The following is a 278241-nucleotide window of genomic DNA, read 5'->3' as shown; positions in this document are numbered from 1 at the left end:
ATATGGATAATTCTTTTGCAAAGTCTTCAGTGTGTGTGTGTGTGTGTGTATGTGTGGTGCAGGTGTGTTTGCTTGTTTGCACATGTAGGGGCACAAGTGTACACAAATGTGGAGGCCGGAGAATAACCTTCAGTGTCTTCCTTGATTGCTTTCCCTTCATAAACTGAAACAGAGACTCACTGAACCCAGGGCTCGTAGTCCTGGTCTAGCGAGCAACTAGCTCCAGGAGTCCCCATCTCTGCCTCCTGCATGCTGGGATTACAGGGAAAGCTTTTATGCCCCCTGACTTTTTTTTGTGAGATTGAAGATTTGAACTCTGGTCTTCACACTTGTGTGATCGCTTTGCCCTCTGAGTATAGAAGGCCTTTCTTTTTTCAGCTTGCCGCTACTACAGAGGACCAGAGTTCAGGTCCCAGCACCCATGTCTGGGAGCTATCAATCCGTTATTATAGCTCAAAGGAATCTGATGCCCTCTCTGGTCTCCATCGGTGTGTGCACACACTTACACACATATATGCATAAATAAATCTTTTTTAAAAGATTATATTCTCAGGCTGGAGAGATGGCTCAGAAGTGAAGAGCAGTGACTGCTCTTCTGGAGTATCTGAGTTCAATTCCCAGCAACCACATGGTGGCTCACAACCATCTGTAATGGGATCCGATGCCCTCTTCTGGTGTCTGAAGACAGTGATCACATACTCATATACATAAAATGAATAATTTTTTAAAAGATTTACTTATTTTATATGAGCACACTGTTGCTGTCTTCAGACACACCAGAAGAGGGTGCAAGATCCCATTACAGATGGTTGTGAGCCTCCATATGGTTGCTGGGAATTGAACTCAAGACCTCTGGAAGAGCAGGCAGTGTTCTTAACTGCTGAGCCATCTCTCCAGCCCAATAATTCCTTTTTTAATAATAATAATAAAAAAAGATTATATTCTCATCCACTCTAGAGCCACCCTATGATTTTACTTACGGAAAAGAGAAGCAGGGACAGAGGAAGGGGTGTCCCCTAAAAAAAAAAAATTAACAAAATTCCAAAAAGCTGCTAAAATCCTACATACGGTCACCACAAAGACACTTAACCACTGTTCTTTAAGAAGCCCACAGCCATGGGATGGAGAGTTGTCTCAGGTTAAGAGGACCTAGGGTCGATTCCCAGTACCCACATGGTGGTAGCTCTCGAGCACCTTTAACTCCAGTCCCAGAGAAGCTGATGCCCTTCTTACCTCTGTAGGCACCCAGCATATACATGGTGAACATACATCCATGCGAACCAAACACACACATAAAAATAAATACAAATCTTTTAAAACTTAAGAAGCCCACACCCACACTCTCGTGCAGTTTCTTATTTACTTTGGTGAGTTCCTTTTTTGTTTTTATGGTTGTTGTTTAGGGACAGTGTCTCACTATCCATAGCTGGCATAGAACTCTATATAGAGGGGGTGGCCTCTGAACTCACAGAGATCTGCCTGCCTCCTCCTCCTAAAGGCCACGACTAAGGGTGTGAGGCACCACATCCAGTTCCTTTCTTTAAATAATGTCCCGAGTATCCATGGTCAGCCTCAAGAATAGTCTCGATTTCCTGATCCCCCTGCCTCCACTTTCCTGATACTAGGATTACAGACGCTACTTCTATGCTCTGTTTGTGAAGTGCTGGTGATGGAACCCGTGGCTTCACCCAGGCTGGGCAAGTGAGCTACAGCCCCCAGTCCACTTTCTATTTTGATAAACTCTGCTTCTCATTGGCTCATCTTGAGACACTTTTCTGCATTGAAGCCAGAGACTTTTACCTGAATCAAGGTCCCTAAAGGATGTAAAGAAATGTGGGGCTGGAGAGATGGTTCTGTGCCTGCTGAGCACTGGCTGCTCTTCTATAGGTTCCAGGTTTGATTCCCAGCACCCATAAGGTAAAGAGCAGCCATCTGAAATTCCAGTTCTGGAGAAACTGATGCCCTCTTCTGGTCTCTGCAGGCACTGCATGCCAAGGTGCACAGCATGCAGACAAAACACTCATACTTAAAATATATATATATATATATATATATATATATATATATATATATATATACACATACATATAGGCCAGGTGGGTGGTGGTGCATGCCTTTAATCTTAGCACTTGGCAAACCGAGGCAGGTGAATCTCTGTGAGTTCAAGGCCAGCCTGGTCTATAAAGCAAGTTCCAGAACAGCCAGGGCTACACGGAGGAGCCCTGTTTTGAAAAAGCACACAACACATTCTTTTTTTTTTTTTTTTTTAACGGAAGTAAAATTTAAATCATTTCCTCAGGCTGCTACAAATAACAGAATGGAACCCTGTCCCTGTTGCTGCTGACAGGATTGCACAGACACTGTATCAGTGGGCATAGCCTAGTAGTTCATCAGATTGTTCAAGTCAGGCACATCCCTGCTCCTCCAGAGTGTAAATTCAGCCTGTATTTATGTGTGTATGTGTGTTGTATGAGTATGTGTGTGTGTGTTTCACAGGTATATATGTCTGTGTACCTGTGTGTGCCTGCTGTCTTTGAAGGTCAGAAGGAGGGTATCATATCTCCTGGAGCATGGCAGTGTGTATAAGCCACCATGTAGGTACTCAGAACTGAAGCCAGAGCCCTGGAAGAGCAGCAAGTGCTATTAACCTTGGAGCTATCTCTCCAGCCCTGGAAGCTGCTTTATGGGTGTTTTGCTTTGTTTTTAGTTATTGTTATTCCTTTTTTGGTTTGGTTTGTTGTTGTTTTTTCAAGATAGAATTTCTCTGTGTAGCCCTGGTGTCCTAGAACTAACTCACTCTCTCTCTCTCTCTCTCTCTCTCTCTCTCTCTCTCTCTCTCTCCCAGGCTGACCTCAAACTCACAGAGATCTGTCTGCTGAGGGTGGTGTGCCACCACCGCCTCAACCTCTGGAGTACTGGAGTGCTGGGATTCCAGGCAGGAGTCGCCATACCTGTGGAGCCTATGGACCTCGCTCTTGTGGAGATAGCTTGGGATCTAGGCTTGACATAGGCTAGAAGGGCTGTTGCATTAGCTAAAGGCGTTCCATCCCTAGTAGGACAGCTATGTCGCCAATTGCTTTGAATTTTAAACTTGGAGACATGGCTTTGGGAACGGGCATCCTCCATACCTTGGTTGCTTCCTCTCTTCTGAATTGACTTTCATTGTTACATCCATCTTTGGATAAGGCTCAAAGCCTGGCTGTCTCTCAGACAGACAGGGACACCAGGCTTTCCATTTGGAACGTGAGCTGCAGTTTCCGTCCTTTTCACAAGATGTCACCAAAAAGCCTTCATTGGAATGGAGGTTGACAGAGCCACAGGCCCTGTGAGGCACTGAAGACCTAGGTTAGGGAGTGTCCTGAAGCCTGGGTCTGAGCAGCCACCTTTCACCTCACTTCCATAGCTCCAAGACTAGCAAGGGTCTTTTCTGTTCCTCAGCTCCAAAATGAGGTTGGGAAGTGGGTCTGTGGGTGAGTTAGACTTCCTTTTCCAAATTCAAGCTAGTGTGTGTGTGTGTGTGTGTGTGTGTGTGTGTGCATGTGGTTTGCATATGTGTATGTGCGGGCATATGTGTGTGTGTGTGTGAGTATATGTATGTGCATATGTGTGTGTTTGTATGTGTCTGTGTGTATGGTGTACATATGTGTATATGTAAACATGTGTGTGTGTTTGTATGTGTGTGGTGTGTATATGTATACATGTGTGTATATGTGGATGTGTGTGCATGTGCGTATACATATAAGTTAGAAGTTGATATAAAGCATCTTCTTTGATCACTCTCCACTTTATTCATTGAGGCAGGCTCTTTCAATTGAACCCGGAGTTCACTGATTCGACTGGTCTGGCTAGCCAGGTTGTCCTGGATTCCTCTGTCTCTGCCTCCTGAGCACTGGGATTACAGGTAACCACCATGCCCACCAGCTTGTTCACTTGGATCCTGGGGATATGAACTCCTGGTCCCACACTTGCACAGTGAGCACTTTATCCACTGAGCCACTCCCTGGCCCATGAGTTCAAGGGCCTTGAGAGTAGAGTGAGAGGGGAAGCTGACCTTGCTGCTCTTCTTGTCTGAGATAGGAGTGACTTGTGTGGAAAGCTTCTGCTGCGCCCTAAAGATGGTGCCTACTGCCTTAGCCCTCTTGGGGGAAGAAGTCCTTATTTGGTGAGGAGGTTGCACTTGCCGGTAGCCTGATCTCTTGTCATGAGTGTGAACCTATGGTGGAGCAAAATGTAGTATGGGCTGATGGGCAGTCCACTGGAGGCTACTTAAGCTGCACTCACGGGAGGCACGGGGGCACACCCCTTGATCTTGTAACTGAAAGGCAATTCCTGAGTAAAACTGTCTCTGGAAGGAACTGGTGTGCTAGTCTTTCTTCCCTGCTGGTCATGGTGGTCGGCGTGGCACAGACTTGTTTCATTTTCCTGGCTCAGTGGCTGAGAGCACATAGTGCTTTTCCAAGGGACCCACGTTTGACTCCCAGCACCCATGTCAGGAAGTTAACAGCTTCAGGAAATCTGACCCCAGGCCTCTGTGCACACCTATTCTCATGTGCATATAACCACACACAGACACTCACTGTCTTAGGGTTTGATTGCTGTGAAGAGACACCATGACCAAGGCAACTCTTATAAAGGCAAACATTTAGCTTCAGAGGTTTAGTCTGTCGTCATCATGGTGAAAAGTATGACATTGTGCAGGCAGACATGGTACTGGAGGAGGAGCTGAGGGTTCTCCATCTTGATCCAAAGACAGATAGAAGAGACTATCATCCTCACTGGGTGGGGTCTGAACACTAGGAGACCTCAAAGCCCACCTTCACGGTGACGGTGATGCACTTCCTTCAACAAGGCCACACCTCCTGATGGTGCCACTTCCCATGGGTCACCACACCCTTATACATACATAGTTTAAAAATCCCTTACAGAGCCGGGCACTGGTGGTGCACACCTTTAATCCCAGCACTTGGGAGGCAGAAGCAGGCAGATTTCTGAGTTCGAAGCCAGCCTGGTCTACAGAGTGAGTTCCAGGACAGCCAAGGCTACACAGAGAAACCCTGTCTCAAAAAAAACAAAACAAAATGAAACAAAATCCCTCACAGATGTGCCCCGTTTATGTTTTTGGTTTGATCTGGTTTGGTTTGGTTTTTTCAGAAAGAGCTTATCTGTGTACTGCTGGCTGTCCTGGAACTCACAGAGATTCACCTCCCTGTGTCCTCCAAGGGGCTACCATTGCTGGGCTGTTCTGGGGGTTTTTAAGTTAATTTCAGATGTAGTCAAGTTGATAATCAAGTGTAGCCATCACACAATCCCTTCAAGTTGCCCTCTGACCTCCACACAGGTGTCATAATAGGTGTGATAAATAATAAATCAGTAATTAAAAAATAATTTGTAATCATCTCACTAAGGGACTAGAGTGCATGGCTGTTGGTTATATCTTCAGAAGAGCTGTTCTCTGTCTTGTAGCGTCTATACACACACACACACACACACACACACACACACACACACACACTGTACACATGCATACAGACAACTGTGAAGGTCTAGGTAGCTGGCACCTGGGTAGCCTGCCATTATAAGGAAATGTTCTCATATGTTTCTGCTGTTACTAGGAAACTTTTTAATGCCAAGATTGATTACATATGCTGTTATGTTCTGTGCCCTTGGAAACCAATCATGATAGACATAACTAGAATTGTTTTGTGTAGTTACCCACAATAAGCTTGGACTGGAACCAACCACCCAACAGCACTTCCTGCACCTATGTATAAGCTTTTATGATATTTGCTTTTATAAGCTGACCCTGGAATGGACCCCAATATAAGAGAGACACCAATATAAAAAAACTACTTGGAATAAGGCTTCCATTTTGAGTAGTGGTCCAGTAAAGTTTAAGTTCCCAAGCCTTCCTTGGGAAATGACATCCTACTTGGCAGAAAGAGACGTGTACGTGGGTAACTGACATTCTGGTTGGCAAGTTAGGACATAAATATTAGACAAGGCAAGTCCCCTGCCACAGTCGAATACCCCAAACAATGGGAGCAGGATAAGTGTACAACAAAGACATGTTGCTAAGGAAACGCCTATCCCTAAATCCCGATTGGTGGAATAACTTGGTATAGATGTTTGTGGATGTTGGGCTTAAAAACCCTATAGGATCTTAACCAGTTCATGTGGTTTGTGAGGTGATTCTTGGACCTCAACAAACAAACCAACAAACAAACAAACAATAGAGGGAACAAAGAAAGGAAAGAAAAGCCAGTTTCATTCCGTTTGAGTTTGGGCCAGAGAGTCTTAGCAAGTGGCTAGGAGGATGTAATGTAGTCTGTCTGGATCAGCAGTACTGCATACGGTCAGCAGAGCAGGCAGCTAAGGCCACGGCTGAAATACATTTCCTCATCTTTATTTAGTTATGCTGCAAGCCTGGAAGAGGGTCATTAGTGATTTTTATTTTTAGAGTTTTCAGAAGAATAATGCAGTCAGTTCAAGCACACATTTACTGGACTGGCAAGATGGGTCACTGGGTAAAGGCACTTCCCCCAAAGCCTGACGAGTCTGAGCCCCAGGACCCTCATGATAGTAGAAGAGAATGCAAGCCTGCAAGTTGTCCTCTGACCTCTGCACTCATGCTGTGACACTGGCCCAATCACACATGAAGCAGTGAATGTAAAAACTTCAACTAAAGAAACGAAAATAAAAAACAAAAAACTTTTTTTTTGAGACAGGGTCTCACTACGTAGCTCTGGCTGTCCTGGAACTCACAGAGATTCTCCTGATCAGACTCCCAAGTGCTGGGATTAAAGCTGTGTGCCACCACACCTAGCTCAAAAGTGGAATTTATAAAGTGAAAAAAATTTTAGCGTGGTCATGGTAAATGGTTGGCTTTTGTGTTATGTGATCCAGGCTGACCTAGACTTCTCCATCCTCCTGCCTCAGCCTCCGCAGTGTGGGATGATGGGCTGGGTCACTACACCCAGACAGATAAAATATTGTAATAGTAAATAATGGAGAGAGGGGGGCAGAGGACAGACAGACAGAAGGGCAGGTGGTATTGGGCCAACATGGAGCTTAGGGAGGAGTATGGCCTCAGAGGAAGAGGGAAATGAGAGTTTGTCTCAGACATTCAGATGATAGTATTTGGGGCTGAGGACATGGCTCTGTGAGTGAAGTGTCTGCTGTATAAGCATTGGGACCTGGTTTGGATCCCCAGACCCCGTATGGTGGCACACATCCATAACCTTAGAGCTGGGTAGCAGAGGCTGAAGAACCCCTGGACTTGATGGTCAGCCTGCCTAGCTGAATCAATGAGCTCCAGGTTTAGGGAGAAACTATCTCTAAGAATAAGTCATGACGGCACCTGCCTGCCTTTAATCTTGGCACTCAGGAGGCAGAGGCGGGATCAGGTGGGTCTCTGTGAATCTGAGGCACACCTGGTCTGCATAGCAAGTTCCAGGCTAGCTGGAGCTGTATTAGTATCTGAAAAAGAAACTAATGTAAGGGTGACAGAGGTGAACTAACATTGACCTCTGGCCTCTGCACATACATACACGGATGAGCATATGCATCACCGCACATGTATATGCAGATGCAAACACACGCTCACGCAAAGGAACACAGAGATCAACGGAGCAAGTGGAATTTCCATCCCCAAACAATTAGAGAAGGTGGTAATTTGATGGGACAGAAAACAACCCAGCCATCAATAGTTTTTATTCTCATGACCATCAGCCAGGAGATAGAGTGGGAGAGAAAACACCATTTATACAGCCAGTAAAGAACACTTAATGATAAACCTAGTGAGGCCCACAGAAGACCTCTGTGACATGGAACTGAGACACATATCATCCACTCCACAGACTAAGATCAAAAGGCAGGATGTGGCAACATACGCCTATCCTCACAGCACTGGGAAGGCTAAGGCAGGAAAATTATGAGTTTGAGGCTAGCCTGGGATACTTAGTGTCTGGAGTAGAGAAGAAGCAGATCCAGATCGATGGAAAGTGTATTTGGATGGTCAGACATCCTGACAGTGTCTATTGTTTTTCCTAAATTAGTTTACATAGCGAAGCTGATCCTGGTCAGCAATATCAACAGCAAGCTTGCTTCCGGATGTAAGGAAATCAGTGCTTAAATTCAGATTAAAAGCACACGTGGGCCAGGAGCTGCGTCAGCTGGTTAGGTACTTGCTGAATGGAGATGGGGACCTGAGTTTGCATTCCCAGAATCCATGTTTTGTTTGTTTGTTTGTTTTTTTAACACCAAGTTTGATGGTTCTCCTGAATAATTCTAGCATTGGAGAGACAGAGACAGAAGATTGCTGGAGATCACTGGTGAGCCAGCCTTGACAAATCTGTAAGCTCTGGGTTCAGTGAAAGACCCTGTCTCAAAAAGTAACACAGCAAAGTGATAGCGGAGATCACCAAATGAAGACCTGTAGCCTTCATGCACATATGTGCACACATTCATGAACATGTATAATATATAACACACGCCCACCACACACACACACACACATGCATACCACACACTTGTCTGTGTGCGCACACACACACAAACACACACGTTCACACCACACATATCACAAACAAGCATACCACACACTCACCTGCGCACACACACAAACACACTACACACTTGCCCACACACGCACCATACACACTACACCACACACACACACATGCACACACATGTATACCACACACTTGTCTGTGTGCACACACACACAAACACACATTCACACCACACACACATCACAAACAAGCACACCACACACTCACCTGCACACACAAGCATACTACACACTTGCCCACACATGTTAAAGACAGCCAAATAGAACAGAAAAAGTTCAGAAGGCCCTGAATGCACATAGAGTCGGTAGGTGGCGAAGACTGAGCTGTAAAATGATTGCTGTCAGGTACCTGGCTGGTCTGGTGACGTAACTTGGTAGGGTGCTTGCCTAGCATGTAAGAAAGTCTGAGTTCAACTCACATATACATTTAAGTTGAAAGGGGAAGAGTTGGGGTGGGCAGTGGTGGCGCACGCCTTTAATCCCAGCACTTGGGAGGCAGAGGCAGGCTGATTTCTGAGTTCGAGGCCAGCCTGGTCTACAGAGTGAGTTCCAGGACAGCCAGGGCCACAAAGAGAAACCCTGTCTCGAAAAACCAAAAAAAAAAAAAAAGAAAAGAAAAATGACACAGTGAGACCCATTATTATAATTAATATATGCTAATAAAACCATAAAAACATACATGTAAAGGGTTTAAAGATGAAACTGGGCCATGGAGACTAGTGACCTCCGACCTCCATAGACACGTGAAGTGTGTATAACTTCCTGATGGCTCATATGGCTGACTGTGTGTAGTGTTACCTACTAAGTGGCAGCCCCTAAATCATACCTGATGAGCTGGAAGTATCTGCACACACCCATTTGGCACATCTGACTGATCAGTTTATTGATTTGTCCACACCATCAAAACAGAGTTGGACCAGGGGGTGGTGGCTTTAGCCTTTAATCCCAGCACTTGGGAGGAAGAGACAGGAGGTTCCTTGCGTTGTGCTTCCCCCATGGTCATACATGCTCCAGCCCTAAGCCTGGTCCATGGCTATTTTAAGATAACATATCTTTATACAGAAGTATTATCTCTGTGTTGGCCGCCTTCACAGCAAATGCCAGCGGACTAAGCTGCAGTTCTTGATTCTCAGCCTGTTAGAGGCTTCAACAAAACTCAGGTGAGAAAGTCCCTGTCTTTTTCTCATGGCTTGATAATTTCCCCTCTCTCTATTCTGCCTCACAAGGAATTGACTTCCTCCTCTCAGTTGGTTAACAGTTTCAGCAATAAATCCTAGGATGCAGTTTCTGAAATGGACATGAATCCTAGGTGTACATCATACAACCCCTGCAAAGGTGGATGGACCTCTGGTTCAGGTTGTCCCCTACTTGGTGGCCTCTCTGGCCTCCAACTCAAAGACCCAGTGTTGGAATCTGGTCCTCCAAATCTGTCAGAATCTCTTTATTTAGAGTTCCCAGCTTTTTGGCTGGCTCTTCTAGAATCGACTAGTCCCTTGGGGAAAATGGCTTAAACATTAGGCTGTGTGGGATTTATTCTTTAACCCACCCCACCCCCTCTGTTCATTACTCCCATCAGATTTTACTGCTAAATCTCCACAGGACAGAACTGATCTCTCCCTCCCTCCTCCTTTTTTCCCTTCCTTTCTCAGTACCGAGCCTTCAGGATCGCTCTCCTCCCCAGTACTGTGATTACAAAATTGGCAACAGGCTTGGTTTTATTTATTTACCTTTTAATATGAGTTCTGGTGACCAAACTCAGCAAGAACTTCACCTACTGAGCTGTATCACTGGTCCCCTCTCCCCTTTCTTTTTCTTTTTCTTTTTTTTTTTTCTTTTTAGATTTTCCAAGACATATCCCTATGCTACCAGGCCCAGATAAAGTAAAAATTACAACAAGAACAACAACAACTTCTTCTTCTTCTTCTTCTTCTTCTTCTTCTTCTTCTTCTTCTTCTTCTTCTTCTTCTTCTTCTTCTTCTTCTTCTTCTTCTTCTTCTTCTTCTTCTTTTCCGAGACAGGGTTTCTCTTTGTAGCCCTGGCTGTCCTGGAACTTACTCTGTAGACCAGGCTGGCCCCAAACTCAGAAATCCACCTGGGATTAAAGGCATGCACCACCACTGCCTGGCAACAACTTTTATTATTATTATTATTATTATTATTATTATTATTATTATTATTATTATTATTGGTGCTAAGGAGAGAATCCAGGGAATTGGCAAGGACTTCAGCTCTGATTACATCACTCCCACCCCATCTGAATTTTTGAAGCAGGGTCTGACTATGTAGCCTTGGCTATCCTGGAACTCACTATGTAGACCAGGCTGGCCTCACACTTGTAGAGATCCACTTGCCTCTGCCCCAATGCTGTAATTAAAGGCTGTGGTGGGGAACTCACAAGAGAAGACTGCTCAGACATGGTTTAAGCCAATAGAAAAATCTTTGTTTGTTTGTTTGTTTGGTTTTTTGAGACAGGGTTTCTCTGTAGAAAAATCTTTATTAGCTGGCCAGCGACTATACCAGGTGATTGGATCCTGGTGTGCACCGAGCCTTTTCTCCAGGTGAGTTTTTAAGCACTAAAACCATGTTGTGAGTTGACGTACGGTTAAAAGAACAGTTGACCAGAAGCAGAATTGATGTTGAGAATTTCCCAGAACTATGTGGACTGTGCTGGATTAGACCCTTGTTTTAGTTTTGGCAGATAGTGCTGTTTATGTGCTAAGTTTTGCAGCCTAGAGAGTACTTCCAACATGGAGTCAGTATGCTAAGGGCTAGGGCCCTGTTACAAGGCCAATGACAGCTATGCCCGACCCTTTCTACCTTACTTCTTCAACACTTTGCACACAAGCGGGCGTGCACACACACACGCACACACACACACACGAGATGTACAACTGTTGTTTTAAAATGGCACACACTATTCTTTTGCTTTCATTTTTCAGCTTCTGTCCTTTCCCAAATCTTGATATTTAAAAAGTTTTTATTTACTTAGTTTGTGTGTGTGTGTGTGTGTGTGTGTGTGTGTGTGTGTGTTTGGAGGTCAGAAGACAACTGGTGGGAACTGGTTTTCCTTCCGACTTACGGATCCTGGACATCAAACTAATGTAATCAAGTTTTACAATAAGCCACTTTACGGTCGGAGCCATCTCATTGGCCTCTATGAATCTCAAGAAGACCCCGAGTTTCTGATCCTCCTGCCTCAGCTTCCTTAGGGCTGGGAAGAAAGGTGTGCACCTCCAAGCCCAGCATTCCACGCATTTACTAGCTTTACTATGCTGGAATTCTCTGAGCGGTGTTCATCTGCCCAGCCCAGCATCGGCGGCCAGAATTCGGCCGCAAGTGCCCACGCCACCGGGAGTTGCCCTAGCAACTGCCTGCGCTCTCAGCTCATAGAGATGACGCCAGTATCCTGCGCCAGGACTGCGCCCGCCCATGCGGCGGCCATTGGCTGGCTGGAAGATGGACGCAGACACGGTCCAATGGATAGCGCCGATCTTCTGAGGGCGGGACGGCGCGGAACCTGCGGAGCTGGTGGTGGAGGCGCGTGTCAGAGGTGTGCGAGAGTGGGAGCTTCAGGTGCGTGCTCACCCAGCGCTGGCGGGGAAGTGGGTAGCAGCCGCCTGGGGGGACGGCGTCCTGGGCCCAGCTGTAGGTCTCTGCCCAGCCCTCCCGTGGATCTCCAGAGATCCATTCAGCCACCCACCTACCCATTCACCCAGCCAGCCGGACACCCACCCATCCATTCATCCACACCCCTCATCCACCCACACACCCATACACTCAACAGTCCTTCCGTGTATCCCATTCTTACAAGTTAGTTGTGTGGTAGTACATAGCTTTGGTCTCAGTATCCTGGAGGCTGAGGCTGAAAAATAGCTGCTAGCTCAGATCCAGCCATGTCTTCCAAATAAGACTCTTCTTTTAAAAAGATTCTTTGAGTTCCTTTTATGTATTGGTGTCACACAAGGCTCTGGAACGAAACTGAGGACAGAATAGGAATCCCAGATCTAGGGAGTCCAGTTTTAGACTGGAGAAGATCTCTTATTAGTGGTCTTAGGTACTACAGAGGCAACATTAGGGAGTGTGTTTCCTTTGAGTTGTTGAGGCATAGTCTTTCTGGTTTCTGCTGCTGCAGTGTGTAGCCCAGGCCTATTCTCTGGTCTCTGCTTCCCATTTCACCATAGGAGAGGCAAGATTACAAAGTCATAGACTGCATCCAGCTTTCTATGTAAATCTCTGGAATCAAACTCATATTGTCAAGATTTTACAGCAAGTGCTTTTACCCACTGAGAACCCCTAGCCGTTTCTCTTCTTATTTTGTTGCTGCATGAAACAGTATCTCTGGTTTTCATTTCCTAAAGGATTAGTGAAGTTGGGCATCTTTTCATGTTCTTCAGTGTCTGCTCAGGCTCAGTGGCAAGTACCTCTTTACCTGCTGAGCCATATTGCTGCCTCCCCTCCCCCACCAATTCTTTTGTCTGTTTTTTGTTTTGTTTTTCGAGAGAAGTTTTCTCTGTATAACAAGCTTTGGCTGTCCTAGACTCCCTTTGTAGACCAGGCTGGCTTTGAACTCACAGAGGTCCGTCTTCCCACCTCTGCTTCTTGAGCTCTAGGATTAAAGGTGTACACCACCACACCTGGCACCCAAATTCTTTTATCATGTTATTGCCAGAGTTCTCTGGTGGTGGGGATGCATACCTTTAATCCCTGGCACTGTTCGCTGCGCGAAGCTTTTAAATTTTGTTTTATCATTTTCATTAATTTTTAAAAATTGCTAATTCAGTGTGTTTGTGTATATGTGTAAAACTGAGTGTATGCGTGTATAATGGCATGTGTGTGTAGGATCTCATGGAGGTCAGAAGAGGCATCAGATCTCCTGGAACTGGAGTTCTAGTGGGTAAGAGCACTTGCCACACAAGCTTGATGACTTGAGTTCGATTCCTGGGACTTACATAAACAGCTGGATGCAGTGGAGTGAATCTGTAATCTTGCCTCTCCTCTGGTGAGATTCAAGGTGGAACTAGGAGAGTTCTAGGCAGCTGTAAGCCACCATGTGGATCCTGGGAACAACCCAGGTCCTCTGCAAGAGTAGAAAGTGTTCCAAACCTCTGAGCCATCTCTCCAGCACCTTTATATTCTATTTCTAATTGTGTTTATGTGTGTCTGGAGGTGTTGGATCTGGGCTAGGAGTTGCAGTCAATTTTGAGCTGCCTGATATGGGTGTTGGGAACTGAACTTGGGTCTTCTGCAAAAGCTTGTAACCACTGAGCCTCTCTCCAGCCCAAGGACAGAAGTTTTTAGTTATGAGGTAGTCCAGTTTATTTTTCCTTAGACTATCTAGTTATTGGTATTTTATCTGAGAGACCATAGTGTTCTCTAGGGCCATGAGGGTTCATCCCTGGAAATTCTAACAATCTTAGGCTGGCTTGTTGAATCCAGTTTTGCATGCCTGTTAATCCCAACTCTCAGGAGGCAGAAGCAGGTGGATATGTGAGTTCAAAGTCAGCCTGGTCTATGTTGTGAGACCCTGTCTTAAAAAACTGAAGTGTGTTAGGCTTGGCTCTTTTACATGTGGGGCTTGGTCCACCCTGCGCTGGTTCTGAGGTTCATACTCACTTCCCTTCATGGCTCTTCAGCTGTCCCCCAGCTGTTAGTGGATAGATTGCTCTTTGAATCGTCATGGCACCCTTGTTGAAAGTCACCTGACCGCAAACAAACGCAGATGCTCGCTAGAACAAGCATTCATTGCTTCAGTCTTGAATTGCTGTCTCTTAGAACCTTGTAACATAGAACCATCTTTTTCTTCTTTTTTGCAAATAGACTTCCTGATTAACTTTTTAATGCTAACTTCCAGGGTGAGCGCAGGCCTCGCTTCTCTCCTAAGCGGTGTGTAAATATTTGCTGAACTTTCCTTACTTCTCTAACGAGGTAATTGGCTGGCGTCACCACCCCTATTTTCAGTGTCCCTGTGTCAACATTCTCTCCTTCTTTTAAGATTTCTTATTACATTGCTAATTGAAATTTGTAGCCTCTGGCTTCAAATATTCTTTTTTTTTTTTTTTTTTTTTTTTTTTTTAATGGAGGAGGCTTAATTAAAAAAATAGAGAGAGCTTGGAGTTTTCTGATTCTAGAATAGTATAATATAATTTCTGTGTGCGGCCGTCACCAGTGACTGTCCAAATGGGACAGGGATGCCCGGCCACCTGGGCTACAGGGCTGCAGGTTCACCGCATCACACACGAGGGTTATATGACTGCAGATGTATTCTCTGGGGTGTTCACGACTTCTAAATCTCCCCCATCCTTCCCACTATGCTGATCTTCCTCCTTTTCCTTTCTTTCCTTTTCTTTTTTTGTACTAGGGATTGAATCTGTGACCTTTCTTTCTACCATTAGGTAGAAAGATCTCCAGCCTTATAATCATTTTCTGCTTTGTTTTGTTTGTTTTTAAATTCTCACTTTTGAGTTCCAGGCTGGTCTTGAACATCTTATGCTCTTCCTGCTTCTGCCTCCTAAGTGCTGGGATTACAGATGTGTGCCATCTTGTGCAGAGAGACAGTAGTTTAGGATGTGCTGTGTAGTTTAGGATGGCCTGGAGCTAGTGACAATCCTGCTTCAGCCTCTCAGTGGCACTTAGTGTGACTTAGCCTAGATTTGGAGATGATGGAACTGCCCCCTAATATGTACTAAATAAGGAATATGCAGATTTCTACTTTTGGAACCTGATGACAGTCAGTAAAGATGTCATTGTGGTTAATCTTTTTTTTTTTTTTTTTTTTTTTTTTTTTGAGATAGGGTCTCTCTACAATATTTGCTGTCCTCGAACTCCCTATGTAGACCAGGCTAGCCCCGAACATCCAGAGATCCGCCTGTCTCAGCCTCCCAAGTGCTGGGGTTAGAAGAGTGTGCCACTGTGTCTGGCTATCACTCTCTTTCTTCCCGTGCAGTGTTGCTCCTCAGTTAGAAGTACAGCCTCAGGTACGGTGGCCCAGGCCTGTCGGCCCTAGTGGAAGCTGTAGGCTCACAAGTTCAAGTCCCACTTGGGCTGAAGAGTAAGCTCAAGAGGCCAGCCTGAGTCATTTAGTAAAACCTTGTTTTAAAATCAAGGAAAAAGAAAAATTTAGATATCCATATTAAAGGGGACCTCTTGGAAGACAGTGGCCATTGCTGGATCCACAGCAGCATATGCTTTGATCTTCTTTTAATGTTATAAGTTTGGTGTGTGTGTGTGTTCATGCATGTGTGCACGTGTGTGCAGGAACATGTGAGTGCATGTGTGCAGAGGACCATCAGGAATCTATCACTCTCCATTTTATTTTATTTTATTTCTTTTTTGGTTTTTCGAGACAGGGTTTCTCTGTGTAGTCCTGGCTGTCCTGATACTCACTCTGTAGACCAGGGTGGCCTCGAACTCAGAAATCCGCCTGCCTCTGCCTCCCAAGTGCTGGGATTAAAGGCGTGTGCCACCACTGCCCGGCTCCTTCTTATTTTTTGAGACATAGTCTTTCACTAATCCTAGAGCTCAACAGTTCTGCTAGGCTGCCTGGCCAGTGAGCTCAAGAGATGCCTCTGTCTCCACACTCCCTTTCCCGGCTTTGCAGGTGGGCATCACCAGCTGATTTTTCTTCCCCCATGGATTCTGGGGCTCAAGTCCTCCTGGTTGTACAGGAAGCATTTTATCAGCAGCCATTGTCTGGTTAGCTTACTTTCTTTAAAGCTCCGTTGTGTTATAATGAGAGAGCGCTGTCTCCACTCTGACAACACAGCCATTTGTGGGACAGGGCCTCTTCCTCCCTGCCGGTGATCAGCCTGCACCGTCTCTTCCAGGATGGCAAAACATAAGAGAAAAGGTCTGGAAGGGACAGGAAAGGAGAGTAAAAAGCAGAAGACAACACCGGCAGAGGAGACGCCGAGGGCATCTGAAGCTAGGCCAGGCCAGGAGGCGGCCGGCCCCATGGTAAGTGGCTTTCGAGGAGCGTCACACATGGCTTGCTTGGTGCTACCTGAAGTGTTATGAGACAGGAACGTGGCTGCTGCGTGGCTGCCCGTGTTTCTTGTGGACTGTAATGGGCCAGCCTGGCCAGGGAAGAGTCTGGGGTCTGGAGCTGTATTCTCTGAAAGCTTTTCTCTTTGATGTGTGCCTGGGGTGTGGCCCAGGAACCTATGTCTAAAAAACTCAAGTCTAGAGGCCAGGCCATGGCTCAGTAGTAGAGCATTGCCTGGTACATGGGAGGCCTGCCTTTTGACCCAGCACCAGTAAACAAACAAAGCCCTTCATGCTTTATGGAAAAAAAAATTAATCATGTTTATTTACTCATGTATGTATGTATCCTTGTACCTTATGCTACTGGTCTGGTGGTCAATACATGTCTAGAGGGAGTCAGATTTCTCCTTCCACACTGTGGGTTCCAGGGATCAAACTCAGGTTATCAGGCTTGGTAGCACTCACCTTTATCCATGAGCCATCTTACTGGCCCAAATGATAGATTTTAGTACTCACTGAGAGAGGATATGAACGATGCTAACTATTGTTTGGATTTGTTTTTCACCCTATTTAACATGTATCTGCCATGTATATGCAGTATTCAGATACATTTAAATGTAAAATTTTTTTTTTTTACATTTATTTATGTATGCATCGTGTGCCTTCATGGTGTGTGTTAAAGTCAGAGGACAACTCACAGAATTCAGTTCTTTCCTTCCACTGATGTGGGATTGAACTCAAGCCATCAGGCTTAACAGCAAGCTCCTTTACATGCTGGACCGTATCATTGGCCACAGATGCATTTACATTTTAACATTTAAAATCTTTTTGTTACCTTCGAAGTTCTAGGTATTAAACTCTTTCATTGATAGTCAGTCACCTTTAATATCAGCTGCTTACAGCCCTCTAGACACCATCAGATACTAAGATTCCAGATTTATTAGTTAATAAATAAACCCTGCTCAGACGCACACATGATCCCATGGCTGGGCCTTGTGGGACCTTTTGCTCTCTCATTATGTAGCTCAGACAGGCCTCAAGTTTGCAAACCCACTGCATCCTCCTGAGTGCTGGGATTATAGGTGTGGGATATTACACCTGGCCAGGCGTTTTCTATTCCACCGTGTGGGGGGATGGAACCCAGGGCCTTTTCTGTGCTTAGCAACGGATCAACTGCATAGCCCCATCTCAGCCTCCCAGCCCTCCTCAGGTTGTCCACACACTTGCAGGGAACATGGTGTTCGAGAGGAACCACCTGTGCATTGTTCCCACCCCCACCCCCCCCAAACCAGGCATATGTTAGTCAAGTCTTTCTTATGCTACATCTTAGTCTGGTTGGGAGCCTGGAGTTTGCAGGGGAGCTACAGGCTATGTTTGCTTTTCTGGCTATAGGTGTCTGGAGGCAGGAGCTCTGGGCTGTCCCCTGAGGCCTGGGTGCACTGCCTTCCTCCATGCCAGGGACGTTCTGGTGGCCTGGGCAGGGCACTGAGCACCTGAGGTCGGCAGCCACATTCCTGCTGAGTGGAAGCAAGAGAAAAGGCTAGGTGCAGTCCCTGGCTGGCAGGCAGCCTTTCTCTGTGGCCACTGTGACTTAGGACTGTAGCTTGGGGACTCAGGTCCTTAGGTCCCCTTCTTGTATTTCTGAAAGCCAGTCCTGCATACAGAATGAGGCCTTTCTCTGCTTAAGAATGCTGATCTCTGTGGACAAAAACATTTCTTCCTTTGGCTCTCATGGGAAATTGTAAGAAGGATTTGTCAGGCATATTTTCTTTTAGAGGAAAAATAGGGAGAGCCAAGCCTAATCATTCAAGAAGGATGAGCAGTAAGGCCTGCAGTCGGCAATCCCAGCACCTGGGAACTCGTGGAAAAGTACTATGCTAGTCCAATCCTGGCTCCCTGTGGCTCTAAATGAACTTTGGGACTGTGCAGCAGGGAAGAGGCCTTTGTCCCTACTTGGGCCACTCCATTGTCCTCCCAGAAGTGTCAGTGTGGGGAACTCCCAGGGCCTGCACAGCCATTTCCCACAGCTCAGTGCTCTGCCTGCGCCAGGACCGCCCAAGTGTCCCCAAGTGCTGGGAACTTCATTGCCCCTTGGGGAGTGGTTTCCATGGAACCCAAGTTCCACTTGGGGCTCTGAGATCTGTGGAGCTGCTGCCTGCTTAGACCATGGCCCTCTGGGTCCTGGTGCTGAGGCCTGGAGTGTGTGGGTGCTTTGCCCGAGTCCCTACTTGCATGGTGCCCTAAATCCAAGGCCCTGGAGGAGTGGGTGGTTTGTGATATCCCTGCATAGGGAGAGAGTTAAAACACTCCACCAGACTAGTTCCAGTTTCATGGCTGCTGGTCTGAGAAGGCCCTGGCCCTGCTGCCTCCCTCGTCCTGGAGTTCACAGTAATTCCTTACTCTTAGTGATGCTCTGGACCACAGGCATCTTTGTCTGCTGAAGGAAGCCCTTCCTGGAGCTGAGGCCCCAACCTCTGCCTTAGTCCTTCCAGACTTTTTAAAGCAGAAGATGTGGATGAAGCTATAGGAAGTGCTTGTGCTGATAGGACAAGGAAAGGACTGATAGAACTCAGGCTGGGCTTCCCTGGCACCTGTTTGAGGTGGGGCAAGCCGGAAGGTGGCTGTGTTTCTGACGATACCTCCTTGTCTCTCTGCAATCACACTGTGAATGCTGGTGAAGGCTGGTGGCTAGAGGTCAGATGTGGACAGCAGACTGTCCCACACCAGGACTGGTCAGGCTGGATGAAGAGACAGTCACCCTGTCCCACACCAGGACTGGTCAGGCTGGATGAAGAGACAGTCACCCTGTCCCACACCAGGACTGGTCAGGCTGGATGAAGAGACAGTCACCCTGTCCCACACCAGGACTGGTCAGGCTGCATGTTTTGTTGTTCGTTTTGCTCTTTTGAGAACTTGCTGTGGTTAGGGCTAAGATGATGGTGCAGTACTCGCTTTGCAGTCGTGAGTGGAGCCAGCTGGAGGGGTCTCAGCTGAGCTGTTTCTTCTGCTAATAAAGACTTAAACGTCAGGGAAAACCTTAGACATAGCAGGGCAGCCGCAGGCAACAGACTCTATCACACGTGATGAAAGTGGAACACCCCACAAAGATTATGTGAACAGTCAACCCGTGACATCTAGGTCCCCAGGGGCACCTTTCTCATCCATGGTGGGTCTTCCCTGATGGGGCTCAGGCTGCATGGAAGCCATCAGAGCTGCTGGCTTGGTCGCTAGACTGTGCCTTAGAAAGTCACATACATCATCTGGGCATTCAGCCTGTGGTTTCTTGGGAAGCCATCCAGAAGGACTTGGGAACTTTATGTCCTGGAGTCTGCCCAAATTCCTCCCAGACATGCTAAGACAGTGACTGTCCGGCCTAGGTTTTGTCTTTACTCCTTGGGGGTAAGTAGTGCTGGTCTTTCTAACAGTGCCTGGGAACCATATCACTTGTCTAAGGATAGACAGTGGTCAGAAGCTGAGTACTGCCACTAACCTTTGGACTAACGGTTAGAGTCTTATTCATCGATCTCCACACCAGGCTGTGTGGGCTCCTCTGGGCCTTGCTGTGGAAAGTCTTGTTTCTCTGCTCTGCTCCCTGGCTTCACTGTCCTCTGTATTTGTTTTGTCCTCAGTGGCTACAGGTGTCTGCTCTGCGTGGTCCCCACACATCTGTTTAATTGGGTACTGGGTTTGGACCTTTGGCCCATTTCTAGATTAGGTCTTGGGGACGTGCTGTGGGCATCACCGTGAGTCTCACTGCATGTCATCTCTCCAGGAGATTCCAGCACTAGGGTTGTTGTGTCATGTTGTGGTGGTGTGTCTGGGAACCTGTGACAGAGTATCTGCACCGTGTACCTAGCAGGAGGACTGGGGAGGGGCATGATCTCTTTGAGTGGCAGCCCTTGCTATAAGTGTTTTAACTTATAGCCCCTCCTGTAGGCATGCTCTTGTCTTACTGGCTGACTGTTTATTTTGTTGTTTCAATCTCTTGTGTTAGCTTCCCTGTTGCTGGGATTATGGGCATGAGCCACCGGGGCTGGCTGTGTATGAGGTTGTTGGTGCTCACTTGAGAAGCACAGCTCTATTTGAAGGACTCCATCTGGCTTGGGTTATAGAATGCTTGCTTAGTGTGCATAAAGCTCTGGGTTTCATCCCTATCATGGCACAAACCAAACGTGGTGTAACCCTGTAATCCCGACAGATCCCAGTAGGTGGAGGCAGGACTATCAGAGGCCCAAGGCAATCCTTAGCTACGAAGCAAGTTGGAAGCCACCCTGTGTTACCTGAGAATCTGTCTCCACGGGTGAGCCCCCTAAGAAGTATCCAGACCCTAAGTAATCATCCCTAAACACATACATATATGAGTGACACTAAATGGACCCAGCGGAATGTACTTATATATACATACATGTGTATCTCTGTGAGCATGTGTGACAGTAATAAAGGTCATGAAGTTGAGAGGGAGGGGGATACAAGGTGAGGAGCTGGGGCCAGGAATGTGTGGGGTGAGAGTGATGTAAGTATAGTACTCATGTATGAAATTCTGGAAAAATAATGACAAATACTAAAAGTAAAAGCAAATAAAAATAACCTATAAGCAGTCACACACACAGTACAAAAAATCAGAAAATTCCAAAGAAGGAAAAAAAAAATCAAAACTCTACTCGAGAAATTCAAAGCAAAAGCAACAAAGAAGTGTGTGCATTTCTCATTGAGATTTACGTAGTATTTTATGAACATCCGTCTTTCCAGTCACTGTCCATTCATAAATTATCTTTGGCTAAATGTCTGCTCAGCTTTTACTTTTTTATTTATTTATTTTTTTTAAAATAATGGAATCCATTTTTAATTTTATTTTGTATAGTATTAGGGGTTGAACCTAGGGTATTGTGTATGCTCATGATGCACTCTGTGGTGAACCTGGCCCCCAGCTCCTCACTGGGGCATTCTATGCTCTCCCACCTACCTGCTCTACCCACTATGGCTGCATCTGTCCAGTGCCTGTGCCCTCCAGCCTGCACCCAGCTGTGCTGAGTGCTAGTGCCGGCAGCGCGTCCTGCCTTATAGCATCCCTGGATCCTTAACTGTGGACAGCCCAGTGTGGCTCAGTAGCAGGAACAGTCTTGCTACATCTCTCCCAGCTCGACAGGACTGACCACTGGCCTGTGGTGGGAAGGAATGAGAGCTGTGTGTCACTGCAGAGGCCTCACTGGGAGATGTGGGGTCTGAGTGGGGCTTCAAGCAGTGTCACAGGAGCTTCTGTGTCTGCATGGATGGCACTGAACACCAAGAGGGTGCTGCACTCCTGAGATCAGACACACCTCCTTAGCCCACAGGAGACAAGCTGCCATCCAGGGCCTGTGGATCACCAGCCTCTTCTGTCTCTAGGGAGGCTACTGCTGACCGATCTGGTGGCAGCTCCTGGGTTAAGTGAATACAAACCAAGTTAAAGGAATCCTGCCTGGAAACCCCAGCGGAGCTTAGCACAGTGTTTGAATTCTGGTGGATGCCAAGGACAGGCGTGTGCGGCATGTCATAGATTAATGATGTCTGGGGCCTGCAAGGAAACCAGTGTCTGTGTAGCCTGTCTGCCATTGCCTTCACACCGTGGAGCTGGCCCAACCCAGGATAACTTGGGTCATTGCCCATGGGCAGTAGTGACGGTTGAAAACTGTGTAACTCCTGTGTTGGGACACGCCATGCCTCCCTGGCAGTGACACTGCCAGGTGGGGTGAAAGGGCAGGGAGGATGGTGCCACCAGAGGCTCACCTGCCTTTCTCTAAAAGAGATTTTTTTTTTTTTTCAAATTCTGGTAGATTCTTAGGAAGTTGCAAAACTTCACAGAAGGTGGCCCCAAGCCCCCTTCACCCGGTTTCCTACTGTGACAGATAGTGCCCTGTGTCGGGGCCCACAGTGATGAAACCTGAGGGACTGGGAAGCCTGCAGAGCTTGCTCAGGTACAGGGACATGTGCTGTGTTTGTGTGAGTGTGCTCCTGTGCAGTCTGAGTGCACATGCTGACCCCCATAGCCACTAGACAAGATACAGCTGACCCCTCAGCCCTCACCCATGTACAGAGCCAAGGGCTTCTGTGGTCCTTGCTTTCGTCACTAAAACTGACGTAAGTGTTTGTGATTGTGGGTTTTTGTTTCTGTGGGTTAGTGCCAGGGTGCAGTTGCTGGGTGGTACACGCAAGTGCATTTAGTTCTTAATATAGTATATTCTCACCAGTGGCTGTGTGATTTCCCCATGACCCATGAACAAATCCGATGGATTTGTGCCTGCAACATCTCCCTTTTTTCTCTTTCTGCTATTTGGATCATGGAGGTTTTGTCTGTTTGTTTGTTTTTTTAAAGATGGGGACTTGCTGGCCTAGAATTCAGAATTCTTCCTACCCTGCCTCCCGAGTGTTGGGGTCAAAGGCATGCACCTCCAGACATGGTTTATATGGTACTGGCAAGGGACCTCAGGACCCTGAGCATGCTAGGCAGCCATCTTACCAACCAGGCCACATCCCCATTCCTGTGTTAAAGTTTAATGTACCTTGTCTCAGAAACCTATGTGTCATCTTTATCTCTTTCTCCTGGAGCTTTTTGGGATGGCCACCGGGCTACCCCACTAGTCCCACTTGGAGCAAGTAGGTAGGTACTTCACTGGCCTCTGCCCAAGCTCAGGCACCAGCCTGGGGTCAGGTCTGTGGAGGAACTGGTGACCGGCTGGCTGTTCTCACTGCCATGGAAGCCTGCCTTCTCACTCCGCTCCAAAGAAAACAGGACCCACTCCCCATCCCCGAGGCAAGGTGGTTGTGTTCCTGATGTATCCGCTGCTCGAGTGCGTCTGCCTTGGTCAGCCGGGGTGATGTTTCTGTGCTGGGCTTCCTCATGCCTGATAAAGAATAACTCAGCCAAGGTAATTGGAAAATGTTTGTTGTTTTTCCTGAGTTGCACACGATCGATATTAAACAAAACAAAAAAAAAAAGAGCAAGTAGAGAAATAATGCTGAGGAATGGCCAGGGCCGCCTCTGCCTCCCTGAGGCGCTGTGGTGCCTTCACATACTGTGTGTGGGGAGCGCGAGCCACACACCAGCCTGGGCACTGTGCGTGTGCATATATCAGTATTCCTGTTTTCCAGTTACAGGGGAATCTATCCCATTTCCCTCCTCCCTTTCTTCCTTCTCTCTATTTTATTATTATTATTATTTTTTTTTTTTTGAGATAGGATCTCACTGGCTGGGTTGGAACTTGGTATGTAGATCAGGCTGACCTCGAACTCACAGAGGTCCACCTGACCCTGCCTCTTGAGTGCTAGGATCACAGAGGCATGTGCATTACCAGACCCAGATTTATTTTCTCTTTTAGCTGTCTGTGTGTGCATGCTCGTGTATGTGAGCGCTCGTGTGTGTGCACATAGGTGTGTGTGCACGTCGAGTATGGAGGTTGATACTGGGTATCTGTGTGTGAGCACTCGTGTGTGTGCACATAGGTGTGTGTGCACGTCGAGTATGGAGGTTGATACTGGGTGTCTTCCTCGATCATACTTCATCTTATTTTTGAGACAGGATCGCTCACTGAACCCAGGGCTTGCTGACTGGCTGGACTTGCTGGCCAGCAAATCCTAGCTCTCCTTCTCCACATACCCAGTGCTAGGCCTGTAGGCCCATGCACAGCCATGCTTTTTTTTTTTTTTTTTTTTTAACTTGATTGCTTGGGATCCAAACACAGCTACCCATTCTTGTAGCACAGGTGCTTTACCAGCTAAGACATCTTCCCAGGCCCCTTCCTCACAGTTTTATTCTTTAGCCCAGGCTGGCCTGTCTCCATTTCCTGAGTGAAGGGACTGCAGATGTCCAGTGTCAGTCTTGTCTTTGGAGTGTGTATTACAAGATGCAGGTGTGCCCTGGCTACAGCCCAGCCCACTGCTCTCTTGTGGGGCATCCAGCAGTCTATTACTTTAAAAACAAATGTGGATCACAGAATTCTAGCTTCTTTCTGGCCTGGGGATATTCAAGACTTAAAGTGGACGTGGGATTCCAGAGCTAATAGCAGCTTTCGGTACATCGCCCAGGTTTGTCCCATCTTCACTAAGTGGAAAGGCCAATTGAGACATTTTGTGTGGGCCAGGGAAATCCATAGAGCCCCACAGCAGAAAGACACATTCCATGTCAGGAAGGGAACCATCTTGTAAGCCAGCAGACGAGAGAAGAGGAGGTAAGGTTGGTGAATCACATAGAAATCCTGGGAGTTAAGTACAATTATGGAATCAGAAATGAACAGAGTGAGATCAAAGGCAAAACACGGCCAGAGAGAGCATGAGAATGTGGCGTGCAGGTGGGCGGAATTGACTTGACCTGTGAGAGGGGAGTGAGGAGGAGAGGGGAGCCGCAGGTAGAGGGGAAAGGTGGAGTAAGGGAGCGACTTGTCCAACAGGGCAGGGCCCAAGACGCAATGGCTTCATAATAAATGCACAAGTGAGGTTTGAGGGATTTGTGAAAGACTGTCAGATATCCAGACTGAATGGAGTGCGCTCACATGGCACACACTGAAGGGTTAGCAATGTCACAAGGATGACGTTGGATTGCAGAGGTGGCTTAGTTGGTCCAATGTTTGCCACATAAACCATGAGGGACGGAGCCCCAGCCTCCAGGGTCGGTGCACACAGCTGGGAACATGAGGGAGATGAGAAGGTTCAGAAGGTAGAGGCCCTTGTCCTGCCAGCCTGGCAACCCAGTTTGATCTCAGATCTCACATAAAGATGGAAGGAGGAAACTGGTTCAGCAGAATTGTCCTGTGACCATCACACACTCTATATGGCTTGTGCACCCCTCCCCCGCCATACAGAAAATAAAATAAGAAAGTTTATCCTAGAAGTTCCAGGCAGGGGAATTTGGCCAGCAAGGAATATGAAAGAGAGAGAGAGGCTCATCCCAGGTGTTCTGTGGCTCCTGGGCCCAGTCACTGTCCTGCTCTGGGGCTGGACCCCTGCCCCCTAGAAGAAAAGTATGTGTGTTGGGTCCAGCTTTTGAATGTAGGAGGTGCTGATGGGAAAAGGCTGCACTCTGCTTTCAGGGCAGGTGAGGAGATGCTCTCATCTTGTGGGATCAAATAGAGGGAAAGTGTTGAAGGTAAGGTTATGGCTCTAATTAGGCAGTCTGTGCAGTGGGGAACGAGGACCAACCCCGTGATGAGCATGGTTCCTAGAAGTTTTGGGTCTCTAGGAGCTAGGACTGATAAAGTGGGTTTTCCATGTCCTGAAGCCAGACAAAAAGAGATGAAAAACAAAATCATTGTGTCTTTTCCCCTCAAGAAGTCCACAGATCATTCTGTGGAAAGAGAATGATGTCAGAGGCCTTGGCATGGGGCAGAACTTGCTCCTTCACTGGGCAGTGCTGGTGAAGTAACTGTTGAAAAAGCCTGTCCTGCCTGGGGTGATTCTTCAAGAGGGCCTGCTGCAGTTCGCTATGAAGGAAATAGATCTAGGCATCTCTCTCTCTCTCTCTCTCTCTCTCTCTCTCTCTCTCTCTCTCTGTGTGTGTGTATCTTTTTTGAGACAGATTTTCTTGTTCACTACTATGTATACCTGTCTGGCCATCTGGTCCTCAAGCTTCTCAAGTTCTCTTGCCTCTGCTTCCCATCTCACTGTAGGCATGCGGGCATTGCCAGTGTGTGCTGTTATGGCTAGCTTCTTATGTATGTTCTAGAGATCCAGACTCAGGTCCTTCTACCTCCTCGGCAAGTACTTTACCTGCTGACCCTGTTTTCATTTTGTTTGTGTGACAGTCTCACATAGCCAAGGCTGACCTAGAACTCCTGATCCTTGTCCTATCTTTTCCTAGAACCCCCGCTGAATGTCTGTTTGTGTTGGGTAGGTCAGGGGTCTCTGGGAGCTCCGTCCCGTGGACTGTCCAGGTTCTCCTCATCCAGTTTCTTCAGTGCTGAAGCATGGTACCTGGGGCCTGGTGATGCTTAGACACTCCACCAACTGAGCCCAGTTCCAGCGCAATGACATTCTTAAATTTTTTCAAAACAAAGCTTCTCCACCCCTTTTAAAAATAAAACGAGCCCATTGAAAAATACTAAAAACATGGAAAAGTTTGGCAAGAAAAATGTTTGTATGTTTTATCATTTTTGTCATTTTTTTCTTAGGCGTGGCTAGCCTCAGGCTTCACACTGAGGATTGTCACAGTGACATTGTCTGTGACCAGAGCACAGCTGATCACACTTTTAGAACTGGAATCTATGTCTCTATCCCTATCCCTGTGTGGATATATGTATGTATGTATGTACGTATGTATATATGTATGTATATACATATGTATGTATGCATGCATGTATGTATGTACTTACGTACATATATGTATGTATATACATATGTATGCATGCATGCATTATGTATGATTGATTGATCGATCAATTTATATCTATCTGGAGAGTTGTATACTGCCATGTGGTGCTGGTACTTGAACCTGTGCCCTCTTGGCTGCTGAGCTGTCTCTCTCTCCAACCCTTGAACTCTGTTGTTTTTTAGGCTGAGGGTGGGAATTAGTTTCTTCTCTCAACTTGTTCACAAAATACCTGACAAGAGCAACTTAAGGGAGGAAGGGCTTATTTGAATCCAAGGGAACAGTCCATCACAGTGGGGGAGACTGTGTGATGGCTGGTCACATTAGATACACAGCAAGCAGAGATTAGTGCCAGTGCCAAGTTAGAATTTTCCGTTTTATTCAGTCCAGAACCCCCATCCATGGGAATGTGCTGCCCCCGTTCAGTTTGTGTCTGCCTTTCTCAAGTTTCTCTAGAAACTCTCCTCAGAGTTGTAGTTAGAGGCTCAACTTCTAGATGATTCTGTATGCCATCAAGTTGACAATCAAGATAAGATTAACTGCCAAAACAAGTGATTGAGGTGACATCTAGACACCTGAGCCAGCAGCCTGTCCTGAAATGTCATGTTTGCAGACGCACAGGTGCAACACATCCTGGTTCTGAGGCAGCCTGGGTGGCCTGGGCCAGTGGCTTCAGCTTTCATTCAGGGAAACTGTCTACAGTTGGGTGGCATCCTGGCCCAGGTTTCCGATCCAGCCTGTACTTTGGAGGCTTGCTGTACGTCTTGGCTTTGAGTGGGTGTGTCATGGTGTTACTGTTTTAAAGGTCTGTTGGACACTTGCTGGGTTTTGTTTCTGCTTTCCTGTGGAATCCACACCCTATCCTTGCAGTTCACTTTGCAAGGTGCCCAGACCCCCTTTGTGATGAGCCCATGCTCTCCCAGGTCTTGTCTCCATGCTGGGATGGGCGTCTTGTGTCATAGCTGTGCAGCACTTTTCCGCCATAGATTGTACATACTGTAGAGTAGAAAGTGTCCTGGGGCTGGCCCGCTGGGTGGGTTCATCTTCTTGATGGCTCCGAAGCTTCCCAGGTCAGGGTGGAAGCCAGGGGAGCTGAGCCCAGGTCTGTGGGGGAAGCCCTGCCACTCACAGGAGGCGCTGGGCACCACCCTTCTTCTCACAGGGTACTCCAGGAAGCTCTCCTGTTTGGAGACTCAAATACCAGGATGAGGGGCGCAGGCTTGCATGTTTGTACAGTCATTTCAGAATTATTCTTGTAACGGCATGGAAAGATTTCCCAGGGTGGAGCGGCCACAGCTGGGAAAACAGTTGTGGCTTTGAAGACATTTTCCCAGGAACTGAGCGCGCATCTCCCGCTGTTCAGAGCACGGACCGACTGCGCCTGGCTTTGCTTGCTTAGCTCTGGGAATGGCTAACAGCAAGCTCCATGGGTGCCGTGCAGGAGCTCTTGGCAGCTTGATGAGGGCTGCTTTTCATGCCCAGTTGCCACCTGAGTGTGGCATCAGGATGACAGAGAATGTCTGACAGGGTAGTGGGGAAGCGGTGGGCATCGGGACCCCTGTAAGCCACTTGAGGCTGCTGGCCTCTCCACGGTGGGTGGGCTTTCTTTAGCTCTTCTCTGGTGACGGTTTTATACTAGTGACTTGTTTCCTTGCTGTGATGAAATAACCCACAAAGGCAACTTAAGGGAAGAAGGGCTTATTTTGGATCATGGTGGGGAAGGCGTGGCGGCAGGAACGTGGGCAGCTAGTTACAGTGCATCCATGGCCAGGAAGCAGAGTGGTGAATGTGTTCTCTACTTTGCTTTTTTTTTGTTGTTTTTTGAGACAGGATTTCTCTGTGTAGCTCTGGCTGTCCTGGAACTTGCTCTGTAGACCAGGCTGACCTTGAACTCACAGAGATCCTCCTGCCTCTGCCTCCTGAGTGCTGGGATTAAAGGCGTGTCATCACTTTATGCTTTTTATTCTATCCAGGATGTGCCATTTACAATTAGTGTAAATCTCCCACCTCAACCCTTCCAGAAGCTCCCTCAGAGACATGCTCAGAAGTTCATCTCTTAGGCGATGCTGGGTCCCAGCAAGCCAACAATGGTAGCAATCGTCCTTGCTAAGGATTGTCAAGACTTTTCCTAAATGTCTCACCCTCATTCCATGGGCCCTGTGCAAGAGTGCTGCCAGTGCTCAGGATAGCCGGGCACCTTGTAGTTAGTAGGCCCTGTGGTCTTGTAATAGGTTCAGGCCATCCTGCTGACTGCTGGACTTTACGGAGGAACACAGGAGGTGGCATCTTGAGTCCAGTTATGGGTGATGCTGAGGTTTCTGAGCCTGGCAACTTCACTGCCCCTGTTCTCACGGTGTGTGACTGCCAGCCTTGCTTCACAGGCTATGCCACAACCTGCTCCTTCTACCTTATGGCTCTGCCATCCCCCTCTAAGGGTTGCTGTTCTGGTCCATGGGAGCCCACCCATCCTCTCTACTGAGGATGAGCCTCTGTGTTCCCATGCCTCATCTCAGAAGAGAAGTCATCAGGGCCCAACTTAGGTGTCAGGCAGGTCCTGTGAGGTGGTGTGCATGGAGCACAGAATGCACAGCGTGTGCTGTCGGGAAGTGGGCAGAGTCCTGCTGCTGCTCTACAGATAGGAATGGGGGAGGGGTCCTTCAGTGCGGGCAATGCCCACCAGATGTCCAGGGCCAGGAGCTAGGTGGGCAGATATGGAGGCTTGTTCCAAAAGATTGCCTTTTGCATGGAGGTTTTCAGTTAGCTTTAACTGTTCTGCTCAGGTACTGGAGTGGCTTCTTTTTGCACTCCTAGCTGCTGGAAGGTTGTGTGGTGGTGGCAGCAGTCAGCACCATGGGTGGCGCCGTCTGTAGTTACAGCTCTGATACAGGCTTCAGTGTCAAGACCTTTAGCCTTGCAGTGACAGAGGATACAAGGCTCTTGGGTTGGAGGTATTGAACTCTCTGCGACTCTTTGAGCCACCAGGGCCTGAGGCTTCTCATGCTCAGCTCTGCCCGGCCTTCACTTCGTTGTCTTCACCCCTGCTCCAGTGGTTTCTGCCTGACCACTCTCTGGAGCACTCCAGGCTCCTGACATCACTACCATTGGCCTCTCTTTGTGTCACCAGCCCAGAGAAGGGCAATCAGCAGCAACTTTTATGCAAATAGAAGCCTGTTTCCATACCAATCCCAGGCTTTCACTGAGCCACCTGGCAGGCACTCCCCTTCTCCCTGGGTAGGAAAGGCTACCAGGTCATGGAGAGTTCACTGAAAACTGGCCCAGGCTGCTGGCTGGTGGGTGGTGGTGGCTCTTCAGCAGAAAATGGCTGTAGTGTGGGTATTCTAGCTGGTTCTGTGACTGACATTCCTTCCTTCAAGGCCATCAGGATACTAGGGAAGGGACAACTGTTGTCAAGTATCTTTTTAAAGAAAAAATTAAGGAGATGGCTCGTTCTGGATGGTACTGGCTGGGGGAACATAAGGACCTAGGTTTGGTCCATAGCATCCAATAAAAAGCTAGGCATGGTGGTATATGCCTGGACCCTAGGGCTGGGGAGTCTAGACAGGAGAATCCCTGGTGTTCACTGGCTGGCTCGTTATGCTGAATTGGTGAGCTCCAGGCCCAGAGAGGGACCCTGACTCAATACAATAAGGTGGAGAGAAGTTGAGGTTAAAATGCTGAACCATGTTACTCCTGACCTAGGAGAGGCAGGTTCCTCTGCCCTGCCCCCACTCCTGTGCTGAACCGTAGGTATGCATTTGCTACTATTAAATTAAATTAAATTAGGTCCTATGTGAAAGAGTCTCGGGAAGTCAAGCTTGACCAACTCTAAAGTTCAGCCTGCACCTGTCCACACTGTGAACTTGGAACCAGAAGTGCAACTGAAGGGTGGCCTATGAAGACAGCCATCTTGGTTCGGATGCTCCAAGAGCAGCTCTTCATTTTTTTTTTTAACTTTATTTAATATTGTTAGTGTGTGTACATGTATGTGCACGCCCATGCATGTGTACATGCCACAGCACCTGTGACCTGAGGACAACTTTGTTGAGTCAGTTGTCTCCTTTGACTTCACATGGGTCCTAGAGATTGAACTCAGGGTGTTGGGCTTGTGGGGCAAGCGCCTTACCTGTCAGCCCATCTGGGAGGCTCCAAAATGTATTTTGTTGGGGGTTGGCATGTTGTTCTGCCACCATGGCACTGATGCTGCTGAGAGCTGTGGTTCACATGCTGGATTATGACTATTTGTGTGTGTGTGTGTGGGGGGGGGGGCCTGTGTGTGTGCCTGTGTCTTGTGTGTATGTTTGTGTATGTGTTCATGTGTTGTGTGTATGTGCACCCCTGTGGGGGGGTGTGGGGGTATATGTGTTTATGTTGTGAATATGCCAGTGTGTGTGTGTGTGTGTCTTTACTAGCTGCAGCTTTCCTTTTATCACACCTGATAGAAATCCACCAAGAGACAAAGCTCCATCTTGTTTGGGGTGGCCCTTCCTGCCCTTCTTGTACCGGAAGTTAGGCTTGGGTTTAGCCGTCCCAAGTAATCAGTGCACAGATGATCATCATGTGGCAGTGGACTGCCGACTGCACTGTTTTGGAGCACGGGTGACAGTGCACACGCGTGCCTGTGTGGCCAGGCCCAAAGCCGGCATTAGCTGTCACTCTGCTGGTGCTGTCTACCTTTTTTGTTTTAAAGATTTTTTTTTTTTATGTATATGAGTACACTATAGCTGTCTTCAGACATACCAGAAGAGGGCATTAGATCTCATTATGAATGATTGTGAGCCACCATGTGGTTGTTGGGAATTGAACTCAGGACCAATAAGTAAGTAAGTGCTCTTAAGGGCTGAGCTACCTCTCCAGCTTCTCTAGCTTGTTTTTTAAGACAGGGTCTCTCAGTGGCTCTCCCTGTTTTTGTTTGCCAGTACTATGTTTTCAGGTGTGCACTGTCATGTCCAGTCTCTCTCCTTTTTAAACATGGGTGCTTGCACAGCAAGCACTCGGCGCAACTGAGCACCTCCCCTGCCCTCTGCGTCCTTTGCTGTGGAAAGATGTCTCATCTACCTCTTGGAGGAGGAGGGCCCAAGTCAGCCACGTGGGGTGTGTGTATCCCTCCTGGCCCAAGGCCAGTTGCGTCCAGCTGCGTCCTGCCATGCCAGGCTTCTGCCCGCTGACGTCTTGTATTGGCCTCACGAGGCGGCTGTGCATCCCAGCTGCCCCTTGGGCCCTTGTGCGGCTACTTCAGTCTGGGTTCCCTCCAGTGCACGTCGCCAGCATGTCTGAAAGGGAACGTGGATTTGCAGTGAGGGACAAAGGCTGGCGATGTTTCACGCATATAAATTGAGTTTTTCTTTCCGAGCATATTTTGTCAGGAATCTAATATGTGGTATTTTCTGTCCTTCCTCAAGACAAACAGCCATGGCCACAGAACTAACAGCCGTGGACAGAACTGTCACTTTGTTCAGATGTGAGACTGCTATGTGGAACTTTTTCTTTATTGTTTTATTTAATAGAACCAGGGCTGCCCCACTTTCCTGGACGGCTGCTCTTCTTTACCTGGTAGGATTCTTCCTCTGGTGGAGTTCGGAGTGGCAGAAGCAGCCATGATAACCTAGGGTAGAAAATTTACTGTTGATTTTCTTTTTCAGTTTGCACATTGTGTTCCTTGGCTTGTCCTCACTGTGACAGAGTACCCGAGAGAAAGAATTTAAAAGCCAGAAAGGTTTTGTTTTGTCTCAAGGTTTCAGTTTTTTAGTCCATGGTCAGCTGGAATTATGTAGCAATTTCCTGCAAGCTGATGCATTTCGTGCTGAAGGGTTTCTGTGTGCCAGAGGGGGACCTTGGGTGTCTTCCTCAATCTCTCTCTACCTATTATTAAAATTTTATTTTTAATTTTTAGTTGTGTGTGTTTGCATGTGTGTGCATGTGAGTGCACTGTCTGTGGAGTCCAGAAGAGGGTGTCTGATCCCTTGGAGCTGGAGTTACAGGTGGTTGGTTGTGAGCCACACACTGTGGATTCTGGGAACCAAACTTAGGGCCTCAGCAACAGCAGTAAGTATAAGTACATTCGTCTGCTGAGCCATCTTGCTAGCCCCTCTACGTATGTTAGTTAGTTAGTTAGTTAGTTAGTTAGTTAGAGAAGGTTCTCTCCCTTGAATCTGCAGCTCATAGATTTGGCTAGACTGGTTGGCCAGCAAGCTTCAGGGATCTTCCTGTCCTCAATTCCCCAGTGCTAGGATGACATGAACATGCCACCAGGCCTGGCTTTTTATATGGGTGTCAGGCATCCAACCTCAGGTACTAATGCTCTCATGGTAAGCACCTTAACTGAGCCATCTTACCAGACTCGTTTATCATAATGGTTATTTATTTGTAAGGTAAGATTTCCTTACTGAACCTGCAGGTCACTGATTCAGCAAAACTGGCTGGCCACTGAGCCAAAGAAATCCTCCAGCCCTAGGCTCACAGGTACTGGGTGCTGGCATCTCAGCTCAGGCTTCATGCTTCCCTGGCAATGACTTTACTCCCTGGGCATCTCCCCTGCCCAGAGTGGAGGGGAAACAGGGTGCATGTTTGGTATTGGGGCGCTAAGCTGCTGGGAGCTTGGCAGGAGGCTTCAGTTTTGTGCGACTGCGATGACAGTATTCTTTTAGGGGTGGCAGCAGAATGACACCAGGGGAGCTGAAGAAAACCCTGTGGACCCACACTCTTGAAGGCTGTGCAGCTTGAGAGACCCCGAGGCTGGCTTGGCTTAGTTAGGTACCTCAGAGCCAAGCATGGCCTCTCCTTCCCTCCTCGTCTCCACAAGCTTCCTTGTTTGCTCTCTCCTCAAGGTGCTGACTCTTCCCTGAAACTCCTGTCAGATAAGAGAGCTTTCGTCGTTGCTCCTGTGAAGTTTCCAGGCCTGTCTGATCTCACTCGAATCATGTGTCTTTTTGTCCGTTCTTCAGACTTCGCAGGTGGATGTATGGAAGGAGGTCTACGCTTTGAAATCCCTTTAGTTTTACTGAAGAAGTAATGCCCTGGCGTGGGGGCAGAGACAGTGGTGTGCAGTGGGGCCTCAGCATCCATGTGAACATAGCAGCCAGTTAGTGCTGGAGCAGAAGTGACACAGGGAGACCAACACCCCTTGCCCCTCACTTCCAAATGCATGGGGAGAAATACCCGGTGTGATCCCAGCCCAGCCAAGGCCAGAGCTGCCATTAGACCAGGGCCATCCGTCCTACCATTGTCTCCAGCAGTGCGTGTAAGCAGCGCAGAGGCTTCGCTTGTATGTGAACTGCACATGGGTGGACGTCTATTAAGCTTTTTTTTTTTTTAAACTTTGGCTCTGCTTTCTAAATCTCAGTCTTGCTGTTGTATGCAGCCCTAGGTCGCTCATTCTCACTGGCCATTCTATTCCTTTAAGCAGTAGACTCTGGTGATGGTCAGCTGTGTGCATGCGATTACTGTGTGTGTGCCCTGCTGCGTGAGCACACAGGTTTCTGTCAAGATTGTTTCCTCCTGTGACCTGTGTCAGCTAGACAAGCCAGGACGTAGTAGTGAGCTAACGCTCCAGTGTATTAAGTCACTGCAGATATCTGGGGCATTGGCTTCCCACTTGCTCAGTGGCCATGAAAGGGTCCTGGTCCTCAAGGGCATTAGGCTAAGGCCACAGGCCTTGCTGGTCTTGGCCGGATTGCCTCCTCCTTGGCACCTTTAGCCTTTCTAAAAGGAAATGCAAAATGAGAGCAGAAAGGGTCAGGGGACTAACCAGAAACCAGCCCTAGAAAGGAGGCTCTGTCCCTTTGGTTACATTCTGTTGAAAACTCCAGGTGACCAGCCCACACAGGGGTGGGGTGGGGAGGCGGAATCTCGAGGGTGTGACTGTCAGGATGGGGCTGGCAGGAGCTGTTGTGGGAGGATCTCACACCCCCTGTACTGTTCCCAAAACTGGGGTTGTGTGAGTTCACGTTGCTACAGCAGCAGAGTGCAGAATGTGCCGTTGCCTTGACAACGCTGAGGTTGGCCGGGCTCTTTAACCGTCTTGTGTGTGCGAATAACACTCCATCATGGGCCCTGCATGTCTGTCTGTATGTTTGTGTGTGTGTGCCTGAGTGCATGTGTGTGTGCATGCCAAACAGATGTCTCTGTGTACCCATGTGTGTCTGCCTGCAGATGTGCGTGGCATGTGTGTGCATGTGCATACACACATGTTCTTAGAGGGCTGGAGGAATCTGGGCTCTACTGACATCTGTACTTGGGTTGGAGCCCTTGCCCCACCCCCACTGCTTCCAGCTTGCTTTAGGAAATCAACCTGGAGTTCCAGGCCCACCTTGGTTCTGTGTCTTTTAGTAGTTGGGCGGGGGGTGGGGGGGTGGGGGGGGTGGGGAGGGTGGGGGTGGGGCTGCCTTGTTAGAGGCTGCCATGTTTGAACCAAGGTACTTTCTCCTGGAGAAGTGTTTCCATGACACAATGTCTTGGACTGGTGATTGTGGATTCAGCCAGTTTTAGCCACTGCTTGGGCATAAGAGGGAGGCAGCCTCTGTTCCCCTCTCCATTTCTGAAGGGTGCTATTTCCAAGTTAGTGAGGAATACTGGGTTTCTAAGGCCTGAACATCCTGTGTGCACAGCATCTGTTGCTCTCCCTTGTCATCACTTCCCCAGGCTAGCCTGTCATACCGTGGGGACCATGGTCATAACTTCTGTTCTAGTTGATGCTGGGAGGAGCTGCTGGAGCCTGGAAGACAAGTAGCCCGTGCATGCTTTGAGTGGGTGCCCCTGAAGTGGCTACATGCAGGCTCTGGGCTGGGATTGTCCTAACACATGTCACCACCATGCTACTATGATGCTGAGGCTGCATGGGGAAGACGGCGCCCATGTGGGAAGTCAGAAAAAGGCCCAGGCTGCAGGGGAGGCGGACCTGGGCTTAGCTTCCACTTCATTGTGCCTTCTCCCTTGAGACACATTCGTTCTCAGTGGAGCCAGCTCCCCGGGCATATGGCTGGGACCGCTCCAGGAGCCACAGCTGATTTCTTGTGATAAGTTTCAGGTTGATCCCACCCCAGGGTAGGACACTGGCAGGTTTGGGGGCCTTTTTTTGTTCCATGTTCCTGTGACTTTCAAATGGGCCCCCACCCACTGCACAATGGCAGCAGGCAGATTAGCCCAGCAGATGACGTCTTCCTGATACCACCAGGTCAGACGTGTGAGAAAACTGAGCTGCAGTGTGTGCATGAGCACCCCTCCTCCATCCAACCACCCCCACGCTGTGTGTGTGTGTGTGCCCCCCCCCCCCCCATCTTAGATAGCCCTAGAAGCTAGAAGTGGCTTGTGATGTAATTCTAGGCTTTTGCTATGCCAACCAACTTGCCTTGGCTGGTTAGCATCTCAGCTAGGGTGGGGAGACGTCTCTCTAGCTCTGAAGACCTTTTGCTGCCCCCCTCCAGTAGCCCTGAACTTCTGGCCAGGACTCATTCCGAGAGGACACGCCAATGCACTGTAGCCTGAAGTGCTCTCCTCTAAGCCTTCAGTCTGTGCCTGTGAGCAAGATAAGATGCCTTAGAAATGTCTTCCCAGAGTGAGGGAGACGTGGGGTGGATGGAGTTTCCAGATGACCTCCTGTCCTCATCATTTTTGTCTCTGCTTTTCCAGTGCTGGGGTTACAAATGTGGACCACCACACCTGGCTTTTTAAGTGAGGTTCTGAGTTTAAACTCAGGATCTTGTACTTGCAAAACAAACACTTTATCTACAAAGCGGGCTCCTTAGGTCCCACCCAAGTCCTTGGGTTTTTTGTTTTTTGGGGGGTTTGTTTGTTTGTTTTTGAGATAGGTCTTACAGTGTAGCCCAGGTTGACCTCAAACTTGCAGTCCTCCTGCCTCAGCCTCCCATGCACCACCACTTTTGGCCTGCTTGGTGCAGAAGGATGAAGCCAGAGAGCTCCAGTGTTTGCCCTTCTCTGGTCTGAGAAGAGAAGAAACTAGCCTTCCCACATGAGGCAGCACCCCAGGGTGACACATTCTATTTCCTCTTGTGTTTGGCCATTCCCAGGGGTGTGGATCGCTGCTCCTATTGGTTGATTGATGCATCTTCCACACATAACCCAAGCCCCCATGGCCTGGCCTTCAGAGTTATTGTCCCCGTGTAAGCTGCAGCCTTGCCGAGTAAGTCATGTGACTGCTGTTTCTTCTCTGTACCTTGTTGGTGCCGCAGTTGTTAGACAGTGGTAGCTGGGCTGTCACCTCAGGCCCTGGGCTGCTGGGCTGGCTGAGCCACTGTGCTCCCTGTAGAGCCTGTCCTCCAGGACAGAGCACTGGCCTTCTCTGTGTGAGTGAAGGCTGAGGATGGCTGCCCACCCGCCTTCCACTTCAGTTCTACTGACGCTCTTTCCCCTGTTTTTAATTGAAAAGCCTATGAAAAGGCACCCCAGATAATTAGTTTCCCACTGTGAAAGAGAAAATAAAGCTGGAATTACCAGGCAGTAAGTGAGAAGAGAAAACTTTAATTAGGAGCTTCCCAGTAACTGCTGGAGGGTGGCTTCGAGGATTCCAGATGGCTTAAGCCTGCCCTTGTTCAGAACACACTTTGTGGCTGCTGATGGCGAGTAGGAGCGGTGTCTCCCTCCCTGGGGAAGGGACAGCAGAGCCAGGGAGAGGGTGGGATGGCTCTTCAGAGAAGGACACATCCGTAAAAGGGAGTACAGCCAAGAGCTTCTCACTGTCCAGTTCCCACCTTTCTGCCCCTCCCCCCTTCCTCACCAGTCCTGCGGAAGGAAGGTTCAGTGAAGAATGCTTGGCTTTTCACATGAATGTGGAGACTCGGGCTTAGGCTGAGCTGTCTCCCAGCCCCAGAGTGCTCTCTGCCTCGGAATATCTCAGTGGGTGCTGAGGAAGTGGGAAGTAGTCCCGTTAGGCAGACTCGGGACATTAGGCATTGGTACACAACCTTAATTGTCCCCCAATAATAGCCTTTGCAGACTTCCTTTTTTCTGAGACAGAGTCTCACGTGGCCCAGGCTGCATTTGGATGCCTGACCTTGCAGCCCCCCACCTGGTGAGTCTTTCCCTGGTTGTTGTCTATCCCGCCTGGGTCTCCATGCCCACCCAACCCCCCTTTTGGCTGGGGGGTCTTATATTGCATTCTGTACCCCTTTCACTTGAACTTGGAATTGTCACTCAGTCCTCATCTCTTGTATCATAGAGATTTGTCACGGTGTGCGCTGGCTCCCTGTCACCACTTCTGGGTTTTTCCTGATGTTCGCTCCTGATTAGATCAGGTGTGTATATCCCTGCCACTCTGGGTGATGCCAGTGTAACCATGTGGGAGCTCCCTGTTCTAACACGCTGGGCTTTGCAGGAGCCTTACCCCTTCACCAAGGGCCCAAGGTTCATAACTGGGGTTGGTGGCCACATGAGTGAGCCTTAGGGGAGGGCTACTGAGGGACTGGTCGGTCGTACTTCAGATCCCCGCTTCTGCTGTAGACTAGACCCCTGCCTCCTCCTCCCGGTGCCCAAGCTCCAGCTCATTCTCGGCTTCTAATTGCATTGTATTTATTATGTAAGTTATATTTATCCAGTCATTACTGGAATGGAGTTGCTCTTTAATAGTCTATAACTGTTTGTAACTGTTGCTTCCTCTTAATTATCCTGATGCTCAGGCCATCCCAGTTTGGCCCATGGGAGGCCCTTAGGCCATCTCCTCTGTCCTGGATGTGATCCTATCCTCTCTGAGCCGTACTCACTGAGAACCACATGTTCCAGCCACTCCTACCCTGCACCTGCCGGGTCTGAGGGGCCAGGCTGCTGTGTCTGCCCTCCTTTGGTCCTAGACTCTGAACAAGTGGAGCCCAGTGTGGTCGGTTGGACACAACACAGCCTAGTGGTTTCAGCGTTCATCCCAGCAGAAGACAGTCTCCTGGGGTTTGCTTGGAGTCCCTACCCTTCTAATAGGGCTAAAGGCATATATATGTTAGTGCGGTTTTAATGCTTAACCGTGTGTGTGTGTGTGTGTGTGTGTGTGTGTGTGTGTGTGTGTGCGCGCGCGTGCGCGCGCATATGTGTGTGTGAGCACGTGTGTGCATGTGTGTGTGTGTGTGTGTGTGTGTGTGTGTGTGTGTGTGTACAGGCAGATCCCTGGGATTACTGCTCAGTGAGAGAGCCTGCCTCAAACAGTAGGATTTTTATCATCAGGTGCAATAGGGGAAGACATCCTACATTAACCTTTGGCCTCCACACATGCACACACAGACAAGTACAACTCCCATTCCCTGTGCCCCAGCCCCTGCACGCGCACGCGCACACACACACACACACACATATTTTAAAAAGCACTAATGAATCAGAGATAGTCGGGACTGAATTTCACACATGCTTGTGGAGGAGTGAAGGGGAGGCTGGAGGCTGCTCCCCGTGTGCTCGTGATACCTGCTCAGGACAGCAGCAGAACTATATGAGATACTGCATAGCCTTTTGGGGGGAAAAGAACCCAAAAGATGAGTGTGCTGTCAAGCTTGCTGATTATCCTTTATGTGTTTTAAAATATTTGCCTCTTCCGGGCAGGCAGGTGGCTGACCTCCTCTGTCCCACCAAAACAAGGAGAGATAATGAATTGTCCCTTAGGTCTTGCTCCCCAGGGCCGGAAGGGCGGATGGGCTGAGTGCAGGGAGAGCTCATTATTAAGCTCTGAGTAGGTGATGGAATGGTTTCCAGTTCTAAGCAGGTTTTCCATGCCCACGGTAGCTGCCTCTCCTCTTCTTAGGGTCTGAACTACATTTTTACGCGGGAATGAGCCAGGTTACCAGGAAACAGCAGTGCAATTAAAACGCCTTGATTTTATCTTGTGGTGTTCCTGCCAAGAATAATTGTGTTAGCCTCAGCTCGGCTCCTGGACACACTCTCAAGGGAGGGGTCAGATGGGCTGTACAGGGCTTGCAGAGCCAGCCACCTCTGCCCTGCTCTGTCTCCCTAAGTCCAGCCTTCTTTCTTGCCTTACCCTTCTGGCCACCTTGCCCTGGGACTTGGGGATATACATCTGTCATCTACCCCACCCACCCCCAGAGCAGTTTTCCTTACATTTTGAGGCAAAGAGGAGGTAGGAGTTGTGTTCCAACCCTGTTTGGCTCCAGCCTGCCATTGCTTGGCTTCTAGAAGACTCCGGTCAAGGAGCCTTAGATAGAGGGTGACATTGTGTTGAGGGGCTACAGTTGTATGCGAGTCTGTTCTGCATGATCTTAGGACTACAGTAGTCCCAATGAACCACTTGGCTGCTGTTCAGAGGACCCACGGATGGCTTGCCACAAGGAAGGAGTGCTGTCTCTTGAGAAGTTCTGGGACTTGGGCAGCTGCAATTGTAAATATAAGCCCTGGGGTTGTAGCCATAAAGAGGGAAGGGTGGCCCCGGCTGCCCTCTGTGTATCCTGGCTCCCCATGGTCTTCCCTGTCCAGGCTGCAGAGCTGCCAAGTGGGTTGGAAGCTGAGGTTCTGTTCCTGGCCCCATCCTTTACTGACCATGGTTTTGTGTGTTCACAGACTCTAAGCATCTATTTTTTTCTCTCTATAAAATGGAGAGGGGGGATGTCCTCAGCGGCCTATTGTCCTCTTTCTGATGTCTTGGCTACCTCCCTAGCCAAAGCTGAAAGTCTTGGCATATTTTGGGTATCTGCGCATCACACTGGCTTGAAGGCAGCCAGCTATGTCTCGCACTTAGGCACAGTGGAAGAGTTGAGAGGCTCAGCCCTGCCCTTTTCTGTGACTTGAATGAAGGGTCTTTTCTTGTCAATCACTGAGGTCAAAAGAGCAATTTAAATCAGACGTTTACAACGATGTCACCCTGTCAGGGTTTGCAGCCACACATCTCAGCTTCCACTGTAAGCCCTGCTTTGTGCCTGTCTTTAGTAGCGCCTTGAGAGCTGGCCACATCACCTGGAGCTTAGGTTGCTGACAAGTGTCTGTCTTAGGGTTTACCCCTCTTGATTGTGCAAAGGTGCTGCACGAGCCATTCATACCTTTGTTGGGTTGGCTGGAGTGAAGCCAAGAGCTTCTCCCTGAGTTATAGGCCTCACAAGACAGGGCCACACACCAGGCTTTTACCTGCCCACCACCCATGCTGGCTCTTCACCTGTTGGTTTTTAATACCATCCTTGAGGAGGTGTCCCGGGTCCTGCCCAGGTAGAAAACCAGCCCTGCCTGGGACTCAGGTAACAGTAGGGGACACTCAGGGTCACTGACGACAGGAGTGCATTCCAGGCCGCTGGCCATGCCACCCCACACAAGCTGTGCCTGACAAAACACTGAGGCAGAGGGAGTCTGCGTCCTGTGTAGTTTGGCTGACTCTTTGGCTCTGCCAAGTCCGCTAAACCATCTGTTCTCTTTCCAGATATTGTTCTTAAATATCTGGAAAGATACTTAAATATCTTTAATATTTAACTTAATAACTTAAATATCACGGGATTTTTTTTTATCTTATCTGTAAATATAACTTATCATCAGAATAAAAAGGCAGGGTCATAGGTTTGAATGGAAAATAGCACATTCTTTAGAGACAGCGTGGGTCATTTTTGCCACCTACATGTTACCTTGTGTATTACCTTAGGGTCCTCAGCCAGGGGCCTCTTGACATGGGCAGCTGCCTGGGCAGGTGTTCAGGGATAGAATCTGAGCATGAAGCAGTTTGCCCTGTGATACAGGACCAGAGGCCCTCCCTCCCGGTCTCAGGTCCTTTGACTCGCAGCCCTGGGCATGTTGCCCAGTCCAGAGTCTTCTAGGGACAGATAGCTGTCCTGTGCAGACCCCTAAATGAGGCTAAGTGTGCCGTTAACATAAGTAACAAAGAAGATATGTCTGGTGCCCAGGTGAAACACAGGATGTGGCCCTCTCCATCCCAGAAGTGCCAGGCATAGCCAGCTATACGGACTGGCTGTTGGCACAGAGGAGAGTACTCAGGATGGCACTCAGGTGTGTGAGGGTGTGGGCATGGTGTTCTTTTGTAAGGATGCAGCTGACTGTGCTAGTGTGGCTTTCTCATTGCCCCCCTCCCCCCCACCCATGCACCCACCACCTCAGCAATCAATGACTGCCCTTTATTCACATTCACTGAATGAACACCCCAGCCTTAGTTCTTCTTTCTTTTTACATTTTAATGAGATCCATTTACACCTCATGGTGTAAATGGTATTATTTTCTGTGGAGGCAAGTCCTTCTGCCACACATCCCCTGGCCTGCACAGCAGCACCCAGAGTCTCTCTCCAGCTTCACAAAGGGCAAACACCCTTGTAAACAAGCTTTGTGAGAGGAGCATCCCAGAGCAGGAAGGCATCTTATCAAAGGGCCTTTTTCAGCTTAGACACGCTGTTCACTCAGGAGTTAGGAGTGGCATCTGGGGTGACCTCAAAGCCTTCTGGAAGACAGGAAGAAGGCTCTGGCATCCTTAGGTTTGGCTGCACTGGACAGTGTATACATGGTCAGTTACACATCACAAGCAAAGGGAAAGTAGCCAGTTTGGGTCTGGTACATATATTCTGTCTCTAGAGTCCTCCATGTAGCAGGCATGTAGCAGAAATGTAACATGGTACTCCCATAGCATGGCCTGTCCTTTTTGTCTGTCACTCATCAATAACAGACTTGTCTTCTGGGAACATAAGGTGTGGAAAGAAAACCAAGCAGGCCTGTGGAGTGCTCTTTGAGGTCAGAGGTCAATGTCACGTGGCCCGCTGCCTTGAGACCTTGAATCTGTATGGCTGGTCTCATCATCCATGAGCTGGTCAGTCAGGAAAGATCCCAGCAGCCTCAGAGATGACCCAGCAATGTGACCTTTTCCCCAAGCCACTGGGATTTGAGAGTTTGACGTGGCTGAGCTCACCCACCACCTGTGCTAGGTGTGTGCAGGTCCTGAGCTCCAGCCTGCTCCCCATCCTTCTCCCTCTGGGAGGTACCTTTCACACAGCACTGCTGAACTTGACATCTGACTGCTCCGTGCTGTCTGGAATGACTGCCTTGAGCGTGGCATGGCAGAAGCGGTTCAGAGCCGGGAGGCTCGTCTTCTGCTCCACATACAGCCTGAGCTTATCCCTGAAGGTCTCTCCCAGGAAGCTATAGATGAGGGGATTTAGGCAGCTGTTGGAGAAGGCTGCAAGGTTGACTATGTGGCCTGTCAAGGGGTAGGCATGACGGAAAGACTGCTTGCAGGGAGTGTCCCCCGGCTGCGTCCACTGCAGTAGGTGGACGCTGATGAAGACGTTCTCCGGCAGCCAGCAGATAAAGAAGACGAGGACTACTGCGAAGATCATCCGCAGGGCTTTCTGCCTGCGTGGGCGTAGGCCACGGTGCCTGTGGGCCCGGACGAGGGCCCGCACGATGAGGGAGTAGCAGAGACCAATGATGGCGAAGGGCACGATGAAGCCCAGCGTGACCTCCAGCCACTGCACCTCCCTGACATCGGCAAAGCAGAAGCAGGCCTCCTCGGTGTGCCGCAGGTGCACGGCTGTGAAGGGCACCAGCGTGGCGGACACTGAGGCCATCCAGATGAGGCCACAGCTGAGCCGTGCGTGGTGCTTGGTGCGGAAGAGGCCGCAGCGCATGGCCTTGGCCAGCGCCAGGTACCTGTCGAAGCTCATCCAGGTGAGGAAGAAGACACTGCTGTACATGTTGATCTGCAGGAAGAGGGACATGAAGGTGCAGAGCACCGCAATGTCATAGTACTGCTCGTCCAAGTTGAATACCTCGATCAGGGAGTCAGCCACCAGGATGAGGTCGGCCGCCGCCAGGTTGATGAAGTACAGGTCTGGGATCGTCATCTTCTCCCGGAAGCTGAGGTTCACCACCAGGATGAGGATGTTGCCCACGAAGCCAATGGGAAAGAGGAAGATGGTGTAGAGGCAGGAGAGGAAGAGGGCAATCACGTACTGCTGATGCTCAGAGAGGTCCCCAGTGAGGTTCCCCGGGGCGTCTTCCTGCACTGCCAGCGACAAGTTGAGGGCCAGAGGGGTGCTGTTGGAAGGGGCTGGCCACACGGGACCTAGGTAGATCTCCACTCCAACATTTTGGGCTGGAGTAGTGGCATCCATGGCTTCCCTCGGCAGCTTTCAGGACTTGCTGAAAGGGTCACAGGAGTCTGTTTTACGTGACAGCGCCATCTTCACAGAGAAAGGTGATTCCCTTGAAAGTGAGCCAGGCATTTGTGAGGCAGGAAGAATCGTCCTGGAAGTCTGTTGGTCTCAGAAAACCAGAAGGGCAGACAGGGTGTCTGATGTCTGGGCTGGTGCTGGGCAGGCACGCCTGCTGTCTGCTCACCTTCTGGGCACCTGTAGAGGAAGCCCGGGCAAGACTAAGCATCTAGACTCCTGAGCATCCTGCAGGAGCCAGGTGCAGTGCGTGAGTGGTAACAGGGTCTGCCTGAACTCTGGCTTTTGCCATCTTGGAGAGGTTGTGCCCTGAGCTGGAGCAGAAGCAATGGACATGGAGTGTTCCTTTCTGTCCCCTAAGGGCACCCACAGTTGGTGACAGTCTGTGAGTCATGGGAGATGCAGTGGGACCAGTCAGATCGCTGGCTCATGAAATACCGTGAGTGTGTGGTGTGGGAATATGAGGAAAACTACTGTTTGTCGAGACAGGAAGTCTCATTAACTTCAGCAGCTGTTGGAAAGAGACGTGACATGGGAAGGGAAAAACCCAGCCTTTCTCAAAGGTAGTCCAAGAAGACCACGGGATGGGAGCTGCCTTTTTTCTTTCGGTAAAGTGGTAAGAGAAATTTTGTTCTTTGACTAGTGGCGGTACTGAGTGTGGGTACCAGAAGGAAACAACTGGCCCCCAGTCTAAAGTGAAAACAAGTAAAGAATAAGCATTGTTATTTGAGGAGTGGATGTAGCTCAGTGGTAAAGCATTTACCTGGCACACAAGAGAGCTGTGGGTTCCACCTTCAATATCTTTCCTTTGCGTGTGCATGTACACACACACACACACACACACACACACACACACGCATACACATGCATATACACAGCTGTATCATTTTTTGACTGAGACAAGTTTTCGCTGTGCAGCTCTGGCTCTCCTGGAACTCACTCTGTAGACCAGGCTGGCTTCCAACTCACAGAGATACCCCTGCCTCTGCCTCCTGAGTACTGGGATTAAAGGCATGTGCCACCACCACCCACCTCACACAGCTGGTTTTGAGGCTGGGTTTCTCTCATAGTCCAGGCTGACTCAAATTCACTAAACAGTAGGAATGACCTCCCAGCTACTCCAGAGGTTGGTGCAGAAGGATCCCTGGAGCACAGGAGTTTTAGACTATCCTGGGCAACAGCCTGAGACCCCAATCTCAAGGAATAAAGAAGAAAGGAAAGAAGGAAGGAAAACATTTTGTCCTTTTCACAAGTTACTGTGAAATACAACATTTTAGGCGCTGCAGCCTGGAAGCTGAGTTTCATTTGTCCCTGGGGATGATTCCTAGCCTACATGACTCTGCCTTGGGGGTTCTCTGGGGTAACCCAGGTTCTCAGCAACACTGTCAGTGTCTAGAGAGCCTGGGGTGTCACTGTGCAGAGGATGGATGCTGGCATCTGATGGGTGGAAGCCAGGAATGCTACTCAGTGTCCATATTGCCTCGGGCAGCGCAGCTACTGTCCCAGTGCCTGGGCGCTGATAACAAAGTGCTCCTGAAATACACTCCTGAAAACACACCTCTGTTGCTTTTCTTGTGGTGATTGCATTTAGTTTTGAGGTGAAGCAAGAGCAAACCAAAGGTTTAAATTGGTCTTTCTCTCCCAAAATACGGCTTCATTAAAATAAGGGGAAGAAGAAAGCAGGCAGCTCACAGCCATGGCCACATCCTGCCTTGGATGTGTGCGTGTGGATGGCCAACCCATCTTTCACGGTAGTGCCCATCCGAGCCACAGAAGTGTCAGTCTTCTTAGTCCGACTACAGTGTGGAGGGTTTCCCTTCATTTCTTCTGAGTTCCAACCAGATACCTGGGCCTGGTATGTACTTTAATCCCATCACAAAGGAATCAGAGGCAAGTGGAGCTCTAAGTTCGAGGCCAGCCCAGTCTACATAGTGAGCTTCAGAACAGTCAGGGCCGAAACAAACAAACAAAACCTGAAAACTTAAAAGTACTCACCCAGAATGTGTGGATGCTGAGGCTTGGCCACAGTTCCAGCAGCTCAAGGGGAGCAGAGCCCTCGGACAGCTTTCTCCCTAGACCTGACCCACTGCTCTGGAGGGCGCATGGCAGAAGCGATGCCCTGGCTCCTATCCTGGGTCCAAACTGCTTCTCTGTTAATCTGATGGATCAGAGTTAGTGTCCTTCTGGTTTTCTGTTGTGTGTCCAAATCTGGAGAAACAAGGCTAGGTTTTTGTGAGGCTTACGAGGCCCCTGTCCCTGAAACAGTTCTAAGCCACCAGGGCTCCCTTGGCAGATAGAGTGGCAGCACTGTGGTGTTACAGGGCGTAGCCGGGACCCAAATGTGACCGAGCTCTAGATGGACACGCTGTTGCCTGCGCTTGGGCAGACCCCTTGCCTTGCTCACACCTAGCATGCTGTCCTGGAGGCTAAGGGTGCATGGCTGCTCCACCATGCCCACCCCACCCCACCCCACCCCACCCCACCCCACCCCAGCAAGAAGTTGCCAGCCAGATGGAAACCTGGAACCTGGGGCATAAGTGTGAATCTTACCTGTGCCATGGAGTCACTGAAACATCTTCTGGAGGTACACCTGGAGCTTGCTCACAGGGATTGACGCTGGACTTGTAGCACCTGGGGGGGGGGGGGTTGGTGCCCAGCAGGGGTCCAGCAGGAGAGGAAGAGAAGAGACCTGAAGCTTGTGGATGCCTGTGGCTGTCCCTGTTACTTTGCCGAGGCTGTCCCGCAGCGTCTGGCCCCCTTGGCACAGCGCCTCCTTTATAGACTTCCCAAGCCTACTCACTGGGCTCTGGCCAGCCTCCTTTTAAGGCCAGCATTAACCATTTTTTTGCTGGTAGTTTTTTTCCACCCACATGTAGACAGTGAAAATGGCCCTGCTGGACATGTATTTTATGGAAGTTTCCAGTGAGACTGCTGATTTTCATCCACTGAATTGTTTTTTGAAGTGTGGAAGGATTATAATAATATTGTTTACCTTTTAGGTGAGACTCCTTCCTCATTTGTTGAAGCCTTGTTGCCCTTGCTTATTTTAGCTGGTGCTGTCATTAAAACTGAACACTGAGTTTCCTCAATCAGCATAGTAGGGCAGCAGTCACACAGCGAATGTAAGCTACAGTTTCCCCAGTGATGCTTGCAGTGGGAAATACAGTCCACAAGTAGCAGGCATTTTGATCAAAAAGTAGGAATCCAGGTGGGTTTTCTGCTCTTAATAGTAGCTGGGGCTAACGTCCCTCTGCCCAGGGGTCAACTGGGTACCTTGTTCTCTCTGTTTCCAGTTCTAGGCCTTGTATAGCCAGGGCTGGGGAGACCCCGGCGCTGTGGGCCGAGTGGTCTTGTGACTTACTGCTGTCCCCAAGCATTGTACCTTCTGGTTGTTGGAGTTTCGTCCACAATGCTGGGGTTGCCTTATAAATGTTGCCCCATGGGTGGAGACAGGCATGGGGAACGGAGACAGGCCACGTGATCAGACCTCCTGCAGCCCTAACCTGAGCTATCCAGTCAAGTGATTATGTATTCATAATAATTTAGAGTTAATTGGTCTCATTTGCACTGTCTTCTTTGTATCTGAGTGTGTGCGCGTGTTCACCCATGTATGTATGTATGTATGTATGTATGTATGTATGTATGTGTGAATGTGGAGGCTAGAGAATCTCTGTTAGTTATTCCTCAGGCTCTGTCGACCTTGGGTTTTTTTTTAAGGCAGGGTCTCTCATTGGCCTAGGACTCACCAATACAGCTAGGCTGGCTGGCAAGAGACCCCCAGGGTTCCACCTCTTCCCCGTCACCGCAGCCCCCTGTGTTTTTATCTTAATATCGTTTCGATTGCTGACAATCTGTGATGTTGAATACATTGAGCGGGCATTTGTGTTCTGAGCATGAATATTGCATGCTTCTGCTGGCTGAGGACTGCAGAAACCACCACATGCTGTTCTCTGAAAAGGGAACAGCAGCTGGAAGAAGCAGGTACTGGGTTGGAGAGATGGCTCGGCAGTTAAGATTTGTTGCTCTTGAAGAGGACACAGGTCCAATTCCCAGCACCCATATAGTGGCCCACCATCATCTGTAACTCCAGTCCTAGGAGATTCCACTCCCTCTCAGACTCTGGGAGCCAGGCACACGGGTGGTATAGTTAGACATGCTGGTAAAACAGTTGTACACATAAAATATCCATATAAAAAGTGAAGCAGGTACCTGCATGTAGACAGCTGCAGGGGTCTCTAGAAAACCCTGATCTGCCACCTGTGCCATGGCTGTGGGTGTAGCCTCCTGCTGCACACACTCTAGAAAACCCTGATCTGCCACCCTGTGCCGTGTGTGGCCTCCTGCTACACACACACACACACACACACACACACACACACACACACACACACGCTTGGTCTCTATAGGATACTGGCTTGGAATTCTGAGATACGTATTTGGAAATGTATACATCTTTAAGCAGAGTTCCATTGAAAATCTCATTTTTAATGGAAAATACTAAGTCAGGGCCTCTTGAGCTGCAGAAGCCCTGCTTACGGAGTTGGCTTTTCTCATTTGAGCAGCATTGGAAAGAACCCATTGGTCCTTCAGTGTCTTTTGTCCAGCTTACCAAGTCAGGATGACGTTAACATTAAAACAACGCCTGTAACACCATAGTGAAAGAAACAAATCATGAGAAGACACAGCTTCCTTTTGAACTAAATAAATAAAACAGAAACTCAAGCCTTGAAATAGCCAAGGCGTGCCACTTAAAAATAGCCGCTCCCTTAGAAATTCCTCACTCTCGCAAACCCATGCTCAGGTTCCACGGTGCTGGAGCACTGAGAGGGCCTTTGGTGTCTTCTGGGTTCCTGGGGAGTCCCCTGGGGTGCTCTGATGTCATGCACAGGTGCAGGATTGGCAGCTGAAATTCTGGGGAGCATCTTACTCTGAGCCCAGCCTTCCCTTTAGCATACCAGGCAGTCACATCTTGTGTCTAGTCTACCACTCTGCTAAGAGGCACAGCAGGACTGAGGCAGAGGGGATGCCTGCCTTCTGACCTCCATAGGTTCTAGTATGGATAAGGGTTGAGAAAGACCTTGAAGACTCTGTCAATACAGTGAGTGCTAAGTGCCTCGTTTGGTAGGGTTTCCTCTGTACTCTCCCATAATAGAGTCTTAGGAGCCCTCTTCAGAGCTAGCCTGCCTCTGGGCTTGGCTTCTTGACGGAGGACAGAACCTGAGGGATACAGCATGAACATTTGCAGGTGAAGGCAGGCTAGTGGCTGAGTCTGGGCCAGGGTTCTTGTCCTTGTACCAGCCTGCTCATGTCCTTTCCAGTCTGCTTCCCCTCTTGTGGGTTTGATGTCTGTGTGGGTTTGGCAATGTTTTGTGCCTGTGTCTACAGTTGTTTATAATGGTGGTGTGTCTGAGGAACCTACACTGGCCAGTGTATCATGGCAGGAAGGGCACGGGCTACAGAGTTCACACCCCACATAGGACTCAAGGCTAAAGAGACTTGAGAGGAAGTTCAGTGTGACAGGCCCACACTAGTTCCTTATACAGACAGTGTTGGGTGTCATAGGGGAACAGATACAGTAATGTAAAGCCATCATAAACACTCGCGCGTGCGCGCGCGCGCACACACACACACACACACACACCACCTAAATTTCTCTCTTGGTCTTCCTGCCCTCTTCCACAATACAGACCAATCTCAACACCTCATGGGTCTACGGTTACCTCTTGCCTGACAGTCAGAGCCCTCAGGGGACATGACCCCAGAGTCTGAGCATGGCCGGTGTGCAGCGTCACTTCCCACTTACGGGTGGTCATCTGGAGCATGGGTATGACATGAGACAGCCCTGCAAAGGCCTTTGACAGGCTATCCAGCCTTCTGGCATTGTAATTGTTTACAAATGTGTTGGGTACATTTATAGCCATTCTGGGACACATGTGGCCCATGTATGCAGATTGGACACACAGATGTTAGCCTTTCTGCTTTCTTGGGAGTCAGGCAGGTGGCTTCCTTTTATCAGTGAGGCCACCCTACCTCTTAGACAGCAACCTGTTAGGAACCCAGAGTGGCAGCCATTTATTTGAGTCGATCGTCAGTACATTGGCTCTCTGTTCCTCCTTGGATCCCACCTGGGGAGATGGTCGGACAATCAGAAGCATTTGTAGGATTGCTCGTGTGATTGGCTTTGGCCCTGGAGTGACAAGCCATGTGTGCTGGGAAAACACAGCACAAAGCTTGGAGAGATTTGCCCATATGTTCCATTCTACAACATTTATGCATTTTGTGTATATGTATATATGTTTGTGTGTTTGTGTGCATGTGTGTATAGAGGCCAGAGGCCTATGCCCAGGGTCTCCCTCAGCCACTGGCCAGCTTATTTTTTTTGAGGTAGGATTCCTCAGTGAACCAAGAGTTTGCTGATTCAGCTAGACTGACCAGTCAGTGAGTTCCAGGGATCCTCCTGCCTCCATTCCCCCCACTGGGGCTATAGGCGTGTGATACTGCACACAGCTCCCCTCACTGGGGCTATAGGCATGTGATACTGCACACAGCTCCCCACACTGGGGCTATAGGCATGTGATGCTGCACACAGTTCCCCACACTGGGGCTATAGGCTTATGGCGCTGCACACAGCTCCCCACACTGGGGCTATAGGCGTGTGATACTGCACACAGCTCCCCACACTGGGGCTATAGGCGTGTGATATTGCACACAGCTCCCCACACTGGGGCTATAGGCGTGTGGTGCTGCACACAGCTCCCCACACTGGGGCTATAGGTGTGTGGTGCTACACACAGCTCCCCTCACTGGGGCTATAGGCGTGTGATACTGCACACAGCTCCCCACACTGGGGCTATAGGCATGTGATACTGCACACAGCTCCCCGCACTGGGGCTATAGGCCTGTGGTGCTGCACACAGCTCCCCTCACTGGGGCTATAGGCGTGTGGTGCCGCACACAGCTCCCCACACTGGGGCTATAGGCGTGTGGTGCTGCACACAGCTCCTTATGTGAATGCTGGGGACCTGAACTCAGGTTCTCGTGCATCTTTACCAGCATCTCCCCAGACCCAATTCGTGCGTTTTTCTCTAGTTTTCCAGAGTGCATCTGAGTGCTGTGGTCCTGGTCCTGTGAGGTTCAGGAGGCTTTTTACAGACAGACATCCCAAAGGTATACTACAGGTGCCGTCCTGGTCTTCCTGGGTCTGTTTCCAGAAAAAGCCAGTTCAGTAGCCCTATCTTTCAGTGTGGGAAGGAATTTACAGCTCCAGGAGAGTGTCGTATCCCTGCCCTGCAGCTGCTACCTGCCCCCTCCCCCTCTAGGCCTCAGCTCACACAGCCAGTGCCCAGAGGGAACAGTTTCAGTAGCTTCAGTGTTGACAGCTGGGCCTCGTTCACGGTTGCTGGGAGCATTCTGGTTGCTTCCTTTGATTCCTGGAGAGTGTTGGCAACCAAAAGTGAGTGTGTCCAGCTCAGAGTGCATATGGGAAAGGAGGAGTCCCCCAGTACTATTCAGAGAGGCTGCTGATACGGGCAAGTGGTGATGGAGTGGGGCTCTGGAAGGAGTGGCAGAGATGGGTCCTTACTCACAGGTCACAAGCCTCTTCTTAGGCAGGAAAGCCTTGGGATCCACAGGGCTCTCCCCTGCCCTTGGTGATCAGTTCCAAGTTTCCTTTTCAACATTGAGATTTCCTGCGCCCTTGCCCTGGGTCAGAGCACTCAGAACTGCGTTGGGAGGTGTCCCCTTTGCTCTCTTTTGTTCTACATCTTCCCCTTGGTTCCTTAGGTAGAAAGATCCTTTCTTGCTTATAGGAATTATCAGGAAGTTATGACGTAATGGGTACAGAGTCAGGTCAAGAGACAGAGAAACAGAATCCTGTGGGTATAATTTTGACTCAGCATCTTTCCCACAGGGCCCTGGTGCAGCCTGTAGCCTTTTGCTGCTCCAGCACCAAAGCCCCTCCCCTAATCACTGGAGCCCCTCCCCTAATCAGATTTCAGTGGTTTTAATTGTTTGCCCTCTTCAACTCCATTTTTGTTTTGTTTTTTTTTTAAGATTTATTTATTTTCTGTATATGAGTACATTGTTGCTATATTCAGCCACACCAGAAGAGGGCAGCAGATCTCATTACAGGTGGTTGTGAGCCACCGTGTGGTTGCTGGGAATTGACCTCTGGAACAGCAGTCAGTGCTCTTAACCGCTGAGCCATCTCACGAGCCCATTTTTGTTGTTCTCATTGTTGTCATTTGTTTTGTATTAAGACAGGCTCTTCATCTGTAGCCCAGGCTGGCCTAGGACTCTCGATCCTTTTGACTGAGCCTATTAAGTTCTGGGATCACAGACATGTGCCACCACACCCAGCTTATTGCCTTTGTAAAGCACAGAAGTCCAGGTCTGAAGAGGGAGCAGTCAGTAAAGTACTTGCAAGGAAAACCTGAGTTTAATCCCCAGAACCCATGCACAAAAACCGAGGTGTAGCGCAGAGAGGGCTTAGCAGGCAAAAATTTTTGCCACCAATCCTGATGACCTGCACTAAATCCCTGAACCCTTGTGGTAGAAAGAGAGAACCAGTTTCTGCAAGTTGTCCTCAGACCTTCACATGTATATTGTGTGTGCATGTGTAAAATAAATGTGTAAGTAAGTAGCTATGAATATGGGTGTTTTTGCTTGCATGCATAGCTGTATATGACATGTGTGCAGTGCCTTAAGAGACCAGAAGAGGGCATTGGCTCCCCTAAGACTGGCCTCATGACCCTAGACAGGGTTTCTCTGTATGGTCTTGGTTCCCCTGGTACTTGCTCCATAGACTAGACTGGCCTCTGCCTCCTGAGTGCTGGGATCAGAAGCATGTGCTACCACTGCCCAGCTCCCCTGGAACTTTTTAAAGTCTGGTGTAGTGGCTTACAATCTAGCCCAGTGCTGAGGAGGCACAGACAGTGGATCCCTTGGGCTCACTGGCCAACCAGCCTAGCTTAATAGTTAAATTCCAGGGGCAAAAAGGACAGTGGGCTGGAGAGATGGCTCAGAGTTTAAGAGCTGCTCTTTCAGGGAACTTGGGTTCAATTCACAGCCAATTCATGGCCACGCACAACTATCTGCGATTCTGGAGAGCCAGTGCCCTCTTCTGGCCTCCTCAGGCACCGCATACATGTGATGCACAGCCACACATGCAGGCAAAACATCCATATATGGACAACAAATATAAACAAACCTAAAATAATAGTGGGCACTTCCTAAGAAATGACACTGAGATTGTCTTCTGGTCTACAAAGTACACCCCGAAAAACCAGGATGCTACCATTTGAGAGGCACCAATGCACTTTTTTTGTGGTCGTGTTTTTAAATATGCTCCGTGCCTGGAACGCTGAGAAGCTCTGTGAGGTGAGAGCAGCAGCTTGTCCCGTTTGCCACTCCTGCGTGGGACCCACTGCTCCCAGTAGCTCAAGCACATGGTCTTTTGCCACCTCTTTTCTGATGAGTCATGTGCTGTGGGCATTCATTGTGGCGGGTATTTATAAATTAACTTAGTGGCCTTCACGTCGGCCATGAGTGTAAACCTGAGGGGACTGTCTGTGAACCACTAACAATGGAGCCATGTGTAGGAGATGACCCACTGTGCAGAATCTGGTCCTGACAAGATGATGCCCTTAGCAGCTTCCTGCCTGAGACATCCTCTGGTCCAAAGCACAGTAAGGAGCTCTATCTGAGCAGGGCAGGTTGTGGGCAGTAGAGGGGACAGAGACTGGATTTCTGGAAGGGTGGGTGAGTCAGGATTGTTGGGATATGGTACTTGGAGAAGAGGCTACCACACGGAGAGAGCACCCCAGAACGTGCATGGTTCGTTGAATAAGTGTAGTGAGGGTCTACAAGGCTGGCCCAAGGCAGCTGATGGCTGGGTGGGATCATGGGAGGAGCTGATGGGATTATGGCAGGGCTGGGCTGGAGGTGAGAGATCCCCTGTTGATAGAGAAAGCCTGAAAGGGGCCAGGGAGGGCCATGTGATCATTTCTACGGGGCCTCCCCTCTTAAAGATCCCTAACACTACCCCTCTGGTGATCAGGCTTCCAACATGGGGCATAAGTGGAGCTCTCAGCAGCTACTGGACACCATTGTCACTAGGTAGAGGCCAGCTGTTTCTGTGACCTTCCACTTATGGCTGATAGTCTCAACATGCCAGGGACTATGACAGATTTTTAAAAGATTTATCTGTATTCTTGTAAACTGTGTGTCTGAGAGAGGGCAGTGGTATATGCATGTGAGTGCAGGTATCTGTGGGAGAAAGCTTCAAATCACCTGGAATTGAAGTTGCAGGTGGTTGTTAGCCACCGAATGTAGGTGCTAGTTACTTGACACAGGGCCTCTGCAAGAACACCACGTACTATGGTTGTCCCAAGTAGAAGGAAGGTTGACTCTGATGAGTCTGAGGTGTGCTCAGATGCTTACGGTGTCACCACTACACACCACTGCTGAGCCATCTCTCTAGCCGGGGTGATGGCAGATTTTTAAAAGACAAACCTGAAGGAGGTTTCTGGCAGAATTCCATTGCCCAAATTCTCTGGCAGTTGAAAGCTAGCTGGCCACAACTGCACAGCACCAGAATGTAACAGAGCTGAAGAGTGAGTGAGCAGCCAGGTGTGGCGATGTGGGCCTGGAGCCCCAGCATCAGGACGAGGCAGGAAGGCCAAGCGTCCAGACCATCCAAGGCTGCAGTAAGAGCCGTGTTTATTTCCACAATGCCTTCCTTTTCTGTGTCATCAGACTGGACTGCTGCATGGAGGGTGGCAACCATTGTAGTCAGGACACCCTCCAGCAGACCCATGGTCTTTGGCCAGCCTCTGTACCCATGTCACTGTGTCCCTCAAGGTGTGACTGATGGTGTGGGAAAAGAAGCTGTCTTGTCTTACATAGGTTGAGATGAATACAGGCAAGCTAACCGTCCAAAACATATGAACCCTGCTCAAGCTCCCTGGGAAGGCAGTCTTTCCTGAACACTAGCAAGGGGTGTGGCCTGTGCCAGCAGGCAGGCCCTGTCTAGCCCCCTACTCTGTTCAAGGACATGCTGCTGTCCAGCCTCCGCCTGCATCTCTGTGTGAAGCGCTCAAGGAGGCCAAACAACCTGAGCCTGCATGGTGTGTGGAGGAAGAGGATGGCCACCACGTTGATACAGCTCTCTCCAGACAGGGCAAGCTCTGCAAGGTTCATGAGTAGCTCATCTCTGGGGGAGCCCACATCCTTCCACAGCTTCAGCTGGGCCCGATGCAGGAGGACCGCATTGAAGAAGAGTCTACAGGCAAGCATGTTGAGAGCCACGGCCAGTACCACCCAGCGTCCAGAGGCTGTGTCCATTTGAGCAGGAGCCACTCGCCAGACTGGCTGTGTAGCATACAGGAGGAAGAGAACCATCTGGAAGCTCAGGGCAAGTGCAAAGCCCAGGCTGAACTTGACAATCTCGTATTCAGGCCATGCAGTCAGCGGATCTGTCTGGCATAAGGTGGTTGTGTACAACTCCCCAAATGTGCCTAGCAGGGACACCACAATGAGGGAGCTACAGACAGCACAGCCTCCGATGGCAGCTAGGCTTGCCACAGGCCTGGCCAAGAGCTGACAGCAGGGAGATCCCGGCAGAAAGGATAGAAGAAGCATGGCTCCCTGCAGATACTGGGCCATGAAGTAACAGGCATTGGAGAAGAATGAGAGTGTTCCGCAGCCCAGGTTTGTCGTGGGCAGGTAGTCGGGTCGGCCAGCAGCATTGAGGGACAGTAGAGTCACCAAGATGCTAGTGGCTGTGAGGCCCGCAAGGAGCCTGTCCAGCATCCCCAGCCTAGCACGGTCCCGGATGAACACGCTGAGATTGAAGAGCCCTGTCACTAGGCTCAGTGGGACACACAGCACCACATACACATGCGTGCACCTGGAGATGATGTTCTGTGCTGCGATGACGTCCTCCACAGCCGGGGACACATGGCTCGGGTAGCGGACCCAGGACATGTTGTGACGGTCCATCTTCAGGAGAACTCTCAGACCTGCAACAGAAACAGAAGCTGTGTGGCCACGTGGCTGGCCCAGGGAGAGGCTCCTGTGCTATATAAGGGACAGGGTTTCTCAAGGATGCCTAGGGCCAGCCTCTGTGTGAATGGAGGAAGGATGTCTGGGCATAGTCTTGGTATCAAGAGTAAGGGTTCAGGTTCTGACGTCTCCAACAGGCCTGGGCCTAAAATGGTTCAGGATGAGGTGAAAGAAGGCCCAGGCACCGTCACGACCCATAAGAACCCCACTGCTGCTCAGCAGCTGACGGTGGCCTTTGAGCATGATTCTTGGCAGTGGCCTGTCTCCCATGAAGGGCTCAGCTGGCAGTTTTCCAGGAACAGGGTTGTAGGGTCCCTAGCACTGAGTCACCAGAACTTGCTGCCATTGCTGGGGACAGGCAGGCCTTTGCATTTGGAATTCTGGGATATTGTAGAAGATTCTGGCCAGTTTTGACCTCTATAGGGACCTTGTTCTAGAAACCGGGGTGGCGTATTTTGGAAGCTGAGATGTTGTGGGAGCTCCCTGGGGTGGCCAAACCTCCCGCCCTATTGGCCAGAAATGACATAGTAGCAGTAAATTCCTGGGAAGGGCTTTAAATAAAAATACTGACAGCCCCAGTGCTCTGCCAGGCCATCTTTGGTAAATGAAATAATCTTGTTTCCATACAAATGGCCCCTTCCTCCCTTTAAAATTTAACTAAATAGTAGTGGAGACCAGGAAATAGTGTTGCTGTTTATTCAAAGGAAATTGAGGGCGATAGAAGTGGAGCCATAATTTTAATGGGGTTCCTGAAGGCTGACCTAGCTCCAAAGCCAGCCTTCTGTTTGCTCCGAAGAGAGTCCACATGTCTGCATGAGGGGTGGGGGTGGGGGTAAGGGCGGGGGTGCGGGGTGCATATGTTGGCCTGGGCTGGCTGGTACATACAATGGGACTACTGTGTGGCATGTACCCGCTCTGTGCTCAGACTGAGGTTCTATGTGGTGGTTTGAATGAGGTGTCCCCCATGGGGTCAGGCATCTGAATACTGGCTTCCTAGTTGGTGCTGCTGTTTGTAGATATTTAGCAGTTGTGGCACTGCTGGTGGAAGTGTGCCACTGAGGGCTCACTTTGAGGGTATAGAGCCTCCCTCACTGCCTCTCCGTTTCATGCTTGTGGTTCAAGGTGCCTGCTGCTCGACGCCATGCCTCCCCACTCTGATTGTATAAAGAATCTGTTTCTCTATAGTAACAAAAACCAAAGGCCACAACGGCTGTCACATGTAGAAAACATGGAGGGAGAGCCTGCTTCACTTGCAGACAGGTTCCTGACTGGGTAGAGAGATGAGACAGGAGAGGGGGGATGGGCAGGGAAGAGCTCCATGGCAGAGGAGGGTGGATAAGGGTAAGGGTCTTCTCCCAGCATGACTTGGTAGCAGGCAAGCACAGAGCTGGGAATGCTCCATGCTGTATCCATGTGTGGGTGTGCATGCATGTGCCTGAGAAGGCAGAGGGGGTGGGGGTGTTGAGTCCCTGGAACTGGGCTTATTCAGGCCCTCTGCAAAAGCAACAAGCAGTCCTAACCATTTCCTTAGTTTTAAAATCAAATTCTTTGCTTTTATAATTTTTTATCATTTAATTTTGAATTATTGTTACTTTTATCTTATGTGTGTTTTACCTGCCTGGGTGCCTGTATACTGTATGAGTGGTTGGTGCCCATTGATGTCAGAAGAGGGTGTCAGATCCCCAGGGACTTAAGTTACAAACGGTTTTGAGCCACCAAGTGGGTGCTGGGAATTGAACCAAGGTCCTCTAGAAGAGTGGCCAGTGCTCTTAAACCACTGAATCATCTCTCCAGCCCCTATAAAAAATTTTTAAAACTAAGTTTTAGCATTTTACAATGCATACTATTCTAGATTCAGAAGTCTAGGCTAGCTCCTATCTGTTCACAGGCCTCTTGAGTTCTAGTCATCAGTTCATGCACTGTACCTTGCTATCCTGTTCACCCTGTCAATCTTCAGACCCAGAGGACAGTCCTCTCTGGGTGTCCCAAGTAGCAGAAAGGTTGACTCTGTTGAGTTTGAAGTGTGCTCAGATGTTTGCGGTGCCACTGCTACCGCCACCAGCCAGCCAGCCCTTGCTTCTCCCCATGGGCCTGTAGGCTCCTCATCCTATCTGTCTCTTTCAGTCTGAAAAGACACACTGCTGGCTGTGATGGCTTCCAGCTGTCAGTGCTTAAGGAGCCAGCAGCGTGGAAATGAAGAGTCATGGCCGGCCCGGGAGGAAGCAATTTCAAGTGTATCTTGTCAGGTGGAATGGGAAGTCATCTTGTGATCTCTGACCACCGTCAGGAAGCAGAGCTGCTGAGCAGACATCTGATATGTCTCTGCAGCCACTGCGTGCCTCGTGTGTGCACTGTCTGCAGCCACTGCGTGTCTCGTGTGTGCACTGTCTGCAGCCACTGCGTGCCTCGTGTGTGCACTGTCTGCAGCCACTGCGTGCCTCGTGTGTGCACTGTCTGCAGCCACTGCGTGCCTCGTGTGTGCACTGTCTGCAGCCACTGCGTGCCTCGTGTGTGCACTGTCTGCAGCCACTGCGTGTCTCGTGTGTGCACTGTCTGCAGCCACTGCGTGTCTCGTGTGTGCACTGTCTGCAGCCACTGTGTGCCTCGTGTGTGCACTGTCTGCAGCCACTGCGTGTCTCGTGTGTGCACTGTCTGCAGCCACTGCGTGCCTCGTGTGTGCACTGTCTGCAGCCACTGTGTGTCTCGTGTGTGCACTGTCTGCAGCCACTGTGTGCCTCGTGTGTGCGCTGTCTGCAGCCACTGCGTGTCTCGTGTGTGCACTGTCTGCAGCCACTGCGTGTCTCGTGTATGTGCTGTGCTGCTGAGGATTGTCTGTGGACATTGATCACCAAGCGCTCTCTGACTCGTGGCTATAAGCTCTGCCTCTGGTGGACTAGGATAGTGCTTGAGCTTGTTCCTCTCCACAGACTGTGTGCTTTTGTCCACAGGGAAGAAGGCTGCAGGCTACCAGCCAGGGTGGAGGGGCCTTGCTCAGGTCCCAAGTGTTCTAGCCAGGGCATCTCCTAGCACCATCTGGGCCCACACAGGGCCTTCATCACCTCAGTTCTCAGATCTCAGTATTCTGACTGTGTCCTGGTCCTGGTGACCCTTCCCAGTTGGTAATGTGAGAAGCAAAAGTTGGCTCCTGAGAGGCGGACACTGGTGCTGCCCAGCCATGCTTAGGGGCTCTGCTCCCTGTACCCAGCCTGCCTAAGTCGACGGTTTCACAAAAGTGCCATCCTGTGCTTTTGTCCCATAAGAGTAGGTAGAGACCCATGTAGACTAGATGAGGTTGTCTCCCTCGTGACCCCTGGAGCTCTCCAGTCCTGTCCTACAGAGGCCAGCTAGGGAAGGAGCAGCCAAGAGCTTTCTGTGACATCATGTCTACTACCATCTGCTGTCCTGTCTCTGTCGAGGTTTGGAGGCCCAGCCACTCTTGGGAACCCAGGGTCACGTGCTTTCAGTCCCAGCAAGCACCTCGGGGCCACCTGGCCCCTCTACCAACATCTTCTACCTGACAAAACCACTGAAGCCCTCTACTGCCAAACCTTCCACAATCTGCTCTTCTCCCGGCACCCTGTGTCCTGGGTTTCTCTGTAGCCTGGACACTTCCTCGACTCCCCTTCCTCCACGGTTCACCCCAAGCAGGATGGAGAGAGGGGAGGGAGGCAGCGGGCTGCATAGGGAAGCCAGCCTGAGCTTGGCTCCCAGTGTTCTCCCACTGGGTAATGCTATGCCCTGGCCCTCTGGAGTGTGCCTGCCTGACAGTGCACTTGCATTGCAGTTCCTGTGCACAGTAGAACGGCCCGAGTCCGTTTGCCTGGGTCAGCCTGGGAGTTAGTACCACTGAGACCTGAGCCTAGAGAACTGGCTGAGAACTCAAAGCTCTTCCCCAAGTCCATTTTAAAGAATCTGTATCTGTAGAAAGGACACATATTCTTCTTGACAGGCACTCCCTTGACTCTGTTCACAGCCCTGACCCGGCTCCCTCACTGACCGACCGCCTTTGACACCCAGCCCCGGCAACCGTTTATCTGCTTATCTGCTGCACCTTTACATGTCCACATTAGCACCTGGTAGGTCTCTGTGCAGAACCCTCAGGTCTTGCTTTCTTGTGCCCAGGAGGTGCGTCCTTGTTCCTCCTTCCCCACTAGTGCTTTCTTCTTGTCACTAAGAAGAGCACAGAGTCAGACAGCGGCTCCTACACAGCTACTCTCTGCTTTCAGTGCAAAACACTTTCTTTTGGGGGGGGGGTCACATATCTGAGAGTGGCATGGCTAGCTCCAGGGTCACATGAGGTCACCAGTTTTCTAGGGTGGCTGGAGCATCCTTTTCTATCATAACCCAACCCAGCTTCTTAAAAAACCTAGAACACCACAGAAGAGAGACAGACACTCCATGGACGCATTGCAGGCTGAGAACCTGGGGCCTCCTGACCCTACAGAAGGGCCGCCAGGGTCGGCTCCATGTCCCTGGGGAGCTCCCCAGGCTAGCGGCTGAGAATGTTGTGTTCCTACAGAGGCTCTTGGCCACCACTCTGTAAATAGCCCTTCAGAATGGTTCCTGGAAGTGAGCCCCTCACCCAGCACTGCTTAGGTGGGGAGAGGAGGGTGAGCATAGCCCAGGGCATTTTTTAAAGGCCACAGGAGAGCCAAGCCTTCCCACACGGGCACAACACTCCTAGAGAGCCTCTTGAGCCACACTTATTTTACAGCTCTTTCCAGCAAGGGCTCAAAGATTGTTTTAAAACAATGCAGAAATGACTGCATGAAATGCAGAGATAAATGTGTGAGATGCTATTGTGTGGTCCACAGGTGGCATGAGTGGCCTTACATGTATGTGGTACAGCAGGCACAGTGGCCTCTGCATACTAGGAGGATTTCCTGGCTCCCCACCACCTCCACAGCTGCCTCAGTCTCAGACTGAGTCTTGAGGGACCACAGGTTTGCTGTGATGCTCCATGGCCTGCCAGCCCAGGACATGGGAAGCCTGCAGACATGGCATATGAGATATCAGAAGTGGACAGTGGATTGAGGAACTGAGTTCAGAGCTGATACACAGAAAACCAGAGTTGCCCTGAGAGATGGTTCCTGTGTCTGACCTGCTGTACTCCACCCTGCAGGCCTCATACTGCTCCATCCTCCCAGCTGTCTGCTCCTTTTGGCAGGACTCGGCCGTTCTAGTGCCTCTGGCCTCGCCTCTGTAAATGTTTCCATTCCAATCTCCTGTCCTGTAGACTGGGACAGACCCACTGTGAGTCATCCTGTCTTTTTCACATACATGACCTGATGTCCTGCTCCAGCCCCTGCCGACCCTGCACAGAGGTATAACCTTGGAGGGGAGCTTGAACTGATATTACGGTAGTATGCAGGGCCAACAAGGGGCCGCCAACCTCTGACCCCCAGCCCAAGGACTGTCACAGTGGGCAGCAGGGGCCTGCCTGACTGTCCTTGTTTGTCCTTTTGGTCCCAAGGCTGTCTGTTTCTATGTTTTTTAGGAACTGAGAAAAATTACTTTCATTAAGATAAGGATAAAAGCAGTCTCTTGTTTGTGTTTCGCAAAATTTCCAGATAAGATACATGTGCCTTTTGTCTCATGTAGATGTGTGTTCATGTGTATACACAACAGGCACATGAACACGCAAACATGTATGCACATGTATGTATAACCAGGCAAACACCAACACACAAGTGTGCATGTGCACATACATAGGTATACACAGAATCAAAACATGCACATACCAGGCACACCCTGCCATGCAGATGTGTGCACACCAGACACATGGACAGGCAGACATACATTCACATGTATGTATACATAGGCGCACACGTAGACACATCTTTACAAACAGGTACACCTATGGGCACACATGACGTAAACTGTATACCCATGTACATGTACAGACACTGGTCTCTAGGAACTTCAGCATGCCTCCGGTCCCCATGTGCTGTGGGCCAGGCTGGCACTCTAGTCCGGTGACCAGTGGCCTAGCCTGGTCTCACACAGGCTTCCTGCTTCCTGCTTCCTGCAGAGTGGCTGCTCTATGTTAGGCCCGTGGGTAAGAAGCAGAAGTAGACCAAGGCACTAGGCCTCCTGGCCTCCCCCTCGGCCTTCTTTCCTGGAAACTTAGCACACTTCCTTCCTTGGCAGCATGTTAAGTGGGGGGACTCTGTGATGTTTAAGGCCTGAGTGTTCCCAGCGTTATTCATGAGCACTGAAGATGAGAGTGGAGGGATGAACCCACAGAGGGTGGGACCCAGACCACATTTGCCACCCTTCTGGCTTATGCATGGCTGTGTGTGGCACCTTTCCCACAAGGCTGGGCTTGGGGCGTGCTGAGGAACAAGCTCACCCTGAGGTCAGGGCTGGCGGTACTGACCCTGAGCACTGGAGCTGACCGTTCCTGTCACCAGGTGCCATATGCCACCTGAGGCCCTCAGCTGTCCTGAGATCCAGTAGCAGGGCTGGACTGAGTGACCCAAGAGTCCCTCTAAAGCAGGGCTCACATGAGACAGACCAGCGGAAGTGCTGAGCCACCTGGGGGGAAGGCGGAGCTGAAGTCTCCAGGAGAGGAGTTTTGCCATTTTTTGCCTTTCCATAGTCTTGACTCTTTCTGTAGTCTTGATTCACTCACTGTGGTTCTATGAGGATGTGCACAGCCTTCACATAGTTTGTGTGTGTGTGTGTGTGTGTGTGTGTGTGTGTGTGTGTGTGTGTGTGTGATGATCTTTTTCTGCTCTCAATCTGCAATATCTGGTACCCCAGCCGCGGTAGCAACAGGGGATAGCAAAGCAGTCTGGCCGCGGTGGCAAAGGCTTTTGGCAGTAAATCCTGATGGGTTCTCTCTACAGACTGCCCTCCCCGTCACCTCCCTGCTGGTCCTTCCTCCAGCTACAGAGCTTCCTGGCCCTTTTGGCTGCTGCTTGATGGCATCCTGCCTGAGCTGGGTATGGGCAGGAGGAAGGACTCTGGCCAGCCAGAGCCAAACAGGTGGGCTCCAGAAGGGGGGATGGGAGAGCAGTGGAGTGCTTGACCAAAGCAACTTCCCGGAAGGGCCAAAGGTTTCGAATCTTGACTTCCTGTCTCAGCTTCCTGTCTCATCCCTCTTTCAGAAAAAGATGTCTGTCTCCAGTGGCCCAGTGAGCCATCAACACTACAGCGGTGTTCACGTGTGTCTGCTGGGAGGTTATGAGGCCTGTTTCCCCTTCAGGGTTCTGGTTCGGGCCTTCTAAGCGCCACTGGGATCTTCAGGAGGTCTTAGCAAGAGAGCTGAATGAATGCGCTTGGCAAGGCCTCCAAGGCTCGCCTCGCTGTGGCCACAGGGACTCATGTCGAGAGCCTCACATCTGAGCATAAAGTGTTGAGCCCGATTGCCTCAGTTTCCAAAGGCTTTCTCCATCCCCTGCCCACTAACACCGTCCAGGCCCCCGCCTCACCCTGCTGAATCAAGCCAAGAGTTCTCTGTTTCCAGGTCTCATGCCCCATCCAAACACATTCCAGATGTGCCCAGTACAGAGCATTCTCTGTGTGCTGCCACACCAGCCTCTCTTCGTCCCCTCTCCCATCCCCAGAGCTGAAATCCGCCTATATCAGTTAATCTGACAGCCATGCCGACATTAGCTGTACTGTATGACCACTCCTGGACCCTTCAAGAAGAGGCTGCATCACCATACCAAAGGCTAGATTTTTTTTTTTTTTTTTAATGTAATGGAATTGACCTGTACCATAAAGAAATTGGTTTGCACAAACTTCCCACAGCTTTAAATAGCCCCTGGGTACATTCCCTGGTCAGTCACAAGCAGGAGGACAAGCTAGGTGAGCAGGGCCGCTACCTCCCCAGGACATAAAAACAGTGCTCACCTGTGCCAGGCCCTGGGGTCCACACAAAGCTCTGTCAGCACTGGGGGGCTGCCTTGAGGCTGGGGCATGCTCTCTGTTCATCCAGTCTTTCCTCCATTGCTCCACACTTTCCAGAGACAGGCTGGCACAGACGCCCACAGTTTCTAAGGAAAAACAGGATTTGGCCTGGAGTCGTCCAAACCACACACTGTGTTTAAGCGGCTATGGTTGGACCATGTGACCTAGAAGAATTCAAACGGGCCTATGTCTGAGGTGGAAGAGTGACGTGTGTGAGTCTGAGGGTTTCCAGAGCTTTCTTGCAGAAGTGTGCTGGCCACTCGCAGAAGGTCCCTCCCAGAAGGCAAAGACATTTGTAACCTAAAATAGGAGCTGAAGCCCCACCCAGCAGGAAAAAGTCCTCCCAAGGAGTGCAAACCAGTGCCTGGAACCTTGCCACATGGATGAGGGTCTCTGACACAGGGTGACTTAGGACTGGTGACTCCAGTCTGGATACAGGTGATAGCTGGCACCCCTTACTACCCTGCACACCAATGGCTGGAGCTGCATCTTGGGGTTTCATGAAATGGGGCTGTGTCTGGACATGGTGCCAGGAGGCACATCTGCTTATGTCGTCTCCACCAGGCCTTGCCCAGGACGCCATGACGCTGCTGAGAGTCCTGAGTAGGGCACAAGCTCTGAAGAGAGAGCCCCAGGCAGGTGAAGGTAAATGGTCTTGAAAACACTTTAAAATCTCAAAATGCAGTGGGCTTTACCTGCACTCCCATCCCCACGTATGCCTGCTTTTGCAGTGTTGCAGGCTGTTCACGTGGCATCAGCCCTAAGCTGCCCTGTGGTACTGGTTTCTGGCGGTTTCTTCAGCCTCCTGGGTGCTGTAGGAAAGCCATCCCAGTGGTGTGCCTGGGGCCTCTGGGTAGTTCCTGTGTGGCCCACTGCTGTCTGACTTGAGGGGTAGGGGTGGGGTGGGGCTATAAAGCCATGAACTGGGGACCTGGACTCCTGGGTGCATTTTCAGCCCTGATGCTAGTTGCTTCCCCAGAGAGGAAGAATCTAATGGAGAATCTGAGGAGGCGCTCATGGCTCAGGCCTTATCCCAGTGGCTCCCTCCTCTAGGACAGTCGCTGCCCCTCCCTTTCCTCCTCCTCACCTGGCATGCGATGAATGCAGCTGTCAACTCACATCTCTATGCCAGCTTCCTGTGTGTCCCCTTCCTAGCTGTGAGTTCAGCATGGTAGCATTCAGCTCTTGGACTCTAAGGCCAGTGGGGCCTCAGAGGGCCACTCTTCTGCTTTGTCTTGGGGCCACCTCTGGTACTTCCGTATTTGACTACAATTCTCAGTGTGGCCACTGGTTGTGACCTTCCTAATGGCCTTTGACAGTTCTGCAAAACCCTATTGTATCACTCATGAGAATAGTCCCTGAGTAACCTCTGGCCCATCTCAGTACCCCTTTCGTGTCAGGTCTCCATGACAGGATGTGGCCTGTGGGCTCACCAGCCAGCCTCCTCTGCCTCATTTGGGCTCTGTCCCACAGTGTGAGGAGTGCCTGGGCCTTCTCTTGGGGACTGTACAGGCAGGCACAGATGCAGGATGGGGACCCTGGGGCTGACAACCCTCTCCGTTTCAAATTCCGTTTGTCTGCTGGTAAGGGAAATACAGACTTCTCTGAGGCCCGCCACTGTGCCCTCTGTGTGTCATACACCCTATCCCCTGGTGAAAGGACAACCCCATGTTATCAGTCTTCTTCTGGAGTGATCTTCTGCTTGTCACAGAGAAGTGCCTAGCAGCAGCTCTGGGCCCAAAAGGAGAAGCCCCTGGGGACAGGCATGGGAGGCTGTGCATTTCAGCTTGAGCTGAAATGAGGTAGTGGCCAGCCTGCCCCAGCCTCAACAGCTCAGGCACTAGAACCCCAAGGGGCCTGCAGAGCTGGCTGCAGTCAGTGCACAGGTGTATACCCCAAGCCTCTATACCTTGGTGTGGCCCTCCATGTCCTCAGGTACTGATGCTTCTGACCCATGCTCATCCTTAGGCTGAGCGCAGTGTGTGGGACAGCCCTGGCTCGCGTGTGTGCCTAGACAGAACTGCTGTGGTTCCTCTCTCTGCATTCACTGTTGTGTGGTCTTTGGAGTTAGATACTCCATCTCCAGGCCTTAGTGTCCTTCTGGGAAATGAGCAGTGATAGCCCCCGAGCTCAGGTTGGCTTGTGGGTGAACTGGTAGCCCCAGAAATATGACAAAGGAGTCAGTGCTGGGTAAACTCTGGTTCTCATGGATGTTGCAGGGCCCCAGCCATGAACCACCTCCCAGGCAGACTTCCATTCTAATTCAGGGACCACTTCTTGATGTCACAGGCCTTCTTCAGTTTATGACCCCTGCCTAAACTTGTGATTGCCTGGACGTGTGCCGTCAGCCCCAAAGTGCTGGTCTGAACCTTTGCTCTGACCTGGTAATAGAATTCAGGGAGCTGTCTCTGGATTGCGTGCACATGCTGCTGCAAGCATTCAGAAGGATGTGGCTCCTGGATTGCGTGCACATGCTGCCGTGGGAATTCAGAATTGAGGAAGATATGGCCCAGGGCTGCTTGTTCATGCTGCTGCAAGCATTCGGCTCCTGGACTGCATGCACATGCTGCTGTGGGAATTTAGAATTCAGAATGTGCTGCCATGGGATTACAGCAAGATGTGGCCTCAGACTGTGTGCTCGTGCTGCTGTGCTCAGGACCTGCACAGTCTATAGTCCTGCCCCACCAGGAGCCCCCAACACCAAGAGCAGAGTCTGTGGTGGGTGGGAAGAAGGGGAGGCACACAAGTTTTGCATAGGGAGGGAAGGGACAGAGGGTAGGCGTGGCTTCCTTCCCCCTCTGCCCCCTACCATAGTGCGGTTCTCCACCAGCTGGGAGGCTTTGGCTGACTCCATCATGGCCTTCCCTTCCCTGTTTGTCATTTCTCCATCTGAGCCTATGATGTACCCATCATAGGTAGCTGCCTTCCTCCCTGTCCCCTCTTAAGGATGCACCTTGTTTTGTTTAGTTGGTTGGGTTTTTGTTTGAGACAGGGTCTCAGTAGTAGCCCTGCCTAACCTGGAACTTACCAGGTAGACCAGGCTGGCCTCAAACTCAGAGTGAGTTTGTCTCTGCTTCCTTAGTGCTAGAATCAAGGTGTTGTGCCACCACACCTAGCAAGGATACACTTGATGTCACCTGTGCTGTGATCACCTGGCCACAGGCCACAGATGGTCTGGGCAGTAAGGTGTCCCTAGGCTTCTCTGTCTACACAGCTGCACTGGGAGCTGGGGGGAGGGAAGGCTCACAGGATGGCCCTCCTTTCCACAAAGATCCATAGCTGGCCATTCACACAGCCAGGTGGGGGGAGCGACCAGAAGAGCTCACCCATGCATCTGTCCAGCAGACACCATTCAGTACGAAGACCACGCAAGTTCTGACACAGCAATATAGGTGGCCCTCAAGACACCACAGTGGGAGAAGCTGGACACAAAATGCCACGCATCTCATGATTCCACTTGAAAAGAGACAAAGCCCAGGGACAGAAAGCAGACAGGGCTTCTCGGTGTTGTTTCATAGTGCATCAGCATTGAAGACTTCTCTGACCCTCTCACCTCCAGCACAGCTTTACGTTTTAAGCCCGGCTTATTTGTGGGGTGTGTTTATAATTCCTCTGTTTTAAGCATATAGTTTGGTTAGGTGGGACACATGTAGAAGGCTAGGCTCAGGTAGCTCACCAACCCTTCTGAGCCCCGAGCCTGCTGCAGTGGGTATACAGAGACGGGCAGGGATACCATGTGTCCGAGCTGCTTTGTGGCCATCTCCAGAACACAGCCGGCACTTTTCCCTGAAAGTCTGCAGAGTGATGGTGGCCAACACATGTCTCTTAGGAAGACATTGTGTTGTGTCCCCAATACAACACCAACTGATCGCCTGGCTAACTGTAAGTGACAGCTGCAGGCCCTTCCTTGAGGGTGGCATCTGGTTCTCTAGAACTTTCAACTCCCAATCCTCCTGCCTCTACTTGGGTTAGAGGTGTGCATCACCACACCTGGTTTATGCCCTCCAGGGTTAGGATCCCTGGCTTAATGCACGACCGGCAGGCCCTCTGCCAACCGAGCCGTATCCCAGCAACTGTTTTTGTTTATTTGATTTTGAATTTTTTGTTTTGCTTTTGTTTTTTGGAAGAGGGTTTCTGTGTAGCCCTGGCTGCACTGGAACTCACTCTGTAGACCAGGCTGTAGATCAAACTCACATATCCACCTGCCTCTGCCTCCCGAGTGCTGAGATTAAAGGCGTGCACCACAGCCACTCAATTTGAATTTTATTTATTTGAGACCAGGGTTTCCCAACCTGGCCTCTCACAAATTAGTCCAGGCTGGTTGGTCAGTGCACCCAGGATCTAACTCTCCATAACCCCATCATTCGCAGACGAGCACTCTCTACCACACCTGGTACTTTATTTCTGCAACCTGGGCTCAGATCCTTGTGTTCACCAGGCAAGTGCTTTACCAACAGCCATTTGTTTTGTTTAGCTTGGAGCCGTGGGCCAGGCACTCAGACCCAAGGGAAGGCAGGCCCATCTTACCATTCCACCTGTGCTAACTAATTTTATGTCAGTTTGACACATGCTAAGTCAGAAGGGGACACCAGTTGGGAAAATGCCTCCATAAAACTGGGCTGTAAGCAAGCCTATATAGCGCTTCCTTAATTAGTGATTGGCTGGGGAGGGCTCAGACCACTGTGGGTGGTTTTATATAAAGCAGGCTGAGCAAGCCCATAAGCAGCACCCTCCATGGCCTCTGCATGAGCTCCAGGTTCCTGCTCCATTTGAGTTCTTGTCCTGACTTCCTTCAGTGGTGAACACGGAGCGCTGTGGAAGTGTAAGGCAAACAAACCTTTTCCTTCCCAACTTGCTTTTGGTTATGGTGTTTCATCACAGCTGTGGTAACCCTAACCAGCACACCACCCTTTGCCACCACCTCCCTTTTAGTGAAAGGACACGGGGCACTATACCATGCTTTCGCTCTCCCCCTCCCTGCCCAGCCGAGGGCCGAGAGACTCTGACACTTGGCCGCACCAGCCATGTAGAGTCAGCTACAAGGAATCTCAGGGTGAAGCCGTGATGTGAGCCAAAGCATGCCGAGTCCTTGGCAAGCACGGTCCTGAGTTGTGTCTGTGCAGTGTTGTGTCTGCCGTGGGGCTGTGGGGCTGTGTGCCTGTGTGCCTGCATTGTGTGAGTGTGCGTGGTTGCAGCCCAGCCTCTCCAGTCTGTGTGGACATCAGCTGCTGCTGTGTCTTAGCATCTAACAGGAGGCAACTTAGGGGAAGAAGGCTTGACTTGGGACTCCTGGCTTGAGAGGGTCCAGTCCATTATGGCAGGGAAGGCAGAGGCGTGCACAGGAGGCTGCCAGTCATTGTTTCTATGGTCAGGAATCGGAGAGAGGTAAACATTGTGGTTTTCTTAGTGAGCATTGTTATTTTCTTAGTTTGCTTTCTTCTTTTTATGATCTGGGATGCTAGCCTGTGGACTGGAGTTGCCCACATTCAGGGAGGGTCCCTCTTCAGTTAACCCAATCTAGAACATTTTTGACTAATGTGTGAAGTTTGTCTCATAGGTGATTCTGAGTCCTACCAAATTGATACAAATCGTCACGTTGGGCTTGGTATTACCAAGGCAGAGTTTCCAGTAGCCACAGAGAGCCTGGATCCTGTAATTGTCTACAGGACTTTCAGACCTGAACCTGTAGGTGTGGCTGACCAAGAATGTGTCGGGAGTCCATGAGACCTGAGAAGAACCCCGTTCTCCTAGCTGCCTTCAACTCAGACACAGGACTTGGGAATACACAGCTAGACAATCTAGACTCACTGAGTAGAGCCAGGACCCTCTGGCTTTCCTGAAGGACTCTAAGGACACCTGACAAGTACCAGGTTCACAAGACAGACTCTTCCCAAGAAGCCATTGGAGTGGGCTGGGGAGATGGGTCAGTGGTTAAGAGCACTAACTGCTCTTCCAGAGGTCCTGAGTTTAATTCCCAGCAACCACATGGTGGCTCACAACCATCTGTAATGGGATCTGACGCCCTCTTCTGTTGTGTCTGAGGACAGCGACAGTGCCCTCACATACATGAAATAAATAAATCTTTTTTAAAAAAGGGGAGGGGTAGGGGGGCGGTGGTGGCACATACCTTTAATCCCAGAACTTCGGAGGCAGAGGCAGGCAGATTTCTGAGTTTGAGGCCAGCCTGGTCTATAGAGTGAGTTCCAGGACAGCCAGGGCTACACAGAGAAACCCTGTCATGAAAAAACAAAACAAAACAAAACAAAAAAAAAGGTATAGGTGGCTCATAGTAGTTGTTAGGGAAATGCATAGTATACAGGCTGTGCAGGCATAGTGGTACTAGCCTTTACAAAAATGAAGAGGAAGAAGAAGGAGGAGGAGGAAGAGGGGAGGAGGAGAAGGAAGAAAAGGAGGAGGAAGGGGAAGAGGAGGAAGAAGAAGAAGAAGCAGCTGCCACCATTGGAGCCTGGAGAGGGGAGCCTATGTCCTCGGTCTCATAAGCCCCCTGCAGTGGGAGTGCTATATGACAGGGCCTTGCCCATGTACCCCACATCCACTGCAGCGTCTGGCACAGCAGGTGTAGCTTCTGTGGCTTGAGAGCCCCACATGGTATTTAGCAGTCCATCAGTGGGCCTGCACACAGACCAGCCCTGCCTTATCACTGGAGCATGTGGGGTCTTTGCCCCTGCTGGCTAGGGCGCCAAAGGGCTGATTGTGACTTGAGAGCAAGAAGGCTGAAGGGGAGCAGCCCTGGCTGTAAGTGTCCTCTACAGCAGAGGGAAGGAATGGCCAGTGACAGGGCCTTCATCCCTCTGAGAGCCATGCTGTCTCCCAGACCTGTCATCCCTCGGCTTAACCATGACGTGGCAAAGACAGACTAGGATAAGTTGTGTAGGAGCCCAGCTTCATTCTCAGAAGCGCTAGAGATCAGAGCATTTCTCCATGTAAATCTATTGTGTAATGGAGATGGTGGACATCAGTGGGATTGCACAGGACGCTTAGCTGGGGCCCACGTTATCTATTGTGGGAGGGCCTTGGGCTTGGCAAGCTAATAGTGATTGCCTGACTTGCCCTCTCCTGGCTCCTGGCCACCTGTCCCTGGCCTGTGCTGGCTGTTGGGGGTTTAAAGTCACCGACGGCAAGTCCATTAATGGCCACTGGGTGGAGCTCTGAAACACAAACCCAGGGAAGTCCTAAGACAGGCTCTTCTGTTCATAGCTTGAAAGCAACAGCACTTCTCACTTTACAGCGTTCTGTATGTGTCTCCCAGGTTCATGTCATTCATGATGGAGAAGGCATGGGACTGGCCGTCCTTGTCCTCTCCTCAGGAGACACTGAGGGCCAGTAGATACATGACTCAGTTGACAGATCTCCAGGTTCCTGGCTGATGAATTCTGATAGGTGCATGCAGCCATATATCCAGTGGCCCATTGAGAGACCGTTTCCATCATTCTAGAAAGTTCCTCAGGGCCCCAGAGATAGTGTCTCCTTTCCTGGCCTAGGGAGGCAGGCTGGCGGGTGTCCAGGTGACTGTTCATGCACACACACGATATATATTATGTACATGGAGGAAGACCTGGAAATAGGAGAGTGGGGAAGCAGGGGGTGGGTGATCAGGACACATAGTGAGTGTGACTTTTCAGCACTGATAGGTTTTGTGTCCTTCCCTTTTTCGCCTGACACATCAGCCAGGAACACTCTGGCTCCCTCCTGTGGGGCAGCTAGGGGAGCTGAGAGACAGGAGCCTGGCTCATCCAGCCCTCCTCTAAAAAGAAGCCCAGAGACATAGCTATGATTTGTCTCAGATTAGGGTTGGAAAGAAGCCCCGGGAGCCCAGAAGAAAAGAGTGACTAAGTCTGGGGGTGTGGTTGGCACTGCCTTTGCTCTTTAGGCCTGAAGTGCATGTGATGGCTTAGGGTAACCTCTGCTTGAGTTCCTACCTTAGAAAGCGTCCTGTGGACCGCTGGTCCTGTCCATGCTGCCAACTGTTGGGCATGCTAGGCATCACCAGAGGCTATCTGCCCTGGCCTTGTGGCAGCAGGAGTATCTCAGCTTGCCGAGGTTTTTGGTGTATCTTTCAGGGACCCTGCCAGTTGTATCTCTAACAGTGTAGGAAGGCCAGGAAACCCAACTGTGGGAGCAGTCCAGTCCTTGCACTACTACGGTGTGCCAAATAAAGACAGGACCGTGGAGATCTTCCTGAGTGGCTGTGCCTCAAGATAAGTTGGATCCATGGGGATTTGGACTCTCCTGACCTCAGCTCTTGGTTTTGCCGAAGCTGACTGCACCATAAGAATACAGGAAAAGCACACCCTCGATTGCACGTTCATTCACACATGCATTCAGCAAAACCAGGCAAGCTCACAGCATACTCCAGACTGCGAGCTCCTTACTGATTGCACCGGGACTGTTTCATGAGCATCACGCCCAGGTTCTTACTGGTTCACTTATCACCTGGCACTGTGTGCAAAGTGGAGGCAGCTGCTGCTGGGACAGACCCTCCCACATGTACCAGGAGCCTCCTGGGAACTGCTAGGTTGTGAGGAGACTCTCAGCCTGTCCCTAAAGATAGCTGACATCTTGGGGGAAAGTAGAATGGTACACAGGTGTCGCCTTTCCCTTGCTAACCTATGACTAGCTGAGTGACGGCTCCAAGTTCCCGTTGTCACCCATAAGGCCTGCAGCCACAGGGCACATGACGTCTGAGCAGCTCTTGCTTTACCAGCTTCATGTAATTCTGTAGACAAACTATAGAATAAACAAAAAAAAAAAAATGCTGAGATTTATAGTATGAGTGGAAACAATCTTTTAAAGAAAGATTTTTGTTGTTTTTTGTGTGTGTAGTTACCCATGGAGGCCAGAAGAGGGTGTTCGAGTCCCTGGAACTGGAGATGTAGATTACTGTGAGCTGCCTTGTGGGTACAGGGAGTTGAACTCAAAGTCCTCAGGAAGAACAGCTAGTGTTGTTGGTGGGGGGGCGGGGGGGGGGGGACAAGGTTTCTGTGTAGTTGTGGCTGTCTTGGAACTCACTCTGTAGACCAGGCTGGCCTCAAACCCATAGAGATCCATCTGCCCTCTGCCCTCTGCCCTCTGCCCTCTGCCCTCTGCCCTCAAGTGCTGGGATTATAGGTGTGCTCCTCCATACTTGGTTTAGAGCCAGTGTTCTTAATCCCTTGGCCACTTCCACAGCCCTAAAGACCTTGTCTTGAGACAAGGTCTCCTGCAGCTGGGCTCAGATTCAAACTCCTCGACAAAGATGCTCCTGCCCTCCCCCCTCCCAGATGATGAATTTGTAAGCATGCACCACCACACCAGGGTCATGTGGGTGCTGTACCAAGCCTGGGGCTTTGTGTATGCCACGTAAACACTCTGCCACTGAGCTGCATAGACAGCCAAGAAACAACCAGTTTTAAGGGACTTTGCTTGTTGGCTCCTGATACAAACCACACACATAGTTTAGGAACTAAGACATTGGACCTGACTGTTGATTAGTCGTAGGTGCTGATACAAAGCCTTGGTTTCTACCCCCCTCCCCCACCATTTAAAAAAAACATCAAGTGAAACAGGGTGATGCGTGTTAAATAATTTAATAGTCTTCAGAAGTGTGAATCTCATCAGTAGTTTCTTTTTCACATTCACAGAATTTCGGCAAATGGATCCAGCCACTGGGGTGGATCCCATAGCAAAGGAGTGAGAATACCCACATCTTCCCACCGGCTTAAAACCAAGAACCAGACACAGTCTAAGGTCATAAGTTTGCTCTGGTCTGACCTTCGCTGAATGCTTTCTGTGACAAAACAGGTGTCTGTTGGTTCCTGGGTATACCTGCCCCAGTGAGCAGTGGGCCTGGTTTCCTATGTCATGTCATGTGACATTGCGAAGGAAACCCAAGAAAAAGGTCACTTTCTGAAATCCTGAATAATGACATGCGGCAAGCTTTCTTACGAGTTAATGAAAATAAGAGCATTCATTGTAAATTAAAACCATCAAGAAGTGTCGACAGCCAAATTAACAAGCCTTAGGGAAATGTGTGTCTTGCCTGGAGTCTTACACTCACACAAGAAAGTATCACTGAGTGGCACGCGCGCGCGTGCACACGCACACGCACACGCACAACCACTGCAGTAACCTCTTTGTGTGGTTTAGGTCCTTTCCTACTTTGGGAGGTTGTAAGGTGCAGGGCAGGATTGGGAAGCTGACACTGGGGACACGTGATGAACTTAGCACAGGATCAGAGACAGCGCTGTCCCAGTACCAGTGACTGCTGAGCGTGGGTGGATGTGATGGGAAACTGGGGCAGGAGGGAGGCAGGTGGTGGGAATGGGGCCCTGGTGGGAGAGTGCATCGGTCTAGGGGTGTCTACAGCCAAGGAAGGGGTCAACTCTGCAGATGGCCACTGCTCTGGCCATGTGTGGCTCCACCAGAAAGACCCAGGTAGTCATCTGGGTCTCCACTGAATTGTCCCTGCAGGACAAGTGGCTTTACAGTTGACGCCAGTCACATGGTCCTCGTCCTGGCTTCCAGTCCCTCAAGGGTCCTCTAGACCTTGGTCAGTTTGTACCTAAGGCCACTGAGAAACTGCAATAAAGGAACATGATTTGGGCCTCTCCCCCCTTGCTTGGGGGTGACTGGGGTGGATGATTCCAGGGCATAGAACCCCTCCTGGACCTGGGGTCCGCCCTCCCGTGGACCTCTGCCTAGAGCAAAGGTGTAAAATGGTCGTTAGGACAATGACTGTTAAACCGGGACCCTGCCACCTGAAGCCTGTCTCCTCTGTGACCCACAGAGCTCAGGTTGCCTCTGGCTTGACGTGACCTTAGTTCCTGGGCTTGCTCTCACCTGTAGGAGAATTACAGTTGGCCTGCAGGCCAGGCTGAACTAGAACCTTCATGGTGAGGGTTCTTGTTTCCTCAGCAAGCATTAAGGTGTTCAGTGTGGCCATCAGGGTGGGAAGCCTGGCGCCGTTAGAGTCTCAGAGCTCTGCACCTGGGGGAATGGTAGGGCAAGTCAGGCTGAAGATGCATGAAGAGCATGCCCAGTAGGTCACAGCAAGGGCTGAGGACCTCATGTTTCTCCCTAATTCTCCTTAAGGCAAATTAACTGGAGCAGTCACCATCCTAGGAGATGTAGTTTGCATAGAATAAATAAAACTGAAGTTACTGATTCAGAGCAGCGGGCAGCCAGGGTCAGCCATGGGGCTGCAGGAAGGCCGCTGAGTATGATCACACACCCGCCTTCTCCAGAGACAGGGAGGTGAGATGGTCACATGAAGATCTTTAGAACTGGGGAGCAGGGACCTGTGGGCTTGCCATGTAACCCAGAGTATTTGGTGGTGGGAATTCTTTTCTTGCCCATGATAGAGTAGATAATTACCAAACACAAGGATGGTAAGTGGCCCAGAGGCACGTGGGTGAGGCCTGGACCCAGACGCCTGTGGGAGGTGAGCCTCATTGTGTATCACCCCACAGCCGTGTGAAACTGTCCAAGCAGGGCCCTTTCCTCAATGCCAGTCCCTTGTCATCTTGGAGCGCCTGGTCTCATACCATCCTGCCTTTCCCTTCCGTGCCTGGCTAACACTTTACCACATCCAGATCTCTGGAAGACTTTTGGCACTAAGAGAACACATATTTTTTTCTTCCATTTATGTATATGCATATGTTGAAGCACTGGAAAGACAGGCCTATACTAAGATCCTCTCTCAGTAGAGGAGAGATGCCAGATACGTGTGGCTAGGGAGAGGGCCAGTGCTCCATAGCTGTCCTTGTCAGACACACTGTTCTGTCCTCAAGGTGTAACACTGGTATCAGTGACAGCCACACTCCCCTCAGGTGCCTTCTTCTTAATACCAGGTCTCTTTCTAACACTTCTATTTAAAAAAATAATAATAGGAGAATCAAGTGTCATGTCAATACGAAGTATAAATACTGGCTTTAGATTTCATTGCTTCATTTAGAAAGCCCAAATACCAGGGAGGCTGAAGGTCAGCCTGCTTTTGAGGACACTGACCTTGAAGATGTCCCTGGGAGAAAGGCACACACCTTGAGGAGGAAGGTGGGAAGGTTAGTTAGAAGCAGCCTGTTCGCACAAGGCACCTCTGTTTTCCACAGTGCAGCTTAAGACCAAGATTGGCCTTTTAGGGGAAAACACAGCAAATGTCAAGAGAAATGCCCGGCTGCGCTACTCTGGCTTCGGCGTGTCTCCTGGGTTGGGAGCGCCATGTGCTTGGGGGACAAAGTGCTGTGCGTCCAGTTGAGTTTTAGTGTTCCTCATGGTCAGGCCCTCTCCTAGGACATCAGCCCTGGGAGGGTTAGCTACGCCTGTGCCATCACCTGCTGTATCCCCGCGGGGTCGGGGGAGCAGTGGTGGCGGCCACAGTGTACCTTCTTCACCAGCCGCCGGAGCTTGCTGGGGAAGGCTTTGTTGATGTAACGGTAGAGCAGTGGCGTCACGGAGCTGCTTGAGAAGGCCAAGAATCTGGCCAGGTCCTTAGCCACCTGTAGGATGCCCAGATAATGCCCCTCCACGGTCCTCCCTCGTGACGTCAGCACTGTGTGCCCCAGGCTCAGGTAGTAAGGTGTCCAGAGGCCAAACTGTGTGCACACGGTGGCTACCAGCAGCCTATGCACTGAGGGGTCCAGCCTGCTGGTGTCCTGGTCCAGGGGCGTTTCTTCCTTCCCTATTCTCAAGATGAGTGCCAGGGCATACAACACAGCCAGACCTGGCACCACGTAGCCGATGAGGACAAGGATGGCATCAGCTGCCTCCGTGTTCTGCATCCGCGCACACTCGGCAATTCTAGAAGACACGTGACTGCAGATGTAGAAGAGCAAGGAGGAAAAGCTGGTGAGCACCGCCCCGCCCCAGACGAAGCCGCACACGTGCCGGGTGTTGTACACACTGGCCATGTAGGTGCGTGGCAGGGCACGCTCAATGTAGTAGTCAAGGCTCAGAAGTGCAGTGGAGTACATGGTCACCAGGGAGGCCACGTTGAACAGAATAAGCAGTGTCACATGGGCCTCACTGCTGAGGCTCCACAGGGCCCACCTGGAGTGGGCAGGGCCCAGCAGGTACGCAGGCGCCAGTGCCGTGAGCACCAGCCCTGCCACGGCCATGTTCACAAAGTACACATCGGGCATGGTCATGGTGTTCTTGCTGGCCAGGTTGGCCAGCACCAGAAGAGCATTGTAGCCTAATCCCACAGGGACACCTGCCCCCAGGTAGAGCAGCGAGAGGACCCACAACCCCAGGCGCAGGTTCCGGCACAGCGGCTCCTCACCCCACGCTGTGCTGTTGAGTGGACCACAGCTCCACATGGCAGCTCACCCCAGCTTCGCAGCTCTGTTGAGAGAAGAGATGGAGTTAGACACCATTCTCCTGTGCACATGTGTACCTGCCTCTGCCAGCATATGTGTATCTGCAAACAGGAGGCTCCAGGCCAGGCTGCTGAAGCCATTCATAGCCATGGTGAGACCGCTGGACTGTTTATGAAGGAAGCCAGAATCCCAGGTGAGCCACCAGAGAGGCTTTTGCAGAAACTGTTAGACGTATGTTGCGTGTGCCTTCCTGTGCCACGACTGCACCAGCTGTGCCCGTGGTCCATCACCATGAGCAGGGCTACTCTGCCTTTTGGCACTGGTTAGGGGACTCTAGGGACAGAACCCACAGAACCTCAAACCACTTAGCAGTGCCAGGCTGCTCCCTTGCCCCCTCGTTCTTGTGTAGAAGACATAGTTATAGCCTGTCATCTGGTAGGACGTGGACACACGCCTGCCTGGTACCAAGGGGGACATGAAAGTGAGTGTGTGTGTGTGTGTGTGTGTGTGTGTGTGTGTGTGTGTGACACAGGAACAGGTATGCCAGAACAAGCACATGTATAAACAAATGTGAGGTGCGGGTGTTGTGCACCTGGGCCCCCAAGAGCGGGGCCTTTAGAGCTCCTGCCTGGAGGTGTGAGGGGGCACAGGCACCTCTGAGGGTGACACAGACCTGGGGGCTGAGCATGGGCGCTACATTGTGCCCACATCATTTCCCCCAGATGGGCTGGCCTTTGTAGTTACTCTTAAAGCTTGCTAGGTTCCTGGGCACCCAGATCCAGCAATGCTGGGAGATGTGGGAGGCCTGGGTGAGCCCTGGCATTCCTTTCCTCCCCCAGGGTCACTGACCCACAGGGCAGCACAGAGCCTGTGTTGCAGTCTGTCCAGTCAGTCTTGATGTAAGTGAATGTGAGTTTGGCAAGTAGATCTACAGAGAATTCCTCTTCACCTGTTCTTCAGGGACACCCAGTTCTTTAGTGGGGATCTTTACATTCAAACCATACTTTGGCCCAACCAGACCTCCAGCTCACAAAATCAAAACAGAAACTGCATCCCGAGCAGACCCACTGGAAGCGAACATTCCTGTTTCCCGAAGTGCAGGAACAAAGCGAGGAAGCCAGGCTGCTGGTGTTGGCCCTGGTCCTGCTGCCTTGGCCCCACTGGGACTAGGGCCTCTACTCTACCACTTGCTGACTACAGGAGTGAACTGCCTGTTCCCAGCAGTGCGGGTCACAGCAGTGAGTGGAGCGTCCTTCTGCCACCACAGACGCACAGGCCGGCAGCAAGGTCTGGGTGGGAAGACGAGTCCTGCTCTACAGTCTGTTCCAGGGGAGGTCATCATTCTGGGGCATCATGTGTCTCTGGACATCAGCCTGTCTTCCTCCCCAGGTCAGGCACACAGGGTTCCTCTCAGCAGGTGATGCTGGAACTCATTCAGATGCAGCACATGGGAGGCCACTGCGTAAAGACCCTGTAGTCCTCACCCGTGCTCCCAGCAGCTAGGACAGTGGATGAACAAAAGCAAGGCCATGGAGTGGGCCCCTGCCTAGTAGTAAGTGGCCCTGACCTCCACCAGACATGGGTTTCACTTGGTGCCCCCACCTGCTTCATGGGGACTAGAAACTGGCCCCTGGAGGGTCAGAGTGCACCAACTCCTGGCCTGCTCCTGACGGGTCCCTTTGTGGCATGTCTATCATTTCTGGTCACCTCTTCCGGGACTGCTCTTCTGTTCCCTTCTGTTCTATGGTGCCTCCTCTGGTACTTAGCACAGAAGGCCCAGGATATCGGATATGTGACTCCTAGCTTTGGTGGCTAGTGGTGGCTCACGTTATTGGAGTCCCACCTGCCAGACCACAGTGCCACAGTCCTCAGGGAAGAGTGGGTAGTCTGTGGATACTGGGTGGACATTAGTGAGTGTCCTGTCCTCTCCTGGTCACCAGCCCCACCGCCACATTGCTGCTGACCTGGCCTTGGTTAGCATTATAGACTCAGGCTTTACGGAAAGTCTACCATCTGGTCCACTTTTAACCCTTATTCCTCAGTGTGGAAACAGAGGCTATGAGAGCCCACGAGGTCCTCTGATGACAGAGACTATGCCCTGCAGACCTTGCACTGTAGATGTATATTGTCCAAGAACTCACTGTGCCCAAGGATTCTGTTCTGTCCCTCTTGTCTCATGTCTATGTGACTCACATTGGTGGCAGGTCATCAATTCTAGCGTCCTCATCCTCCGCCCCACTAAGCCAGCAGCAGTGAGTGACAGCCACCAGGCTCCTACCTTTATTTCAAGTCCCTCCTTCCTCTGTGCTGTGGGCTCCAGAGGCCAGCAGCAGGCAGCATGCCGGGCCAGAGCCCGTGTCTCAGGAACCCCAGCCAGCGATGCTCGCTCGTGAGCACCACACACAGCTCCTGCCGCACTTGTTTTCCTTGAGTCAATTACTCACAAAGTTGCTGCCTCCCTTGGCAGGCACGGAGGCCCCTCCCTATCTGTGTTTACAGCTGGTTTCGGAGGAGAGGCGGCACTTGGACAGTCTGCCCTCCAGATCAAATACACTCACATCCTCTGCACTGTGCTGGGGGTAGGGGTGGGGTGGAGGGGTGTTCTGCATCTGCCCCACAGAGAATCCAGCCCCTGGGCAGGGAGGGCCTGCCTGCAGGTTGGGTACAGACAGCTCAGGTTCTGAGACCGGAGCAGTTTAGTTCAGTCCTGAGTTCCCTTTTCCCTTGAGGAAGTGAACTGAACAGACATTTGTCTGTAGAACTAAGGACAAAATAGTTGGACCTCTCTGAGACTCTGCCATAGAGATGCTGGCCGCTTTCACTGCAGGCCCAGGGACACACACGGCTCTTTGAAGGCACAGCGGTGGCACAGGGCAGGCTTAGAATTGAAAAACATCAGAGCTGGGGCAGGGGGTCCGAAGCCTCCCCGATGTGCATTTCCAGATGTGCGTGCATGTGACCCGTCCGGGGCCACAAGAGCAGGCGGGAGCTACTACTTGGCAACAGAGCACTGTCGCCTGGCAGGACTGCTTGCCCTGGCGTGGCCCCCATGCAGCCTGGTGGGCACAGCAGCTGCCCTGACTGCTAATGGCCTGCAGTGAGAAGTGGGGCAGGAGGTAGGGCTCAGGGCCCACGCTGGGCGAGCAGCTGGGCTTCAGGGAAAGCATCGTGTGGAACAGTGTAGTGTTTGTCTGGGTAGAATTCCCTCCATATTCATGTGCTGCCTCCCATGGCCTGGGTCTGAGAGATGTGCTGTGCTGTTTATCCAGCCTGGATGCACCGCAGAGAGGCGTGTTTCTTGCCAGTCTGTAGGTGCTGAACAGCTGATAAGCATTGTCTAGCAGCTACTGGGTAACTGCTGTTCGAAATTTTCTTACTCATCAGAACTTTTATTTCAGATGAAAAAAAAAAAATCCAGAGTAATACCTGCTTTCATTCATCTTCTAAAAGTGGTGTCCCTGAGGCTGGCGATGCTGCTGCTCCTCCCGGCAGGCACAGCTGGGAGATCCTAAGAGCAGCAGCAGTCACGTCAGAGGCGTAGGTCTGACTGTCTGTCACTAGAGCCTCCATCCCCACTTCTCTGCCCTGGGAATGTCCCTGTGGCCACCCTGAGAGTGTTCCCTCCCCTCCTTAAGGTGTGGGCTGTGGCTTGGGGAGGAATAGCGGGGGATGGCCTAATGACAGCTGGGAGCAGCAGGCAAGGCCCCAGAACCATAGCCAGTCTCTGTGTGTGGCTGTAGAGCTCTGGCCTTGGGGACCTCAATCCAGTCAGTTCCACTTGGGGCACCCTACAGTGGGGTGGGTTTCCCGGTTGAGGCTGTAGACACCTAACAGTAGTGTCCCAGCAAGTTCAGCGGTCTCAGCCAACTATCCTCCCTGTCCACAGAAGGGAATTGGGGAGGCTGGACCCTATAGCATGTGGGTGTGGATGTACTCACAGGCTTCCCAGGGTTCCTGTCTCCCTGCATCTTCCTTCCTGTTCCCCTTGCTGCTGGAGAAGATGGACTTCCTGTAGCCAGTTAACAATGATTTGGTTTCCACCCTCTGACCTGGGCTAGGCTGTCTTTCCAGTTAGCCAGGCCATCTGGCAATTTCCTTCCTGAGAAACTGGATCAGGAACCAGTGGGCAGCTGGGGAGAAATCATCTGGTGGTCTCCACAGAGTATACTCTGTGCCTGCCAGGTGATGTCTGAGTTTGTCCAGTGACAGGGGAGGTTCCAGGGAGGTGCCACCCTGTGCAACAACATGGAGACAGCAGAGGCCCAGCACTGAGATTGCCCCCAGCACGTGTCACATTCTGCTGGAGAGAGTTCAGTGTTCACTCATGACCCAACTTCTGGGGCCCTGCCAACCTCTGCCAGCAGACCAGGGAGTAAACTTTCCCTCTAGTCACAAAGCACTGCCCACTTCCCAGCCCAAGCTGAGGATGCTCTGTGTTGCCCAAAGACCCCACCTGCCCCCCACCTTTCGGCCGTCAACACACACACACACACACACACACACACACACACACGTTCCTCCTGATCCCACCAGACCCTGCCCTTATCACGCCTTTCTTCCATTCCTACTTGGGGCTGTTCCCCTCCCCCAAGTCCTCCCCCACAATTCCTACCTACCCAGGTCTCCTTTAGTTCGCACAGCCCTCAGACTCAGCACCAACTCACACCTCTGAAGCCAAGCCAGTACCTGACCCTGTCTCCTATTCAATGCCCTGTCACTCTTCCTGCTGGCTGCCACTCTTAACTTGGCAGCTACAGGCTCCTCCCAATCATGCCCAGCCTTGCTACGCCCTTCTGCCAGCTCTGAGTGGCCCCCACACCATCAGTGGGGCTCTTGGTTTCTTCTGACCTCTCTGTCTCTGAAGGCCCAGCCTCCCCCCAGCTGGCCTGCTAGTTTCAGGCTCCACTGACCCCAGATGTGTCTCCTCAGAGACACACACTCCACACACTCTCCCTCCCTACCCACATCTTCATGGGAGGTGCTGCCCACTCTGGACCTGGCCAACACCAGCCCCAGACTCACTCCCAACTGTGCAGGGACAGAGCCCTTAAGTAGCAAGCCCCTCATCCAGGTACCTGCTCACCAAGCACGAGGAACCTCGGCTAAGAGGACAAAGGAGCTAGGACCACACAGGCCTTAGGCTACCCAAGATGACTGCGGTTAGTTTGTTAATGAATTCATTAATGATACAGTGATTCACTTGCCCTCTTTCATACTTGCTTTTGTTAATTACAGTTATAAAAGGGTAAGGGGGTGGTGTGGATCACTTGGTAAAGCACTTGCTATGCAAACATGAGTACCTGATCCAGCATTTGTATGAAATGCTGGGGGAGACTGTGTGTGTCTGTCACTTTAGCACAGGGGAGGCAGAGACAGGCAGATCCCCAGAGCTCGCTGGACAGCCCATAGATGAATCCTGAGCTCCAGCTTCAGTGAGACTGTCTTCAAAAATAAACAGAGACCAGTGGAAGGGGACATGGATGATGTTGGCTTACACGTGCTCTCGTTCTCGCTCTCTCGCGCACACACACGTGCACGCACACACACACCATGACACTAGCAACAGTAGTGCAACCTCAGGTGAAGGCTCGTAAGGTTCCAGCATGTGAAGTCAGCAGAAGAACAAGGAAAGGGCAAGAAGGCCAGCCTCATGGAGCAGGGGGACACCTCTGGCTGTGCGTGAGAACAGAGATAGTCCTCACTCAGCTGAACCTCTCAGCCAATGGCTTCTCAGTCTCTCCTCCATCCCACAAAGCAGCAAAGGGAGGGGCAGGGCACAGGTATCACGGAGGACCAAGACCAGGACAAGGAGGCTCTCCTCATGTGTGACAAGTGCAGATGGCACTGAGGCTTGCTGGGGGCCCAGCAAGGTGTCGAGAGAAGACTAAGGGAATGACAGTGCAAAGTCAGTCCCTCACCCCAACTCAGAATAGCCACCAGGGAAGAACCTGGGGCTCTGCATTTCCTGTTTCCTGCCCAAGCCGCCTTGCTGACTCTGGGCTGACCTCAGCCAACCTGTTCATCATCCTTCCAAGCCTGACAGAAAGGCTGGGTAATGAGCACCGCCTCCATCCTGGTGGGGTGAGGCCTAATTAGTACCTGGAGCTGAGCAGGCTGGTGGGCACATAGGTGGTGGTTCTCTCTCCCTCAGACACTGCCCTTGGCATTCCGAGGACTTGGCTGTGGTCTCCTGCTGAACAGTCCTTCATGCCCAGTGCCCTCCGAGCTGGAAGGCAGGGATGGACGCGTCGTTAGCCTCCTGAGCATAAGGGAAGAGTCAATCCATCCACATTCTCCAATGGGCTTTCCCTCTTCTCTGTCATTCTGAGCCATCCAGGAGGACTAAAGAAAGTAAGCCTCATTTGGATCCTAGACCACAGAGGCCTGCAGGACCAGGTCCTCAGCCAGAACATAACTATTCTCAGGTGCCTGGAAGTTCCTAAGAAGTGCCTGTCCAGGTCAGGAGTTTGCATCTCGCTCTGGGACCTGAGGACATAACTTTGGGGTCTTGGATTCTGTTGAGACTAGGGTCTCACTAGGTAGCCCAGGCTTGCCTCAAGATTGTGATTCTCCTGCTACAGCTGCCTAAGTGCTGGGATTCCAAGTGTGTCTGTTACATCTGGCTCACCCTTAGACAATCTCAGCGCACCTGCCCAGAGCACCCTGTGGCACTATGCTGCCAGTCAGCAGGTCCCCGCTCAGAGCCAGGTTCAGGGGAATAATACCCTGTGAGGTTGGCCCCTCTGCACAGCCCACCTTGTAGCCCCTGTGGTGAACAGCAGGTTCACATTCGTGTAGATCATGACCCGGGGCCATGAACCAGCAGTGTGATCATGACCCGGGGCCGTGAACCAACAGTGTGGGTGCTCTTTTCCTTAACTGTGGCGAGGACTGAGAGCAAGATGGGCATAGGTGAGCAGTGGATGCTGTCCCCACAGGGAACGTAGGGCCTCTGTGTTCCCAACAGGCCGCATCAGTGCTTCAGGCATGGTTGTGCTCATTTTTAAATAGAGGGTTGTGTTGTTGTTATTACTGTTGTTTTAAACAGGGTTTTAGTCTGAAGGCCAGGCATGCCTTGAATTCATAATCCCCTGCCTCAGCCTCCTGCATGATGGGATTACAGGCATAAGCCACTATGCCACGCCTTAAATAGCATCCTTACCAACAGGTATTGATTACACCTGTGGCCTGATGTACGCTGCACTCAGGAAGGAGAGTTGAAATGAACATGGGCACAATGAGCCAGTGAGCCTGTGCTCGGAGCTCTTGGGAGCTCAGTCCCTCTTCCCATGACACACAGGCACAGGGGCTGAGGCTTTCCTGCCAGCCCTTCTACCTACCGACTATGCCCCTCTGATGAGACAGATCACTGCCATCCTGTCCCTCAGCTTCCCCAGATTTAGACTAGGAGACTTCCCCCAAGCATGGGCGTCGGGGGGCTAGGGCTTCGAGAGTGCTTGCTAAGCCCTGGGAGCACTGGGCACAGACCTCTAGTCTTTTCCCTAGCTGTCATCAGAGCAACAGAAGCTGGTCTGTGACCTTTTGCTCAGACTCTGTCAAGTGACACATGGGAAGAGGAAAACAGAGGGAGGATGGGCACCAGAGCACATGAGCCGGCATTGGTGGGGGTGGGGTGCAGCCACAGGGCAAATGTCAAGACTTTCCAGAAGTCACTCGGGGGACCTGGCTTTCTCCAACATGGCCATCAGGTGGCAGAGGCTCTGCGAATGTAGTCTGCTCTGGCTTGGGGCTTGATGATCTAGTGAGCGCCCGAGGTTTCTCTAGTGTTAAACTACAGGGCAAACAATCGGCTCCACTGGCTTGTGTTCACGGCTTTCCAAGAAATGTGGAATTGGGAAGGGAAGTAGCAGGGGGCGGGGGAGGGTTTTACGCTCATAACTTAAAATTCTGGAGGCTCTGTGCTACTTGGACCCCTCACGGGGCTCCCTGCTCAGCAAATGCACAGCAGTGACCCGGCTCGTCATCACAACTGACAAGGACAAAAGTCCGTTCTTGGGCTGGGCTGTCAAAGCATTTAAAGATGAGACACTGACATTTTTTTTGGTATGCCTTATTTACAATGAGTCCACGAGGCCTAAGTCAGCTCATTGCTAGTGGATTTCTCTAGCGACAACATGGCCACACTGAGTAAAGAATAGTGGTCTCCTGTGACTCTGGGTGGCCACTAGTAGCCCAGAGGCAACAGCCCCAGACAATGCTAGTAGACCCAGGGCTTCCTGTTCCTATGTGGCTGGAGCAGACTCATTCAACACTCCATGTTTCATTTCTTGCCTGTTAGTCAGGAAATCCCATCCTCTGGTGTTTAGGGCCATCTCTGTTGCCTGTTGCTTCACGGCTTAGGCTGGCACCATCCGTCTACCAGGTGTGATGGCACAACCTACTAGGGAGACTGGGGCAGGAAGAGTCCAAGTTCAAAGTCAGTCTGGGCTGCAGAGTAATAATACAAGACCAGCCCAAGCAACTTGGGCCAGACCCTGTCTCAAAGTAAACAGAAGGCTCAGGGGTGTGGCTTAGCAGGCGATCATCTGCCTAGAATCCCCCAGTGAGGGGCTGAGGGTGTCTCAGCCTTAGGCCACTTGCCTACCATGCTCAATGAGGTCCTGCAGTCCACCCCCAATACCATTAAAAAAGAGGGAGGAAGAGAAAAAATACCTCTGGGTTTCATTACAGGCCCAGCCTACCTAGGTCCTCGATCCCTGTTCACCTGTGGATCTTTGAGTGCACCTTTGGGAACACCTATCTGATCCATGTCCCCACAGGCCCTCAGCCAGGCACTGGATGACACCATCTCCCGTCTTATTTTGTGGTGTCTCTGCAGATGAGGCTTCCATGCTGTGTCTCAGTGCCTGGCTGGAGATATGTAAATGAAAGGACAGCAGAGACTGGACATGGTGCCCCTTGTACAGGACTGTAGTCATGCCTTAACTCCTTCACCATTTTGATTTATATGCAAACAATCACCGTGGGCCGTCAGCTGCTGTAGGCCTGATGGATTGGAATAAGGGAACCTGCTTGTCGTGCACCAGGAGACTCAACTTTGGCTACATGTTTTAAAACTAAGTGCTTCAAAAATGACTTCTAGATGTTTGTTTCCCTTTGTAGTGATGATCAGAAGCCTTGGCAAACAACACTCAGCCGTAGGAGCTCACAGCCGGGAAGGCAGAGGCTGTGGCAGGCGCTTTGTGCACATGGATTGCGCAGGCTGATTCCTGTAACCACCCCTGCGCCTTCCTGGCCTGTGATAAGAAAGCTGAATGACGTACGTGAGTGGTTTGATTCTCATAGCCTCTGCTCTCCACAGTTCACAGTGCAGAGGAAGGAGCATGGCCAGGCAGCCCGCCTCAGACACACTGAGCACAGCACCGTGTCTCTCTGTGTGCAGAGGATCGAGTGTAGACCAGGTAGCTCGCCTTAGATACATTAAAAACAGCGACCTGTCTCTCTGCCGAGGGGCTGCTGCCAGCTGCGGGAAAGCTGGGTGAGGGACAGAGAGGATGAGACCAAATTACTTCTGCCTCAGAGCAGGCAGGGTGCCTGTATGGGACCCTGGACTTCCTTTTTCCCTGGAGGAAGATTATCCTTATTATTCTTATTCTTTTGTTCCCAGTTTACTTTTGTTAACTTGGACTTCTTTCCCTGACTGACACGGTTTGAGGCCTGTAGCCTCCACTGCAGACACAACACGGAGAGGAGGAGAAATAAGCAACAACAAAAACCAGATAAATAGAGGCGACCTCAGAGCAAGGAGCAAACTCAGAACAGGCAGCGTCTCCATTTCAGTCACTGGGTAGGCGTGCACCCCCACCTGGGCTCCTGATAGCCTCAGCTTTTAGAAGAGCTGGGTGTGGCTTCACCTGCGGGAAGTGCTCACAGCCACAGATCTTATCTTGCCCTGTGGTTATTTTTACTCCTCTTGTCACATTTGCTCTGATCACAATAGTCCTCTGCTGCATTTACGCTGTTCCTAATACAAACGGGGAAACTGCTAACTCCTCCTCCTGTTGGTGTGAAAGGCCCCAGGATGGACATGTTGTCATGCACAGGTTGTCTGATCCATGTCTCTCTGCCCCTCTGCTTTGTCTTAGGATGAGGGGCTCTGTCAGCAATATCTCAAACCAGACAGAAAACTCAACCACATCTCTCTGCAGACCGAGTCATCTCTGCTCTTTGAAGCCTCTGTGGTGCTTGGAGTCCTGAGCTGGGACCTTTGGGAGCTCAGGGACACATGTGACCCAGTGCTGGCCAGCCAGACTTGTAGGTTGAGTGTCCCGCTGCTGGGTCAGGACAGCTTGGGCCGTAGGGAAGCGAAGAGGCAGTGGGCAGGAGCAAGGAACTAGGGCAGGTTTAAGGAAAACAGAAAACTCACTTGTGAGCACTTACTCTGTAGATCTGTGGTCTTTTACTCCCCCAGAGGCTTGGCCTTGGTGTGTCTCTGTATGTTTGGGTCATTAAAGGAGGGAATCGTGCTAGGACTCTGAGGTGAAGAGAGCAGCAAGCCTCTCCTCCAGCCTGTGAGCCACACAGGCATCCCCCTCCAACTTGGAGCACACCATTTACCCACTGCCACATACATATTCAGCCTACACATCCTGCCTCAAATCCCCACGTGCCCTCACATTAGGTTTGGGTGGATGCATCTCAACTTTCTTCATGAACCCATTCAAGAGTGGCGCACGCCTTTAATCCCAGCACTTGGGAGGCAGAAACAGGCGGGTTTCTGAGTTCGAGGCCAGCCTGGTCTACAGAGTGAGTTCCAGGACAGCCAGGACTACACTGAGAAACCCTGTCTTAAAAAAAAAAAAAAGTCACCAAGTCTACTCTGACACACTGTACCCTGGGAGACACCAGAAGTTCTAGTTTGGAAATCTGGACCCTGTGGTAGTTCTTCAAAGACCTACATGACAGGTTAAGGGTAATGTGACCGTACCCTTGGTGTAATTATTAATAGTGTCTTCTAGCACTTTCAGAGAAAGTGCCTGGTCCCTTATGCATGGAGTGGCCTCAGGACACGTCCAGAGCCGTTTCAATAGGATTGATTTATAGTTCTTTAAAGCTAGCTTATCCCCAGGTTATTAATGTCTCTCTGATACATGGGAGTGGACATAGATGTCGGGCTACTGGGTCAGGACTAGAGCTGGAATGCAGCTCTCAAGAACATAATCACAGACGGGGTGCGCTAAATTGGCAGGTGCTGTTCTGGACAGCAGGTACTAAGTTAGCCCCAGTCAGCAAGCCTGCAGACAGGAGCTGTATCCCTTCAGCTGGGGTTTCTAGTTGCTGGCGTTGCCTCCCGTGCCGGGTGAATGTCCAGGGCCGATGGCGCAAGTTCCGCTATCTCTACGCACGGGATCCAAATGTCCTGACGCTCTTAACCATCACAAGGGACAGAGGTGGTGACCGTAGTGTCCTAAGAGAGCCCGTCTGCCTACGCGGGCAGCAGACCCACCACCCGCCGCGGGTTCAGGACCGCGCGCCCGGCCCCTGGCGCCCACCCAGCGCAGCCTGGCGCGGTCCCCTCCGGCCCGGGACGGAGCGCTAGGGGCTCCCCGCCCGGGGCCCCACTCACCGCTCGCTGGGCGGCGGCCCGCGCACCGGCCGCGGGCGGGCAGCTGGGCTTGCAGGAGGCAGCGGAGCTCACGGCGCGCACGCCGCGGGGGCTGTGTACACACGTGACCCCGTCCCGCCCCCGGGGGCTGCTCGCGTGGTCCCGCCCCCGCCCGCCGAGCAATGCTGTCAGGCCCCGCCCTCTCTCCCGACCCACAGCTCACGTGGCTCCGCCCTTTTCTCTGCACGGGTGTTTAGTTCCCGCAGACTCCGCCCCCAGTCTGAACGGACAGCCCTGGTGGCCTGCCACGGCCGCTTTAATGCTGGCGGGTTGATGGGTGGTGCACCTGACCCCATCATAGTTTGTAATTTTCACGACCCGTGATTCCCAGGTCCTTGAGGCACCTAAGTGGAGCTGTCTGGAGAAAGCAGCCCTGATCCACTGTGTAGCTGCTGTCCAACGTGAAAGTGGAAATGATGCCATTTACAGTATTTGCCTAACATTCAGGGAAGCCCGGCGTTTCCAGAGGTAGTAGTGCATACATACATGCAGTCCCAGCACTCAGGAGGTAGAGCAGGGGAGGGTCAGAAGTTCAAGGCTGTCCCTGGCTACATAGTCACCTGAAGGGCATCCTGGGATACATGAGATCTTGTCTTAAGAAACGAACAGTAACAACAAAACATACGAGAGAGAGAGAGAGAGAGAGAGAGAGAGAGAGAGAGAGAGAGAGAAAGAGAAAGAGAGAGCGCGAGAGAGAGCGAGCGCGAGCCTAACTGGGCATGATGGTGCCCATCTCAGCACTCCAGAGGCAGAAGCAAGGAGGACTACCATAAATCTGAGGCAGTTGTAGCTTACATAGCAAATTCTGGGCCAACCCGGATTGCAAAGCAAGACTCTCAAAAGTGAGGGGGAGGGTCCTGGAGTTATTGGCCCAATTGCAAGAATGAGGACCTATGTTTGATCCCTCAGAATCCCTGTCAAAAACATTGAGTGTGGTAGATAGCATGTGCTTGTCGTCCTAGGGAGGTGGCAGGCAGCTCCCTGGGGCCAGCCTAGCTTACTACTTTCATGCTTCAGGCCACCAACTACTGCCAACCCCACCGCAAATAAACCAACCCTGTCTTACAAAACCAAGGTGGACAGCACCTGAGGAATGACTGCCAAGGTGGACCTCTGGGCTCCATAGGCACATAAACAAAACCAAAACTAAACCATAAATACATAACCCTCGGGATTCCTGGTGAGAGTCTGGATTGTCTTACCTATCTCTGAAGTGTCAGGTCTCCTGGGGTCTACCAGAAGGTTCCTGTGAGGCCTCGTTCACATGGAAGGAGTGCTGCTGGCTATCCGAGCACCCTCCTAGTACAGAGGCCTCACTGGTTTCCTGCTCTGCACCATGGGAAGCACAGTACAGATGGTCAGAGTGACAGGGACGCTGGAGGAGAGTCCAGGCAAGGAAACCATTGCAGAGGGCCCCAGCCGCCAACTCTAGCAGCAGGCTATCCTCCCATTGAGCAGGCTAGTCCCCAAGCTAGACATCTTGGACATGGTAGAGGTATGTGAAGCACTGTCTGACCTCATGCTCTGGGGTTGATATTTGAAAAATCCCACGGAGTCAGCCTCCTTTGTGCTGCAGGGAGGGCTCCTAAGGGTCAGGCATGGCCCCTGCTCAGGCCTCCTCCGTGCCATGTACGCTCTGGTCACGAGTCTCATCTCACACAGCAGCCCAGTGCCCCGCTGAGGCCAAGCACCATGGAAACGCCGGAAGTTCCCTTCCCAGGCCACATTCTTGGGACTTGGCAGGTCTTCCTGGCTGTTCAGGGGTGGCAGTCGATAAGATCAGCGGCATTCCACAGCCAGGGCTCCTCGAGCTGCTGGGCAGGAACCTGAGGGTGGCCCTGTTTCCTGAGCCAAGCCTTTGTAGTTGGTCTTTCAAGGGCTTGGCGTGGTGTTGGGGTTACATCTGTCCTCACTGGTCCCCTTTTCTCCACTTTCTCTTGTGCATTTGTGCACTGTTGGGTAGATTCTAGGTAGAATCTAGGGACCATGTTGACCAGGGGCAGGGAATTTTTTTAAGTTAAGTTATTAGTTTTTGATGGGGGCTAGGGGTTGTAGCTAAGTTGGTGGAATGCTTTACCCAACATGCATAAAGCCTAGGACCCACCCCCAGCACCAGACAGACAAGGTAGAGGGGGATGCCTGTAATCCCAGCATGAAGGAGGCAGGAGGGCCAGGAGCTCAAGGCCAGCCTGGCCTATAGAGCAGTTTTAAAGGCCAGCCTGATCTCCATGAGGTTTTCTCTCAATAAATGAATTACTTTGTTTGTAGAGTTACATGAATATAACCTACTGCTGTTGAGGACCTAGCATATTCCAGACTTTATTTTATGTTTGACACGGTGTCTTGCCCAGACTAGCCTTGAATTTGTGATCCTCCTGCCTGAGCCTCCCAAGTGTTGGAATGACAGGAAAGAGCCATCTCACGGATCGGATCGTCCAAATAAGGAAAGGTGGAGGAGTTGGGCTGGGGGCTGGGCCGGTGGTCTGAGTTCACCTGAAGCTGTAGGTCCTGCATGGTGAGCCACAGGGCATCTCTGTCAGCACAGGTGCCCATGCCCTTCCTATCCCTTCTCACAGAGTCCAGTGCTCTGGCTGCCTGCCAGGGCCTTTCCTGTCCTCTGTGGAAACAGATCTTCCCACTAGTAACACGAGAAGGTCCAGGCTTCCTCTCCAGCTGCAGTGAGGCCTTCCGGCCTCAAGATGATCCCGATGCCATTTTCAGTTGCTCTTGGCAGAGGAGAGCCTGGCATGCAGCGACACGGTTCACACTCAGAAGATCTCGTCACGGTCTTCTGTTGGTGACAAGCTGGAGTATCCGGGAATATTGACTAACAGAGCATCTGCCCTGACCAACGTTACCTCTCGGAGCCCCAGTCACAGGCGTGTGAGCCGTTTCCCTCAGGGAGGCTCCAGAAACAACAGGACTTGCCTGCATGTGTGGTGGGAGCAACCAGCCACGTGGGTCTGCCAGCCTACACCAAGCCCCTAGACTTTGCTGTGGCCCTGGGAGCCCTGCTCCCCATAGCCTCGCCCTCATCCTCTCTAGCCTGAGACTTGGGGAGCTGTGCACCAGGGCAAGCTTGCCATTGCCCTGCTGGTGCTCTGGGACCTAGACATTCTGGCCCTACGCAGGTCATTGTGGGCGCAACAGTGGCAGCTGGAGAGAAGGGAAGCAGAAGGAGGTGGTTTTCCGGCTGGCAGGCACTAAAAATAGAGACGCATGTGTCTGACTTCGCCCCTAGCCTGCCCTCTCTTGGTCTGTGTGCCAGAGATACTGTTCCCCACCTGCCAGGGCCACTCGGGCCACTCTTGCTGCTGACTGGGTAGGAGGCAAAGAGAAGTGACACCACCATAGCACAGACACTGTCCTCATTTGGGGGATGTGATACCTCCAGGTCCCAATTGCCATCATGTGCCTCTGTCTGACACACAGATCCACAAAAGGTCACTTTTGCTACCTGGGCCCCCATCACTTACAGCCATTCTATTGCACTGAGTGACAGGGCACAGTCTAGCTGAGAGTCAGCAGAGCAGAGGAAGGGCTGCAGGCTAACCCTTCTTCAACATTGTGTCCTAGGAGAAAGGTGGGGCTTTCAGAGGCCACCGAGTGCCCATGAAACAGTGTGTAGGAAACCCCACTCCTGTGCATAGTGTCGGTGGCTAGAGCTGGGCTTCATGCATAACAGGGATGGTCTGGTTGGTTTCCTGGGTTGATCCCAGTGAAACAGGCACTCGCTTCTTGCTGGACAAGTGGGGTCTTAATGCTGTGAAAATCCTAACACTAACAGCGCTGATGATAAACTCCTTAAGTCTAGTAAGATGTTCATTTCCCTGTGCTAACAAATATGCTGAGGGATGGGCAGTGAGACCCACTCCTGGCAGCTGCTAGGCTCCCCCTTGCTTGCCGGGCTGCCTTGAGCAAAGGAACTGTCAGTCAGATGAGCCCAGTGACTGACCCTTAAGTCATAAGTTTAACTCTTCAATGGTAGAAGCTGATTGCTCCAGGCTCCTGAAGGCAGGACTGTTGTAAACACCTTGTACCAGACATTTTGCTATCACAAGCCTGTGTACTCAAGATGTAACCGTCTGCACATTAGCCAGAGGGAGGGCACTTCAGGCCCAACAGAGGGACTTCAGGACCTAACTGGAAAGAGACAAGCCTGTGATTGGTGGAAATAGAAGCCTTCATTTGCATGCTAGGTTTGCTGTGCCGGGGGCAAATACTCTTTTCTATATAAGCAGGTTAGTCATTCAGCTAGAAGACGGCTGCTCCCTTAGTGCTGTGGTATTGGGTCCCATAAAATGCTGGCAAGGAGCTGGGTGGTGGTGGCACACGCCTTTAATCCCAGCACTGAGGAGGCAGAGGCAAGCATCTCTCTCTTTAAGGACAGCCAGGGCCACCCCCCACCCCCCATCCTTCCCACCTTCACCCCCTGGCAAACAAAAATGCTGGCAAGCAACTGGGGATGTGGCTCAATGGATAAAGTGCTTGTTGTGTGAGGACTGGATGGAGTTCAGATCCCCTCCGGGCACTAAGTACCTGCCCTAGTGGGCACGACCTGTAATTCCAATGTTAAGAAGGTGGGGGTGGGATCCCTAGAGCAGGCTGGCTGGCTAGACTTGGTGAGCTCTAGCCCCAGGTGAGCCATCCTGACTCATATAATCAGATGAGGAGGGATCCAAGACTCCAGCTGTCAACCTCAGGCCTACACACCGAGACACGCACACTGCACACACACTGCTCACACACTCCACACACACACACACACTGCACACACACTGCTTACACACTGCACACACACACTGCACACACCCACATGCTAAAAGAATAGCAAAAAGCCTCCAAATATAAACAAAAAAAAGATAAGAAGAGACACCCCAGCCTGAGCTCTTCACTGCAGGTGAGCTGCTTAGTCAATAAAGGGGTGTGGCAAGTGTTCTTGCACCAATCACAGCCATTTTGCATGCAAATGAAGCAGATTCGCTTTGCCCTGACCATAGGCCATCCCCTGGGCTACAAGCAAGAGGTGCCCCATCTAACCTGGCCACAGTGACTGCAGAGAAATCTACAACCCACTGCGGTTTAGTGAACAGTCGTTTCTATGATGATGTCCTTCAGAGTGGTGGAGTGCAAAGCAGATGGGCTGCCATGAGGGTGGCCCAGCCACAGCCACAGCCACAGCCAAGTGTGTGCATGCAGTCACATGTGAGCGCAGGCTAGAAGTCAGTGCCACGCGCCTATCTCAATTCCTCCTCACTTTGTATTTTGATATAAAGTCTCCCTGTCCTCGTTACAGTTACTGTTGCTGCGATAGAACCCCATGGCCAAAGCGACTCCGGAGGCACCGAGTTTATTTGGTCTGTACTTCCACAGCACTGCTCATCATCAGAGGGAGTCAAACAGGGCAGGGACCAAGAAGCAGGAGCTGATGCTGATGCAGCAGCCATGGAGGGTGCTGCTTACTGGCTTGCTTCCACGACTTGCTCAGCCTACTTTCCTTCAGGACCCAGGACCACAGGATGGCACCGCCCACCATGGGCTGGGCCCTCCCACTCAATAACTAATTAAGAAAATGCTCTACAAGGCTTGCCTCCAGCCCAGTCTTATGGAGACATTTTCTCAACTGAAGCCTTCTCCTCCAGGGACTCTAGCTTGTGCCAAGTTGGCGTAGACCCAGCCAGGACACTCCCTGATCCTGGTACTCATCAGTCAGACTAGGCTGGCCGGAGAGAGTTCCAGAGACCTTCCTGTCCCGCCCGTAGTACCAGGATTAAGGAGAGTGAACCATGCCAGGCTCTTCACTTAGATGCCTGGTGTGATGGGCAGAGTTCACTGTCAGCCTGACAGCATCTAGAATCACCTGGGAGACAGGCCTCTGGACAGTCCTGTTCTGGATGATCCTGAGTATGTTAATTATTGTGAAAAGCCTCGTCCTTGTTATGGGCAGGACCATCCAATGGCTGGGAATGTGACTGTGTAAACAGAGAAAGGGGGCTGAGCACTCATCTCTCCGGGTTTCCCGACGCCGTGTTATCAGCTGCTTCTTAGGAAAAGAAACTTAAGACTCTGAGGATCCACACCTGGGTCCTCGTGTCTTCAGGCAAGCATCATGCCTGGGCTGTCCTCGGCCCCTTCCGACGGTGTCTCTTACAGGAGCACCAAAAGGGTTTGTACAAAGGCTTGATGAAAGAAAGCTCACCCCAGCTTTATCACTTTGTGTCCTGTGTGTTCAACTTCACTCTGCTCAACTTGGTGTGGAGGCAAGGCTAGGAGTTTGAGGCTACTCGGAGCTAAAAAGTGAGACCAGGGTCAGCAAAGAAGACTTAGCCAGTAAAGCCCTTGGCACCAAGCCTGAATTCAACCCCAAGAACCCACATTGTTGGGGGCCGACTTTTAGCAGAAAGCGGCTATCAGCTTTGCAGCCATCTTGAGCCATATACCCTGACATGAGACTTGGATTACAATAGCCTACTACAGCTGAGTACACTCCGATAATCTTGGTTTAGATACCTTGGGTGTGTGAGATTAAAGGTGTGTGTGAGATTAAAGGTGTGTGACTTAAGAGTGTGACCTAGGGATCAGATTTAGAGACAAGACCTAAGGGCATGATTAAAGGTGTGACCAAAAGGCATGGCTTAGAAGTGAGACATATAAAGGCAGAGGCAGACGGAGAGAGATCAGAGAATCAGACACTTAGAGGAAGAGAGACTGAAGAATAAACGGGATTGAAACACACTCTGTCTGATCTCCATTCCTCGAGGCCACCCTCACTCTCTCTCTTGCTGAACCCCGACCCGTGGACTGGAGTGGCAGCTTGGACCGGGATATAGTAGCCGCCAAACGCGGCGCAGCCCGGGCCTCAACATTTTGCTAGGCCGCAAACATTTTTGGCTGCACAAAGTGAGGCTCCAGCTCGGGCCTCAACACCACATGGTAAAAGGAAAGAACCAATTCCCTTAAATTACCCTGTGCCTTCTGCGGTGCCATGTGCTCACCACCCCACCCCTGACAAAGGAAATAAGCATTTATAGAAAGAGTAAGACCATGGACCGTTAAGATGCCGCACTGAGTAAACGTGATTGCCATGCAGACCTGATGCCCTGAGTTCAATCCCTGGAACCAGCAGGGAAATAGAAAAGCAAATGGAAGCCGAGGTGGAGGCCGGTGGACCTGTGAGTTCAAGGCCAACCTGGTGTGAGTTCCAGGACAAGCAGGGCTGTACAGAATGATCCTGCTGAAAAGGGGGTATGGGAAGAGGGATTACTCAGCCATTAAGAGCATTGGCTGCTCTTCCAGAGGACCAAGGTTCAATTCCCAGCAACCACATGAGGCTCACACCACCTGTAACTGCAGACCCAGAAAATCCAGTGCCCTCTTCTGACCTTCGCAGGTGGGCACCAGGCAAGCACACGCTGTATGCACATACATGCAGACAAACATCTACACACATGAACAATACATCTAAAAAGAATTTTAAAATAAAAGAAAAGCAAGCCAGGTGTGGTGGCAGGCAGCTGGCACCCTGGCACCCTTTACTTTTTATTTATTTTTATTTATTTAAGTATGAGTGTGTACGTGCTTGTCTGTGAGTACACCGTGTTCCAGCTGTGCTTGCCAGAATCCCTGGAACTGGAGTTACAGTTGTGAGCTGCATGCTGTGGGTGCTGGGAATCAAACCCAGGCTTTTTAGGGAGAGAGGAAGTGCTCTGAGTCACTGAGCACATAATTATGTCAAAAAGAATGAGACCCTTCGAACAGTGCTCATCCCCCACCCTGCTGCACCAGGAAGACTCGGGTCTCTTGCAGCCTTCTGTATGGCCACAGGCAAGAGTGTATTGAGACGTGTGATGAAATACAGTGTGGCGGTGGCAGGGGTAAGGGGGAACCTGGTGGGCCCGTGCCAAGTGTCACCATGTGACAGACCTGGTAGGGACCTGGAGAAGGAGTGGGGCAGGCAGACCTGAGCCAAGCTTCGAGCTTCTGGGGCAGAGCCAGTACAGAGGACAGAGAGAGAGAGGAGGGGCTGGGGTAGTGAGCCGTCATCTGCCAGGCCAACCTCACCTGGGGACGGTGCAGGCAGTCAAGAAGGCAGGTGATAACTATTAACTATTGCTAGGTCTCTGGGAGGAGTCTAGCAGAATTGTTTGTAAGCCCGCAAGGTGTCTTTTCTTTTTCCACAACTTTAGTTGGTTTAGTATGGTGGTGCACACCTTTAATCCCAGCACTCAGGAAGCAGAGGCAGGCAGCTCTCTGTAAGTTCAAGGCCAGCCTGATCTTCAGAGTGAGTTCCAGGACAGCCAGAGCTACATAGTGAAACCCTGTCTTAAAAAAAAAAAAGAAAGAAAGCCATATAGAAGGTATTGGGGGAGGGGGGGAAGGACTTCCCACCCCTTGGTTCATTCATTCTCCAAGGTTGTCACCATCAGTCAGTCTGTGGCTGAGGTGGGCAGGTCCCCTGGGCTGCCCAGCCAACCCCAGGTGTCTAACCTAGTCCAAAAGCAGCTTGTCCAAAAGCAGCTTGGGGAGGGAAGGGTTTATTTTTTCTAACTCTCTCAGGTCACACATGATCACAGAGGGAAGTCAGGGCAAAAACTCAAGGAACTGAAACAGGCTGTGGAAGGGCTGGTTGTTGGTTCTACCCCAGTTTGCTTTCTTATAAGCACCCAGGACCACATGCCCAGGGATGGCACCTCCCACAGTGGGCTGGGCCTTCACACATCAATCTCTAACAAAAATAGCAAAAAGAATGCACCCACAGACTTGCCTACCTTGCCAATTTAATTTGATGGAAGCATTTTCTCAGTTGCTGTACCTCATCCTCAGTGACCCTTGCTTGTGTCAAGCCGACCAAAACCAGCCAAGATAGCCAAAGCACAAAGGATGTTCTGGGACTCCTCTTCTTTTACATTTGCTGTTTTCAACGTTGTATTTTGAATAAGAGTTTCCTAGTTGCAAAAACAGCACAGAAGATCCTCGTAACTACCGCAGCGCCTGTCCCCACTGGAGCATGGCACGGTGTCGGCGGCCAACTCCCACATCTCTCCAGGCAGCCCTTACTGGAGGAGGACATCGTGGTGCTTTATGAATGGAGCACTACCTCATGACCTTGGGAGCAGACTCTCATCACATGCCCCGAGGTCCGCCTTGGTGCATCTCCATATTTCCTTCACTGCCAAGATCAAGAGTCTTTGGTGTGGAAATGCAGCACGTTCTTAACTACCAACTGTAGGTCATTTCCCACTGTCCTTGTGTAGGCACCTGACAAGGTGTCTTATTCCAGTGATGACAGCACCTGGAGACTGAGGCAGAAGGATCTCTGGGTTTTTCCCCCTTATTCATGCATTCATTCAGTGTGTGTGCGTCTGTGTATCTGTGTGTCTGTGTAATAGAGCATGCGTCAGACCCCTCTGGAACTGGAAATGCAGATGTTTGTGGTTGCTGAAAGCCTGTCCTAATTTTGTGTCGAGAGCTATGGAACATTAAGTCCACAGCGAGCTGGACGGAGGCATGGCAATAGCGCACACCCCAGCCAAGCCTTGGTTATCCAGGGATGAGGCCACCCACGCCCCTGGCGTACAAGCAGCCACTTGGTGCGGGCACGTGCCCCGGCAGAGGCCACGCCCACACGCCGAGGGCGCAAGCGCGCCTGCGTCACTGTCCAGCCGGCTGGATCTGGTTCCGCCCCGTCCTGAGACTCGCTGCTGTGAAGTGGCCTCGGTCCCGGGAGTTCGCGCCAACGACTCCCGACTGCCTACGAGCGAGGTCAGTGCGCGGCCGGGTGCGGGCGTCGCCAGGTGGCCCCGAGGCCTCGCCCTGTCGCCACGCGAGGTCGCCCAGGTGTCCCCGGAGCCCACAGCCAGGGCCCCGCTCATAGTCCTAGACCGCTGGCTTTGAGATCGCTTGCCAGATTAACCGGCCCACCGTATGGACCCTCAGGGATGTCCGCGGTGTGCACAGAGCCCTGACCCAGAAATTGCAACTTAAGTAAAAGCTGCATGTGAACAGTGGGAGGGGCATGGCGACAAACTTCATGGCACTTAGTGAAGTCCCTGTGTAATGTTGCTTTCACTCTTGCTGGGGTTTTATTCCACCTCCCAAGAGGCAGACATGCTTGCAGGCCTTCTCAGTTGCTCCCAGGTGAGCCTTTCTTCAGGAACTCCTAAAGTCTATGGGAAAGGTGGTAAAGTTACTTTGCAGTGTGCTCACAGGCTGGTACTTGCAACATCACTGGCCGGGAGCAGAAGAAGTAGGCTCACAGGCTGCTCAGCTAATGTGGGAGCCTGGTGGTTGATAGTCTTGACTGTGCAAAATTGTTTTTTCCTGCGAGACACCGTTTTCTGCGCAGTTGCAACTGTTTGCACCCGTACCTCGGATGACTCTGCACTTTGCTTAATGGGTTTTCAAGCTTTAGAAGTCCGGCTTGCATTAAAATAGCAAGAGCAGCACAAACAATAGCAATTGTAGAGGATCTCGTGAGTTTCCTTTGTGCCTGTATGTTTGTTCTGGTCATCTCTGCCCTCAGTGGCTCAGAGGTGTAGCGCTCTCTTCACATTTCTGCTGTTTTTTTTTTTTTTTTTTTAAAAAAAAAAAAAAAAGTGCCGTTTTGGATTCCTGGGGAATCCACACGGATTCACCTTCCACAGGTGATCAGAACCTTCTGACCTTGCAGGGCGGTTACCCGGCCCCTTGTAGCTGGAGAAATGGCCTTTCTTGGCCACAGCAAGAAAGCTTCTATGACCTTAATGTCACTTGGGGGGTCAACCAGGCAGTTTTGAATGTGGACACAGCTGCTATACCAGAGGAAGCCAAAATCAACGGACTTGTCTACCGACAGGCTCAAATAGAATTGGGAATGGTGCCTATGGAGAAGGGGTGTGGGTACCTGGGGCTGACTAGAAAGAAGGCCTCCAGCTAGGGTGAAGGAGGCAGGCTGCAGCTGAAATGAGACTGCGTCTCGGCTCCAGGATGCAGTGCCAGAGCTGCACGGTGCAGGGGCTCTTGTGCCAGCTTTTCCAGTTATGGCCCTGCATAACTGTTATGTCTGCCTCCCTCTGCATGAAGTTCTGTCACGCTCACCCATGAAGAAATCGGTCCACAGCTCTCTTGCCTCGGCCCCTCTCCTTCATTCACTTCAGGGTCTCCTACTGCAAGGCGTCTGATCATAGACACTTCCCCCCCCCCCATCTCCCCAGCCGCAGGGCCCTCTGCCCTGCCTGTTGGCTGCTTTCTGACACTTCTGAGTAGACCTGTGGGGGAGCTTGTCCTGTGCCCCACCCCCAGCCCGTGATTCAGGTGGCAGGGAGTTTGTCCTTGCTCTTGGCCAGGAGCTTCCCTGATGGACAAGTTGAGCTTTGTACTTAGACTTGATCCAGAGCTACGGGGACCAGTTCCCGTGACCTGCAGGCAAAGGGACAGAAGGAGAGGATTTTCTCTTCTGCAACTGGCCCCTCATCCTAGTCAAGGGAATCTCCACTCCTGCCCACCTTCAAGCGCCTGGGCTTTGTCTGCTCCCATGGTGGGACTGGGCATGCAGTAATGGTGCACACGTGAGTGGCAGCCTGTGAGATAGCAGTGGTAGAGGTTAGACCTAGAAAACAGATGTGATCTTGTTGGTGGGGCCAGTCAGCCTGGGTCAAGTGGGTTGAGGTCAGAGAGCCAAGAAAACCTCTCTACAGTGGGGGACTTGCAGCCTAGAGGCCTTGTGGTCTGTGCTGGAGTCTGGGAGAAAGGTCATTTTCTGGGGTCCAGACTCTTACCTGCAGCCTGAGGTCAAGGTTAGGCTTTAGCCTGTCTTTAACCTGCAAATGACACATGGTATTTCCACCATGACTGCAGAAGGATCTGTGGCCTGGACAGAACCTGGGCCTGGTGGCAGTGACAGCATCGCCTCTGGGGATTCGTGTGTCCCATGGCAGCTGGTGATGCCCACTCTCCTCTGTCTTTACTTCTCAGGGAGAGCCTCAGATCGATGCTCTCACTTCTGCCATTCAGTTCATTGAGGAAGCAGGGTGCCACGTCTGTCATCTTTGTCTTTTTTGGGGGGAGGGGGGTGGAGGGTCGAGACAGGGTTTCTCTGTGTAGTCCTGGCTGTCCTAGAACTCACTCTGTAGACCAGGCTGGCCTCTGCCTCCCAAGTGCTGGGATTAAAGGCATGCGCCACCACTACCAGCATCTTTGTCTTTTTTTTAGCATGGAATTTAAGTGGCATTTTGTGCATGCCTGCACATAACTACTTTGTGCATTTGAAAAGTCATTTCTAGAAGGGGAGCCCTAGGTGGGTGTGACCCTTGCCTTGGCACCAAGGTAGCAAGGGCACAGCTATGCAGAGCTGGACGGGGTAGCCACCGTCCCTGTCCTCCAGGAGCTCACGTATGCCTGCCTGTGAGCACCTCGACGACAGAGCCGGTGTCCACCCCTGCACTGCCCACAGAGCCTGGCCTGCAGACCACCGGGTGCTTACAGTCACCAGCTGTTCACGCAGTACCTTCCCAAACTCCATTGTGCAGATCTGCAGGTTGTTCCGTGCTTCAGAATGAAGGGGACTTTGGTTCCTCTGTGCAGTGAAGCAAGGAACTGACCCCACTGGGGTCCTAATCATCTTTATCTAAGCAGACACTGAAGGAGAGGGAGAGAGGAAGGGAGCCTTCCAGGTCTCTTCCTCTGTATGTATGTGTCCTTTATAGCACCGGTTGATTCTACTGTGTGTGACCTGTGGCCTGGCAGTTGGTGTCCCTGGGTCACTTCCGACATCTACCGTGTTTCTGTAATTACCTCCAAATAAAACACTTCATTTAAAACTCTCTCCCTCCCCATTCTTCATTATTTTGTTGGGTTTTTTTGTTGTTGTTTTCTGGAAAGTTTGCTGGAGTGTGTGCATAGCTGGACAGTAGCCTGCTGAGACCTGTGAACCGGAGTGCGTTCTCAAGGTCCAGCACCTCTGTGGGATCCTGGACTCAGGCTGAATCCAGGTGAATGGAGGAGGGAGGGTTCTGGGCTGGGGAGTGGGAACAGACTTCTGGTCTCCAGACCAGAGTCCTCTAGCTTCTTCAGCCTCTGCAGGGCTTGTGGTCTTCCCCTCAAACATTGCTGTCACTTGTAGGCCATTCCCAATGTCTGGCAAACAGGTCTAGGAGTGTTATGGATCAGAGACCCCACCCCAGCCTTGGAGGCCCCACGTGGGTGTGTGGTAGGCGTACAGCCAGGTGCTGGGCTCCGCCGGCCTTCTGCTGTGCCCTTGGGACTCTGTCCTGTGTGAATTGGGTCAGATGTCTGGATGCTCTGCCTCTGAGCTGCGCCCCCACTGCAGCTGCTCTGGTCACGTGATGTGGTGGGGACAGCAGAGGGTCCTTCCACCCTCACCTCTGTTCATCCTTACACCTGACCGCAGTCACTCCAAGAAAGAGGGCCCTACAGAACCGTGTTTCTGGCACTGCCTACCAGGCCCTCTACCACCAAGCCCTACAACTCGACCTTTGAGGGTTTTGTTTATTTTTGAGACAGACTTGCCAAGTTTTGTCTTGGACTCTCAGTCCTCAGGGCATATTCACCAACCACCTCCATAATTTCAAAAATGTTTGATCAAGATGTCCAAACCAGTGGATGCTCAAAAACTCTGGACACTGGCTGCCTCCCCAGGACAGCACAAATCCCTGTTAGGAGAATATACCCCCATCACACTGGGCCCAGCACAGGTGAAACCCTGGCCGGAGCCGGCAGCTCATCTCTAGCTCTGCGGACGGAGAGGGAGAACATCTCTTTACCCTGTGCACTTCGTTCAGGAAGGACAGTGGGGCCTTGCTCTGCCTCCCACACAGAAGGCCTCTTTTGACCCCCATGGAACCCAAGGGAAGGGCTTGAGGCAGTGATGGGGTGCCTGAAGCTGGGGGTTTGCTACAGCACCCACTTTTGTGTGCCTCTTGAGGCTTCCAAAACAGTAAGGTTGAGCTAGTCCTCCTGATTAGACCTGATAACAAACGAGAGAAGCAAGCCCACGCAGCTGCCCTGGTTCAAGGCTGGTCCTGGGTTTGCACACCACCTGGTGATGGCAGGGGAGAAAGTGCTGCCTGCAGCTTTGAGCTGGCAGAAAATACCAGGCCACCTGGATGCCCCTGCTTACAGATGGTAGAGTTAAGCCTCCTCACCTGGCAACAGGCACAAACAGGACAGGCTCCTGTTACCAGTGTGGTTCACAATGGCTGACCAGGACTCTTCTGAACACCTTTGGGTAGAGTGTATGTATATACTCCTAGAACTCAGGGAGGCTGAGGCAAGATTGCCTCTACAGGGAGGCTAACCTGGGCTTTGTCATTCCAAGTCAGTCAGCTAACCTACACACACACACACACACACACACACACACACAAAACACATCATGCTGTTCAGAAGACAGATGGACTGGGGTATCTCAGCAGTGGTAGAAGTTGTGTGCTTGGCACCTGTCCTCAACTCCAAGAGCTCTGAGTCCTTGAGTCTTGGGGACAACGAGGACCTGCTCGCACACCTCAGGCTTGGGCTGGTTCCCTGTCATGGACACTGGTGAGAATACTTTAGCTTTCCAGGTCTTCCAGAGTATAGTGGAGGCCAGGAGAGTGACAACAGCCACTTCCCTGAAAAGACACACCTGGTCACCTGGTGTGTGACCAGACAGGCTTGAATTTAGCTATCAAGGCTGTTCGATGGTCCAGTTTTCCTCTCAGTCTCCAGAGTCGCCCAGCAAGCCCTGCCTGTCAGCATAGGATAAAGGCTGCCTGCTCCGCTAGCCCTGGATCAGTGTAAGCCATGAGTGGCGATGGAGATGGGGGTGGAGGAACCTTCGTCGTGTGCCATCTGGAAGACTGCTCATTCTGCTGTGACCCCAGAGTGTCAGCCTACCAAGGACAACTGGTCTTCTCCCTGCCTCTTGGCTTTGGTAGGGACAGCAGCGCTCAGCCCATCATCCATACAAGGATCTCCACAGGGTGCAGCATCCCAAGTGTCCCCACTGTACCATGAGACAGACAACACTGCCAGGTTCCCCAGCTCAGGAGCCAGTCTTCATCACATCAACTTTCTGGTGTTTTTTTTTTTTTGTTTGTTTGTTTGTTTTTGTTTTTCATCCTGAACTATGTACACAGGATTCTTTCAAGTGAAATTGTTGCCATTCCTCAAGGGAAATGGAACTCGTGGCTTATGACAGGACAGGAACGCATTTCCTAAGGAAATGTTCAGTCCAGAAGCTTCGTGAGAAGTCTGAAACCACCACCACCCCCAGCTGCTGTTCTTAATGCAGCAACACTTTGTGGGTTTTTAAAAGGTTATTATATGCATGTATGTATGAGCACTACATATGTACCCAGAGTTCAGAAGAGGACGTTGGACCCTCTGGAGCTGCAATTACAGATGATTGAGAACCATCGTGTGGGTGCTGAGAACCAAACCCAGGTCCTCTGTAAGAGCAACAAGTGCTGTAACCCACCAGGCCACGTCCACCCAGCGTGTGTGTGCAGCGCCAGGTGGCGAGTTTAAGGCAAGCAGGAGCTGCCTGCGCTCCTCTCTTTTAAGAAAGAGAGAGAAAAGAAAAAAAGAAAAGCTGAGCATGGTAGCTCTAATCCCGGGACTCCAGAGGCTACAGAGACAATAGAATTGCCAGCCTGGGCCACATACCAAGCTCCTCTTTGAAAACCAGAGAGCTGGAGAGATGGCTTCTCGGTTTAGAGCACTTGTCCCTCTTCCAGAAGATCCAGTTTCAATGCCCAGTACCCACATGATCACAACCATCCAGTTCTCCAGTAACTCCAGTTCCAGGGGATCTGACACCCACCTCTGACATCAGAGGGCACCAGGCACACACGTGCTTGCACATATATGCAAAACACCTACGCACATAAGTAAATCTTAAAAAATAACAAAAAAGAAACAGGAGGTGGAGAGTGCTTGCCCGACATGAAGGAGGCCCTGAATCGGATCCCATGAGAGCACACTGAAAGCTGACCTCGGCTGTGCAGTGTTTGTGATCCCGCCACCAATACAGCAGAGACAGACAGACTTATCTTGAACTGATCTTTCTGCCTCTGCCTCCTGAGCACTAAGATAGGCACGTGCTCCGCCTTGCCTGGTTTATGCCGTGCTGGGGCTAGAACCCAGTGTCTGCACACTAGGCAAACACTATACCACCTGAGCTACAGCCCCAGCTCCCATGGCTGTGACCTTTCTCTCTCCTTCAAATCCCAAGCTACAGACAGTGATGGCACTGAGATGTGGTTACTTCAATGGCTACAGATAGAGCCCTCCCTCCGCAGTCCACAGGGGCCAGCATGATCTCCCTCAGAGATCCAGTGGAGAGGCAGTATTAGGTTTTGGGGGCGGGAGGCATTTAGGGGGAACATTGTGATAGATTACTGCAGAGCACTGGTTCTCAGCATTCCTGATGCTGCACCCTTTGATACAGTTCCTCATGTTGTGGTGACCCCACCCCACCCCCACCATAAAACTACACAGCATTCATAACTGTATTCATAGTAGTACTTCATAACTGTGTTTTTGCTACTATCATGAACTGTTATGTGAATATCAGGGTTTCCCATTGGTTTGGGGAGGAGGTCATGATCCACGGGTTGATAACCACTGCTGGCTTAGGAGTGGTGCTGACATCATGGGCAGGCAGGCAGGCAGGCAGGCAGCAGCATGGTTGGAGTTAGTTCAAGCCCAGGGCCAGAGACAGCATGGAGAGGTCTCTGAAGAGAGAAATCAGAGCCCATTTAGCAGAAGTAGGGATATGTTCGTGCAGTTTCTGAAGATGGGGAAATAGCAAAACACGAAGCTGCTGTGTCCTTCATTCCCGGCAGGGGCTGGGGTAAAGAATGGAAGCTTTGCTTCCGTGTGGACTTGGTTCCCCACGTGAGAGATCTCAGCCTGCTGACCAGGGAGGGTCCCATGCACACAGTCTCTCTCTCCCCCTCCCCCTTCCCCTCCCTCTCCCTCTCTCTCTCTTGGGTTCCTGTGTATCTTTGCCGCCAGCAAAGAGTGGCCACAACTGAGGCTGCATTCTACGATTATGACCTTGTCTCTCTTGCACCAACTTGGTCCAGGGACCTTCCTGGAGGGCACACGGGCTGCAGAGCCCCAGGAGACTTGAGACAGCCCTCAGAGCTTCTAGTGTGTGTGACAAGCTTCCCAGCTGGGTGTCTAAAGGCCAGGATCCTGGGCCTGGGGTTGCTGAGGTCATGCCTTGTAGACAGTGGAAGGCTAATTCCCCCCTCCCCAGGTCATCATCTCACTTCTCCACTGCCCTGTCTGCTCCCTTAATGGACCTTGGCCCTGGTGGTGCTGTGTCGTCCCCACCCCCACCCCCGCCCCGTGGCTGTGGGGTCAGAGGCAGGTCTGTCTGCCCTGGGTGGGTGGGGGCTGTCTACTTTTTTCCATTGCTGCAGTTCATACAACACTCAGCCACACAGCCTCTGGGACCTGGCCAGAGCCAATCGGAGCTGGTAGCCGGGACAGCCAGACTCTGCTTCTAACCTTGGGCCTAAGTTAACCCCCCAGACTCCATTCCTTGTCCCCAGAGGGCCCTCAGGCACCCTGCCCAGAATTTCCTCCTCAAATTGGGACCTCTCCAGCTGAGAGAATACAGGGTAACTTTGGGGGAGGGAAGCAAGGCAAAGGCTACTGTGCAGAGGAGGGTGTCCTGCTGCAGCCTCTGGACCCCCTGTTGGCCAGCTTCTCTCTGGACTGAGGAGGAACCGCTCTTAATTGAGCAGATGTGGGTGCCCGGTGACTGAGCTGTGGGCATGGGTTCCCAGGGAGGAGGGAAGGCTTCTGTTTGCTGTGTCTTGTTACTCTGCCCTGGGGGTGGGACTAATGGGAACCTGGCATTGTGGGGGAGCTCGCCCTTCCTGGAAAGGCTGGGGTGGTGCGCTTGGGTTCCTCACCATGTCCCCACACCCTTTCCGGGCTTCCAGCTACTTCAGAGTCAACACTGGTTCCGCTTTTTCCAGGAAAGACAAAGTGGGCTGGCGTGCTGGCCCTGATGAATGACTCCATGGCACTGGCCTCCACTTTGCTCCGAGGAGAGGGAGGGAGAGGGCAGGCGTGGGCTTCCTGGGCAAGATGTCTCCAGCCACAGCAAAGTCCCCACTCTGCAGGGTGTTCACTGAGAGGTGTCCCTAGCAATGGAGACCATGTCAGCCCCAACCAGGGTCTCTTCTGGACTGGCAGGAACCAGCAGCCAAGAACTTGCCAGAAAAAAAAAAAAACCAGACAAGGTGTCCATGGAACTGCTGCCCTCTGATGGCTGTTGTGGGTACTACACAAGGCTTGGGAAACTGAAGGAATGGGACTGTGGTCAATCCACTCGAAACTGGTCAGGTGGATTCAGCACCTGAGCTATGAATAGAAGGCAGCGCTCTGTCTTAGAGCCATACCCACGCCCAGCCTGTCCTTGTCTTTCAGGTGCAGGAGCCCAGCCCTGAGTTGTCCCCAGAGGAGAGGAGGGTCTTGGAAAGGAAACTGAAGAAGGAACGGAAGAAGGAAGAGAAGAAACGACTGAGGGAGGCGGGCATTGCCGCAGCACAGACCCTGCCAGCCAAGCCCTCAGCTGCCGCTCTGGCCCTGGAGTACCTCCAAGGGTAAGCACTATTGTGGGCTGAATCCAGAACATTCTGCCACTGCCATGGTGCTGGGTAGAGGCTAGTCCATTGTAGCAGGTGGGGAAGGGTGGATGGTCCAGCCCAGTTACCCTCTGACAGGTACTGGGGAGGCCCCTGCCTGCCTGCCTGTTCTATATCCACAGAACTGCCTTCAGACATATCCCCTCCTTTTATCCTGTGGAGGTGTCCTGGGGCCACTGTGTGCCCAGACACACCCCAGTGGAAGGCGTGATGACACAGCCCTGAACCACAGTAGAGTGGGGATCGCGACAAACCTTTAGCTAGGACTCTTCCCAGCTGGTTTGTTTTAAAGATTTTGTTTGGAGCTGGAGAGGTGGCTCAGTGGTTAAGAACACTGGCTGTTCTCCCAGAGGATCTGGGTTCAATTCCCAGGACCCATATGGCAGCTCACAGCTGTCTGTAACTCCAGTTCCATGGGGTTTGATACCCTCTTCACAGGTTCCTGCATTCATAGTTAAGAATGACTAAAAATATTTAAAGCAAAATAAAATAAAAAGAATAAAAAAATTTTAAAGATTTATTTTTATTTTACTTACTGGTTTTATGAGACAGAGTTTTTCTGAAGCCTTGGCTGTTCTGGAACTCGCTCTGTAGACCAGGCTGGCCTCAAACTCAGAGATGTGCCTGCCTCTGCCTCCCAGAGTGTGGGGATCAAAGGTGTGCACCACCACACCCAGCAACCTTATTAATTCTGTGTGTATGTACAGATGAACACACATAGTGCTCTCGGAGGCCAGAAGATAGTGTCAGACTCCCTGGAGCCGCAGTTCAGGCAGAAGAGCATACACACCCTTAACTACTGGGCTGGCATTCCAGCCCCTCCCCAGACAGTCTTGTTGATGAGACACAGCGTCTGACAGAGGCGTCTTATGGCAGGAAGGTTTATTTGGGGCCACCACTCAGGACTGCAGCTCATCGTGGCGGAGGGTGACACAGCTAGTCACACAGTGTCCTCGTGTGGCAGGAAATAGAGATGAGTGCTGCTGTTTTCTCCATTTTATTTGGTCTAGGACCCCAGCACATTCAGGGAGAGTCTTCCCACCATGATTAACCCGCATCTAGACACTTACAGATGTGCCCAGAGGTTTGCTGCCTATGCAATTCTAGGTCCGATCGAACCATCACACTGGGAAGATGCTGAGAGAAATTTGGCTGGCAGTGGTGGGCAGCTGGAGCCTCACAGCCACTCTCCTCAGAGAGCTCCTTCCCGGGGCCTGAGCATTCAGGTGCAGCAGCCTTCAAGCAGGAAGCTGAGGCCACAGTGGAGAGGGCGGCCTGCCTCCGAGTTAGGTCAGCTTTTAGGCAGATCAAAGGGACCCAGATGGAGCCTTGTGGAGAGGTGATTTGGTAGGAGCCATTGAGGCAGAGGGCTATCCTTCACGCCAAAGCTGGGGCTATAGCAGGATTCCTTCCGATTGGTCAGTTGAGGTTTCCTGAAACGAAGGGATGATGGAACCCATGAGCTAGAGAATGGCCATCTGTTATACATAGTGTTCCTCAGGCCCTGCTGTCTGGTACCACAGTTCATAAGGATCACTTAAAGCAGGCAAAGGTTCAGGAGGGGATGTGGAGATTCCCACCCACAGGCTCATGTGCCAAGAAAGTCTCAGTCCCAGAATGCTCTAGAAGACCACAGAGGCCAGTGGGCCTTGGCACAGAACCTTCTAGAAATCAGATAAGTTCAGTGTGGCCAACTCCTTCATTGTAGGCGTGGTAACGTCTCTGTCAGGACTGTGGGCCAGGCCCAGGTGACAGTTGAAGCCTCTTCATCCCAAGCCCTGTGTGTGGTTGGGCTCCACTCTCCTGGATCCTCTACTGTTGTATCCAGAGAGGGGATGACACAGCCTCACTTTTCTTACCAGAGTGGCTGGGAACTGAGGGTGTCTGCCAAATGGCCACTTCCTTCCCACTGTAAAGCCCCCTGGGCTCAGAAGCAGCCCTGCCCTGGATTTCAGGTATTCGGAGTGTGTCCTGAGTGCTCTGGTCTGCGTGTAACCTCTAGCTGACCTTCTCAGCCTGTGGCCCTGCCCCTGCATCCTCCAGTTCTGGAGAAGCCACTCTCAGGGACTTGGGATGTATGAGAGCAATGGAAGGATGTATGGTGTGGGGACCTGGAAACAGGAGACACTCAGAAAATGTAGCCCTTGGTTGTCACACAACTGGAGGCCCTCCTTGGACTTGGCTGAACACTCGAGTAGGTATTAGGTAGAGTTCAGCTCAACCCTGAGGTGGGGTGAGAACGGTGGCCTCAGTGGACAGCCTTTGAGCCAGAGCAAGGGCCTGAGGTGCAAGCTGAGTAACAGTCTTAGTCCTTCCCTCCTGGTGGCTCTGCCCAGGAGGATGTGGAAACCTGGTGGGTGGACTGGGGGTCATGCCCAGTCATTCAGGGGCCTGCAAGAAAATTCCAGCTAATGATGGCATATTCCAGACCCTCACTGGCCCAGGCAGAAACATCAGGAATTAGTGAACCAAGGCTGAGCAGATGACTCAGCCCTTAAAGTGTTCACCACAGTGTAATGGCCCACTCTGTTCTGTAGATCAGGGTTTAGCAAGAGAGAGAATGGAGGGAAGAAGGGGAAAAGACGCGAAGAATAGAGACAAGCCAGAGGATCTGTAGTTAAGTCTCCTTTACTGTCTCCTACAGACTATATTCACACCTCCTACTGACCACCACACACACACCACACAAGGAAATCCTGGGTATTTATAAGCACAAGCAGGAGAACACAGGTAAAAACATTTTACCACATGCACCATGCAGCTGGGGTCACTAAACAGCAAACAAGCTATATGGGATAAACAAGATACTTATCAGAGTGTGCTCAGCTGTTGTAGGCTATTGAAAAACAAGTCTCTATCAGGGTATATGGCTCCAGATGGCTGCAAAGTTGATAGCTGCTTTTTAGCCGCTTTCTGCTTAAAGTCGGCTCCCAACAGGTCCCCCTTTTAAAATTTTTTTCAAAAGGGAAGGCTGGGAAAACTTACGGAAACCGTGTCTGTCCTAGGTTGGAACAAAGGACCCCAGCCTCCCTTTCCCGTCCTTGGATACTCAACAGCCATTGGTTGAGCTCCTGTCTTAGAATGGTGAGGCCTCCCTTCTTTTAGGGGCAAGGGTCTCGGTATGTTCTCTTACCCGTCATTGACTATCCGGCTTAGCGCGTAAGTTAGGGGTTAATCCTCGTCAGTCTTGATAAACAGAGGTTTCAGAGTCCCCTACTTCCAGCCTGTAATAGTGGACCTGTATGGGTTTCATTTGAATAGCATCTATCTGTTGTCATACAAAAGCCATCAGTCAGTTGAACCACATCAACACAAGAGACAAGAGACTTAGCAATGCCTGAATAGTCGGTATAAAAGCAACACTCTTTTTTTTTTTAAGGGTAACACACAGAAATACAGAACTGATCATAGCTTTGATCTTAACAAAACAAGGAAATCCCTGTCCCTGCTCAATCAATCTCAAACCCAAAAAACAACTATAATAACTGTGGTAGTGGGTTTAAACAATCTACCCCACTAAATCATAAGTCAGGGAATCAAGAGTCCAATAGAGCCACCCTGGAGATGAGGGTGGTGATGTCTTCTTCAGCATTGAGAACTTCTCAGGCCAGGTTTGCTCGTTGATCTATTCCAGTTTGAAGGCAATTGTGAAGCATCTTCAGGTTTCCTTTATATTTCCTGCAAAGAAAAATTACACTTCTTAGGGGGTTTTTCCTCCCTGGATTTGTTATTGTTGTCTATTTGTTTAATCAGTCTCTCTGGCAGCCAATGTGCAGCTTCTGCAGTTTGGGAATATATGCAAACAGAACCTCTTCCCCAGATAAGCACTGGATCTGGCCCATTCCAGGTTCCAGTTAATTGGTTTTTCCAGAGGACTGATGCAAAATTCTTTTTGGTATCAGGATGCCAGAATCTATCTGCAGCAGATTTTCCTTCAGAATCCAAAGTTAAAAAATTTAAAATAAAAAGTGCATGATGAAGGATATTTCTGGGGGATCCCTTAGCAGGATACCATTCCCCTTTTTTAATTTTTCAAATTGACATTTAATGGTTCAATGTGCCCTTTCTACCATACCTTGGCCCTGTGGATTATATGGAATACCTGTTTTATGTAGTATTCCCAATTTCTCACAAAATTGGTGGAAACTGGAGCTTGTGTAACCTGGGCCATTGTCAGTTTTTATCTATTTAGGTACACCCAATACAGCGATTGCAGCAAGCATATGAGCGATCACATGCTTGCTTGCTTCTCCAGTTTGTAATGTTGCATAAATGAAACCACTGTATGTATCTACACATACATGTATATATTTTTGATTGCCAAATTCATTATAATGAGTAACATCCATTTGCCAGAGACTCTTTGGTATCAGTCCCTTTGGATTTACACCCAAATGAGGAACTGGCAAAAGTTTAACACATAATTGATATTGTTTGACAATTTGTCTAGCTTGTTCTCTGGTAATTTTAAACATAACTTTTAAAGTTTTAGAATTAAGGTGATGTAACTCATGAGCCTTTATGGCCTGATCCAAATTAGATTGCGAATCTGATAAAGTAACTGCAGCTATTCGAGTAGCTAGGTCTGCCTTGGTGTTTCCTTCAGAGAGAGGACCTGATAGCTCAGTGTGGGCTCTCAGGTGTCCTATAAAGAATTTACACTTTCTCCTCAAAATTAATTGTTGGCACTGTAAAAACAAATCAGCTGCTTCTGAGGAATACTTTTTTTGTGCAGCAGTTTCTAACAGAGGGATAGACTGAGCTATATATGAGCTATCTGTATAAATGTTAATGGTTTGATTTGGAAATGCTTGAAACACAGCAATAACAGCATGTAATTCAACCAATTGAGCTGACACAGATGATGTAGCAAAGGAGACGACTTGATCTTTAAAGGCATAAGCAGCTGTTCCTGATGAGGAACCATCAGTGAAAACTAGCAATGCTTCCTTGATAGGTGCATGCGCAGTACAAGATGGAAAAACAAATGCATGGCGATTACAAAACTGAACCAATTTATCTGGTGGATAATGATTATCTATCTGACCAGCAAATGAGGCACATGCAATAGGCCAAACTTCAGAACTCTGCATAAGCCAATCAAACTGATGCCTTGTATAGGGTTGTACTATGACATCAGGATCTTTTCTAAAGTATTTTTGACTGTTATCTCTGCCTAACATAATCATATCTGCTACAGCTGCATAGTATGGATAAAGGACCTTTTTAGGGGATGAGGGAAGATGAACCCATAATATGGGTGCAGTTTGCCAAAAACCTGTAGTAGGAGTTAGTTTAGTGTTAAAAATAAGAAAATATAAAACTCATTTTCTACCTTGCAATCTCTTGCAAAGTGTCCAGGCTTGCTACATTTAAAACAGGCCTTTTTTCCTCTATTTGCCAAAAAATCTCTTACAGATTGTCCTTGCATGGCAGCAGCCATAGCTAAGCCCTGTTGGTAGGAGGGCCCTATGTCAGAACAGAGTCTGATATACCCTATAAGGTCTGTCTTTTTCCTGTAGGGTCTAATGGCCACTTGGCAGGCAAGATTAGCATTTTCATATGCAAGTTGTTTCACATAATCTACTCCTGCCTCTGCATTACCAAAAATCCTCCCTGCTGTTGTCATTAATCTATGAACAAAGTCAGAAAATTGTTCATCAGGCCCTTGCCTGACTGCTGTTAAAGATGCACCAGGGTCTCCCTTTGCCAGGAGTTTATGCCAAGCCTTCATGGCTGCATTTTGAATTTGAGCATATAAACCTGGATCATATTGCATCTGGTTATCACTAGACACAAATTGTCCTTCTCCTACTAAGGCATCAAAGGACCAACCATTGCCTGCCTGAATGTTTCTCCTACTGTCTCTTTACAATTCTCATGATACTCTGATTTCCAAATAAGATAGTCTCCACCACTAAGAACTGCTCTCACTAATGTATTCCAATCACTAGGAGTCTGTAGGACCCTTGTTCTGGAGGGTGTCCCACGATGATTTCCCGGCTGGGGACAAGGTGCGAGCAGGGAGGGGAGATTGCCTGCCCCTGCCTCTGCCGCCCTGTCGTTGACCGGTGTCTCCCAGGTGTTGTCCCTGTCTCTCCACGGTCTCTCCTCGCTGAACCAGTCCAGGCTTGGACTAGGCCAATAAGGAGCCGACTAGCTGACAAGGAGGCAGCCTGGCATCCCAGGCAGGTTCCGGGGGAGCCGGTGGTTCCGAAGTGTTACAGCTCTTTGCTAGGCTGGGAAGTGCCGGCTAGGTAGCGGAAAAAGGAGCACTCCAAAGATGCTCTTGGGGAACCAGCGGGTTCTGAAGTGTTACAGCTCTTTGCTAAGCTGGGAAGTGCCGGCCAGGTAGCAGGGAATGGTGGTAGATCCCTTGCCCAGTGTTAACAGCTCTGGAGCCAGCTAGCTGTCGAAGAGGGAAGGGTCCACGACGGAAGCTCTCAGACAACAGGATGGTTCTTGTGTGCCCTTTACTTCTCAACTAAGCTCAATATATACAGTTTGGGGTGGGTGAAGGTTTTAGCAGCAGGTAACCTCATTGGCTTAGTCTGAGGTTTTTGGGGATGCCTCATATGCATGTGAGGAGAGCCTGGAGCACCATTCCTACATGACCTGATGGTCGTAGACCTCTCAACCTCTCTGTGGGAGGGGCTGTGAAGGGCGGAACCTGAGAGAGCCAGGGGGCCGGGAACAGAGCTGAACATCCTACCATCCCTAAAGGGTCTCTGGGGTTCAGAAGCTCGTTCGACCAGACACCTGGTTGTCTCTCAGCTCAGTGCCCCACAGGAGTCAGCCACTCCTCTGCAACAAACTCTAAAATTGCAAGAGTAAAGGGAGCAGTGGCACCGTATTGTGATACTGCATTTTTTTAATTCTTTAATAATTTGAAAATTAAACCCTGTGTGATGTCTCTAAGCAACCCCTTGAGCATCTCTGGTCTCTGATACAGGAAAAGCCTCAGCCTTTTCCCTCCTTTGGCTGATCTGTACTGAACTAAAGCTAGAGGACAGGGGCTGCCTTTGAACTCTGGGTTGAGGAACACAAGGAGTCGGAGGATTTTCACAGTTAGTCTCTTGAGACGTCTTCCCTGTCCTTAATTTCTGTAACTGATTACTTAAGTCCTGATACTCTTTTTCTAACTCTGTCAGTTGTTTAAGGGTAGAAATTTTGTCCTTTAACTCCTTTCTGGGATCTACAACCACTGTCTCCACTGGGGGAGCACTTGGAGGTGGAGGCACATAGGGAGAGGGCCTTTCAGCGTCATAAGATTTGACTTCCTCTTCCTCTAGGTCAGCACAATCTGGCTCTGACAAATTGTCATCAACCTTTGGTTGTATTTTGGATTCTAACTTACGCTTCTTTTTATTTTGAACATGAAAGACAGCATTCAAGCAACAAAACAAAAGCAGATTTTTTTTTTTTTTTTCGAGACAGGGTTTCTCTGTATAGCCTTGGCTGTCCTGGAACTCGCTCTGTAGACCAGTCTGGCCTCGAACTCAGAAATCCGCCTGCCTCTGCCTCCCAAGTGCTGGGATTAAAGGCGTGTGCTACCTCCACCTGGCACAAAAGCAGAAAATTAAAACACATGAGCAGCAAACAACAAAACCAAAACAGAGAGTTGAATTCAGGCTGACTAATTTCTTGTCCCATTTTCCTTATCATGACTTACCTTTCTCGAATCGGCAAATTCGTGATCACCTTCTGATTTTTCAGTCAACCCTTCTTGCAGTAATGTCCCTCACTGGATCTCTCGTTCTTGCTGCCTCTCGCTGAGCACCAAACTGTAATGGCCCGCTCTTTTCTGCAGGTCAGGGTTTAGCAAGAGAGAGAATGGGGGGAAGAAGGGGAAAAGACACGAAGAATAGAGACAAGCCAGAGGATCTGTAGTCAACTCTCCTTTACTGTCTCCCACAGACTATATTCACACCTCCTACTGACCACCACACACACACCACTACAAGGAAATCCTAGGTATTTATAAGCACAAGCAGGAGAACACAGGTGAAGACATTTTACCACGTACACCATGCAGCTGGGGTCACTAAACAGCAAACAAGCTATATGGGATAAACAAGATATTTATCAGAGTGTGCTTCAGCTGTTGTAGGCTGTTGAAAAACAAGTCTCTATCAGGGTATATGGCTCCAGATGGCTGCAAAGTTGATAGCCGCTTTCTAGCCGCTTTCTGCTTAAAGTCGGCTCCCAACACCACAGAAGCTGGGGGCTCAGAGTGCAGATCCCCAGAATTCATAGGAGAGTGTGGGATCCTTCCTATAATCCCATCTTCTGAAGGCAGAGATGGGAAATCCCCAGTCCAGACTGACTAAGGAGACCAATCATATTGGTACGGTCTGGGTTTGATTAAGAGACCTTGCCTGCCTCAGCCGGGGCTTGCTAAATAAGGCTGTCACAAAAAAAGAGTGGACAGATTCAAGGCGTGTAGAAGGCTGCCTTTAATGTTGTAAAATGGAAGCGCCGAGGAAGATGACCCTGTGTCCCTAATGTTACAAATGTAGGCACTGCAGATGGGCTGAGGACTCTCTCAGTGGGTGCACTCACTGAGGGCACACTCTTGAGCCACCACATGCTCTCAGGCAGTCTGACACCCACCCCCACCCCCCACCCCCCGCCCCTGGGGCTCCATATCCTGAGGTATCTGTCTTGTTCCCAGGTGGGCTCAGAAGCAGGAGAGCTGGAGATTCCAGAAGACGAGGCAGACGTGGCTCTTGCTCCACATGTATGAAGAGGACAAGGTCTGTGCATAATGGGCCACGGTGGGACCACGGTGGGACCACAGCAGGGCCCTTCATGGGCCATGGGACACTCAGGTCACAGGGTCCCTGTGTGGCAGGCCGGCACCGGGTCCATGCACAGCACATGGACAGCTAAGCAAAGTCCCTACATGGCCCCAAACGCCTCACCCTTCTCTCTGTCCCACGGGTACGTACCACCACACCCAGTTTATGCAGTGCTGGGAATGGAAGCTAAGACCTTGTGCCCGTTAGGCAAATTCAAGGCCAGCCTAGGCTAGAGACAATGTCTCAAAAACTTTGTTTTTAAATTTATATAGGGAATGTCTGAGGTACAGGAGAGTCAAGCCAGCACACTGGCCTCTTTTCTACCATGTCTCCCACCTCTTGTCCTGACAAAGTAGCAACAGGGTGGACTGGGGTCCCTTGCACACAGCTGTACTGGGAAACCCCATCATGAAGACAACATAGGCAAGCACAGGGAGAAACCCCAGTCTCCCGTTGCCTGCCCACACCTTGGCCCTCAACACTGTCCTCTTTTCCCTCCAGGTCCCTGATGAACACTTTTCTACCCTGCTGGACTACCTCGAGGGGCTGAAGGGCAGTGCCCGAGAGCTGACGGTCCAGAAGGCCGAGGCCCTGATGCAGAAGCTAGATGAGGCTAGCCCCGAGACCAGAGACAGGTCACTGGGGAAGATGCAGCGCCTCCGGCAGGTTCTACAACTACTCTCCTAGTGTGAAGAGGTGGCCTTGGGCCCTGAGGACACACTGGCTACCTCCTCCCAGAGCTGCAGGAGGAAACGGGTGACCAGCAGGTCACCTGGCTTGAGTCCTGAGAAGAACCCTTCATCCCCCTCCCTATAAGCTGTAACAGTTTCTGGTGCCTTGGGAGTTGAACATGGTCTCCCTGAAACAGCTCCGAGGTGCCACTTCCACACAAGTGGCCCTAAAGCGGCTGTGAACAGAGGCTACTTTTTCTACCAAGGATAAGAGACTGGCCTAAGCTGGCTTTCCCCATTTCCCCATCAGCTTGAATTCCTTGTGTCCCCCCCGCCCCCCATCTGTGTGTGTGTGTGTGTTGGTGGGATGGAGGGCTCCTACATATTCCATCTGGGGGCTATTGAGTGCAGCCTGCATACACCTCACTGGTCTGTAGGGAGACCCTGTTGAGGGCTTGTATTGGGAACTCTGGGCCCGTGTGGCTGTCCATGAGCTGCTAGGCAGCCCCTAGCAGCTCATGGGCAGCCATGATTCCTCCACGTTTCAACAGCCCCCTGCTGCCCCTAGTGTCAGCGCCGGGCTCAGTTCCTTCTCATTGTACCTCTCAGCCAGCGTGTTGGAAACAGAAGGACTAGCGTTTGTATCTGGACCCATGTCACCATCAGAACACTGCCCCACTTCCATTGGGTGACTTTTCCTTCAGACCATAAAGAGTCGCCCATAGATGCCACATAGGGAGGGCGCTGACAGGCTAGAGAGGATTTGGTGCAAGTCCAGCTCATTGAGCAGTGAGGTCACTGGGGTCTGCAGATGGGAGCCATGGAGTGTCCGCCTTGTGCCTTCGCTGGTCTCCAGCCCACAGCTGCTTGAAGTCCTCATCCACAGCCCCTTTGCATGAGAGCCACCTGTATACACCCTGGGCATAGAGGGACAGAAAAGAGCTTTACAGATAAATATATACTGTATCTCAAGAAATTTATTTTAAAATGATTCTGAATACAAATAATTTCCCATTTATTAAAGATAAAGGCTAGCTTGCGTACTCATGACTGCTTGTCTAACGCTGCACAGTCTGTAGATAATGCAGCCAGCTCTGTTGCAGAGAACCTGGGGAGCGACAGAAGACACTGAAATCGTGTTTTCTATACACAGAACAGAAACCTTTGATTTTAAAGCCATGTGACTCTTTAGTCCCAGCACTCAGGAGCAGAAGCAGGCCAGTCTTTGTGAATTCGAGGCCAGCCTGGTCTACAGAGTAAGTTCCAGGAACCCTGTCTTGAAAAACAAAGTCCAGAGACTGATGACATCTGGCCCCGAGCCAAGGTGTTTCGTGTTATATATAGGACCATGCACATGTGTTCAGAACCAAGGCTGCAGGTAGGATTTGTTACACAATTGCTTTTTGTTTGTTTGCTTGCTTGCTTGCTTGCTTGCTTGGTTGGTTTGGTTTGGTTTTTTTCTAGACAAGGTTTCTGTGTGTAGCCCTGGCTATCCTGGAACTCAGTCTAGAGACCCGACTGGCCTTAAACTCACAGAGACACCTGCCTTTGTCTCCCACCACCAGGCTTCTATTTTTGATCATTACGCAGATATATCTGACTTTCCAAGTATTTCGTGTCCAAGTAGGGTTACAGCCCACAGTGGAAGAGGCAGGAGGAGTGGTGGCTGAGACCTCTGGTAGGTCAGGTACTTCTCCCACCCGCATCCCTTTCCTACGGGAATGTTAACAGGCAGATGATGACAGCTGCTCTGATCCAAGGACAGAGGACACAGTCCACCACCCACTCACAGCTCCAAGTGACCAGGACTGCGTCACAGGGAGGAGATGGGCATTCAGGGCCAGCTGGGCTGAAGCCAGGTTGCCCTCAGCTGCCTGGAGGCCCAGGTGTTCACAGCGTACTGAGCCTGTGAGAGCCGCCAGTTTCTTCATTCAGACCCAACTGCCACTAGAGGGCAGTCCCCAGGCTCCGAACCTTAACATGGTGTCCTCTGACTGCTTTCCTGCCTGGACCGAGATGCCACATGGCAGAAGAGAGGACACGCGGGGCAGCCTCCGGTCTTCAAACCCTGCAAGCTCCCTTGAGTGGAGCAGAGCTGAGCTGGCCTTGGGTCTTGTAAAAGTGATGAGGTTGGCAATGGTGGTGCACGCCGTTAATCCCAGGAGGCAGAGGCAGGCAGGTACTCTGAGTTCAAGGCCAGCCTGGTCTATAGAGCAAGTTCTAGGGCAGCCAGTGCTACACAGAAAAACCCTGTTTCACAAAGCAGATGTGATAGGCTTGTTTCAGGTCCCCAGCACTTGGGCATGGGAGTCAAGTGCTGCATTAACGTGGGGAGACAGGCAGCCAGCAAACCATGGACCTCTTCCTGGATCACAGTATCTCAGGCAATCTGGCTATTTATAGCCAGACCCGACCACATCTACAAAGCCCTGTCCCCAGCCTTGTCCTATGTCCCTTAGACACTTCTGTCACTTCAGGTTTAGTTACTTTAAAGCACTGACTGGGGCTAGCACCAAAGCAATGTACCACCATAGCCCAAGTAGGCCTTATTCATGTCTCTTTAGTCAATACTGACCTGTCACCACCCAACCACCAGATTCTTGGTGCCAGAAGAGACCCAAGTGTCTTATAATCTGGGTCTCACATGCACTCCAGCTGGCTCTTGCCACTTATGGTGGCATCTAACCTTGCCCTTCCCCACTCAGGAAGCCCTGTGCTGACTGTGGCCGTAATCAGTGGCCACAGAATGCTGCTGGGGAAGGAACAGCTAGAGTTGGCACGTTGTCGTGAGACACGTGTGAGCAAGGTTATCACCCTGGGCATTTGAAAGCCTTGAGTGAGTGCACAGAGAAACAAGGAATACAAACACCACCAAGAAGGAGGGGGGCGGAAGGAACAAGGAACATAGCTATGGGTTTCCTGGTAGCCAAGTCAAAACAGAAAATGTGGCAGGTTCTTTGCTGTCTGTGAGAACTGGCATCAGGAACCAGGGAAAGGTTCCCAGGACATCAGCCGGAAGGGGTTCTCTTCCTCCAACCATTCTTGTTCCAGGTGACCAAGGTGGAATGCCAGTTGTCACAGCAGAAGAAAGGAACAAAAATGTCGCCTGTGGTCAAGCTCAGGCAGCCCCTGGGGTCCCCTTGGTGCCAGTCAAAGGTAGAGCATCCCAAACTGTGGGCAGTCTGCTTAGGTAGGAGATGGGGTATACTGGACTGTGGAAGGGCTATAGACCAGGCTTATGGGTATGGGGGACCCCTATGACCTGGTGGGAAGCCTGAATATAGCCAAAGATGGGGTGGGGGAAGGGAGAACAATGAAGGGGTTGGAGTGTAGGCTCCATTCTGAGAATTTGGCTGCCTTGGGGACCAGAACAGAGATGTATCTGTAGTATCCAGAGTGTAGGAGCCTAGAAGGTGAGTTAGGGCTCGTGTGAGCACCGTATCAGGACAGGGTAGGGCTGCTGGGCTGGGCAGATCTGCCCTCTGCCCCACGATGCCCAGATGAAAGGCCAGCCTTCAGCCTCCACAGACAGTTAAGCAGCCTTGGCACCACTGTACACTGAGTCATAAAAGCTATGGTGGTCCAGAGGGACAGTGCAGGCACTGCCTGCTAGGGATACCACAACCACCCTATCACCTGCAGTGCACCCTGGGAGAGAGGTAGGGAGTTTTGCAGGAATGTGAGCACCCTAGGATCTCGGCACCATACGCAAGGTCTGGGCAGGTGGCCGCATGGTGAAAGCTGGGGCAGGCCTTAAATCCAGGTCTGCAGGGCTGAGGCCGGCTGGGGGCAGTAGATGGTACCAATGGAGGAGGCCAGCAAACAGCAGGAAGAGCTCTGTCCTGGCCAGGCTCTTCCCAACGCAGACCCGGCGACCTGCAAGAGAAACAGAGGCACCGCGTAAGGTGTCAGGCCTGCTCCTGGAGGGGAGAAAGCTGAGCAGAAGCTGGTATAGGCGCGCCCAGAAGGCCAGCAAGTTACCAGTGGAGAAAGGCAGGAAGGCTCCCCGCTTCATAAAGCGCCCCTTAGCATCCAGAAAGTGGTTTGGGTTGAACTGACTTGGGGTCTCCCACTGCGTCTTGTCCAGGAGCACTGAGGTCAGCAAAGGAATCACAGGCGTGCCCTGTAAGGCAAAGGGATCCCAGGGTAGGTGGATCTGCTCAGAGGTAGGGGAAGAGGGCAGAACACTGTCTGGGGGTGTTCCTGCCTCCCACCTGTACCACATGGTGTTAGCCTCTCACAGGTGAATATAGGACCCAGCAAGTCCCCTATCCACCCCAAGTCAAAGGGAAGCAAGTGGGGCCCCACCTTGGGAAGCAGGTAGCCACCCAGGTGGACGTCAGCAGCTGTGCAGCGGGGCACATGGGGCAGGAGTGTGATGTACCGCTGGACCTCATGAAGCACAGCATTGGTGTAGGGCAATACTCGCTGGTGCTCTGGTTGAGGTAGCTGCCCAGGGCCCAGCACGCGGTCCAGCTCCTCCTGCACGCGACCTAGGCCAGAGAGAGAGGTACTGTATGGGTGGAGCCCCATTCCTAATCCCTAAGGGTTCTCTACCATGGGGGGACTCTCACCCTGCACCTGTGGGTGCTTGACCATCAGGAAGACTGCCCACTGCAGTGTGGCCGCCGTGGTCTCTGTTCCAGCCATGACCATGTCCAGGGTACAGGCCAGAATATTAGCCTCGCCAAACATGTCCTCGGGATCATCCTCCTGCAGGGAGGGTGATCAGAACTGGGCTTGAATCTCTGAGGATCCAACTCCAATCTGTAGACCCAGCCTACTCCCAGGACCCAGAGGAGCATGGGTAGAGGTCAGGCTGGGTGGAAAGAAAACCGGCGTTTACCGAGGGTTCACCCAACATTAGTGCCCACTCCAGGTACTCTCAGGGGCCAGTATCATAGAAGAGGAGACTGAGACTCCCAGAGGTCCCCAGCGGATGGAAAAGAGCCCTCCGTAGTTCCCCTCCTGTGAACTGGGGCCGCCAACCCCACCACCCCCATCTCTGATGAAGCCTTGGCCCTGTCCACACCTGGCCCTGCTGAAGCAGAGCGTCCACATAACTCTGCACAGGACCGCCACTTGGCAAGGGTGATCTCCTCTCTTCCAGGAGGGTTCTCAGGATGGTGCGCACCTCCTCGATCTTACTCAAGACCGGTCTGTGCAACCGCAGCAAGGCCCCCAGCCGGGGGAAGGTGTTGAATAGCTGCAAATGGGCAGGACGGTGGGGCGGGATAGAGGTGAGATGGCAGTTCTGTGAGCAAGCCAAGCCATCATCAGGCAGGTGCGTCTGGCTCCAGGCTCTGAACAAACGAGTCAGGGCAATGCTGCCCCTGGCCACAAGAGGGCACCAGGCCAGCGGTACTGGAGGTTTGTCACCCTCCTGGAAGTCCAGGGACCTGGAGGAAATCTCAAGGTGTTCAGGAAGGAGCCAGCTGGCCTGATACATTTGAATGGCTCTGTGCAAGACCCAAGTACTCTTTGCTGCCTGGGGACATGCTCCTTTCTCTTATCGCTGGAGGGGAAAATCAGAAGAGGATGGCTACCATGGGGAAGGAGCCATAGCTATGCGGGCTCACAGGTCTTGGGGATGGGCAATGTGTGGCTTACAATAGAGTGGGTCTGGTGGCAATAAGTATTCAGAATTCCGGGTGCATCGGCAATAACTGGGGAAAATGCCTCATATTGTTCTAAGTGGTGAGGACCATCTCTACAGCCCAGACTATCCAGGGGGATCCCGCCTCCTTCATCCCCCACACGGAGTGCTTGGGATTGAGCCCACTGCCTGCTCCAACTACATGAGTGGGAAGGCCAAGCCTAAGGGCAGGCTCACCACAGTGGCTGCTCCTCATCCATGTGGGGCCTCATCCTGAGCCAGGACCCAACTGTAAAGGCTAAGCGCTAAGTGTCTAGGCTTCAGTGTCTAGCCCAAAGCCAGGAATTTTTAAATTTTAGGGCACTGGACATCAGAGAGGTTAGTTTTCATGACTTCTGTGATGAGGAGGTCAAGAAGGTGCCTAGCCAGACATGGTAGCACATACTTTTAGTTCCAGCACTCAGAAGGCAAAGACAAGTAGATCTGTGAGTTTGTAGCCAGCCTGGTCTACATAGACAGTTCTGGACAGCCAGGACTACATAGAGACACCCTCTATCAAAAATAAATAAATAAAAATAAAGGCGCTTGGGTGTGGGGGACCCCTGGGACACAGGTCCCACAAACTGTAAAGGCCCTCCCACTCGCTTCAGCAGCTGCACTTACTACTGTAGGGTGTGTGAAAAGGCGAGACTCCTTGGTCCAGATGCCCCATCTGCCAGAGAGCACAGGGCCTGGTTCATATGCAAAACATGCTAACCAAGGTCCGTCTTCAACCGATGTCACATGTTCTTTGTTTGAAGGGTGCTAGGTGCCAACCAGCCCTGACCCCAGGGTTTAGAACTGGGCACCACACTCTAATTCAGCTGGGGTTCGATTTCCTGTCGGGTGGCAACCTCTCACCTGTATGCCAGGTGACCCCAACAGGACCATGACCTGGTCAATGAGACTCAGCAGGGACACAAACACAGGATCCTGGTAGTCAAAGCGCTGGCCGAAGAGGAGCATGAAGGTGATGTTGCAGGGTGCCCAGCCCAGCACGGCCAGGGGGAAGGGCTGGCCTGGAGGTCAGGGAGGAAGAGAGGCCTCAGGTGGGCATAGATGCTGGGCAGGGACATCCTGATCCCCCCCACTCACCTCCATAGCTGTCCAGCTGCCCTTTAAGACAGGCCAGCTCCTGCAGCACCTTGTCCACCAAGGGTGGCTGTCGCACACCTAGGCTCTGCAGTGTGCGCACCGTGAATTGACGAGCCACCCTCCAGTGAGCTCCAGAAGAAAAGAAGATGCCTGTTGGGTAGACATGGGCCATGAGTGCCAGCCACTCCCCATCTGATGATGCAGGGAACAGGGGTTCCACACGGAGGGGCCCCAGGTTCAACTCCAAGCCCCTCCCATTCAGAGGTTACCCTGGGTCATACTCCTCTTGCCCTGTAATGGATTGATCCTGTCTCTCCCTAATACCAATCTAAGAGGCCAAGTCCCCTCCCCATCTGGCAAGGAACCCAAATGCCCACCTACCCCCACCTCGCTGGATGAACTGGAAGATGGGGATTGGGGGCCGGTCGGCTAGCTCATGCCCAGTCCCAACCAAAGCCTCCCTCACCACCTCGTAGCCTGACAGCACCACGGTCTTCTGAGATCCCAGCTGGATTGTGAACATTGGCCCATAGCGTTCTGAGAGCTGTTGGGGACAGACAGAAGTCAGACAGGTAGACTCCACCCACTCCACCCGTCCTGTATGCTGGAAGTTTAAGAGCTGGAGAGGACCCCAGTGCCCCTCCTGTCTCCCCAGGAAGGAACGCTGTTCAAATGTTCAAATTTCCATCTCCCCATTTCAAAGAGAAAACAATTGAGACCGAGAAAGCTGGAGTGGGGTTGTGGGTCTCACCAAGAGCCATGGCTGGATCTGCCTGATATCTGCTCCTCAGACTCAGCAACCCTGAGGTAGGGCCTGAGCCTCTGAACCTAGTGCCTGCAGCCACGTTGGAGTCTAGCCTGATCCACTCTAGGAAAGGTGGGGCAGAGCCACTTCAAGCTGGCCCTGCAGCTGTGTGGACTTCTCTGCAAAAAAGAGTCCCCCAGACAAAATTCAAGGATCTCCACCCCACTGAGCCAGTTACCCCTGGCTAGTGGCAGAGCCACCAGCTTACCTTCACATCTGAGTTCTGAGGAGAAGCCATACCCAGGTGATACCCTACCCAGACAAGGGCACTGCTGTGCAATCTGCAGCCCTGCCCATTTCCGGCACGTCTAGACACACCTGCCAGTCTTTTCATCCTTGTCCCAGAGCCCACCTTGCCCCTTGCCCACCACTCCTGAACCCTGGCCTTGGCGGCACTGCCCAGCTCTGTCTGTCTGTCTGTCTGTCTGTCTGTCTGTCTGTCTACCTACTTACCTACCTATCTACCTACCTAACATCTTTTATTTGCAGTCCTGGGATAGACTGAGACCCTCATGAATGTTAACCAAGCACTCTACAATGAGCTGTATCCCCAGCCTAGGTCACTCTTGCTCCGACATCTGCTCTCTGGGAACAAGCCTCTGGTGTCCTATATTCCCTACTGGCTTCCCTTGTCAGAGCTGGGACACAGACACCATGTGAGTTGTAAGATGACATAGGGTTTCTCACCCTACCTCCATCAGTGCCCGGTCTTGTTGGGTCACACCCAGCAAATGCAGGTTCCCCAGGAACGGCAGAGGGCGAGGCCCAGGGGGCCACCGAGGGGCCAAAGAGGGGTCCCGGGCATAGCCCCGGATCAGTCCCCACAGCCCCAGAAGTAGTAAGATCCCCCAGACACCCAGGAGCAGCAGAGCCATGTGAACAGCTGGATAGCAAGTCCTCAGCTCTCCAGGGGCCCAGTGAGCCCTCTACCTTATAGCCACCCTCCCAGGGCGTGCCGGCACCCCACCCACCCCACCACCCCGAGAATGTGGAATGAGCAGTTTGCAGAGGACAGCCCAATAGGAGGCTTAAAGCTACAGGCTGTGTGGAATGTGGGGTCGCCTCTGTAGCAGGGGCCTGGGTTGGGGGCTGGGGACCTCTGTAGGCAGTACAGGGCCAAGGCTTTTGGGTCACAGGTTGTCCAAGCCTGGGCCATGTGGCTTCCAAGACACTTACATCCCTCCATGTGCTCCCAGGTTCCAGTGTCACGGTCAGAGCTGTGCCTATTCTGTCCCCAACTTTGGAAACCTACAGTTCTCTGGGGTCTCCCATCAAAGTTAAACATGTGGGAATTTAAGACTGGATCCTCTTCCTGAAAGAAAGGATGTGGATCCCCTGTGCCCTCAGATTGTAGCTTCCAGAAGCTGGACCCTAATGCCCAGCAGGTTCAGGGCCTTCATACAACACTGAATGCCCTCTCTAACCACAAGGGCCCAGCTTATAGCCTTCAGTGTCTGCTGAAGTTGAGGGAGCTCACCCCACCAGCCTGGAGTAAGGGGCATAACCACCCATACACTGAAGGGCCATCTAGCACACTGTGAACAGACACAGCAGGTGGCTGGGTTTACAGCTCCAGCAGTCTGGGCTCTAATCCTGTCTCTTAAACCCTGGAGGCCCCACTGGGGAAGAGGTGCCCCAGTGAGGAAGGGCCGTGCGGGGCGGGTGGCTCTTGGCACCAGAAGTAGCTGGGTTGCTTCCCACAAGCCTGCCTCAACATGAGGCACCTGGAGTCCTGTCCCCCTAGCAGGGCCCCTCACCATCGGGCCTATCCCCTAGGGTGTCATCCACACCCTGCACAAATGCTGAGCTGAGAAGCAGAAGCCAGCCACACTTCCTACACCCAGGTCTTGCTCCCCCTTCTATGTGGAGAAGCCCAGACTAGATTGTAGTTCATCTTAGCACCTCTCTCCCCTAAAACAGCTCGAGCCTGAGCTGGGACAGCTCCCTGTCACCACTGTGGATGTCTGGGTCACGTTTCAACCAGCTGCTACCAAGGCCACTTACTGAGCATCCAAGCTAGGGGAGGATCCTACCCAGCCAGGGAAATCTACATAAGGGCTGCAGGAAGTACTTTTTGAGCACTTGCTATGTGCCAGACTTGGCCAAGAGTGAGGGTTGTGGAAACCAGCAGCAGAGGGACCAGTAGGATTCTGATGTCACAGTTCCAGGGCAAGACTGGTGTGGCTCCATTTGCCACTGCAAATGCATTGGAAGGGAGGAAGGCAAGGCAGATGTCTGTGCAGCAGCTAGTGAGTTGAGATTTGCCTGTCAGGGACAACGTGATGTGGAGACAGGTGTAGAAAAGCCAGACAGGCTGGGACAGGAGACTTGTCAGGGTGATCAGGGCTGGAGTCTACAGCCCCTCCAGGAACAGGCACGCACTCCCATACCAGCATGAGAGTCCCTATGGCTTCATCGAAGGCGCACAGAAACTCACCCCAGAGTTGTCTGTCTGAGTTAAGTGTCCTGATGTCCAGGAATCTCTGGACAGCTCCACACTGCAGTATCCGGGCTTCTGCGTGGCGTGACTTGTGTGACCCAAATCCTCCTGCTTCTGCCTCCCAAGGGCCGGGATTACAGACACTACCCAGCTACCTTGGAGGTTATTTTGGGGAAGGAATTTTGTTGTTGTGTGTCTGTTTTATACAGGGTTTCATGTAGCTTGGGCTGGCTTTGAACTCCTAATTCTCTAGCCTCCTTCCCTTGGAATTACTAGTATGCACTATGTACAGGTAAAAATCTTTCTCTCTCTCTCTCTCTCTCTCTCTCTCTCTCTCTCTCTCTCTCTGTGTGTGTGTGTGTGTGTGTGTGTGTGTGTGTGTGTGTGTGTCCATATGTGCAGGTTCACGTGTGTAAGTACAAGCACACATACCACAGCCTGTATGTAGCGGTCAGAGGATGACCTTTGGTATTACTTCTCACCTTCCACCTTGTTTGCAATGGGATCCCTTGCTTCTAGCCTATGAACTACCAGCTGGAGCGAGGGCTTCTGGGATTTCTCCTTCTCTCACCTCCTGTCTTGCTGTAGGCATACTGGGATCGGGGGTAATTTCACATCCAACTTCACATAGGATCTGGGCTCCTCAGGCTTGCACAGCAAGCATTTTACCCCTGAGCCACATCCCCCAGCCTCACCTTGTTTCTTCAGACAGGATCTCTCTCTGGCCTGGAGCTCCCCAATTCTGCCTGGCTGACCAGCCAGCTAGCCTCCGAGGGCTTTTGCCTCAGCCTCCTCAGCAGTGTGATTACAAATGTGTAGCACCTGCTTTCTGCCTGGCTGTTTGAAGGAACACAAGCCTTCATGCTCGCACAGCTTGCCCGTGTATTCTCCACACGAATAATGTTATTAACATCTACTGGACCACATGCATAAAGCACGTGTCCTGGGCTGCAGATCGTCATCACAGGGACAATTTAGCAGCAGACCACTCACTGAAGCATGCACCAGGACTGAGGCTCCACCTATCAGCGCAGAGACAGACAGACAGACAGACAGACAGACAGACACAGAGAGACATTTAAAACAGATCCTAGGGCTGGTGAGATGGCTCAGTGGTTAAGAGCACTGACTGCTCTTCCAGAGGTCATGAGTTCAAATCCCAGCAACCACATGGTGGCTCACAACCATCCATAATGAGATCTGATGCCCTCATATGGGTGTCTGAAGACAGCTACAGTATACTTACACAAAACTAAATAAATAAATTCTAAAAAAAAAAAAAAAACCAGATCCTAATGAGCTTTCCCATGTGTCTGGGCCATGACCACAATTAACCTGGCAAACATCAGTGACTCGGAAGCTTCCTTGAGCCCAGAGTGTCCCCCACCATACAGCCATCATACATTGTTTGATGCTATTTTTAACATGACTGTGTACCCAGAATTAGACACGGAGCCTCCTCTGCTGAGCTAGGCGTGGTGGGTGTGAATGTGCACGTCGTTCCCAGCCTTAAGCTATCACAAAGGAATCTGCTAAAGATGTGAGGGGAGAACAGAGGGAGGTGAGCACACCTGTGATCCCAGCTCTGGAGAGGCTCAAGCAGGAGGATTGTGAGCTCTGGAGCATCGTGTCCTATATAGTACGACTTGACTCCGTGCACAGACACAAGAGATGTTGCAAAGCAGATTCTGACCGAAGGTGTTGGAGTTTTGTTATGTCTTGTGGTGCTTGTTGGGAATCAAACCCCTGGCCCTTGCTAGACAAGCACTCTACCACTGAGTCACACCCCAGCCCCTCACTGGGGGATTCTAGGCAGGGGCTCTACCACTGAGCCACACTCCAGCCCCTCACTGGGGGATTCTAGGCAGGGGCTCTATGAAAGAAAAAATAATAATAAAAATAAAAAGGAAGGGTATGATGTCTCCTAGGTATTGTGGAGAAAGTTTATTATATATATGAGGGAGAGCACAGCTAGGGGCAGGGACAGCTGGGAGAGTCCAAAGTGAACAGGCCCCTGAGCAGGGCCACGTGGAGAAAAGAGGTGGTAGGGATGGGAGAGGTAGGAGAGTGAAGGGTAAGTGAAAAGAGCTGGGTAGCCAAAATGGCTGATTATATAGAGAATTCAGCTGAGGGGCAGAATAGCCCAGGCCCTGGGCTGGAGAAGTTTAAGGTAGAGGGCAGGGTATGCCGATCATACCCACTCTATAACAGGTAGGGACTGAGGGGTGCTGAGAGAACCTGGCAGCCAGGTCTGCTTTGATATGTTAAATAGGTACAATTAGCCATTTTTTATCCAAGTTTGAGACCTAACACTATACTATTGAATTACATCCCCAGTCCTACGTTTTTAAAGACAGGGTCTATTTGTGTAGCCCAGGGTGACCAGGGGGACCTTGAACCCCTCCTCCTCCCAACTTCTCCAGAGTGCAAGCTGTCGTTGCAGGAGTGCCTGGTAGTTGTTCCTTTTTTTTTTTTTAATATGCTGGGGATTAAATTTTAGCTTTACTACGCCAAGTCCCCAGCCCCGGGGCTGTTCTCTTTGTCAATTTTTTATGGAATTTCCCCACACCCACCAAAGGTGTGGCGCCAACTGTCTCCAGCATGGTTGCTCAATCAACTGAGGGTCTGTTCTCATTAGACTTGGTGGGGCCAGACTGATGGATGCCCTGGGCTATCCCTGCATGCAGAGCTCTGATTGACTGGCTCAGCCTACATCTAGCCTTGACCTGGTATGGAGGTCAATACCCACCAAAGGTGGCCAAGTAGATGTACCCCATCCTTCGAGTAATACAATGTTGTCATCGTCCTATCAGAAGGGGTCTGTATTTCCCACAATTGGATCTAGGAACACTATGGGGATACTGTAGCACCCGGAGACTAGGGCATTAAGAGAAAGAGAGTTCCCAGTAAGCTCTGAGGCCTTAGTCCCTTGCTGAGAGAAAGCCTGGGTGACCTGGAAGAGCCTGGTGTAGAACACTAACCGTCTAAGGACATAGCTATGCTCCCACAGTCAGCCTGGGTGGGTTGGTATAGTGGCCATGAGTTCTTTCACACAACCATGAAGGCTTGAGTTTGAATCCCTAACATTCACATAAAAAGCCAGGCATGGGAGTGCATGCCAGCAACCCCATCGGGGAAACAGAGACAAAGGGATCTTGAGAGCTTGCTGGCCAACCAGCTTTGCCAAAAATGATGAGTTTCCAATTTAGAGAGAGACTCCACCTCAAAATAATATGGAAGAAGATGCTTGATATCCTTCTCTGGTTTCCACGTGTGTATACCCAGTTGCATCCAGCTACACACACACACACACACACACACACACACACACACACACACACACATTGGGCAGGGTGGTGCACGCCTTTGATCACAACACTTGGAAAACCAGCACTTCCAAGGCAGAGGGAGGCAGAACTCAGTGAGTTCGAGGCCAGCCAGAGCTACATAGTGAGAATTTGTCTTAAATCGAAATCAAAATCAAAACGGAAACAAATAGCAATGCCAAAGAGCTCATAAAACGCAGTTTCCTAGAAATGGCGGGGTAAAAGTGGCTTTCAGGGCCCAGACACCAGCCCCTGCTGCTTTCTTGGTTCCTTGGTTGCCTGACAGAGGTTCTACAACCCCAGGGACAGAGATGTCTTTTATCTTAAGAGGAAAAGGGCTGCTTGCTGAGCTGTAAAAGCCACCATTGTTCACAGCTCAAAAAACATTAATGAGTAACTCAGTGTGTGGCCCCTGGTTCCAGGCTGGGAAAGGTGTGAAAGAGCTGTTTCTATCATAGGAACAAAGTACAGTTCTTCTGGAGTCTCTCCACAACTCCTCTCCCTCGCGCGCGTGCCCGTGTGGGTTTGTGTGTGTGTGTGTGTGTGTACCCCATGCACATGTGGAAACCAGGGGAGGACATCAGGTGACCTGCTCCATCTCCCCACCTTATTATCCCCTTATGACAGGGTGTTTGCTGAGCCTGGAGCCAGGCTGGCAGCCAGCAAGACCCACCCTTTATAGTGCTGGGATTAGAGAGGTCCATGTTACCCAGCTTGGCTTTTTTTTTTTTTTTTTTTTTTTTTTTTTTTTTTTTTTTTTTTTTTTTTGGTGGGCTCCAGGGATTTGAACTCAGGTCCTTAGGTTGATATAGTAAAGTGTCCTTGTCTGCTAAGCTCATAACCTGGCCCCCCAGGCTCCTTCTTGAGAAGTAATCTGAAGCAGAGCTGGAATGGGCTTTCTGGAGGTTTGGTAGGGAGATAGGGCCTCTGCAGGGCAGGCTATAGGTCTGGGCAAAGGGAGCTAAATCCAGCCTCCCAAACAGGAAGTCAGGTTGGGATCCAGCAAGAAGACCAGTGCATGCCTGTGGGGGAGGGAAGTCCAGCAAGAGACAAAAGGGTGAGTGGATCTACTGGCCAAGCACCTCTCTGCAGCCCCCGGGAATTGCTTTTGCTACTGGACACTGAAAGTATTAGTGATGGTGAGATCTGTCAAAGAATGGTAGAGAGAGAACTGGTCCCAAGGAGCTGCTATGAGCCCATGGATTGCATCCTGCTCACTGTCAGGGCCTGGCATGGTGTGGCGCATAGCATCCATGTGTGGCTGAGATGGAATGATGGCCAGTGTCCTCCAATGACAGCCAATTCGGGGAGGCAGGAAGCGAGTGGTCTTCTGTGTCCCCAAGCTGAAACGCAGGGATGTTGGGCACGGCTGTTATTGCCATAACAATAGCAAAAACTCAGCAGAGTGCACCCCACTCCTGCAGAATAGTCCTCCCAAATCCACGCGGCACAGTCCCAGCCCCCAGGACCCGATGGCCTCTTTTGAAATAATGTTGTGGGAGATGTGATCAGCAGAGGTTAAAGTTGCTGGGATGAGCTGAGCATGGTGGAGTGCAGCTTTAGTCTACACTTGGGAGGCAGAGGCAGGTGAATCTGTCAGTTCAAGTCCAGCCTGGTTTACAGAGAGTTCCAGGAGTGCCAAGGTTATGCAGAGAAACCCTGTTTCAAAAAAAAAAAAAAAAAGAAAGAAAGAAAGAAAGAAAGAAAAAAAGAAAAAAAGAAAAATAAAGAAAGAAAGAAAAGAAAAAAATAAAAACAAAAAGCTGGGCGGTGGTGACACACACCTTTAATCCCAGCACTTGGGAGGCAGAGGTAGGCAGATTTCTGAGTTCGAGGCCAGCCTGGTCTACAGAGTGAGTTCCAGGACAGCCAAGGCTACACAGAGAAACCCTGTCTCGAAACAAAAACAAAGGAAGGGAGAGAGAGAGAGAGAGAGAGAGAGAGAGAGAGAGAGAGAGAGAGAGAGAGAGTGTTAGTTGTTGGGATGGCCCTACACCAGTGTAGCAATGTCCTTATAAAAGGAATAGTTGTATACAGAAACAGGGAGAGTGCCTCCAGAAGTGGAGGCCCAAGAAGGACACTGTTTCTAACAGCCCAGAATTACCTAAAATTGACAGAACATCTCAGAGGCTGGGGGAGAACCTGGGCTCCCTGGAGCAGACAGCCGGGACAGCAGTCCACAGTAGCTAATGACCAACACCTTAGAATCAGACTTCTGGTCTCTTGAGCCATAGAAGATGCCCTTTGGGGAGATTTTGTTTTGTTTTGTGGGACTGGGTCTTGCTACATAGCTCAGGTTTGCTGAAAACTCAGGCAATCCTTCTGCCTCTGCCTCCCAGGCGCTGTCTACAGGTATGAGGCACTACACCCTGCTTCATTTTCTGTTTGTAAAATCACTGTTGGTAGCACTGTGTCGCAACACTCGCAGTAAGCTAGCCGCCTCTCCTTTATTGTGCTTTTCTTGATTAGACCCTCTGAGTAGATAGGAAACTCAGTCCCTGTAGACAGATGGATAAGATGAAGATCCCGGGTCATCGACTGGTGTTCTTGGGAAACGGCTGCATCTCTCTGTCCTTATTTGCTAATCAGTACCAAAAGATGACTCCTGGGCGTCTGCTTCTCAGAGGGCCAGAAACCAGGAGCAGGTCCTTTCAACAGCACCGCGGGGGCGGAGCTAAATGGGTGAGGCGCGCTTGGTGGGTGTGGCCTGGGTAGACTTGGGGCGGGGCCAGTGGTCTGCTCGACCAGCTCGGCGCTTCCTGGACCCGCTCGGTGTTCAGCAGTCTGTCCTGCGTCGCCAACGCTCTCCGCTGTTGTTTTCGCCGTGATGTCGACCGCTATGAACTTCGGGACGAAAAGCTTCCAGCCGCGGCCCCCGGACAAAGGCAGTTTCCCGCTGGATCACTTCGGTGAGGCTCGGCTCGGCTCGGGCTGCTGACGGTCTGGAATTGGGTGGCAGAGTTAGGGGTACTGAATCTGGGTGGCAGCGTCTAGGGTACTGAGTCTGAGTCAGGGGTACTGGGTTTGGGTGATAGAGTTATGGGTGCAGGATATCTGGGTGGCAGGGTGAGGGGTACTGGATCTGGGTACAGGGTCTGGGCTGCTGAGTCTGGGTGGCAAAGTCTGGAGTGTTTCTTTGTGATAGGTGGCAGGTTTGGGGGTACAGGTATGGGTTTGGGTAGTAGGGCCTGAGGTACTAGATTTGAGTGGCCGAGTCAGAGTTGCTGGATTTAGGTGCAGTGTTTGAGAAGTTGGCTGTTGGGTGTGACAGGGCCTAGGGTGCTGGATTTAGGTGGTCAGGTCTAGCTAGGGTGCTGGATCAACGGTCCGAGAGCCAAGGTGGAGGAGCTGGATATGAGGGGCAGTGTGTGGCATTGTCATGTGTGTCGGATTTAGGTGACAGGATGCTAGATCTGGTGGGTGGGGTCTGAGGTACTGGACCTAAGGGTGCAGAACAATTAATATTACAGGCCTTTCTCGGGTTGTGGGGCTGGGCATGCTCAGAGCCCTGTGGGGGTGCAGTCAGAGAAACTGAGTCTTGAGGCTCCCTATTTTAGAAGGCCACCTGTCATGTCCCTCCAAGTAAGACTTGGGGCTAATGTGGCAGGGTGGTGACTCCTGGAGCCGGGGTGGGGGAGGGCAGGACTTGGTGCTAGGCCCCCTGGGTCTGCAGTGAACATTAAGCAAAGAAATATTTTCAGAAAGCTTCTTGGTATCTAATATTGGGGCTGAGAGCCAGGGCTTGGCACCTGCTAGGCGAGTGCTCCACCTCTGAGCCACGCCTCCGGCCCAGAGGGTTTCCAATCACCGTTCTGAAGTCTACAGTTAACTGCCATTTGGGAAACTGAAACATGTGAAAGAAAAAAAAAAAACTGGGAGAGAGTTGGAGATGCAGTTCAGAGGCTGCACGGGTGCCTAGCACCCACAGGAACCTGAGTTCAGTCTCAGCACTACAAGACTAAGAAAAGAGCCCCGCCCCCAAGCCTACCACAAGCAAACAGCCCTGAGAAATGTAGCGTGCATGGCAGCTGTGAGTGTAGATTGTACGGTGCTGTGAGCTTCTGTGGACATCCACTTCCAGGGACAACTTTAGAGACGGCCGTATTTTTTAAAGTTTATGTTTGTTTTTTTTTTTAGTGTGGTTTGGGGATGTGCCAGAGGACAACCTGTGGAAAACGAGGGATCTCCCACCATCACGTGGGTCCTAGAGATCAAACTTAGGTTGTCAGTCTTGATGGCAAGTGTCTTTACCCACTGAGACATCTCAATATTTTTAGATTATGTTTTCTTTACCAACATTTCATTGGGAAATTTTCATTAAAATTTTTTATTTTAATTAATTAGTTATTAATTAATTCTTCATTTTTTTTTCCCAAGGCAGGGTATCATTACGTAGTCCTGGCTGTCCTGGAACTCGCTCTGTAGACCAGGCTGAACTCAGATGTACAGAGATCTGCCTGCCTCTACCTCCTGAGTGCTGGGATTAAAGGTGTGCACCAATATGACTGGCTTTATTTTAATTTTTTTTAACTTTATATGTATGTGTGTGCATCTGAGTATGTATATATACCACATGTGTGCAGGTACCCTTGGTGGCCAGAAGGGGTGTGATACCCTGGAGCTGGAGTTACAGGCATTCGTTAACTGCTCAGTGTGGGTACCAGGAACCAAACTCTGTATAAGAGCAGCCAGTCTTCATGGCCAGTGAGCCATCTCTTCAGCTTTGTTTTTGTTTTGAAGTACAGGGACTTCTCCCAGAGGACTGTATGCCGAACATGCATTACCCCAGAGCCACACGCACAGTCTCACAAAGGGAACAAATTTTCATGGAAACCATAGCTCCTAGGGTCAGCTTGTGAGCAGGTGAGGCCTTCCCTTTACAAATAGGATCCTGTCTTTCTTTTGTCTCCTAGGTGAATGTAAAAGCTTTAAAGAAAAATTCATGAAGTGTCTCCGAGAGAAGAATTATGAAAATGCTTTGTGCAGAAATGAATCTAAAGAGTATTTAATGTGCAGGATGCAAAGGTGAGTTGTGTGTGTGTGTGTGTGCGCACATATGTATGTGTGTGTGCATGTGCGTGCGTGTTCGTGTGTGTGTGTCCGTGCGTGTGCGCGCGCGCGTGTGTGCGCGCGCGTGTGTGTATGTGTGTGCACTTGTGTTTGTAGTGAGCCACAGTGTGGGTGCTGGGAACTGGGTTTATTGCTAGCCTGGATTCAGTAATTAGGCTGTCTACAGGCAAGCCAAGGGAGCTTCCCATCTCTGCCCCCCAGTGCTGAGATTGCAAGCAGACCAGCACACCCGGCTTTCTTTGGTCCATTTTACCAACCCAGCCACACCAGAGTGGCTGATGTTTGCTGGGAGAAATTGCAGCTTAGCTGATGGGGTGGGCATGAGGCTGCTAACTGCCATGGGAACGGCTTCATGAGTGACTGCCCTGCCCACAGCCCCCATTCCTCAGCTTTGTCCCTCAGTCATTAAGCTTTCAGATCCCAGCAGTGCTGACTGAGCGAGCAGGTTTTCACGCGAGCAGGTTTTCACGCCTTTTACATTCTCGCCTGTAAGAACATGCATTGCATCGGCTTGTCTACTGAAAGGTGTTTGGAATGTCACCAGGACAATAGGCGACTTAAGCAGTAATGGATGATGGTGGCCACACCTCCCCACCCCCAAGTTTACTTTTAAACAGAACAAAATCCAAAATCTGGAGTTCTGCCTTAGAATAAGAACCACTAGCCTGTAAATATCAAGAAGTAGCTAGCACGTCAATATGCAGGGAAGGGGGCCTGTTGCAGTTGTGTACACGAGAGCTCAGGCACCTCAGCCTCTCAGGATGTCACCGGTCCACTTAAGCCTGCTTTCTATGTGTTTAACAAACCCAGACAAGTCCCAGAGGTGTATGCATGTGGGGGTTATAGTGTGGGTGTTTCAGCTCTGGTGGTGGCAACAACTTAACTGTAACGTCTTGCCCTGCACGTGGTGCTCGGGTCTGTTCTGATATCGCTGCTTCCAGATGGCTCATGGCTGGAACTGAGCCTCATCACGGCTGCCTGTGGCCTCAGAAGATGGATGCCGTACATTTCTTCTTGGCTCTGCTGAACTTTAGGAGAGGGTCAAAGTGAAACTAGAATGAGGATGTGAACAGGTTCCTGCCTTCCCTAGGCTCAGTTCTACAAAAGGAGACGTTCCCACAGACAAGCTGGCCATGACCTTGTAGCCCTCCTGCCCACCCCCCTCCCGAGAGGCAGAGGTGATGGGGACGGCATGAATGTTGCTGGGACAGGCAGGTGTGGCTGAGCCCTCAGGAAGGCTCCAGAGCACAGCTCAGGGCTCATCTCAGTGTCTCCAGCCTTAGAAGTCCCAGGGACATTTTTCTAGGGGTGTCTCCTTAGGTGACAGAGGCACACTGAGAGCATTTCTTCAGCTTGACCTATTCATCTATGTGTGTGTGTGTGTGTGTGTTTGTGTGTGTGTACATGTATGTGTGTGTGCTTTGCATGTGAAGGTCAACCTTGAGTTTTGTTTGTCAGGAGCCACCCATGCCACTTTCTAAAACAGTGTCCATGGCCTGGAGCTCACTGATCAGCCTTGTTGGCCATCTGTGGAACTCCAGGGATCCTCCTGCCTCCACCTCCCCAACACTGGGTTGCAAGCACACCTTGGTGGGCTTCTATCCATGGGTGCTAGGCATCAAACATGGGTCCTCCTTGTTCCACAGCAAGCCCTTCACCCATGAAGTCACCTCCTCAGCCATTTGTTTATTCATCTTCTGGGACAGGGTCTGTGACTATCCCAGGCTGGCCCGGGCCCCCACACTGGGCTCACAGAGATGATCTTCCTGGCAGCTGGGTCCAGGGTGATAGAGACCTGAGAGAGCTGAACAGTGCTCTTCTGAGCCACATCCTCCCTGGCTGGTAGTGTTCTTCATTGTTCCTTTTCCTGCCCTGAGCAACCAGTGGCAGTAAGAGCCAGCCTTGGTAGGCTTCAGAGCCACAGGCAAGCCTCCCACAGTTGTACCCACCTCTGCAACCACTGGCCAGATGGTCTGAAGGTAGAGGCCTTAGTTTCCCAGGCTAGAGTCCCGTGTTCCTGGAGAGCTTCTGGGTTGAGGGGCAGAGGAGACAACTGTCCCTGTCTTTGGCAGATGTGGGGGCATCTGCATCTCTGGACCATTTTCTCCTGATGCTTGCTGTCTGACCAGAGTCTCGGCTCTGGTCCTCAGCGTCCCTCTGGTTAGAGTGTGACCTCCAAGCTGGTCCTCTCCTCCCACATCAGGACATTGGACCCTGGGGGTGTCTGTCCATGGGGATCATGACTGTGAATAAGAAGGCAGAGATGTCCCTGGGTTGAGACGGTAACCATATTTACTGTGAGCGTCTTCCGAGCATGCTGAGCTGTGGGGAGTGGAGTGTGGTGGGGGAGGGGAGTTTACTGTGAGAGTGTAATGTGGCAGGAGGGACGAGCTGGAGTGGGCAACAGCGTGAGGGCCCTGCATGTGGACGGCTGACTGGGAGGCAGGGTAGACCACCCTGTGCTGGATTTCCATCCATCTTCACAGGGCGGCTGTGAAGGTGGTAGAGCCTCACAGGTGCTGGGATCATGGCACTGGTGACAAGGCTGGGCCATTCTGTTCCATGTTCCGACCTCCTGTCTCCCCCAGAACACTTTCACAATGGCCTGGAGGCCAAAGTAGACATAGTCTTCTCAATGTCTTCCTACAGTGTGGGGGTGACGAGGTTTTGTCCCCAGCTATGTACACCCCTAAAGTCTGCACAGGCAAGTAGTTGAGTTCTGTATACCCCATTCTCTCCATCCCTGATCCCGCTCACACATGGTCCCCACACAACTATGAGGAGGACACTTACCTAGTCTCAGCTCTCCCCATTTCAGCTCACACCTGTAGGGGTCACCCTCACCCTCAGCCCCTGCCCTGTGAGCTCTGGCCGACAGTATGGCTGGGAGGGATCTTGAGGCTCACTTGACCTGTTGGCTGGTTGCCCTGTGGGGAGGACATCACTCTCTGGGTCTGTTTTTCTTTTTTAGAATTGGGTGGGGGTAGGGGTGCTGGAAGCCTGGGCAGGTAAATGACAAAAGAGCATGGTGGGATTAGAGCCCTGCCCTTTCTTCCCAGTGGCAGCATCTTTCTCTTCCAGGCAGCTGATGGCACCGGAACCCCTAGAGAAGCTCGGCTTTAGAGACGTAATGGAGGGGAAGCCAGAGGCAAAGGACGAGTGTTGAGAAGAGAACCACAGGGCTGTGTCCCCTGCCTGGAGCTGAGCTGTTCTGCCCTCAGTACAGGGAGACCTGAGACTCAGCCTGTGCTGCCCAGTGGAGGGGCTCTCCCTGGGGACTTAAGAACATGGCTCATTCCTGCGGTACACACCAAATGTTCCTCTGCTGACCTCGGTTCCCTCCAGAGAGGGAGTGTGATGTGATGTCCCGCCCAGTGTGACCATCACATCACAGAGCCCTGGACAGCATTCCACAGCGACTCAGCCTGTCACAGACCTGAGTCCTCACACCAGCACCTGTCCAAGCAACAGCAAAATGTCTGCCTTTCGTGCTCATGGATGCACGTCAGCTTGCTTCCCTTTGTCTTCTTTGAACAAAATTGGAATACAAAGTAGGAAGTGAGAAACAGTTTGGCTTTTGACATATTTGACCTCTTGTTTTAAGTGTTTTGAGACAGGGTCTCAAACTGCCTATGTAGCCAAGGATGACCTCGAACTCTTGATCCTTCTGCCTCTATGTCTGGGGTACTGGGGGATGGAATCCAGGGCTCCCTGCATGCTAGCCAAGTAGCTACCAGCTGAACCATGTCTCCAGCACAATTTCTTGCTTTTTAAATTACATTTTATTATCTATCTATCTATTTATTTATTTAGGGTAGCACTGTGTCTCAGTGTGTGTATGCATATGTGCGTGTGTGTGCGTGTGTGTGTCAGAGGACAACTTAGAGGAGTCCATTCTCTTCTTGCATGAGTGAGTGTCTTAGGGATTGAACTCACATCACCAGGCTTGGTAGATTTCCTAGCACAACATCAATTTTTCAAGTCTCCCAGCAGATGGCTTTGTGCTGCGGGTTTTCCAGTCGTCTCAAGCTGTTTCTAAACCTAGCTTTTCCTTTCAGTAACCCACCGTGCGCCTCTACAAGGTAGGTCAGCCACGCACTAGAAGATGGGCTAGAATCTCTTCCTTTTCCACTTTTGCTCCATGTTACAGTAACACCGTGTTTCTGTGTCTACGGGTGCTGACTTGAGGCCCCTGCATGCCGAGCAGTGACCCTGCACTGTGAACACCAAGCAGGGCTGAGCTGTGGCTTAGCCCAAGCTATCCTCAGAGCTGCCTGTGGGTTGTTTAAACACCCAGGTGCCGTCATGCCGAGGCCAGGGTCTTCTGCTGTGTTGAGGGATCCAAAGACACCAGCAGAATGCCAGTGCCAGGTGTCGGCAGGCTCCAGTGGCCTCAAATGCCAGTGCCAGGTGTCAGCAGGCAGGCTCCAGTGGCCTCAAATGCCAGTGCCAGGTGTCGGCAGGCAGGCTCCAGTGCCCTCAAATGCCAGTGCCAGGTGTCGGCAGGCAGGCTCCAGTGCCCTCAGATGCCAGTGCCAGGTGTTAGCAGGCTCCAGTGCCCTCAGATATGTGTCTTCCAGAGCTGTTGGAGAAGGGCTGTCCCACACTGCTTGTCCTGACTCCTGTCTGACTGGTGAAGGACAGTGAAGGACAGGGTGGGTGGGGTGGAGGGCAGGTACTGTGGCACACTTTTAGCACCCGTGGCAGAGGCAGGTGGATCTCTTGAGTTTGAGGCCAGCCTCATCCACAGAGCAAGTTGTAGGACACCCAGGACTACATAGAGAGACCCTATGGGGGTGAGGAAAGTGGGTGAGAGGGAGAGGGAGGGAGGGAGGGAAGGAGAAATGGAGAGGGGGAGAGCGACAGGGATGGGAGGAGGACTTGGCATATTCACGTTGGTCTTAGGCAGCAGCTCTGGTATTGCAGGGTCTGCTGATCTGGGGTACAGTTTACCCTTGCCCCACTAGATGTGAGTGCCTGAGAGCCTTGTGTTCTGTCACGCAGAAAGGCCTCTTCTTGGTTGGACCCACAGTCATGTCCACCAGGGTCTGCTTGTTTGCACACACTGGCTAAGCCCAGCCACACAGTGGGGCAGCACCAGCTTCACATGCACACATTTCACGTTTGATCCTTGGTTTTTATCACTCAACGCTGGTGTCCACAGCGCTGGTCACAATGGCGGTGTTAGAGCAGCCAAGCTCACTCGCTGGAACGCCGGCAAGCACTCTGGTGACTGAGCCATCTCTTCAGCCACACTGTTGTGTTTTATTTATGGAGCGAGAGTTCACTCTGTAGCCAAGGCTGGCCCTGGGCTCTGCTTCCAACTCCCAAGTGCCAGGATGAAATTCAAAGTCCTGCCACTTTCCAAGCCTTTGGTGCATCTTGTCAGCAAATGACAAAATGAACGGACTTAACAGTCAAGAGCAGCTGAGTTAACATTCCAACACATCATGGTGGTGCCATCCACGAGTGCATCCACCTGTCTCCACCGAGATGCCAGGACCGCAGCGTAACAACGTTGATGGCTTTGGGGGCCAGAGTTGGAGGATACTTGGTTTCTTCCTGGAATCCTCACAATTACATCTTATAACAGGTGTGCATCATTTTTATAGAAACTATAAAATCCTTACTTGAAGGGAACTCACTGTGTTGAGTAGTGTTTTTATATCCTCTGTAAATTACAGGCCGGTTGTAATTTCTCATCCCCTGTGGATACCAAACCACTTCTTCTGGTGGTAAACTGTAGTGTGTGCATATATGTATGCAGTATGGGTGTGTGCACATGTGTGTATATGCTGTATGGGTGTGTGCACATGTATGTGTATGCTGAATGAGTGTGCACATGTGTGTGTGTGCACATATGTGTGTGTGTGTGCTATATGAATGTGTGCAGTATGGGTGTGTGCACATATGTGTGTGTATGCTGTATGAGTGTGCAGTATGGGTGTGTGCACATATGTAGAGGGGTCTGCAGTATGAGCATGCTAGTCCTCCACAGGGCCCCTGAACATCTTGTCATGCTAACATGGTGCCTTTGGGAGGAAACTCCCATCAGTTTTTGGGCATGCATGTGCTTTTAGAGGTCAGAGGTCAACATCGGCTGTCATTCTGCAGGAGCCATCACTAGTTTCTTTTGTTCTGTTTTGCTGGCCAGGAAGTAACTAAGTAAACTAGGTGGGCTGGCCAGTGAGCCCGAGTGTTCTGCTTGCCTCAGTCTCCCCTGCACTGCGATTACAAGTGTTAACACTGTACCTACCTTTTCACGGAGGTCCTGGGGATTGAACTTGGACTCGCATGCCTGTGTAGCAAGCACGGTAGCCATTGATTTATCGCTCTGACCCTTCTTATTTATTTTAATTATTGATTGAATGATTGATTGACTTTTTTTTGAGACAGGGTCCCACTATGTAGCCCTGGCTTGCCTAGAACTCACTGTGTAGACCAGGCTTGCCTTGAGAACTCATAGAGAACCACTTGCCTCTGCCTCCTGAGTGCTGGGATTAAAGGTGTACACCACTACTACTGGCCCTTTTTCTTCATCTTCTTTTTCCTCCTTCTCTTCCTCCTCCTCCCCCCCTCCTTGTCTTTCTTTTTAAAAGGAACATTTGGGGCTAAGGTGTGGCTCAGTGTGCAAACATAAGGACCCTAGCAAATTCACAGCCACACAGGGAGCTGTTTTCCCCACACTGTGAGGGACAGAGACAGAAGGATCACCTGGGCTTGCTGACTGCTAGTCTAGCTCCAGACTCAGGGAGAGACCCTGTCTCAAGAAAATAAGGAGGGGGGTGATAGAACAGGACACTCAACATCCTCCTCCAGCCTCCGCATGTATGAGCATGCCCATACACAAACGACATATACCACACACAAAATATAGAACACGTGTATTTCTATTTCATCCTTGGACAGTCGTGTGCTAATCTCTGTCTTTCCAAGTTTAGTGAGGATGATGATCATGCAAGGTGACTCTTAAATTTTAAAAATTGAGACAGAGTCTCCCAGCCCAAGCTAGCCATAAACTCCTACCTCTGACTCTGGAGTGCTGGGGATTACAGCCCATGCATGCTAACACATCCATCCACAGGAAGTCTTGGGTTTGAAGAGGCACGTAGGTAAATGTGGATGGCCTTCACCTGGGCAGGAAAGCTAGGGTTGGACCAGCCCACAGGCTCTTTCTTTGTCCCCTCTGGCCTCCTTCCATCTGCTTTGAATGGCAAACCCCATCTGTGGTGGGTGTGGACCTGCCCACCTTGTGCTCAAATGTAATTGAGCTGAATGCCCACAATGGGTGAGAACTAGGGGATTTTATTATTGCCAGAGACATTAAAGAAGTTTCTATTAAGCCACCGAGCAAGTGGCTCTGTCATATTACTAGGAATGAAATCGCAACCCCCTGTTCAGTCCTATAGAGGAGTGAAATCAAATTTCATAGCGCTCTGCTTGCCCAGTGTTATAAAGTGAAGTGCCTGAGGCAGAAAGCCCCCGCCAAGCCCCTCCTCCTGCTGGTAGCCTGGGCAAATGTCACCCTCTGCTTAATTTCTTCAGGGAAGATGAACATCAAACATCATAAAATTGTACCCACGGTGCCCTGAGACATGGCTGAGCTACTACGAACTCTCAGTGGCCACCTTTTTGCAGAAGAACAGAGTCTGGGAGTCCAGGAAGCTTGCTAGGCTGGGGGTGGGGGATGCAGACAGCATGTGCTCCAGGGGCCTGGATTCTGACCCTGCTTCCTACCACCCTCTGGTAGGCCACATGCCACAGCCAGCCACACCATGAGGTGCAAGGCCACCACAGCCAGCTCTACCCCCGGTTGTCAGTGCCCCCAGTGCCCGCCAATGACTCAGCCTGTGGTCCATGGAGTCTATAGCAGAAAAATAACAGCTCGAGGCCAAGCACCACTTTGCCGCCATGAGTGAGTCGTGGGTGTGTCTTCGGAGGAGCCCAGGGCTGGCACACAGCAGCAGACCCAAGATGTCAGCAGCCATCACAGGACTTGGCCACAAAAAGCTCCAGCCATCACATACATATCCATGAACCTAGTCGGAGAAAGAGGCAGGAGTGAAGCTAAGAGAATATGACTCCACTCAGGGAAGAGATGTCCACCTGCTGTCCCATGGAGCTCCAGGCCCCTGAGCTGGGATGTGTAATCTAGTTAGATGGCAATGTTCATGTGCTGACTAAGGAATAAAAGAAAATTCTTGTCCACACCTGAGGGCCCCACTGTGCCCTTCCTGGATGGGACAGTGTCTCCCTGGTGTTCCCTCCACTATCTGGGCCTAAGGAACCTGTCCTGAGCACTTGCCCTGAAGGAGCCTCCAGCCCCCACTGCACCCTCAGGGCTTTTTAGAACAGGACCCCCCACCACACCTCTGGCTAACAACCTGGTCAGGTTGGGCCTGACCTTGTTCCCCTCTATGGGGCCCTGTACCACTTTTTGTACCAGAGAGAGAAGCCTGTCCCCTCCCCAGTCCAAAGGACAAAGGAGCGGAGGGGCCCAGTCTGGCCTGGAAGGCAGCGTTGGGCAGGTAGCAGAGATAAGAGTGGAGGGAGAGTGGCCAGGCACATGATCACCAAGTGGAGGCCAAGGCTAGGTAGAGTCAGAAGGGAAACCTCATGCCCCATCCTGGGCAGGTATAGGGACACAGCTGAGGCTGTGGGAGGCACAGAAAACCTGGGATCCACCAGGCCTGGCTGGGACACAGTAGCAGTATTAGCTAGGGAGGTATCGAGTGGTTATGATGACACTAGCCAGTCTGTACCCCACAGCACAGGGTCAGCTACCACCCGACTTTCCTCAAAGTCCAATCAGCCCACTCAAAATTGTCACTGTGATTTTGTCCCAAGTACCAGCCAGGCCCAAGAGGTATTCAGTCTGGACTCAAGGGCAGCAGGACACTGTCTCAGTGGTCCCTTCTCACAGCCTTTGTGAGGACTCTGCAGTGGGACCACAACTTCCTTTCATTTCTCGGTGTTGGACTTAAAGGGTCAGATGGCCTAGTGGGAATTGGCTCCGCAGGATTCTGTGATGCTTCAGGCCAGCAATGCAGCTGGATCCAGGAGCTGACTCTGGGCCCTGAGTTTGAACCTGGCAATCAAGTGATGGTCAGTGGTAGGAGAGGGCAGGAGCGGGCAGGAGAGGGCAGGGCATGGTTCTGCACACCTGTGATCACAGAGACAGGTGGCTCACTGAGTTCGAGCCCAGCTTGGTCTATTTACTGAGTTACAGAATATCCAGGAATACATAAAGAGACGCTGTCTTTACTGTTTCCAGCCCCTCCCCCCCATCTCCCACTAATATCCTCAAGGAAAGAGGAAACTGTCCTCACCGCACCTGGAGAAAGGAAATGCTGTGTTTTGTCTCCCTCTGCTGGGAAGTATTGGCGTTGCAGCTCTTGCGAGGGTCATTTGGAGGATACCGCCTGGTGTACGAGCATTCTTCAACTTTTCCTTGAGACTGAGCCAGTTTGTACGAAACCTTAAAATCTGCCGCTCAGGAGCCTGTGGTCCCAGACCAGGTGTGTGCACACAGCTCCAGAAGGCCCTCCATTCCGTGTCTTTTTGAGAGTCATGAATGGATGACCGGGTCATCTCCCACTACCAGATTGGGGCGGGAAAGACATTTTCGAGGATACATTTTCAGCTCTCATTGCCTTTGCCTGTCAGTCTTGTGACCACTCCCTATGAGGTGCCCCCACGTCTCATCTGAGAAGTGAGCAAGAACACTGTCTGTCTGTCTGTCTGTCTATCTATCTATCTATCTATCTATCCCATCCATCCCTCCATCCCTCCAGAGACAGGATTTCATATATTCCAGACTGGTCAAACTTGCTATGTGCTATGTGCTGAGGATGACCTTGAATTCCTGATCCTCCTGCCTTCATCTCCCCAGTACTGGGATTTCAGGGATCTTCCACATGCCCAACTTATGCAGTGCTGGGGTGATATACTGGGCTTCTTGTATGCTGGGCAAGCGCTCTACTGACTAGGCTACATTCCAAGCTTGAAAGAATAATTCTAAATTCCCCACAGTCCCACTCAGTGAAGCCCAGCACTCATTGATTGCTGCCATGCCCCCGCCCCACCCCTGTTTCCATCTATTGTCCTTCGGGAGACTCCAAAGTGCCCCCCTCTTCTGCATATGGTGTTCAAGCCAGCTTGGTCCCGGGTGAGGTACTTTGAACCACTCCTGTCCAGAATCAGGGGTCCCTTGGCCTGGCCCCCGTGCTGTGGGGGAATCATGGCCTGGCAGCCTGTGCCTGGCTCTCGGTAACACATCTGCTGTCTCCTTTAAGGCTCCCTTGAGCAAGACTCCTTGGAGACACGCCTTGCCGCAGATCATCCTTCCATTTAGTCTTTCTGTGCCTGTTGTGAGAACAAAACGCCGTCTGTGTGGGTGGGATGGGGGTGGGGCTGCGCTGACGAGGCACTAGTGGCCAGAGATGCTTTGGGGAGCAATAGCTTCAAACAGGGACTTTTCTAAAGGCCCTTGCTCCCACATCCCAGCCTCCCATCACCCTCATCTGACCCTGGGGAGGAGCCTGCCAAAAGCAAGTGTGAACTCCAGACCCTGCTCCCCTGCCCAGCCCCAGCCTTATCGAGAGAGAGAGAGAGAGAGAGAGAGAGAGAGAGAGAGAGAGAGAGAAGGCAGGTAGAGGCTAGCCTGAGATAAATGAAAACATATCTCAAAACAAGTAAGTAGATAAAACCAAATGCGTTTTGGGCCAGCCTAGGCTACATGAGACCATGGTTTAAAACAAAAGAAGCACATCATTCTGTATGCTAACTAAAAGGGATTTAAAAAAAATCAAATTCTATTCGTCATGATGACTGTGACCTGGCAAGACCTCCCTTGAGGGAATCAGTCTGGGGACTGGGAGGGGGTTGAGTGGGAGGGGACAATATTCACAAGGGGTGGGAGTCCTGCTCCCAAGCACACAGGATTAAGTATTGGGAACACTGAACAGTGAGCTCCATTTAGTGTCCTTCCCCCCAGGACCGCATGGCTTTAGGTCCTGAGGTCCCCATTGACTTGGGGTGCAGCTCCAGCCCAGTGTGGCCAGTGTGGCCAGTGTGTTAGATGCCACTCTCTGGAAGGTGGGGACACCACCATTAGGTCCCCAGCAGAGGCTGGGCCCTCAGCAGGTACTCAGCTAAAGTCTGGAGTGAATAAGCATATTTATGGGCCTGCTGATCTGGACAAAGAGAAGGAAAAAGCAGAGACAGAGGAGGCCCTCTGGGAGGCAGGTCAAGGCTGGCTAAGCTGGGAGGAACTTGGGTGCAGCTCCCAAGCTGACCAGCTTTTTCAGAAGTGCATCTCAGCTTCCTCTGGCCAGGGGTATTTATCACCAGACTTAGGCTACAGTCCCCCCCAGGCGGTCCCAACTCTTTTGCCTTCCTCTCTCTTGGCCTCTATAGATCACCTAGGTGCCCATCCCTCTGGCAGGAGCTCCAGACAAATGGCTCAGTACAGGGTGAGGAGAGGCAAAAGAACAGGACACTTAGGGCAGAGGCTGTAGGCCCAACTGCCCCAGCCCCACCTGCGAGAAACTGCAAGAAACCCAAGCCTGAGTTGGCTGTTCAGTCTCCAGTTGGGAGGCTACATAGTTGCTGTCAAGGCTGCATCAGGGTAGTTCTGCTTGGTCCATGCAGTCCTTTTTAGCCATTCCTCCTGTCACTGACAGTCTGGCCATCCTTGGCTGGCAGACAACTCCCCTGACCTTTGTACATCTTTGTCCAGTGGTCTTCCACATCTGCACCCACATGTCCCCTTTGAATGAGGCCGCCAGCCATATTCTGCCCCAGTTAACTGTGGTGACACCTGCAAAGACCCTGTTTCCAAAAAAAAAGGCCACATCTGCAGTCACCTGGGTTAGGTGCCCCAATATGTCTTTTGGAGGGTGTAATTTATCTCATGGCATTCAACAACTGTTCTGTCTCTGCTGTGGGGTTGCTCTGTAGTTCTGGGGTTCCACACTGACTTGGAGACTTTGAGTTCCTGGACTATCTCTTCCCTGAGGCTCCACAGCCAGCCTTCTCACCACTGAATCTTGTCCCACAAAAAATCTCCCTCCCCACCAGAGAGGGTGTCCACACTCAGATGCCTGCCATGGGGCCTTGCATCCAGCATCCTGGCCTGGCCTTCATCTCCTTCAGAAGCCTCAGTTTTCCTATCCCGGCCCAAGATTTGGGTTCCGTCCAACTGCCCTTCTCCCTGGCTAGGCCACAGAGTCTCTCTGTCCAGTAGCTACTGTCCCTTGTGGGACTTTGATGGCAAGGCCTTCATCATACTGACTGTCCTACCATGTGTAGCTGAGGGAAGTTATAGCTCCCAGAAGCACCTGAGCCACAGGCTCTATTACCACGACACCAATCACTCATATCCAATAAGAGTATCTACAAAGCATATGTGTTAAAGTGTCCCTACCATTCCAACATCTGGAGGGCTGGAGGTTTGAGGCCAGACTAGGGTACCTATCTCAGATTGGGGTACCCTGTCTCAGCTGGGCAGTGGTGGCACACACCTTTAATCCCAGTACTTAGGATGAAAGGTAGGCGGATCTCTGAGTTCAAGGCCATCCTGAGCCTGGTCTCAGAGTGAGTTCCAGGAAAGGTAGGGCTACACAGAGAAACCCTGTCTTGAAAAACCAATCAACCAACCAAATAAATAAATAAATAAATAAATAAATAAATAAATAAGAAAGAAACCAAACCACCAGGACTGGCGAGATGCCTCAGCCACTCTTGCAGAGGATCTGGTTTCAGTTTCCAGCACCCATATGGGAGCTCCTATTCAATTCCAGTTGCAGGGCATATGATGCCCTCTTCTGGTATCTGCAGGCACCAGGTGTGCATGTAGTACATGTCTATACATGTAGACAAAATCCTCTCATACACATAAAGATTTTTAAATCTTAAGAAAAAAAAAAATCAAACCGAGAAGCTGGAAAGATGGCTGTCAGTAAAGTTCCTCTTGGGCTCTCATGAAGACCTGAGCATGGACCCTCAACACTCGTAAAAACTTGGGTGGTAGAAGCATGTGTCTATAACTCCAACACCGGGAAGATAGAGCTAGGAGGATCCCTGGGGCTCGCTGGCCAACTTGCCTGGCTGACTTGGTGAGCTCCAGGTTCTGTGAGAGACCCTGTCCCCCCAAATAAGGAACAAAGTAATAGAGGAAGCTACCCAACATCAGCCTCTGGCTTCCACATACATGAGCACATGCACACACGTGCACATGTATGCATGCATGCAGCGCTCACACACAACAAATCAAACAAGCAGCAGATGTTTCACCATCCTCACACTTTCTACATGGCCCATATCAGTTCTTGCTTTGTGATCTTAGAAATCCCGTCAGGGAAACATCAGCTTACGATAACGAGAAAAGAAACTGCCGGGAGACAGGGCTTGCTTCTGTCTTCCTCAGAAAGGATACAGCTGCCAGCACCACTGGGTTGCACGATGGGACTTCTGGGTCCTTGCATAATTCCTTACACCCGGGGTGGCAGTCTCCTGGGCACTCAGGGTTTCAGGGCACAAGTGGCCAGTGGAGAAGGGAGGCAGGGGGCTGTCACTGGTGCTTAGACTACTAGGCTGGAGTGGCCACCCTGAGTTTTCCCCAGCTGCAGAGCCTCTGGCGGCAGCTGCTTGTGTAAATCCCTGCACTCACAGGATACTGCAGGAGGCACTCAGCCCTGTCTGAGACACTTCCTACCCAGTGTGACCATATGTTCTATGGAGGCAGATGCCTGGCCTGGTTAGATGTCCAACCCAGGTCTGGGAAGTGCTAGGGAATTGGGGCTGGGGACTGCAGCGTAGGCTTGGACAGCAGAGCAGAGGGCCGGAAGGGCAGAGCAGAAGAAAGCTCAGATGGGCAAATCATCTTTGCTGGCAGGCAGCATGAGCATGAGACGACGGCAGGGTGCAGGTTCAGGCCCCCTTTGAGTTGTCCTTGACAGGCCTTGGTGTGGCCCCAGCAAAGAGCTCCCTCACTGACCACAGCTAGTGGAGACTTGCTAGGATCTCCAGCAGGCCTGTGACCTTCTAGTCTTGTTGTCCAAGAAGCCACCGAAGCTTTTGACCCAGAAGCTAATATCTAGGGTCTGCTCACTCCATAAGCATTAGTCTCTGGTCCTCTCTCTCTCTCTTGCCTCCTTAGTTCACGGATGTAGAGCGACTTTCCCCAGGGAATGCACACATGCGCATGAACACACACACACACACACACACACACACACACACACACACACACTTTAAAAAAAAATTTATTTTGTTCTTACTCTATGCACATTGGTATGATTTTGCCTGCATGTATATCTGTGTGAGGTTGTCAGATCTTGGAGTTACAGACAGTTGTGAGCTGCCAAGTGGGTGCTGGGAATTGAACTAGGGTCTTCTGGAAGAGCAGTCTGTACTCTTTAACTGCTGAGCCACCTCTCCAGCCCCCTCCCCCCGACACACACACTTGTGCACACACACATATCTGCCCTAGAGGAGTGGGGTGCTGAGCTAGATCAAAGAAATGAGTCTCCTCAAGCATAGTTCGGTGAACCAGTTAGTTTATTAGGGTCAGTCACAGAAGCACAGGCCACTCACTGGCATCTGCTTCACCCAAACCCTCCATACCCCAGGATGGGTGCTAACACACACAGAGCTGCGTAGATAGAGTCCCCTCCCAAGCCAACCTCCCACCTAGCACCCCAAGACATGAGTCACTGGGGCAAAAGGGGGCAGTGGTTAGAGCCTTGTGGAAAGGCCAAGGAGTGTTACCAGTCAGCCTGGTCCAGGGGATCTCAGCTTCTCTGCATCAAGACAATGGTGGTGGTGCCACATCCAGGAGACTGCCACCAGGCAGCAGACGATTCTCCCTCTGTCTAGAGACCTCACTTGCTGCCTACCTGCAAATGTTTCAAGGCGTCCAGAGTTTGAGTTTGTCTCCTGAGTTTGCTGTCACTCTCGTCCCATCATGCATACATGGGATCTTGTGTGTCTCAGTTTCCCTGACTATAAAATGGGGATGGAATGAAAAAGCATAGGTGACATTCCATGTTTGTTATTTGAGCACTGAAGAGACTGTGGCAGGAGGATTGCTGCAAGTCTGAGGCCAGCTTCTCTCAAAGGCCTGGGACAGAGCTGCTACCATTAGTCTATTTTTGTCTTGATTCTGGTTTTTTTTTTTTGTTGTTGTTGTTGTTTTAAGATTTTTTTGTTTGTTTATTTGTTTGTTTTTAAAGACTGGGTCTTGGGCTAGAGAGATGGCTCAGTGGTTGGGAGCACTGACTGCTCTTCCAGAGGTCCTGAGTTCAATTCCCAGCAACCACATGGTGGTTCACAACCATCTTTAATGGGATCCGATGCCCTCTTCCGATGTCTGAAGACAGCTACAGTGTACTCATATAAATAAAATAAATAAATCTTAAAAAAAAAAAAAGACTGTTGTCTTAGTCAGGGTTTCTATTCCTGCACAAACGTCATGACCAAGAAGCAAGTTGGGGAGGAAAGGGTTTATTCAGCTTACACTTCCACATTGCTGTTCATCACCAAAGGAAGTCAGGACTGGAACTCAAGCAGGTCAGGAAGCAGGAGCTGATGCAGAGGCCACGGAGGGATGTTACTTACTGGCTTGCTTCCCCTGGCTTGTTCAGCTTGCTTTCTTATAGAACCCAGGACCACCAGCCCAGGGATGGCACCACCCACAAGGGGCTCTCCCACCCTTGATCACTAATTGAGAAAATGCCTTACAGCTGGATCTCATGGAGGCATTTCCTCAAGGGAGGCTCCTTTCTCTGTGATAACTCCAGCTTGTGTCAAGTTGACACACAAAACCAGTCCGTACAACTGGGTCTCCTATAGCCCAGGCTGGTCTCCTCAAACTATACGTGTAGGTGAGGATGACGTTGAACTGCCGATCCTCCTGCCTTGACCCTGTGCACTGAGATTAGAGGCATCCATCAGTACTCCTAGGTTCTGTGGTGCGGAGGACACAATCCGGGCAGGGCTCTGTTAATGTTAGGTAAGCTCTCTACCCATTGAGCCACGCCCCCAGCCCCCATCAGTCTGTCTTTTGTAATTCACACTCTCCAAGCTCCTGCTGTGTGCCAGGTCTGGAGCCTGGCAGAAGGCCCAGAGGTGGAAATGCCACCTGTCCCTACCCAGGCTCCAGTGGGCTTCAGGAGAAAGACATTAGATCCGATAAACAGTAAGCCTACAGTGCCACCGGCCCCATGACCTCTTAAATGTGCATTGTGGGCAGGCTGCGTGTTCTGCCTCTGGATCCCAAGGCAAGTTCTGCAATGGCGTGATAGCCAGATCAGGAGGGTTAGGTGCCCCTGGCAAGCTATATAGCAGCCTCAGCAGAGGGCCACTATGTGAGGTCGGCCAGGATTGCAAATGTTCATGACATCAAGTTAGACACTCAGAAAGACATTGTGCAGTAGAGCGTCATGATAGAAATATGTGGTGGCACAAAACGGACCCCCTCCTCCCCAGGAAGCAAGAGAAAGCACGAGGAAGAGGGTAGGGTCCCAATGACCCAACTTCTTCCCAATAGCCCTGACCACACACAGTAGCACCACCCTGGGGACTGTGCCCTTAACACTGGGACATTTGAGGGGCAGGGAACACTCCATGGCCAAATCATAGGGCAACCAGCACCCTGGCTGTGGTATAGATATTAGCAGGAGCAGGGACTGGAGATTGGGTGTCCAAAGACGGCTGGAAGGCACAGAGGGTCCCCAGACTCTCAGGAGGCTTTGGAGAAGGCTTTCATTCCACTGGCTTCTAAACGGCTACTATTGCGTTTATAATGGAGAAAATGAAATTTGAAAAGAAATGCCAGGGCCAGCAAAGAAGCAGACACCCGGCTCTGAAAGGGAGCTTGCTAGAGATCAGGAGGGGTGTGGCCAGCTCCTGTCCTATCTCTTGGAGATGAGAGTATAGGACTTGGACACGTGTGAGGGTGGAGCCCTCCGATCCTTTGAGCACTGGAATTTGCCATTCGTAGGTAGGGCTAGCCTGAGTTGCCCACGTCCTCAGCTTCAACCCAACAAGCACGCTTACGTGTGGGGTGGCCCATCCTTCCGCAGCGCCGGTTCCCTGCGACCCCGCCCCAGGTGGACCGGGTGAGGCCGGGCTCTCCAAGAGGCCGCTCCCTGACCGCGCCGCTGGGGGCCGCCCGCGGGCCGCGCCGTCCCGGGCACGCCGTGCGTTGCTCCCCGGTCCCCGCGCGCGCAGCTCCGCTCAGGGCGGCCCTGCGCGGCGACACGATCGGGGCCGGCGCGCGGGCTGAGCGGCGGCGATGGCGCAAGGCGGGCGGCGGGCGCGCGGCGCGGGGCCCTAGCGGGGCGGGCGTGCTCGGGACGGCGCGGTGGCCGCGCAGCCATGGCCGGGGAGCGGCGCCGGGCGCTGCTGGAGCTGTTGACGCGGCCGGGGAACGCGCGCTGCGCTGACTGCGGAGCCCCGGGTAGGTGCGGGACGGGCGGAGGCGCGGGGTGCGGCCGGGTGGACAGGACTGCGTGGGGGCGCGGGGGATGGGGACGCACGCGCTGGGTCCTGGCTGGGTTGGGGCGCCGCCCCGGTGCACCTGCTGGCGTCAGGGACTGGCAGTGGCGGGGCACAGCATCCGGAGGGCACCTCGCGGGCTTCGCACGACCTGTGCCGCTGCCTCCCCTCCCCCGCCGGCTGCGTGTCACGCTGTCACTCGCAGCCGCCTCCCCTCCCCAGCCTTGCGAAACCTTGGCGTCTCGGGGTATTAAAAAAAAAAAAAAAAAAAAAAAAAAAAAAAAAAAAAAAAAAAAAAAAAAAAAAGAGGAAATCATCAGGGGCAGTTGGCTTGCAGGGATAGCGGCCAGTGAGCCCAGGGTGTCTGCCAGGGAGTATGGGGTCCACCTGGTTCCTAGCTACCTGGAGATGACGTCATGGCATCCCTGCCTGGGGCCACTGTCTTGAACAGACTCAAGGCTGGGGGGAGGATGCAGAGTCTTGGGTGGCCCCTGTGAGGACAGGCTGACCATGTGCCTTTGAATTCCTATACCTAGCTTCTCTGGGACCAGGACAGTGGGGGACAGGTGGGAGCCACAGACACATCTGCCAGATATCTTGCAGACTTGGTCCCTTGGTTGCCTCTTATTTGGAAGGATTTGTAGGGGCCAGAACTCAGGGGCTCAGGATCGGCTATGAAGAAAGGGCTGAGTTCTCCGACCAGCTGACAGGCTTCTGGAGCTGGCTCTCCTAGGTTGATCCTATCTGGGAATGCAGGTGGGGACAGGCCTGCAAGACATTTCAGGGATATAAAGGGTCCCTAGCATGAGCCCCTCAGAACATACCAGGTATCAGTTCCTTGGGGACATAGCTCTACCTCCCTGAGATGCAGGCGGAGAGCCTGCAGCCTGTAAATAGGACCTCCTCCCCATATCTCCCCCACATCCCCGCCTCTGGGCTGAAGAGTGCCCGCCTGAGACTGAGAATCTGCTGGTCAGTTGTAAGTGCATGCCACCCCAGGGGCCCTGGTGTCCCCAAGAGGAGACATTGACCAAGCTTCAGTGGGAAGCCGGGCAAGATGAAGTAGTCCTTTCCTGGTCTCTTGAGGCACCGCAGGGCCCTGCCGGTGGTGCAGTGGGGTGGTGTCTCCCTGGTGCTATGTGGTACTGTTGCCAGCTGGCCTGGCTCAGTGGACTCTCCCCACCTCCTTCTCTCAGACCTGCTTTTCAACTTGTTTAGGAAAGCTGGCTGTGCCGGAGTCCCTGGTAAGGAAGGCTGAGGGGTTGCCCAGCTTCCAAGCCTGACTTGGGGTGGTGAACCCCAGGAGAGGGGCTGAACTGTCCCCATATTCCTTGGCCACCCAGACCAGGAACAGTTTCTGCTTTCTAGGCTCCCCTAGACCTCCTGGCCTGGCAGGAGGAAGAAGGGGCTTCTGGAGCCCTCAGTGGGAGCCACCCTACACCGTTCACCTGGGTAGTATCCTAACAGCCGGTTAGCCAGTCCCAAGCCACTGGCTGCCACAGCCCTTGCTGGCTGTAAGCCAAGCCACCCATTTTCAGACTTGGCTTATAATAACAGCTTGCTTTCCCCCTCCCCCACCTGGGGACAAAGTATAAGGCTTGTTTCCATTTTATGATCAGGGAAACTGAGGCCTCAACATCTTGAACTCTTGGGTGTTCACAAGGCTGACTGGGTTTCCTGATGCTCACTCTGCCCCCCCCCCCACTGTCTATGCAAACCTCCCATCTTTGCCTAGCTCCTGGGCTCAGCCATGTGCCTACCTCATGACTCCTATGGCATGCCCACACAGGCCCCCTGATGCTTAGTAGGTAATTGGGTCTTTCTGTGTTCTGTGATGCTGTTCTGGAGTCTCCTGTCTTGTGGTGGCCTTGTTGAGGGGGAGACATGTGTGTTTCACGTTGTCCCCTGGATTGGCTTATGGGTGTTCTTGACCACTCCAGTGGGATCAAGGGTACCTGGGGAATAGTGACATCTTCCTGGACAGTAGGACATCGTAGCAGGCCCAGGTCACCTCTGGCCATCAGGCCTAGGGGCTCTGGGGCAGCGTTGAGCAGTTCTTACCCAGCCGTGGGAAGCAGCACCCAGTGAATCTCACTTCAGTCTATACCTGGGGTCCATCCACCACCCACCACAGATATTTTCTCAGCCCAGGTATAGTGGGCTATTGGCATGGCCCTTTCCCCTGAAGGCTCCACTGGAGTCTTCATCCTGTCAAGTGTTGTGTATAGCTCGCCCTCAGCTATCGTGGGATGCTGACAGGGCATAGCTCATTCTCTTTCAAGACTCCATTGGCATCTCTGTCCTGCCAAAGGCTGTAGGAGAGGGAGGGTACATCTTCCAAGCTGTCCATGAAGGTGGCAGATTTTCTCTGCAAGCATCTGGCCATTGGATGACCTGGAAGGTTTTACAGTCACTCATTCTTGCTTTGATGCTGCTTAAACCTGCACTACCAGGAGTGAGGGAGAGAGGAAGGAAGTGCTTGCTTCTAACTAGGTAGGTCTGGAGCTGCAGTTTGACACTGCCCCTGGGGCTGTCAATCCAAGCTTCTTTAGGTCCCAGACACAGGCTAGGTGGGAATGACCCTAGGGCCAGCAAGGAGTAGACTCAGAGCATGGGTTCCTCATCACACTTGGAGGCTTTCAGGTGCTCAGAAATGGTTTCTGGTCCAGCCCTCAGCACAAAAGGTTCCCAGAATCAGGTTCAGGTTAGGAGAGGGTCCCTGTGTGTGTGTTTTAGAGAAGGGTTATCCAGGGCTAACATGTGGTCTGGCAGACCACCCTGTGTCTAAAGCAGTGGTCCAAGGGTTCTTTCTCCCCCACCTTACCTGTAGTGTTGCAGATAGAACTCAAGGCCCTCGCTATACTAGGCAGGAAGGAGCTCTACCATCGTACCATGCCTTTAGCTCCTCATTGGGTCTAGGCAGGGGCTCTACCACTGAGCCACACCCCAGCCCCTCACTGGGGGATTCTAGGCAGGGGCTCTACCACTGAGCCACACCCCAGCCCCTCACTGGAGGATTCTAGGCAGGGGCTCTACCACTGAGCCACACCCCAGCTCCTCACTGGGGGATTCTAGGCAGGGGCTCTACCACTGAGCCACACCCCAGCCCCTCCCTGGGGGATTCTAGGCAGGGGCTCTACCACTGAGCCACACCCCAGCCCCTCACTGGGGGATTCTAGGCAGGGGCTCTACCACTGAACCACACCCCAGCCCCTCCCTGGGGGATTCTAGGCAGGGGCTCTACCACTGAGCCACACCCCAGCCCCTCACTGGGGGATTCTAGGCAGAGGCTCTACCACTGAGACACACCCAACCCCTCACCTTCTAGGCAAGGGATCTATCACTAACTTACTTTTTTTTTTTTTTTGGTTTTTCGAGACAGGGTTTCTCTGTGTAGTCCTGGCTGTCCTGGAACTCACTCTGTAGACCAGGCTGGCCTCGAACTCAGAAATCCACCTGCCTCTGCCTCCCAAGTGCTGGGATTAAAGGCATGTGCCACCACCGCCCGGCACTAACTTACATTTTTTTGTTTTTGTTTTTGTTTTTGTTTTTTGAGACAGGGTTTCTCTGTGTAGTCCTGGCTGTCCTGGAACTCACTCTGTAGACCAGGCTAGCCTCACTAACTTACATTTTTAACTGTTTCTTTAAACTTTTTGTTTTGAGACTGTCCTGTCCTGGGTTGCCAGGACAAATTTGCTTTCTAGCCTAGCTGCCCAGGCTTGAATTTGCAATCTTTCTGGCTCATTTTCCCAAGTAGGTGGGATTATAGGCATGTACCACCAGGCCTACTTGGTGTGTGTGTGTGTGTGTGTGTGTGTGTGTGTGTGTGTTTGGCTAAATATATATGTATGTATATGTACATACATACTATTCTATTTTTTAGTAACATTTATTTTTATTTTATGAGCATGTGTGTCTGTATCTGATCCCCTGGAACTGGAGTTTACAGTTATAAGCTTCCAGCTAGGTGCTGGGAATTGAACCCAGATCCACTGGAAGAGCAGCTGGTGTTCTTAAATGCTGAGCCGTCTCTCCAGCCACCATCCTACTTTTATCATGCAGTTTGGAGTCATGAAGCATATTTAAAATTTTGTGCAGCTGTCACCAGAATCCACTACCAAGACACTCTCTTCTTTCTCAGCTGAACCCCTTTTATATTCTAAGCGCTATCTGTCCCCCCATTTCCCTGTTCCCCAGACCTTCCATTCTGCTTGGTTTCCCAAGGAATCTGACCCCACAGGAGCCTTCTCGGAGTAGAGTCACACCACATTTGTCTGGTTGGGGTCTGGCTTGATTCACTTGCTCTGTGATGGCAAAACTCACCTGTGTTGGAGCAGATGTCAGAATGTTCGCTTGTTTAGAGCAGAGTAGTATTCTACACTGTGGTGTCCATATTGTGGTTGTCCATTCACCTGTCTGGGACAGCATTCGTTGCTAAAGCTCCAGGGTCCCTGAGTAGGACAGTGCTGGGGGCCAGTCTGAACCGGTGGTTCTCAACCTGTGAGTCCCGACCCCTTTGTGGGTTGCATATCAGATGTTTACATTACAATTCATAAGTGTAGCAAAATTATAATTGTAAAGTAGCAATGGAATAATTTTATGGGTGGGGGTGGTCACCACAGCATGAGAATCATGACAATTTAGGACTTAAACAGTGTACCCCAGCCCTCCGTCCCTGAAGTAAACTGTTGTCTGGGGTTTCCCCACAGTGGACCCCTTGGGTTGCTGGGCCAGCCACAAGACCCACAGGCTTCTCTCTGCATGCAGGCATCATGACCCCGCCCATGTGACACTGCCTCAAATCCTGACCCTTAGACTACTGACAACTTTAGATTTAGTGTCATTTGGCAAATTCTTTCTTGGCACCAGGCAGGAAGGTCATCCAAGGGTGGCCGAGGGTGGCCTGGTGCACCGTGGCTTGAAGGTCTGAGAAGTGTGGCTATGGGGGTGGGAGCCATGTGCTGCTCACACAGGAGAGGGAGCTGAGTCTTTCTGGGATGGAGCCTTTGATCAGTTCCCCCCAATCCCGCCTGCAGCTCCATGCACATGTGCAATGCCTGGGCTGGCGAGACTGAGGCAGGCAGGGACTTCACACAGAAGCTGGCAGAAGGTGCTGTGGGTGGAATTGGCAGCAGGAGCTTTATAGTGGTGGAAGGCTACTGCCACATAGTTGGTAGGGAGTAGGGGGAGACAACACCCTGATATTACCCAATAGAAGCTAGGGAGGAACACTGCCACTGGGCTAGCTGGTGGAGGGTCCTGATCTGGTTCAGAGAGAGAGAAGAACAAGAAAAAGGCAAGTTAGGTGCATAGAAGGCTCTGGAACAACACGGCAGAGATGTAGGATGGTCTAAATTTAACAGCCAGTTGCATTGCATTTTTTATAAGTCTTAGATTTATTTCGTGTGTGTGCGCATGGGTGTGCATCTCACAGCTTACTTGTGGAGGTCAGAGGACAATTTGCAAGAGCTGGTCATCTGTTTTCTACCTTGTGGGTCACAGGGATCAAGTTCAGATCAAGTTTGTCAGTAGATGCCCTTACCTTGGGGCCAGCTCACCCGCCTTGCATTTATTTATTCATAGACAAGGTCTCATGTAGCTCAGGCTGGCTTGGAACTCACTATGTGGCTAAGGATGGTCTTGAACTTCTCACCCTCCTATCTGCACCTCTCTCCTGAGTGCTTGGATTACAGGCGTGCATCCTTGTTTTATGCGGTGCATGTTAGGCAAGCCCTTGACTAACTGAGCTATGGCCTCAGGCCCATTTTTTTTTAGACAGGGTCTCACTCTGAACCCCGACTGGCCTGCAGCTTGCCATGCTTCCTCTCTAGTCTTCTGAGTGTTGGGCTGACAGGCCTGCACCACCATGCCCAGCTATTAAGGATGGTCTTTGAAGGGTTCCCCCATTGAGCACTAATTCGTGGTTCCGGGAGCACCCTACCTATTGGGAGGACCATAGAGGTGCTCCCAGGGGTGTTGGCTCAAGCATTGCCACAGTTGCAGAGGACCCCAGGGGCTTGAACTTGGGATCAGGAACTGACGCTCACAGGGAGGGCACAGATTACAAGAGAGATGGATAGGGCACAAACTGACCCAGAGTCCCTGCTATGTGGTTTGTAGCTGGTGCCAGAGGCCAATAACCCTAAATATTTGAGAAGTTGAGGATCAGAAATTCAACCCTAAGCAGCAAGGCTACAGAACAAGCTCATGGCTAACCTAAACAACTCAGTGAGATTGTTTCCAAATAAGTAAAAAGAGGTCTAGACTTTAGCCATGAGCTCTACTCTGTATTCAGGACTCTGTGAACCAGAGAAGCCAGAAGGCCAGTCAGTGTATGTGCTCTAAGAACCACTGCAGGGCTTGTCTTTATCTGCAGCAGAGCAAGCCATGAAGCACAGCAGGTAAGAAGTGCCCCAGCTTTTGAATGTGTAGAGGGTCACCTGCTGATGTTACGGACAGGATGCATCCAAGAATCCAGGTGTGGTGGCATATGTCTGCATCCCAGCACTCAGGGTGCTGTGAGGCAGAAGGATTGCTATGAGTTTGAGGCCAGTGTGAGTTACAAGGTGAGACCTCATCTCAAAACGAAAAACCAGCTGGGCGTAGTGGCTCAGGCCTTTAGTCTCAGCACTCGGGAGGCAGAGGCAGGTGGATCCCTGTGAGTTCGAGGCCAGCCTGAATGAGTTCCAGGACAGCTGGAGCTACAAAGTGAGATCTTATCTTGAGAAACAAAACAAGACAAAAATAAATAGGTAAATAAATAAATAACCCCCTTCCCAAATCAATAAATAATCTTAGAGTGGCTGGGCTGGGTGGTATTGGAGGGCAGAACTGCGACTCAGAACATGGGGTGGGTGCTGGGATATGTGGGTGGGGTTAGGTGTGCCTCTGAGTAGAGGCAGAACTGGGTGCATCAGCAAGTAAATGCTTCTTTCTCCCTTTTAAAAACCCTCCCAGTGCAATCCGCATGTGGTAAAATTAACCTACACAAAGACACAGTGGCGTCTAAAACCTAGTCTCTAAAGCGTCATCACTTCTAGCTAGTTCTTAAAATAGGTTTCGAGACCATGAGTCCTGCTGAGGTGCAGAGCGCGGGGAGCCCGAGCACCTGTGGCAGTGGGGACCAGAAGAAGGGGTCGCTGACCCAAAGGAGTGTCAGGGTAGGGACTGCAGGGAGGGGGGCATGATGCCCTCATCTGAATGGGAGAGGAGACATGGGTGGGGGGTGGGGGTGGGGGTGAAGGGGTGGGGGTGAGAGCGGAAGGGGGGGTGTTCCACTTGTGGGTCGGAGCCTCACCTAGAGGAAAGCCTGAGGTCCTCCAGCATCTAGGGGCCCTGTCTGAGTGCAAACTCTATAGCCTTGCTGTGGGAATCTGCAGCATTTAGAGGCAGCCATCTCTCTCCTGATGCTGTCATTCCAGTGGGGTCGGAAATGGGACCTCCATGCAGGTGGATTGCTGGGGGCAGCTATGTGTATCTGCCACTCCAGAGAACCTTGTATTCTATTTCTCCTGAAGGTCTCCTACCCTCTAGCTTGAAGCTGCCCACCTGCCTCCAGCCTGGGTAGCAAACAGGCCAGGATCTCAGCTATGCATCAGCCTTTGGACGAGCAAAGGTCTCTAAAGCTGAGCCACGGGGCTCTGCCAGAGCCGCATTCCATTGATAGGGTCCACTGCTCCACTCCTCCCTGTGCCTAGGCCTTGGCCAAGGGGGACACACCTGCCCCACCTGGCTCAGCCCCAGAACACGCCTGACCTGCTCAGGTGCCTGAGAGCTGTTCCCGGAAGCACCGAGGGTCTGAGTCACCTTGAAAGGACCAGGAGAGGCAGGGCAGGTGGAGGAGGGTGTGTGGCCTTGGGCATTCGGAGTGGTTGACCCAGCTGGAGTGAGGACTGAGCAACCAGGGTGTTGGTGGGTGCTAAGGACTTAGCCCCTCATCTGTGATCTCTGGATCACATCCCTGGACACTCTTAACCTAGGCCACTTTATGGCCTCTCTGGGGATGACATGGGCCCTAGAACAGTCTCCAAGCTAACAGGCAGAGGATTCTAGGATCTTGGGCAGCTAAGACATGGCCCAGATAGCAGCAATGAGTCTCAGTAAGCAGGTGGTTGCTAGCCCCTGTGGGGAAAATACATCAGGATGGAGCCAGGGTACGAGAGGGGCCTGGCCAGCTCTCCTGGAACCTAGCCAGTTTGGGTCTGTGTGCAGGTTTTGTGTTTGTTTTAAAATTTATTTATTTTATTCATATGAATATACTATAGCTGTCTTCAGACACACCAGAAGAGGACATTGGATCCCATGGTTCTGAGCCACCATGTGGTTGCTGGGAATTGAACTCAGGACCCCTGGAAGAGCAGTCAGTGCTCTTAACCACTGAGCCATCTGTCTAGCCCCTGTGTGCAGGTTTTAACTTGACCTCTCTTCTACTCTCAGGGCCACCCTGGCCTGGAAGGCTGTGGCACCCATCCAGGATCTCTGAGCCTTTTGTTCTGGTGGGCACAGAGATGTCAGGTAGTGAGTAACTAAGGCACCAGATAGTTGGGACATGGTTAGTTGAGAGTTGACATGGTAAACACATTCATTTGTCCAGGAGCCACCCTGTGGTTCTGTTGTGTTCAAAACTGGGCTGGGTGCTATCTGGCTGGAGTCCACTTCTGTATTGGTGGCTTCCAGGGCTGTGCTCTCCAGGGTCACCCACAATGGTGTCAGGACCTTTTAAAATCATAGCCTCAGGCTGGGGAGGTAGCTGGATGAATAAGAGTGCTTGCTGCTTAAGCACAAGGATCTGGGTTCAAATCCCCAGCACCCGTGTACAAAGCTGAGCATGGCTCTGTGTACTTGTGACCCCAGTTTGGTATGTGTGAATGGGGTCCAGAAACAGGAGAAACTCTGGGGTTTGTTGGTTACAGTCTTAGCTCTAGTTTCAGTGAGAGATCCTGTCTTCAGGGAATAAGGTAGAGAGCCTCAATCAAGACCCTCAATGTCCTATACACACACACACCACACACAGACACACATACACACACCATACACAGACATGCATACACCATACACAGACACACACAGAGACATGCATACACCATACACAGACACACACACAGACACACACCATACACAGACACACACACACACTATACACAGACATACATACACCATACACAGACACATATACACACACCATACACAGACACACCATACACAGACATGCATACACCATACACACACACACACACACATACATACACCATACACAGACACACAATACACTGTACACACACACCATACACAGACACATATACACCATCCACAGACATACACACACCATACACAGACACACCATACACTGTACACACACACCATACACAGACACATATACACCATCCACAGACATACACACACCATACACAAACACACAGACACAAACACCATACATAGACACACATACACACACACCATACACAGACACACATACACAAATACCATACACAGACACACATACACCGTACACACACACACACCATACACAGACACACATACACGGTACATAGACACACCATACACACATACACAGACCATACACAGACATACATACACCGTACACAGACACACATACAATAGACACACACAGAGAGATACATACACCACACACACACACACACAGATACCATCAGATACAGAGAGACACAATGCAGACAGACAGACAGACACACACACACACACACACACACACACACACACACACACTCTTACAAGCCAGGTGAAATCTCACCATTAAGGAGGCAAGAGCATTGTGAGTTCAAGTCCAGCTTGGGCTACATAGTGGGACCTGACCCTGTCTCAAAGCTAACAAAACAATTAGAGCTTCAGTTGGAGCGCTTCCAAGGCTGGGACAAGGCCCTGTGGTGGCTTTGCAGGGCTTGGACAGAGCCAGGGACTGCCAGCCTGGGAGATGCTTTAGCCTTTCACAGCAGTTTGTAAGGCAAAACAAGGCTGGCACAGAGCGTAGGGCAGGCCAACTGTGTGCTGGAGACAGGAACTCACCTTAATGACCTCGCTGACCTGGCTGGCTCCAGGCCAAACTTTACCTACCAGGTTTCCCTTGGGTGGGATCGCCGCAAGTTCTACATACACTACAAGGTCTGTGCTGAGGGGATTTCAGAATGGGGTGAGGCAGGAGGCCACACCTGCTGCCCTGGGCTTGGCTGAGTTCTGTCCTTTGCCACTGCACCCCACACCTCCTAACCAGCACCCCCCATCTCCACGGCTAGAACTCAGGTTCTTCTTCCAGGAAGGCCTCCTGGCTTCCTTCCCATGCTTGCCTCCCACAACTGGCTCCTGGCCATACCACAGCTACCTGTCTGTGACCTCTCCTTCATGTAAATAAATGTAGTTTTCTGGGATTGGGGCCTGTCTGGGCTCAGGGTTTTCCAGCAGGGACCCCGAGTGTGACTCTAAGTCCTGGCACCAAGTGACATTGGGGAGCCGCTCTTCCTTCAACCTTCTTTCTCCCACTTCCCACCAGATTCCAGAGAGCCAGCAGGTCAGGGTAGGTTAGTACTACCACCTGTGGGGACTGGAGAGAGACTGGTGTTTTTGTATTAGGTTAGGCCCTGTCTGCCAGAGGCATAGGGCTTGCCTGAGGGGACATAGTTAGTCTGGAGTTCCAGTTGAGCCTGGCCTGCAGCCAGTCATGGGCCCTGTGACCTTCCATTCCAAGCTTGGGGTTTCAGATACACCAAGGGGTCCTGGCTAGACTCTTCAAGGTGACAAGAATTCAGAGGTTTGGTGTCACCCATCTCTCTGCTATCGGCTCTTGTCAGAACCGAAACAGAAGTTCTGCCTCTAGACCAGGTGCTGGTGGCCTTTATAGGCCCCTGTGAGGTCATGAATTGAGAGGAAATCTTTCCAGGTAACCAGGCCAAAGGACTCAGGGAACTGCTTCTACCCCAGGGTCTCAGTCCTCTTTCCCCCGTTCCTATAGGACCAGCCGCAGGTACCAGGAAGTTGACCCAAGGGCAGAGTTGGGTCCTGGAAGACATTTTCTTAGTGTTCAATTTCCAGATCTACCACAGTGTGACCCTAGGCAGGTATCTGACCTTATCTGAGTTGTATTCGCCTTATTCCATAAATTAATTGAACCAAGAACTGGATTTCATTTTAAGGCTACGATGGATCTGGGGAGAAGGTTCTGTTGGTGAAGTGCTTGCTGTCCAGGCAGGAAGACCTGACTTCAGATCCCAGAACCCAAGTCAAATAGCAGGTCTGGGTCTCAGTCTTGCTGGCCAGCTAGCTGGATTGGTGGGCTCCGCATTCAGTGAGAGACACTGTCTCCATATGGCGGAGTGATTGAGTAAGACACCTGCCATCAACTTTTGGCCTCTACATGTACGAACATGTACACAGGCATGTACCATACACACATGCACAAACTCGTACACAGGTATATACCATACACACATCTACACACATGCTCACACACATGAGTGCACACGGAGATGGAGTGAGGCCATGTGGTTCTGTGTTGGACTGCAGTGATTATCCATCTTACGTGGTGGAGGAGGGGCTGAGGGGCAGGCTGAGGAGGAGGGTGTCGGCTCTAAAAGTCTCTCAGATGCTATATTGGAGCAGCCTGGGTCTCCAGGCAAGAGGCACATGACCTACTGGTCACACCAGTAATGCTTCTTCCAAGAAATCCCAAGCTATAGCTTGACCCCAGGGCCAGCATCTGGATAAGCTGGCTGCCCTGGGCTGGTGGTGAGGAATGAGGGAGGCTGTGTGTTCCTGCAGCTCCCATGGGGGGCCCTTGCGGAGACGGAACACACCGCAGCGAATTCGTCCTGTCCAGCTGGAGGAAGTGACTACGGCCACAGTTCAGCTGCCGATCATTTTTATGACCTTAGGACACCCTCAGGGGCTGGGGAGGTGACTCAGTTAGCTAAGCCCACGAGGTGCAAGCATGCAGACCTGATTTGGGTCCCCAGAACCCATATATAAAAAAAAAACCAGGAGTGAGCCAGGTGATGGCGGAGCACGCCTTTAATCCCAGCACTCAGAAGGCAGAGGCAAGTGGATCTTTGTGAGTTTGAGGCCAGTCCAGTCTATACAGTGAGTTCCAGGACAGCAAAGGCTACACAGAGAAACCCTGTCTTGAGAAATCAGCGGGAGAAAGAAAAAAAAAAAGCCAGGAGTGGTTGTGTGTTCTTGTGATTCCAGCACTGGGGAGGGGGAGACAGGAGAATTCCCTTGACCTCCCTGGCCAGCCAGCCTAGCTGATTACAGATCAAGTGAGAAACTCTGTCTTTTAAAAAAAAAATTCCGGCTGGGAAGTGATGGTGTGTGTGCCTTTAATTCCAGAACTTTGGAGGCAGAGGCAGGTGGACCTCTGTGAGCTGAATTTCAGGACAGCCAGGGCCAGAGAAACCCTGTCTCTAAGCCAAAAATAAAATAAAATAAAAAATAAAGAGTGGAAGAAGTTAGATGTGGTGGCACACACCGTTAATCCCAGCACTTAGGAGGCAGAGGCACTCTGAGTTTGAGACCAGCCTGGACTACATAGTGTGACCCTGGCTCAAAAGCCAAAACCAAGATAGATGGGGCCTGAGGATGACTCCTTGGGTTGTCCTCTGGCCTCCACACACACATGTGAACATGCAGACAGACAGACACACACACAGACACATACAAAAACAGACACACACACAGACACACACAGAGACACATACACACAGACACACATAGACACACACAGACACACAAACACACAGACACACACATAGATACACACAGACACACAAACACACACACAGAGACACACACACACAGACACACACACAGACACATACACACAGACACACACACAGACACACACAGACACACACACAGACACACACAGACACACACAGACACACACACAGACACACACACAGACACACAGACACACACACAGACACACAGACACACACACAGACACATACACACACACAGCAACATGCTTCGGGCACTTTGTGACTGAGGGGACTTCCTGTAGCTCCTAGAACCCCTTTAGCCAAGCGTCTGCCACTTTGCCTATTTTCGGTCTCCGTTCTTTGCTGTGTCTCCGAGCTCCAGCCAGGCTTTCATGGATCGATCTCCCATGGGTGTGGCTGCTCTTTCACCTTTCCTTCTCTTGACGGGAGTTTTCAAAGAGCCAGTTTTCATTTCATCAAGAGACCATATTTCCCCCTTCCCCAAGTCTGCTGTTTAATGTGCCTTTTGTTGTTATATTGAGACTGAACTTTAATTACAACATTTCTCCCCCTGCCCCTTTCCTCACTTTAATCCCAGCACTCAGGAGGCAGAGGCAGGTGGATCTCTGTGAGTTTGAGGCCAGCCTGGTCCACAGATTGAGTTTTAGGACAGCCAGGGCTGCACAGAGAAACCCTGTCTCGAAAAACAAAGAAAACGAAACAACCCCATATTTTTCTAAACCAAAGTTACAGAGACTTTCCCCTCCCCCAACCCCACTTTCTCTAGGCTGAGTTCAGTGGGCTTTCAGGAATGCATGAGGACCTGAGTTCAAATTCCCAGCACCAATGTAAAGAACCAGGTGTGCCCCATGCATGTCTGTCCCCCTGCCACTGAGATGGTGGTAGGGGGAGACAGGAGGATCCCTGGGGCTTGCTGGCTGCCAGCCGAGCTCCGGGTTCAGTGAGAGACCCTATGTCAAGAGAATAAGGGATAAAGTGACTGAGAGAGGACCCGATGTCATGCTCTGGCCTTCTCACAGGGGCAAATGCATTTGTGCACGCACCGAGACACACACGGGCTCAGCAAACAGCTCTTTGACTAACCCAGAGCCACAGTCTTGCTCTTGCTCTAGATGAACTATGATGTCACCCTCCGTGCTGTGACACATTTGTGGTGATTTCTCCAGAGTGACACCACAGCAAAGGATTTTGCAGGTGCCTTCTCATCCTAGCTGCCTCACGGGAAGATTCTACCTTCTTGGCTGAATAATTGATCCTATCTCGGTTGGTTCTCAGATGCCACCGAAGGACAGGCTTGCGTTGGGATCCCCCTCTGTTTATCTCTTTCTATCGCCAGTGCCACACTGTTCTGAGGATTGTAATTCAGTAATAAGTTCTGAAAACAAAACGGTGTTGGGTTCTGTCTTGGTGTCTTTTCTAGGTTGCTCTGATGATTTGACACTATTTATTTATTTATTTGCAGTATGGAGGCATATGTATGGGGTGTGTTTATGTGTGTGAATGAGGATGTGAACACACCCTAGCGTGCATGTGGAGGTCAGGGGACAGCCTCTGGTGTCACCCCTCATCTTTGCCCTTGTTTGTGGCAGGTCTCTTTGCTATTTGTCTGCACATTAGGCCCCTGGCCCATATGCTTCAAAGGTGTTCTCCTGGCTCTGTGCCTCATGTCCCCCACAGGAGCATGGGGATCACAGATGCTCACATTATGCAAATGGCTTTTCTGTGCGTCCCGAGGACCCACATTCAGGTTCTCCATCCTTCCACTGCAAGCGTTTGAACCCCTGAGCCAGGCCTCAGCCCTGAGTCTCTGCCTTTTGAGCTCACACATGAATCCTAGGCCCTTCTGAAGTTTTACTTCATTAGGGTTCCCTTTGGAAATATGGTGGGGATTACAGTGAGACCATAGATTAATTTGCCAAGTGTTTATGGGTTGATAGTCTTGCCTTTTCTAACGCAGATAAGGCTTCTTCCCACACTACAGATCTTTAATTTCTGTGCAACGGGTTTCATGCTTTTCTATATACTGTCTTTCACATCTGTTGTCATAGTTATCCTTAAGTCTTTCATGTTTTTATATACTTAAATAGTTTTGTTGTTATTTTGAGACAGAGATCCGCCTCTGCCTCTGCCTCTGCCTCCTCTGCCTCTGCCTCTGCCTCTGCCTCTGCCTCTGCCTCTGCCTCTGCCTCTGCCTCTGCCTCTGCCTCTGCCTCTGCCTCTGCCTCTGCCTCTGCCTCTGCCTCTGCCTCTGCCTCTGCCTCTGCCTCTGCCTCTGCCTCTGCCTCTGCCTCTGCCTCTGCCTCTGCCTCTGCCTCTGCCTCTGCCTCTGCCTCTGCCTCTGCCTCTGCCTCTGCCAGATTAAAAGTGTATACCACAACAGCTGACAAAATGGCATTTAAGAAATATTAATTTTATTTTTATGTATGTGAATGGCTGTTTGCCTGTGTGTATGTATGGGCACTAGGGTGCTGCCTTTTTTTGTCAAATGCTATTTCTGCATCAAGGTGATTCAGTGGTGTTTCTCTTTCTTGATTTTTTTAAAATTTTGTTTTGTTTTGGTTTTGGTTTTTGAGACAGAGTTTCTCTTCATAGCCCTGGCTGTCCTGGAACTTGCTCCATAGACCAGGCTGGCCTCAAACTCAGATTCACCTATCTCTTCTTCCCAAGTGCTGGGATTAAAGGCGTGTGCCACCACTGCCAGGCTACCCTGCTTGATTTTCAAGTGTTAAACCAGCTTTGAATTCCTGGTGGAAGCCTCTGTTGTTTATGGATTGTAATTCAATAATATACTCTGTTTACATTATCATTGGTTGCTGTCTTAGTCAGGTATTTGTGTGGCCGTGACCAAATGCTCAAGAAAAGCATCTTAAAGCATCAAAGCTCTGGGATTCAGACATGTCTGTCCATCATGCTGGGGAGAAAGTGGAGGAGCAGAACAGCTCACATCATGATGGGCAGGAAACAGCGGAAAGAGGTGGATATTAGAAGGAGCTAGGGTGAGATATGTCCCCAAGGCCACACCCTGAGTCACCTGCTTCATCTAACCAAGACTCTATTTCCTGCTCTCTGCCACCTCCCAATAATGGTGTTATGAAAGGATCAAGGAATTAATCATCACTTGCTTGGATCAGAACTCTCGAGATCCTAACAGTGATAACACAGGCAAACAGACAAAAGTGGGCTTTGCTAGTAACAAACTCAAGTTGAAAATCAAAATTAACTACCACCAGTATACGCAGGCGTGAGGACCTGAGTCTGAATCCCCAGCATCCATGTGCACGTCTGGTGCATTAATGAAACAGAACTCCACCCTCCAGCCTTGAGGTGCCCACTCTTGCTACCCCTGGCCCCTGAGTGGGCCAGAAGCCCAGCTATGAATCAGTACTTAGCGGGGAAAAGGACTCTAGAGCCATAGTCTATCAACGGGATTCACCGTTCCCTCCTTCCAGAGATAGGTATATCCCCAGAACTGGATGGCCAGGCAGTCTAACTGAAATAGCCAGCTCTAGATGACACATCCTGTGTCAAAAGACCAACCAAGGGAGTCACTGATCTCAGCCTCTTGCTTCCTCATGTGCATGCGCAGGCAAGGACAAGCACACACATGTGAAAATGACATATATCGGTAATTTCAAGTATGGCCACCATAGATATAAGCGTCTCTTCATGGGCATGCCTGTCTCTCTTAGGTGAGACTCTAGTAGGGAAATGGCCGGGTTTGTACAGGAGATGTACATTCAGCTGTATCAGAAGTTGCTGGCGAATCTAGTGGTGCATGCCTGTAATTACAGTTTTTGGGGAGAATCAGGAGTTCAAGGCCAGCCTCAGCTACATAGCAACTTTGAGGTCAGCCTGAGTTATATGAGGCCTGTCAAAAAAAAGAAAAGAAAAGAAAAGCCGGGTGGTGGTGGCGCACGCCTTTAATCCCAGCACTTGGGAGGCAGAGGCAGGCGGATTTCTGAGTTCGAGGCCAGCCTGGCCTACAGAGTGAGTTCCAGGATAGCCAGGACTACACAGAGAAACCCTGTCTCGAAAAAACAAAACAAAACAAAAACAAAAAGAAAAGAAAAGAAAAGAAAAGAAAAAATAGAAAGAAGAAAAGAAATGCCAAACTGATTTCAAGGCAACTAGCAAATTTATATTCCTCTCCTCAACACATAAGTATCCCAGATGGTCTGCATCCTTGTCAACTCTTGGCTACATCAGTCTTTTAAATAATTAGACATCCTGGCTTGGCAGGATGACTCAACGGAGAAAGTCATTTGTTGCCAAACCTGATGATTTGAGTTTAATTTCCCAGGGCCCACACTGTGGGAGGAGAGAATTGACCACCCACAGAGTTGTCCTCTGACCTCCACCCCATGACACACACACACACACACTCACGTGCATTCACATAAATATACACAAAAACAAATAAGCGAAAGCTGGAGAGCGAGCTCAGTAATTACTAGCACTGCTGCTCTTCTGGAGGACCCAGATTTGAATCCCAGGACTCACACAGCAGCTCACAACCATCTATAACTCCAGTTCCAGGATCTGATATCCTTTTCTAGCCTCCTTGGGTACCAGGCACACACGTAGTACACACACATGCAGGCAAAACACTCATACTCAGAAGGTTATTAAAATTAAAAAATAAATAAATATAATTAAAAACCATTTTTTTAGAGATTCTTAACTGGTGCAGGATGGTGCAGGCCTGTAATCTCAGCAACTTGGGAGGCTGAAGGAAGAGAGTCAAACGTTCAGGGTCTTCCTGGGTTACTGAATGAGTTCAAGTCCATCCTCAGTATCTCACTGAGAATTTGTTTCAAAATAAAAAGTAAAGAGAGCTGGTAGTGTGGCTCAGTGGTAGAGCCCCTGCCTAGAATCCCCCAGTGAGGGGCTGGGGCGTGGCTCAGTGGTAGAGCCCCTGCCTAGAATCCCCCAGGGAGGGGCTGGGGGCGTGGCTCAGTGGTAGAGCCCCTGCCTAGAATCCCCCAGGGAGGGGCTGGGGGCGTGGCTCAGTGGTAGAACACCTGCCTAGAATCCCCCAGTGAGGGGCTGGGGGTGTGGCTCAGTGGTAGAGTCCCTGCCTAGAATCCCCCAGTGAGGAGCTGGGGTGTGGCTCAGTGGTAGAGCACCTGCCTAGAATCCCCCAGTGAGGGGCTGGGATGTGGCTCAGTGGTAGATCCCCTGCCTAGAATCCCCCAGTGAGGAGCTGGGGTGTGGCTCAGTGGTAGAGTCCCTGCCTAGAATCCCCCAGTGAGGAGCTGGGGTGTGGCTCAGTGGTAGAGCACCTGCCTAGAATCCCCCAGTGAGGGGCTGGGATGTGGCTCAGTGGTAGATCCCCTGCCTAGAATCCCCCAGTGAGGGGCTGGGGGTGTGGCTTAGTGGTAGAGCACCTGCCTAGAATCCCCAGTGAGGGGCTGGAGTTGTGGCTCAGTGGTAGATCCCCTGCCTAGAATCCCCCAGTGAGGGGCTGGAGTTGTGGCTCAGTGGTAGAACACCTGCCTAGAATTTCCTAGTGCAGTGGTTTTCAACCTTCTTAATGCTGTGACCCTTTAATATAGTTCCTCATGTTGTAGTGACCCCCACCCAACTATAAAATTATTTCACTGCTACTTCAAAATTTCGTTGTAATTTTGCTATGGTTATAAATAGTAAATATCTGATACATAGGATTTCTGATATGTGACTGCTGACATATCAGTCATGGTTCACAGGTTGAGCACTTCTGCTCTAGTGAGTGGCTAGGGTGTGGCTCAGTGGTAGATCTTGCCCAGTGTGCTCAATGCCCTCAGTCCCACCCCCACCCCATGCCATGGCCTTCTACTGGGATCTATGTCTGCCCGCCTGATCTCAGACTGCACTTTCCTCATGGGCATGCTCTGGAGTCCTAGCTGAGCTCTGACCTCTGCCCTTTCCTTCTAGATCCTGACTGGGCGTCCTACACCCTGGGTGTGTTCATCTGTTTGAGCTGCTCTGGGATCCACCGGAACATCCCCCAGGTCAGCAAGGTGAAGTCAGTCCGTCTGGATGCCTGGGATGAGGTCCAAGTTGAGGTATGAGTCAGAAGAGGGGTACTGGATGGGGTGAGGGGTGTGGGTAATGCTGTGTCCATGTATGAGAGTGACACTAGCTCCTTCATCTCCAGTCTGGGCTGTCATAGGCTGTGGCATGAAGCCCAAGCTCTAAGGAGACTTGGGCTAGCTAAATCTGACAGTTTCATTGCTGATCCTTTTGAAGAGCCATGTGGTAACAAAAATTAAAGCACATGTCTATCTGTCTACCCTCACTTTTCCATCCAGATATTGACCCATTCATCCACCCACACTCTTCCATTCATCATCCACCTATCCATCCATTCACCTATCCATTTATCACCTACCCACCCATCTATCCAGCTATACATTCATCTACCCACCCATCCATCCATTCATCCATCCATCCATCCATCCATCCATTCATCTATCCAGCTATCCATCCATCCATCCATCCATCCATCCATCCACCTATCCATCCATCTATCTGTCCATCCATCCATTCATCCATCTATCCATCCACCCACCCATCCACCTATCCATTCATCCAACCATCCATTCATCCATTTGACCATCCATTCATCCACTCATCCATCCACCTGCTCACCAACACATCTAGCCAACCAACCAGTCATTCATCCATCTATCCATCTATTCATCCACCCACCCATCTATATATCTACCTATATATCCATCTCTTTTCCCATCCACTCATTCATCAGCTATGTATCCATTCATTCATGCAGACATATGATCATGCATCTATCAGCCTGCCTATCTATCCATCCCCATCTTTCAGTGCATGCATCCATGCATGGACCCATACCTACATCCATTCATCTCACAAAAGCATATGGGCACTTACTGTGTGATAGGCTGGGGGAGCTGAGCAAGGAAAAGACATTGCTGCCCTCTGAAAAGGCAGGGGTGGGAAATGGGTGTGAACACAAGCCCAGGACACAGGGCAGTTGGTGTGATGCTGGTAGGCAGAGTGTGGCAGAGTGTGTGGTCCTCAAAAGAATCAACATAGGACAGGTCCCCACATGAAGTGTGAAGAAACACTGACAGGTTGGGGAAGCACATTCCTAGCATGGGGTGATGGGCTCTAATACTAAACCACACCCCAGCCCCTCACTGGGGGATTCTAGGCAGGGGCTCTACCACTGAGCCACAGCCCAGCCCCTCACTGGGGGATTCTAGGTAGGGGCTCTACCACTGAGCCACAGCCCAGCCCCTCACTGGGGGACTCTAGGCAGTTAGACTTGGCAATCTTCCAAGTCACCCTCTTTACCATCCTAGAGAAGAAGCCAATTAGAGGGTCTCAGTCTTTGTGTTAAGGGCAAGCTGGTCCTGGTCCAGTGATTCCATGGGGCAATACTGGCAGAGACACTCAGGTGAGATACTGTTGTCTCTGGTCATGCCTGACTCTGACTGGGAAAGGGAACCCTGGCCCTCGGAGGAGTCTGGACTTGAACCACCGGGCTCTCCCAGAGGATGGCACTCCTACTGTCCCAGCATTCTCTGCAGTCGTTCACATCTCAAGCCTTGTATACTGTTCTCAGTGTTCTTTAGTTGTTTGGTTGGGTTTCAGAGACAGGGTCTCATGTTCAGGCTAGCCTGGAACTTGCTATGTATCCAAGTATGATTTTGAACGCCTAATCCTCCTGTCTCTGGTGCCCAAGCGGTGGGATTGTGGGTGTACATCAGCGTTCTTGACTTACTTTTTTCAAGATTTTTTGTATAATATCTTTTTTTTTTTTTTAAATTTCTGTACTAGAAGGTGGTGGACACTCCTTTAATCCCAGCACTCTGGAGGCACAGGCAGGAGGATTTCTGTGAGTTGGAAGCCAGCCTGCTCTACAGAATGATTTCCAGGCCAGCCAGGACTACACAGTGAAACTCTGTGTATGAGTTCGGTCCCTGGAACCCATGGTGGAGGGAAAAAACTGACTCCTGCAAGCCGGTGCTGACTCCATATTTGTGCTGTGGCACAGAAAACAAACAAACAAATAAAACTGAACAACGGTGGTGTACACCTTTAATTCCAGTAGAGATAGTCAGATCTCTGAGTTCAGGGCCAGCCTTATTTACACAACAAGCTCTAGGCCAGTCAGGCTACAATATGGAGACCCTGACTTTTAAAAAGTGAAACAGCCAGACACGGTGGTTCATGCTTTTAATCTCAGCCCTCAGGAGGCAAAAGCAGGCAGATCTCTGTGGATTTGAGGCCAGCCTGGTCTACAGAGCAAGTCCAGGACAATCAGCCTGTAGCTCAGGCTGGCCTGGTACTTACAGTCTTTCTATCCCAACCTCTGAGTACTCGGTGTGCAGGGGGCACACTGCCCAGGCTTAGCAGAGGATTGATGGTATGAGCGCCCCCTTCCCCTGGCTTTGGCTTCTCACCTCCTCCTCACCCCAGAGGCCACCAGTGACCGACCATTGCTTCATACCTCTTTTGGAAAATGTCTGCCTGTGAGCATGCATACGTCTTTAACCCACACACAGGGACTGCCTTGTCTTTCATGAATTCCGCCATGGTCTCTAGAGAACGAGGACCTTGTTACCCCTCTCTGCTTGGACACTTAGATTATTTTTTTCTTTCCCCTTCTATTTCCTATTTCTTTTTTCTTTCTTTTTTGTCCCCGTTTTTTGGTTGTTAGAGACAGGAGTCTTATGTAGCTCAGGCTGGCTCTAGCTCACTTTGTAACCAAGGATGACCCTGAACTCCTTCTGATCTTTCTGCCTCCACCCCTGAGTGCTGACACCACACCCCACTTCTTTTTCTCTTTCATTTTTGAGGCGCAGTCTGTCTCTCTTTATAGCCCAGAGCAATCTCACACTCAGAATCCTCCTGCGTACAAAGCCTCCTGAGAACAAAGATGGCCAGCCTCAGGTTGCTTTCAGTCCTCTCTCTCTGTAACTGTTAGGTTCACAGTGTGACATTTGTGTTTCTGGGGACTCATTTGTGACCTAAATTCTTTGAGGCGGAGGTGGAAGGTCTGAGGCTAGACAGCTTGTGAGAGATTTGCCGGATCCCACCATAGAGGGCTCCAGCAAAAGTGGAGGAGGCTGCCCCACACTCCAGCTGACCCGTGCAGACCTGGTGCACTCTTCCCAGGGGGGTTGAGAATTTCCTCTGCTTGAGGTGAAGGACCTGAGAGAGTTTTTCTAACCTTAGCCTGCTCTTGGCTTATTTGGTGGCCTTGCCATCTCCACCGCTTCTACCCTCTTGGGGTTTGTCGATCTGTTCAGGAAATTCACCCAACCAAGAAGCAGGCTCATAGAAAATAGATTTTCATGGGTGTCTTGATTTTACTCATGGTGGTTTTTGACATGGAAATTTTTTTTATCATGGCTTAGTCAAACTGATCAGCCTTTCTTGTGGTCACAGCATACTCAGACAGACTCAGAGAGCGACTGCTTGTCACCTAGTGTGTATGCGTGTATGGGTGCAAGCATGCAGAGGTCAGAGGACAGCCTCGGCTGTCACACCTTCCTCAGGCACCTTCCACTCTTTGTGATAGAGCCTCTTGTTGGCCTGTAACTTTGTCAATAGGCTAGGCTAACTGGCCACTGAGGGTTCCTGTGTCTCTGCCATCTTACCACTGCAGGGTTACCAGGGAATGTCTCTGCATCAGTTTTTTTTTTTTTTTTTTTTTTTATTTATTTATTTATTTTTTACAGGGGGTCAGGCTATCACATTTGTGAGACAAGAACTTTAACAGTTGAATCACAATAGCCCTTGAGAGTTGTCTTTTTTATTATTATTATTTTTTAATTTCAGTATTAGTTATGGATCCTGAAGTCTAATATCACTATTCCCTCCCTGGGAGATTCTAGGCAGGGGCTCTACCACTGAGCCACACCCCAGCCCCTCACTGGGGGATTCTAGGCAGGGGCTCTACCACTGAGCCACGCCCCAGCCCCTCACTGGGGGATTCTAGGCAGGGGGTCTACCACTGAGCCACGCCCCCAGCCCCTCCCTGGGGGATTCTAGGCAGGGGCTCTACCACTGAGCCACACCCCCAGCTCCTGAGGGTTGTTTTCATTTTTAATGTAATAAAGAGCAAGCACCTTTCCTCACTGAGCTATCTTGCAGGTCTGTGAGTTGCTTTTAAAATGTTACTACAGTTATGTATTTGTAGGCTTGTGTGCGCGCATGTGTGAGGGTGCACCGAGCCACATCGTTAGCCCCTGAATTTAGTGCATTTTATTATTACGTGTGTACGTTTGTGTATGGTATGTGAATAAGTGCAGGCTCACACATGCCATGCTGAGCATGTGGTGATCCGAGGATAACTTTCAAGACTTAGTTCGCTTCTTCCACCATGGGACCAGGGATTGAACTCGAGTTGTTTGGTTGCTGTGGAAGGTATTTTAACCTGATGAGCCACATCACTGCCCCTCTGGGACTATCTTTACGGTGCTCCTTCTATATCCTCTCCTTCCCTGTCCCTGGGAGCTGTGTACCTGAGACAGGACAGTTCCAGGAGCCCATCTCATGGCCTGGCTAAGCTCTCAGCATCTTGGCTCAGATGACCTTGCGGTGGCCTAAAGAAGTTACCCAGAAGCCACCGCTGTCCCAGGATCCGAAGGTCCCTGGCTCTGACCCTGCTCCTCTCTCTTGCAGTTCATGACATCTCATGGGAACGAGGCTGCCAGAGCCACATTTGAGTCCAAAGTACCACCCTTCTACTACCGGCCCACGTTTTCCGACTGCCAGTGAGTACACAAAGGCCTCTGTCAGGGAGCTGGTAAACAGCGCTGGGCCTGGCCCTGGGTGGCACTGGGCGGGCCTATGGGGCACTCAGATGGGGCTGAGACTGAGTATTTGGGGAAAGATTATGGGATAGGTTCTCAGGGGCCCAGTGAGAAGGGTCTTGGCTAACTTCACCATCTGACCCGACCTGTATGTATGTATGTATGTATGTATGTATGTACGTATGTATGTATGTTTGTATGTGTATGTATCTATCTGTCTATCTATCTAATCTATCTATCTAATCTATCTATCTATCTATCTGTCTGTCTGTCTGTCTGTCTGTCTGTCTGTCTAATCTATCTGTTTGTTTTTCCTTTATGGAAGGGTCTTGATCTGTAGATAGCCTAAGCTAGCCTGTAACTCCTCTTGCTTCAGCATCCTGAGCACTAGAAGTAGGTGTGAACCCCCATCCTGGTTTTACTGCTTGTAGCTTCTGGGTGGACCTGGGTGCACTGGACGCTATCAAGGTGCCTTCTCGGGGTCTTAAGTGGATCTTGGGCTCGTGGATGCTCCTAGTGGAAGATGTGGGAAGCTGCCCGATGGGACCAGCCACCTGGTATCAAGAAATTGCAGGAAGAGGGACGAAGGGGCTAGTTACCTACTTTCTCTCAGCCTCAGTTTCCCCGTCTTCCAAGCTAGCAGGGACAGTCATACTAAGGCAGTGACAACTATAAACTCGGTCCTTCCCTCCCTCTCTCCCAGGATCCCAGCCCTAGCTCTCTGTGCAAGCCCCTTCCTCCTGACTTGTGTAGCAGAGAGTGGGGGAGCTGGATCCCTCTTGGCCTTTGTCTGGGATACACCCCCATGGGACTCCCTTCCAGCTCTGTCTGGCTCCCTGTCTTGGTCCTGTGTGGCACCTTTCAGTCCTGCTGAGCTGGGGGCCCTTTAGATTCAGTCCTTAGATTCTCTACTGACTTTCTTAGTGGCCTCAGGATTCCTGAAGGGCAGACAGAGCAGGGTAGGGCAGGGCATCCCACCACGTCTATCTTCTGGGTGCCTGACACAGACAGCCACCCCTGAGGGCTCAGGAGATCAGGCAAAGTGGCAGAGCCTAGCCACAGGGGCAGCTCTGTTCATGAGGCCCACCTGGCCTGGGTTCTGACTTCCACACTGGCTATGTCTCTCCTTTCAGCTCCTGGATAGTCTCTGGGCCTTGCCTTCCTTGGCTGCCTTTCCCCGGCAGAGCATCTTAGCTTGCTTCTTCTCTAAGCACAATGAGGTTGGTCAATCATACCCACTGCTCGGATGACTCGTGTGCTGTCATGGAGACCCAGTGGACACAGGGCCTTCAGTCCACCCACCATAGCTCCTGATAAGAGGCTTTGGGTCCCAGAGGGGTTAAGAGAGCTCCTGGAGGACATGGGGGCAGGGATCCATGCTGGAAATCCCCATTCTGTGGGCAGACAGAAGCCACCCTGCCTTGGGTCAGAGAGAGGCCAGCCTCGAGGCAGCTGCACAACTGTGCAAGCTGCTTGCCCTTCTGGAACTTTCCAGGAGTAACTTTCTCTTTCATAGAAACAGGATGAGGACCTGGCCTGACCCCACTCCTGAGTACTGCTCCCTCTCCCTCTGCACCCCGTCTCTGCCCCCCATTCCCAAGCCTGCTGCGGTTTACTTCTGGCTCCACCTGGGCCCCACCCAGGTTCATGTTTGCTCAGCGTTTTTCTTGGATTGACTCACTTGGTAAACCCAAGGTCCTAGCGTGACCTACCCAACAGCCCAGTAGAGGAACCTCCAAACACCTGGCACGGGAGGGAGGCTGCTGCTCCCCAGGGAGGTTCCCAGGGTCACCTCTGCAGCCCTGACTTTGGGAGTCACAGCAGCTTGTGCCCCACCTCTCCATATCCCCCCTGGAGGAGCTGGTGGGATCAATAGCTGTCCTAGGTGTTGGCATTCCTTTGCTAGCTTTTGTAGGGTCTAACCTGGGACAGTGAGAGGGGAGGCGAATCTCCTTGAATCTTTAGGCGGAAGAGGGCAGGGGAGAAGAAAAGAGAAGAAGCTGTCTGGGAATAGGAGAGGGAGGGGAGGTCACAGTCCTGATCTGATTGCAGAGGAGAGGCTGGGGTGTGTCTGGGGAGCAGGTGACTTAGAAGGAAGAAGGGAGGGAAGAAGAAGGTGTGGGGTGGAAGAGGAGGAGGAGCGGGGAGAGGAGAAAGAGGAGGAAAGGAGAGAAGAGGAGGAAGCAGGGGTGTGAAGAGAAGAAGGGAAGAGGAGTAGAGGGAAGGAAAGAGAAAAGGAGGAGGCAGGGGTGTAGGAGAGGGGCAAGGGGGGAGGAAAGAGAGGGAAGGAGGAAGAGAGAGGGGAGGGAAGGAAGGAGAGAAAAGGAAGGAAGAGGAGGAGGATGTGGGAGTGTACGAGAAGGGGGAGGGGAAGGAAGAGGGAGGAGGGGGGAGGAAAAGGCAGGAGGCCCTGGGGCCAGTTGGGACTGTTGTGTGGAAGAGAAGCTGGGTGCCCTAGGCACCAGGCAACCTTATCTGTGCATTTCTGCACCACCACTAAACTGATCAATGGCGGCCTCTGACTCTCAGACTCTCAGAGTCTCGAGAAGACGGAGCCACTGCTGAGCCTCAGGCTATACCACTCTACTCCGTGATTCACGCTTACATGCCCCGGGAAGTGGAGAGGGGGGCGACCTAACCTCACCTACCGGGATCTGCCCCCAACCTGCTAGGCTCTCAGCACAGGTCAGAAGCCCATGCTGTAACCAGCTATTCTGAGATGTGGTTTTTTGTCACCAACTGCTCTGTGGTCAGGGTCATTTGCATTTCTGTTGCCAGCACTTCCTGGCCTGGACTGAAATGGTCCACACTGCCACAAGAAGGGCACCAGACAAATCTTTCTATATGGTGCCGGCCACCAGGCCCTGTCCGCTGAGTGGGCATCCTAGACTAAGGTCTCTTGGATCTTGATACCACTTACCTACGGTGGTGTGTGAGTCCACGTACAGATTGTGGGTGCTGCGAGAAGAGGCCATGCACAAGCCTCTGTGGCCGGTCATGCGTGTGAATGTGTGATGTGTGTGTTGTGATGGGTAGCTGCGTGTCCCAATGCGAAGTCTGCGTGGGCCAAGGGTCATCGTGGGGTAGGGGAGACTGGCTGTGAACTGTGGGGCTCACACAGTGATGGGGTCAGTCGGGGACATTTGTCCACGGATTGCTACTGAGGATAGTGTGTGACACCAACTACTGAAGGCTAGAGTGGAGAAGCCCATGAACTGTGGAACGCTGGGTAATTGAGGCAGTGCCAGGTGCTGGCATGAAGCCCTCAGCTCTCTATGTAGCACTAGGTAGGACCTGTCAGAGCAGGTTGTGGGCAGTCAGGGTGTCCCAGCCACAGCCTTGGTCTGCCTCCTCCCAGTTCAGGAAGACGCATGGCATCTGCTATGGCCTGTAGCCCTTTGTGTCTTTGGAGATAGAGTTGCATCTTACATTATTCAGGAGATGCAGGTGTCAAGCTGTGTGGTCTTCGGCTGGTGGGAGTCTCAAAGGAAGGACCCTTTCCTGGGCCAGCCTGGGGAAGGCCTGGGAGGGGGTTATTCTGTACCTCGAAACAGTATTCCTGATAAGCTGGGTCAGAGGTACAGCTGTGTTCAGGGAAATCTCCCCAGCCCGCCTTCCCGAGGCTGGGAACCAGGAACTCAGCTAGAGGGTCGTCCTTGGAGACATGCTAGCTATGACTTCTCCCTACGCTCTCCGGTTCTGATCTCTGTCAGCAGGCACATTCCTAGACCCTCTCCCTGTGTGGTCTGAGATGGAGCTGCACACTGGGGGAACCCAGTGGCTCCGTGAAATCCTAGGGTTCCCTAAGAGTGCCCCCCAGGCTCCAGACAGTGCTCTGCCGAAGTTTCCTCAATCACCCAAACTAGACCTGTGGAGGTGAAGAGTAACAGGGACCCAGAGACGTCGCTGTGGCTGAGCGCTGGCTGAGCAAGCTGGGTCCCATACTGAGTGCCTCAAATATTACAAATCCTTCAGCTGCAAGCCTGAGGCCCAGGTCAGTTCCTCGATAGCTGCTGCCGGCTAGGCTGTACTTCTGAGCTCTCACAGGGTGGTCTCTCTCTGTGGGTGACCGAGTCACCAGTTGTACTGCACTGGGGCCTAGGCCAAAAGATGGCCTCTCTTTGATTTGACTTGTTTAATCTGTTTCCAAGTGAGGCTGATTCAACTGCTCTGGGGCTCAAGATCAGAACACAAGACCTGGAGTTTGGTTGTAATCCTGCCTTGGTATTTACATAGGTTAGGGATGAGGCTATGGGGGAGGCCTCCCCTCGCTGAGTTCCCAGAATAAGAAAGGATCTGTCCTAGGGATGTGAGTGTCTCCCAGGGGTTGCTAGCAGCTGGGGGCCTCTGGTGAACTGTGCCCTAGGGCTCTGAGCAGGGCAGCCTTGGCAGGGAAGTAAGGCTTTGTCCCCTCATGGACCTGCACCCTGAGGGGTTGGGTTAGTTACTTTTCTTTTTTTGTTGTTGCTTTGTTTTGTTTTTGAGACAGGGTTTCTCTGTATAGCCCAGGCTGCCCTGGAACTCACTCTGTAGACCAGGCTGGCCTCGAACTAAGAAGTCCCCAAGTGCTGGGATTAAAGGCTTGCGCCACCACTGCCCGGCTTGTTACTTTTCTATTGCTGTGAGAGAAGGCCATGACCAAGGCAATTTATAGAAGAAAGAGTTTAATTAAGTTCACGGTTTCAGAGGGTTAGAGTTTCGGACAGGGCGAAGACACTGGGATAGCAATTATGAGCTTACCTCTTGATCCACAAGTAACGAGGGACAAAGCATTCAAACATGGGAGCCTATGGGGGCCGTTCTCACTCAGACCACCAAGGTCTGTTCCCTCACCACTCCCCTGGCTCCTGACTATATCATAATACAAAATGACTTTAGTCCAGACTCAAAAATCCCCGTAGCCTTTTACAGTCTTAACAACGTTTTTAAAGTTCAAAGTCCAACATCTCTTCTGAGACTCAAGGCAATCTCTTAACTGTAACCCTCTATAAAGTCAAAAGCAAATCCCACACTTCCAACATACAATGGGACAGAGTATACATTACCATTCCAAACAGGGAGGAACAGGGGCATCGTGAGGAAATAATGGCCCAAAGCAAGACTGAAACAGAGCAGGGTAAATTCCTCATCTTGTAAATCCATGTCTGATGTCAAAGGGCTTGGCCACTTCTTCTTTACCAGGTTTGCCGACCACCACACGTTTCTCTCTCTTGGGCCGCCTCCACTCCCTTTCTTTGGGAGGTATCCCACAACTCTGGAATCTCCAGCATCTCGGGGTCTTCAACACAACCCAGGCTTTATTTGCACAGCTTCGCACGATGGCCTCTGGGGCCTCATGTGGCGACTCCTCTGACATACTCCTGGTCTCAGTAGCTTTCCTTAACTGTGGAAGAAGATTTTGACTCCTTTACCAATGTATGCTTCTAGCTTCTAAAGCCAGAGCCACACAGCAAAACACTGCTGGGTTCAGCCGCCTGCTTGGGGTGAGCCCTGGCTCCCTTTGAGTAACATTTACACCCCATTTTATTTATTGTTGCTTTTTAGAAGCAGAAAATTCCTGAGGCCCTTTCCGTTCACAAGTTGGGAGTTCAGCTGGGTTGGGGTCTTGCTCTGAGGGTGCCTCTCTGTTTAATGAAATGAAGATCAGGGTCTCTCCTTAACCCCCTCATCTCTCTCTGTGCAACCGTGAGCTCCAACATTAATTTTCTGGTGCTCTTTCTCTGTGCATTTTATATTTCTTTTTGCCCCACTTGCTCCTTTTCGTTATAGGCCTGCGTAAGTGTTATTACTAATAACCCCTTGACGGAGTCCCTGTTAGGTGTCTCTTCTGCCAAAGAAATCAATCAGTCCATTATTTTTCAATTTAGCTTCATGCAAATTCTTAGGGCAAGGACAGAAGATACCCAAATTCTTTGCCAAAAACATCACAAGAATGCTCTCTAGGTCAGTTGCTAATCCTGCCCTGTCCCCCACCCCCACCTGAAACCTCCTGAGCTGGACCCCCACAGTCCACATAGCTCTCAGCACTACTGTCTTCCAAGCTCCTACTAGGATGGCCCAAAAGCTCTGCTTGTAACCCTTAACAGCTTTCCCAGTCCAAAGTCCCAACGTTTTCCACATCCCTCCTCCAAACCCTACTTGATTCAGTCTGTCACAGCAGTAGCCCACTCCCTGGTACCAACTTCTGTCTTAGTTTCTTTTCTATTGCTGTGATAAAACACTATGATAAAAGGAACTTATTTAAAACAGTTTTAACTGGGCTCATTTCAGAGGGTTAGAGTTTATGATGGCAGAGCCAAGGCGCATCGGAAGTCAGCTGGAGGAGCAACCGAAAGCTCACATCTTAATCTGCAAGCAGGAGGCAGAGAGCGAACTGGGAAGAACTGGGAAGAACTGGGAAGAACTGAGCCTTTTGAAACCTCAAAGCCTACCCCTAATATCATACCTCTTCCAGCAAGGCCACACCTCCCAATCCTTTCCAAACAGTTCCATCAGCTGAGGACCAAGTGTTCACACATAGGAGCCTATGGGGATCATTTTCATTCAAACCACCACAGAGGCACACTGCCATGCATCTGTCATGCCCCTCTGTTGCCTCTGGATCCAGATACAGCAGCCACCAAGGATGTATCATGGTCCTGGGGTACCAAAGAGTGATGGTGAGGCCTCTGCAGCCTGGTGTTGTGATCTTCCTGGATATGGAGGACTCAATAGCTGGGACAGGGGACCTTGGGCCTCTATGTGGGCTCCACTCTGACCCTCCCCACGCTGTACCAACCTCACTTCCTCATAGCCATGAGGAGTATTTGTGCTGGCCTATCTTGGTGTATATAACATGTGGGGTATCCAACACATGGAGTCTCCTGATATGGAAGGCCTTGGGTTAAGGCCTCATGACTCAGGCAGGGTCATAGTAATTATGGTCACTGAGACCTCACAGTGGGTATTTGTAGACACATTCCCAAAGAATTCTTCAACCAGAAAAGGAGCTGGCTCCTTCTAGGCCACAAGCACACAAGGGGGCCTACTGATGTCACCAAAGCCGCATGCATCATCCTGACTCATAGTACCCTTGAAGACAGGCGTCTTCGGACCTGTACAGATATAAACAGGCAAGATGGTGACATTGTGGAAGAGGGCTCAAGCCCTATAACTGTGTTTGTTTAGGGTCTCTTGGTTATAGCCCTGTTGATCAGTGCTTTAGGGACAGAGAAAGGCCATCATGGCCCTGGTGATTGAACCATGTCTCTGGCTCACTTTCCCTCATCCCACAGCTTCCTCTAAGACTTCAGGGACATCCACTAGTCAGATGTATATCTGCATATGTGTATGTGTGTAAGTGTGTGTGTGTGTGTTTATGTGTGTGTGTGTGTGTATGTGTGTATGTGTGTGTGGGTGTGTGTGTGAGCACACACGCATGCAAGCGTGTATAGAAGCCAGAGGGCAACCTTGGACATCATTTCTCAGGGACTGTCCACATTATTTTTCTTGCTGGGCCTAGAATCAACAATTCTACTGGACGGACTGGGTAGGGCACCACAGGCACCCCCATCATCTAATTCCTTGTACTGACATTATAGGCATACACTTGACTTTTTAAGGTGGGTACTGGGGCTTGAACTTGTGCTTACAAGACAAGTGCTTTGCCTATTCAGGCATCTCCCCAGCCCTCCATTTCTGAGACCTACTGCTCTTGTATTGACTGGGAAGCCATTTCAAGGCCTGACTAGCAAGGTTAGCGAAAGGCAGTGATGTCAGCAGACGGGTCTGAGCCAGCCTTCCACCCAGGAAGGCCAAGATGGTGGTACTGTGGGCTTGGAAACTTACATTCACAAAGCCGGAGTGACACTGTGAGGGGCCAGGGCTGAAGGGATTGTCAGAGTCACCGCACTTGAGGCTTCTGGGAGGGGATATCCAGCAGAGCTTGTCAGCGGGAAGTCCCACACAGGACCTAAGGCTTGGGAAGGTAGAGATGTGGCCAAAACCACAGGGGGTCACGTGGCATCCCAGTTTCATTTCTGTTGCTGAGTTAAAAAATACCCCGATAGAAAACAACTTACGGGAGAAAGGGGTTTATTTGATGTGCCAGCCTGTTCTTTTTTTAAAGATTTATTTAATTTATTTTATGTATATAAGTACATGCTGCTCTCTTAGACACGCTGGAAGAGGAAGAGGGCATTGGATCCTATTGCAGATGGTTGTGAGCCACCATGTGAGCCACTCAGAACCTCTGGGAAAACAGTCAGTGCTCTTAACCGCTGAGCCATCTCTCCAGCCCACCAGCCTGTTCTTTATGTCACTTTGACACAGACTAGAGTCATGCAAGAGGAAGAATCCTCTTGAGACCAGGCAAGCCTATAGGGCATTTTCTTAGTGATTGACTGGAGAAGACCAGCCCATTGTAGATGAGGCCACCCCTTGGCTGGGGGGTTGGGGGGGGGGGGTCCTGGGTTCTGTAAAAAAAAAAAAAAAACAGGCTGAGCAAGCTATGAGGAACAAGCCAGTAAGCAGCACCCCTCAATGGCCTCTGCATCAGCTCTTGGCTCTAGGTTCCTGCCATGCTTGAGTTCCTGTCCTACATCCCAGCAATGATGAACAGTGATGTAGAAGCATAAGCCAAATCAATCCTTTCATCCCCAAGCTGCTTTTGCTCATGGTGTTTCATTACAGCAAGAGAAACCCTAACTCAGACATTTGGCTTACAGTTCCAGGTTACAGACCATGAAAGTCAACATGACAAGAGCTCAAAGCAGCTAGTCACATATATTCGCAGACAAGAGCAGACAGAGATGAGTGCAAGCATGCTCACTTGCGAGAATTCTCTGACTAGGGAATGGTATCGCCCGAAGTGGACAGGGTCTTCAAGCGTCATTCCCAATAAACACACTCACAGGCCAACCTGACCTGGACAGTCCTTGAATGAAGACTCTTCTCAGGTGACTCTAGGTGTTGGGTTGACAATGAAAAACTGCCACACTGGATCAGCTGCAGAACCGAGGCCTATGGGGTGTTTCAGGTGAACAGAGCTCAGGTTCTCCACCTACCAACTTGACTGTTTTGGTGATCCTGAAGCAGGATCTGGGAGACCAGAGGAGCCAGGAGCAATAGGTAGCAGGAACTCCTGAGGCTAGAATGGAGAACATCCAATCTGGACCCAAGAAGCCACCATGCTTACCTCCGGCTCCTGAAAGTTGGTTATTAGGGGTAGCTGGGACCATGGTGGCTCTCTGTATAGAACTTGGGGTCCAGATAGTCATCTGAGTCCCCTCTCTTTTTATAGACTCTTACGTGAGCAGTGGATCCGTGCCAAGTATGAGAGGCAAGAATTTGTTCATGTGGAGAAGCAGGAACCGTACTCTACAGGTGAGCCGTGCCCTTCCCAGTCTCTCAGACTGACTCAATGTTTCAAACCTGTGGTAATATCCTTTTGCAGGGGTCTGCGATCATCCTCTCCCATTCAGGCCTCAGGAGGGCTACGGGATTATATTGGGGAGCTGACAGGGACTATGGTAGGCCAGCACCCTCAGTGGCAGAGGACACAGCCAGGTCAGTGGTCACTGCCTCCCCTGGGCCTGCCTGATGCTGAGGATTCCAGTGTGCTCTGGGGCTTTGTGGAGAGGGGCTGATGGGACCATGCTGCAGAAGACAGGATTGCCTGAGAGTTCTGGACTTCATCTCCTTATCACTGGCTCAGCTCAGTTGATGGGCTATCGGCTAGTACTGTCTTATTTATTAAGTATGTGTCTTGCATACTTCCGTGGGACCTCCGGCCCGGGTTGCCTGGGCATCTTGATGCTTATATATTTGGTATGTTGTGGGTATTAGACCTGGGGCCTGAGCCATGGCTCCCTGGACAGCTCTAAAAGTCTGAAGTAGTCCCCATCTGCCTTAATTAGAAATGTATTGCTGTGAGGAGACTCTATGACCATGGCAACACTTACAAAGGAAAACATTTAACTGGAGCTGGCTTACAGTTGTTTCAGAGGTTTAGTCCATTATCATCATGGCAGGAAGCATGACAGCACACAGGCAGACATGGTGCTGGAGAGGTAGCTGAGAGTCCTACAACTGGATCTGCAGGCAGCAGGAAGCCTGGCTTGAGCTTCTGAAACCTCAAAGCCCACCCCCGCAGTGACACACTTCCCCACTGAGGCCACACCTCCTAATAGTGCCACTCCCTGTGAGTCCGTAGGGGGCCATTTTCATTCAGACCACTGCGCCATAACTCTACACAGAGGCACTCTCTGAAACTTATCTCCCTGGCCTTTTTTCGGGATGAGTAGATATTGAGTTTCAGAGGCAGGTTGGTTCTGTGGGGCCAGCACAACCACTTTATTTTCTGTGGCTCACAGGTTAGGGCTGGCTGAGAAGAGCCATTCATTTGGCAACTGGCATTGCCCTGCTGTGCCCCGCTGTGCACGAGGAGCCCCATTGGCCTGTGGGACCTCAAACCTGGTATGGGGATTGTATTACTCAGGGGTCTCTAGAGGAACAGGACTGTTGGCATGAGTCTCTACAAATACAAAGAACATTTATGAGAATGGCTGTGCCGGGTGGTGGTGGCGCACGCCTTTAATCCCAGCACTTGGGAGGCAGAGGCAGGTGGATTTCTGAGTTCGAGGCCAGCCTGGTCTACAGAGTGAGTTCCAGGTCAGCCAAGGCTACACAGAGAAACCCTGTCTTGAAAAGCAAAAAAAAAAAAAAAAAAAAAAAAGAAGAAGAAGAAGAAAGAAAGAAAGAAAAAAGAGAGAGAATGGCTTACAGACTGTGGTCCAGTGTCCAGTTAGTCCAACCAACAATAGCTGTCTACTAACAGAAGGTCCAAGAATCCAGTAGTTGCTTGTCCTGGAGGCTGGATATCTCAGCTGGTCTTCAGTATACACCAGAATCCTAAAGTAGAAAGCTCTAGTGCCAGTGGAGGCATGGACTTACCAGGAAGGGAGCAAGCAGGCAGAGAGCAAGCTTCCTTCCTCTGTGTCCTTGACTCAGTCTGCCAGCAGAAGGTGTGGCCCAGATTAAAGGTGATCTTCCTACCTCAAAGGACCCGGATATAGTGTGGGTCTTCTGACCTTGAATGACCCAATCAAGAAAAATCCCCGACCAGTTTACTTAGCAGCTTGAGATTAGGCTAGTTTCAGTGTAGTCAAGTAGACACCCAAAACTGTCCATCTCAGAGAACTTTAATGTACCCATGGCACCCTGCTTGCAGAATCTGTGTCCATCTGGTGTATGGGCAAGAAGCTGCTGTGTGTCACGGCAGTGCCCGCCACAGAGGAAGCAGCTGGGGACAGCAGCAGAGCCCCGAGCATGGATGTCCACAGTAGAACCCCTACATAGGCATGAGGCAGAGGCACACTGATGGCTGTCGTCTAGGAGGGGAGAAATGTTACAGCCCCATCCCAGTAGAGCAGAGTCAGTCATGGAGAGGGGCGGAGAAGTGTCATGCTGCAAGAACGACAGGTTTGATGGTTTGACGGTTCTGTGCTGACACAAGCTCCTCTCTGTGGGGAGCAGAACGTTCTAGAACTAAAGGTGTGGATCCCGTGATACTGCACCTGCTTCATAATGGTGCTGAGAATCTGACCCTGGTAGAAATGAATGATGCAGACATCTAGACCTTCTGTTGCAAAGGCTGTGTACAGGTGGAGTCCAGTTGCCTGCTGCCTCAGTCTCTCCCACCCCTCACACACTCAGCCACCTCTCCAAGGTTCTGTTTGGTTTTGTCCTTGTGTCAATTGTGAGCAGGGCTAGTTGGGAGTGTTCCCCTTCCCTCTCCATACTGGTCCATCCAAAGGTTGCTTGCCCCTTTCCTTGCTCCAGAGGAGAATCCTGACTGGCTTCCCGACAGTAAGACCAGGGGGGATGCTGTGTGTTGCAGCAGGATTCTTTCCCACCGCTCACCACAGAGCGTTGGACCAGGCTCCCCTCTCCTGTCTCACTCCCAACCCACTCAGTGCTCAGCTGGGATTCTGTGGCCCTTTACCCAGTAACACTGTAGGGTCTGTGGAAGGGAACAGGCACCTGTCAGACTCAGAGCCCTGACCCACATGCTTCCTCTTCATCACAAACACCTGACTGATTGATTGATTGACTTGATTGATTGATTGATTGAATTTGTTTGTTTTGAGATGGAATCCCACTGTATAGTCTTGGCTAGCCTGAAACTCAGAGATCTCTGCCTGCTTCTGCCTCCCGAGTGCTGGGATTAAAGGAACACTCCCACTTGAGCCATTTATAACAAAATATATAACTTAATGTCAGAGGTGGAGATGTGGCTGGATGAATATATTGTCTCTGCTGTTATCTGTACCCTCTGCTTTTAATCAAGGGTGTGCAAAACCGGCCATGGTTGGATTCACATAAGTGTAGCAGACATGGCTTGATCTAGGTGTCTAAGTGGAGATGTCAGAGACTTCACTGTCTCTGCCTTCTGGTTCTGCTTTTCTGGGTTAACATCTGAGCTCTCTGGGGACAGCTTTTCTCTAACTGGACCAAATTTGACCTCTTGTTCCCAAGAGCTTAGAGGCAGGGGTAAGCAGAGGGTATAGATTAGGGGGTGTTGTCTCATTGGTCACACTGGTCTGATTATGTGTTTGCCTGTCACGATGATTGGGGAGTCGGGGTGTCCAGGCCACATGCTTGCTCCTGGAACTGGGCTGGTCCTGGCACAAATAAAGATCTGGATTCTAGAAGTGAATTGTATGCGGGCCACAGAAAGCAAGGCAGACTCGAGGACTAGCAAGCATCCTGCAGGTCAGGTCTCAGTGCCAAGCACTTAGGTCAGTGAGGGTCTGGGAATCTCCAGGTCATATACAGAGCTCAGGAGATGATGATGTCATGGTCACTCAGGGTCTCCCCAGGCTAGGTCCACTCAGAATCCTGTTAGAACCGGGTGTGGTAGAGAGATGGCTCAGCCAAAAAGTGTTTCCCTTCCAAGAGTGAGGACATGAATTTGATCCCCAGATTTCACGTTTAAAAAATAAAATAGGCCTGACTTAGTAGTTAAGAGCACTTGTTGCTCTTTCAGAGGACCCAGGTTCAATTCCCAGCACCCATATTGGGTGGCTGCCAGCTGCCAGCTTCTGGGGATCTAAAACTCTCTTCTGGACTCTATAGGTACCTATATACACCCCTCCCCCCACACACACATACACTATTTTAAAGCAGGGTCTTATAACCCCAGTGCTGAGACAGGAAGATTCCTGGGGCTTACCATCCACCAGCCTAGCGTCCTCAGTGAACGCTAAGGCCAATGAGAGGCCCTATCAAAAAATAATAAAGCCAGGCATAGTGGCACACACCCACAACCCCAGTGCTTAGGAGGCAGAAGCAGGGGCAGGTAGATTTTTGTGAGTTCAAGGCCAGCCTAGTCTACATACTGAGTTCTAGCCAGCCAGAATTACACAGTAAAAACCTTTCACAAAATAAATAGACAGACAGATGATAAGGTAGCAGTATTGGAGGGATGGCTCAGTGGATAATGGTATTCACCACTAAGAATAGACTTGATCCTTGGGAGAAGAGAAGCTGCTCCCACAAGTCGTCCTCTGACCTCCACACATGTGCCATGGGACATGCAAGATGCCACACACCCATACTCCCTTCATCATGAATACACAGGAAACACATGTGAAAAATTAAAGTGGAACATAGGAGACACCTGAGGTTGTCCTCTGGCCTTTATATGCATAGGCACATGCAAGCACACGCACATACATACATCAACACACACACACACATCAACATACCCACACATACACACACATCAACACACACACACACACATCAACATACCCACACATACACACAAGCACACACACACAAGCACATGCACATACACACACACATCAACATACCCACACATGCACACACATCAACACACACACACAAGCACACACACACATCAACATACCCACACATACACACACATCAACACACACACAAGCACACACACATACACACATCAACACACACACATCAACATACCCACACATACACACAAGCACACACACACCAACATACCTACACATACACACACATCAACACACACACACAAGCACATGCACATACACACATATACACAGACGCACACGCACGCACTCACACGCATGCACACACATACACACATCAACATACACACAACAGACGCACACGCACGCACTCACACGCATGCACACACATACACACATCAACATACACACACAAGCACATACACACATCAACACACACATACACACACGCACACGCACATGTGTGCGCACACACACAGAGAAAAGCATACACTATGGTACAGCAGTAGCGCAGCCTCCTGAAAGTTTCGGGACACCTGTCAGTGAGCGGGTCACAAGCCAGCTGATCCCTCTGGGCTCTGTAGACAAAGTTGAGCCATGGCTATTTGGTACTTTAGGCCTGGCCAGTCAACATGTAGCTCATCTGTGAGGCCAGCTACTGTGTGCATCTCTCCTCTCAGCTACCCAGCTGAGCGTGAATGGGGTAGGGCATCCTCAGCTGCCACCTGGACAAGGGGGTGGAGGTGTGGGTTGCTCCAGATGAGTCTGTTACCATGGCAGCGTGGGGAGGGGGGCAGAATTCAGCAGTGAGGAGCCTAAGGGACCAAGGAGTAGAAGGAAGAGGTATGGATGGGTAGAGCAGGCCAGGGAAAGGTGTCTGCACTCCTATTGGGAGTCCTGTGTTTACAGCTTCCTCGGGCATGCGCTCTGAGCTAAAATGCTGGAGGGCCATCACCACCAGCTAGGGAGTGACAGGAGGTGGCATTGTGACAATGCTTTCTGCTGCAGTCCTTTGCCTGGGGCTGGACACTTGCATCTAAATGGGGTTTGAGGAGAAATAGTGCTGTGAGCAGTCTCCCCGACCTGGGCTTCTCCATTATCTTGTGCCCTATACTCCCAGCAACACTACAGAAAGACTCACAGGTAGGACCTCTCAGGGGACAGGATCCCAGCTGCTCAGGGGCCCCACACTTACTCACTCTTTTGGAAGGAGGGTTCTGGGTTTTGAGAAGCTGGCATTCTAGGCACTGCCTTCCAGGCCTGTTCCCTTTCTTTAAAGAGCTTTTCACTGTGAGCCGCTAGGGGCAGAAGTTAGTGTGTGTGGGGACACAATCGGGATCTCTCCTTCCTCCACCCACCCTCATATGCCATGTCACCTCAAGGTTGTGTCCAGAGAGCAAGCAAGCGAGGCTCAGAGCCAGTCTCCACACTCAAGGACCTGGCAAGGCAGTAAGAAAGTCACTGGGAGCCCCTGAGGACCCAGGGGACCTGGAACTGCTCTGTGCTCAGGTCCCCAAATGTTTCTATCACATCCAACCTGCTCTTACTGTGGCCTCTTCCTCTTAGCACTAACTCATGTGCCTCTCATACTTCCCATAGGGCAGTGGGGCCTCAAGGTGGCTCTGAGCAGCCTGATTTCCGTCTTTCCTTTTTTTTTTTTCCTCCTCTCTCTCCTCTCCTTTTCAGGGCTTGGACTGGAACCCATGAATGCTAGATAAATCCTGAGCCATGCCCCCAGCCCCTCACTGGGGGATTCTAGGCAGAGGCTCTACCACTGAGCCACACCCCAGCCCCTCACTGGGACATTCTAGGCAGGGGCTCTACCACTGAGCCACACCCCAGCCCCTCATGGGGAATTCTAGGCAGGAGCTCTACCACTGAGCCACACCCCAGCCCCTCACTGGGACATTCTAGGCAGGGGCTCTACCACTGAGCCACACCCCAGCCCCTCACTGGGACATTCTAGGCAGGGGCTCTACCACTGAGCCACACCCCAGCCCCTCACTGGGGGATTCTAGGCAGGGGCTCTACCACTGAGCCACACCCCAGCCCCTCACTGGGGGATTCTAGGCAGGGGCTCTACCACTGAGCCTCACTCCAGCCCCTCATTGGGGGATTCTAGGCAGAGGCTCTACCACTGAGCCACACCCCAGCCCCTCACTGGGGGATTCTAGGCAGGGGCTCTACCACTGAGCCATACCCCAGCCCCTCACTGGGGGATTCTAGACAGGGGCTCTACCACTGAGCCACACCCCAGCCCCTCACTGGGGGATTCTAGGCAGGGGCTCTACCACTGAGCCACAGCCCAGCCCCTCATTGGGGGATTCTAGGCAGGGGCTCTACCACTGAGCCTCAACCCAGGCCCTCATTGGGGGATTCTAGGCAGGGACTCTACCACTGAGCCACACCCCAGCCCCTCATGGGGAATTCTAGGCAGGAGCTCTACCACTGAGCCACACCCCAGCCCCTCACTGGGGGATTCTAGGCAGGGGCTCTACCACTGAGCCACACCCCAGCCCCTCACTGGGAGAGTTTATGGGAAGTGCTCCACCTCCCCCACCCCCCCCACCCCTGAGAGTCCAGCACTTCTGCCCCCTCCCCTTACCCAACAGCACTTTCTCACTCAGGGCATAGACACTTCCCGCTGCCTATCTTTGGGAAATGCAGAAGTCCCCTCAGATGGAGAAAGGGGAAATGTGGGGCCTCAAAAGAGGTGAGGCCAGGACTCTTCAGAGGAGTGGCCCCAGGCCTGCCCAGAATGAACCGGAACTGTGGGTTCCAAGGGTCTGTCTCCTACATGCCTGTGAGCAGATGCAGACTAGATGCCCCGGAAGGTCACTGAAGACTCAGAGCCACCAGGAGTAAGTCAGGAGCGAGTGTGCTGGGGCTGAGAGAGATGAACAACAGTATGGTGACATTCAAGCTAGAGACCAAGGGACGTCCTGAACTGCATGTCAGGACTGACACTGAGCAAGCACACTGACCGCAGTTTCCTCCACGATGCCCAAGGGGCCATGGGGACACCATTGGGACCATCCAGTCCACACCCCCCCCCCGTCCGTTTGAAGTCTCCACGTGGGGAATTACCCTTGTCATGGCCCTGCCCTCCCGAGCACACTTGTTATTACACAACACCAGGCTTATTCCAGACACTTCCAGGACAGAGACCCCCGTCCCTGTGAGCGACCATGCCAGCAGCCACCACCGTCTGTTTTACTCTTTCCCCCGCTGTTCACCAGCTTGCAAGTGATGAGTGGCCTTCTGCGCCAGGCTTCTGTCACAGAGTAGGGCGCTGCTCACCCACAACGGAACCTGTACTTTTTTTTTCTTTCCAAAATTCCTTTAAGTCTAAAGAAGTTTCACAGAAGCACTGTTCTGGAGACTGGTTAGCAGAGTCTCTGGCACTAAGGTGTCCGCTGACATCACATCTGTCTCTTGTTCAGGCCTGGCACGGGGGCCTACCTTTTACAGGATAACACTCTTAGATCTGAGGAGCCACCTGGATAACTGCCAATCTTCTCTCAACAGGAGAAGCAGGCTGAGCAAGGCAGACCTGGGGACTTGGGCACGCGCTCCCCGGAACTAGGTTTTTTTTTTTTTTTGGAGAGGTCTCAGGCAGTGTCATCCAGGGCTAGAAGAAGGGATGGAGCCCCTGAAGTTCCAGACCAGACATGTGCCAGTGGCTCACTTACAGCCCCTGTCACATTTCCTGTCCTTCCAGAGACAGAGCTGCTGGGTCAAGACCCCTCTATCCGAGCCATCCTTTCCAACTCCTGGGCTGCCCATGTGGGAGGAAGCAGCAGGTGGAGGCGGGCTTATGTGTGGGTGGCCTGGACCTTGGGATATGTTCAGGGGTCCAGAAACTTTGAGGGCTTGTCCTGGGTTACAGATATTGCATGGAGCCGCGTGACCATAGGGCTCTGTCACACTCTCCACTATGTGTCCTCCCTCAGCCAAAATCACAGTTGGCTGGAGTATCTAAACTTCCCTCTGAAACTTGAAGATGTCAGGGTGGTAGGTGTGCCCTCATATCTGAGTTCACCTTGCTTTGTACCTGCCCCTCCCCACCACTGCTCTGCAAGTGACTGGGTGACAGCTGCTCTGGTTCCTGCCCCAGACTGTCCTGCCTCCAGCTAAGCCTCAATGGCTGCCTTTCACAGGGCAGGGTGGGCGACAGGGCACTCAGACAATGGCCTTTGTTGTCCAGGATCAGGCCACCACCTCCTCCAACAGACATGGCTTCTTGCCTGGGTCACTCTGGGAGTTGCCCCTTTTCCTCCTTGGCTGTACCAAGCAGGGACATCCCGGTGCTGTTGTCTTCTTGAACTTTGACCTAAATGTCACTGTGCAAATAAGGAGGGAGGGGAGCCTCCCTAGGCAGCAGATCTCTGCCTGGCCTTGATTCTCCTTGTGTGCTAAGGCAGTGTGCTGAGTACAGCACTGTTTGGGAGATTGTTAAATCGTGGGATGGCCAGGATGATGCACCCTGGGGTGGGGTAAGGCGAGGGGGTCAGGTCCTTTGAAACAATGGTGGAAGCTATGTAGGGCATCCCTGGACTCCGATAACCCCATTTCCTGTCTTCTGTGTAGGGTAGGCTTGTCCCATGTGGGAGCCTCAGCATTGGGTTCTATAGTGCCCTCGGATCTGCCCATGGGATAGGCTCCATGTGAGGAGTCGCTGGCAAGATTAGCCATGTTGCTCACAAGTTACCAGGCTTCTTCTGACCCCCGTGTCCCAGCCACTCTGAGTGCAGTAGGTAGATCTGGTGGCCTTGCTGGACTCCAGGAACTGTCTGGTCTCATTTAGCTTCACCTCAGCCCTGACCCTTTGGAAGATGAGAGAACTGAAGCCCAGAGAGGGGTGACAGCGAGGTCCCCCTGCCACCTTGTCCATGTGACCAGCCAGTGAGGTCCAGCTAGTGAGCTTCCTGGCAGCTGTTGTGTGACTCTAGGAACAGTATCTCCAGGGGACCAATTACTTATGTACGAGATGGGGCCACAGCTCAGAACCTCAGTGCCTGGAACCATGGTCTGGAGCTGGCTCACAGCATCCCCTCTCTCCCCACAAGGCTGTGTTCTGCTGGTTATTGAGCAAGTGAGGAAATAAACAGGAAGGGATGTAGGACGCTCATACTGAAGGGTTCCTGTATGTGACCAGAACACCCGGGAGTCTTAAAGCCAGAACATTGCATACTGAGGACACATGATATGGAGTCCCAAGGAAACCAGTCCCTGAGAGGTGTTGGTTTGCACCAGGGCTAAGGTATCAGGCATTCTCCTGAAGGGGGACCCTGCCTGACCCTGCCTGCCTCAGGTCAGGGAGCCCCAGCTGGACCAGTGCAGAGGGCCAACCATCCATCACTGGATTCTGGAAGACTTCCTGGTGTGGCTGATCAGAGAGAAAAGACCTCTCAAGGAGACACAGAGGATGAATAGATCTGTTCCAGAGCCAAGCTGGGAAGTAGCCAGAAGGACTGAGTGGATGGTGGTCGCCTGCTGCCCACCTGCTCCTGGGATCCCAGGTTCCTTAAGATGGAAAACAAGACTTCCAGGTAGCAGGCAGAGTGTGGGCTAAACATGCCAAGGAGGCCCTGCAGGTGCATAAGACTCACAAGCGTTGATCTCAGCCCCCGTCATCCACATGGCCCCTCTGTCCTACCTGGAGCTGGAAGGCCCCTGTGAAATGGCAACAGACTGGCCAATCAGAATCTGAACCTGTGCACTCTGAAGCCTGCTCTTGGCCTCTCTTACAGGTGCAGAAGGGACCCAGGGAGCTTCAAGACAAAGCCCAAGTTGCCAGAGCAGTGGACAGGGAGAGGCTGAGCCCTGGAAACACACAGGGTCTGAACCTCTTGGTCATGTTTGCCTGCGTGTGTGTGTGTGTGTGTGTGTGTGTGTGTGTGTGTGTGTGTGTGTGTGTGTGTGCAACATGTGAGTGCAGTGTCCACAGAGGCCAGAAGAGGGCGCCAGATGCCTAGAACTTGAGTTACAGTTTGATAGGTGTAGTTGCCAACAGAGGCAGACAGACCCTTGCAGCCAGGGGCCAGTGTGGTTGAGCCAGTCTGGGTAAAGTCATGGAGTCTCAGTTTCTCTGGTGTCTCTGAGACCTAGCTCTGTGCCAAACCTTCCATTGGTAATACCCCAGTGGGAGAACCCAGATGACATGGATACCTCTCCCATCAGCCCTGCGTATGGAACACCCACTTGGCTCACACCTTGGCAAGCTTCCTGTCACACTTATGGCGAGACCACATGCTCATCGCCCTGAATTAAAAACAAAAGCACAATTTACATATATCCCACGCAATTTACATACACTTTGCATATTCTGTTTGGAATGCAGTTCCTGACGTTTGCAGGTTATGAAACTGTGAGTGCAGAAGATACCGCAGTGCCCTTCCCCACCCCTGCAGCCCGGTTTGCCTACTGGAGATGCACAGTGTGGTACACCCCAGGGCTCAGCCTCTCTCCTGCCTGCCTTGCTGCCTGGAGCTCATCCTGTGGATAGCAGGGCCATCATCCCAGCACAGAGCACCATGGTTGCTTAAATGTCCCACAGCTGAGGGACATCAGGTTCTTTCCCATTTGTGAGGATCAAGAGTAAAGTTCCCAGGTTAGGTGTGGTGCACACCTGTCACCTCAGCACTCCAGAGGCTGAGGCGGGAGGATCATGATGAGTTCAAGGTCAGCCTGGGCTACATAGTAAGACCCAACTCCCCTCTTCCAACTCAAAAAACAGAAAGCAGCTTCCAGTCTGATTTACGTGCTGGCCACGGTACTACGGCCACAGCTGTACAGAAGAGCACCTGACTCCATGTTGTCACCCTGAGGAAGGTGCCGCCCTGAAGATGTGTTTCATCTGTGATGGGTTTGTGGTGCCAGGGAATGGTGGCTTCCACCTTATAAGGCTGTGTGACACTGAGCTCTCTGTATGTGTCCCTGTGGGATGTGGACCAAGTACTTCCAACATCCACAGCTGGCCCCAGCCCTGTAAACTACAGTCATCAATGTTGCCTGAACTTCATAGCCTCTGCCTCAGGACCAGCTAGTTCTTTCAGGGAGAAGGGCCACTTTTGGTTCTACCTGATCCCAAGTGTGCGCAGAGGGGTAGCCTTGGCTTCACTGCCGAGCAAGGGCCCTGCCTGGGCTAGGGTGGACAGGGGCTATCCAGCCAGGCCAGTGGTCCAGCCAGGCCACTGGTGCTGGCCAAAGGCTTGGTACCTGTCAGCCCTTGGCTGGCCAGATTCCCATGATACCAAGAAGGAGGCAGAGCTCTGAGAGAGGCCTGGACTCTGTCAGGATCAGGGATGCTGTCAGCGTCTTTATAGAAACATCTCGTGTGCTGCCGTCATGGGGGCTAAAATACAGGCACAGTGGCAGCTTGTCAGAACGCTGGTTGGTCCCGGGAGTGTCAGGACATGGACCTGGCCTAGCAGAGGACCCAGGGCTTCAGGACCCCAAGCATGATGTCCTGGAGGAGCCTCAGAGGGGCAGCAGAGGTCAGTCCAGCCCAACTTGGAAACGGTGGCTCCTGGTGTGCTCCTGCCACCTGCTGGCAACTATTAGAACAGCAATCGAGAAGCGTGTTCCCACTGGCTCCTTGGTTCCAAACCATAAAGCATGGTTTTGGAGTTGGTCCGGGTTCCTGAAAGCTGCTACAATCTTGACACCCCTCGACACCCCACTTCTGGAGTCCATGCTCAGCTATTCAGGCCCAGAGAATCTTGTCCCTGAAACTGAAAGAAAAGAAGGCCAAGCTGACTTACTGCCCATGTAAGGTGTTTAACAAGTCAGTCAACAAACATTCTAAGTGGGTGCTGCCTGGGCTAAAGGGATGTCTTGGTGACCTGGCATGCAAATACAGAAAGATTTGTCTGCCGAGGCTATGAAAAGGGAGAGACACAAGGCACATCAGCCACTCCATAGCCCTAGAGAGGCCCTGTCCCTTGTGAAGCCGGGGGAGGGAACAGGCCTCTTCTGGCATGCCTTGAGACTGATAGTCCCACGGGCGCCAGCTGCCCCCTCCCTGACGCCAGGCTGCTGCCTTTTTATGGCCACACGTCTCCGAGAGCACAGAAAATAGCCCCTTGTGTTTGGTGATGGGGACAGGGCTGCCTGGCAGCAGACAGCAGAGGAGGAGATGGGGGGGGGCGGGAGTTTGGCTTGAGCTGGTCCAGCTGTCTGGGTCTGGCTTACGTGTGATCTTGATACAGGGACTGAACTCCTACCCCTGAGCACACTGCTGACAGTCAAGGTTTTCCAGGACCCTCTTTGTCAATGAAAACCACCCTGACACCCAGCAAAAACGGAGATAGCAAAGTTCACGGCCTTGTACTGTGCCCATCCAAAAGGGAAAAAAAATGGCCGCCAAGTACGTGTCTGCTTGCAGGGGAGTCTCACAATAGCCAGAAACAGCAAGCAATGCAGGTGTCTATCAGCAGCTCCCCAGAAAATGTTGCTGCCTCACTAAGGGGTGTCCCATGAAGGGGGGGGCGGGGCAGTGGGCCGAGAAGAGCTCCACCACATCAGCTCCTTGTAGATGCATGGTACTGACCCGGCACAATAACTGCCTGCTGGGCAGCAGGCAGTCTGGATCTTCTGAGGGTGCCCATTTTGTGTTTGTTTGCTTGCTTGCATTGTTGTTGTTCGTTTGTTTTGAGACAAGGTTTCTCTGTGTAGCTCTGCCTGTGCTGAAACTCACTCTGTAGACCAGGTCTGTCTCGATCTCAAAGACCCACCTGCCTCTGCCTCTGCCTCTCGAGGGCCGGGATTAAAGGCGTGCACCACCGCTCCGGGTGAGTGCCTGGTTTTTGCCAACAGTGAAGTAGCAGAACTGTATCAGGGTCCCCAAAGCTAAGCAACCCCAGCATCATGGGCCTAGGGCTCTGGGAGGGTCCTTTTGGCCCCTGGCATCATGGGGCCGGTAACTCAGTCTGTTCCTGTCCTTTCTCATGCCGGAAAACCACTTTCTTTCTGTGATATTAGACCTGTCTGGCAGCCCTAGGCCACCTCAGATCCATTGTCTCCAATCTCGTCCCTAAATCCATTGTCCCCAACTACATCCCCAGGTCCTGTCTCTTTGGTGGTTGTCCAGATGGGCGGATCTGAGGCAAAGGTGGCCAGGGCTCCAGAGCTTGTGGTCTGGCAGGAGGATCAAGGCCTTGCTGGGCAGTGGGTCACGATACCTGCAGCCCTCAGCTGTGTCCACCCCACAGAGAAGGGTACTTGGGACAGGGACACAGATGGGGTCAGCTAGGTGGAGACTCCTTCCTTGACTGTTTCTCTCTTCCCCAGGATACCGTGAGGGTCTTCTCTGGAAGCGTGGCCGGGACAATGGACAGTTCTTAAGCCGGAAGTTTGTGCTGACAGAACGAGAGGGTGCCCTGAAATACTTCAACAAAAATGATGTGAGCCTGGCATTGAGTGAAGGGTAACCTTCCCATGTGGGGTCCTGGCCTCCCTAGGTCTACGGGGCTGGGGATTAGCCCTTCTACTGGGGCGTGGCTGCCTTCTTTCAGTTCTACACCCTGTCAGTCTTCCCAGGGAGCACCACTCATGATGGATCCCTCTGGGGAAACATGCATACCCTAAGTGTATGCATCCACACAGTAACTCTTCCACCCCCATCCAGGACTGACCCCTGTCCCTTCCTGGAGCCTCCAGGAGCCAGGCCTGGGGTGGGTCTGCTGGGAATGGTCCTGGGAAGCCTGAGATCTCCCTCTGGCGGATGCTCCTGAGAACAGACTGGGATAGTGCCTTGGGTCAGCTGTGTGGGGGTGAAGTTCTTAGCTGCAGGTCAGCTGTGTGACAGTCGCAGGGTGGGACCCACCTGGAGGTGTATGGCTGCAGCCTTGCTGTGGGACTGGCTGTATAAAGGGATGGAAGGTGTGCCCGGCTCTGTGGTGCTGTCGATGGCAGCTTCCTGGACTGCTTTATGTGTGGGGTACTGGCTCAGAGATATTTAGCAATCGCCCTAGGGCCACACAGCCTAGTGTGTAGTGGTTCTTTCTCTGGGTCCCTTTACACCTTGAAGTGGCCACCTTTTGGTGTGGGGACACCAGGAGACATGCCTGGAGAAAAGCTCTGACTTAAGGTCTGGCTGAGGGACAGGGACAGGGCTAGTCACAGCGCTCCCTGGAACTAGCCAGGACCACTGAAAGACCTGCCTTGCCTGCAGGTGACCCAGGTCTGGTCTGAGAACAGTAGACTGTAGCTAGGATCGTGGGGGTCTTGGTGAGAAGTCCCAGATTGCAAACTTCAAATGCACAGGCAAGCAAGGACTGGGTCAGGACAGGACAGAAAACACGAAGGGTCACAGATGAGGGGACATTTTACCCAGACACCAAGTGTCATTTAGTCTCCATCATCCAAGGAAATAGAAATTTACCTTTCAACCACAGACAAGGAATCTGGGGGTCAGAAAGGTTAAGTAACTTGCCTAAGGCTGCACAGCACGACAGCAGGTGTACTGCTGGCCTCCCTTGTTTAGACCTTGGCGCTGTCTGGGATTCGCACTAGCCTTCCTTCACAGGCCAAGGAACCTAAGGCTGTCATGAAGATTGAGCACCTGAATGCCACCTTCCAGCCAGCCAAGATCGGCCACCCCCACGGCCTGCAAGTCACCTACTTGAAGGACAACAGCACCCGAAACATCTTTATCTACCATGAAGACGGCAAGGTGGGCATTGCTTGGTGGGCGGGTGGTGAGGCAGTGCACCCCACCCTGGGAGGGGCACTAATGCAGCCCTGCCCTCTGTGCTGCAGCCATCTCTGTTTGGGCAGAAGGGTAGCCCAGGCAACACTAAAGCCTGCATACTTTTGTCTTGTGGCTGGAGCTCTGAGGTGAACCTCTTCAACGTGCGTGCGTGCGTGCGTGCGTGCGTGCGTGCCTGCGGTACCGAAAGGCCAGGGAAGCTGGAATTTGGGCTGATGCCTTGGGAAGTTGTCACGTGTCTGGGCACATCTGCTGAGAAGTTAAGCGTCTCTCACATTTCTGTTCTCCTGTGCCCTCATACCCGAGAGGTCTTTACTCATGTTGTGTCCAGGGTCTGCGTCCTGTGACTACATAAACACTAGTGGGAGCCGAGCCCCTCTATCCAGTACACTGTCTCACCTGAGATTAAACAGCCATGTTTGCCTGTCGTGGCAGTGTCCACCCCAGCTCCAGGGCTGTCTGGACATCTAGGGACGCGGGTGCACTGTTCTGGGCCTCACCTCTTCCTTCCCAGTCTTAGTCCCGTCTGTGCTGTTTTATGCTGTTTTAACACACCCTGCAATAGCTTTCTGAGAAGACGTGCCTGGGTGTTTGTTCTCTCTCTCTCTCTCTCTCTCTCTCTCTCTCTCTCTTTCTCTCTCTTTCTTCCTCCCTCCCTCCTTCCCCCCCTCCCCCTCCCCCTCCCCCTCCCCCTCCCCCTCCCCCTCCCCCCTCCCCCTCCCCCTCCCCCTTTCCCTCTCTCTGGAATTTGACGTTTTGCCACTGCACTTCGGCTAGAAAGAGAGCTCAGGTTAGGATTCTCCCAGCTTGGAGGCCTCTGCTTTCTTATCTAGTGACTCCCCGTCCACAAGGCCAGTGGCTATTTTCTTTAATGATTTCTTGGCCAGTGGCTATTTTCTTTAATGATTTCTTTGCTGTCTTCCTTCTGGAAGCATTGTCTTTCAGATGTTTATGCTGAGATTTCTCTAGCTCATTCATCTTTCTCTACACTTCTTTTTTTTTTATTCCTTCTTTTTTTTTTTTTTTTTTTTTTTTTGGCGTGTCTTTGTGGCATGTGTATGCTTTTTCCATGTGTGTGGGTACACGGGCGTGCAGGTGTGCATGCATTCGTGTGGTGGCCCAGGCTTCATGCTGGGAGTCTTTCCCAATCACTCACCGCCTAATTCATTGAGGAAGGTTTTCTCAGTTGAACCCAGGGCTCGATGATTTGGCTAGCAGCTGGCTTGCTCTGGGGATCCTGTCGCCGAGATTATAGGGAAGCCACCTGAGGCCCTGAGGGACCAAGATGGGTCCAATTGGGCCCAGATACATTTCATCTCATGTGCAGCTGGCATGTAGCTGTCCTGGGGCTCCTATCCACTCACCCCAGCTCATCTGCTGGCTAGCTTCCAGCCCATGGCTGTTCTCTGTGTCTTGTGGATTTAGGTTTTTAATAGACGTCTCTCAAGCATAGGCAGGACATAGTGACACTTGTCTTTGATTTAGCACTTGGGGGGGGGGGTGAGCAGAGGCAGGCAGATCTATATGAGTTTATAGGGCACCCTAGTAGCTAGTAGCCTACAAAGTGAATCCCAGGCCAGCCAGGGATATACAGTGAGACCCTGTCTCAAGAGAAAGGGTGTGTGTGGGGGGCGGGGGGAGGTTCAAGTGATGTTAGCTGTTTCCAGAAAGACCTGGCTCGGGTTGTCAGTCATTTCACCCCCCAGGCCTTCAGCTTCATGTTCCTTGGGAGGACATGAGGGACCTTTCCCCACTGAGACACTATGCGCTTCCACAGTGGGGACCCCAGCATCCCTTCTGCTCTCCAAGGACAGCTGTGCTGAGCCACAAGGTGACATGCTTCACCCTTGAGCACTCTGGGGGGAGGCACAGACATCAGTGGACTGGGGAAGATAGTGTTCCAAAGACCAGAGGGGATGAGCAAGAAACCTGGGGCAGAGGAAGTGGGGTCCCATCTGGATACAGGTTCTCGGGTGCTGTGGGGAGAGTCTCAAGCCCCAGGTTTTACAGCCTTGTGTGTGTGTGTGCAGGGTATGTAAGTGCAGGCACACATGTGTGTGTGCAGTGTGTGTAAGTGCAGGCACACAGGTGCCGCTTGCTGCATGTGGAGGTCAGAGGACAACCTTGGGTATGAGTCCTCATCTTTCACCTCATTTGAGATGGGATATCTTTGTTGTTCACCACTGTGCATGCCAGGGTGGTTCCTCCTCCCATCTTGCACTGGGATTAAACTCTGTTTCTCCTACAGCTGGCTTTACACGGGTTCTGGGGATTCAAACTCAGTTCTAAATGCTTTTGTAGTCAATACCTTACCCACCGAGCCATCTGCCTGGTTCTACCTTTTTTTTTTTTTTATTTTTTTATTTTTTTATTTTTTTTTTTTTTTGATACAAGGTCTCCTATTGGCCTGAATTTACGTGGTTAAACTAGGTAGGCTGGGTGTCAAGTCCCAGGAGGTCTCCTATCTCCTCCTTCCCAGTGCTGGGATTACAAGATCAGGTCTCTACCCCAGGCTTTAAACTTAGATTCTCCTGCTTGCAAAGTATGTGTTTTATTGACTCAGCCATCGTCCCAGCCCAGAACCCAATCTGAACTGGGAAGGGAGAGCGGTGGGAAGGAGAAGGAGCCGAGGGCTTGGTAGGGTAGGTGGGAACAATGGACAGGCCTAAGGCTGAGTTCCTGGTGCCTTGGGTCACCTGCAGGGAGAAGGCTGCTTCCCCAAAGCCAAGGGTTTGGGAAGGCTGATGCTGGGGTAAGTGTGAGCCATTGCAAGCATTGTAAGGGTGATCAGCAACAGAAGGCTTCAGGTCTGTCCCGCAGCATGGGGTGGACAGCTCAGGGAGGGGAAGAGAGAGGGGAGACTGTCGTGGAGAAAGTCAGTTAACTTCTTTCACAGGTGGGGGGGGGGGGAAGGGGAAGTGAGTATGGCCAGTTGTGAGTGGTAACATGTCAGCAGTATCCTGGGCTACAGAGAAGGCCAATAGGCCATGCCCAGGGAGAAGATGCAGGTGACACACACTGGGTTCTGCCTCATTCTGGTGTTGGCAGTAATGTGGATTTTACCAGAAGCACCGGGAAGACAAGAATGGACAGGTTCTGAGTGAGGCAGGTTGGAGTACCTGTGGAATGGCAGCAAGGCAGGACCTTAGTCATAGCTCCAGGCCACTGTGAACCCCTGCCAGGACTGGGAGACCCCAGATGTGTGCAGGATCTTGGAGGGGGCCAGCTGGGATCTGAGCCATGACAGAGAGCTGGGCAGAGAGAGATGGCTGTGACGTACAGAGCTCAGATGTCAAGCCCACTCAGTCCCCTGCCTCAGCCCATTCCCTGATCATGGTCACCAGACTGTCCCATTTTGGCACAATGGGGGCGGTGTAGGCAGTGGAGGGTCCATCCTATCCTGCAGTGAGGCCACTCAGAGTGCCAGCCCAGGTGAGGGGAGTCTGTGGAGGAGACAGAGGCCTGGGAGCTGCCACTCACTGCAACTTCGGCCCTCAGGAGATCGTGGACTGGTTCAATGCACTTCGAGCAGCCCGCTTCCACTACCTGCAGGTCGCTTTCCCAGGAGCCAGTGATGCAGATGTGAGTGGCTGTCCCAAAGTCACCCTGCTGAGTAGGGGAGTAGGGAGGGAGGTGACCATCTGGGGTGGGTCACAGGACTGAACAAGGGCATAAACAGGCCCCTTAGAAAGGCAGCAGGGTTGACTGTAGTGCTTCTTTCTGCTGTTGGGACCCAGCTGCAGGAGACCATGTCATGCTGTGTGCAGTCTAGGGGATGACACAGGGTGGGTCTCACCGCCATCTGTTCTGTCCCAGCTGGTGCCCAAGCTCTCTAGGAACTACCTGAAGGAAGGCTACATGGAGAAGACAGGGCCCAAGGTAGGGAGAGCAGTGCGCTTCCAGGCCTATTCAAGGTCAGCCATCTTGCTTTTGTGTCTGGAGGGTGGCTTGGGGGCAGGCCCTGTGGATGGCTGAGGGGTTGAGGGTCACTCACTGGACTCACAGGGCACAGATGGAGTGCCAGCCCTTTCCCAGGTACATCCCAAAGTATCCTGGGACTGGCCACTTTGTCCAGTGGTCTTGAGTTTCAGGGTGGTTCTTGAGGCCCCTTGTCTGTGCTCTGGTGCTGAGATGAGGACCCAGGATCTAGGAGAGTGACCTGGTTGCAGGTACTAAGGCTTGAGTCGGCCTGATCCTCAAACCCTCAGGCCCCTCTCCAGCAGGGACGTTCACGTTTGCTCTGCAATGTAGAAGTGGTCGATTCCAGCCTGAATCTCGGGCATGGCCAGGGTTCCTCATGCACTGGTTGGCCAGAGTGGTGCCCACTGGGTGTTGAGTGGTGGTCTTCTGGGGCAGAGGTACACCTCGGGCCTGCTGACTGCTCACTGTCCTCCCTGACCCACAGCAGACAGAAGGCTTCCGGAAACGCTGGTTCACCATGGATGACCGGAGACTCATGTACTTCAAAGACCCCCTGGTAAGGAAGGTCTGACTGACCTGTTTCAGGGACTGACTGGTGAGGGAACAGAGCTGGGATTCCTCAGGGTCCTAGATACTAGTTCCTCACCTGGCTGGACTGGGAGAGGAAGCAGAGAGGATGGCCAAGGAGGAGGGGCTTCCGTCCTTATGCCCCAGCTTCTTCTCACCCACAGGATGCTTTTGCCCGAGGGGAAGTCTTCATTGGGAGCAAGGAAAGCGGTTACACGGTCCTGGAGGGCCTCCCACCATCTACCCAGGGTCACCACTGGCCCTACGGCATCACCATTGTCACCCCTGACCGAAAATTCCTGTTCACTTGTGAGACGGAGTCAGACCAGAGGGAGTGGATTGTGGCCTTCCAGAAGGTGGTGGACAGGCCCATGCTGCCTCAGGAGTATGCAGGTGAGAGGTGTAGGCATGGGCAGGAGGGCAGCGGTGAGAGGTAGGTGAAGGCCCCTAGTATGGTGTGGCACCCCAGCAGACAGACTCCTGCTGCTGGTCAGGGGCCCCTGGACAGGTTGTGGAGGGAAGGCCTCAGGCTGGGGGGGGGTGCTTATCGGATATGGGGGGGTCACAGGCTGTGGAGGGAAGGCCTCAGGCTGTGGAGGGGGGACTTATGGGCTATGGGGGGGGGGCGGTCACAGGCTGTGGAGGGAAGACTAAGTGAGTTGGCAGCTCCCAAGGTTAGAACATTCCCATTTTTAGTGGAAGCCCATTTCAAGCATAAACCCTAAGGAAGAGAGCCCGGAGGCCCCAGGATTCTGCGCTCATGTGGCTGGACAGGCGGCGCTGGACAGTAGGGGAGCCCAGCCTCCTGGCCCCCACTCTGTTCCTTGGTGTGGCCCAGGCATGGCCAGGTGGGGCTCAGGCAAGCCCATTGGATAGACAGTTTTTCAGAACCTCATTAAAGTTGAAGGCAGACTTGGTTCTGGGCCTCACCTGACCCTGGCCCTGTCACGATGCTCCCAGCCACGCCCAGCCGACCCATCCACTTTCCTGCTGCTGGAAGCCCTGCCTCCCAACTTGAGCAGGACCCTACTAACTCTTCTGGCCTGGGGGATCTTGGCCTCAGGACAGGACTTGGTGCTGGGCTGCTGTGGACAGCCATGGACAGCCATGGACAGCCATGGACAGCCATGAACAGCTGTGGCAGCGGGCTGGCCTGGCTGCTGGGGACTCACTCTGGGACGTGCCGCATGCCTCCCCTTTCCTCCCCCCACCTCAACAAGTATTTATTGAGCACCTGCTGTGTGCCAGTCAGGGATCAAGGGTCAGGGGTCAGTTCTCCTTCCCCTGGGGCTGACCCAGCTGGGGCACCGGGGAGGGGTCAGGTATTTTTCCAAGAGAACTGTGTGCACAGCCCTGCGCCCACCTGTTTGGGGCCCACCAGTCCCCTTGAAACAGCTGGCTGGGGCGACGGGGAGAGAGCTTAGCCTGCAGGGTGCAGTGCATGGAACCCAGTAGTGGTTTCCTTGGGAGCCAGGGAGAGCCCCACCCCATCTGCTTCTGGGCGTCAGTGCCCAGCTCGGTGCTGTCCCCGCTTTGTAACCCATGCCCCCTGGCCCTGACCTTACAGTCTTCAAGCCCAATAGAGCCCAGGCCAAGAGGCAGCCATGGGCAGGAGTGGCTGCCCCCAGCCCTGATTGCTGCTGGCAGGCCAGTAGTTACAGCTACGTGTATTTATTTCCCCTGCTGCCCTCTGGCTACCCCAACAGATGGGCTCCCTTCTACGGGATCCCCAAAGGGCAGGTCCTGGCCGCTGGACAGCAGGGGAGCATTGATGGGGGACGCATCTGTGAATGACCTGGCCCCTTGTCAAAGCTGCGCCCCAGGGAGCTGGGGGGAGGGGTCCTTAGTTGGGCTTCTGCTGCCCTGTGTCATGTCCCCTGGAATAAAGTGTGGCTCTGGCGTTGTCACTTCTGTGTGTTTGTGGCTAAAGTGGGGAAGAGGGAGCTGGTATTCCCTTTGCCCTGGCAGCCTCTGTTTGGGCAGTAAGGGACATGAGACATGTCACTTCCGTGGCAGGCCTGTGACAGAGCTGCAGAGCTGGCTTGACTCTGCAACCTGTGTCCTATAGTCCTCTGCCACCATGCTGTATGGGGGGCAGGGAGGGAGAGTGAGTGAGCGAGCACCTGGACTGTCCAATCCTAGCAGGGCCCCAGGGCTCCCCTACTACAACCATACACCTGGGATTCCCTCCTAGGCGACCTCTGCCCACATTTGCGAGCCTTTAAGGGCTGTGACAGAGGCCCTAGGTTGCGCACTCGTGGCGTGCACAATCATCCAGCTTGCAGGAGGAGACATCTTTGGCTAAGCCCGGGTGTGTACTCATGCTCTCAGCTGGGTTCCCTCAGCCCTCTCGTTCTCCCACTTAAAATTGCCTTTGCATGTGGGCATGGAACCTGGGGCCCTGAACATAGCAGGCAAGCAGTCTGCCACTGAGCTACAACCCCAGTCCCTTTCCCACTGCTGAGGCCCTAGGGAGGCAGAGGCTTCCCAGGGTCCTCACCAGGACCAAGAGGTTCACTGGTGTCACTTTACTGATGGGCTTGCTCCAGTGATTTGTGCGCGTGGGCACCAGTAAGTTAGTACACTAGCAACACTGGTCGCCTTGACACTTGCCCAGATAACCACAGGATGAATGACGTGGGGAAGACTTTTCGCTACATCAAAAGCTGGCACTCGGAGAAAGCTGCTGCGACCTTGGGCGTCTTTCAGCAGCGGTGATGGCGCACAGCTCAGCCAGGACCCAGCCAGCACAAGGGCTGAGAGGGTGACAGCCCAGCTGACAATGACAGGCATGCAAATGGCACAGTAAACAGTTGTCATGATACCCCAAGGAATAAGATGCATGCAGAGGGGACAGTGTGTGTGTGTGTGTGACAGTCTGTGGGGAGGATCCCTTCGTGTCTCGTGTTCCTGCACTAATGTTAGCTTTCCTCTGTACTTAGCTCGGGTTAATCCCAGCGAACCTTATATAGACACAAAACTTGAATTCTGTTCTATTTCAAAATACATCAGTGACAATGAGCTCTAATCCATAATTCCGAAGCAAGTGTCACAGCTGAACACAGGCAGCTCTGGCCTGTGCCCAGCAGGCTATGGCTTCCTTCCCGTGGCCGTGCCCAACTGTACCTTCCCTCTTTGCGGCCTCCCTATTTCTAAGTCACCTCTCCCGAGCCCTGAGGCCAAGACATGCACCATGGTGGAGGGGATTTCAATAAACTCACTGCTAAATCCCGAGCAATTACTTTGGGCACTGCTGACAGTAACAATGGCCACTCTGGCAGACACAGCCTGGGCAGCAGAGGATGGGCTTCCTCTCCAGCTTGCCAGATCCAGCCTGGACACACAGCCACTCCCACCCTGCCTGAGGCCTCTGCACCCATAGGTGGGGGCAGAACGCCAAAGCCCAAAGCCAGCCCCACCCCGGCCCAGAGCTCACCCAGAAAGGACTACTGCAAAGTCCAGTAGAAAGGATTTATTTATAGTCAAAAGGTGACACAAGCCTTCCTTTAAATTCCATTTTTTTTTTACAGTAAATAATGCGTATTTCCCTCCTTCCCATGCAAGATAGAGGTGTATTAATCTACAATTCTTATTTGTGAAAAAATAAAGTGTCTCCCTTTATAATCAGACTGGCAGCGTGGATATTATCTGTGGTAATGGGGTTGCTTATTTGTGGACTGGTTATTTGGTTAAGTCCTAAAACGTTAAGTTGAAAAAATCCCTCACCCAGTAAAAATAAATACTGCAACTTGAAGGATGTGAACCTACGGCACCCTTAAGACCTCTCCGAGCAGCAGCATGGAGCCTGAGGGACCAGCAGGCCTGCAGCTTCAACGGAGGACCCCATAGACTACAGCGGGGCCACAGTCCCATGGAACAAGGGACATGACCCTGGCCAGCTGTTTGTGACCTCTAAGGAGCCTAGTTACCACAGCACACGCTCTCTGTCCCTGGGAAGCACACCATGATTGCAAAACGACTCTGTGTCCAAACAAAAATCAAACAAGAAAGCCACTCTCATCTGCAGGACTCAGGCTCCTGCGTGGCAGCCGCCACTCCTCTGGCGTGCATGCCATGGCTGCACTGGACACAGGAGAAGGGGTACCAGTCACTGACACCAGGCTGCTGTGTCACCCTGCAGCCCTCCCCAAGGAACCAGAGACAAGGATGGCAGCGGGGTGCTGCAGCAAGGCCTGCGCTTTATTGTGGGTGATCTGAAGGAACACGGTTGGCCAGCAGGAGCTGGGCCTTGCTCTTGGTCCTGGCCACACAGCCCTCAACCACCATACATAAATAGGGACAGACTCTGCATAGGCGGCCCCTTCAGCCACAGAGCAGGAGCCCACTGGTAAGGGGCCTCGTGCTCAGCCTGGCACTGAATTCATCCCAGTGGTGCCGGCCATGGACATCTCCACGCTGGCCAGGCAGCTTCAGTCCAGTTCGATGGGGCTGCCGTCATCCTGGCTCTCTTCCCCCTCCTCCTGCTCTGAAGAGCCCATGAGGCTGCTTAGCAGGTTCCCTAGAGGAAGACAACGGCCAGTGATGGTTAACACACAGAGGCAGTGCTGCCCTGGAAGCTCAACTTCCCCCAGGAGCCCATTGCCCAGATCACGCCCTAGACACATGTGGTCAATGCCCAGAGATCGTGCTCCCCTGGAAGCTCCACCTTCCTAGAGGAGCTTGATGCCAAAACCAGAGGCTCAGTGGCTATAGGTCTTTGAGGCTACACTAGGAATGACAAACCCCAAACCTCCTCCCACAGGGGAATCTGATAGTGATGAAGGTGCAGCCCACGTCCCATGGAGACAAGAGAAAGCTGCACAGAATGCAGACTAGAGCCTAAGGCCACACCTGAGATGCTAACAACCAGCTCCTGGGTGCACATGTCAAATGGATGGGACTTACAGTGACCACATACATGCCAATCCTGACCCCAAAGTCCTCTTTTCCTGAGAGTGGGAGAGCCAGTGGGTATTCCGCTTGGGTGTGTGGATGTAGACACTCCTATGCCTGCACTTTCCTGTGGCCCCCTGAGTGCCCCAGTGGCATTTCTGGGGGAAGGGGAGCTGCTGGTTCTAAAACTCTATGGGATGGACGAGCACATATCCGGGCCACCCTGGACTGCTGCTCTAACCGAGATACAAGCATGTGCTTCAGGGAATGCCAAGCCCTCAGAGACGCTCAGGCCACGGAGGGCTCAGACAGGAGACGCAGAAGAGCTCTGCTACAGACTCGCGGAGATAGCTGAACCCTGCTCAGGGCCCTCCACAGGCAAGATTCAAGACAGATGAAGATCATAAGAAAGCGGGTGTGCAGGCTCACATCATGATCCCAGAGCTTAGGAGGCGGAGGCAGGAGTGACACGAGTTTGAAGCTAATACAAGTTACAGGGAGTTGTCTCAAAACAAAACAGCAGCTGGGCATGGTGGCATACACCTTTAATTCCAGGAGGCTGAGGCAGAAGTAACTCTCTGAACTCAAGGCCAGCCTGGTCTATATGAGACCCTGTTTCAGAAAACAAACCATCAACAATGAACTAGAGAAAACACTGTCAGTCTGCAGTAAGTTACTGGGCACAGGCAGTGCCCAGAAAGTCCTATGGACTTGTTCATGGCCCAGCTGTACTTCCTTCCACAGCACAGGGTGCTTCTCATCACCCCACGTGCGTGGAAGCTCCACACTCCAGCAGGTAACGACACAACCCAGCTCCTGCCACGCATGCTGCCTGTGGTTACCCTGCTAGCAGCAGAGACAGTTCTAGACTCTGAAAGAGGATTTGCTACTTAACACATGGAACTGGAAGGGCTGGGGAGAGGATGCAGGACAGTGGTAAAGAACTTGATAGTTCAAGGGCCTGAGTCTCTAGCACCAGAGGAAAAAAGAAAACTACACTTCGAATGCACCACACTGGCCCTGCCCTGGTGGAGGGGGCTCGTATTTGGAGTTCAGACCCAGTGAACAGCCAAGCTGCAGAGTCACAGACTTCAACAGCAGGTCAGAAACGTAGGACCACTCAGGCAATCTGGGAGCATGGCAGAAAGGACTGCTGGGGAGCAGCCCCCATGGCTTACCTAGCAAGCCTCCATAGGAGGACGTCTGCTTTGGTGGCACACCGAAGAAGAGTTGTCCGATCCTGTCGAGGTACTGTAAGAGGCGGGACAGAAGGTCAGCAGATGAGCAGTGCCCAGCTGCAGAGCCCAGCGGGGAGCCTCAGCAAAGTGCAAGAGCCTCACCTCGTTGTACATGGGGTCCCTCCGCAGGGACGGCTGGTACTGCTCGCACAGTACTGTGAACACAGCCAGCTTGCCACTGCAACAAGAGCCAGGGGAATTCCCAGTGAGAGCTGTGGCCTCACAGATACACACCCATCACCCAGCAGACGGACTCACCCGTCCACAGCCAGCAGCAGAAACCAGATGAAATTGAGCAGGGGTTGAACGAAGGGCGGCCCGTCTTCGATAGATGGATGCTTCTGCGTGTATGTTGTAAAGACCACCAGTGCACTGTTCTTATTTTTCAAACAGAGAAACCTGCACACGAGAATATCCAACAGTGAACCCCGCAGGCAGACTCGGGTTTCCAGATGCCCATGAGAGGCCAATACAACATACAAGACCTCGCCTGACAGCAACAACAGCTCTGTGGTGTCTCCACAAGCCTAATGGACTGCAGGGCAAGTAGAAAGGCCAGGGTGAGTCCTTCCACTCACTGACGAAGAGATTATGTCTCAGCAGGAGACATGACTTGCTGAAAGCCAACAGAGCTGGGAAATGGGAGCTAGCTGGGTGCTCACTGCTCAGCTATGGCCTCTGCTTTCTCCACACCTGCCTGCATCTATCAGAGAAGCTCAAGGTGCAAAGGGCTGGGACCCTCATGCTGTGCTGGAGTCTGGGCAGCCTTAGTCTCTGCCCAAAATGTTACCCCAGCAGCCTCAAATCTGTCAAGAAAAAAAAAAAATGGCCCAGAGTCCTCCAGTGAGGAGACAACAGCTGCAGTACATGCCCAGAGCCAGGCTGGCAAGCTTGAGGCATTACATAATTCCTTTTTTTAAAAAAAAAATCACACTAATTGTGATGGTATATGCCTGGAATCCCAGCACTGAGACAGCTCAAGCAGGAGAATGAAGTCTGAGGTCAGCCTAACTTGTCTCAAAGGTAAATAAAAGTGCTCTGATTCCCCACAGCAAACCCTCCTGCCATTATCTATGCAGCAGGGCATTTTCGTGGATGCCCACAGGCAAGCACTATTCCTTAGGAAGGGGAGGCTGAGAAGTAAGGTGCTTGCCATTGAGCCTGATGGTGAGCTCAATCCAAAGAACCAACATGGCTGAGGGAAAGGACTCTGGCAAATTGTAACCCTTACATGTGTACACCACAGTGTATATCCCTGCAACTCCCACTATGCATGCACTAAATAAATTCAATCCTCAAACGAGGATGGGCAAGCACAAGGTGCAGCCTCCGAGGCGGGGTGAGCGTAACTGTGGACACTTGTGTTTCAGAGAAAGGGCCTGCCTGATAGGCACATACGCAGGACAGCCTGGGCCTGAGGTCCCCTCCAGCGCTACGTACACAGTCTGAGACAAGGTGGCCTGCTTAAGGCTTATCTGCTCCAGACTGTGAGCTGCACAAAGGCCCCACAGTCTTCATCAACACTTACTGTAGCACAGCCTGAGCCACGAACATGTCCACCTCACTTCGGAAGCCTCGGGCAGTAGAGTACTCGACCAGCATGTTGGCACAGCCCTCGCCATCGGTAGAGTGCAGAAAGTGATACCGAGACTCACAGTAGTTTTGCTCTGTGAAGGGAAAGAGTCTGCAGATGGGCACATGTGAGCTTCCTTGTGCTCAGAGAACAAACACCAAACTCAATGGGCACAGTCATCCAACCTCCCATTCCTCCATTCTAAGTATGTGAAACTGCTGTCTACCTAACGCTGTGTGCATGTGAGTGGGCCCACAAGCAAGTTACTTCTTCTGACCTTCTCACTACCTCAAGAGTCCTGGCTGAGGGAGGCTCCTTTGTACACAGTGGAGATCACCAGTGCCTGCTGTGTTTAAATGCAGAAACCTCCTTGGCACTTGACACCAAACCCTATTCATAGAGCATGCCTGGAGCCCTGAGTAAGCTGAGTAAGTAAGTTCCAAGGAGGAACCTGGGATTCCATCTGCTCCTGGAGACTTGACAGCAAGAAGGAAAGGGGCCTCTCAACACCAACAACTCAGGTCCCCCAACCCCTGACCCACCCACAAAGACTTCTTCTTCCCAAGGCTTTTGGGTGTCTGAGAAAGAGGGCAGTAATTAGAGCAGACCCTTTTCCTAGCCACGCATGCTCCTGTCTTGGTGAAACCCCATGGGGCAGGGCACTCTAAGAAGTGAATTATAGTCTAGCCTGGGCTACTTAGTCTTGGTCAAGTATTTGGAAACCCTTTTCCCCAGGTAGTCATGGTCCCTGGAATGGCTATGGTCTGGACTCAGCACCTCACCCACCCCCCAAGGGACCCAGCACTTCAGTCTCTCTCAGACTTTGCTAGTGAGTGACTCTGAGACTCCCCAACAGCAGCAGCAACAGCATGCAGACTGTATGTCTCCAGACCATGTACCAGGCATAGGCTGTATGAAGGCCTGGCGATAAGTGACAGGCAGTTTGCTCTAAGCTGAAGGATAGAATAGCCCTCAAGAAAAAGGCAGAGTTCTGAGGTGCTCACTGTGGGTTGGGAGTTTCCTGAACTTTCTGATCTTTCAACCTACAGAGTCTTGATTGTTCTCACTGTGGCTCTGGGGTGAAGGCAGAGTGCATAGTGGCCAGGAGGAAGATAAAAAAGGCTCAAGAGGCCCACAGGATATACGGAAGTTGCTCCCAGCACATCTGCTATGAGGGTGCATCTCTGGGGGACTCCTGATAGACTCAAAGCATGTGAGCAGGTACACCCTGTGATTGCATGGCTATGCTGGTGCAGGAAGGCACCTGCCCTGCTCACAGAACTAGTCTACACTCAACTCTGGATAACATTTCCTCTGGCTCAGACCTTTGGAAGGCCTGAGGCACAAAGGAAGGTGTTTTATGTCCTTCCTGTGCATAGATGAGAGTAGGTCACTGCATTTCTAAGCGTTGCCTCCTCTCATCTAAGCTCCATTAGGCACGAGAGCTGTAGCAACAGCACCACCCTCACAAGCTCCACAGCAGCCTCCTCAGCAGGAGCTGTTCAGGTCCCAGCAGACACTCAGCAAGCATCTGTCTTTGTGCCCAAGCCAACTCAAGAGCCAAGACAACGAGGCACACCTGCAGTACATCCACGGCTAAATAATGTGACAAAGCTCACCCCGAGCTCAACAGAAGAGAACGACACACAGGGAGCTAGCGAGGGCCTGAGCTGTGAGGTACGCTGAGGAAGGAGGTGTGGGAATGGGAGGTGGTGGGAAGAGAAGCAGATGACCAGGTAGGAGAACCAGGACAGAGACTGGAAAGGAGATGGTGTCATGACCCAGGGGTTCCTTATGACCTGTGGAGGTTCTGTCCAGAGTCGGTCTACGACCAAAGCAGAAATGTTCAAAGACAGGCTGGCGGGCTCTGCCCATGGCCTCTTCCCACTATCAGTAGGCCGACACGCAGAGGATTCAGCTGCTGGCTAGATGGGATCCTATGCTTACCTTTCCATAGTGTGAGGGCCAGCAGCTGGTGGAGCCGAGGATGGCCCAGTTTCCCAGAGCCTCCACTGGACCACTTCAGGGCTCTGGACACAAAAGCTACTCGCTCAGGAGAGTTGGGATCCATCAAACTGAACACTTTAGCCAGATTTTCTGCAAGTGACATAATCAGACCCTTACTAAAGGCACACATGAGCTGGGTCAACAAAAATCCAGCACTCTATAAAGAGGCAGCAATACTCTATGTTTAAGACCAGGCTGGGATACAGTAGTCAGACCCCATCTCAACCCTCCCCAACTATACTTCCCAATTATGTAACTTCAAAAGAAAGACCAGAAGCCACTCGAGTGCTGCTGCATATCTCACACGCACTGGACAGGTCTGGGGCCTCCCCTGGTTGGCTTGCCCACTGCCCTTGTGATGTTGATGTGGGTGGCCCATGCTTAGAGGCAGCCGGCTTGAAGCAATAGGACGCTCCAGCTGAAAGCAGCGGAGGCTACAGGATGGTTTGCATGAAGGGCTCTAGTAAGACATGCTTAGTAAGACTAAGACATGGGACCAACTACCAACAGGTCCGTAGTCCGTGTTCATGAGCTCAGGGGTCAAGGTCAGTGTGACTATCCCACAACATAATCAGTTTTGAAGTGCAAAACCCACCCCACGCCCCACCACCAAGTGGAACTGGAGGCAGTGCAGGGACTCTGGAGGAGACCAGTCACCGAAGCCCATGCATGTCAGGGCACCACGCAGTATAGAGTTCTCACCCAAAAGCTCATCAGCTACGTCCACCTCGGCCTTTTCCAGGGACTCGAGGACAAGCATGGACAGGTCAGCCGCACTGTTCTGCTGCAGAACAACCAATGCACAACACCACGATTAACAACAGGGGCCCAGTCCTTCAGAAGAGTCCAGGTAAAGCAGGTGGCTGCATGCTCTGCAGATGGCAGCCGGCAATCACACAGCTAGGGATACTGCCTTGCCAATGAGCAATGCAGCAGGGTCACTGGCAACTGGCAAACACCCAGAGCCAATCCTAGAGCTCCAGCCACAAAGGCTGCACAATAACTGCCATGGAGACCAACAGCCTATGCCACTGATGGCCAGAGCCCAGGACAGCTTTGACATCTGACTCCTCCCAGGCCTCTTCCCATCGTAGCACCGCTTACCTGGCCATGACTGAAGAAGAGCAATGCTCCTGAGTACATGAGCTCCCGGGCCTCTGCATGTTTGCTCTGAGACATGTATCTGCAAACAGGAAAGAAGGGAAATGCAGCCATGAGTGAATGGGAAATCCAGCCATGTGCCACGCAGATGCCTACAGAAGGTGCTTGCTTTGTTCATGCTTGCTGGCCCTCCCTGGGGTGGCTACAAATAGCTAAAAATTATCCAGAGTACCGTTTCTGAGTATGCTAGGTACTGTCCTGCCCTAGTCAGCTACTCTGAATAGCAGCTGTATGGAAGGTTCTGGGGACACAGGCCCCATCAGCAGCAGACCCACCTGAACATGCACAGTACCCTCCACTCCAGGCCCAATAAATAACCCAGGGGAGAAGCCAGTGCAACTTCCATGTTGGGGCAGGGGAGGTGGGTCCTCCAAAACAGGACCAGTCTACATGTAGGGGACAAGAGAGGATCAATCCTTGGAGATGATGATAATGTTGACTGTATCAACTCTGTCCAGGCCTAATTTGCCCAACTTCAGTCAGCACCCTCCACACAGCCTGTGTACTGCACAATCTCCTGAAGAACATGCTCTTACCCCCGTCACCCAAGAAAGCAGCCAAGGCCTCATGAGCAAAGCTGGAGTTTAAGATGACTACACAGATGCATTAATAGTGCAAGCAACACTCAATTCAGGCCTGGGGGTATGCGGTGACATCACCAGAATGGATGGCTCTTAAGGATGTAAAAGGCTCCTTAGCCCTGGAGGAGTAAACACACAAGGCTTAGTTAGGCAGCTCCTGAAACTTACAAACCTCACATAGCCTCTCCCTAGAGTTACACAAACTAACAATTGGTGGAGAGAGAAGACTACCTACAAGCCGAAAGCTACGCAGGGAACTCCAATAATGCAGCTGCCTTTTAGCCATCCATAGCTCTGAAAGCCCTGTGAGCTCAATGGCTCAGGAAGCTAGATATGGGTTCAATCATTTCTTTGGTCTGTTGGCAGTGACCTATCTGAAGAGAACAGACATTTGTTCATGTCTCTGCAGGAAGAGTCATTCAATGCATGAACTGATGATCAATGAGTTGAGGAAGAGCGGTTGCATGCCTCAACATGGGTGGCGATCCACGTGAGGATGAAACATCTATGAAGGCAATTCCAGTACGATTTCCTCTTCCCATGTGGGATGGAATGAAATATATCCTTGTTGGAGGTGGGTGCATGTTCCTAGCCATGGACATGCAACCAAGGCCAAGCTATCAGAAAGTGAAGCATTCCTAGGTGAAATCACTGGGTGGCCATCTTCTATTTGATATGGGATGTCATTCAAACTCCTGATGAACTAGAGAATTTATCACAATCCTTGAGCGTAGCACGTATGTCTGAATGACCAGCTGTAACCTCAGGTACAGAGCCTCTGTCAGGAAGAAGACATAGGATGCGTCCTGCTACACTGGCCCCCAGCACTCGGCAGAAAAGTAGAGAAAAGTGAGATGAGAGAGCCAAAAACTTGGAAATCCAAGGGAAGAAACCAAGATGAGGGAGGAAGAGAACATGGAAGAAATTACAGAAGAGACCCCACAAGTCCAGCCTTTAAAAGGGAAAGTCCACAGTTCAGCAAGCAAGATGAGCCAAGAAACTATGACAACCAGAGAGCAGTCAGCCCCTGAACAGCTTGACTGGGAAAGACTTTTAAACACGTGTCAGAGGGTCTGTGTCAGTCACAGATCCTGAGGCTGTAAAATACATGGACTAATGAGAACAATCTGAGTGCAGTAGAAGCGAAGAAACCAGGTAATATAATTATCCACCATCCTTGAGACAAAGATCATACAACCTGAGGCAACAGGAGGGAAATAGCCCTGGAATACTGGCTCCTAAAGCCATGAGGGACACTTGGGTTGTTGTTTGATGAGGTCCCCATCAGAGACTGGAAGAGTGCAGAGAAAGGCAAGCATTCCTGGGGACACTGCACATGAGAGAAGTGCTGCAGACAGAAGTGTGTTCACAGGACAGTCAGGAGAGGTTGACTGAGCAGGGACCATGGACTGGGACAGGGCTTTGCTAGCCCATGACGAGATGTAATCTTTATAAGGTAGGAGAGGCTCTGAAGACCTGAACGACATGTAAACCAGGTTTATAAAATGGCAATCAAAGAGGGATGAAAAGAGAATAGAGACAACCAGAGGGTGTGCCTAGCCATGTGAAGGCAAACATGGCGAGATCTATGTAGAACCTGAATTCCTGAGGAAGAATAGTAACAGTCAAGTGCTGTGATAGCGAGCATCTCAGAGGATTGACAACCTGAGCAACAGTCCGCAAACATCAATGCTAAAACAGTGTAGGTAAGAAAGGGTGCACAGTTACTGTCCCCAGCTCAAAGCATGCTGGGATCAAGACTGTTTGCTCAGACTGGGCCCCCTTTCAGCAGTGATGGTCTGGAGCCTGTCAGAACCAAGGAGCCAGATCCAGAGGCAAGCCAGGGAGTTCCTGCCTCCCTTGGGCCTGAGCCAAGGTAAGCAGTGCAAGCCTGCTCGATGGAGCACCAGGAACAGAGATGCACAGCAGGCCTGAAGCAGCAGCGATCCAGGACGAGCTCAGATGGTTCATGGAAAATGGCTCCGTGGGGGCTGGGGAAGGGAAGTATACTGTCCCCAACATCTCTCTTGTGAGAAAACAACTGACAGAAGTAGTCAGATCATTACTGCAGGTCTGCTACAGCTCTTTCTTAGGATCTTCTTATATGCTCAAGACCATTGAGGGTTATTTGGAATGGATAACTATGCACATCCAGAGAACCTGCCTGCTTTCTCTAAAAAGGTTTATTATAGACTGCTAACCCTGTAAGTATTCTGCAGATACATAAAAGCATCTAGAACAAGAAACAGAGAAATCAGGTCAGGCATGGTGATGCAGGGCTTTAATCCCAGCATTCAGGAGGCAGAGGCAGGTGGGTCTGTGAGAGAGGAGAGAAATAGAGAAATGAAGGAGTTTAAGCAAAGGCAGCCTGACTGAATGGTGAAGCAGAAGCAGTAAAATTGTCAAATGAAAACTGCACTCCAGGTGTGAACTGTTTCTGTTAAGTTTTTGGACAGGGAAGTCCCATTGACCGTGAAGGCTACCTACATACTAGAACCAGTGAAGTTGCTATGGCTAGAGAAACCACATGCTTTGGCTGCATGCAGGACATGTAGAATAAGGCTGGAACTCAACTGAACGTTCTTTCCCCATTTACAGACTTTTGCAATGGCAGAAGGCACTGAGGCTGCCAGGGAAGAACCGTCACTGACTGTCCTGAAAGGTTTAAACCCTGTAAGCTATAGTATCAACATACCAGGGTACCAACATACCAGGGAAGATACACCCATGGGTACAGTAGTGGCACAAGTGTTAAGGATGCAGCCAACCTCTTTCTGGTGGGACTTAAAGCCTTTCAAAACTCTTACCTGGTACTATACACCTGGGCAAAAGTTCGTAATCAACAAGGTCATGGGCCCATATGGGAGGACCACTGCTACTGTTTAGATAAATGGAAAGATTATGCCTGCCAAATTAAACATTTGTATTTCCCTCAGATTACTGCTGCTGGCCCATCAACTGGTCATAAAACAGTTTCTTTTTGCAGTGGGAAAAGTAGTGCAGAGGCTTCTAACAGACCAAGCTTCTCAGATGGAGTACTGTGGCAGAGTGACACAACAGTTAACTAGTTACATATAAAGGGAACCCCCCCCCCCCAGCCTCAGCAAGCACTGCTGAAGAGGGAGTCGGCAAAGATTCTAAAAGCAGTAGAAAGGTATGGCATACCCTGTAGTTATCTCCTGAACTGAAACATTCCTTGGGAGAGGGGGGCACACTCACAACTCAGGAAGTAAATGAACAAGCCTTAGGAAATAAATAAGCATCACAAGTCTCAAGAAGTTCTTGCAACTTAAAAGCTGCACAGTGGCTCTCCCCACAAGGTGACAGGAACAGAGTAACTGCTAGACAGGGAAGATACTTCCACCCGCTAAGCTAAGCTGCCTGCAGATCTTGCTGGGAATCTGAGAATACAGTCATTGCCTATGCTGCTCCTCTCTCTCAGTGTCCCTCCCCCATGCTCCTGCAAGTAAACTACAAGGTTCACTAAGCTAGACTATGGAATCGTTAACTTTGGTCTGTTGTTGGTACTCTACTGGGTGAAGAGATATTTATTCGTATCTCCCCAAGAAAGGTCATGTGATACTGACAACAGCAGAAGGGCATTCTGGGAGAATGTTCTGTACTCAAAGGCAAGCAACCTTGTGTTGCTATTTGCATGAAGAGACCACTGGTGTTATTCATAACAATAATCATTAGTGTAGGGTGGCTTGGACAGGGCATTAGATGCCCAAGCGCTGTTACCTGAGGCTTAGCAAGAGAAACGCTCATTGAAACAGAAAGAAGTATTTCTTCAAAGACATGCCAAATTCCTGAGATCACAGCCTCCCACTCGCCATGTTCTACTTTATTGAAATCGCCTGTTGCCAGGTCAAGGAAAGCTTTAAAGATAAAACTTCCAGGCAACAATGAAAACAAATTTCTCACCACAGAATTCCTGGAGCTGAAGGGTGGGGGTGGGGAGAGAGTGTTCTTTTCTGGGTGACTAAGCAGGTTAGGTGTCCCAAGGCTAAGGGACAGGTGAAGGTAGTCAGTCTTCCTTGGTACTCAGCTCCATGCACAAAGCCCTGTGTGATACCCAAAATCACCTTATACCCACAGTGGTAGTTTTGCTTGATGGGGGACAAGCTCTGCTGGCCCCAAAGAGACTCACAACAGTGCCTAATCTAATCCACAAAGGAAGGTCTGTGCCAGGGCTCCAGCTGATCTTGCTCTTACTGGCTGGGTACACGGAGTCACTCCTATCACCCTAACACTGCTGCTGCTGGTGGTGGAGGTCTGAGAGGAGAACTCAGTCCAGTGCTTGCTTAGCATGCATGGAGGCCCAGGTTCCATCTTTAGTACTGCAAAAACTGGGTATGACTGCACATACCTGTCATGCTGGCACTCTGGAGGGATAGGCAAGAAGAGCAGAGTTAAGGTCACCTCTGATTAATACAGGGTTTGAGGCCAGCCTGGACTATAAGATCAATGCTGTTTGGCTGAAGAGAAAAAACTGGAGCTGAAGAGAAGCTAGCCTACAGGCCAAGTGCATGCTAAGCAAGTGACAGACCTGAGTTCACATCTCCAGCACCCACATAAAACCTGTGTTTGGGGGCTGAAGAAATGGCTCAGTGGTTAAGAGCACTGGCTGACTTGGGTTCCATTAATAGTACCAAATGTCCCTTACAGTCATCTGTAATCCCAGTTCCAATGGACCTGATACCCTCTTCCAGCCTCTGTGGGCACCAAACACATGTGGTGCACAGACGTTCATGCAGACAGAACACCCATACATAAAATAAATAGACTTAAAAACAACAACTGGTGTGGTTGGGTGTACTTGTATCCCCAGTGCTGGGCTGGCTGGCCTGTCAGCCCAGCTACAACGGTGAGTACTAGTTCAGTGAGACTCTGTCTCAAAAAAAAAAAAAAAATTGTAAAAAGCAACTGATGAAGTAATTCAAAATCAACCTCTGGCCTCATGCATGCTCGAACACCAATGCACATGCCTACAACACAAAGGAAGGGATAGGGGCTGGTCTAACATGTTCACCCAGCACACAGGTCCAAGGCTGAGGGACACTCTACCATGACCTGGTGGCCTCAGACCCAAGACTATGGTGTCACCACACATATAGTAGGTGTAGGTTTTCTCTTTAAACATTTTTTAATGTGACTTGGGCGAGTAAGGCTATTGGCTACAAGGGAAATTCAAACAGGTACCAGGAAGAACCTGTCGTGGAACACTTTCCTGTGAGAAAGAACATCCCATCCTTCAAGGAAGCTCCTAGCACACAGGTTATATCAAAAGATGGGTGAAACAACAGTCTGTTCCGAAGGGGGTGACACTTTCTAACCTGCTGGGAAGCTCCTTAAACTCAAGAAGAAAACAACTTCATAGATTTAGGAAGATTCTGAAACCCACCAGCTTTACTAGGCCCCTCCCTCCCCAAGTAGTACAAATTTTAAGGAGTGTTAAGACTCTTGGACAAACCCAGATGCTTGCAAGAGGCCCGAGCAACTGACCTGGGAAGGGGAAGGGAATTCTCAGCCTGGTGAGCTGCTGCAGGCTGTGTTCTGTGCTCCAGGTCCCCAGCTTTTGTCATCTGCCACTTATGCCGGCTATGCTTTTGGTGATGCAGCTGTCTTTGAATCATTTCTGCTCTCGTATAGCAACCGACACTGGCGTTCTGGAGGACAACATGGTGGTGCTGAGGCCACTCCAGGAAAGACAAATAGCTTCTAACTATCTGAGATATCAACGACCAGGCCTGCAAAGCTCCTACTCCTGGCAGAGCTATGTGGAGAGACAAGGTAGCCTGCCACAACAGGACTTATGGCTAGGCCAGGGGCTCTGAGGTCACACAGGGCCGATCACTGGGCCACTTGGCCCCTTCTCTTCCATACAGGCTAGGAATGCTGAGGTTAAAATTGGGTTGTGACACATTCACAGGACAGAATACTCTGTATGTGGATCATATTTAGAACATACTGTAGAGTGAACTAGAAAGCCACACAGTTGGAGAGCCCCTTGACCACGTACAGAATCAAAAACGACAAAGAACTGTGCTGAACAACAGACAAGCTGCCTGGGGATGTCAGTATAGAGAGGGAGTCAGGGGTCACCACCGTGGGCATTTTCAGCATCACCAAAATAAACACTGTAAGCAAACATTCACCGTAAATACATAAACAACACTTATCCAGTCAAAGAAGTTAAAAAAAAAAAAAAAAAACCAGGGCTGGTGGTCTGCCGTAGCTCAGCAGGTAAGGGTGGCTGTCACCAAGACAGTCTGATGAATTGAGTTCAATCACAATGACGGGAGAAGAAAAGTGACTCCTGTAAGTTGTCCTGCCTGCCTTTGAGCATTCTGTTGTCTCTAGCAGTCTACCCATGGACTGACCCCGAGCCTCTGTGGAGCTCTACAGGAACTCCTGGATCCCCAGGGTAGCAGTGGTGAGGAGGCTGCAAACCAGGGCTTCTGTTTCTCTCATCCTGAAGTGTTGAAGGAAGCCGAGGTTTACTTAAGTTCTACAACAAGTACTGGGCCCCAGTACAATGCTGTGTCCCTGGAGCGCACTGTACTTCAATCTTCTTGATGGCCAGTTCCTTGTGTGTCCGAGAACACGCATAACACGTGGCCTCAAAGAGCTACAAGGCAGAAATGCCCAACACCATCCCTAGTTTACCTTGACCAAGCAAGGGAACTCCTCTGGTCACGCAACACGTCAGTCACAGCAGGACTGATTTAAAACAAGGATATGTTTACTCTCAGAGATTCACTTTTGTTGATTAAATCAAAAAATGAGTGGGGCAGTGGTGGCACACACTTTTAATCTCAGTGTTAGGGAGGCAGAAGGCGGCAAATCTGAATTTGAGGCCAGCATGGTTTGCAGAGTGAGTTCCAGTAAAATAAAACAAAGTGTAAGATCCTAGGATGAAGCCCTTGTGTTGCACAAGTATAGACGGTGACTGGCCTGCTATGTAGAGGAACCCCTGTAGTCCACAGCTGTGTCTGATCCTTTGTCTCTTCATTACAAAATTGCTTGAGTCAATTGGTTGGTCCTGTTCAATGATAGCTCAACTCACTGGAAAAACAAACCATTCAGCTGGCCTGATGACATAGGCTTGTCATTCTAGCTACTTAGGAAGCCGAACCTGTATGATCGAGAATTCTAGGTCTTAGTCAGAGTTGAAGGCACACCACTTCAAAATTTTAAGTTGATAAAGACAAAAGGGAGTGTACCTCAGAGGTAGAGCCCGTGCCTAGCATGTGAGATGTCCTGGGCTCTATCCCAGCAGGATTAAAAAAAAATTATTTTTCAAAAACTAAAAACCAGTTACTTTATCAATCACTATGTAGTCGCTTCTATGTGTAAAACTTTATTATTTTTCTATAGGAATTGAATTCAGGACCTCTGGAAGAGCAGACAGTGCTCTTAACCACTGAGCCATCTCTTTAGCTCAATTTTATCTTTTAAAGACAGGGTTTCTCTGCCTGGGCTGTCCTGGACCTCACTTTGTAGACCAGGCTGCCCTCCAACTCACAAGAGATCAGCTTGCCTTTGCCTCTTGAGTAATGGGATTAAAGGTGTACGCCACCACCACACAAGGCTATAGATTTTTAACTAAAGGATAAAGCAAGTGCGTTCCCAGTATAATTAAGAGTTTAAAAATGCACTAGGGACACTGATGAAACTAGATGTGGCCAGACTGGTTTGTATTTATAGTGTCTAATTTACTACACAGAAAAGTTCCCTAAGGAGGCTGCCCTTCAGGTAACCTGTGATTAGAGTAAGGACTAATGTTTTGATAAGCTGATAGCGACTAACTCCCTGCTCCTAATCCAGGCAGCCCAGTAGGTAAGACAAATGGGGCGTCTTGGAAACTGAGGATTCCAAGGCTCATCCCACACCTGCCAAACCCCTGGACTGAGCAGTTACGGAGGGAAATACTGTAGGGCTGGTCTCTGATGGTTGGTAACTATCACATGTAGCCTTAACCACATGTCCCTCCCGCCTATGTCCACCTGGCTATTTGCCAGGCTCACTCTGGGCATGTGGGGAGGAAGTGGGATTGTCCTCAAATGTAAACAAGTATCATTTATGAGCCAGAGGGTTCCCGGAGCACTGATATGATTCTTCAGCCCTGCACAGGGCTACAAGGCAGTGAGGCCACTGTGTACAGTGTCATCCACTGTCATGCAGCTTTAACCAGCCCACAGCACACACCATGCCAGGATCAAGCTAGAGGGAGTAACTATAGGAGGAGTTCCACAGTGCACGTGGGCCCTAGGTGACAGTAATGGGTAGATCAAAATGTACAGCTGCACTGTACCTCTCTGTAGGCACAAAATAACTACTTTCCACTCATTTTACTGAAGGCCTAAAATTGCCCCAAAACAAAGCCTATTAAAACGAAAAAGTAGGTCTGAGGGCAGAGGCCAAACCCACACTACGAATATGGAGAAATGCTGCTGTCCTGCAGTCAGGAAGAAAAGGTCTACGTAGGAATAAGCAGCAGGCAGATGCACACACAGGCAGGAACCTGGAAGCAACCCTACAGATAGCCACAGGCTGGCCTACGGTGTCAGCATCTGACCACACTTAAGCAGGCTGTGCCACTCCAATCACTGGCCACAGAAAGGACGACCAGATGAAACTACTCTGACAACAGGACCCGCCAACCAGCGGAAGCCTCCAGGGAAAGGGAGGCCAGGCGAGGAAGAGGGTGGGATAGAGAAGGAATGGCGGGAAGAGAGGCCTGTGAGAGTGAGGAGGCCTAAGAGAGAGTAAAGGGGCTAGTAAGAAAACTGGGCCCAGGGAAGGGGAGGCCTGGGAAGAAGTTGGCTAGGAAAGGGGCCTGGGAAAAGGAAAGAAGGACGGGGGAAGGGCAGCTCGCATAGTAAGGGAGGGACCCAGAAAGGCGAGGCCGGGAGAGGAGGGGGGAAACCAGGCAGAGAAGAGGAGGCCCTGCCGAGTAGTACAAGCCCGCCGCCCCCGCTCCGATCCGCGACAGGCAGCCGCACGAACCAATGAGGGTGCGGGGCGCCGCAGCGCAGCCAATGAGCAGCAGGGGAGGCGGGGCCTCGGCGCTAAGCCGCCACCCGCACCCACCTGAAGAAGAGGGTCCGGTACATCTGGTGCGCCTCGTAGTAGTCGCCCTTCTCGACGCTGGCACGCAGCTTGCCCTCCACGCGCTGGACGCCGCCGCGGTTGCGGGCGCCATTGCGGGCGCCGTCCTGCTCTGCCATCGCCGCCGCCGCCGCCATGGGCCGGCGTTCCGCGCAGAGCTGACGCTGTCGCAGGCGCGGTCGGCGGCGCCTCCCGGCTTCCGTCCGTGCGGCCGCCGCACTCCTTCTACGGTGGCCGCGAGGAGCCGCGCGAGGGCGGGCGTGCCACGGGCCGCACGTGATCGGGGCGGAGCCTGGCAGGATCGCGGGATATGCGCGAGGACACGCCCCTGAAGGGTCTGGGAAGGACCGTGCGAGCACGGGCCAGGAAAAGCCGTCGGGGTGGGGTTCTCAAACTACCGCGGGAACTTGCAGGAAGTCATACGAGAGGGGGCGGGACCGGGGTCTTGGGCCGGACTACACGCTGATCTGGGGGGTGTCCTCACTGCTCAAGGTAACCAGCCACGTAGGCTGCGCAAGTAAACTGGTGCAGAAGATCCAGCGATGGCGTCTTAATCTCGCGCCCCCGTAGAGATTCTGAGCACGTGAATGAACCAGACACATTTTAGGACCTTAGGCCCGGGTGGCAGTCATCCTTCACCCCTCCAGGTGGCAGTCATCCTTAGTGACATCCAGGACAGGGCAATATACTCCGGCTATAACCTGTGATGTCTCCAAGGCGACCTGGCTGTAGTTGGAGCAGGTGACAGCGAAGAAAGGGATGGGGAGTGGTCATGACTAATTGGGGCGGGAGTGGTGCTGTCCACGGTCAGAATTGTCATCTGACAGCATCTAAGACTCAGGTTACAGAACAACACAGATCCCTAAAAAATGGGTTTTGCATGCTAGAGATCAAGTTCAGGGAATGTATTTTTGTTCAGTAACACAGCTTCACACTTAGCCTTCATTTTACTCTGGCTCTTGAATTTGTGACTCTCCTGCCTCAGTCTCCCTACTATCATAGCTCTATGCCTGCACCCAGTCCAGCTAGACTAGCATTTTCTGCACCACACCCGGTGTATGCTGAAAGCACGGTAACAGATTAAGAAGTCTGTAAACGTGATCTGCTGTGGGGTCCGCTTAAACCCAACATAAACCCAACAGTAACTCAACCACCAGGTCAATTCGGTTAATCATGCCACTACTGACTGATTGGGGCTGCAGAACAGATGGCGCTGAACTACAACCCTGAAGGGACACTGTACAGCATAAAGGATGAAACTGTAGAGAGAGGGGTAGCTGGGTGGGCTGTAGCATTGTCTAATCATAATCCCACATAAGGGGTTGGACAAGGGAGTTTCCACTGGATCAGGATAGATTGGTTCCTAGGCCTGGAAACATGAACTTAGTTTGACCCTGCCAGCAAGATGAAGTCGTCCATGAGACGTCTGAACTCAGACAACTATTTCCTTGAAACAGAAGCTGTTCAGCTATTGGGAAGTTCCTAGCTCCCCTAGGGCCTAGGACCTTGAATTTAGTTTCTTGCTATGATTAAATGGAATCTGAAAACAAGATGGTAATACTTAGTATAAATGTCTTTTGCTTGTTCCCAACACCCTGACAGAACCATGCTCCCCCTTTTGTGATGAAGGATAATGCTCTGTGGGCACTGCCACTTAAGGACCACTTGGGCACAGCCATACTATGCTAGGTCAGTCTACATGATGATCCAGACACCTAGTAACAAAGGGGAAAGTGAGTCAGGCTGCCTGGGTGTGCTACCAGGGCATGACTTGACTGGATGGGACACTAGTACAGTTTATCATACATTTTCTTGCAATTACCACCCCCCCCTCCATATTATGTTATGTTATGTTATGTTGCTCTGGCTCAGTGTTCTGAAACTTCTATGCAGACCAGTCGGGTCTTGAACTCAGTGATTCACCCGCCTTTGCCTCCTGAGTGCTGGGATTAAAGGTGAGCACTACCCTCCTGGCTAGAATTCTCTAAGATTTTTAGATCCCAACTGACAGCAGGTACTCACTCAAGAAAGAGAGCTAAGACCTGGTAACAGACTCCTCTTTAAAAGAGAAACAGCTGCACTCAGGAGGCAGAGGTGAGCAGATCTGACTTGGAGACCAGCTTGGTCTACAGAGTGAGTTCTAAGACATAAAAGCAAGGGCTACAGAGAAACCTTGTCTTGGGGCGTGGGGTGAGAGGGGAGAAGTAAAGAAATGCCTATTAACTGAGGACAATTACATCATTGTGGTGCTTCTGTACACATGGTAGGAACCAGAGCTGTTAAAAGTTATGAAAAATGCTCCAAAATATATTTGGCAGGCTGTGGTGGGGTGCTCTGGAAGCTGAGCTCAGGGCCTTGTGGCCACTTCCTTTGAGCCTGACTGGACTGGCTCTGAGCAGATTCCTTGAAGCAAGGAGAGGACTGAGGCTCTGAGTCACAGTGGCAGTGCCTGCAGGGCTTAGCAGGGACTCTTCAAACACATAACCAAGCAATCCCTCCCCATGCACATGGGCAGAGATAAGACAAGCTGAGAAAAGAAATACACACTTTTATTATTCACTTGAAATAGCACATGCACTTTTAAAAATTTAACTCTTTTATTTAAACATCTCCATAGCATCTTAATTTGGTAGCAACAGAAGCACTACCAAAGACAAGTGTTTTGAAAAGCATTTACAAAAATACATTGCACAAAGTCCTATCTTGCATCTTTAAAAATAAATATTTAAAATATCTCCACCCCCAATTCCCCAATTTAGTTTAATATAGGACATTCTGACTTCTGCATGTAACCTGGAGTATGCATAATGTGTGCACATCACACAGCCTGGCCACACAGGCAGTGGCTTTAACCCCACGGAGTAGGGTGTGCTTTGGACCACTGTCTTACGGACTGCTTGCAACGGGCATGAAATCCTAGAACTCTGAGCCCCAGCAGGTGAGCTTGTATTCTGCCAAGGCTGTCTAACCAATGGAACTTAACAATTCTTTAGGTAAAACATCTAAACACTTCAAGTATCCAGATGATGTATCAGTTATAAAGTCTGCTCACAAAAGTCTATATATTAAATATAACCAAATCTGAGTCAGTGAGAAGGACTGATAGTGGTGCAAAGGCAAACCCAAGGGCAGCACAAAGTGAGGCTGTGGTAAAGACCAAGAGTGGCAGCCACTAGTACCACCCGACAGGGTGGCACCTTAGTGTTCCCCCTTCGGCAGAGCCTAACACAGCTCGAGGACACCAGAGGTCACAAGAGGTTCCTGTCCATCCTGTGATCTGCCCAGAATGGTCTGGCTGAGACCCAAGAGCACCATTCATAGTGTGCACACCCCCACTGCCCTTTTGAAAAGCCCGGTTCACTCCCCCGGGGAATCATAAGAGTCCCAGCTCAAAGCAGACAGTCCACGGCATGGCCTCTCCTCACCAGGGAACCTGGAAAGGGTCAGACTGAAGATAGAGCGACAGTTTTCCCTGAAAGAAACGTGTGAGTTTAGCAGGTGGGACTTTTGCCTTCCTGACATCCAGAGGATGGCCAATGCAGGGCTCTCAGCCTCTATGTCAGGAGCCTGGAAACCTGCCAGCCTGTCTGCTTCTTGACTTTATGCATTGAAGCAAATCCCCAAATCAAAGGGAATGTCCGAGAACCATACATTCAAATGAATTCAAAAAGCCTCCCTGGCTTTTGGGCTCTGAGCACACACACAGCCTCAGAGGACTCAGCATGTCCTCACGGCCATCACACATTTATTGAAGGGTGACTGACAGGTTCCTACGCTCACATGCTCTCCTCCTCAATGAGTTCCAGTGTTATGGCGTCTTGGTATATACAGACATGTACAAGGCTGGAGTGCTCTACTGGATGGGCTCTCCGTGGACACGAAACCGGTACAGGCAAGTGTACTCAGGGTGGCCCCAGTTGGACAGGACTCGGAGCTCCACTATCTGGAAGGCTTGGTCAGGTCTTTCCTGAAGTTGAGGGAATAAGTTACTTCACATTAGCAGTCAGAGACCACCCACCACCACCAATCCCTTGGCCCTGTGGGATATGTGACAGGATGCAGCCATAGCCCAAATAAGCCTCAAGAACAGTTGAGACTCACAGGCTAACATGTTTGGTCTTTTACTGAGGCACAGAGCTGGGCCATGGCCCCACTACCATCTCCACATGCATGAATGGAGGAGGAAGGATTCTTGTGCTTACCAGTGTGTGGAACATCTGGAGTGAGTCCCCTTCCTGGTCATAGGTGAACCGTCCCAGAGGCTGCCCCACTTCCTGATACTCGGTTTCCAGTCCCTGCAATGACCATGTGTTATCAGAGAGATAACACCAATCACTACTCCAGCCCTGCTTCCCTGAGTGACAAGTTGTCTCCCCTGAGAAAAACCTGATGAGGCCCTCCCTGAACAGGCACACTGTCACTGACTTCCTGTAACCCACAATCATTCAAGAGCAGCTCTGGCTACTCTTATTAGGGAAATATACACTTAGCCAACACAGGGTCAGCTTGTGATGAATCACTCTTAGCACCCTCACAGCCCAGATGTCCTCAAAACCTGTGCAGATTCTGGGTGCCGCAAGTAAGGGACAGGAGCAGGACGTGAGCAGCAGACAGGCTTGAAGCAAGGGGAGAAGTGTGAGAAGGAAGACCTGTAGATAGATGCTTGTCAGGATGGGCAAGAGTGACCATCCCTAAGGCTACCACATGTCACTCAGACATGCTTAAAATGACGGGTTCTATATTAGAGGAAATGTAAAGGACTTTATAACGGGAAAGGGCCTCAAAGACAATTAGCAGATATTAACTACTAATGGAGAATGACAACAGGACTCTGTGACAATGAAACATGACTAAGAGAGGTGGTGAGTTCCAGAAGCTATAAGAGATCAATGTGGTTTCCAGGAAGAGAGAGCACAAGCACTGTGCACAGCCACTGAAGGGCCTTACTTGTGCCCCAAGAAGCATACACAGCAAGACTATGTCTCAAGGGTGGGGCTGTAGCTCAGCAGAGCTTTTACCTAGAAATCCTCCAGTGAGGGGCTGGGGTGTGGCTCAGTGGTAGAGCACCTGCCTAGAATCCCCCAGTGAGGGGCTGGGGTGTGGCTCAGTGGTAGAGCCCCTGCCTAGAATCCCCAAGTGAGGGCCTGGGGTGTGGCTCAGTGGTAGAGCCCCTGCCTAGAATCCCCCAGTGAGGGGCTGGGGTGTGACTCAGTGGTAGCGCCCCTACCTAGCATTCATGAGGCAGAAGAAAAAAGTGCTTTATCTTTAGCATTTTTTACTTCAATACCTCACAGTTGTCAGAGCTAAGTGGACAGATGAAAATGATTAATACAATCCTCAAGTTAAGTGTGTCTAACTTGATCTGTTATCAAGACGCATGAACTGAACAGCACACTGCTGTGCTACCACTGCAGTCTGACATTCCACTGATGCTGACTTAAAAGGATAAAGAGGATAGGGACAAGGGCTACCCAGGGAATAATCTCAAACCATTACTCTCTGGATAAAGGAAATGTCTCTAAGGGTGGAGTGGAGAAAGCTATTTCCAGGATGTCAGCAATGTTGTACTTACATAAACTGCAAAGTCTCTGGGGGCACTGGAGATGTTACCAGTGGGTGACAGCGTCTTTGGAATGTGCTCCATGGTGAACGTGGTTGGGTAGATCTTCATGGACAACCGTACCACCAGGTACCCCTGGGAACCTTTGAATGCCCAGCAATTCCCTGGGTAGATGTCAGGCTAGGGAAAGAGAACAGTAAAACTCAGGCTGGGATAGGACTTGTCACCAGAACAAAGTATGAATCACAGGAATGGGACAATAAACTCCAGAAAAATCAGAGGGGTTGACAGCTGTGCCAATAGTGTGCCCATGTACCTATGCAGCAGGGCTTCCACGAACCCAAAAGCAGAGTGGAGGGTACAGCAGAGACCTGTCTATACTCTGCTGAATACCAGGCACATCTATGATGCCCTTTAATTTTCCATGGGAAATTGGAAACTCCACTTCCTGAATTTGCAATGTCTGAGCCTGTGTACACAGATCAAAGAAAGACTCACTATGGGCTTCATAAAAAAGTATTGGAAATTGCTTCAATCCTGGACATTCAAATTTTCACTTTCACCTGAGAAGCAAGCTACAGGGAAGCAGCAGTACAGATTAGGCAGATGCCATATGCCTGGGGACATAGCGGCTATTTTCAGTCAGCTAGGGCCCATGACAGCACAGGCAAAAAGTATGGCTCTTGTGGCCTCCTATGATGCCCCCTTCCCGCTCTCCTCTCTGTCATCACACAGCAGGACCAGGAAGCCTCACACCACCTGGGTCTCAAATCAGAAGGAGAGAATGCATGAGTGCATGCCCAGTGCCAGGAGTAAACTTGGGAGTATGGCTTGGTGCCCTTACTGTGAGGCTGCACAGTGAGTGCTAGGGTCCTACCAATTCTCAATGCCTGCTTTACCTTCATGAGGGGCTGAGAAATGCTGAGCAGCCTAAAGTGTGGGGCCCTGTGGACAGCAGCTCACCTGGATCACCACTCGAGGTGACTGTGAGAAGTACCACAGTGGGACCCCAAACAGGCTCAACAGCGCCGTCTTGGTCTCATAGGTCTCAGAGCACCGAGTGCTTAGGATGCTGCCACCTGGAACACAGGACACTTGTATCACACCTGACTGCAATACTAGGAAGTGAGACCTGGAGGCTAACAGTGGGGTTTTTGTTGTTGTTGTTTGTTTATTTTTTGTGTTTTTAAATTATGTGTATGGGGTGTTTTGCTTGCATGAATGTCTGTGTACCACATACATGCCTTATGCCCACAGAGGCAAGAATTGGATCCTCTGGAACTAGACTTACAGATGTTGTGAGCTACCATATGGATGGTGGGAAACAAACCCAGGTCTTCTGGAAGAAGAGCCAATGTTCTTACCCAGTGAACCATCTCTCCAGGCCCCAAACCCATTCCCTCTACCCACACTGCTATTAACAGTACCCACTCTACTTTGTAAAAAGAAACTTGATCAGCTTTAATTTTTGTTGTTGTTAAAAAGTGGACTTTTTTCCACCTGTGTGAGCACAGCGATGGGTTAGAGTTAATTCCTAAAGTTGACAATGGCAATCTTCTTCAATTGCCCACCATCTTATTCTTTGAGGCAGAATGTTTCAACTGAGTTCACAGATTTTTGCCAGACTCACTTGCTCTGGGCATCTTGTCTCTGCCATCCAACGAATGGAATTATAGGACTGCTATGCTTACCCAGAATTTATGGGTTTTCAGATCCAAACTAGTCCTCACTTCACCACTGAGCCATTTTCCCAGCCCTGCATTTATTTTTTAACTGATACATAAAAACACAAGAATTATTAGTAAATGGCTCTGTGGTTAAGAACACTTAGTGCTTTTCCAGAGGACTTGGGTATAGTTCTCAGCACCTACTTGGTGGCTCACAACCATCTGTAACTCCAGTTCCAAGGGTTCCAATTAGTCTCCTTTAAACCCCAAGGGCACCAGGCACACACTGTAGAAAGACATACATTCAGAGAAAACTACTCATACTCACAAAATAAATTCTAAGAAGTAACATGTGTGTGCACCCAAACCCATGCCTCTGGGGCTGGAACACATTCTAGGATCAGCCTCACACCCCTTTCCTCTTAGCTCAGCAGCCCCAGTAACCATTTAAGTCAATCACTGCATAGAACACTCAACAACTCAGTGGTTGTCTTTCATACCAATTCATCCTACTCTTTCACAAGTGTCTGTGTGTGTGTGACTATGAGGGACTGTGGCTACTGAAACTTTGTTCATGATTTCCTAAATAAGGGTTAAGAGTCCCACAAGCACTGACGTAAGGGGACAAGCAGCTTTCAGAGGCTACCTAACTAGTCAACAAGAGGCAATTTTGTCACAAATGTCCACTAGCCAAAACACCCCGGGAAAAGGAGTGACTGGAGAGGGGACAGATATTTTGCCCTTATTGAGGAGCAGGCAGCCAGGACATTAGTGCTAATAAGAACTGAAAGGTCAGGGTTGGAGAAATGGCTCAGAAGTTAAAGAATAATCATTGCACTTGTCAAGGACCTGGGTTCTGTTCCCAGCATCCACACAGTGGCTCATAACCATCCATAATTCTAGTTTCAAGGAATCTGTTGCTGTCTTCTGATTTTATATTCACCAGGCATGCATGTGGTACAAACACTCATAACATAAAATAAATATAAAACATAAAAAGAAGTGGGGGGCAGGGATCTGAGAAGTCTCACAGAGACACAGCAGGTCCCAGCCCTAGAGCACATGGGCTCAGTCTACCTTGGTCAAGCTTCAGTACAGTCTCTGACATGTAGAGGGGCAGTGGGTACTGAAACAGGCAGACAACATGGCTCTGATGCTGCAGATGAAGACCTGAGCTCCTGGGTACCCTCTCCCTAGTCTAAGAACAGCTGTTGGGGCAACCTCTTGGCACCTCAGGGGATTTAAGCTGGTTACGAAAGTCTACAAGCTCTAACATGGCCCCAGAACAGTGACAGCTGCCAACCCAAACAGCCATTCAGTGCCTCTGATCTAAATATAATTTCTGATATCAGTTCACTTTACAATATATAATTAAAATCATCTAAAAATAAAAGTAATTTAGACCAGGAAGCTGTTTAGACCACTCTGAGATGGCCCAGCAGTGATGGTAGCTCGGCTCATAACCATGTATTATTACAAGCTTCTTAAGTTAGGAAGACGCCGCCTCCACCCAGCTGGGCACCCACACTCCCTCCCTGTATAGGCCAGCTCAGTGCGGTGTGAGCCTACTATTATTGTGAAAATAGCCAGTTTCTTACGGCTGGATGGGGTTAGTTGGTTGCTTACTCTTCTAAAAGAGCCTTCTGCTCTAAATGACTTTTAAAAACTGCTCATTAAGAGATAGTATCAGGAGGCTGGAGAGATGGCTCAGCAGTTGAGAGCACTGACTGCTCTTCCAGAGGTCCTGAGTTCAATTCCCAGCAACCACATGGTGACTCACAACCATCTGTAATGGGATCCAATACCCTCTCTTCTGATGTGTCTGAAGACACGGGCAGTGTACTCACATACATAAAATAGATAAATCAGAGAGAACTCACATACATAAAATAGATAAATCAGAGAGAGAGAGAGAGAGAGAGAGAGAGAGGGCACGCAAGAAAGCGTGAGCACATGCTGGTATCAGTCTGCATCTCACTTGCAAGTGCTAATTTCTAAAAGTTCTGTTTCTGCATGGCTTGTGCAGCAGAAGCTCCTGAGATATGGGTGTCTGTGTGTCTGCATTCTATTTCCAGAAAGGGCTTAGAGGCCTCATCCAGGTGTGCAATCACAAACGCACAGCACATGTGAGGGCCCTGCAGTTGTGACTTCCCTATGACAATGAACCATACTTTGTGGAAGCAAGGCAACCAGCCCTCAGTTATAACACTTGGGGCTAAACCCGGGTGTGTCCTGTGAATGTGCAGCCCAGCTGACACACACCTCAGTGGGCAACTTCTTCCTAGGAAGAATAAACACTTGGACCTCATCCAGAATGACACTCTACTGTCATACTGTAAGTGTGGCAGTGGGCAGGCAGTGGGCGCGCACACCTTCTATCCCAGACTTGGAAGGCAGAGGCAGAGGCAGAAGGATATCTGAGTTTGAGAACAGCCTAGTCTACAGATTCAGTTCCAGGCCAGCCAGGGCTCCACAAGGAAATCCTGAGGATGGTAGGAACAGGTGGAGGTGTCTTGTAGCTGGCCCAGATTCCTGTCCTGGTCTTACATGCTTCTGCTCGACTGGCTACTCTGCTTCTATTGGTTACTCACCTCCAGACTCCAGAGCAAAGTCCACCATCCCAGTCTTGTCCTGGGAGTACAGCTTCAGAGCGTTGTTCACAATGATACGTGCTTGCTAGTGCCCAGAAGAAAAATGAGCGTTACTGATACAAGCAAGTGCTCGGGACCGTGAAAGCCTATGCTTGGGGGACACAAATATGTTATACTTCCTCCCCTAAACGAGCAGGTCAGGGCCAGACTCCTATCACTAGGGCATGACAGCTCACGTAGGACAGGGGCCAGGTGTCCTGAGCACTGTTACCATCCCTGAGGGTGGGTTGGACATCAGGGTTAGAACATGAAAACTTGGGGAAACTGCATACAGTTGGGAGTTTATAACCACACACAGGCATATGGGAAGCCCTGGAACAAAAGGATTCACTGAGTGCAAAGCTAAGGAATGCTCCCCTATGACAACAGCAGTAGTGCCTCATCTGGGGCAAGGCTAAGTACATTATGTTCTCAGAACACTGGCACACATACCCGGTGTCTATGGTGGAGGCCGAACCTGTTTGTTTACTTACTGCTTCGGTGATTCCTGAAACCCCTGCCTGATTCACGGCAGACACAATGGCCTCGGATGTTGGTGGCTGTCCTGTCACGGTGATGTGGTGTGTGATATTCTGCAGCAGTTTCAGCTCAAGGTCACGCAAAAGCACCTGCAGCTCATCCTTGCTCACGAACCGAGAAGAAAGCTTCTGTAAGAGCCACTCAAGGGAGCCTCCCTGCTGATCCTCGGAGAACATGAGCTGCACAGTCTCCTGGATGCGGGCACCAGCCTGGTGAGATGGAGGGAAGAATAAGCAAGTGTGCAGATGGCACTACAGCAGCCAACTGCTCAACACAGCTCCACAAGTAACTGTAAGACCCAGGGCACAACGCAATACAATTGCCCCCTTAAGATTCTTCCCAAACTGCTGGAACCTTCTAAACAGACTAGGAATGAACCAGAGTGCTGCATGAAGGCTGTTTACACAGTGAACTACAGAAAGGGGATGTGTGCTTTGTGGCTCCGCTGGTTCTACTCAGTAGCTCCCACCACACAGCCTCACAGCTAAGGCATGAGCAGGCCGCCATCCTCACCGCTCCTTATAAACAGCTTGAGATCTAGCCTGTTAGGAGGCTGAGTCCCTGTGTACCACATACGAAATTCTTTTGTCTCCAGAGAAACACTCACAGGGCAAAGCCCAGGAAACGCATCTACCTACCACAAAGCTGGGAGGGCTCCATACCTTCAACCCTGTTCTCTGTCCTCTCCAACAGACCCATTATATATATACTCTTCCTCCCTTGGTCTCTCGGGACTAACTGCTCCCCGCTCATCTCTATTCATCTGTCACGGGACACTAGCAAAGACTCCCAGTCTGCCAGCACCCAGGACATGTGTGCAAACAGGAGACAGATTCCTGTCCATGCACCTTGTTATCCCCACCAAGCTCTTCTACCTGGTCTCTGAGCTCATTATCCAGAGAAGCCACCAGACATATTACAAATCAATTCTCTAATCTATGGTCCGAATATGACTTGTGAGGACTTCTGCCAACACGATGCCTGTTCACATTCTCAATAGTCCTAGAATAATCAGCCTTGCAACATCTGTGGCATGTTGTGACATGGATAGGCAAGAGGGGGCTTGTACAATCACGCAACTGGAACATTCTTACAGTGTTGTGACATACATGGACTTGCACAAGCACACAACTGGAACATATAGTGTTGTGACATACATGGGCTTGCACAAGCACACAACTGGAACATTCTTACAGTGTTGTGACATGCATGGGCTTGCACAAGCACACAACCGGCACATTCTTACAGTGTTGTTACATATATGGGCTTGCACAAGCACACACACAATAAAATATTTAAATTGTAACTAAAAAAAAAAAAAAGGTGGGGCTGGAGAGATGGCTCAGTGGTGATGAGCTCTTTACTGAAGACTGGAACACAGACCCATCACCACATGACAAGCCATGTTCCCACAACTGCCTATAACCCCAGCTCTGCAGGAGCAGACTGCCAGGGCCTGCTGGTTTCCAGCCAGGCTAAGACATTAGCCCCAGACTCAAGAACAAACGCTGCCTCCGAGGAAACGGAAACGGGCTCTCTAGGATGGGAACTGACCGATGGCTTCTTTTGATTTATGTTCATGTCCCTGCATCTGTCTGCTCACGCAGATGCACACATTTAAAAAAAAAAAAAGTTTTGAAGGTAGCCACAATGAGTCAGTTTGACATAGCCAGGTGAGCCTTTCTTTTCAAAACAGCAGTCTCCTAACACCGGTACTTACCTGCTCACAGCTGGTCCTCAGATGCTGCCAGTCTGACAGCTGAGACTTCAGCTGGTTCAGTTCCAGCTCCAGGTGTTGCACACGGTCAAAGAGGAGTTGCTCTTCATCCCTGCTGGAAGCCATCAACCGGGGAGGGAGACAGGGGTCAGGGCTCAGACACACTTGGAGGAAACCTCAACCCTAAACAAAGCAGCATGTCTATGTCCTCAACAGTGGACCAGAAATGAGCTGATGTCTGCCCACGGCCTGAGGCTGGGTCTGCAGCTCTATGCTCATGAGCTAGACAGTGGGATGGAAGGTGACCTCAGGGTATGATTCCTGACTGACTTTGCAGATACCCGTAAACACTGCTTTGTAAGAGATGCTAACAAGCTCAGCAGAAACAGTTCTCTCTAGAAAAATGTTCTGCGTCTATACATTCAAATACCAAGTCATGTTCACTGAAACCAGTTCTGGGAATAACAAAGTGCACCACATTCCCTCCTGTCCCACACCACATGCAGAAAGCTCAGTAGCCAGCAAAAGCTGCTACCCAGTCCCATCCACCTCAGCAACCACAAAGGCACACAATCCCAACTACACGAAATCCCAGAGTGGGCACAAAACATACAATGCTGGGCACAAGGCCCGCCAGCGTTGGGTATGGAAAGTGTGGCAGCCACAGGAAGATGCGAGGCTGCTGGGCCTAAATGCACGTCTGCGCAGACACTGGTGGAGCCAAGGAAGTCAGGGACAGAAAGAGGCTCCTGGCAGAGGGAGTCCCCTAACAACACAGGTGACTTCTTCTCATGGCCTAGCTATGTACTGTCTAAAGAAAGTCCTAATTCCTCAGGGCCTTTGTCCGTTGCATGAGCCTGAGAAGATTCCTAGAAAGATACCCAAAAGCTGGTAACTTGAGCTGACAAATGATGATGTGAACCTTAACACCCAGTAAACAGTTAACATTCTCCAAATGAGCAGAGCACCATGGGAGACAAATCAGAGCTCCTTGAGGTCACCTACCGGCCTGCTCTCAGCTTGGTTTCTTCCAGCTCCTTCTGGATAGCCTGGAAAGTGGGGGATACTTTGTAAACAGTTATGCACTGAGTTCATAAATCATGTCCAAGTAACTTAAAACTTCACATAATAAATGGCAAATCTCAGCTTCTGAACGCCTGGGCAAAGACATCAAGGTGAGTATGAGTGGGCCTCCTTCTGAGTCAGAGTCAGTGTTCAGGTCAAGTGTGTTCTGGGTCCCCTGACAAGTTAAGGTCCTTCTCTTCCTGCTCAGCTGAACTTCCCTGACACCAACAATCAGGAAGTGGAAGCTGGTCCCAAGAGACCATGAGACAGTCCGCTTATTCCAACTCAGTAAGTCATGTTCAATTCAGTGAGTACACAAGCATCTGCCATGCCTAGCTCGGTCCTGTGCCCTAAGGATGCTAAGCTCCACCAAGGGTCACATGACTGGCACTGCAGACCTACAGCCATACCCATTTTACCAGCACACAATAGTGAGATTTTATGTAAAACACGTTCTATGCTTTGGCGGAGGCTGAGTGATATCACGGACTCCTAAGGATTCTTGAGCAGGAGGTGACTCGATTTTAAAGTCAGCAAAGCTACTTCTGTTTGGTCAGGCTTGCAGTTAAGCAACAGAGTTGAAATGCCCAGAAAATAAAACCACAAGACATCTCTTCTAGCTGTACAGATCAACAGCAAGACTCTGGCTACAGGCATTGAAGAATATTGGCTTCCAGTTGATCCTTATTTAAAAAATTGGTTTGAGCTAGTGAAAGGGCTCAGTGGGTAAAGGTACTTGTGCCAAGTTTGATGATCTGAGTTCAATGCCAGGACAAGTGAGTCTGCCGAGCTGCCCTGACTCCCACACGCACTATGGCATGCATGTGCTCTTGTCTAGTGAGCAGGAGGCCCGGCTTCCATCCCCACAACCAGGCGTGTACTCACCCACCCTTGCCCAGGCATCCATACACACACAGTCTGTTTTCTTGGAGGACTCCAGTTATAAAGGCAGGGAGGGACAAATACCTCAAGGCTGGGGAGAGGGTTCGGTGGATAAGAGCATTTGCTGTGCAAGCACAAGGATCTAAGTTCAAAACCCCAGCATGCACGTAAAAAGCTGAGTGTGGCTGTACACATGCCAGTATCCCAATGCTCCAAGGGGTGAAGAAGGCGCAGTAAAAGATCTTGTCTCAAAGGAAACAGGCAGAATGACAGGGCAGGATCCCCTCCTTATTTGTCTCCATGTGTGCACTCACATGCATATATGCCTACCAAGCAAACATACACACACACAAACACACACTAAAAGAATAAATACCTCAGATTTTTCAGTCAGTTTTCTAAGAATATCTTCCAAGTTGGAGAGACGCACTTCATGGTCATGATGGAAAGTCATGAAGTCAGCCTGAGAATGAATACAGAACGAAATGGCTGCGAGTTCAGTATCATGTACATGCCGTTAGGCAGGCCAGTAATGCTTACTGCATTCACCAGGTGGTGTAGAATCTTGAGGGCCTAGCTACCCCATCTCTGGCTGGAGGTCTCAAACTAGAGAGAAATCAGACCAGCAGCTTCCTCTATATAAGAAGTCAATTCATATAAACTCACAGATCTGCAGGGCTCTGTAATCTTCAGACCCAGAGCACTCCTTTCCCTCTATCATCTCTTACCCATGTGAGATACATGCTATGTCCACATTCACCGGCAACATCCAAAAACACCATTCACAATAAGGTCCTACCATGTAATTAGGTACCTTATTCAGAAGGTGACTAGGGACAGGATGACAATGCCAAGCTGTCATCCCAGCTTTCAGGAGGCTGAGGCAGGAGGATTTTCAGTTCTAGCCCAACCTTTCTGGGCTCATTAAGGCCATAATCAACAAAAGCATCAAGTGAAATAGATTTCTTTCCGTGGGCACTTGACTAGCATGCACGAGGCCCTGGATTAATTCTATCCCCAGCACCACACCAAAAGAGAAAAAAAAAAAAAAAAAAAAAAAAAAAAGGTTTGTGTTATACTGTAGATAGGAAATGTCACCTCAAAAGGCTTGGTCCTCAGCGTGGTAGACCCAGTCACTAAGGTGACTGGATTAAGAGGGTTCCACCCTACCCAGAGAACAGGCCACAGATGGGCTAGTTATCCGCTGACACCACTGGGCGGTGGCAGCAATGCTTAAAGGACTCTGATGGAGGTAGTAAGGCATCAGGGATGTACCCAAAGGGCAGATCTTGTCCTGGGCCATTCTCCCCTTCTGCCTCATGCCAGGGGATGTTTTAGCACCGTGGCAAGAAGTGCACTGAAGAGTCACCATATGGTCTGGGAGCAAAGTACATACCAGGTACAAAGGAGTTTCTGGGCCTTACCTTTGCATCAGGTGGTTCTATGGCGCCCATCTCCTGCAGGTGCTGTCCAACCATATCCTTGACAGACAGGAACAGCCCTTCCTTGCCGTCATCCACTTGGTCTACCCGTATTTGGAGTTTCTGAAGGAGGACTGTCAGCTCTGCAAGTCTCTCATCATGGCTGTGGCACTGTGCACTCAAAGAGGCTACCTTCTGCCCCATGTCACTCTCTTGAGGCCACTGGGAAGCCTTATGATCAACCTGAGATGAAACCAGCTGAAGTCAAAACCAGAGGGACACTCTAGCACAAATGGGACTGTGGTTCACTCTTTCTACTTTCATGTTGTGCTCACACTCATAATCAAGTGCGTTATATAATCAAATGGAAAAGCTATAAAACTTGTGGTATACATACATACATACACAACACATACACATATACAAATATATTTACTTATTTATCTATTTTATATATGTGTGTATATGTACACACACACACACACACACACACACACACACACACACACACTTATTATTATTTTCCTTTTTTAGGGCCCTGCATGGTGAACGCCTTTAATCCCAACTAGGAGTCAGAGACAGGTAGATAGATCTCTGTGAGTTCTAGTCCAGCCCAGAAAGTGAACGTCTGCTTAAAAATACCTTCTCCCCTAAGGCAGAGTCTAAGACTACCTGTTCACAGTGGCATGAAGAGCTTTAAAGAACACATGCTCATGGTGTCCCCAAGGCCTCTCTTGCTGGTTACCTTCAGAGGTGGGCTCGGGGGAAGAGGGCTAGGTCTATGCACGCCCTTGGAATCATCCACCCTCTGAGATGGCTGCATGACCGTCCAATTCAGCATAGGTAGGAGTGAGAATAAGTTGCCCTGGCCCCACAGGGAGAAACCAGCACCTGGGGAAGAAAGAAAGCTGCATGCAAATGTACAGGTGCCCCAATGTATTCAGATTTTGTGTTTCCCCTGTGGGCACATGCTGGTCTCTGAAGGTTACCATGCCACGTCTTACCTAGTAAAAGTAGGAGTGGGAGGAGCAAGACAAAAACCTTGCAAATATTTCGAAGGCACCTAAGAACAGAGAGAAACTGTTAACTTTGGAAAGACAGAGGTGGTGTGACCTTCTGCCTACCTGTGTATACACTAATCCCCCTGCTGAAGTCTTATATACAAGGCTTAGCCACCTGAGAGGTGCTATCTTGTACCACAAGAAAAACCCAGAGGGCCTGAGCCCCTGTCCTAGGGACAGCACCCACCGTGGTAAGCTGGTGCCCAGAGACCTGCTCTAGACTAGGGGATGAGCACAGGCTGGACTGGCCCTCCATCTGGATGCTCTCACAGTCATCCAGGGTATTTAACATGGCAGCTACCCTTTCCACCTCCACTGATTTGAAAAACCAAAATATGAAGGTTTGTTGTAAAACATGTGACAATGTATTGATGCAGGCACTGCAAATGTAAACTAAGCCACTACAGAGCCACCTACAACTGACACAGCACAGCTGCTTACACCCCGTGCAAGCATAGGCTCAGTGCTGACATGACACCCCGACCTGGACACAGGAGCCCCCAACACTGACATGACATCTTCACACTCACAGTTTCTTACCTGGTAAGAAGAAACACATTCAGCCAAGAAATCAAAGTAACAAATTGGTACCAGCCGCTCCCCAGCCACCAGAAGGTTCCAGAGGCTGCCTTCCCTACAAGAGAGAAGAGCAAGTGTTCTAAGGAAACATGGTTTAGAAGCTGCTCGTAGTTGGACGTCTCTGGGAAGCCACAGGCAGGTTTACTGGAAGGACAGAGACTCTAAGATTAGTCTCCAGGGTAGAAGAGTGACCACCACCAGCTCCACACTGTATCAAACGAGGGAAGCACCACTGCCATGCAGCCCAGGCTATGTATCATGCGGCCTGAGCCCACACACCCACCACAAGATGCCATGCACCTGAAGCAGACAACAAGCATGTCACATTGAGGACCTAGCATGAAGCTCCAGCCTGGTCTTGTACATTGCTTATCGATGCCCCAAACTTTGTGAGAGCACTAACACAGAAGCCACATAACCACCTGGAGCAGTGACAGCCAGCCAGAGCACCGACCACATGCCCTCGGCTACAGACCACCCAGCAGCTCTGGTCCTGTGCAGTGCTCGAACCAAGAGGTCACCTGTGGCAGAGAAGACATGGCAGAGGGCGCTATGAGACAGATTGTAGGGGTCCGTATATCCTGATAGTATAGTGAGCAAGGCTGCCAATATACTCTGCCCAAACTCCCTCTTGCACTAAGCCAGGAGGACACTCAAATCTTCTTGAGAAAACCTTGCTGTCCTCACTTAGACTCCCTCTTGTATATTCTTTGATTTGAGACAAGGTTGCCCATATCCCAAGCTGGCTTTGAATTCAGGGAACAGCCAAAGATAACAGTCTTCCAGACTCCCAAGTGCACAAGCCATCATACTTGACTCACCATGTTTTTTTTTTTTTTTTTGGGGGGGGGAGCTGTTGAGATTGGGTACCACTATGTAGCCTGGCTGTCCTAGAGTACACTATATAGACCAGGCTAGTCAAGAATTCACAAGAAAATTCATCTGCCTCTACTTCTCAAAGTATTGGGATTGAAGGCATGAGCCACCATGCTCAGCTCTCTGTCTCTCAACAGAGAGGCAGGTACCTCTTCACCGCACACTATCTGGGGTCTAGAAGGTGTTCATGAATGTAGACGGATGGTGTCTAAAGTATTCTCAGTGGGAAGGTAGGAAGATACTGAAGTTGTTGGGGCAGTGGTGGCACACACCTTTCACCCTAGCACTTGGGAGACAGAGGCAGGTGGATCTCTGAAGAGGCCAACCTTGTCTACAGACTGAGTTCCTCGATAGCCAAGGCTACACAGAGAACTGTCTCGAAAAACCAAAACTTAAACCCTCCCCCACAAAAAAAAACCCCCAGAAGATGAAAGTTTTAGAGCACCACTGGATATGTATTAAAATGAATGGGCATCCAAACATTTATTACACAGAGCAGAAAACCTACCACTTCCTCCTGCTGGCCTCATATAAGACAGTCTTTTTATGTTTTATGTTGCCAGGTTGGCCTCTGGCAGCCCCGCTACCTCAGCCTCCTAAGTAACTGTAGGTACATGCTACCAACCACATGGCTTTCTAAATCAGCTTTTCTGTTTTCTGTGATTGCTGGCAGACAGTCTCTTTGTGTAGCCCTGGCTGTCCTGGAAACTTACTCTGTAGACCAGGCTAGCATCACACTCAGAGATTCACCTGCTTCTGCCTCCCAAGTGTTGGGATTAAAGGTGTATGGCCAACCTCTGCCCGGCTGCTGGCTGTCACTTAATATTTGCATTTTTACTCCCATAACCATTAAACTATTTCAACACAACAGATAACAAGGAGTGTGGCTTAAAAAGAGTTAAAAATATTTTTAAATTATTTTCATTTCTATAACTTTTGCCTGCATGTGTCTGTGCACATGTGCGCCTGGCACCTGTGAAGGCCAGAAAGAGCATGGGATCCCCTATAACTAGAGTTACAGACAGCTGTGACCCACGATGTAGGTGCTGGGTTCTCTGGAAGAGCCAGTGATCTTAACTATGGAGCTGTCAATGTAGCCTCAAAAGACTTCTTAAATGGAGCATTGCTCTGTGCTTATTCTATCTGTCCTGTGTACTGTTTATGAGGAGGACCTTCTGAGACAGGATTCCACTATATAGCTCTGTATGTATGTATAGTAAGCTGGTCACAAACTTGTAGTGATTCTCTTGCCTCTGCCTCAAACTGTGACAATTCAAGCTGAAGCTCAGCTTAAAAACCAAACCAGGCCTGGAGAGATGACTCAGGGTTAATTAAAAGCACTGACTGCTCTTCCAGAGGTCCTGAGTTCAATTTCCAGCAACCACATGGTGGCTCACAACCATTTGTAATGGGATCTGATGCCCTCTTCTGGTGTGTCTGAAGACATGGACAGTGTACTCACATACATAAAACAAATAACTAAATAAATCTTAAAAAAACAAAAAACATGTTGACCTAGAGTTGTTCCCAATGGCATCTGTTATAGTTATAGGCAGGGCTGGAAAGCAAACTCTATGGGTACTTCCTGGGGCTGGGAAGTCACTGTAAGAACACAAGTGTCAGTGAGCCCATACTAAATAAATTCAAAGTGCTCACAGGGATTCTGTGCACTTTTTCTACTACTGCTGTTGAGATAGGGTCTCACTGAATAGCCTATGCTGGCCTTCAGAGCATACAATCCTCTTGCCTCAGCTCCTAGAGTGCTGGGGTCCCAGGCCTATATCAACATGCCCAGCTGGTTCTCATATTCTAAACCACAGCTGTTGGGTTTTTGGTTTTGCTTTAAATTTATTTTATGTACATGAGTAAACTGTAGTTGTTTTCAGACACTCCAGAAGAGGGTACCAGATCCCACTGCGGATGCTTGTCAGCAACCACGTGGTTGCTGAGAATTGAACTCAGGGCCCCTGGAAGAGCAATCAGTGCTCTTAACCATTGAGCCATCTCTCCATTCCCACAGCTGTTCTTTTACGGTCACCTTCTATAGTACTTTGTGACTCTGGCAGTGCAAATGAACCAAACAAACACATCAGTGCTTTCAACAAGAACAAATAGAACAAGGTACAAGATATAACCTGTGTGGGTGCAGAGGCGACCCAGGGCCCCTGCTGCCCTGTGTGGCTGAGGCAGTTGCAAGTGGGTGGCTGTGTGTGTCTCAAGGTGCTTCTTCCCCTTACAGTCATCACCTGTGGTGTGGAGTGGAGTGACAGGTTAATAAGCAAACCTCAATCAGAATACTGCACAGAATGTTCAAGAACCTAGGAAACTATCACCCTAACTCACAGCAGGCAGAGTCTGGGGATAACTCACTTCCAGTACTGAGAGCTGGTGGCAGCCAGATCAGCCATGCTAGTGAAGCCATAGGCTAGGCTGGGCTGCTCATTCTGTATGGCTGGAGGCCCGGTATTACAATAGGGCTGGGGCTCTCCAAGCCCAGCACCATCTTGAAAGAGAAAGCTGTACTCACACAGGGCCTCCCCGTCCACTCTGGAAAGCTCTCTGGCACTCATTCTCCCACAGTGGCTGAAATGGGCTGCAACACATGCAGAAGGGGCTCAGGAAGCTCCAAGTCAGCTTGAGGGCCAGATGCCCTATCAAGCCAGTGTGACGAGAGACCATGCCTCGGGAGGTCAGAGATGCTGCTGGCTCCCACAACACAGGTGAGCACAGGCAACAGGAAAACCAGAAAGCTGCAGGCTGTTCATACGTATTAGCAGTCACAGAGGAAGACAGGCTTACCTAAAAGTGTTCTCAAGCAGGATTCTAAACAGCATGCAAATGAACTGGTTTTGCTTAAAGTTAATAAGCAAAAGTCAAAAGTTGAGTTCATTAACTTTATTTTATTTTTAACTATGTTTTTAATTATGTGTACTTGAGTCTGTGCACATTCATGCAGGTACACTCAAAGGCCAGAAGAGGGTCTCAGATCCCGATGCTGGAGTTATAGGTGGGTATATGCCGCCAATGTGGGTGTGGGACCCAAACTCAGGTTCTCCACAGGAGCAACAAGTGTTAACTGCTGAGCCAGCCCTCCAGCCCCCGTTCCTACTTTTTAAAAAACTTAAAGCCTTTCAAATCTGAAGGAGAGAAACAACTTCACAAAGTTGTCCTCTGATCTCCATGACTACCTATACATACAATAGTAAAATTCTAAAGACTAAATCCTGACAATTTTCAGGAAGCTGAACTATACACAGGCCACAAGCTCCACAGGAAGAAGAGCCGAAGAAAACAGCTGAGAGAGCAGCATGAGGCCCGCAGAAGACGCAGAAGGGCTCAGAAGAAGCAGGGCTTTCTCCCCCTTGAAAGCATGATTCAGTGGAGAAAGGAGAAAAAAAAAATATTTAAATACCTTCTGACTCATGGCTCTTTGTCTCATAAGTCTGTGATTCATAAGCTCTGGATTCATAGCCTTTCAATTTGTAAGTTTCTGATTCGAAACTGAGCTTCATTAAAACCACTTGGAAAAGTTGAACTATAAATGATGCAAAGGATGAGGAGGTGTACTTGGCCAGCCACAGAGTCCTATCCAGGTAAAAGGATGCGCCGCCTGGTGGAAAACCATGAACACACGTCATTTCTTCCCATAGATTTGTTTACCCAATGAACCAGATGGCCAAACTTTTAAGAAAAGCCAAGTTGCAAAGTCCCATTTAAAACTGGACACTTGGGAAGAGACCGCCTGGGAAGAACATCCACCAGTGAGCCAGCTGGAGAGGCAGAGGAAGCACTGTGGTGGCCTCTCCATAACTGAGACCTCAGGCTCTGGCACAGCATCTGAGCACTTCGAGCCCCATCCAGTGAGGATGCTCCATGAGGCACACACTGAAGGCTCCCTGGCTCCTGCCATGCTGGGCTCCAGAAGGCTTTTCTGTGAACCTCGCATGTGGAGGGAAAGGCTGTAAACCATGTCTTCAAAACTGTTCTTGGAAAATGGCCTCTTCACAGAGTATGAAGCACGGTGTGAACGGTGGTTGCTGCCCATCCCTTGGGCACTGGAGACCCATGGCCCATGAAGAACTTCTTCCACTTTCTCCCAAGCCCAGACATGCTCAGTATGTTCAGAACGTGAGTAGAAGGCCATCGTGAATCAGTTCAGTCAAGTCTGAGTGGTGTGATTTGAAAGAAAATACTGCAACTTTAAAATTTCAGAAGAGTGCTGCAGTCACAGCTCAGCAGAAAGGAGCCCTTTCAGAGGATCCAGATCAGTTCCCAGCATCCACACGGTGGCTCATGGCCACCCAAAATTCCAGTCCCAGGGAATTCAACCTTTCTTGACCTCTGCAGGGCACTGCACACACATGGTGCACAAACATATGCAGGCAAAAACCCATACATGTAAAGTAATAATAAATATTATTATGATTAATCTTAGGGTTTTTTTCCCAAAAGAATAGTGAAAGAGCTATTTTCCAATCAGAACGCTGTACTGCAAAATCACAAAGGCGGGCAGTTTAGCCCAAAGTCCAGAGGCTCCCAAGGTCAGATATGCACATGCCCTCACAGGCTGGAGGGATGCTAGAGACATGCTTGGTGGTCTCCTAGATAATCAGACACTCACCACATTGCCAAGATGTGAGCAAGAAAAAAATGTTGAGTTGGCAAGGGTAGGAGGTGCCAAGACTGGAGACATGTGTTTGGCATGTGCAAGGCCTGGGGCTCAATCCCCAGGACCAAAAAGTAAGAGAAGGGAAGGAACCCTTGTCTGCTGCAGAGATAGCAAGGCAGACCAGCCTTTATCTAAGGCAGCTAGAAGAATATCTTTATACTGAAACAGGACACACAGCACAGACACCAAAATAATCTCAATTAGCATACAAAAAAATCTGCACAGCTCAATGTACAGGCTGCACTGCTGGGCCACACAGTGGTCTTTCTGTTACAAGCTTCATCTCATTAAGTAGAAGCAGAAGCTGCCAGAGGGCTAAACACAAGAGCACACACCAGTACCGATTGGCACTGACTGGGATAGTACAGCAGAACTCCAGGGCAGTGCAGTAACGGGAATACCTGTACGGCCTGACCTCTGCCCTGTCAACTGTGCTCAGCTGTGCAAAGGAAGCTGTTGGGACCATTTGGGATGAATTCTGACTCAGTGAGAGCTTGGTAATGCAAGGCCAGTGGGAGGCACCAAGTTCACTGTGGCTCTCATACTCACATATATGAGGAGGAAAAGTAGTGTCACTTGGTCAAGTCACCTGTCCCTTCCCTTTCTATGATTCTCGCTTTGTGACATTAATGTTAAAAGTGCTGACAAAGCCTTGAACACAAGAACAAGACTGCAGACACACACAAATTACACTGGGAAATACAACCAACCCCACCACAACTGTGCCCAGTGACAGGCCACTGCTATGCTGTGGCACTGTTGGGGTCTGTACTTCTGCCACCCAAAGGTGGGAGCATGGAAGAGCCCTGTGCTGCAGTGCATTCTGGCCCACAAGGACAGACAACGGGGAAGATCTAGCTAGCTTTATGGAATTTCTAGACTTCTTTTTTTTTTTTTTTTTTTAAGTTTTTAAAGAAGAAACTAGACATGAGCAATAAGGACTGAATTTTCAGTGCTGCTCCTGGCCCTTCTGACATTCATGGTGGGGAAGGTCCAGCATCATGCCTGGATCACAGAAAGGTCTACGGGCATTCTCAATTTTTCAGGCAGTCCAAAACCAACATGCCCGCTCAGCTACTTCCGATAACCTCTGTATCAGGTAGAAAGGTCAAGATGCTGGCACCCACCTCTATCATGTCCAATGATGCCACCACCCAGATGCCAGGCTCCAAGTTGCCCTCCCAGAGTACCTCTGTCTCACAGCATCACACCAGAGCCCTCATTCTCTGCAGCAACAACTTCTGGTGCTACAGCTACCTGAGTATCTGGGCTGTACTGGGTGACACAGAGAAGCACCCAAGTTATAAGCCACAGAAGTAGGAACTTTCTTTGGTTCATTGTCAAGTTCAAATTTACCAAATCCGAACTACTTTCAGTCACAAAAATACTAACCACAGAACCACAGACTGGGAAGTGACAAGTAGGACAGAGCTAATTTGAGCCTATTTAACTCTGAGAATACTGAGTTCAACTCTGTAAGGCAAACAGTGCAAGACACCAAGGCCTACGCTGGGGTGGAGCACAGAGCTAGACACGTGCTAGGCAAACACTGTATCATGAACCGCATCCTTGGCCCATAGTCAGATTTACAAGAGGAGGAGAAGCTGGGTCACCGTTTTACTGACTGCAGAAGCAGAAGACTTACGGGGTTTGAGAATCCTGTCTCTGGAGTAAACTCTGGAGGTGGTCCCATGGATGGCAGAGTGGGCTGTGAGTGCATCAGTGCGTGCTGAGAGCATCCTGCAGTCGCGGCAGGTGTATCCATTGCTGCTCGCCACCTCTGCTGCCAGTTCACCATTTCCCTGAGCGGCAGCTTTATTTCCACCTGAGGTTTTCAAAACGGAAATGAAAGCTGTTGATCACTATAGCTTACCTAGCAATGGCTTCTAGTTTAAACAGTGCACAAAGTACAAAGAAATTACCTTTAAGGTCGCCATCATCATCGAGACCTGAAACACACACATGCACATTACACTGGGAAATACAACCAACCCCACCACAACTGTGCCCAGTGACAGGCCACTGCTATGCTGTGGCACTGTTGGGGTCTGTACTTCTGCCACCCAAAGGTGGGGGCATGGAAGAGCCCTGCGCTGCAGTGCATTCTGGCCCACAAGGACAGACAACGGGGAAGATCTAGCTAGCTTTATGGAATTTCTAGGCTTTTTTTAGTTTTTAGTTTTTGAGACAGGGTTTCCTCTGTGTAGCCCTGGCTGTCCTGGAACTCACTCTGTAGACGAGGCTAGCTCTCAAAAGAGCTCTTTCTGTCTCTCCTTCCTGAGAGCTGAGATTATAGGTGTGCACTATCACTGTCCGGTGCTTTTGGGCTTTTAACTTTTTATTTAACTTTTTTTTTTTTTTAAACAGTATGCATGGCCCTGGGCCCAAGACAAGCTCCCTGACTGAGCAAAGCAGAGGCATCCGGAAGTGAAGCATTTGGGACTTCTAAAACTAAGTTGGCTCTTTCAACTCCCCCAGCAGAGCAACCAGAACATAAGCTGAACTTAGCAGGCAGCTCTGTGGCTCTCAGCAGAGGGGCTGTGTGTCTGTGTGCATGGCCTTGGTAACAGGGCATTGGTTACGTTGGGGGCTTAGATGGCTCTATATCTGAGTGTGGGCACAGTCTCTTGCCTTCCAACATGGATTGCTTTACAACAAATCCTTTGTTTTTGGAGAAAGGGTCTTCTGGATCTCAGGCTGGCCTTGAACTCACTATGTATTTTAGGATTGGCTTGAACTTCTGATTCTTCTGCCTCCACCTCCTGGGTGTTTGGATTACAGGAATATGCAGCCATGACCAATTAATACTAAGTATTTTCTTTTCTTTTCTTCTTTTTTTGTTTTTGTTGGTTTTTTTTGTTTTTGTTTTTCGATACAGGGTTTCTCTGTGTAGCCCTGGCTGTCCTGGAACTCACTCTGTAGATCAGGCTGGCCTTGAACTCAGAAATCCACCTGCCTCTGCCTCCCAAGTGCTGGGATTAAAGGCGTGCGCCACCACTGCCCAGCATAAGTATTTTCTAATGACTCAAAAGGATCTTCACTGTCTAGTTGCTTAGTGTTTTCTAGAACATACCAGGGTTTTTATACCAAATTTAAATGTGCCATATTAAAAATGACTGTAGGACTGCTGCCTGCTTACTTAGTCACGTTTCAGTGAGCAGTACTAACACCTCACCGGAACCACTGAGGCAGCAGATGAAGGCAGCATCCACATCCCCCCCTGAAGACCCTGACCTCACTGGGCTCCCTCCCAGAACAATGCAGGCACAGCCATACCGGGGATGAGGATGCTTGCATCTCTAGTGACTAACCCCAGAAGTGGTCCACTTTGGTCTGCTCACGAATCAGAGATTCATCTAGCACAGGATGCCGCAGCACCGTGGCGCTCCGCAGGCTGCAAGAGCTGTCATGGCTTGTGCTCGAGGACAAGCCCTTCCCCGACAGGTGGTTGATACTAAAAGCTGGCTTGCTTGCACTTCTTCTCTGTTTGACTGTCCTACAAAGAAGAAATGCAGTTTTAGACATTGCTTAGAAAATACAGAATCATTCTATTTTTACCAACATAAAATTTGTGCCAGAGAACACACACAGCATTGTAAGGCGAGTCATTTTCTTATGCTGTGTCTGGTATAATCCAAACACCCATTTATCTAAAAAAAAAAAAAAAAAATTTTAAAGCTGGAGTCTAAGAAGTTATTCTAAAACTGTAAACACAAAACAATTTCAGACTATTCTGGGCCTGACAACCCAACATTGGCTCAAACTTGAAATAATCTGAAAATAAAAACTGACTTAGTTGTTAAACAAATGCTAAAGCTCACACATTTAACCATGCTACCTCCTTTTCTGATCAAGTAACAGCACGCACACCAACAGTCCTGCTGCTACTGCATTGAACAGTCACCAGGCACAGCAAAGGTGACGGTTAACTCAAGAACTTCTGCCTTTATTCTTATCACACAACAGAGCAGCCAAAAACAAACGATAGCTAGAGGCGGTGGCACTTGTCTTTAACCCCAGCCATCAGGAGACAGAGGTAGGCAGACAGTGTAAGACTGTCTCAAAACAAACAAACAAACAAACAACAACAAAAATCCAAGTGTATCTTACATCAAGTGATCTGAGTGGGTACACATAGGCCAAAGGCACCCAAGCCACCTCCTCCAGGAAACGGGTGTGATGAAGGCCAGTACTAATATATACCAGAGGCACTGCCCTGGTCTCTTGTCAGAGGGACTGTAGCTTTGGGGCACCTCCACACCTCTGGGTGGCCTGACAGCAAGCTGTGCTTGGGAGTCAGTTACTACAACTCAATAGCCTGACATTTTACTTTGTTTACAGCCTGTAGGTCTCAGGCTGGGGCGCATTACCATAGGGCCCCAAGTAGTGTGAACAAAGTGCCAGCAATCTCTAAAGTAATGTAATTTTCATATGAGCAAAATGAACTAAAGAGTGCCACTTCTAGCTGGGCGGTGGTGGCGCACGCCTTTAATCTCAGCACTTGGAAGGCAGAGGCAGGCAGATTTCTGAGTTTGAGGCCAGCCTGGTCTACAGAGTGAGTTCCAGGACAGCCAGGACTACACAGAGAAACCTGTCTCAGAAAACAAGACAAAACAAAAACAAAAACAAAAAAAAAGAGTGCCACTTCTATTTAGTCTCAAAAAGGTACAGATGGTGGGAACTTCTGCCATCAGCTACAGTGAAGACGAGGAATGAAAGAAATAGACAAAATGTACTGGCCACCCAAGTGTGCGTGCATAGGTACCCAGCTCACACGTCACAGCCAGGCTGGAGTTGGCTATGACAGCCCAGCAGCACGGACCCAGCAAGACCCCACTCCTCTACGTTTGGTAGGCCACTGAAGCTCAGCTCATGCCAGGATGAGGCGGTTTATGACCATGACAAGTGCATCTGCATTGCCATCTCCCCATTACCATCAGCTCCAGCCTGCAGGTAGACAGCAGATACTTTGAGCATTCCAGAACCAATCTGAGGCAGTTCCTATGGCAGATCTGCACATGTGTGCACAAACAATTCCAGGGGAAGAGCTTGACTTGACAATCTCAAAATCCTGGGGGTGCAGGGATGACAGCTGTGAAGACAAGCCACACAATGCTCACCTGGTTTCTCTCCCCTTGGCGGGGGTGGCCCTGCTGGCGCTGACGTGTGTGTCAACAGCCTGGCTGTCCCCACTGCTGTACGTAGCTGCTGTTGTGACCAGGCGCAAACTGCGGCGGGACATCCTTGGAGAGTCAAATACAGGTTCCAACCTGTGCTCCGTCTCAAAATCCAGGGCATCCGAAGAGTAACTAGAACTGGAAGAAGACATGGCTGGAGGAAGCACTGGTGGCCAGGTAAATAGTGGCAACACTCCTGAGGGATAATGTTAATGCACGCAAGGGCAGGTATCAGTCAGGCAGGCAGCTGTGCATGTGCCTTTGCCAACCTCCTTCACCTGCAGACCCCAGACGGGTAGGCCTAGGTCTCTGGCTGAGAACAGCTGTTTGGGGCAGGCCAAGGCTGTCAGAATCCCTAGCTCCCGGGAAGAATGCTGTCAGTGTTATCATGATAAAATCAGAGCACCCTTATAAGCAGACACCAGGCCCGATGGGGCAACTAACAAGACAGTGACACTGTAGAGACTAAAAGTGAATTCAGCAGAATGTTCTTGAGAAGAAAATGGAAAGCCCCAGAATACACATTTCATAAACTGAAGCTGGATTACAATAAAAGCCCTCTGAGCTACGGAAAAGCCTGTCACTTTCAATGCCTCCCTCGCAGCTGTCAGCTCAGTGCATTGGATAGACTGATGTATCATCACTCTGGTGCACACTACCACAGGGCCACAAATAGTGGTACCCAGCTTGTTTAGGCTAGAAGCCAGCTGGCTGCCTACTCAGGTACCCTTGGGTTAAGACTATGTTAACCTCAGGGGCTGGAGAGATGGCTCAGCAGTTAAGAACACTGATTGCTTTTCCAGAGATCCTGAGTTCAATTCCCAGCAACCACATGGTGGCTCACAACCATCTGTAATGGGATCTGATGCCCTCTTCTTGTGTGTCTAAGAGAGTGACAGTGTACTCACATACATGAAATAAATAAATAAATCTTTTTTTTTTTTTCGAGACAGGGTTTCTCTGTGTAGCCCCGGCTGTCCTGGAACTCACTCTGTAGACCAGGCTGGCTTTGAACTCAGAAATCTGCCTGCCTCTGCCTCCCAAGTGCTGGGATTAAAGGTGTGCGCCACCACCGCCCGGCAATAAATAAATCTTAAAAAAGAAAAGACTATGTTAACACCATGAACAGCACCCATCATCAAGACACAAGGAACCCAGTAACTCTGGAGAAGAAGAAGCTGCAACGATAAAGGTGACAACAGATAAGCATGAGGCAGCTAGGGAGAAGAGGGGAAGAGTCAGAGAGTACTGTTAGCTGGGCACCTCACAAGAACATAAGAGGAGAAACAAAGTAGGCAGGGGAAGAGCAGACCCCTGGGGAGCACTGCTTTATGGGCAATCTAACACAGGGCTCTGTGGCCTCAAGGGTCTGGGTGATATAAGACCTTACAGATGGAACACCAAGCAGCCTGGTAAGCACCACTAGTCAGACCACTCAGAAGGTGCTACAAATGGCTTCAGCAGGCAGGGCCTTTAGGACACTCTGGTATACTAGCTAAAGGCAGAGTCAGGATGAGATACGAGCTGACAGCATGTATTCAATGAAAACGCTAGTTTCATGAACCCTAAAATCAGACAACTTCCTTCTAGCAAAGTACTGTATATAATCACGGCTTTAGTTTAACAAAGATTACATTTTACATCAGAATTAATCTTGCTGATACAGACAGGCAATGTGATACTTTGACTAAGAATGGCCTCCATGGACTCACACTACAACGCTTAGTCACCAGGGGTGGAACTATTTGAGAAGGGTGAGGAGGGACAGCTTTGTTGGAGTAGGTGTGGCCTTGCTGGAAGGAGTGTCACTGAAGGTGGGCTTCAAGGTTGTCAAAAGCCCACACCAGGTCCAGTGCCCCTCTATCCGCTGTCTGCAGAATAGGATATAGAACTCTCAACTACTCCAGTGCCATGTCTGCCTACACGCTGCCATGCTTCCTGGCACGAGAATGGACTAATCCCCTGAAACGGTAACCAAGTCTTTGATTAAATGCTTTTGTTTATAAGAGTTGCTTTGGTCACTGTGTCTCTTCACAGCAACACAACAGTGACTAACGTAAGCACCATCTCTGCTTCCCATTCCTCAACACACATTCACCCTCAGATTATAACTGCTGGGTAAGGGATCTGCACAGCTCCGCTCCAGGAGTGTTTGACCCTGTGATGTGATAGGAAGAGCACAGGCTATTCTATATGCAAAGGACCAGACCATCTAGCCAGAGAAGTGAGGTCTTCCACATGGAAAGCTAAGAGAAAACAGAAACTGCCCCACTCACACCGCTTACTACAGTCTGGATACGACATGATGTCATAGATTATGGGATAAATGCTTCGTCTACAGCTACAGGCACTGATGTGGAACAATCTGGAAACAACAGGTAGGGCCTGACTAGAAGAAGTAGTCACTGAGACTGTGCCTTTTAAAGTTACACTTGGTCTCCAGTTGTTTCCATGTTCCCTGTTCTGGTTCATCAATGAGGTAAGCAACTCAGCTCCATCACACATCCCACGGTTCAGAATCAACAGAGCCAAGGACCACAGCCTAAGACTTGCAAAACTGTGAGTCAAATTATACCCTCATTTTAAAGTCTTCTGTCCCATAATTTTGTCACTGATGAGAGGCTGACACTGTGCTAAAAAGAAACTCACATTAAGTCTCTACATAACACATAAGCTCAGGAAATATCTACATGGTTCTCACACTTTCTCTGTGTGCTGGGCAATAAAGAATTCACAATCTTGATAGGGTGGAAGTGTTTGGGACAGCCATACAAAAGGGAAGAGAAGAAAGAGGAGACCAGCTACTCTACCTCCAAATGCAGAACTGGACCTGACAGTTCCCAGGTCTCCATTGTTTATCTGCTGCATCCCCAGTTCTGCAGGGACTGTAGTTTAGTGTGTCACCAGCTACCTAGGCTGTCCAGGCTATTACCCATTACCCCCTAAGCATGGTTTCCACAGATAAGGACGCCCAGAGCCAGATGGAGGAGGGACCCTGCACCCCACTCCAGGCAGCATAAAACCCCAAATCCCGAAGTATTTTTAGTAGCTGTGTTTACAGGTTCCATCTAGCACAGGGAGACAAAGTGGTAGATGAAGATACAGACCCTTGTGATCAATCACAAAGACCATAGACCATCCTGAGAAAAGTAACAGCTTGGATCTCTATAGACGCACTCTCCTAGAAAAAAAAGATTCAATTTTTCCGGGAGGGGGGGGGGAGGGAGGGGAGGGGAGGGGAGGGGAGGGGAGGAGAGGAGAGGAGGAGAGGAGAGACACATGGTTTGTATGAACAGGTCAGAGGACAACTTTTGAGCGACAATTCTCTCTTCCCATCATTTGTTTCCCAGGGATAGCAGTCCGTTCATTGGGCTTCGTGGTAACATGTGATTTAACCCACTAAGCCTATGGAGTCCATAGACCCTCAAGTTCACTTTGTAGCCCAGGTAAGTCTGTAACCTGTCTCTGCTCTACTGAGTGGCAGCTACAGTCACAGTCACAAAGACAAAGACACAGACACAAACACAGAGTTCCTCAAAGAGGGAAGCCTGACACACACCCTTCCTTCCTGCCGTAGTGACTAGCATCCTGCAGCCATGTCCCCTGTCCTATACTGAGTCCCTCCCAGCCTCCTGGGCCCTTCCTTCTCAGTCACTCAGGTTCTCTCATAGGTCCTATCACAGCATCCAGACTCATCAAGGCCTAGACATGAAGAGTAGCTAGCATACTTGGCCACATCATGCCCCACTCCACCAATGCAGCTCCTCCCTGAGGGCTCTGGCTTCAAGCAGCTGACTCACGAGCTCAGTCCCACCACTCCTGGTTTTCTATGTATTTGGCCTGCTGCAGTCACCTGGCTCCCAGGCACACTGAGGCTGGCTCACTACAGCAATCTCATGTCCCTCCCAGAGGAGAAGAGCAGTGTCTGTCTACAGAGCACGCAGTTCAAGGCCAGTGGGCTTCTGGGAGAGGTTTCCTCTCTGAGGGACGCAAAGGCCATCAACAGCTGCCGTGACCCTTGTGAGCAGCTGACTGGGCTGACAACAGGTGGGTCAAAGAACAACACAAGCAGCCTCAATTCTCCTAGAGGAGCCTCAAATCTTCTCTAGACAATGACACAAGACTCCATCACACCACTGGGCATGGAGCCATGCCAGTGAAGAGGGGCCAGTATAATGACACATAACTGAACTTCAGTACCAGGCTCGTGAGATTCTCTCTCAAAAACTAAAACCAGCAGCTGCAGAGATTAATCAATTAGTAAAGTGCTTGGAATACAAGCGGCAGGATTTGAGTTCAAACCCCAGCACCCACAAAAAAATAAGTACGGGTAGCCTGTGATTGTAACCCTAGCACCAGGCAGCTCCCTGCCAACCAGCCTACCTCAATCAATGAGTCTCAGGTTAGGATCCTGTCTCAAAAGACAAGGTAGATGACTCCTGAGGTTGATATCTGGCCTCAACACACACACACACACACACACACACACACACACACACAGCCTACATCTCTTCCTATCTACATTCACACACAAATATGAAAACAAAGATGCTCAAACACCACTTTACAGGAAATATTGGAAGTTGGAAGGAAGGAAGGAAGGAAGGAAGGAAGGAAGGAAGGAAAGAAGAAAGAAGGAGGGAGGAAGGGAAAAAGAAAGAAGCTATCTAAACACAGGGTAAGGATTCTCCTTTGAAAAAACTCAGTATAAACACAAGAATAATCTGGGAATCAATCAATCTATCTATCTATCTATCTATCTATCTATCTATCTATCTATCTATCTATCTATCTATCTATCTATAGATAGGGTCTGAGTTACCCTGGAACTCTCTGTAGGCCAGGTTGGCCTCAAACAGAGCTCCACCTGCCCGCGCCTCTTGGGTGTTTAGGTTAAAGGCCTATGTCACTGCATCCCATCAAAACTGATATTCTGACTAGTATTCAGAGTAAACCAGTAGAGGCGAGAGAGATCCAATGTCATTGAAAAATGGAGCTGGTACAAAATAGAACTCCAAAATCTTATGCTGCCTGGCATTTTCTAAGAGAAGGGCATTTTAATTAAAGCCATGGAGCCTGTGGATAGTCACTGAGATGGCTGAGAACTAAGATCTGAAAGTTGCTGAACCAGCACTGGGATGGGTTAGCAGGTGTTACGGGAGGAAAGCAGGGTGAGCTGCTCTGCCTCTTGCTACCCCGAGCATCTGGCTGGGGACCAGTCGCCTGAAGCCGTATCCACAGAACCCTGTGCCATAGCTGTGCCCAGGTGGACCATCTCCTGCTGGGCGTTCCTAGCATCTCTGCCAGTCCAGCTCCACTGTCCCAACCCTGCTCTCATGCCTGGCCCCTGCTGTCATGGCCTATGGCATGCTCACTTACTTTAGGGGCCCAGTTGCTACCCACTGGTAACTGGCTTGAACCCACAGCCATATATCTCTCCTGACTGTCAATCCTACCCAGCCCAAAGAATCAACTAAGGTTGGGAACAGTACTAATGGTTCTCACTGACCACCCACCCACCTTAGTATCCTAGACAGGTCTGGCCGACTCAGTCCTGTGTGCTTGAAGCACATCTCTACATCTCTACGGATCAAAATCCTCAGTTGGACTCCAGTCTCATACCTAGCACGTGACCACCACAGGCCCCACAAGCCTAACTGACCAAACGCTGCAAACCTCAGTGCAGCCAGGCTCAGGTCTCCCTGGCTACACGGATTCTTTAGCACTATATTTAAAATAGGTCATAAAGGCTAAAAGTAAGTCACCAAGAATAACTGTTTCTATGTTCCCAGACACGCTCAGGGACGTCACCTGAGCTGGCCACTCATTTACTTCTGACATACTACAGGCTCCAGGCTAAATCATCATTGGGAGTTTGAGTAAAGCCAACCTGGGTTATGTGGTTATGTGGGGACAACCTGTCTGAAACATAAGACTGAGCCCAGCAAGCGCAACTTGACTGAGGATGGAAATGGAAAACAGAGTAGTCACACATCACCGCTGACCACTGCTGTCTAAAAGCATCTTCTTGGGGCTGGTTCAGGAGAAAAGTGCTCTCCAACATGCCATCAGAAAGCCACGGCGCCTGCCCATAATCCCAGTGCTCAGGAAGTGGAGATCCCAGGAACAAACAGGCTAGCTAGACTATCCAAACACGGTGAACTCTGAATTCAGTGAGACCTGAATAAAAAAAGGTAAGAATACAGACACCCACTTGCCTCCACATACACACACCTGTACACTCACACATATGCACACACTCACGCACAGTATTATCTTTAGATATTTCCTGATTTCCTCTAGGTTTTCTTGTGGGTTCACCCTTATGGGAAAGTCACTGGACAACGACTCAGCACACACATCTCACAGCCTCCCACATCTTGCTAGGCACTCTAATTTTTTGACCTGCCAGGCACGCCCTAACCTAGTAGTACAACTGATTCTCCTTAGCATACAAGGCAGCTTGGAGGAGGCAAACTGGAAAGGAGCAGAGCGCCAAGCAGCTACTGAGGCTCAAAGGAGCCAGACATCCTGTCTGGAGCATGCTCCTGGAAGTTGGCCTTCCTAGGTGGCCTTCTAGTCCAGGGTCTTGGGTGGATGCTCAACCTATTAAAACAGGCTTGCTCCCAATCATGGCCACAGGGCGGAGCCTGAAACAGTGAGTCACTCAAAGTGACTAACACCTGAGTCACTGGAAGAGGTGACTCAGAAGTCTACAGCTCTAGGAGACACTCACAGCCTCCATGATCATTTATAAGCCGTGGAGAGCTCAATGCTGTGTGACTGTCAAATCAACACATAGCTGTGTTCTCTGAGGCCTTGTGGCTCTGCACACCACCAGAACACTCACTCACTCACCTAAGTGCGTAGGTGTAGCCAGTGTTCTCTGGCACACACTGGGGTGGGGCGTATGTGTGCAGCCGAGAAAAGTCCATGTTCACTGTTTCAGACCATGCTGCAAAAGAGACAGACGAGGACCAGATGTTAAAGGGTTGGCAGAAGTTCAGAGACAGGACTGGCAGTCCCATTTTGCTTGTAACAAAAGACACAGTTTTTCTTGGTCAAAGGTTCGGTCATATGTTAGCTCCAAATGTGCACATAAAAGCGAAGCTCTGGCCACACAAGTTTGTCCATGTCCACCAGAATTGGATCCCAGAACCCATGTAAAGCCAGACACTGAAGTTCATCTGTAATCCTACTGTTCTGATGGTGAGATGGGAGGTTAAGATAGAAGAATCCCCAGGAGTATACGGGTGAGAGAGCCTGGTGCACACTACCACTGTCTCAAACAAGGTGGAAGGCAAGGAACAACACTTGACATTTTCCTCTGACCTCCATACTTGTACACACACACACACACATACATCATATACTAGCCCCCCCATCTCCAAGCAAACCCAAAAGATAACAAGCAAGCTAGGCATGATATTAATCCCAACACCAGAGAGTCTGAAGCAGAAGAATCATCATGAGTTTGAAGCCAGCATGGTCTACATAGCAAGACCCTCACTAAAAATAAAAAGTAATGAGAAATCGTGGTAAGGCTTATATAAACTGGGTACTTTCTAAGAAAAACTGACAAGTGACTCCAAAAGGCTTTTTTAAACTATGGCTTTTTTTGGTGTGGGAGAGGTGGTATTTCAAAACAGTGTTCCTCTGAGTAGCCCTGCTGTCCTAGAATTTACTTTGTAGACCAAGCTGGCCTTAAACTCACGGGTATCTGCCTGTCTCTGCCTCCAAAGTGCTAGAATTAAAGGCATGAGCCACCACACCAAGCTAAGACAGTTTTCTTCCTTCCTTTCTCTCTTCATTCCTTCCATCTTTCCCTCTCTTGTTTGTTTGTTTGATTTTGAGTTCTCTTATGTAGTCCTGGAACTCACTATGTAGACCAGAATGGGCTCAAACTCACAAATCACAAGGCTCCCTTGCCTCTGCTTCCCAAGTGCTGGGGGTCCTTTAGGCCTGTGCCGCTACACTGGGCCTGTGACTTTCCATTTCTTGAAGGTGTCACATGTTCTATTCTTCTGGCATAGGGAATGGCATTAAGTAAAAGGGCTAACTTTATCCCATGGTCAGAGCTGCAAAGCTGAGGTTTGCATAGGTATCTCAGAACCAAAGAAGAAAACACAGCAGCAAAGTAAGGAAGAACAATTAGGAGTTGGAGACTTTTCTATCTTCCCCCCTAGGCAACCACAGTTTACATGGAATGCACTGGAGACCTCACAAAGATGGGCTGCAACTCAGTAGGACTGTACTTGAGACTGCACACCTACTATTCACAAGGCCCCGGGTTCCACCCCAGAACTGAAAAACAAAATAACACAATTCCTCACAGTAATGTGAATCATGGAGCATTGAACACCTAGGGAAGTGCACTGGTGGCTGATACCTGCAACCCTGACACTCTGAGGTAGGATGAGTACTGTGAGGTCCAGGTCAGCCTGATCTACATAGTAAGTGACTCTCTGGACCTCCTCCTTTAAAAGAATGACACAAAACGAAACCCAAATAAACAAACAAACAAACAGAACTGAGGAAGCCAGGTATGGTGGTTCACTACCGAGCTCAACAGGTAGAAAAGGGGAACACTGTCAATTTGAAGCCTGTTGAGCTAAAAAGGGCAATCTTGTTTCAAATAAAACCGAGTTAAAATCAAATAGGAGACAAGCAAATGGAAAGTGACATCCTGCACAACATGTTGTACAGAAACGGCTCTGAGAAGCCACATCCAAAGTTTTGCTTTTGTTTTATTTTGTTTTTTTTTTTTTTTTTTTTTTTTTTTTTTCCCAGACAAGGGTTTCTCTTTCATAGCCCTAGCTGTCCTATGTAGATCAGGCTGGCCTCAAACTCAGAGAGTGCTGGGATAAAAGCCATGTACCACAACTTCCTGGCTGAAAGCACTTTCATTATATCATTTTGGTTTTGTTTAGGGATTTAAATTTTTTATGTGCATGAGTGAGTGTTTTGCCTACATATACACGTGTGCACCATGTACATGACTGGCTCTCACCGAAGCCAGAAGGGGGTGTTGTATCCCCTGAAACTACTTACAGACGGCTGTGGGTATTGGGAAATGACCCTGGTCCTCTGCAGAAGCAGGGAGTCTTCTTACCCATTGGGCCACCCATCGCTCCAGTCCTAACACTATTTCCTTAGAATAGCCACATAGTCTCTTAAAAAGAAAACACTCATAAAAACTACCATATCTGTATGAAACTCTATGGTGACACATGGCTATCAATCATCCTAACATCTGGGAGACACAGGCAGGAGGATTGGGAATTCTAGGCCTGCCTGGGCTGCAATATGGTGTGTCACACACTGCTGCTACTGCTGTTTACTGCAGCACTGACTCTATTTTGGTCTTTTAGAAATGAAGTCTCATGATGTATTCAAGGCTGACTTCTAACTCATGGCTCAATCAATCCTCCTGCCTCAGCCTCCTCAGCAGCTAGGACAGAAGGCACTTGTCATCACACCCAGCAGGTCTAAGAACTCCATGACATACCTGTGAGAAAATTCTTTGGCCTGCCAGCCACACCCCTGGCAGGTGAGGGGACATGTGAACAACTACAGAGAACAGCAACTGCTGAACCCACGTAATTCCTGATACCTGCTTAGCTGCTCCATCCCCCTTTGTATATTAGCTACTCTTGAACAGAAACAGAGGAGAATGTCAAGGCACAGAACCTGACAACACCTCACTGGCTCCAACCTCCTGGCTAGCCTCCAAGGCCTCAGCACACCACTCCCTACCCCCCTGCACAATAGGGCCCCACCCTGGCAGAATGTAATAATGGATTCCGACCAGGTGACCTGAACATTCTGTGCTGGGTGACAGCATCAGTACACACCCCCATTCTTATTTCTTCAGGACTGGTGTTCTACTACTTCTCTTCATCCATTATCCTCTTAACATCAAAATCCAACTTCCTACCTTCACTCCTCAAAGGGACTTTCCACTGTCCAGTCTTCCAGCAAATTCACTGATGGCATCGTCAAGCCTGAGCCCAAAGACACCACTGACATCTGTCAAGCTCTCTCTAGTCTAAACACTCTAGTAGATGGGGCATTTTGGGCCTGGCTCAACCCCCAGGACATGCAAAGCAATGGCAAAATCCATGGCTAATGCCTGCAAGCCCTGATGAGGACTGGAAGGCAGAGGGATCACTAGGGGTAATATAATAGCAGACAGAGACTTGACCCCGTCAAACCACTCACACCACCTACGTGGGACAACACAGTCTCACACAGCCAAGACTTGATTCCCAAAGCTGGGGGGCAGGGACATGTAAGAGGCTATGTCTGCATTTCTATGGGGAGAAACACCTTGGCATGCTCTCATCCATGGAGCCATGGGAAAGCTCCAAGACAGAGGAGGCCACACATCCCACAACCTGGCCTCTGCACAGTTCAGCCCAGTTCTCACAGTCAGTGGACAACCATGCCAGCATCTAAGGAGAATCTAACTTCCTCTGAGCACAAATCTACAAGAGAAACAAAGGCAGCCAGGGGCCAGCTTCCTGTCAAAGGCTCGAAGGTCCACAGAAGTGGTCTGGACACCTGCAGCTGAGAGTGGTGGGATGAAAAGGTGTCTGATGAACTGAGATACAAAGGTGATGATACACAGAATACCAGTGTGAACACATGCTGAGTCCAGGCAGCCAGGTCGAGGGCAGGACAGGGAGGAAGCAATGACTGATGACATCAGGCCTGAACAGATGCTGAGCCCTCCCTCCGTTAAACCTGATGCCTCTTGAATCTTGAGAGCTCTGGTATCACATTCTCCAGAGAAGCCTACTAAACACAAAGCTGTGTGCAGATTACCACTCTCCCTGTTTCCCAATACTAAGCTAATATGTCCTCACTAAGCTAAGTGAGGACACAGAACCCTGAACCATCTGACATGGGCCTAAACTCACCAGTCCAGTGGTCTACTGATGATCTAGCCAATCACGCCACAGCCCAGAAAACATGACTGCACTCACAGGTGCACGCACATGCACATGCACACGCAGGAGAGCAGCCCATTCCTTCTCAAGCTCACTGCAGACCTGAATTACAGGACAAACGTTATCATTAAGCTTTATTGTATGGGGCTGGGGAGATGGCTCAGCAGTTAAGAACACTGACTGTTCTTCTAGAGGTCCTGAGTTCAATTCCTGGCAACCACATGGTGGCTCACAACCATCTGTAATGCCATCTGATTTTCTCTTCTGGTATGTCTGAAGATAGTGTACTCATATAAATAAAGTAAATAATTCTTTTAAAAAAAAAAAGATGTATTTTACTCTTTGGCACGCACACACCTGCAGTCAATGCTGTTCAGGAAGCTGAGGCAGACAGAGTGTGAATTCAAGGTAGCCTGAGCGATATAGAGAGAGTAAGATGATCTCATAAAATCAAATCAGAAAGGACAGAATGGATAAGTACGTGTAAGGCAGAGCCTGATAGGCTCGCACTGTGATGTCAGCTGCAATTACTTTGTAGGAAATATAAGCTGTAAGTTAAAACAGAGAATGGGGGTTGGGGATTTAGCTCAGTGGTAGAGCGCTTGCCTAGCAAGAGCAAGGCGCTGGGTTTGGTCCTCAGCTCTGAAAAACAAACAAACAAACAAACAGAGAATGATTTAGGTTCGCAGCTATTGGTGGGTAGGGAGGTGCTGCTAAGATGGTTCAGCAAGTCAAGGTGCTTGGAGTCAAGCCTAACAATCTGAATTCAAATACCTGGAACCCACGTGATAAAGGCAGAAACTGAGAACTGACCAAGAGTCATCCTCTGACACTGACACACACACACACACACACACACACACACACACAGACACCATCAATCTTCCCTCTGGGTGTCTCTCTCTCATACACTCAGAGAAACAATAAACTAAACGAATGTAAAGATTTAAAAATAAACATATTTAAGATTGTTTGCTCCTAGGCCAATAATCCCAGCGTGGGAAGATTAACTCAACCTTGTCCTGAACAGAAGACTAAAGTCCACTGATCATCATAGATGGCTCAGACACACCTGGAATCTCACAGACTCATGTCACCACCTAGAGGCCAAGTGTAATCTGCTGTTCCTCCTGGTGTCCAAGAATGGGCTTAGCAGCTTCACAGTGTTCCAGTCCCAAAACCCTTCTCATCTGCTGACCAGAGTCTGCCTCCTGGCTGCACCCTGAAAGGCTATTCTGTGGGGTCTCAGCCTATGCGACTGATTGGAAAGGATCTGCATCTGTAGGCTGAAGGGTAACAAAACCATAAGTGAAGAATCACAACTGTTTTCAACAGCATCAGCAAACCCTGAAAAGAACCCGTTGGTCACCATAGGTTCTGTCACTCCTTCAGCCTTTCTGGCTGCCCAAACCAGTGTAACAACTGAAATGAACCTTGTTCAGACCATGCTCCTCACAGGGCCCCAGCCTCTAAAAGAAGAATTTGCCTGAAGTCAGCTTGCTGCTGGGGCATAGGCAGGAGCTGAGTGTAGGCTCCAGGGCACTAGCCTAGCACACTGGCCCACAGAAAACAGAAAGTGGAGAGTCAGAGCGCTGGACAAAGCAGACACAGGAGCTCTACCTTCCAAGCTGTGCACGTGAGGGCCTTTCACATGCTAGGTAAAACGCCCTACCCAACCACAACCGCCACCATGCCACTAGCCCCGAAAGTGTTTTTAGAAGCAGACATGTCTCAGCGGGATCCTTCAGCACACTGATTTCTCACTCACGACTATTCCCCCTTGCAGGATCCACATACACTCAAGATGAAAATGTAAAGCCCAGGTCTTGTCTCTGAATGCTTTCATCAAAAATGAGTTTCAGCAGGGCAGTGGTGGCGCACGCCTTTAATCCCAGCACTTGGGAGGCAGAGGCAGGTGGATTTCTGAGTTCGAGGCCAGCCTGGACTACAGAGTGAGCTCCAGGACAGCCAGGGCTATACAGAGAAACCCTGTCTCAAAAAAAAAAAAAAAACAAAAACAAAAAACAAAAGAGTTTCAGTCCTTCTACCTTGTCACCCAACTCTTTGCCACCTAGAATGTCTGTACTTCACAACAAAACAGAAAATATATCAGGAAAAATTCAGGAACACATTAAATATAGCTTCATGTAAACACCACAAACCTAAGACACAGAACAGAACTGCAGCTCTCATATAAAACAAGCACAATCTTTCTACTGGTCCCTGCTAAGAGCCACAGCAGGGGACAGCTGTCTGGGTTGGGCCTCAGGATACTGACCACACAAGAGATCTGATCTGCACCCATGGTGATGAAACTCTATGTAAAAAATAACAGAGCACTTGGTCTCAGAGGCACCCTGAAAAGCAAACCTGAAAACTGAGGGCAGCACCTCCTTCTGTCTCTGGGAAGGTGGAGGATGCTATAGTTGGGGCTGGCACCTCCTGTCACTGTCAATATAGTACATCCGGCAAGCCATACCACAACTTTGGCCAGAAATCATGATGACCTGCCCCAGGGGAGGACCATAGCATGTCTTAAAACCACTTTCCCTACCATTTGAGATCAGACCCTGGAAACTCAGGTCTGACAGTGCGCCCCACTACAATTCAAGGGGGTAGGGAGTACAGAATGCCAGGTTCTCCTCTAGTTTCCTAGGAAGCACCATCTGTCATAGACCTCGTCCCTCAGTGGTGCTCTGAAACCCCATCAGACCATAACTGGTAGTGGGTGGTCCCCTAGCCCTTCTAGACAGACGCTTCACTTGATCCTTGCCTATAGGACTTCTTGTCTACAAGAACGAGGGCAACACAGCCACACACGGACACAGCACAAAGAGCATGTACATGCATCTTCCACCTCCAACTCACTGATTCACCATCACCGAGGACTCAGCTCTCCACATTACCCAGGTGCTACCTAGCAGGCTCAATGACTATGCTCACTGTCAAGAAAAACACTTGAAAATTGATGTTTCTTTGGTTTCTTTTTTGCAATGCTAGAGATGAAACCCAGGGGATTTTGCATGCTATGAAAGCGCTCTATGGCTGTGAATATCCCAGAGTAACCTCTTGTAAAAACCAAGTTTTCGCTAGGCCTAGAGTAGAACTACAGAGGCTGATACAAGAGGACTACAAGTTTCCAGCCAGCATGGCCACACAGCAAGGTCCTCCCTGCCTCAAAAGTAAACAATTCTGCCATATTTATTGGGAAAAAAAAATCAGTATTAAACACATACACACACACACATGCGCGGCACCTACCTTAGACCAGGTTTGATAGGGCATACTTGTAACTAAGCATGAGGAAGCTGAGGTAGGAACAGAGAATTAGAGGCCAGCTTAGGTTACAAAGTTATACTCTGCTAAAAAAAAAAAAAAAAGGCCAGGCATGGTGGTGTACATCTATAACCCAGCCCCAGAAGGCAGAGGCAAGTGGATCTCTTTAGTTTTTTGGCAGGGTGACCTGGAACTAAACTAAGTTCCAGGTCAGCTTGGTCTACACAGACAGTTCTGGCCTAGATAGGGTTATACGAGGAGACCCAGTCTCAAAAAACCAATAAACAAACGACAGATAAATAAAAAACATCAGTACTATGACCCAGTATGGTGGGATAGGTCTGTAGTCCCAGCTACTTGAAAGGCTGAGATAGGACAATCTCAAGTAGGTCTGCCTGTTCTACACAATACTTAGCCAGCCTGAGCAACTTAGTAAGACCCTATCTCAAAAAGGATTTAAAAAATAATAATAAAATAAAAAAGACTACAACCTGGGCATACAGCTCAGTGACAGGACCAAGCAAGCAAACCTATATGAGGACCTGGGTTCAATGCCCAACACTGAAAAAAGAACAAAGCAGAAAGCAGCAGCAGCACCAGGGCATGCAGACAGTGGCACTCTGAAACCACACCAGCCCTGAGGGAATCCTCTCTGCTGCTTGGGGAACCACTGGCCCAGGAAACCCTTTCACACCACCTGTCTGTGACTTGCAATTTAATTCTGCAAAGGTCAAAAGGCATCTGTCATAGAGATCTATCTTGTCTCCACACTAAAATCTATGACCCACACCTCCAAAGATGGGGAGCACCTGCCTGACCATACTGTGCATCTCGGTGAGAGCTGCTCATCTGTCACCTGTGAAGGGACCGGTTTCAGATGCAGAGCTAGCATTCTCAGATTCACCATCGGAAAATCTAGTGGGGTAGGAGGTCCAGAATGGCAGTGCATTCTAAATTTGGGCAGTAGGGAGGAGAAAACAAGAGCATGTTTTCAATCAAGAAGGTGACATGGCAACCCTTCAGTGGTATCCAGGACCATCCCCTTGAGCATTCAGCAGAACAACAAGGCACTCCCTTCTCCAGGCACTCAGGAGCAGCAGCCTGAGGATCAGTGCCCTGGGAGGCATCCTGCCAGCCCCTGGGACTCTCTTGCCTTACTTGAGACCTTTAAGGGAGGGCAAGAGTCCTGAGGCTGACTTTTAAATTGCTGCCATTGTTTACTGGGAGCAAATGCAGAGTGGCCTAGTTTATGGGATGTCAACCCCAAAAGGAGCAGAGTACTTGGGAGAGTACTGGACTCACAAACCCAGAAGGGTGAAGCGTACTCCATTTAATACCCATGGTCTTTGAAAACAGTTCACCTAGTAAGATCCTGTCAGCATGTCCCTATGACAGATGAGCACAGCACAGGGCCAGCAAGATGGCTCAGTAGGCAAAGGTACTTGTCACAAAGCCTAGTGACCTGAGTTGGATCCCTGGAACCCAGGTGAAAGGAGAGAACGGACTCCAGCAAGCTGTCCTCTCCTCTCTAGGTGTTATGGCACATGCACCCACACACGGAACAAATTAGGTGTTGAACAGAGGCATCAGATTTCATGGACAGGCAAATATGCATGGAACAGAAAGGAAGACCTAAAAAAGGAGCTTTGGGAACAGCCAGAGTGCCTGATTTTCACTGAAGAACCCCAGAGACTCAGGAACTAATGACACCCATCTAACACGTGGAAGTGAGGGTGTCAAGGAAACGAAGAGTCTGGAAGAGGTCAGACCTCAAGTCTGCTGGAGATGCCCTCAGGGGAAACGGGGGTATGTCCGTAAGTGTAGAGAATCTCCACACCCCTCCATGCATAACACAACAGTCAACAGCCAAGTGTAGTGGCTCGTCTGCATTCCCAGCTCTTTGAACGTAATACTCCAAGTCTGAGGTACAAAGCTGGCCCTACCCTGCCAAAAAACTAAAGTGTGTGGGTGTGGGTGTGGCTCAGCGGGCAGCATGAACACTTCTCGAACACAGGCGCTGGGACCCATCTCTGCATTGCATAAACCAGGTGTGGTGGTACACATGTGATCCTGTAGAGGCAGGAGGAGTACAAGTTCATCCTCAGCTACACAGCCAGGTCAGTCTGGGAAAGAACTTCCTGAATCTAGCACACAGGCATCTGTGAAAAGCCCACAGGCAGCATCACACCTGAAGGTGAAAAGATCTAATGCTCTCAAGTGAAGGGAGGGAGGACAAGGCAGCAGTGGATCTAACAAGTGTCTTGAAGTTCAGGCCAGAGCAATTACTCAAGACACGGGGAGGCCAGGCAGTGGTGGCGCACGCCTTTAATCCCAGCACTTGGGAGGCAGAGGCAGGCGGATTTCTGAGTTCAAGGCTAGCCTGGTCTACAGAGTGAGTTCCAGGACAGCCAGGGCTATACAGAGAAACCCTGTCTCAAAAAAACCAAAAAGACATGGGGAGAAGAAAAGACACAGACCAGAAGACAGTTAAGAGGAAGGCAACCTTTCCTCTCAGCTGACAGCATGTCACAGACAGAATAGCCTAAAGCTAACAAATTCAGCAAAGTGGCAGGGTACACAGCCACACAAAGCCAACTGTGCTTCCACATGCTAGAACAAGGTAAGCGGAATTGAGAACCCCTTCCACAACAGCACAGCCAAGGAAAGGGCTTGGGAGTCAATTTAACCTCCCAAGGGCAGGGCTGAGCACTGAATGCCACAAGGAAATGTAAAAGTCCAAGAACTGACAAGCGATGCTGCCCAAGGGATCTACAAATGTACTGTGACCCTTGTCAATATCCCAGGGCCCTTTCTGCAAACCTGGAAAAGCTGTTCCTCATTTACATAGAGCTGCAGAAGGTTCCAGAGAACAAATAAGTCTGGAAAAAGTAGCTGAGCTGAGGAATCCACTGCAAGCCTACGGTCCTGGCATACAAGCAGACATACTCCAACAGAATGGTATACATGGTCAAAGGTTAACCTTCCTTCCGGAGCCAACTGACAAGGGAAGAAGGTCTCTTTCTGCAAATGCTGCTAGAACGGTTGAGCTTCCACGGGAAGAATGAAGCCAGACCCTCAGACATCATAGCCCACAATGAACTCACAACAGGTCAAAGACCTAAATACAACCACAAAAACTATCAAACTTTTTTAAAAAGAACATATACAGACAAGTCATCATGATCTAGAATTTGCAATATACCCACCTAAAGAAAACAAAACTTTATTACTTCAAGCACTAAAAATGCCTAAGAGGCAGGGGCAGATAAGTCTCTTAAGTTTGAGTATGCCTGGTCTACAGAGTGAGTTCCAGGCCAGCCAGGGCTACACAGTGGCACCCTGCCTCAAAACAACAGCACGACAAATACTATCAAAAAGATGGCCACCACTGGCAAATGGCTCAATAGCTAAAGCATTTGCAACATAAGCTGGATGCCCAGAGTTCATCCCCAGGACCAAGAGAAGGTGAAAGAGAACTTAGTCCACAGAACTGGCCTCTGACTTCCATAGACATACACATGCCCCTACATCTCACACACAAACAACAGTTAGGGGGACGGGTCAAAGGTGAAGCAAAGCATGACAGCAAACACCAGTCATGCTAGCACTCAAGAAGCTGAGGCAGAAGAAACATGACTTTGAAACCAGTATGAGATTATGGTGAGATGCTACTCAAAGAGAGATGGAGACAGAGGTGGGGTGGTATTTGCAAGTCACATATGTGTATCTGGAATGTATAAACAACTTTCACAAATCATCAAGACAACCCAATTAAAAGACAGAGAAAGGCTAAGCATGGTGGATCACACTTTTAATCCCAGCACTTGGGAGGCAGAGGCAGGTGAACTGTGAGTTCCAAGCCAGCCTGGTCTACACACATGCACATGGACTGGGACGGGACAAAACAGGCATCTCTCCAAAGACATACAGATGGACAATGAGGACCTAAAGCAAAAATTCACACACATCCGTATCATCTGGGAAATGCAGACCAAAGTCAAAGATACAATTCACTGAGATGGGGTAGGTGGGTGGACGGAAGGAAAACAAGCTTTAGGAAAGATGTGGACAAAGTGGGCTGTCTCCCACATTGTGGGTGGGAGTGTAAAACATGCCACTTTGCAGAAAAGCAGTCTGGATGCTCTGCACAGAGTTAAACATAGAATTACCATGTGACCCAGCAATTCTACTCCTAGGTCTATACTCTAAGAATTAAAAACAGGTGCTCAGGGGCTGGAGCCATGGCCTAGCCAATAAAGAGAAACACAAACATTAAGAGCTGAGTCTGGCCGGGCGGTGGTGGCGCACGCCTTTAATCCCAGCACTTGGGAGGCAGAGGCAGGTAGATCTCTGAGTTCGAAGCCAGCCTGGTCTACAGAGTGAGTTTCAGGACAGCCAGGAGAAACCCTGTCTCAAAAAACCAAAAAAAAAAAAAAAAAAAAAAAGAGCTGAGTCTGATCCCCAGGACCTAAAGTAAAAGCCGAGCACAGCAGCCTGCAACTGTAATCCTAGCATTGGAGAAAAAGAGATGAGACTCTCTGGAGCTTGTTGGACAGCCAGTTTATGGCAAATTGGCAAGCCTTGGGTTCCAGTCAGAGACACTGTTTCAAAAATTAAGGAAGCAGGTGCTGCATACCTTTAATCCCAGCACAATCTTTGAGTTCAGGGACCAGCCTGGTGTACAGAACCAGAAAACAAAAGAGAATGATTGAAGTAGGTACCCAACATCAACCCTGGGCCTTCACAATCAATCAATCTCTCTCTCTCTCTCTCTCTCTCTCTCTCTCTCTCTCTCTCTCTCTCTCTCACACACACACACACACACACACACACACACACAGAGAAACAGGTGTTCAAGCACAAACTTGTTCCCATGTTCCCAGCAGCACTAAATAATCCAACAGGTGGGAACAATCCAAATGCCCACTGATGTGGATAAACAGGATTTAATACGGCCTTCAAGGAGGATCAGCGTGTCTGCTACCACCCTGATGATCTGTGTAGTCCCCCAGGACTTATACGGATGAAGGAGACAAGTGACTCCAGTAAACTGTCCTCCTGACCTCAGCAAACATTCACATGTAAATAAAATATAAAAAGTATTTCTTAAATAGTTAATAGGTCCATACAGTGGGAAACAATTGAGCCACAAACAGCAACAGAGTAGGGACACATGCTACACAGCATGGATGAGCCTTACATGAGATCACTAGAACAGGCAAGCGCACAGGCTGTGAGCAGACAGGAGACAAACAGGAGGGACTGCTCGGTGGGTTCTGGGTTTACCTTTAAGGTGACGAAAAGCCGATGGAACTAGATAATGGTGATAGTTGCTAACACTGAATACAGTTTAAAGGGGAGTCAAGGTGCATTTCATCAAACGCACGCACTTGTGCATTCATCCCTCTGCTCTCTCCCAGAAAAAAACAAAGAGTAAATAAACTGAGGCTGCCAACCTTCGGGAAATAAAAAGTATCTCTCCAAATCTCTGGCACAACTCTCAAGTGAGGGCATGGTAGTACACACACCTGTGATCCCAGCAATGGGGAGCTGGAAATACAAGCATCTGGATTTCAACTAAGCCTGCTGGGGCTACAAAAGACCTGGCAAAAATCAATCAATCAATCAATCAAATAGCCCGGCAGTGGTGGCGCACGCCTTTAATCCCAGCACGTGGGAGGCAGAGGCAGGCGGATTTCTGAGTTTGAGGCCAGCCTGGTCTACAGAGTGAGTTCCAGGACAGCCAGGACTACACAGAGAAACCCTGTCTCGAAAAACCAAAAAAAAAAAAAAAAAAAGAGTCTTCTCAGATCCTCAGGTGATTGGAGCAAAGGCTCAAGCATATTACCCACAGCCTGCACATATAAAAAAAGTGCAGGCCTGAACCAAGTGGTGGTGGCCTGTGCCTTTAATCCTAGCACTTGGGAGGCAGAGGCAGATGGATCTCTAGGAGTTCCAGGACCATCATGGCTACATAGAAACACACACACACACACACACCCTCGTCTAGAAAACTCAAAGAGTTCAAGCCTGACAAGGAAAACAGAAGAACCAGAAGTTACTGTAACTATGATCCAGAACATGTAGCCAGGGCTGTTTTTGTGAATCCTGTGGGGTTGTGCACACCTGTGATCTAATCCTAGGTACATGAAGGTTGGAGGATTAGGAACTCAAGGTCATCTCTACTATATAGTAAATTCTAGGCTGGCCTGGGCTATCTGAGGACCTGTCTCAAAATACCAGCTTAGTTGCACACACCCTTTTACCCCAGCACTCAGGAAGCGGAGGCCGTCGGATTTTTGTGAGGCCAGCCTCGTCTACACAGCAACAATCAAAACTATGTAATGAGACCCTGTCTCCTAAAACAAACAAACAAACAAAAGACAGAAAGAAAAAGAACATGAGGCTGGGACCCAGAAAGAAAAAAGAAAGGAGCTTAGGAAGGATCTAAAATGTAGGAACAGTCAAGTTAAAATTCGACACAGGTGCAATGGAAAGGACGGTAAAATCTAATTAGTAATCTGGGAGGCGCGAAGCGCACACTGAAGAACTGCACTTCACGCCACGCAGCGGAGAGCAGCAAAGTTCGCCCCGCTGATGGCATCGGGTCCCCCGGGCTGCATCCAATAAAGCTCCAGCGGGTCAGCCTCGGTACGGTCTTGCGCGCCGGGCTGGGGGAGAAGGCAACTAGCTCGGGATAACAAGCTGGTGGCAGGGTGTCCAGGCCAGGGACTCGCTACACGGCCCGCGCCCTTCCCCGCACCTTCAACACCTGCGCCCCGGGAGAGCGCGCCCCCGGGAGGGCGCCTGCTCCGGTGCGCCTCGACGGGTAGCAGGAGACCCCGGAACCCAACACGCAGGGGTCCGGAGCGAGGGGGGACCAGAGTGCCCGGGCACACGGGACACTCGGGGCGCAGGGCGCGCGGCCTGGCAACGCGAAGGGCGTCACGCGCGTCGTGGCCGGTTGGCGGTTCCTACATCGGGGCCGTCCCTGCAACCTACATCCCGGCCCGCCATGAGGCAGTTCCCAGTGTCCGCGGCGTGTCCGCGGCGTCCCCCCACCCACTCGTTCCCCCAGCCGGTTTGCCGCAGCTTACCTGCCTCGCGCCGCCGCCTCAGGCCTCGACCGCGCCGCCCAGGCCGGGGACCAAGGACTCTCCACATCCACAGCCAATCGCGCGCCGCGCCGGGATCGGAGGCGGGAGCGACGCGAACGTCCGTCAATCCCAGGCGCGTCTGCTGAAGCTGCAGACCAATAGGAAGGCGGCTATCCCGCCGCGGCCCGCGAGGGGCGGGGAGAGGGCGGGACGTGCGGCGTCAGTGGGCGGGGCGGGCGCGCTGGGACTTGAGGGGCCGCGCCTAGGGAGGCTACTCCTTTCGGGTAGCGTTAGAATTAGGATTCTGTGCGGAGGCGTCCGCGCTGAGTTCCAGGCAGGGTCGCAGTGGATCCAGAAGACCCGACTCCCGCTGAAGGAGCGGTGGCCCCCCAAGTACATCCTCTCTGTTGTCCCCGCTCAGCGTTTGCAGGAAACCCCCGACGCCCTGCCCTGCGGGCTGGAAGCCAAAGCCTTTTCTCCTGAGGACTCCACCCTCCTGGCCCTCTCTCACTTACGCAGTTTTGCAAAAACTTAAATCGCATTTGTTTTGTTTATAGGCAGGGTTTTACTCTGTAACCTTGACTACCCTAAAACTCTCTTGTAGACCAGGCTGGCCTTGAACTCAGCCAGCCTCTTACCTTGCAGGAGTTAAAGGTGTGCCACCACGCCCGCCCCACTTGGTTTTTGCTTTTTTAAAAAACTGTCGCTGGGCAGTGGTGGCGCACGCCATTAATCCCAGCACTTGGGAGGCAGAGGCAGGTGGATTTCTGAGTTCGAGGCCAGCCTGGTCTACAGAGTGAGTTCCAGGACAGCCAGGACTACACAGAGAAACCCTGTTTCAAAAAACCAAACCAAATAAACAAGCAAACCACACACACACACACACACACACAAAACCTGTCACACTGTGTGGCCTAGCATTCACGACATAGCCCAGACTGACCTCCTGCTTGCCACAATCCTGCCTTATCCTCCCAAGCAGTGAGAGTACTACCATATGCTACAAGCAGCTGGCTGGCTTTGAGTCTTTTTCTAAAAGTGTGTTTGTGTTTATGTCTGTTGAAGTGGATGCCTGCAAAGGTCTCATGCCCCAGAGCTGCAGGTTGTTAGCTGCCAAAAAGTGGATGCTGGCAACCAAACTACAGTCCTCTGAATGACCAGCAAGTGCTCTTAACGGCTGAGCCATCTTTCCATCCCTTGGCTTTCACACTTTTAAAATTAATTAATTTTTGTTTTTATTTTTTTAGACAGGGTCTCCACATGGTCCTGCCTGCCCTGGAACTTGCTATGTAGATCTGCCCACCTCTGCTGGGACCAATGGCATGCACTACCATGCTTGGCTGGTTTTACACTTTTTAGAAAGGGTCTGGAACTGGGAAGATGGATTAGTTAATAAAATGCTTGCACTGACTGTAAGTATAAAGACCTGAGTTTGTAGGCTGGAGAGATGGCTCAGTGGTTAAGAGCACTGTCTGCTCTTCCAGAGGTCTTGAGTTCGAATCCCAGCAACCACATGGTGGCTCACAACCTTCTGTAATGGAATCCAACGCCCTCTTCTGGTGTGTCTGAAGACAGCAACAGTGTACTCATATACATAAAATAAATATATCTTTTTAAAAAAAAAAAGACTTGAGTTTGTAATCTCAGAGCTGGAGAGTAGAGACTGGAACCCCTAGAGCCTGGTGGTCACTTAACTTGGTGAGTACCAACCCAGTGAGTGTCCTGTCTCAGAAAACAAGGTAGGTAGTTCCTAAGGAAAGACACTAGTGCAGTCACATGCATGTGCACACATCTACACACAGACTCTGTTGCCATCGATGCCTTGGAATGCCTCTCGTTCCATCCCAGTGCTGGGATTACAGGCATGGACCGCCATAGCCTGCTGCTGCTGGCTTTTGATAGTCGCTCATGATACACACTTGCATCCTTATATGGCAAGCGTTTGACCATGTGTTGGTTTGTTCCATTGCTAAGTTGGGAGACTTTTCTGTATAAGAGATGTTAGAGGCTTTCAGGCCACAAGGATATTTGTGGTAAACACTGAAGTCCACTAATTGTAAAGTGGATGGGTTTGGCAGGGCAGCTGGCTGGCGACACAGGCCAGAGGCTCTGGTTTGCTGCCCCCTGGGCCAGCTGCCGGACATTTGGATATTGTCAGTTAGAAACTTGTGAATGAAGCTTTTGTGCATTCAGAGGTAAGAGCCCTTGTGAATATTTAGCTTAGTTTTGTCTTTTTTTAATTTGACTTGTTTTATGTGTATAAGTGTTCGTTTGCATTGTGCATGGGTGTGCGCCTGGTGTTTACATAGGTCACACATCAGTTCCCTTAGAGCTTGAGTTACATATGGCTGTGAGCAATTCTGTGGGTGCTGGGAACACAAGGTGGATCCTCTGAGAGAGCAGTAAATGCTCTTAACTGATGAGCCATCTCTCTGTCTCCGGCCCAGGCTTGGCTTTTCTGTTTTCTGTTTTCTTTTTTCTTTCTTTCTTTTTTTCCTTCTTTCTTTCTTTCTTTCTTTTTTTTTTTTTTGAGATGAGATCTTTCTATGTATCACTAACTATCCTGGAATTTGCTATGTAAACCATGCTGGCCTTGAATTTAGAGATTTACCTGTCTCTGCCTCTTGAGTCTGGGATTAAAAGCATACACCACTGTACCTACCCCCCTTTTTAAAAAAATAGGGAATCAACACTGTCGCCCAGGCTGGGTTCATGCTCCTCCTCCTCCTGCTTCTACTCCAAGTCCTGAGATTACAAGTGTTAGCCACTGCAACTGGAAATTTTCATTTTTTTTATTTATTTGTTCTTTTTTTTTTTTTTTTTTGAGACAGGGCTTTCTGGAGCCCAGGCTGGCCTTAAATTTGATATGACTTGCTCATCTTTCAGCCTGTACCTTTGAAGTGCTGAAAATAAAGGACTGTTCTCCCACACTCAGTTTAAGCAGTGTTAGTGACTGATCTCAGGGCCCTGGGCATGCAAGGCAGACACGCTACGGGCTCTTCATTAGCAGGTAGGTCTGATAGCTCACGCCTGTCATCCCAGCAACCTGTAAGGGCTAAGTAGGAGAATCCCAAATTCAAAGTTAGCCTGGGCAATT

General features: G+C 50.7%; 9 protein-coding genes across 35 annotated transcripts; 3 read left to right on the top strand and 6 right to left on the bottom strand.

Annotated features, from left to right (window-relative positions):
• Positions 1–12007: 12007 nt before the first annotated feature.
• Positions 12008–118050, top strand: Chlsn (cholesin). Of its 4 annotated transcripts, XM_076923471.1 has the most exons (5): positions 12008–12142; positions 16393–16522; positions 107318–107493; positions 116210–116291; positions 116838–118050. In XM_076923471.1, exons 2-5 carry the CDS (start codon positions 16394–16396, stop codon positions 117021–117023), a joined length of 573 nt encoding a protein of 190 aa, XP_076779586.1. In that variant the 5' UTR covers positions 12008–12142; position 16393; the 3' UTR covers positions 117024–118050. The 4 variants fall into 4 exon arrangements, with proteins under 4 accessions (XP_076779586.1, XP_076779585.1, XP_076779588.1 ...); XM_076923470.1 differs by lacking the exons at positions 12008–12142; positions 16393–16522 and adding an exon at positions 97683–98653; XM_076923473.1 differs by lacking the exons at positions 12008–12142; positions 16393–16522 and adding an exon at positions 106607–106628.
• On the bottom strand, positions 41989–46750 carry Gper1 (G protein-coupled estrogen receptor 1). 2 transcript variants are annotated; one of them, XM_076923460.1, is made up of 3 exons: positions 46523–46750; positions 45968–46130; positions 41989–44152 (listed from the first exon to the last, which is right to left on the bottom strand). In XM_076923460.1, the coding sequence occupies exon 3, from the start codon at positions 43913–43915 to the stop codon at positions 42788–42790; it is 1128 nt and encodes a 375-aa protein (XP_076779575.1). In that variant the 5' UTR covers positions 43916–44152; positions 45968–46130; positions 46523–46750; the 3' UTR covers positions 41989–42787. The 2 variants fall into 2 exon arrangements, with proteins under 2 accessions (XP_076779575.1, XP_076779574.1); XM_076923459.1 differs by having other exon boundaries at positions 42022–44152; positions 45968–46180.
• On the bottom strand, positions 50030–64290 carry LOC143438022 (uncharacterized). The gene is made up of 3 exons (XM_076923474.1): positions 63907–64290; positions 60380–60388; positions 50030–55992 (listed from the first exon to the last, which is right to left on the bottom strand). Exons 1-3 carry the CDS (start codon positions 63974–63976, stop codon positions 55001–55003), a joined length of 1071 nt encoding a protein of 356 aa, XP_076779589.1. The 5' UTR covers positions 63977–64290; the 3' UTR covers positions 50030–55000.
• On the bottom strand, positions 73524–89040 carry Gpr146 (G protein-coupled receptor 146). Of its 9 annotated transcripts, none has more exons than XM_076923467.1 (4): positions 88853–88992; positions 83365–83524; positions 82566–82707; positions 73524–77290 (listed from the first exon to the last, which is right to left on the bottom strand). In XM_076923467.1, the coding sequence occupies exon 4, from the start codon at positions 77263–77265 to the stop codon at positions 76264–76266; it is 1002 nt and encodes a 333-aa protein (XP_076779582.1). In that variant the 5' UTR covers positions 77266–77290; positions 82566–82707; positions 83365–83524; positions 88853–88992; the 3' UTR covers positions 73524–76263. The 9 variants fall into 9 exon arrangements, with proteins under 9 accessions (XP_076779582.1, XP_076779577.1, XP_076779579.1 ...); XM_076923462.1 differs by lacking the exon at positions 82566–82707 and adding an exon at positions 85558–85675 and having other exon boundaries at positions 88853–88976; XM_076923464.1 differs by lacking the exon at positions 82566–82707 and adding an exon at positions 85558–85675 and having other exon boundaries at positions 83365–83491; positions 88853–88976.
• Cyp2w1 (cytochrome P450 family 2 subfamily W member 1) lies at positions 118051–125432 on the bottom strand. Of its 2 annotated transcripts, XR_013107117.1 has the most exons (10): positions 125235–125432; positions 124119–124281; positions 123738–123887; positions 123504–123661; positions 122040–122213; positions 121582–121720; positions 121316–121500; positions 120989–121130; positions 118982–120883; positions 118051–118115 (listed from the first exon to the last, which is right to left on the bottom strand). XR_013107117.1 is itself a non-coding variant. In XM_076923458.1 (9 exons), exons 1-9 carry the CDS (start codon positions 125415–125417, stop codon positions 120696–120698), a joined length of 1482 nt encoding a protein of 493 aa, XP_076779573.1. In that variant the 5' UTR covers positions 125418–125432; the 3' UTR covers positions 118125–120695. The 2 variants fall into 2 exon arrangements, 1 of the variants encoding a protein (XP_076779573.1); XM_076923458.1 differs by lacking the exon at positions 118051–118115 and having other exon boundaries at positions 118125–120883.
• Positions 125433–133056: 7624 nt separating this feature from the next.
• Positions 133057–139174, top strand: Cox19 (cytochrome c oxidase assembly factor COX19). The gene is made up of 3 exons (XM_076923457.1): positions 133057–133217; positions 135222–135333; positions 138460–139174. Exons 1-3 carry the CDS (start codon positions 133136–133138, stop codon positions 138542–138544), a joined length of 279 nt encoding a protein of 92 aa, XP_076779572.1. The 5' UTR covers positions 133057–133135; the 3' UTR covers positions 138545–139174.
• Positions 139175–152666: 13492 nt separating this feature from the next.
• Adap1 (ArfGAP with dual PH domains 1) lies at positions 152667–207315 on the top strand. Its single transcript, XM_076923456.1, has 11 exons — positions 152667–152842; positions 171546–171676; positions 176286–176377; positions 185697–185779; positions 199501–199613; positions 200738–200884; positions 204419–204502; positions 204737–204799; positions 205326–205397; positions 205573–205801; positions 206105–207315. The coding sequence occupies exons 1-11, from the start codon at positions 152761–152763 to the stop codon at positions 206131–206133; spliced, it is 1125 nt and encodes a 374-aa protein (XP_076779571.1). The 5' UTR covers positions 152667–152760; the 3' UTR covers positions 206134–207315.
• A 1550-nt stretch (positions 207316–208865) lies between these two features.
• Positions 208866–226256, bottom strand: Get4 (guided entry of tail-anchored proteins factor 4). Of its 4 annotated transcripts, XM_076923454.1 has the most exons (10): positions 223245–225861; positions 222367–222530; positions 216224–216302; positions 215822–215903; positions 215060–215209; positions 213068–213206; positions 211798–211938; positions 211642–211717; positions 211480–211552; positions 208866–209927 (listed from the first exon to the last, which is right to left on the bottom strand). In XM_076923454.1, exons 2-10 carry the CDS (start codon positions 222495–222497, stop codon positions 209839–209841), a joined length of 960 nt encoding a protein of 319 aa, XP_076779569.1. In that variant the 5' UTR covers positions 222498–222530; positions 223245–225861; the 3' UTR covers positions 208866–209838. The 4 variants fall into 4 exon arrangements, with proteins under 4 accessions (XP_076779569.1, XP_076779567.1, XP_076779568.1 ...); XM_076923452.1 differs by lacking the exons at positions 222367–222530; positions 223245–225861 and adding an exon at positions 225958–226256; XM_076923453.1 differs by lacking the exons at positions 222367–222530; positions 223245–225861 and adding an exon at positions 225958–226208 and having other exon boundaries at positions 215822–215900.
• A 2247-nt stretch (positions 226257–228503) lies between these two features.
• On the bottom strand, positions 228504–275263 carry Sun1 (Sad1 and UNC84 domain containing 1). Of its 11 annotated transcripts, none has more exons than XM_076923440.1 (22): positions 275145–275263; positions 260678–260774; positions 253763–253957; positions 251954–252138; positions 250565–250591; positions 250288–250467; positions 247386–247583; positions 246109–246219; positions 243520–243618; positions 243059–243152; positions 242462–242520; positions 242203–242348; positions 241461–241700; positions 240413–240499; positions 239095–239138; positions 238093–238204; positions 236327–236581; positions 235794–235878; positions 232499–232614; positions 231548–231715; positions 230178–230270; positions 228504–229942 (listed from the first exon to the last, which is right to left on the bottom strand). In XM_076923440.1, the coding sequence occupies exons 1-22, from the start codon at positions 275209–275211 to the stop codon at positions 229829–229831; spliced, it is 2772 nt and encodes a 923-aa protein (XP_076779555.1). In that variant the 5' UTR covers positions 275212–275263; the 3' UTR covers positions 228504–229828. The 11 variants fall into 11 exon arrangements, with proteins under 11 accessions (XP_076779555.1, XP_076779557.1, XP_076779558.1 ...); XM_076923442.1 differs by lacking the exon at positions 275145–275263 and adding an exon at positions 268033–268054; XM_076923441.1 differs by having other exon boundaries at positions 229683–229942; positions 238093–238201.
• Between the last annotated feature and the right edge of the window lie 2978 nt (positions 275264–278241).

Source organism: Arvicanthis niloticus, chromosome 24 (assembly GCF_011762505.2).
Source record: "Arvicanthis niloticus isolate mArvNil1 chromosome 24, mArvNil1.pat.X, whole genome shotgun sequence".
NCBI lineage: Eukaryota > Metazoa > Chordata > Mammalia > Rodentia > Muridae > Arvicanthis > Arvicanthis niloticus.
This window is presented reverse-complemented; position numbering and strand designations above follow the sequence as displayed.

Excerpts from the sequence above, each read along its gene's own strand:
- Cyp2w1 (XM_076923458.1), bottom strand. The coding sequence starts at position 125,417 with ATGGCTCTGCTGCTCCTGGGTGTCTGGGGGATCTTACTACTTCTGGGG. Across the intron at positions 122,214-123,503 it reads TGGGGTCACCTGGCATACAG|CTATTCAACACCTTCCCCCG; the intron begins GTGAGAGGTTGC and ends GCCCATTTGCAG. Across the intron at positions 121,131-121,315 it reads GTGGCTACCTGCTTCCCAAG|GGCACGCCTGTGATTCCTTT; the intron begins GTGGGGCCCCAC and ends TTTGCCTTACAG.
- Sun1 (XM_076923440.1), bottom strand. The coding sequence starts at position 275,211 with ATGTGGAGAGTCCTTGGTCCCCGGCCTGGGCGGCGCGGTCGAGGCCTG. Across the intron at positions 250,592-251,953 it reads CAAAGTGGACCACTTCTGGG|GTCTCGATGATGATGGCGAC; the intron begins GTTAGTCACTAG and ends TGTGTGTTTCAG. Across the intron at positions 243,619-246,108 it reads TCGCCTCTGCACCCACACAG|GTGACCTCTTGGTTCGAGCA; the intron begins GTTATATCTTGT and ends TCTCTGCCACAG.
- Cox19 (XM_076923457.1), top strand. The coding sequence starts at position 133,136 with ATGTCGACCGCTATGAACTTCGGGACGAAAAGCTTCCAGCCGCGGCCC. Across the intron at positions 133,218-135,221 it reads TTTCCCGCTGGATCACTTCG|GTGAATGTAAAAGCTTTAAA; the intron begins GTGAGGCTCGGC and ends TTTGTCTCCTAG. Across the intron at positions 135,334-138,459 it reads TTAATGTGCAGGATGCAAAG|GCAGCTGATGGCACCGGAAC; the intron begins GTGAGTTGTGTG and ends TTTCTCTTCCAG.
- Chlsn (XM_076923470.1), top strand. The coding sequence starts at position 98,399 with ATGGCAATAGCGCACACCCCAGCCAAGCCTTGGTTATCCAGGGATGAG. Across the intron at positions 98,654-107,317 it reads CCCGACTGCCTACGAGCGAG|GTGCAGGAGCCCAGCCCTGA; the intron begins GTCAGTGCGCGG and ends CTTGTCTTTCAG. Across the intron at positions 116,292-116,837 it reads ACATGTATGAAGAGGACAAG|GTCCCTGATGAACACTTTTC; the intron begins GTCTGTGCATAA and ends TTTTCCCTCCAG.
- LOC143438022 (XM_076923474.1), bottom strand. The coding sequence starts at position 63,976 with ATGAACAGAGAGCATGCCCCAGCCTCAAGGCAGCCCCCCAGTGCTGAC.
- Get4 (XM_076923452.1), bottom strand. The coding sequence starts at position 226,112 with ATGGCGGCGGCGGCGGCGATGGCAGAGCAGGACGGCGCCCGCAATGGC. Across the intron at positions 211,939-213,067 it reads GTGGCTCAGGCTGTGCTACA|GTTTCTCTGTTTGAAAAATA; the intron begins GTAAGTGTTGAT and ends TCTCGTGTGCAG. Across the intron at positions 211,553-211,641 it reads GGGACCCCATGTACAACGAG|TACCTCGACAGGATCGGACA; the intron begins GTGAGGCTCTTG and ends CGCCTCTTACAG.
- Gpr146 (XM_076923466.1), bottom strand. The coding sequence starts at position 77,265 with ATGTGGAGCTGTGGTCCACTCAACAGCACAGCGTGGGGTGAGGAGCCG.
- Adap1 (XM_076923456.1), top strand. The coding sequence starts at position 152,761 with ATGGCCGGGGAGCGGCGCCGGGCGCTGCTGGAGCTGTTGACGCGGCCG. Across the intron at positions 200,885-204,418 it reads TCTACCATGAAGACGGCAAG|GAGATCGTGGACTGGTTCAA; the intron begins GTGGGCATTGCT and ends TTCGGCCCTCAG. Across the intron at positions 205,802-206,104 it reads GCTGCCTCAGGAGTATGCAG|TGGAAGCCCATTTCAAGCAT; the intron begins GTGAGAGGTGTA and ends TCCCATTTTTAG.
- Gper1 (XM_076923460.1), bottom strand. The coding sequence starts at position 43,915 with ATGGATGCCACTACTCCAGCCCAAAATGTTGGAGTGGAGATCTACCTA.